This window comes from Salmo trutta, chromosome 31, assembly GCF_901001165.1.
Source record: "Salmo trutta chromosome 31, fSalTru1.1, whole genome shotgun sequence".
Classification (NCBI taxonomy): Eukaryota; Metazoa; Chordata; class Actinopteri; order Salmoniformes; family Salmonidae; genus Salmo; species Salmo trutta.
Window position 1 is genome coordinate 29,123,174 of NC_042987.1, and position 288,358 is coordinate 29,411,531.

The following is a 288,358-nucleotide window of genomic DNA, read 5'->3' on the forward strand; positions in this document are numbered from 1 at the left end:
AAAGGGAAGGTGATACTTTCTTAACTGTGGTGGTGAATGAGCAAATTAATTGAACATCTATTGGAGAAAAGTTGTTACAATGCCTATGTAGATAAGTGTTAGTTACAAAGGCACAGTTTTATATTGTAATTATACTGTACCTCTATGTAACTACCAAATAAATACCCCAGTAATTGCAACACTTTGTTGTAAAGTGGGACCGAAAGGTCTTTTAATCAGTACAGCAGGCTTACTTGTAAACAACAGAACTAGCATTTTGTCCCCCTCCCCCCAAAATCACACTATATGCATACAGTGGATCCAACCATGGTAGAAACTATGGTCTGACAGGCTCAGCGCTGCTGGAAAACAAGCAGGATAACAGATTTGTCCATGGTGCCCTTGAAGATGACGATGTGTTGTGCCTAATTGCTGGGAAGAGGATAATTGAGCCACCTGCCGGCTAAATGAAACATTTTTCCATGTTTCACCTTGCCTTGCAGAGACGTACAAATGTACACAAATCTGTCATGGAAATGGGATGGAGGGATGAGGAGGAGAAGGAGGGCTGTACTGTGGTCTTTGTCGGAAATTAGCTCAATCTGTACAGTATATCTTACCGTAGACGTGTTCTAATGTAAATGCATTGCTTTTGACCCACAGTGTTTGTTTTTGAGCAATTAAAACAGGCTCTTATATGGACAGGATAAAGGTTGCAGTGGGCAATTTCAAGCCTCAGGTGGTAAAGTAGGACTGCTGTTGTGCAAGTCTAGCTTCTGGCGTCAAGGTTGCTACATGATACCTACTACTGCAGCAATATGGCAAAATGTCTCAGTGTTTCTAAACGCTTCCTTGGTCACGACATCTTAAATCCTTCGTTTCCGGAGATTAGATGCTGACTAGATCATTGCGCCTCTATGTCTTTGATGTGCCACTGCCACCCATAGTCAGCTCAACTGTGGTTTCCTGGGAAAAGAAAGAATGGAAATAAATGAAAAGACTCCTATCGTTAGAGTGAATTGTGTTCCTCAAGAATAGAAGGATAGGAAACACACACACAAAAACACACACACACACTTCTTAAATGAGCTGTTGGAGTGCCTCATAAATGCAATTTGTCAGCTTATAAAATGGCAGGTGCTGCAAAGTGATAGTGAGTGCGGTGTGTTCACTCTACCTCATCTGAGAATCTAACTAAACAGATACATCACCGTGGATTAGTGTCAAACCCTCCAGCCTGCTACTCCCCACTGGGACTCCCTCAGACACTGCCCTTTTTAAATATGACACCAGCAAATATCAAATAGCCTCTTCATACTGCACTGGTGGTTAACCTGTTGGTGGGAATTTATTGAACCGTCTATTGGTGAGACCCCAAAACAGGTGGTTTTTCCACAAAGGAAAAGGGGTTTTGGAGACAAATAGATTGTCATACTTTTCAGGCCATCATGTTGACCACAGTATAGACACAATGGAACAGACAGCAGATTTGCAACAATCAGAGGCAATATAAAATCGATCCCAATTATCTTGCCTTCCCTTCGAACTCCCCAAGTGTACTTACTGTAAAAAAAAAAAAACACCTAACAAATGCTCTATTGTTCAGAATCTGTCGAGAGAACATGCTGGGTACAATGGGTGTTTTCTGCTTTATTTCCAACATACCGTGGTTCGTGGTTTCACCGTTTTAACTGTTGTTCCTAGCAGCAGGGAAGACATTTTAAGTCTTGTTCACAGTTTATGTAATCTAATTGAGAGTTTATTTGCACTTCTTTAAAGCAACATAAGGGAGGACTGCGAGCATGCCAAGGTTTTACTTATTCAGAACCAGTGAGACATCTTACTTTAAATTTGGAAAGGAAAAATGTTGGGAGGAAAAGACAACATGCAAATAAATGATTGAAATTGATATTTGCCATTTAAAAAAAAGTAGTTAAGGAATAGATTTTCAGGTTTTCTAAGGAAGGGACTTTAATCTCTTTGATATTATAACATGTGGCCTACCTCTCCATACTGACTCCACTGCATCTCTAAGATAATTAAAGGCAAATGTCATAATGAATGATCAAGAATATGACTCATGGAATAAAATTCACACTGAGAGCAGAAGATCGTTCGACATTAAAAGTTAGTCTTCGAATATGTTAGGTAGGTACACCTATATTTGGAGCTTGCATCAATAACTCTTGTACTGAACATTTTCCTTAAATATCTCTCCATTTACCTGTTCAGAAATACACATCTTATTCAACATATTTAACTGTGAGAATTTCAAAGTTTCATGCTGAAAAAGCGATGGTCCTTCGAGCTGGATATGAACCAGTGAAACACATTGCATATACTGTATTAGATGTATTAGCTGAATAACAAAATCCCCTTGAGTTGGTTGTTTTAAGGAAAAGTGCAATAAAGATACACAACCAACTTCTTCCCATGAGCAGCAATTCTACCAGCAAGGTCAGAGGTGAGTAGTTAGGAGGTGGTTTTCTATTACTAATATTGTGGTATAGGAATAGCTAAACACAGTAGGGACTGCTATTCGCATGCTGATCACACAAATAGTGAGACCTGTATCAGTTAATAATTCTAGGTTTGAGCTGACCTGTCTTGACCTTTGCGAGAGGTCACCCGTATGGCACGCAGACAAATGTGTGTGAGGGATGTTGTAATTTGCCTCTGGTTTAGTGGGGGAGAAGGCAAGATCAAGTCACAGTGCACAGTGCTCTAAATTCTGTATTGTACTTTTATCTACCATGTACTGCAGTTTAAAGTGGAACTGACAGCATTTTAGCAACATGAAATCTTATTAGAATATGTTCATATACACCCCCAGGAAGAATATGACACTTTTTTGAAACATTTTCTGACAAGCGGGCACTTAGATATGGACATTTTCAGGTTTTCATAAATTGTTAGAATGTTTGGGAATTACGTATACTAATGCAATTGTCTGCAGTAAATCCTAATAAAAACATCTGTCTCGTCCAGGACCAGAGTCTACGCAGACCTGTGCACCATAGCCAATCAGAGCTACAGTAGACCTTTGTTTAATTGTAGCCTACTCATCCTTCTGCAGCTTGCCTGCCAACAATGCATGCTTGTCCCAACCAAGCACCCAAAGCTAACTGGCGAAAGTTAGCTAGCTGGCTTGCAAGCTACTTCCAGACGAAAATGAGAGAACAACTTACTCTGACCATTGTATTCGCTGTAGCAGAGCTGGTTAAGCTGCTTATATGTTATCTAGAGCGTTTGTGACTAAGTATTACTTTCTTTGCCTACGTATACTGACACCGGTCGGTCAAATTCAGTGGGTGTTGCACAGTCGTAAATTCATCAGTTATTCTGTGCTCTGGCACACTCAGCCGAGAGTGCTCTGAAGTCGGAGTAGATAGCCAGAGTGAATTTGTGAACGTTCAAGTTCTTGCTAGCTAACCAAATGACACCTGCATTTCTAGCTGTGTACAGTATAGCCACTGAAAAATGATATGAGGGGAAAAAGTCAGTCACTCACGCACTCCTCCAATGACATGACATCCTCCTAGCAACTAGCTAGCTATCTAGCTAACGTTAGGCTCTGTGTTTTTATCTTTCTACATGAATAGATATGCTAGCCTATTAGCTACGTTATGACTGACTTGTGATCATTGCCCTTGCTAGTTTGATTATATTGACATTCCCGGACTTTGTTGCATTCGTCCATTTTTGTCCAGTATATTAAGTCATTGAAACTGAAACAGTGCATCCTGAATGGAGGCAGCAAACAATGTACCAGACCAGCTGTGATTTACAACCCAATAGCAATATGTTTTGGACTACCAAGAAATGTATTGGTGAATTATATCAATCATGTATTGAACTGCATCCATCTATTCTGCCAACGATGTCTTACTGTAGGTCATGGAATGTTGAGGCAAATAGAACCTATTTTTAAAACCTCTTAGGAAGTCGGTTTTGTAGCATAAACTGGGAATTTTATATTTTTGACTGATATTATGATTGTATGTTTGTTTCATATCTGCAAAGTAGTTAAAATCTGTCAGTTCCACTTTGAGCGTAGTGTTTCAGTTTACCTTATGAATCCTGTACAGGAAAAGCCTTGCAGATGAGAATTTACATTGAGGCCATATTGGATGGTAAGACAACCATAGTCAGAGGAGTATTCTATAACATGCAGCTCTGGGACCAGGCTAGTGCAGTCAGCGATGCCTCCCATCTCACAAAATTGCCCAAACAGAATATTTACAGAGAGATAATTGTTCCGCTTTTTATGAAGGGTGGGAATGTCAACTCATTGCATAAAGTACTTTGATGATAATCTCAGCAATCACATTCAGTTGTGCCGCTGGCTCATTAGGTTTTTCATCAGTGGACTCTTCAGTTGTTCAACATTAGGGTTGTACGTCATTCATGATACACTCATAAGGACTGAGAGATGAGATGAGATGAGGAGGTACAGTGACCTGCTGAGTCAATGCAGAACATGTGAGATTAGCTCAAGTTAGATCAACCATAACAAATGCAATAGCTATACACGAACACACCAGCTCCTGTTCTGTGGCTGTGTGTGTGTGTGTGTTTTGTGTTTGGAAAGGGGAGCTGTGGTTCACTGAGTGAAAAGATAGCTCTGAGTGCGACTGTGGGAGAGCAGGGAGCGTGTGTGTGTGAGGCTTGACGGGGAAAGCTGATGTTTGACAGGAGCGTCGATGCATAGCAAAATTTTAATTATCATCAACCAACGACATCGCTTAATTATAAATATTCTCTGTAAGACACAGGACAAGTGATTTACTTGGGTATTCGGCAAACATGGTCAAATTACGTCTGCCACACAAATTGGATTTCTGAAGCCATGTCGTTGTATACTTTCCATCTGCATTGATTGTTGAGGACAACTATTATCATTCTAGAGAAGAAATTGGTCCACAGTTTCTATGTGTGTGTGTGTGTGTGTGTGTGTGTGTGTGTGTGCGTGCGTGTGTATTGGACCGCATAGCCTACATATCCATGTATAACATTACAATAGACTAACCCTCCTTTCTTTTTCTAGTACAGTCGGTTGGTGTGCTCCATCTCACCATGGGCTCAATAGTCATTTCTATGCCATACATCATCAAAATGGGATAACAGCCAATGATGGGTTGCTTATGAGCCATAAGCCTTCCTTTTGCATAATTCATGTTCATTCTCCTTTCTCTCCTCTGCCAAGCTTCGCCTGCCTGGTCTCCATGCTCACTGTGTTTCAGTGAAAAAAAAGATCATGTCAGGCAATGAGTTCAGACAGATAGACAGTAATTATTAGTCCAGGGAACTCATTTATAAACGTTGCGTATGTACAAAATATACCTCAAACCATGCGTACGCCAGTTTTCCCGCAAAAGTAGGCCTTTCCAAAACACTTACCTTTGCCAAATAACAAAATGGAAGAGATAAGCTCTATTTCAAAATATCACTTTTTCCACGAATAACCACTGTTCCACGCACTCCACACGTGAGCACACGGAAGCATATAGCCCAGGCTACTAAGGAAAGATATGTAACATAATACAATTTAAATACATTTTAAAAAGCAAGGGTTTTCTAGTGTAAATTGAGGCTTTTGTTCATTTAGACCACACGCAGGCCATATAAAGTTTAAACTGGCTGGTAAAGCCTCGGCCTACTAACTACTAAATACATTTATTTTTGCAGCATATATTCTATTCTGAGAATTGTTTATTTATGTTTATTTAAACTATTTGTTGATCTAAACAATATTGAATGTAAAGGTCTTGTTCTGTTATGTCGCTTAATAGGCTTTCATTAGGCAAAAAGGCTCAAAGCAATTTGAGTTGTCAATGTGACGCATCGCATTGTGAAAATAAAGATATATCGTTCTTAATTCATGGCTTGGTTTCCTTTTATCCAAATGTTGAATAGACATGCAGACAAATGAATTCATGCAGGTAAAGGGGATCAGTAGCCTATACTCTGGAGTCATAAAAACAATTAAATAAATTGATGTTATTTGGCAGGTAACGGATCGGCTCTCGGAACAATTCTATACAGGTGGATTGGGTTGCGAAGAAAGATCTGAATGGATGTGGCTCCAATAAGCTGATCGGTGCACGACTCTAACATGGGTAACACAGTATAGGTGATTTTCTACTCATAACTAATGACTACAGTAAGCTATATGAGGTGATAGGGATGTTAAATAGTTATTTATAATTTAGCTTTAAGAAGTGCTTGCAAATCAATAAAGTCCTAAATTAGGAAATGCATAACATTGTAGACTTCTCTGGTCCTGCACGAGTCAGTTTTTTTGAGCCGCACCGGCCTTTATTCCTGCTATGTGGTGCCTTTTGGACCTCATAACTTATGGGGGGAAAAGTATATCTTTGGAAAAAAAAAATTATATCAGAAAAAGACATTCAGAAAAACATATTGGCTCAGGAGCTTCATTTTTTTAGAGGAAAGTTTTCAAACCTTTTAGGTGCATAGTTTTAACAGGATGGAATTTAACAGTGTAGAAATGTGCAGCCTAAATTAGCCATAGCTCTGTGAGTGAGCAAGATTGAGCTAGCATAATGGCGAACACTTGAACCGTATTTTAAATATTGTACTGCTTATATTTCTTGTGGAAGTTGATGAATATCACTCTGGGACATGACAAAAAAGTGTTCAAACTGCACAAAATTCCCTTCAAAGATCCATATGTTTGTGTTTTTAAGGTAAAGTACACCTGGCCTTATATTTAAAGTCTTTTGGAATCCACATTTTAAACAAAAAATAAACAATATTTCCTGTGGACAGAAAAGGCACTGTAGGAATGTAGGAATGACCTGCTTAGTAGCCTGGGCTATATGATGCTGCAGGCTCATTGGTGGAGCAAATGGAACACCAGTTGTTCTTGGTAAAATATATATTTTTAAATAGAGCTCATCGCTTCAATTTTGAGAGTTATTTGGTACAGGTCGGTGTTTTGGAAACCCAGAATCTGCTCTTTCTGATATTGAAAATAGTAAAACAAATAAAAATAAACAAGGTAAGCTTTAAATACCATTTTTGAGTGAGGACCCATCACACCTTTTGTTTGTCTGAATTCACAGGTCTTACCCACCAGACAAGCTTCGGGGAGAGCGCCATGGTCCCCTTTTGATACTGCAGAGCCTTCAGAAAGTGTTCATACCCCTTGAATACATTTTTTTTTTGCCAACGATCTACACAAAATACTCTATAATGTCAAAAAGGAAAGAACAATTCCAACATTTTGTTTTTAATTATAGGAAAATAATTATTCAGTATTCAACCCCCTGAGTCAATACATGTTAGAATCACCTTTGGCAGCAATTACAGCTGTGAGTCTCTAAGAGTTTGCACACCTGGATTGTACAATATTTGCCCATGATTCTTTAAAACGTTCTTCAAGCTCTGTCAAGTTGGTTGTGATCATTGTTAGACAGCCATTTTCAAATCTTGCCATAGATTTTCAAGCCGATTTAATTCAAAACTGTAACTAGGTCACTCAGGAACATTCAATGTCGTCTTGGTAAGCAACTCCAGTGTATATCTGGCCTTGTGTTTTTGGTAATTTCCTGATGAAAGCTGAATTCGTTTACCAGTGTGTCACGGCTGTTTGAAGGAGCGGACCAAAATGCAAGGAGCGGACCAAAATGTTCATAGTTCCACATATTTATTTAAACATGAAACTGAATGCAATACACTTAAATACTTGAATATACAAAAACAACAAACCGTGACACAGAGAGGAAAACACACTACTCAAAAGATAATAACCCACAAACCGGAAGAAAAAAAACCCTACTTAAATATGATCTCTAATCAGAGGCAATGAGTATCAGCTGCCTCCAATTAGAGATCAACCCCAAACAATCCCAACATAGAAAATGAAAACTAGAACTTAAACATAGAAATACAAAACATAGAACAACCCAAAACACCCCCTGTCACGCCCTGCCCTACTCTACTATAGAAAATGACATCTTACTAGGGTCAGGATGTGACAGTACCCCCCCCCCCCCAAGGTGCAGACTCCGAATGCAAAAATGTAAATAAATAAACAACCACAAAACAAGAAGGGAGGGTAGGGTGGGTGACTAATGTCCATGGCGGCGGCTCTGGTTCTGGGCGTAGTACCCCCACCGCCCGCTGATCCCCCCGCTTCTGTATGTCCGGAGGAACCAGACCATGGATCGTCGCCGGAGGCTTCGGACCGCCAACCGCCGCTGAAGACTCTGGGCTAAAGGCCACCGCTGAAGGCTCTGGGTTGCAGACCGCCGCTGAAGGCTCTGGGTTGCAGACCACCGCTGAAGGCTCTGGGTTGCAGACCGCCGCTGAAGGCTCTGGGTTGCAGACCTCCGTTGAAGGCTCTGGGTTGCAGACCACCGCTGAAGGCTCTGGGTTGCAGACCACCGCTGAAGGCTCTGGGTTGCAGACCACCGCTGAAGGCTCTGGGTTGCAGACCGCCGCTGAAGACTCTGGGCTAAAGGCCACCGCTGAAGACTCTGGGCTGCAGACCGCCGCTGAAGGCTCTGGGTTGCAGACCACCGCTGAAGGCTCTGGGCTGCAGACCGCCGCTGAAGGCTCCGGGTTGCAGACCGCTGCTGAAGGCTCTGGGTTGCAGACCTCCGCTGAAGGCTCTGGGTTGCAGACCACCGCTGAAGGCTCTGGGTTGCAGACCGCCGCTGAGGGCTCCGGGCTGCAGACCGCCGCTGAAGGCTCCGGGTTGCAGACCGCCGCTGAAGGCTCTGGGTTGCAGACCACCGCTGAAGGCTCTGGGTTGCAGACCACCGCTGAAGGCTCTGGGTTGCAGACCGCCGCTGAGGGCTCTGGGCTGAGGAGTGTCGCTGGAGGCTCCTGGCTGAGGAGCTTTGCTGGAGGCTCCGGGCTGAGGAGCGTCGCTGGAGGCTCCGGGCTGAGGAGTGTCGCTGGAGGCTCCGGGCTGAGGAGCGTCGCTGGAGGCTCCGGGCTAGGGATGCGCACTAGAGGTCCGATGCGTGGGACTGGCATAGGTGGTGCCAGACTGGTAACACGCACCTTAGGTCGAATGCGGGGAGCAGGAACAGGACACCCCGGATTACCAATAGGTGCTCTTCTTTGCTAACCATTGGAAAACCTCCCTGGTCTTTGTGGTTGAATCTGTGCTTGAAATGCAGTGCTCGACTGAGAGACCTTACAGATAATTGTATGAGTGGGGTACAGAGATGGGATAATAATTTAAAATCATGTTAAACACCATTATTGTACACATAGTGAGTCCATGCAACTTATTATGAGACTTGTTAAGCACATTTTTCTCCTGAACTTATTTAGGCTTGCCATTGCAAAAGTGTTGAATACTTATTGACTGGGGATTCAGCTTTTCATTTTTATTTAATTTGTAAACCTTTTTAAAAACACAATTCTACTTTGACAATATGGTATATTGTGTGTAAATCAGTGACACAAAACCTACATTTAATACATTTTAAATTCAGGCTATAACACAACAAAATGTGAAAAAGTCAAGGGGTATACACTCTTAGAAAAAAAGGTGCTATCTAGAACCTTAAAGGGTTCTTCGGCTGTCCCCAAAGGAGAACCTTTTGAAGAACCCTTTTTGGTTTCCAGTTAGAACCCTTTTGGGTTCCATGTAGAACCTTTCCAAAGAGATTTAGTTCTACATGGAACCCAAAAGGGCTCTACCTGGAGCCAAAAATGGTTCTACAGTACCTGCAACCAAAAAGGGTTCTCCTAAGGGGACAGCCGAAGAACCCTTTAGAAACCTTTTTTTTCTAAAAGTGAACCCTCAACTTCACCACTGCATGCCTCATAATATGAAGCAAAAAAATCCAGTTTTCAAACAATTAAGGAACAAGAAAATATCATAATGCTAATGATAGACTTAACTAGCTACAAAGTAGCCCATGCCCACCTGGCAGAAGGATATCATGATTATTTGCATCAATCCAGTGGCCATGTGTTTTTCAAACTCCATCTCATGTGCTACAGAATGATCACTATCCAAAAAACAGTGCTAGTGAATTAAAGGGTAACTACACACTCAATTTGAGTATACCCACTTCTTCTTCAGGCACCACTACACCACTGAAGACATGTCTTACCTTGCTTAAAAGTAGTCTATAGCCAAAATCCCACCATGAAATGTGAAGGCAATTATTTTATAAAGACTTCCTCATTTGTGTGCTCCTGTTCTATTGGTTTTCTTTCAATTTTATTTCATTGTCTTGCAGCCAAAGGCATTTACCTAGTCAAATTATCAACCCATGATAGTTGTTGAATCTTTAGATCTCCCCTCATTCAAAATTTTGAACGGATATTTTTTTATTGATATTTCCACCTCCATGAAACTGCTAGCATGTGCAGTGCACATTTTAAAATCATATCACATCAAATTAAGAGTGGTGTTTTCCAGCAAATTGCATTTTGGAACATTCGCACGTAGGCCTACCGCGGTGTTCACATTGCTAAATTGTGAAGAAATAGTAGTTTATCAACATTTTAAGCTAAACATTCTGATCTATTCCATCAGCCTTATTAATTGATACAGCGTCTACCTCCACTACACAAGGGTATTTTGATACGCATCGTGGGGATTAAGAAATGAGTATACACAATGAACACTGAAAAATAAGTGGGTATATGGCGTATACCTCCGTATACTCTCCACTACACCACTGAAAACGTCTTACATGCATGTGACTCTGTAAGAGGATTTGAAAAAGTAACTTTTTGGTGCTCCGTTTTCCTGCCTATGTGTCAATTCCAAAGCTGTGCTGGCAGCTGGCCCATAATAATTAAATGATAAATCACTGAATTATCATAAACAAATAGCTGCTTGCACTTTTTGCAGGCTGTGTAGCCATCTACCCGGTTGTTGTCCTTGTCCACAATGACTCCAACATCTGTCCAAACTGGGGATTTCACTCGTGCAGCACCTTTTTCCAGAATGGTGTATTACACCATCATAACTTTTATTTGTATTTATACACTTATTTTAGCCATTTTCGCATGAGTTAGACTAGCCAGGGAAAGTAAACTTGGCAATGTATTCTCATGTAGGGAGGGAACATAAGCTCTGCACGTAAGACAAATTAGACTGTTTCAGCACCATACAAATAATGGACAGTTCCCTGCCCCACACTCCCTATGTCTGCCTCACCCGTCACAGAATGCAATTCGCAACAAAATGCAACACAAGCAACTGGGTTTGTAAAAAAAAGATTATCTTGATTTAAAACGTTTCTAATCCGCAATATAATTGTTCTGAAACCCAAGCCGACCCACAGGTTGAAAGAACGTTTTAATTCCACTCGACAGCTGATTTATTTTGCGGATCACCTGTGGGGAAACGTGGGTGTTCGACCCGATGCAGGACTCTAACGCATGTTACTTTCAGTTCACCTCATATATCTCCATGGCATATCTGTGATGTGACCACCTTTAGTGGTAACAGAGTGGACATAGAGTGTACAGGGTAACAATAGTAGCTCACCCTCAAACACCTCCTAAATGATACATATTTGAAAGTGGTCTTTGCCCTACCTCCACACCCTATCATGAAAAGGTCTTGACTCTGAGTCTTGAGGTGAAGTACTATGAAATCTGAGACACACAGTGTCCCACCTGGCAGCTTCCTCAATCATTTATATGGCCGCACAAGCAGCGGGGGGGGCTGTTGTAGGAAACACTCGCCCGGGGCGACAAACAAACTCAGGCCTGGTAGTTACAGTGGTACTCTCCTTGTAGAGCTCCCTTCTCCTCACCTTACCCTCCGTCACTGAGGCCCCCGACCGGTCCATTGTTCATTAAATGCTGCCTACCACTGTTCCATGGCTCCCTGAAGTGTTCTGTGGAGCAACAATCAAACAGAATGTGGTCTGGGAGATGGTCAGGTGACCTGGGTCTTTAGAAGCTGCCTTATAGTGAAGGGGTGTGTGTGTGTGTGTGTGTGTGTGTGTGTGTGTGTGTGTGTGTGTGTGTGTGTGTGTGTGTGTGTGTGTGTGTGTGTGTGTGTGTATTGTTTACTGGTATAGTTTGGCATACTTCTAAAATGAAGCACTGAGATCACAACATCTGGGTGATTGGTGCACTTCTGTGTTAAAGTAAATTTAATTTGCCAGTGTGGGTTCAATGTAAAACTAATCTAACATTATGCACAGAGTACATTCATTAATTTCACTCTTTTTCATTATCATGGGAATTCTGGATCATAAAAATACAAAATGAACCAAAGCAAAGTTGGGAGAATGTTTGAATTTAGAATTTTTGGTTGACAAAAGCAACACTGCTGATTTGAACTCAAGTAGCAAAAATTGCCATGGTGATTGTATTCATAAGAATAAAATTGCATTTGAATATGATGATATCACAATTGAAAAGAGCAACTTTAGTAGAATTTAGAATGTTAGAATGTTTGGTTGATATGGCACCAAGGTTGATTTGGAACTCTGTTTTGGTGGCAGCAACCCCAAGACTAGGGTTGTCTCTCAATATGCATGCTACCGTGCTCCACACTCTCATGCTCCAAGTGCATTCTCCGAGGACGTTCTCTTGAGTACGTACTTGTGAAGACGAGAGTGTGGAGAACACATAAAACATTATGCTATAGAAGCACTCGCACTCCCCTACTGTATTACCTCACGCTGCACCTCCCCATTCACTGAACTTTCTTCCAGCCAGGACAATGGCAACAATAGAGACAACACAAGATATACAGTGCATTCGGAAAGTATTCCGACCCACTGACTTTTTCAACATTTGTTATGTTACAGCCTTATTCTAAAATTGATTACATGTTTTAAAAAATATCATCAACCTACATACAATACCCCATAATAACAAAGTGTAAAACAGATTTTTGCTAATTTGTACAAAAAATGTAAACAGAATTGAGCTCAGGTGCATCCTGTTTCCATTGTTTCTATAAGTTGATTGGAGTCCACCAGTGGTAAATTCAATTGATTGGAAATGATTTGGAAAGGCACACGCCTGTCTATATAATGTCCCACTTTTGATAGTGCCTGTCAAAGCAAAAACCAAGCCATGAGGTCGAAGGAATTGTGTCAAGGCACCGATCTGGGGAATGTTACCAAAACATTTCTGCAGCATTGAAGGTCCCCAAGAACACAGTGGCCTCCATCATTCTTAAATGGAAGAAGTTTGGAACAACCAAGACTCTTCCTAGAGATGGCCGCCGGCCAAACTGAGCAATCAGGGGAGAAGGGCCTTGGTCTTGGAGGTGACCAAGAACCCGATGGTCACTCTGACAGAGCTCCAGAGTTCCTATGTGGAGATGGGAGAACCTTCCAGAAAGACAACCATCTCTGTAGCACTCCACCAATCAGGCTTTTATGGTAGAGTGGCCAGACAGAAGCCACTCCTCAGTATACGGCACATTTGCCATAAGGCATCTAAAGGACTCTCAGACCATGAGAAACAAGATTCTCTGGTCTGATGAAACCAAGATTGAACTGTTTGACCAGAATGCCAAGCATCACGTCTGGAGGAAACATGGCACCATCCCTACGGTGAAGCATAGTGGTGGCAGCATCATGCTGTGGGGATGTTTTTCAGTGGCAGGGACTGGGAGACTAGTCAGGATCGAGGGAAAGATGAACGGAGCAAAGTACAGAGAGCTCCTTGATGAAAACCTGCTCTAGAGCACTCAATACCTCAGACTGGGGTGAAGGTTCACCATCCAACAGGACAACGACCCTAAGCACACAGCCAAGACAACGCATGAGTGGCTTTGGGACAAGACTCTTTCCAAATGCACTGTACACAAAACAAACGTTTTACTTCACATCTATTGATTGACCCTCATACATCTTAATCACCATCCTCCTCATCACATTTATCCCATCTTATACCCCCTGCCCTCCCCCTCTCCCTTCTCTTTCCCTACTGTCTCCCTCCCACCTACCATCTGCACTGAACCAGCTAGGTAGAAAAACAAATCTCAAATGCCATTGTTTTTTTTGTTTTTTTACAGTTATGAAGTTTGCATTTGGTGACAATGGTGACAATCTAAGTCTGCAGTATTTTCTCTTGCCTGTAAAAATTGTAGGCTACTCTCCTGTCATGTGAATGAATGTGTGCTAAAGATGAAGAAACACTTAAACAACTTTGAATGAAGTACGCATTCGAGAAGTGCCCTCCGTGCTCCATTTCACATACTTTGATTTGGACTCATACTCCGGCCCTCCCGTACTCCAATTTGCGTGCTCGGAAACACGGTAGTATGCATTTTGAGAAACACCCTAGATGTTTCTGCTTCTGCTATCCAAAATTATACATTTTTTAACAATGAGCTTCAATGCCCAGCGATTCCACCACTCCGTACCATGGATGGCACAAGAGCATCAGTATCTTCCTATAAGACCATCAAATATCATCATCAATAGCTAGGTTTCCACCATGTTGGTGACAGATTTTCATGCAAATATTACAAAATTACCATGAAAACAATATGCGCGTTTTCCCACCAGAGATGTGTTTCCATCAAATGTACTTGTTGCGGATAAAAGGCTGTGCGTGATGACGTAGTGCACATAAACATTACTTTTGCGGTTAAATCCCCATGTACCGGATAAAAAATACAAGTTAAATGGATTTTCAACTATACTGATGTTTTTATCACAAAAATAATGGTTCTATATAGCGAATGTTCCCACTCTGGTCTTGGCACGTGTGCTATAGCCAACATTTCATAGATACAGTGCGGGTATAGCCTACATGATGAGATTATTATAGACAAAAAAGCAAGATTATTTTTAGCCAGAATAAGACCCTCAATATTTATTAGAAAGGAGCATCAGGTTCACCACCCTGTGAAGTCCATCATAACTTTATGTTTTTGTTTTATGTCGATATTTGGAAAGTTTACAGACAAATGATCTGTTTCCGTCTGGCCTGTCGTGACATTTTTATATAGACATGTACTTTACTCTGATAAAAAGGTTGGATGGAAACCTGGTTAGTGGTAAGAATCAATCTATGTATTTTTAATAGGATTTGGTTCATTACTTATTTTTGTGAATTTCTCAACATTCCTTGTTTAAAATGCATTTAGGTACTTCAAGAAATGGTTTTATGTGTGACTTTATGTCAGGTCCTCCCAGGTTTCTCAGAGATCTTGCATTGTGAGTGGTACTGGAAGTCCCTAAACATGGCCAGCTTCCACTACCACAACCTGCCTGAGCACGAGAAACAACGTCTGTCCACAAGCACATGGAGATGAGGCGCAAGGTGATACTACACTTAATTATACAATGATGAAGCATACTGATGATGAATGATGAAGCAAACATACTAATATTTCTGTTTGGAGCTACTTTACAGTATACTGTACTCCTTGATAAATACTGAGACGTAAGACATCTATTACCCAGGTTTACCTCGACTCGAGTGGCATGCAATGAAGTTCCATGTTCAACTTCAGTTTCTTTACCACCCCTCCCCTCCAAAAAATAAACACCATCATGTCTCCGCAAGAGAATACAACCCAGCTGCTTTTCCATGCTTTGTTTCCATCTCCCTCGCTCTATCTCCCTGTCTTCAAACATAGCTTATTGGAGCTTTATGGGAAAAATGAAACCCGCACCATTATTATTTCAGCTTGTCTTGTTTTATGGGGCTAATATAATTTACAGGCTTTAAAGCACACCCACAGGTGGCACACAGTAAAGTTTGACTGTTGCAATCAAGCCGTGTGACATGTTGTGATTTAACAAGCCGTGGGAGGCCCACAAAGAAAACAGAGGGAGCGAGAAAATTAAGGAGAAAAATACAAAACACAGACGGAAAATCAAGCAGATAAACAGCTGGAGCTACAGCCCAGGTAGTGGAGCCTTTGACGAGCATTGTAGCTAGAGGTAATTATAGAATTTATAATTACAGAGTGGGTGGGTCTGTACTCCTTCTTTGTCTGTATCAGTCTTGATGAGGTCCCAGAGCGAATGCCTGGGCTTTAGCTCAGAGGACTAACATGATTTTCAGATCCCCAGACAACCTGAATCTGAAACTTGGTACGTGATTACATTTCAGAGATAGACAGTTTGTTTAGCTTTACATGTCAGTCAAGGGAAACGCTTTGATCGGTGGAAGGTTCAGAGAGATGACTGGATAATACTGTCCTTTAGAGAGAGGGGAGAAAGAAAGAAAGAGAGAGACTCCACTCAAGCAGACACAAAACCAGTATGACCTGCCCACTCGATCACAGACCTTTAACAGGAAGTGGCAGCTTGCGGGAGAAATCCGTGGTGCATGATAAGAGAAACCAGGTGGACTGGACCATAGCAGAGCCTCATAGATATACCATATCCATTTCCTTAGCTTTCATCTCTCTCTCTCTCTCTCTCTCTCTCTAGTACAAGCTATATAACTCTTCTTTACTGCAGCCTAACATTAAGCTGTTCTTTAACACCAATGGACTATGAAGATATCAGTTTATTCCATTCTTATTGGATAATTCTGTGGTATTCATTCAAATCCTCTGTCCAGCTAAAAATAAAATCAATTATCTAATATTATTTATATGCCGACTCTGCAACCCTTTTGACAGAATGAGCTAATAATTTGTGATTTGACTCGGCCTCTAAATCACATTTTTATGGATTGTCACAATGGATTTAGTTGAGTGTCACATATCCTCTCTCCCTGAAGACAAGATTAGGCCTACTCACTTCAACATGCTATATCCACCTTTAGAAAATAATCTCTCTTCATATGAGTACATAAATATGTTTTTTTTTGCTGTTTAAACCTATAAGAGTTGAATACATCTTTAATGTTTGCATGTGTAACGTGGGGGACTAATAAGTATACATATTGAATCCTGCTGACTACGCCAAATGTAGGGCTACACATGCTCACTCAGATCTATTGATAATGTAGCATTTCCCATATATATAGTTACACCAGTAAGTTTTATCTAGATTCATGGGGGGTTGGTCTGTGTTTTTGATAAAAGGGGAACTCCACTCAAAAATGATATTTTGGTATTTTTTCATTTTCCTAAATTATTTGGATCTACTTAATTCAATTTTGGACAGTAGTTACATCTAATGGAAACAGGTATTTTTTTTATTTTTTTTTACATGAAATCAATAATATCGATCTACTTCATTTAATTGTGTTATTGAAACACTATTGAATTGAGAAATAATAATAAGATATTATTAAGTCAGATAGACAAAATGTATTCAGGTAATCATGTTTCCACTCAAGTACCTCCCAAATGAATAAATTGTGTCAGTTCTTGCTCTTTGAGTTGCATCTGTCCTAACTACTAAATAAAAAAATCACTTCTTTACATTTTATTTCCAATTAACAATGGTATAGTGAAGATTTCAGTAGGGAGATTTTTGCTCCCATCTGCTTCGTGCTCATCCATGTGCTTCTCTGCCAGTTCCTAAGCCAGCAGTTGGTACAGTGAACTAACCACAGAATTAACCACTGAGTTAAGTAAATTCTACAAGTGTCACGTCCTGACCAGTAAAAGGGGTTATTTGTCATTGTAGTTTGGTCAGGGCATGGCAGGGGGTGTTTGTTTTGTGTGTTTCGGTGTTTTTGGTTTAGGTTCTATGCTTTCTATTTCTATGTTTAAATCTAGTTTTCTATTTCTATGTTGGGTTTTTGGTTGGACCTCCAATTAGAGGAAGCTGGTTGTCATTTTCTCTAATTGGAGGCCATATTTAGTTGGGGTTTGTTTCACTTGTGTTTGGTTGTTTTCCTTGTGGTGGTTGTTTTCCTGTATAGCCTGTGTTGCCTTATGGAACTGTTTCGTCGTTTTGTTTAAGTGTTATCTTTAAATAAATTAAGAAGATGAGCACTATACCCGCTGCACCTTGGTCCAATCCTTACGACGCCTATGACAACAAGAGACAATTACATTCCGCCAAAAAGCATTCATTCATTGTGTAATGTTAACGAAATATGATCGTGCAAAACTTAAGGGCAGCCCAAATATTTTTATTTTAGTGCAATGTTGATACAGTCCAAAAATGTTTTGCATGCCAGCAGTCAAGTTTTCAAGATATTAGACTTTCAAGAAGCGAAGTGTCACCGGGCCGCATCATATGTATTTTAACTTCCTCTTACATCTGGAGGTAGCGTAACACAACACCAGCATGGTAAAAGAGTGCCAGCTCCCATGCCACATCGGAGCTCCCGGCCTCCACCTCTCACATTGGGCTTCCCCAAACACAAACCTATTTATCTATCAAAGTGCATCGAGTGAGCTCTTTCCCCCAAAAACATATCAGTATTTTACAGACGGACAAAAACATGGATAATGTGTGTGTTGGGATCCGAGGCTTTTGTTTTAAAGATACCATTTTAAATATTTTGTGAAAAAGGTGTTAAGCTACATTTGTCCAATGCTCTTTCAGTGGATCTGTGTGTCTTAATATTTTTCATCCACTTTCTTCTATTTTAACAGAAGGTTGAATCAACAAATGACCGATTCAACATTTTCTTTGCTCATAGGGGGATAAAAGTGAAAAAGACAGAAAACGAGTCAGTCCAGTATCTCCACAAAACGCCTGCTTCGCCTGGATTTCTACTTGTCAAACCAATCCTGGTGAAGAATACTAGAGGATTCTAATCCCTATAGCCTGTAACATGGTGTGGCATTCCCACCCTGAATGGACCGTTTTGCTACAGAGCATCAGAGAGGTAATCATTTAATTAAGAGCCATTGGGGAGAAGGGGACTAAGGCAAGGCGATCTATTTCAGCATGCACGCCAGCCTCTGCCTGTCATCTCCTATTTTCTGTCCTTTTTTTCAACAGCTTCTCAGGGTGGCCTTTCTATTCTTGGCTCCTGTCACTCTTCTCTCACGCTGGTTGGGAAGATGACCTGAACCAAACCGAACAACACCGCTGGAGTCTGGAGTCGACTGTGAATCAGCCAGATTCTCCTTTTGTGAAAGACGTGGTAGCGAGAGGAGATGGAACTCTGATTTCATTGTGATGGAAGATGGTCGATGGTGGATGGTAGATCTCACAAAGGCTTTTGTACACTAGGAAATGTCTCATCTGATTGGACAGATAGAAGTTATGGGATGTGAACAAGGAAGTGTTTCAGCAGAGAGAGGCTGTGTAGAACCAGGTGCAATGGGCCGACTTGACTGGGTTGTTCTGCAAAAGATGCACAAAGCGTATCTCTGTACTGGATCTAACACAGCAGCGATCGTGTTCCTGACTAGTCCTCACAAAATCTACAGCATCACTTCTTTTTGCAAGTCATTCCCCATCCACTTAAGTGGTTCATCGATACCCAATGTACAGCTTCTGAAATAACACATACAGGGCCATGTAGTGGTGTTGTAATATAAAGATGTGCAATGCGACACAAAGGTAGACTTGAGTACAGGGGCATCAGGTTGGAGTTGTTGTGTGGATGTGACAAGCACCTGCAGTATAGCTCCTGAAGCTTCACCTCCCATCAGTCTCTCAGTGCCTAGAGAACCCTGACCTTTAAATTGGAGCTTTGCCAGGAGGGGGAACAGGGAAGCAGTCAACGTCACTCCTGTGTGTTTACATTGTGTTGTGGTGACAGACCTAAACGTAACTGGCTTGGTTTGGCATGGAAGAAGCAATAAAGCAGTCGACATGAGAGAAGCAGTAAAGTGGAATTCTGTCTTTCTTTTCTTTCTTCTTGATCTTATTCAGTGTTTGGCTATGTTTAGTGTAAATAGGTTTTCATCAGAACTAATAGATTTTTTGCACGTCTATGCAAAGTAACATTTTCTGATGCCGTTATTACTGTAAGTCTGTCAAGTTGGCTGAATTAACAGCCACTTCACTTGCCAACAATCTGTCATGCCAATAAACCAAAACTTATTCTACAAGTGTTGGTTTATACCACAAGTCTTGATTCAGTCACGGAGTCCACTGTTAAAAAGTGTCGACAATCTTGATCCATCCTACTTTGAGATTCACTTCCTGCTCTTTCCCTCTCTCCATTCTACAGTTGTAAATTGATTTCACACTTGAGTGATAACCTGGCCAGGGCCTAGCAGCTGGAGCTCCCATTGTCTGCAGGCTATGCTAATTAATTACTGCAATTAGCTTATGGAAGTGGAGTGGACTGGAAGAGAGGACAAGGCGAGAGGTAAGGCTAACGAGGAGAGACAGCAGACTGTACTCTCTCTACTCTCTCAGTGTGTTTTTGTCACTGTGTTCTCCTTGACTTGAGAGGGATTTTTAAAGTTATCATCCATCTTGGCATCGTTGGAAGGGTTTCGGTTGCGACAGAGATTGAAGCTATACTGTAGGTATTTCTGCAGTACAAAGAGAAAAGCAAGGGGCCAAGATTGGATCCCTGTAGGACCTCACATGTACTTCAAGTAGGATCTAAAGTCTCATGTAAACGGTCATCCAGAATTTGCGTTTCCTTGAAGATGAAATGCACTTTACTGCAGGTAATAGTGAACAACACAAAGACTCCAGAAAATAAAAGCTAGCCTACTCAAGGAAGGCCCAGGAAAACTAACATTTACTCCAACATTGTTTCACCACTTCCAGGTGTTATCTCATGCCCACTAGCTGCTGTGCTGAAGTAACTGCTACATTTAAAGGCTTTTGCAGTCATTCCAAAGACAAATATGTCTACCCGAGGGAGGCCTCATTTGAGGCCGAGCTGTATTTTAAGGATTCCCTTGGAATACAATGTGCTGGAGAATCATTTTGGTTTGAATTGCTCCGGTGGTACATCTTTGTAATGGAGCTGTGAGCAGGGTGAGTTTGACAATTATCTCTGGCAGCTAAAGAGCAACATTATTTGTCTTCCAGTGCCCTGCAACCATACAGATGACATCAGTCGTGCCGTGGAGAAAATGAGACAGTCTCGAAATTACATTCTGTCTACCCCTCGTACAAATACACAAGCATGCATGCGTACAAGCAGATGTTTTTGTGTTGGAGTTTTAGTTAATATGTAATAAATAGGTAACAATATAGAGAAAACATAAATCTACTATTTTATTTATACTATTTGTTTTGTGAGCCACACTCAGGATTTAACAATTCAATCTATTTTCTCCCTTTTGTTTGAATAATATGTCTGCCTCGCTCTGTTTCTATCCTCTACCTCTTTTTAACTCTCATTCTCTCTCTCTTTCTCTCTCTTGCTCTCGCTTCCCCCTCTACCTGTGTTGCTCTCTTTCATTTTGTTAATCCACAGCTCTTGGCTGCTAATCTCCAAATTAAACAGAATGGTTGAAAGGTCAGCCCAGCGGAATCTGTTGAGCCATTATGGATCCCCTGAAGCCTCCTTTCTGGGTGGAACTAATCTCTCCTTGGTCCAGCAGCTGGGGGGGCCCCAGCCCAGTGAGGCGCCCACTCCGTGTTACAAATTACACGCTCCCGTCGAGCCAGTCACACTAGGCTAGCCATTAGCAAGAGCGTGGGTGGAGGTCTCCGTACCTCCTTGACCTCCCTGTGCTAAATCTATATTAGCATATTCCTACCTGTGGTAACCATTATGAGCTAGCCTTGGTTACATGAATTAAGCCTTGTTTGCTGTTTTATATTATGCCAGAAGGGATACCTTGGGAATGTTAAAACACATTGTTTACATTTTATGTCCTTCAGTGCCTGTCAAAACCCATCTGTATTCGTTAGTAGCCAGTGCATGAGGCTGCTGAGTGCACTAAGACTCGAAGAATCCATTAGGTTGAAGAATGTTCAATTACAATTCCTGTGTTGGGATGTTTGTAAAATGATAGGCTAACTACTGTTTAATAATGTCATTGTTCTGGGCCCAGGGATCGACTTTCCTTCCTTTAACTCTAGACTGTAATTGTTCTAGTGTTATTAAAACTCTATCTGAAAATCATATAAACCTCTGCCTTCCATTTCCTTCCCTTCTCGCCTTACCATCTCTCTCACAGTTTCAATTAGAACAGATTGAACATGAGGGAGAAAAAAACGCAAAGACGAACATAAAAAAGACCATAATTGCTATCACTCCCTTATAATTGCCTGTGATGGAGACACCACTGTAAACCTGAACGGTTCTCCAGAGAAAACATACTAATATAACAGCCACTGAAATCTTACTATTGTGATTGACAAGCCACAAATTTGCTAAATTGTTCTCTGTGCCTTCGACAGCGCAAAGTTCTGTTCAGCACATTAAGTATTCATGAAACATCAGGTCGTAGTTACATCTGGCTAATTACCTGAACCCTGTAGTTGATGATTAGCCTTTTTTCCTCATTGACAGCAGATTCTAATCAAGCAAGTCATTTGTTAGCAGGAGTTAACAGCAACCTGCTTCACCTTTATCCACCAAGAGAAAGATATTATGAGGTTACTTGTCTTCTTGGTTAGTGCTCGTCTTGACAAAAGCCTCCTCTTTAGACAACATTTTGCCAGACTAGTTATCCTGGACGAGCTCCCAAAAATCTGTAACATGAATAACAGGATAACATGAAGAGACAGGGATGTTACCTTCTTGTTGGTTGGCCTTTCTTCCATGCATCAGTGTGAACCAAGATGGCCTACAATATGAGATGATATATCTGTACATCAACATTGATGGAAACTAGTAGTCTTAGAATTCATGTACTAACAACCCACTCACATCTGGTAGTACCAGTGACATGCAGAAGTAAATCCCACACAAACAACAAAAAATTCCTCCCTCGATGCTCGAGCTGATTGTTTTTGAATGTGATGGATAAATACCCAATTTGTTGAACAACTTTTGGCAGACAAAACTATCAATTTAGAATGATTCCAAGTGGCATCCACTGACACTCTAAACAGTCTTTGGGCCACAAATCTCTGTATGCGGCAGATCGTCCAGGAAATAACTACTATTGTTCCCTCAATCTCTCAACAGTATTTTTTGCATCCCTTCAGTAACAATATATTGGCTAGGCACACATATTTTAACTGTATTGTTTAATAGCTTTTTTAAGAAGGTATGTAAAGAAAATTGCATATGCCCATGAATCAAACATGCATCATCAGTGTGTGCCAACCTTTAATAAACCCAGTGTGAATGGGACATATGAACAGTACGTGGAGTAAGGAGAGATCTTGTGTATTCTGTGTCTAGCTGCTGTCCGTCAGCCAGGTGGATTCCCCTCATCATCGTGACCTTTTCATTTCACTGGAAGTGATTGCTTCCTCTGTCTGAATGAGTCACACAGCTAATGCACCCGCTAAGTGTGTGTGCATACGTGCGTGCGTATGTGCGTGTGTGCATGCGTGTATGTGTGAGAGAGAGTTTATACAGTACATCCTGTGTAAGTGAGCTCTTGTGAATACGTGTGTATTTTCCTCTCCTGTGCGTGTGTATCAATGAGCAGCATGTGTGTGACTGAGACTGGAGCTGATGCGACATGAACTGGCTTTAGGGGTTGTTGGAGGTGTGAGGTCTGGGTGAGAGGACCACAGCAGTCAGCCTGGGTGACAGGACTCAGCCACTGAAAACAGTCGTTAGAGTCCAGGCCTTGTGAGATGATGTGTGTGGGGGGATGCCTTTCCTCCACAGTCTCCACTTAGTCAAGGAGGACTGTGACCCCATTCCTCAGTCTGATCTCTATGTCCTCTCTCTCTCTCTCTCTCTCTCTCTCTCTCTCTCTCTCTCTCTCTCTCTCTCTGTCTGTCTGTCTGTCTGTCTGTCTGTCTGTCTGTCTGTCTGTCTGTCTGTCTGTCTGTCTATTACAGATGATCAAATCAGTCATTTTGGTAAGTTTGCTAGCGGTTTTCGTGTACTGTCGGCAGGTTTTTGTGCAGATACCGTTAAGCATGTTGTTTTGTTCCGGAGGCAAGTGTTCATGTTTCTGAAAAATAATGAGCAACAGCTAAATATGCATTTTAAAGTGAGGCATGGGGAGGGGCTCTACACAGGATTTGCCAGCACAGACAGTCTACGGTGTTTTGAGTGTGGGGATTTGGGGCATAAGATCGTTGCGTGCCCACAAAAGACCGTAGACAAGGTGAGGTTACAAGCGCCAGTGGGGGAAATCGAGGTCAAAGTGCAGGGGGCAATGAGACGCAGGCAGCAGAGGCTGGGCCTAGTCATGCCAGTGATGGTGGTGTAAATGGGGCTGAGCCTAGTCAGGCTAGAGATGGTGGGGTAGCTGAGGTTGGGCCACGTTATGCTATGGATGGGGGTGTAAATGAGGCTGGGCCTAGTCAGGTTATGGATGGTGGTGTAGATGAGACTGGGTCTAGTCAGGTTATGGATGGTGATGTAGATGAGGCTGGGACTAGTCAGGTTATGCTAGTGAATGAGGAGAGTATAGTGGGGAAGTGTAAGAGACTAGGGGGGAGGAGGAGGGTGTCAAGCGGAAAATAAAAAAGGGGGAGAAGAAAGAAGTTGGGAGGGGAGAGGCTGTTGTGGTCAAAGGCACCAAGGAACCTTTGCCTGGTGCTGGGGGAGGCCCTGACCAGAGAGGAAGGGCAGGTGGTCAGGATGGGAGATGGAGATGAGGAGGAGGAAAGTGAGTCTGAGGAAGAGGATGATGAGGAGGCTTTTTGAGCTTTGCTAGTGGTCTCTTTCTTTGCTGGCTTTTCTCCCACTTCTTATGGAGACACTTTGGGTAGGCTCGCTTAATATAAATGGTGCCAGAGATGCGAGAAAGAGGAGTGTGTTGGGTGAATATGTAAAACAAAAAAAAGTACAGGTGTTGTTTCTGCAGGAGATGCATAGTGATGTGGTGAATGAAGTCGATTGAGGGGCTCTGGTGGAAAGGGGCAAGTGTGTTGAGCCATGGGACAAATTTTAGTGCAGGGGTGGCAGTCCTTTTTGTACTGGGTCTGTCTGTAAAAATGTGCTCCTCAAGGGAGGTGTGGAGGGGTAGGCTGCTTGTTGTAAAAGCAGAAATTAACAACAGGGATTTTGTCTTTATAAATATGTATGCACCTAACACAGGGAGAGAGAGTGGGGTTCTATTTGGGTGTCTTAGACAGGAACTCTCACAGGTAGCGCCTGAGGAGACTCTCGTAGTCGTCGGGGACTGGAACTGTACAATGGATTTCACGAAAGACAGAAATGGGGAAGAACCTCATTCAGGGTCAGTGGGAGTGTTAATGGACATCATTAATCCGTTCGACCTAGTGGATGTTTGGATAACTAAACATCCTGACACAAGACAGTATACATGGGTGAAGGTTTTTGGGGCTAGGGTGAGTGCAGCCCGACTTGATCGTTTTTTTACATGTCCAGGAATCAGAGCAATAGGCTGTTTGGCTCTACCATTCTCCCGGTGGGTTTTTCAGATCACCACATAGCCATGGCTCGGCTGTCTATTTCACCAGGGCCCCGGCAGGCATCCTATTGGAAGTTTAATGTGAAGCTCTTACAAGATGCTACTTTTTGCTCAAGTTTCCGCACTTTTTGGGAAAGGTGGAGGCAGCAAAGAGGGCAGTATGAGTCTCTGAGTCAATGGTGGGATGTGGGGAAAGTCCAAATTTGGCTTTTCTGTCAACAGTATACAGCTCTCTCATCCTCAGAGGCTAGGAGAGTATTGGGGGAACTCGAACTCGATGCTCCCAGCTCCTTCTTCTTTGGTTTGGAAAGACAGAGCGGTGAAGCCAAGGGTATGCATTGTCAACGGCTGTCTGATGGACGGGTGACCTCTGTGGTGGGGGAGATGCGGGAGCGGACTGTGGAGTTTTATACTGAGTTGTATAGGGCAGAAGTGTGTGATCATATGTGTGCTCAGGTCTTGTTTGCAGAACTCCCTAAGCTCTCTCTGGCACAGAGGGATGAAATGGACATTCCTCTGTTGTCCCATGAACTGGCAGAGGCCGTAACCCAGATGTCCCCCGGCCTTGCATCGGGGGTCGATAGACTCCCAGTGGAGTTTTCAAAAAAATTCTGGGGAATAGTTGGACTGGACTTCCTTTGCATGTTGCGTGAATGCGTCGGGGTAGGAGAGTTGCCGATGAGCTGCCGTCTGCGGGTCTGACTCTCCTGCCTAAAAATGGGACTTGTGTGAACTTAAGAACTGGAGGCCTGTGGCATTGCTCTGTGCAAACTACAGATATTTGCCAAGGTCCTCTCTAATAGACTGAAGACCCATCTGGACTCTATAGCACACAAGGACCAAACATATTGTGTATCGGGATGCTCAATCACGGACAACTTGTTCTTAATCAGGGACATGTTGGACTTGTCGAGAGATTCTAATGTAAACTTTGGACTGGTCTCTTTAGATCAAGAGAAAGCTTTTGATAGAGTGGAGCATAAGTATCTGTTTAATGTGATGTCTGTGTCTGGGTTTGGGGAAAGGTTTTTGATCTGTGTGAAGATGTTGTATGCTGGGGCATCATGTATGGTCAAGGTGGGAGGGGGGCTCAGTAGGCCAGTCTGGGTGAGACAGGGCATTAGACAAGGATGCCCTCTATTGGGGCATCCTTGTATATACACTAGCCATTGAGACTTTTTTGGGGCCTGCGTAGACTGCAGGGAGTGTGCTGGACAGGCATGGGTGTGTTGACAGGCATAGCAATGTCAGCGTATTTAGATGACGTTTCTGTGATGGTCAGGGATGGTCAGGATATGCAGGCACTAGAGACTAGTCTGAAGGTGTAAGAGGGAGCTTCAGCAGCTAAGGTAAACTGGGGCAAGAGCAAAGCTCTGTTATGTGGGGCATGGAGGGATAGGGCCCCTCCTCAGCTTCCAGGGGGTTTGTAGTGGAGTTGTGAAGGGCTTAAAATGTTGGGGATGTACCTGGGCTCGGAGAGGTGGGTCAGGAAGAACTGGAAGGGGCTGTCACAGGCAGTGGTGTCAAAACAGGCCAGGTGGAGGTGGCTCCTGTCCCAAGTGTCATATAGAGGGAGGGTGCTGATAATTAACAACCTGGTGGAATCTTCCCTTTGGCATAAACTGGCTGTCCTGCTCGCAGACCTGCAACGCAAGCTGGTGGACTTTTTCTGGTCGGGCCATCACTGGCTGAGGGCGGCAGTGTTGTACATGACCGTCCACGAAGGAGGACAGGGCCTGGTGGAACTGAAAGAGGAGGGTGGCTGCTTTCCGTCTAAAGGTGGTGCAGAGACTGCTGTACCATACTGATGTCGGCTGGAGGGAACCAGCATGCGCGCTGCTGAGGAGAGCTGGCGGATTAGGGTTGGACTGGCAGTTGTTCCTCATGAAGCTGGAGAGGCTGAGTACAGCAGGTCTCTCAGACTTTTACTCTGCAGTGCTGAGGGCCTGGCAGCTGCTAAGGCCCACACGAGAAGGGGGGTGTGGAGCCTGGGCTGTGGGTGTGGGAGGAGCCTGTCTTCCACAACCCAGCCATCCCTTTAAGATCGGTTCAGTCGGCCACCCTGCAGAGGCAACTGATGGCAGCGGGTTAACTAAGGCTAGGTGACCTGCGACTGCTGGGAGAGGAGGGGTGGAAAACCCAGAAAGTCCTGGCACAACAAACAGGAATAACGTCTCTTAGGCTACTGGAGAGATTCCTGGAGGAGGTCCAGGAGGCACTGTCTGAGCCGGTAAGGGGGGTGTTTGAGCAGCCAACGGGGTAGGGGCCACCAATGTTTCCGCCACTGCAGGTGATGGCAGAGCCTGGGGACTGGCAAGTGGGTCTGGAGGACTTGTTAGATTTGAACACTCCGAAGCCTGGGGGAGTGTGAAGGGGTGGAAGGTAAAGCCCTCTACAACCTCTGCATTAAGTTAAGGAACATTAGGAGCCTAACAGGAGTGAAGGCAGGGGGTGGCAGGGGGAATGTGGGGCGGAGAGTATGGTGGGTTTTAGATAGAGGGGGCTCTACAAACCCCCAGCACCAAAGAGGTTAGGGGACCTCCAGTGGAGAGTTCTACATGGAGCCCTGGCCACTAACAGCTGGTTGGTACAGGTTGAACCAGAAGTCGGACAGGGGTGTCCTTTCTGTGTCATGAGTGAAACTGTGACTCACGTGTTTTCTGTGTGTGCCAGGTTAATGCCATTAATGTCTCTGTTGGAATGTCTGTGTGAGAGGTTGGGGGTGGTTTTTACTGTTGGGATGTTTATAATGGGGTACAGGTATTTAAATAACGAGAAGGCCAAATGTGTTTTGCTGAATTTTCTGTTTGCTCAGGCAAAGTTGGCTATTTGTCTAACAAGGCCGAACAGGGTCAAATGTGGGGGGATAACAGACCCTTTACTATTATTTAATGGGATGGTGTCTGTGCGCCTTAGTGTGGAATTTGAGTTCTATAAAATGATTTGAAAAATGTGGAGATGTTTCAGGAGATATGGTGTGTCGGGGGGGGGGCTGTCTGTATAGCTGAGGAAGATGTTTTGGATATACGGTTGTAGAAGTGGTGAGGTTTTGGTTATTGTGATGGTGTTATTTTGTATCGTGGGGTAGAGGGAAAGGTTGAGTATGGTACATTTACGCAGTACTTGATATTTTTGGGTGTTTTATTTTGAAGGGGGGCGGGGGTGGTGAGATTTAAATGAAATTAGAACGTTTCATTAAAGAAAGAAAAAAAGTATAAAGTCTGTCTGTCTGTCTGTCTGTCTGTCTGTCTGTCTGTCTGTCTGTCTGTCTGTCTGTCTGTCTGTCTGTCTGTCTGTCTGTCTGTCTGTCTGTCTGTCTCTCTCTGATTCTCTCTGTCTCTCTCTGCCTCTTTGTCTCTCTCTCTCTCCCTCTCTGCCTGTCTGTCTCTCTCTATGAATTCAATTCAATTTCAATTCAAGGGGCTTTATTGGCATGGGAAACATATGTTAACATTGCCAAAGCAAGTGAAGCAGATAATATACAAAAGTGAAATAAACAATAAAAATTAACAGTAAACATTACACTTATAGAAGTTCCAAAAGAATAGACATTACAAATGTCATATTATGTATATATACACAGTGTTGTAACTATGTACAAATGTACAAAAGGGAAAATAAATAAACATAAATATGGGTTGTATTTACATTGGTGTTTGTTCTTCACTGGTTGCCCTTGTCACGTTCGTCATATGAAGGAGACCAAGGCGCAGCGTGGGTATCGTTCCACATCTTTATTTCTATGTGAAACTATGCAAGACATACAATAAACTATAAACAAAACACAAACCGTGACGAAGCGGTGCAACATGCACTAACTCAAAATAATCTCCCACAAACACAAGTGGGAAAAACAACTACTTAAATATGATCCCCAACTAGAGACAACGATGACCAGCAGCCTCTAATTGGGAATCATATGAAAACCCCAACATAGAAAAAAGAAACTAGAACACAACATAGAAAAATTAAACTAGACAAAACTCCCCCAGTCACGCCCTGACCTACTCTACCATAGAAAAATACGAGCTCTCTATGGTCAGGACGTGACAGCCCTTTTCTTGTGGCAACAGGTCACAAATTTTGCTGCTGTGATGGCACACTGTGGTATTTGAATCGGGTTTGTTTTTGAATACTTTGTGTATCTGTGTAATCTGAGGGAAATATGTGTCTCTAATATGGTCATACATTTGGCAGGAGGTTAGGAAGTGCAGCTTAGTTTCCACCTCATTTTGTGGGCAGTGCGCACATATCCTGTCTTCTCTTGAGAGTCAGGTCTGCCTACGACGGCCTTTCTCAATAGCAAGGCTATGCTCACTGAGTCTGTACATGGTCAAAGCTTTCCTTAAGTTTGGGTCAGTCACAGTGGTCAGGTATTCTGCCACTGTGTACTCTCTGTTTAGGGCCAAATAGCATTCTAGTTTGCTCTTTTTTTTGTTAATTCTTTCCAATGTGTCAAGTAATTATCTTTTTGTTTTCTCATGATTTGGTTGGGTCTAATTGTGTTGCTGTCCTGGGGCTCTGTGGGGTCTGTTTGTGTTTGTGAACAGAGCCCCAGGACCAGATTGCTTAGGAGACTCCTCTTCAGGTTCATCTCTCTGTAGGAGATGGCTTTGTTAAGGAAGGTTTGGGAATGGCTTCCTTTTAAGTGGTTGTAGAATTTAACGGCTCTTTTCTGCATTTTGATAATTAGCAGGTATCGGCCAGTTTTGCTCTGCATTAATTATTTGGTGTTTTACGTTGTATGCAGAGGATATTTTTGCAGAATTCTGCATCTTTCTCTCAATTAAATTAAATTCAAAAGTCTTTATTGGCATGGGAAACACATGTTTACATTGCCAAAGCAAGTGAAATAGACAAGAAACAAAAGGAAAATAAACAATAAAAAATTAACAGGAAACAAAAGCTGTACACACACACACACACACACACACACACACACACACACACACACTCTCTCTCTCTCGCTCTCTCTCTCTCTCTCTCTCTCTCTCTGTGTCTCTCTCTCTCTCTCTCTCTGCCACTCTCTCTCTCCATAATGAGAGGGAGCAGTGCAGGGGAGTTGTCTATATGAGCTGGGGTGTGGTGTATTATTCGCATGGAGTGTCATTGTGTGTGTGTGTGCGCTTGTGTGTCTGTGTTGAAATAATGGGCCTCTTGTAGCTAAGGGCAACACTGCACAAATACAAATCATGTTTATTACTATGCAGCTTGTGCAATGTTCTGTAAAACACATTTTAAATGTATTTTCAGCAATAAAATGATGATATTATAAAGAGCAATAGCTTTACAGTATGTGACTTACTTACTTCCACAGAAGTACTGGTATAAACTGTAGTCATATGAAGTTGTTAGTGATGGGATTTCATATGATCATGGTCATAAAAGGCAATAGGAAGTATATCTAAAATGTTAATGGTATCCCACCAGCAATAGACACTTTATATTCCTCATTAGTGATTTGGTATTTTTTCTGATAGCTTACCAGAATCTAGTGGAGAAAAATACCCTTTTACCAGTCAGAAAAACACTCAAAGCAGAGTAGCAGCTCTTCCAGGGTCATGTTGGGTGAAACGTATTGCAAAATGGCAGATTTTGTGGCATATAATTAATTTGATTCCTTCTTAGCGTTCCTAGATCTGTATCTAGCAGAGATGGTTTGTTTAATGTTGTTATGGTATTCTCGTATCACTTCAATTTCAGTCAAATACACACAAACTTCTGGGAGCTGGCCACTGCTGTGTGGTGCTGAAATCTAGACAAAGGTGAACTATGAAAAGGAAGTTCCCAACTTATTTACAGAGCTACTAAGATTTTTTAAATAATTTGAATCAATTGATTCTTACTATTGCAAAAGGGTGCTTTATGGTAGTAGTACGAAGCTATAGTACATTAAAGTAAAGAAAATGAACTTTTATGCAAAAGAAGTCACAAACAGTTGCCCCACACTATTGATCCAATTATATCCATCACTACATCCATCTGTACATCCATCTTTACATCCATCTTTACATCAATCTATACATCCATCTCTATATGTCTCTTTACATCCATCACTACATCCATCTTTACATCAATCTTTACATCCATCTTTACATCAATCTCTACATCCATCTCTATATGTCTCTTTACATCAATCTTTACATCCATCACTACATCCATCACTACATCCATCTCTACATCCATCACTACATCCATCTTTACATCAATCTTTACATCCATCACTACATCCATCTCCACATCCATCTCTACATCCATCTCTATATGTCTCTTTACATCCATCACTACATCCATCTCTACATCCATCTCTACATCCATCACTACATCCATCTCTACATCCATCACTACATCCATCTCTACATCTATCTCTACAGCCATCTCTACATCTATCTCTACAGCCATCTCTATATCCATCTTTACATCCATCTCTACATCCATCTCTACATCCATCTCTACATCCGTCTCCACATCCATCTCTACAACCATCACTACATCCATTACTACATCCTTCTCTTTAACCATCTCTAAATCCATCTTTACATCATCTCTACATTCAGCTCTACACCCATCTCTACATCTATCTCTACATCCATCTCTACATCCATCTATACATCCACCTCTACATCCATCTCTACATCCATCTATACATCCATCACTACATTCATCACTACATCCATCTCTATATCCATCTTTACATCCATCTCTACATCCATCTATACATCCACCTCTACATCCATCTCTACATCCATCACTACATCCATCTCTACATCCATCTCTACATCCATCACTACATCCATCTCTACATCTATCTCTACATCCATCACTACATTCATCTCTACATCTATCTCTACATCTCTCTCTACATCCATCTTTCTCATTCATCTCTACATCCATCTCTACATCCATCTCTACATCCATCTCTACATTAATCTCTACATCAATCTCTACATCCATCTACTCTACGTATGGATCTGGCTTTGCTGCAGCAGATTGGTTTCTTAAGCAGGACGGGGAGGCATTATGGTTACACTGAGCTTGTAAGTCACTTCAGTCAATCACCCTGCCACACCAACCAGCCAAATACTCAGCCAGCCAGCCAGCCAGCCACCAGAGGCCATGTCTGCTTCTGCTCCTGCCCAGATCCAATGTTACAACCACCACCAGAAGGGCCTGGTGGCAAGATAAGGACCCAGCGAGCAGACAGACTCATCAACACTGCCTCCCAATTAACTGTAACACAACACCATGTGTTGTGGGGGGGAACCCATCACCGATCACCAAAGACCCAGTCAAAACAAATCCACCTTCTGGGCTGAGGAGAAAAAAACTCAAAGCTGATTGAGCCCCCTATAAAAACAAGAGCAGGATGTATTAGGACCACTTCAGATGGATGGAGACAAGACAGACAGGAAATTAAAGAAGAGAGGGATGGTGTTTTTGTTAACAGCACTCCTCAAGATTATTAAGAAGTTAAGGCAGAGCTATTGATTAATGAAGACAGAGATAATGTTTGGTACAAAATAATCCTGCATTACAACTGTCAGGCATCATTGACATTATAATCATCCAATATAAATCAATGTTTGCTATTTCAAACCACTAATGGTAAGTTGTGTATAGTCACAAAATAGCTAGCTCAAGGCATTGAGTGAATTTATTAGCTTAAAAACAACTGAATGTGAAATATGTACAGTATGTTTGGCAGGTTTTGCCAGGGGTAGCTAATACTGTGAAACATGGGGGAGGTTGCGAAAGTAATAACTACTAGGCAACAGTGGAACATACTGATTTAAATTGCGGGCCCACTAATCAACCATATGTTATGGATTTTACTCCATAAGCCTTAATTAACATTTGCCTAATCTGTGGGTTACCTCCCCGATGCCGGTCCACTTCCCTGGAGGACCAGAGAGGTGTTACTGTTGTTTGTTCAGTCTGTCTGGTCCTGGAGTTATCTCTCACTGGTGGTTGGTTATCATCTACAGCTATCCATCCCTTGTGTGTCCACTCCTATCAACAAACAGAGCACTCCGAGACTCATTTGAAAATTATCACTTTTGTGTACACGTGCTTGCTTTAGCCAGCCTTCTCTATCACCAAAAGGGAGAATGCTTATTTTTATAGGGCAATGGCAGAAAATGTATGCTATATTGCCCTGTAAAATATACTAGAGGTTTAGGGATCCCCCATGGGTATCATATTAAGCTTATCATTAACTCTTCCTGCTAGATTTTTGAAGCTGCATAGCAAAGTATTCTGTGGCTCTGCTTTGCAATGAGCTGTGGACGTAACGGTGTCCCTCCAGCCTTGGTGTCAAGCACTTCAGTGTGTCTGCAGCGATCTGAAAATCCCTAGATGCATGCTCCTCCCATTAACTCCACTTCCTGGATCTTTATATTCCATATTTTTCATCTCCTCCCTACAGATCTCTATATAGTACTAGAACTCTATTCAATCCGCATCGAGGAAGTTCGGCTTTACAGCATGATTGAAATTTGAAGGCAATATGTCTGCCTTAGCGGAGACTGCATTCACGGGAAACGCTGCGTATGTCGGCTCAGTCGAAAATTACCTTAGCATTTCTATTGCGGAATCTGTAACGCTACAGCGATAAAGATTGAATAGAGCCCTTAGTGCTTTCACCCATACAGTACCTCACAAGGATAAACCAGAAACCATCCATGCTTTGTGTAGCTATTCGAATCCTTCATTTAGCTACTAAATGTAGGTCTTCTCAAGGGGAGGATGGGCCGTCACTGACTATCAGTAGCAGAATTATGACAAAGGAGGCCTGGCTCTCTGCCTTGCTGATTTAGGGGCCTGGATGTATTCTGGGACTCCCTGAGGAGTGTGTGTGTGTCGCCACGGCAGCGGAGAGTTCGCCCAGGCTTTAATGGGTTTCCTCGAGCAAACATGATTGGTCACAGTGTCAAGGGCCGTGGGCACAGCTCTTGGGGGATTATGGGATGGTCACAACAGGATAACAGGCAGGCAAGGCAGCTCTCTGGGAGGAACACTGACCTGTCGTTAGAGATGTAGTGTGCGTGTCTGTGTGTCATGTCTTCTTGACTGTGCAACCCCCATTACCCCCTGTGCAAGTGCATCACAGTATCACAGGAAAGCTTGCCTATATGGGGTTAGTGTTTACACTCAGTAGAGTCGCAGATACATCTTAACAGCTCCTGTTCACAATGATCCTTTATTTCTAACTCTTTGTTTGGCCGGCTGTCTTTGTGTCCTTCGTGACCCTCCTTATTAACAAGCTGCCTTGTGTAGCAGGATCATTGTGTGTCACAGCACAGCTATACAAAACCTGTCAATGTTGCCTTGAAGGTTTCTCCCTCCTATCCTTCTCAGCACTGAATGGTGCATTTCTATAATCTATTCTATAACATAGCATGTAACCATGACAGTTATCAGATTCCACAATGTTGTGCAGTACGTATTTAGATTTTAGTTCTTTAATTAATAGGTGTCCTCAGACTAATTATCCTGCAATATTATGGTATCACCTACATTTCTGTTCTTATTCAAAGTTTCCAACACTGTCATTAATTAACTACTAACTAACAATGCTGTGCTTATACTGTAAAGTTCACTTTAACAAGGACAGAAGTGTGAGTCATTAAGACAGTATCTTTATCTCCTATTTATTGAAAGAAATGTAGGAGCTATGACCTTACAGTGTGCCATCCTCATGCCAAATCCTGGACTTGTATTTATATACTTGTTATAAACTTGGCCTTATGACTTTTTTATCATACTGCCGTGCTACAAACTTAATTCTCCCCAGAGACAGGATTCAGAACCTTGTTTCTTTGGAGAAGCCATTCACCGGATATAGAGGCAAGGGGTCAGAGGTTAATGAGGATGACTTGTATATCAGGTTCGTGCCGAGCATTGATTTGAAAACTGCTTCCGTTTTGTGTACCCCTGTGTAGATAAAAATAATTTGTTTACATGCATAAGTCGCAGATAAGGCATGACTCGTCTTTGAAAACAAGTGTCCAAATGAAAAAACATATTTCCAACCTGCTGTGCTTGATATGTGTGAGGACCTCACCGTCTTCTCTCTCTGACTTCTTGTCTTTGTAATACACAAAACAAAGTTACAGGCTATTAGTGTCAATAAAGCTGATTCATAGTTGATAGTTTGCCAATAAACTTACAGTATTAACACCATTACATGTATATAAGTTGAATAGCTTATCACATGTGCTTTCAAGAGGCCTAATGAGAATAAAATGAGAGGTGGAAATACAACAGTATATCCACTCACTACACTCCACTGGACATGATGAAATACCATCAACACAGGATAGGGTTAAATTATAAATACAAAGTCAAAAGGTCAAGCACACAATATCTCTTCATAAAATAAGTCCTAAATAGTCCTAAATAAGTCCTGTCCTATTCTAAGAATAGCCTTCATTACCTGGCCATGGCTCCAGGCTGTGGGGCCATATCTAGAAGGGATACAGCTTTTGTCAAATTGACGTCAAAAGTTGATTTTTATTTTTTATTTGAGTTAACCCTAACCCTTTCCCTAACCTTAACCTAATCTGCTATGTCTATTCTCCTAACCTGCTGTGTAAATTCTCCTTCAACAAATTTCAACAAAAGCTGTATCCCATCTAGAAAAAAAACAGGCTGTGGCAGAGAGGATCACACCACTCATACTGAACATTGCTTGCTGAACATAGACGTGTGAGTGACAATGATATAAAATATATAATTAACTAAAAAGGTTACAGTATTTGTCTTTTCAACTATTTGTCCTTGGTACCTTTTGACCAAATCTATTTAAAAATCACGTTATTTGGCTGTGCAGATTGCATAATACATATTTAAATCAAATGTATTTATAAAGCCCTTCTTACATCAGCTGATATCTCAAAGTGCTGTAGAGAAACCCAGCCTAAATCTGGTATTGGCTACAATAGCTACAATGCTACTACAATGTTGATTGGTTTAGGCTGGCAGAGAGTTGGGTTAATGGACACACTGAATGATGTCTGACATCGGAGGCAGACTTTTCAGCGACATTCCAACCGTTCTTTGAAAAGAAGGAAGAAGGCTTTCATTCCTGACACGACCTCACAATGACAAAACCACATCATGATTTTGCCCATTGACTCCTATCATCAGTCTCATCTGTGTTGGCTCACATTGCCACTGAATAAAGATCTGGGAGTGAAAAGAGGACCTTGTTTGTAAAATCCCCGATTCAATAGCTCTGGATTAGACAACAGATACAGTACAAGTCGAGAGAAGCTTTGACCAGCTCCAAGATCCATTTGCAGCCCTTGAGCACAGCTGCCATCCATCAAACACTTAGAGCCGTCAGACCTGGGGGAAAGTGAGTGGCCATAAGAACAGAACTGTGGACAAAGTGGAATAAAAAGGCCAAAGCTCTGTGGGCACATAAAACAAGAAGGTCAGTAACCTACTGTCCTTATCACACACTCTGTCCACTAAAGGAAACAGGGAGGAAATAAGAGTGGTGCCCTGACATTTTAAACAGACACTTTACTGACCATGAAGAGTCCATTTCAAAGGCCAGTTGGCTCAACAAAGCAGAAGGTGTGATACAAACTGCATTGATCTGTCCTTATGCCTTACCTGTCTGTCCAGTATGTAAACTGGCATGAATTTGAGGTGCGGGCAAAACTACCGTAAGCCACTGAGTATGGGTTGTTAATTTCTGAACACATTTGTAATGACACAAGTGCATTTGACATGAGGAGTTTTGTTTTTTGAAAATGGTAAGTTGACTGAAATTCTGATAAATTGCCTGAAATTCTGGTAAGTTGACTGAAATTCTGGTAAGTTGACTGAAATTCTGGTAGGTTGACTGAAATTCTAGTGTTTCTAGATAAGCCATTATTTTATTTGGGAAGTCTGTATTTAGTTAAACTAAGAACTGGCTTTGTTCCATTCTTTGATACTGGTATCTTCTTTCGTATCAATTTTGTCCCAAGGATATGCCCAGGGTATTATGCAGCCTCAATGCCATCATTTTATTCCTTTAGTACCTGATTGGTTCATCACTCTTATAACCAAATTCACTGCACAGCACAATAAGAAGTGGAAATGGATTTTAAATTGTTTTAATGAAAAACAACTTAAGTTCAGAAAATAGTAAGACAGATTGGAATAAACCAGTGTTATTATTTAGGCAGGAAACAGAATCAAACTTACCCAGATTGGAATTTAATAATGACCAAACCGAGAGCCTAAATCAATGCCTTAATTTGGTAATCAACTCCAGGGGTTTGTAAATTATGACTTAATGGTTAAGGGGTTAATTTTAAAACAGCTTCCATGAACAGAGGGTTTCTTTAATCGGATAGAGAAACTGCCTGGATGAACAGCTCCACATTGATTCATGTAAAAGCTATCTAATCATATACCCACATCACTAAAAGACAAACCAGTGCAGTTTCCCCAGTTCAACAGTTCTCACTGAAAATGCAATATCTCAAAGATTATAGGCTAGATGAAACACAACAGTCCCAACTTCAACATACAGAGCTATAACAAATCACTCTATATTCTTTCCTTTGTGGGGATTGAATTGGCCGTTTTCCGGTAAAATAAAAAACTGTGTCATACACTTCACTAAGTGTGTCACTTAAACATACAGTGACGTAAAGCATTAATAGGTCTGGGAATTCTCTGCAGTCAAGGTTTATTACATTAATCCACTTGACATTCTCCAGTCCCGTTCATCTTCCCTGGATAAAGGATTCATCTTCAGCAGTGCCCTCTGAGGTGAGCTGGGGAACCAATAAAACATAAAGACATTGTGGTTATGAGAGACAATAAATGAGAGAAAGCTGTAAAAGAAAGTGTGGAAACTGAGGAAATTGAATTTTGGATAAAATATTAAAATGTTCCAGGTCATGAAATGAAAATAAACCTGGTTTGGAAATTACGAGTTTCATAAGCATTTTATTTGGTTATTTTATGTAATATATTTTTTATGTTTTTAGATCCCAATATCAATATACTTTTCTTGAGTATGATCAATCTCAAGGTGCAATTTCAGTATCTTGGCAATACAACAGAAAGACATTGATTACTAAAAATACTGATAATCAATGAATTCCTATTAATCCAGTCAAATTCATTGTTGAGTGAAAACTTCTTCAACCCAGGCCTATGTCATACAACTCTCAGCCTTAAAACCTCACAAGTGACAGATTGCATGGGGGCGTAGTAGTATGTGTGTGTGTTTGTGTGAAATATAATACCCTAAAGTCCTTTCAATAGCATATTCAGAAACAAAAGGGGTTGCATGCAAGCTCTCTGTTCCCTTTGTGACTGGGCCCCATTGTAATGAGCGCACTGAAAGTTGGAACTCAATAACGGTATAATGACACACAGGCTGTGCCATAACCATTGTGGTCTAGGCCTGGGGTGGTGAGAGACCCCATGGCAAGACAATGTAAACCAAATATTTGTTGTTATTTTTGCTGTAAATTGATGAAAGATATGAAGTTGCATTAGTCAAGCATAGGTAGTGAGGTCCAGTGGCTTGTCATTGAGTTGTTTGCTGAAGCTATGGTTGACCTTATAATGACAATAAATGCAACTGCGGGAAAGCTTTGTTTAATAACAATATTTTAAAGCTAATTATTATAGTAGCAAACAATAACACGTGGCTACACTCATATTTCAAATAAGTATGTCTTTATAATTGATATTCAATGAACTGTCTGTAGATAATCGGCTTTGTTCGGCATTTTCCGTTACGCGGCGCACTTCATGAGAGCATTTGGGAAATTGCAACCATTTTGCTGTCGTGTGGTGTGTGTGTCGGAGTGGAGCAGAGATTTAACGAATAAATAAAAACGCGAAATTAGACCCCCTCCGGCAATGGAAAGGTATGTGTTCACGTTTGCTGAAGCTTGCACGTTGATCGTGTGCTTAATTATGTTCGCGAAAGATTTTAATGTAACTATCGACGTATCCATTTAATAATGTTAGAACGCTAACGTTAGCTCATTGGGCCGGCCACGTTTGAATTCGTTCTGAGATGGTGGTGGTTAGCCCGCTTGCCACCCATCTTCTTAGCATTGCATTAGCTAGCTAGTACTACCGTATAATTTCACAGCGTGCTGCACCTTGCTACGAAACTAGCTAGCTAACATAGATATCTAGTTTATTAAGATAGCCAGAGTTGAATGTGTTGATTGGTGTATCTATTTAAGAGTTGTGTTAAGCCGAAATTATGCTGCGCCAATATTTCTACAATTTCGTTAGCTACTGTTAAGCATTCAATGTTGTGTTTTGGTTAGTTGAGCGCGCACGTACTACGCTTTGGTCGGACACGTTTCCTTTGTTTCTTCGGATGAGTTTGGTAGGCACTAGTGTAGCCATCAGATAACGTTACGGTATCTAGCGACCGTTAGTAGCTAACGTTACGGTATCTAGCGACCGTTAGTAGCTAACGTTACGGTATCTAGCGACCGTTAGTAGCTAACGTTACGGTATCTAGCGACCGTTAGTAGCTAACGTTACGGTATCTAGCGACCGTTAGTAGCTAACGTTACGTTAACTAGCGACCGTTAGTAGCTAACGTTACGGTATCTAGCGGCCGTTAGTAGCTAACGTTACGGTATCTAGCGACCGTTAGTAGCTAACGTTACGTTAACTAGCGACCGTTAATAGCTAACGTTACGATAACTAGCGACCGTTAGTAGCTAACGTTACGTTAACTAGCGACCGTTAGTAACTAACGTTACGGTATCTAGCGACCGTTAGTAGCTAACGTTACGGTATCTAGCGACCGTTAGTAGCTAACGTTACGGTATCTAGCGACCGTTAGTAGCTAACGTTACGGTAACTAGCGACCGTTAGTAGCTAACGTTACGGTAACTAGCGACCGTTAGTAGCTAACGTTACGGTATCTAGCGACCGTTAGTAGCTAACGTTACGGTATCTAGCGACCGTTAGTAGCTAACGATACGGTAACTAGCGACCGTTAGTAGCTAACGTTACGGTAACTAGCGACCGTTAGTAGCTAACGTTACGTTAACTAGCGACCGTTAGTAACTAACGACCGTTAGTAGCTAACGTTACTGCTAACGAGTTGGCTGGCAAGGTCTGATACCCGAATGTACCAACGTCGCTACAATTTGCAATGAGCTTTCACGTCAAACAAAATGTGAAGATGACGAATTGTTTGCTACGCATTTTAACGAAATGAAATTGCAAGCCAACTACACTCACACTGGTAGTTCTTAACCTTGTGGGTAACGTTAGCAAGCTGGTAACGTTAAGATAGGCGTAGCTAGCAAGCTAACGTTAGCTAACTTGGTTGTTATTAATTGACACCATACATTTTTGCTTCCATTAATTCATCATACGTTGCTTGCATCGATTTGTGTGCACAGCTGACATTCATATTTCCCCTGTCTTTTTCAGCATTGTCAGTGATGTTGCAGTTGGCATGAAGGTAAGTTTGTACTTTCGCACCTGACTTTTCGGGATCATTTCATTAATTGGGAAATGATGTACCAAATACATTTATGTATACATTCATATTTTACAGAGAGGCTCAGATGATTTGAATCTCTACAGCACCAGCCCTAACTCTGTGACTGGTGAGCTCATTTCCCTCCCATTCAGTCATACAGAAAAGTAAAGCAATTCACATTCTAACATATCCACAGTCAATGGTCCTTGACACATTTTAACAGCTGAGAGGACAGCTGATGCGATATATTCATGCATGATGCTTGATTTCACAGCTAACGGCAATGACAGCAGTAAAAAACTGAGAGTGGAGGACAGGATGGAGAGTCCCCCTTCCCGCGTGCTCCACATCAGGAAGTTGCCCAGCGAGGTGTCAGAGACAGAGGTCATCGCTCTGGGCCTACCATTCGGCAAGGTCACCAACATCCTCATGCTGAAAGGAAAAAATCAGGTGAGTTAATGTGGGAAGAATTGTTTGAATTATTTTTCTGAATTAACTTATTGTAGTGGAATGATTAAGGGCAGAATATTGCCTGACCATTTGGCCTTTTCAGTTTTTCCTGGTCAAATGGCCAGGGACAACTCCTACCCTAAGCATGGTTATTTTTTAGCTAGAACCAAGCTATTTAATAATACACAGTAGTATTGAGCATAGAAGGAATTTGTCCATGTTGTCTTCCTTGAAATTGTCCTCTGTCGATGTACCAGGCGTTCCTGGAGTTGGGTACGGAGGAGGCGGCTGTTACCATGGTGAACTACTACACGGCGGTGATGCCTCAGGTCCGCAACGTCCCCGTGTTCATTCAGTTCTCTAACCACAAGGAGCTGAAGACAGACAGCACTCTCAACCAGGTGAGATTCTACCCTTCCCCAGAAAATACACTTGTGCATGACTAGTAGTGAGGTTCTAGTGTAGACACTGAGAAACAATGGTGTACGAGTGAGCCTTGGCTATTGTGACGGTACTTTTTGTTGATTTGCAGACTGTTGTCATTTTTCCCCTTTTCTCCCTCCCTCTTTTTCATACGTACTTACCAAGCGCGCACAGGCTGTCCTCCAGGCTGTGTCGGCAGTGCAGGATGGTGGCTCTCCCAACTCTGACAACAGTATGCTGGACAGTGTTCTAGCCCATGCCCCCAGCCCTGTGCTCAGGATAATCATCGACAACATGTTCTACCCGGTCACTCTGGACGTCCTCCAGCAGATCTTCTCCAAGTTTGGAACAGTCATGAAGATCATCACGTTCACCAAGAACAACCAGTTCCAGGCCCTGCTCCAGTTCAGCGAACCAGTCAACGCCCAGCAAGCCAGACTGGTGAGCAGACAGACCACTGGTGTATTATACATGTGGTCCTCTGTAAGTTAAGTTGGTAGAGCAAAGCTCTTGCAACGCCAGGATAGTGGATTCGATTCCCATGGGGCCACTTGTGCATAAAAAATGTATGCACGCCTGACTGTAAGTCGCTTTGGATAAAAGTCTGTTTAATAGCATATTAGTATATTCAATTTTTCAGTTCTGTCAATTTACCATGAAAGTTGATAACAATTGCGTTTCTCTCCAGATTATGACAATTATTCACACAAAAATAAATAAAACAAAAAGCTTACTAATAGTCATTTCTCTCATCACCTTGTTCAGTCCCTGGATGGCCAGAACATCTACAATTCCTGCTGCACACTGCGGATCGACTTCTCCAAGCTGGTCAACCTGAACGTCAAGTACAACAATGACAAGAGCCGGGACTACACCCGGCCCGAACTCCCTGCCGGTGACGGCCAGCCTGCAGTAGACCCTGCCATGGCCGCCGCCTATAACAAGGACTCCTCCCTGCTCGGTAAGACCTCTCTCCATCCATTCTCTCCCCTTTTCTGTCTTCTCTCTCTTTCCAGGCCAGTCCAGTCAGCTCTCTCTCCTCTGTATAGAAGTCAATACCACTAAGTGTTCTCTCTCAATGGCAGTCTGGGTATGGACTTATCTAATGCTTTGTAGAGATAGGAGGACAACATAAATCCCTACCAGTCCAGTAACACACTGTTAAGTGACGAACAAAAGAAGGAACGAGAACATAATGGAGAATGGGTCACTGTGTGTTATTGACAGTCTGCCATGTTCCAAGCCATATAAGAGCCTTGTCATTTGATAAAGCTTTTTTGAGTTCTTCTACATTATTACTACGCCCACCTGCCCCCTTGTCTAGTTAAGCTTTTCCCTGTACTTCCTCTCCATAGGTACCCCCTCTGGAATGGGAGCGCCCTACTCTAATGGTGGAGGGTTTCAGTCTTCTCTCTCGCAGGGCGGAGGTACCTATGCTTTCCATGATCTTTTCTTTCTTTCACTCTCTAAGTCTTACCTGCTGTGTGTCCATGTCATCCAGGAGAAAGAGGCAGAAGTAGTTGGAGTGGCACAGCAACCACTCCTGTCGGCCCAAGTGGAAAACACCCTTATAAAATCGTCTAATAGCATGTGTGACGCGTTTGAAATATCAGTTTGAGAATAACCAAGGATGTCATAATAAAATATGTGATAGGCCATGACATTGGAATAATGGAAGGGTAGCTTTAGAGTTGACTGACCTTCCCTGTGTCTTGAATAGCTTTTGACAATGAGTTCTTGCGCTATGCAGAAAAAGTCCCTTTGTGTGTGTATTATGTAAATGCATGCAAATCAAATTTGTTGGTTGCATTCGCATATTTAGCAGATGTTATTGCAGGTGTAGTGAAATGCTTGTGTTCCTAGCTCCAACAGTGCAGTAATACCTAACAATACACACATCTAAAAAGTAAAATAATGGAATTGAGACATATTAGGACGTGCAATGTCTGAGTGCACACGTCTGGTGTGTGGACATGGCATGCACACTGTAACGCATGGCTGTGTGGTGTGCTTTGCCTGTGCTTGCTCTCTGTCTACCCATTAATGTGTCTGGCCTGGCTGTTCCTCCAGGAGCCATCAATCCAATGAGTGCTGCGGCTGCAGCGGCGGCGGCTGCAGGGAGGATGGCGCTCTCCGGACACTCCGGCTGCAGCGGCGTGCTTCTGGTCAGCAACCTGAACGAAGAGGTGAGTAACGCGCCCTTTCTCTCTCTCTCTCTCTCCTCTTCACTCTCCTTCAGTATGCAGATCTCACTCAGATCTATTGCCTCTGACGGTACCTTGTACATCATTGTCCTTTGATTCTGACATGGACTTTGAGCAGACGTTTGTGATTCGCGGTATGACTGGTGTAATTTCATGATTGGAAGGGTTCAGGGAAAATGCAGTGGAAAAAGCTCCCCATCTATACAACTTGGCTATTTAGTCTAACCTTGCATTTTGTTGCACAGATAGTCAGTACCTTTATGGGATGATCTATTACACCTCATGATCAGTACACAGAAAACTGACATTTCATTTTGTAAGATGGCTACAGCAATATTCAGTGTTGCTCTGCATTATTTGACTGTTCTTCAAAGCTCTGCTGCACACAACCCATCTAGCTTGGCCTGATGGTGTTAGTACCAAGACGAGTGGATTGTTTCTCTGTCAGGCATCATTCACCACGAGGTCATCCCCAATGGTTGTACGTCCAGTCGAGATGGAATGGCGACGCATTCTCACATCGGTGCTCATTATTTCTGTGAATTTTATATTGGCCTCAGTGCTTGCATATGTTTTCTCTCTGTCTCCATATCCTAAGTCAACTGAACTGCAGTTACTTCTCAGGCTCTGTCTTAGTGAATAGAGGGTCTCTCTCTCTTCTCTCTCTGCTATGCATTCTGTGCTAATTTTAACTACTGTCTCCTGAACTCTTTCCCTCTCTCATTCATGTCAAGTGATAGTCCTTCCTAACTCTCGTTCTTTTCTTTCAAAGCTCTCTCGTTCACACCTGTCTATTCCAATGCCTTTCTCTAAGCTGTCAAGTTGGTATGGACTGTGGGGGCTACACCAACCACTCTCACCTTTTTCTCTCACCCACTCACTATCTATGCTATATCTGTCTATAAATTCTCAACAGAAGTAATATTCTATCATTTCTCTCCCCAAACACTGGGTTTGTGGACTTGAAAATGTCTTCTGTTTATGCCATAACTCTGTAAGGTGGTTTTCATGTCTTTACCTGTATGGCCCAAACTCCCCTCCTTTTGAAACTGATGGTGTAGCCCACCTGCTAAACCAATATGCTTGCATTTCATACACTAGTAAAGCTACTAAAACCTGAACTTGTGATACTCTTCTGCATGCCCTACCCACATCCCTATCATTAATTACTATTGGCTACAAACTAGGCTTTGGTGTCTATGTACTCGGCTCCCTCTTTGGTCTCAGGTGTAAACATTTGGCACTATTATTTTCTTGTATGTTTAGGATTACCCCCCACCACCACCACAGCAAACCAAATCCAGCCATTTCTGACCAAACTCCTGCATTTTCCAATGTACTGACCTGTTTTTTTATTTACGCCACATTGCTACCCCCCCTCATTAATTCTTGCCCTTCCCTCCTTCCCCTTTTGTGTCCTGTCTGCACCCTGTTACTCCTCCCCCTCCTTACCCGTCCTCTACATGTTCATGCTTTGTGCCTGAACAAAAATGTTTCTCCTTGGACCAACTTGCCCCAATTAACGGCTTTGAACCCATGCACCATGACCACCTCATCATTCTACGGGAAACCACCCTCTTATGGATGATCTGTCCATCTTGGCTCTCTACCTCCGACTCTTCTACCTCTCTACCTGTCTTACGCTGCTTGCTCTTCTCTCCTTCTAAAGATGGTTACGCCCCAAAGTCTGTTTACCCTCTTCGGTATGTTATTGTTAGCACTACCTTTTTCATATATACATTTTTTTTTTTTTACTCCATCTCCATGTAAGAAAAACAAACAACCTAGCTCTCATTTGATTTCTGATTAGTGTTTCCATAGTTGAGGAATTGTTTCATCACATTATTGTTTAATCGTTCATATTGATCTTAGTTGAGTACATATTATTTTGGCCATCAAGGCCTCCTGTCTCTTATTCTCACTCTGAGGCAATTACGTTAATGCATGGTTGATTATTTGGGATGTAGGTTTTTCTGTTAGTTTTTTTCCATTTCACAAAGCTAGTTATTTTTTTGGGGAGGGGTTTTATCTGCATATTCTCTCTTCTGTCTATCTTATTGGTCTCTTGTTCTAGGACTCCTTGATTGGTTTAAATTATATGGATGATTTCTCCATCCCCTTTTTACGACTCATTTTTAAACTGTCTCTGAAGGACTAATGTTGTCCTTCATGGTTCAATCCTCTCCCCTCTGCTCTGCCTTTGCACTCTCCTCTCTCGCTCCCTCCTGCCGTCTGCCTATCATTATAATGAAGGGGTGTACGGTGATGCTCAGCGCGTGAAGATCCTCTACAATAAGAAGGACAGTGCTCTTATCCAGATGTCGGACGGGAACCAGGCCCAGCTCGGTGAGTGGGTTCAGTCACGCCCCGCTTCTGTACCTCTTGTCTCTCTCTGAGTTTGAGTGTTCTTTCAACCCCCCCCCCAACTAGCTCCTGTTTGGATCGGTTCCGCTCAATTCCTGTGTTATCTTGCCAGGCCCCTGGCTGCCCTGCTGTTCCTTTCAACAGAATATAAAATGTTTCTGGTAAATCTACAGTTATTGCTGTGTCTTTGAGTTATACTATGGTTCATTGTTTTCCACAATCCCAAAATCATAGTTGAAAGTAATTTGAATTGAAAATGTCCTAGGACGATCCTAAAGGGAGCCTTAACATTTGTAATTAAAGGTAGATGAAAAGGATATTTTTGCATCTGAGCCTCTGTTTTGGATTTATCCCATGGTTTCGACAGTGCGGGTCCCTATCCTTTCCATTATCCAGTTTTTGAAACCTATTGACATTGTTTTTTGAATTAGAACTAAAAGAGAATTTCAAATGAATGGTAGAGAAACACCTCCACATTAAACGCATGAGAAACATGTCACTGTAACCGTGCTTCCTATTTGCCTGTCCTCTCAGCGATGAGCCACCTGAATGGCCAGAAGATGTACGGGAAGATCATCCGTGTGACGCTCTCCAAGCACCAGGCAGTGCAGCTGCCCAGGGAAGGGCTGGATGACCAGGGCCTAACCAAGGATTTCACCAACTCCCCCCTGCACCGGTTCAAGAAGCCCGGCTCCAAGAACTTTCAGAACATCTTTCCTCCTTCCGCCACGCTCCACCTCTCCAACGTACCGTGAGTTTGTCTAGAGTTTGACTGGATTCTGGCTGTACCATTTCATAAATGTATGTTGTGCTAGCTAGGGCATTAGCAGGTTCAATTAATAGAAATTCCTCAGACGAATCCAATGTAACTTTCAGAGTTCCTGAAGGCTCTGTTTTCAGACCTCTACTGTTCTCATTATATATGTTGCCTCTTATGTTGTTCGGCACATTAGCATTGTTTATTTTTGCACTAGACTATTGAGTAGTTTGCTGCTGAATTTAGGGGGTTGGTTGTAGCACTGGTAAGATGTTGCATTACGAGAAGTTTGAAGTGTGCTAGTGTATTGACATGGCTGAATGTGCTTGCGTTGTGCTCACGGTCAGTTTCGGACTCGACAGGGAGGATGTGACGGAGGAGGATCTGCGACTGCTGTTCTCTAACGCTGGTGGCATTGTGAAGGCCTTCAAGTTTTTCCAGTAAGACTGTCTTTTACTGCCCGTAACTTATTATCACATTTAGTCCCAAGCCTGAGCCTTTGAACACCACAGTTGTAATGTGCAGCGATCTTCATAATTCTACCACCTGTGTGTGACTATATGATCACATTTCCTCCCCCGTCCCAAATAGAGGCCACAAAATGGCGCTACTCCAGATGTCCACGGTGGAGGAGGCCATCCAGGCCTTAATGGACCTCCACAACTATGACATGGGCAGCAACCACCACCTGAAGGTCTCCTTCTCCAAGTCCACCATCTAGAGGAGCCACGCCACCACAACCCAACCCCTTCCTTGACTAACCTCAATTTGTGGTGCTCACCTGTTCACAGTCCCCACAGGGAATACCATCGTGACTCTCACCTCCTAGGGGGAAACTTTTCAATCAGACAATATTAATTATCAAAAGCCCCCCCACTACTAGTTGTGACGGTAGTTTGTACAATGTCGTAAAACAAGCCCCATCTAGGTCCTCTTATCCCTCTCGACCTTAGTTTGTGTGGTAGGCAAGCTCCCTTCCCATGTTCATCATGAAGAGGAATTGTATTCCTTCTTTTATTAGAATGAATCAGCAAAAATGTGCCTTACTCAGCAAAATATTATCATCGTTTTGCCTCCTTACGGTTCTACAAGTGATAGTCTAGGCACATTCTGTTTGGTTGTTTTCTTTTTGTTTCTCTCCCTGTGTACATTACTGGATGTTTGCCAGATTTTATAGCTTCGATTTTAAAACATTTTTCATAATGTAGGCGAGGGACCTGATTAACGGACTTAGATGAAGAAGCCCATCTTCAGTTGGTTGGCTTATTTTTAAACAACTCCCCGGGCAGAGCGATTTAATAAAATCTCACCCCGTGTTGAGGATTACTGTAAAGGCTGACACCATTGTACACTTCACCTGCTGAGGACATCTGCTTAGATGTTCCCTTGCTGTTTTTCAAACCTTATTTGCATATACATAATTGTTCCTTTTGGAAAATGTTTGATTTGATTGAAAATGGCAGTGAATTGTTTTGCTCGTGTGTTGATAGGTCATGGTAGTAGTGAAGACATGTTGCTGTTGCATGCGTCCAACATCCAGTTAGGCAATGTGGTCATAACGAAGTATGATTGTACATGAGGATGGACTGATTGTTGGGCTGACTGTTGGGGACCAAAGTAAATGTGCCTTTTAGACCTACTTTGATTTATGATGTTTTCATTTACAAAAACAAATGTGGGTTGTGTTTTGATTCGGGGGGGACACTAATCAAAGTCAAACAGTCCCAGAATATTTCTCCTTGATTTCAACGATATTCTGTGCGGATTTTGGTAAAGGATTTTACCTTTACACCACACCTCCAGTAAAAACTGAACACAAAATACAGTAAATTAAAAAGGTTAGGAATGTGTGGCAAAAGGTTGTATATTTTCTACATGGATTGAGTTTTTACATATAGTTTGGAAAAGGCACGATTAAAAGCTAATTTTCTACCGAGTGAGTCCGTTTGATGGTTCCTGCTGTGTGTACCTACTCTGCTTTAACTCTGTAGCATGCTCAATAAACTCTCCTGTAGCTCTATTCACCCTCTTCTGTCTCCTATGCTCTCACTTTCTTTCTCCTCTACTCCTCTCTTACTGTTCTGATTTTCTCTGCCCAGGGGGGAAAATACATTTCATTTTGGAACAGGATGGCAATACCAAAAGATGACAATTGGAAATATTAATTACATTTTAATTTCCCACCCTGCTAACCACTTGCTTTACTAAGATCATCTCTGACTCAACTGTTGCTGTATGTTTTCTAACCCTTTTATTTTCTAGCTATGAACTCCTTGCTCTCTTGTCTAAATCTCACAGGTGAGTACGGTAACGTAATATCTGTTAAAATATAAATGTTATAGAACTACTGTTTCAGATTCGAACAGCTGTATCGTTCTGGACCATACTCAACCATGCCTAAAATGTCAATCCGGATTCTGCTGTGGGCTGATTTTTAAATGCCCTAAATTAAATTGAAAAACATTCATCTAGCGTAATAAACTACATGCTTTCCCATGATGTCATAACATTTTTTTTTTTGTCTGAAGTACTGTCCTCAAATAAACCAGGTTTCCATCCGACCTTTTTATGTCAAGCCATTTTAAGGATGCTGGAATTATATTTTGAACAAACGTGTGTATCCCTATAGGAGACTTGAAGTAGCCTAATCAGATTAAAACTTTGATGTTTATGCCACAAATTGTATAATAAATATTTAGTCTATATTGAAGCGTTAGTCTAGGAGGTGCATGAGAAGTAGAGGAGGCACAGCACACTAAGCTTTCCTGAATAACTGGGCCTCCTAGGAGCATATGTGGCCACATTATAGGACAACTTGTCAGAATGATGATCTCAGTTTTTAGAAGTAAAAATACAGCCAGTGACCTGCTAATTATTCATTGCATTGTGGTGTTGTAAGCTACTATAGTCTAGGAAGGATAATTGTATTGTCCCTAAACAAGATCAATAGGGGAGCTTTTTGAGCTGAGTGTTTTTCACTTTTCTTTCATATGCAATGATGCACCTGGCGTGCCTATCAGCTATTCCTATCTGTTGTCTTCATATTGAAAATGTATGAAGCTTTGAATGCTTTTATGTGTGGTATGATTGCTAGTTAGCCTATTGCAGAAATTATATAGTAAAAGGGGCAAAAGAGCGAATGTAAACCAGGACGAAAACACACTACCCTCCCCTGTGCCCAATCAACAACAACAAAAATACCTCCACAATACATTTGGAACTGTCCCTTAGCTTAGCCTCTGGTGTGGTCTCCATTGCAAAATAACAAAATCCCAAAGAGCCAATCGTTATGTTCAGTCCAGTCGCAAATCTAATAAATGTCAGTGGGGTGCAGTTAGGCCAATGTGTACCATACCAATTTCACAATATCAAGGTAATTTCCCAAAGATTATAAAACATTTATCTAAGACAAAGATGTTCATGGCACCATCTTGACTTGGGGAAATTGCTGGCAGTCTCAATAGTTGTCAAAGACTGAATAATTCAACATCCCTTTAACAAGAGTTTATTTAATTAGTGCTGACCTCTGTCGCTCACATAATGTCCACAGGGGTGAGACAGGTGCCCCTGTTTTTATACAGTCTATGGACAGGTGTCACGACATTGGACGCAGGTCAACTTCTCATTTTCAGTTAATAGTGTGTGTGTGTTCAGGTGCGTTGGTGAAGCATGAGAGGAGTGTTAAAGGTTATATGGTCAATTTCATTTCCACACTAGTTAATCCAGGAAACTGAAATTCAATTCATACATCAAAATATCCTAATAAGTTATGGGGGTCTTTAAAGGTCTTTAACTGAATGTCGGTTTAATTGCTTGAATCAAAATTCATAGACTGGAATTGAACCCCTACCCTGATATTTAACCCAGTAGACTCTGATAATACCTTTCATCAGTGGCTACATTCTGAGCAGGTGTGTAGAGAGACAAAAAAGCATAAATGTACTTACCTTGTGGTTTCACAGAATCCATAAATGTAAGGTGGACAAGCTACCATCTGATCAACCCTCATTTTTTATTTAAAACACTGCATGCATTTATTCACAGATTAAAGCTGAAACTCGGTGACTGCCCCCATTTTCTAAATCAAATTGACTGTTATCTATATGCAAATGACTCGCCTCTCATACGTAGTTTCAATAATTAATCTGGATGACGGTTGACACTGGGGCCAGGATGTCTTTTGTCCCACTAGATAACCTGCCCAAGCTGCCTCTCCGCTCCAATCGGAAACAATTAGCCGGTTGGAGACGAGCTTGGTTCCCATGTTGCTGGTGTCCTTCTGTATAGCTGATCTATGAAAAGAGGACTGTATCGCTCTGTAGTACTGCCTTTTGGTCTTTGGGATGCCCCATTAATACTGTATCGATATAGTATTTTCATGGGCACCTTTCCTTCAGGATTTCCTAACAGGAGAACAGAACATGTACAGTATATATACGATGCCATTGGGAAAGGATCTAAGAACATGAATTTGCCATAGTGAACTCGGCGCATCTAATTAAAGTGAGCGCTTTCAACTGTCTTAATGAATCAATGAAGAAACATAATGGAGAAGATACAATTATAATATCTATAGAAAGAGGTGGGTGGGGGGGTGAATATAATGATGGACTCCTTGCCATTATGTATAAGTAAAGAAAAAACAAACTCTGACAGTTATTGTCACTAACTGTCCCAAACCTTTGGCTAGCTGTTATAAAGTGTGCTCCTGTTACACTGTATATACAGCGCATTCAGAAAGTATTCAGACCACTCGACTTTTTCCACATTTTGTTATGTTACAGCCTTATTCTAAATTTGATTAAATAGTTTTTTTCCCTCATCAATCTACACACAATACCCCATAATGAAAGCAAATTTGAAATTTGACAAATTTAATTAAAAAAAAACTGAAATATCACATTCACATAAGTATTCAGTCCCTTTACTTTGTACTTTGTTGATGCACCTTTGGCAGCGATTACAGCCTCGGGTCTTCTTGGGTATGACGCTACAAGCTTGGCACACGTGTATTTGGGGAATTTCTCCCAGTCTCTGCAGATCCTCTCAAGCTCTGTCAGGTTGGATGGGGAGTGTTGCTGCACAGCTATTTTCAGGACTCTCCAGAGATGTTTGATTGGGTTCAAGTCTCAGCTCTGGCTGTGCCACTCAAGGACATTCAGAGAGTTGTCCCGAAGCCGCTCCTGCATTGTCTTGGCTGTGTGCTTAGGGTCATTGTCCTGTTGGAAGGTGAACCTTTGCCCTAGTCTGAGGTCCTGAGCGCTCTGGAGCAGGTTTTCATCAAGGGTCTCTCTCTACTTTTCTCCATTCATCTTTCCCTCGATCCTGACTAGTTTTCCAGTCCCTGCCGCTAAAAAACATCCCCACAGCATGATACTGCCACCACCATGCTTCACTTTTGGGATGGTGCCAGGTTTCCACCAGATGTGACGCTTGCCATTCAGGCCAAAGAGTTCAATCTTGGTTTAATCAGACCATAGAATCTTGTTTCTCATGGTCTGAAAGTTCTTTAGGTGCCTTTTGACAAACTCCAAGCGGGCTGTCATGTGCCTTTTACTGAGGAGTGGCTTCCGTCTGTCCACTCTAACATAAAGGACTGATTGGTTGAGTGAGTGTTGCAGAGATGGTTGTCCTTCTGGAAGGTTCTCCCATCTCAACAGAGGATCTCTGGAGCTCTGTCAGAGTGACCATTGGCGTCTTGCTCACCTCCCTGACCAAGGCCCTTCTCCCCCGATTGCTCAGTTTGTCCATGCGGCCAGCTCTTGGTTGTTCCATACTTCTTCCATTTAAGAATAATGGAGGCCACTGTGTTCTTGGGGACCTTCAATGCTACCCTTCCCCAGATCTGTGCCTCAACACAATCCTGTCTTGGAGCTCTACGGACAATTCCTTCGACCTCATGGTTTGGTTTTTGCTCTGACATGAACTGTCAACTGTGGGACCTTATATAGACAGGTGTGTGCCTTTCCAAATCATGTCCAATCAATTGAATTTACCAAAGTTTTTTCTGTGGCTGCCATTTTCTATGGCAAACCATTTCTAAGGGTTTGATCAGTAACCATGGTCAAATAGTTTGCCGTGGTGTACTGTTGGGCCAGATAGCACTGTTTTGTGTTTGTTTCCCAATATGTGATGTAGTTTTGTTTTGACTGTGTTGTAATTTGGTTTATTTATTTTGATGTTCTGGTGCGGAGGCTTCAGTGTGTTAGTACAACAGGTTTTTGAACTCAGCCCCAGGACCAGCTGGATGAGGGAATTTGTTTCTTTGCTCAGCTCCTGGCATTTTTTTTAACCCTTATTTTACCAGGTAAGTTGACTGAGAACACATTCTCATTTACAACAATGACCTGGGGAATAGTTATAGGGGAGAGGAAGGGGGGATGAATGAGCCAATTGGAAGCTGGGGATGATTAGGTGGCCATGATGGTACGAGGGCCAGATTGAGAATTTAGCCAGGACACCGGGTGAACACCCCTACTCTTAGGTATCGTGGGATCTTAAATTACCACAGAGATTCAAGACATCTGTTTAACAGCCAATTTGAAAGACAGAACCCTAAATAGGGCAATGTCTCCAATCACTGCCTGAGATATTTCCAAAACTTTGTCTCTCAGTTCATATACTGCCTCATTTAGGTGTCCAGTTGAGCTTATTTTTAAACCTAAGTAATTGTGTGTGCAGTATATTTTGTACCAATTGAGAACTTTGGTCTAATTCTCTGATATCTGGATCTCTGGAAAATCATTATTTTTAGGGTTTCCTGCCAGCTAGGGCCCAGTTCTGGCAGTGTACTGTGGGTGACAGCAGGCACAGGTCATTTGCGAAGAGCAGGCATTTAACTTCTGAGTTTGTGGAGACTAACACCAGGGGCTGAGGATTTCTCTAGTATAGTGGCCAATTCTTTTATGTAAATATTGAAGAGCGCAGGGCTGAGATTGCATCCCTGGTGAAGGCCCTGCCCCTGGGCCCCACTCCTAGTTGAAGAATTCTGTAATTTTATTGCCATTTTTGATGCTGCACGTATTACCAGTAAACATTGATTTAACTATGTAATGTTTTACCCCCTACACAACTTTCAATAGAATCAAATGCTTTTTGGAAGTCAATAAAGCAAGCATACATTTTGGTCCTGTTTTGGTGGACATGTTTATCTATCAGGGTGTATAGGGTGTAACAGTCATGTGATATTTTGGTATACAGTACCAGTCAAAAGTTTGCACACACCTACTCATTCAAGGGTTTTTCTTTATTTTTACTATTTTCTACTTTGTAGAAGAATAGTGAAGACACCAAAACTATGAAATAACACATATGGAATCATATAGTAACCAAAAAAGGGTTAAACAAATCAAAATATATTTTAGATGTTAGATTCTTCAAAGTAGCCACCCTTTGCCTTGATGACAGCATTGCACACCCTTGGCATTCTCTCAACCAGCTTCACCTGGAATGCTTTTCCAACAGTCTGAAGGCGTTCCCACTATCCTGAGCACTTGTTGGCTGCTTTTCCTTCACTCTGTGGGCCAACTCATCCCAAACCATCTCAATTGTGGAGGCCAGGTCATCTGATTCAGCACTCCATCACTCTCCTTTTTGGTCAAATAGCCCTTACACAGCCTGGAGGTGTGTTGTGTCATTGTCCTGTTGAAAAACAAATGATAGTCCCACTAAGCGCAAACCAGATAGTTTTGATGTCTTCACTATTATTCTACAATGTAAAAATAAAGAAACCCTTGAATGAGTAGGTGTGTCCAAACTTTTGACTGGTACTGTAAATCCAATTAGGCTTTTACCCAATACATTGTGCTTATTAAAGAAGTTTAGAAGTCTTACATTTATATTACTACAGAAAACCTTCCCCAGGTTACTATTTGCACAAACGCCTCGGGAATTGTTAGGGTCAAATGTATCTCTGTTCTTAAAGATTGGGGTCTCTTCATCTCTCAACCTGTTTCTCTCCCTCCCTCCTCTCCCTGTGCTGCCGACAGTGTGCAGCTGAGAGCTTTTTTCCTCTGTTAAAGTAATTACCTCCATTAATATCTATCAGGGGATCACCATTTATTTAACAGCTGTTTCAGGCAGGCCTTTTAAAAGGGAAAAACATATCCTGTGTACCACACAGCAGAGTCTTGGACTTGAAATAGCAGAGCAAACCTTAAATGCCTGAGACTGGTTGTGTATACCATGTTTTGGAGCCGATGCTTAGAAAATCCTATTTCCTGTACTTCCACAGGACTTGTTGAGTATTGTGTTCACCCCTGGAAATGTGTCAGGACAATACAGAATAATTACCACATTGATGAAAGCTCTTGTTTTGCCAATATCCTTAATTGGTCATTAATTAGTGTAAGGAAAGGAGGTTTGCTTCATGTGGGGTACTCATGCCAAACCCTCTCCACCATGTTTGGCTGACCTACTGATACACTCCTGTTTGGTCTTGCCAATCCCCTGGCACACATCACTGCCTGCCGTGCCCGCTCCATAGAGCTCTCCGGTGGGCATAAGTCCTGGCATGGCTACAGACCCAGAGCCAGGACCAAATCAAACGAATGAGGTGGCATTGAGGAGTTGTTGTTGGATGCCCCTACTATAGATGTATTGGATGCCCTGCCATGGACGCTCTAGCTTGCTCCAACAGACCGATTTAATTAAGTGAACAAGCATCCACGTTCTGCTTGGGATAATGCCAAATATGTAAACATTATTAAAGTGACTAGTGTTCCATTATTAAAGTGGCCAGTGATTCCAAGTCTATGTATATGCTCTAATGTGCTAGTGATGGCTATTTAACACTATTTAACAGTCTGATGGCCTTGAGATTGAAGCTGTTTTTCAGTCTCTCGGTCCCAGCTTTGATGCACCTGTACTGACCTCGCCTTCTGGATGATAGCGGGGTGAACAGGCAGTGGCACGAGTGGTTGTTGTCCTTGATGATCTTTTTCGGCCTTCCTGTGTCATCAGGTACTGTCGGTATCCTGGAGGGCAGGTAGTTTTCCCCCGGTGATGCGTTGGGCAGACCGCACCACCATCTGGAGAGCCCTGCAGTTGCGGGTGGTGCAGTTGCCATACCAGACAGTGATACAGCCCGACAGGATGCTCTCAATTGTGCATCTGTAAAAGTTAGTGAGGGTTTTAGGTGCTAAGCCAAATTTGTTCAGCCTGCTGAGGTTGAAGAGACACTGTTGCGCCTTCTTCAAAACACTGTCTGTGTGGGTGGACCATTTCAGTTTCTCAGTGATGTGTACAAAGAGGAACGTGAATCTTTCCACCTTCTCCGATGTGGTCCTGTCGATGTGGATAGGGCCGTGCTCCCTCTGCTATTTCCAGAAGTCCACATTCAGCTCCTATTTTGTTGATGTTGGGTGAGAGGTTATTTTCCTAGCAACACACTCCCAGGGCCCTCACCTCCTCCCTGTAGGCTGTCTCATCATTGTTGGTAATCAGGCCTACTTCTGTTGTGTCGTCTGCAAACTTGATGATTGAGTTGGAGGCGTGCGTGGCCACACAGTCATGGGTGAGCAGAAGGTACAGGAGGGGGCTGAGCACGCATCCTTGTGGGGCCCCAGTGTTGAGTATCAGCGAAGTGGAGGTGTTTTTTCCTACCTTCATAACCTGGGGGCGGCTCATCAGACCCAGGGCCTCAAGCTCAAGCTTAGAGGGTACTATGGTGTTGAATGCTGAGATATAGTCAATGAACAGCATTCTTACATATAGTTGAAGTCGAAAGTTTACATACACATTAGCCAAATACATTTAAACTCAGTTTTTAACAATTCCTGACATTTAATCCTAGTGAAAATTCCCTGTCTTAGGTCAGTTAGGATCACCACTTTATTTTAAGAATGTGAAATGTCAGAATAATAGTAGAGAGTGATTTATTTCAGCTTTTATTTATTTCATCACATTCCCAGTGGGTCAGAAGTTTACATACACTCAATTAGTATTTGGTAGCATTGCCTTTAAATTGTTTAACTTGGGTCAAATGTTTCGGGTAGCCTTCCACAAGCTTCCCACAATAAGTTGGGTGAATTTTGGCCCATTCCTCCTGACAGAGCTGGTGTAACTGAGTCAGGTTTGTAGGCCTCCTTGCTCGCACACACTTTTTCAGTGGTTGGGATGGTGTTCTTTGGCTTGCAAGCCTCCCCCTTTTTCCTCCAAACATAACGATGGTCATTATGGCCAAACAGTTCTATTTTTGTTTCATCAGACCAGAGGACATTTCTCCAAAAAGTACGATCTTTGTCTCCATGTGCAGTTGCAAACCGTAGTCTGGCTTTTTTATGGCGATTTTGGAGCAGTGGCTTCTTCCTTGCTGAGTGGCCTTTCAGGTTATGTCGATATACAGTGGGGGAAAAAAGTATTTGATCCCCTGCTGATTTTGTACGTTTGCCCACTTACAAAGCATGATCAGTCTATAATTTTAATGGTAGGTTTATTTGAACAGTGAGAGACAGAATAACAACCAAAAAATCAAGAAAAACGCATGTCAAAAATGTTATAAAATGATTTGCATTTTAATGAGGGAAATAAGTATTTGACCCCTCTGCAAGACATGACTCAGTACTTGGTGGCAAAAACCTTGTTGGCAATCACAGAGGTCAGACGTTTCTTGTAGTTGGCCACCAGGTTTGCACACATCTCAGGAGGGATGTTGTCCCACTCCTCTTTGCAGATCTTTTCCAAGTCATTAAGGTTTCGAGGCTGACGTTTGACAACTCAAACCTTCAGCTCCCTCCACAGATTTTCTATGGGATTAAGGTCTGGAGACTGGCTAGGCCACTCCAGGACCTTAATGTGCTTCTTCTTGAGCCACTCCTTTGTTGCCTTGGCCGTGTGTTTTCGGTCATTGTCATGCTGGAATACCCATCCACAACCCATTTTCAATGCCCTGGCTGAGGGAAGGATGTTTTCACCCAAGATTTGACGGTACATGGCCCCGTCCATCGTCCCTTTGATGCGGTGAAGTTGTCCTGTCCCCTAAGCAGAAAAACACCCCCAATGCATAATGTTTCCACCTCCATGTTTGACGGTGGAGATGGTGTTCTTGGGGTCATAGTCAGCATTCCTCCTCCTCCAAACACAGCGAGTTGAGTTGATGCCAAAGAGCTCCATTTTGGTCTCATCTGACCACAACACTTTCACCCAGTTGTCCTCTGAATCATTCAGATGTTCATTAGCAAGCTTCAGACGGGCATGTATATGTATTCTTGAGCAGGGGGACCATGCGGGCGCTGCAGGATTTCAGTCCTTCACGGCGTAGTGTGTTACCAATTGTTTTCTTGGTGACTATAGTCCCAGCTGCCTTGAGATCATTGATAAGATCCTCCCGTGTAGTTATGGGCTGATTCCTCACCGTTCTCATGATCATTGCAACTCCACGAGGTGAGATCTTGCATGGAGCCCCAGGCCGAGGGATATTGACAGTTCTTTTGTGTTTCTTCCATTTGCGAATAATCGCACCAAATGTTGTCACCTTCTCAACAAGCTGCTTGACGATGGTCTTGTAGCCCATTCCAGCCTTGTGTAGGTCTACAATTTTGTCCCTGACATCCTTGGAGAGCTCTTTGGTCTTGGCCATGGTGGAGAGTTTGGAATCTGATTGATTGATTGCTTCTGTGGACAGGTGTCTTTTATACAGGTAACAAGCTGCGGTTAGGAGCACTCCCTTTAAGAGTGTGCTCCTAATCTCAGCTCGTTACCTGTATAACAGACTCCTGGGAGCCAGAAATCTTTCTGATTGAGAAGGGGTCAAATACTTATTTCCCTCATTAAAATGCAAATCAATTTATAACATTTTTGACATGCGTTTTTCTGGATATTTTTGTTGTTATTCTGTCTCTCACTGTTCAAATAAACCTACCATTAAAATTATAGACTGATAATTTCTTTGTCAGTGGGCAAACGTACAAAATCAGCAGGGGATCAAATACTTTTTTCCCCCACTGTAGGACTTGTTTTACTGTGGATATAGATACTTTTGTACCTGTTTCCTCCAGCATCTTCACAAGGTCCTTTGCTGTTGTTCTGGGATTGATTTGCACTGTTCGCACCAAAGTACGTTCATCTCTAGGAGACAGAACGCGTCTCCTTCCTGAGCGGTATGATGGCTGTGTGGTCCCATGGTGTTTATACTTGCGTACTATTGTTTGAACAGATGAACAGATGGTACCTTCAGGCGTTTGGGAATTGCTCCCAAGGATGAACCAGACTTGTGGAGGTCTTGGCTGATTTCTTTTGATTTTCCCATGATGTCAAGCAAAGAGGCAGTGAGTTGGAAGGTAGGCCTTGAAATACATCCACAGGTACATCTCCAATTGACTCAAATTATGTCAATTAACCTATCAGAAACTTCTAAAACATGACATAATTTTCTGGAATTTTCCAAGCTGTTTAAAGGCACAGTCAACTTTGTGTATGTAAACTTCTGACACACTGGAATTGTGATACAGTGAATTATAAGTGAAATAATCTGTCTTCAAACAATTGTTGGAAAAATTACTTGTGTCATGCACAAAGTAGATGTCCTAACCGACTTACCAAAACTATAGTTTGTTAACAAGAAATTTGTGGAGTGGTTGAAAAATGAGTTTTAATGACTCCAACCTAAGTGTATGTAAACTTCCGACTTCAACTGTAGGTATTCCTCTTGTCCAGATTGGATAGGGTAGTGTGCAGTGCGGTGGCGACTGCATCGTCTGTGGATCTATTGGGGCGGTAAGCAGATTGAAATGGGTTTAGGGTGTCAGGTAAGGTAGAGGTGATATGATCCTTGACTAGTCTCTCAAAGCACTTCGTGATGACAGAAGTGAGTGCTATGGGGCATAACTTATTTAGTTCAGTTACCTTTGCTTTCTTGGGTACAAGAACAATGGTGGACATCTTGAAGCATGTGGGGACAGTAGGCTGGGATAGGGAGAGATTGAATATGTCCGTAAACATCTAGCCAGCTGGTTTGCGCATGCTTTGAGGACGCGGCTAGGGATGCCGTCTGGGCCGGCAGCCTTGCGATGGTTAACACGCTTAAATGTCTTACATCATCCACGGAGAAGGAGAGCCCGCAGTCCTTGATAGCGGGCCGCTTCGGTGGCACTGTGTTTTCCTTAAAGGGCGCGAAGAAGGTGCAAGACGTCGGTATCCGTGGCTGGTTTTCCCTTTGATTTTCTGTAGACCCTGCCACATACGTCTCGTGTCTGAGCCGTTGAATTGTGTCTCCACTTTGTCTCTATACTGACATTTTGCTCGTTTTATTTCCTTACAGAGGGAATAACTACACACTTTATATTCGGCCATATTCCCAGTCACATTGCCATGGATAAATGCTATGGTTCGCGCCTTCAGTTTTGCATGAATGCTGCCATCTATCTACGGTTTCTGGTTAGGGTAGGTACACTTCCTGATAAACCCAGTCACTGTATCAATGTATTCGTCAATATTATTTTCGGAGGCTATGTATCCCAGTCCGTGTTATCAAAACAATCTTGAAGCGTGGATTCTGATTGATCAGACCAGTGTTGAATAGTCCTTAGCACAGGTGCTTCCTGTTTAAGTTTCTGCCTATAGGAAGGGAGGAGCAAAATGGAGTTGTGGTTAGATTTGCTGAATGGAGGGCAGTGGAGGGCCTTGTAGGCATTCCGGAAGTTGGAGTAGCAGTGGTCGAGTGTTTTGCAGCACGAGTACAATAGTCAATGTGTTGATAGAACTTCGGCAGCCTTTTTCTCAAATTTGCTTTGTTAAAATCCCCAGCTACAATAAATGTGACCTCAGGATATGTGGTTTCCAGTTTGCATAAAGTCCACTTAAAGTTCTTTGAGGGCTGACGGTTGGCATTTGATGTTGAGGTGTTCTAGGTCAGGTGAACAAAAGGACTTGAGTTCCTGTATTTTATCACAATCACACCATGAGTCATTAATCATGAAACATACACCCCCACCCTTCTTCCCGGAGAGATATTTATTCCTGTCTGCACAATGAACTGAGAACCCAACTGGCTGGACGGACTCAGACATTATCCCGAGAGAGCCATGTTACAATCCCTGACGTATGTTACAATCCCTGACGTCTCTCTAGATAGAAATCCTTGCCCTGAGCTCATCAACTTTATTATCATCCAGAGACTGAACATGAGCGAGTAATATACTCGGAAGCGGTGGAGGTGTGCGAACCTCATAAGTCTGATTAGAAGACCACTCCGAGTAGTTCTCCTCTGCCGGCGGTGTTTCAGAGTGGCCTCTGGAATCAGTTCAATTGCTCTGGGGGTTACGAACAAAGGATTCGATTCGGGAAAGTTGGATTCCTGGTTGTAGTGCTGGTGAGTTGCCACCGCTCTGATTTCCAATAGTTCTTCCCGGCTGTATGTAATAAGACAAAAATAATTATTGGCTAACGTAAGAAATAAAAAAATGAAATACTGCAAAGTTTCGTAAGAGCTAGAAGCATGGCAGCCCTCTGTCGGCACCATTTTCCATGTATAGAGACAGCATTCACGGTAAACACTGCATATGTTGGCTCAATCGGAAATTACCCTTAAAATTTCCAGTGTGCAATCAAACACTACAGTAATACAGATTGACTTGAGTCCTAACTTCTCTTGATAGGAAGCACAAAGCATGAGTAAGAGGTGGATCAGACGGTATTATAGGATACTTTTAACTCACACACACCAATGAATATTCAGGTGTACTGTGGGAAAACAATACAAATGGTCACTGTTATTAAGGTGTGCTATGCCTAACACTATCATGTTTCAGGTAAGACCCAAGTGCAGACTGAAGTAACAATGTTTATTGTAACAGGGGCAGGCAAACGACAGGTCAAGGCAGGCAGGGGTCGATAATCCAGAGTAGAGGCCAAGGTTAAGGACGGCAGGCAGGCTCAGGTCAGGCAGAGGTCGGTAATCTAATCTAGAGGTGGAGCAAAGGTACAGGGCGGCAGGCAGGCTCAAGGACAGGCAGAGTGGTCAGGCAGGCAGGTACATGGTCAGGACAGGCAAGGGTCAAAAACCAGGAGGACGAGAAAGAGAAACTGGAAAAAGCAGGAGCTGAGACACAAAACGCTGGTAGGCTTGAACAAACAAGACAAACTGGCAACAAACAGAAAACACAGGTATAAATACACAGGGGATAATGAGGAAGATGGGCGACACATGGAGGGGGGGTGGAGACAATAACAAAGACAGATCATGGCATGACAGTACACCCCCTTTCCCCTAGGGACGTCTGGGTGGATACCTGGTTGACTGGGGTGCTGGCGGTGAAAGTCAGCGATGAGGGTCGAGTCCAGGATGTCTTTAGTGAGAACCCAGCACCTATCCTCTGGGCCATAACCCTCCCAGTCAACCATGTACTGGAAACCCCTGCCCTGTGGTCGAACCCTCAGGAGGCATCTCACCGTGTACACTGGCCGGCTATCAATGACACGGGGGGGAGGGATGGGCCTAGAAACAGAAGACAAGGGGCAGACAGACATGGTTTTGACTCTAGACACAGAAAAGGTAGGAAAAATACAGAGGGTACGGGGCAACAGAGGATGAACAGCAGAGGGGCTAATGATCTTGGAGCGGGGGGAAAGTCTTGGCTTCTGGGGGTGTAGCAGCATGCCAGCACCTCAGGTTTGACCTTCTTAGATACCGGTCGGTGCTGCGGAAGTGAAGCTGCCCGGGCCTTTTCTGAACCCCTCCCGGAGGTCCTGATACTTTGCGGAGCGGTCCGGGGCAATTTCCAAGCCCCCAGGAAGACGTATCGGGGCAGGCAGAGCTGACTTCAGGCAATGAGTGTGGCAGGGCGGGCTCCAGCCCACGATGGCACCAGTAGCCCAGTCAATGGAGGGATTGTGTCGCTGGAGCCAAGAGAATCCCAATACCACGGGAACCTGCGGAGACTCAACCAGCAGGAATTGGATCGTCTCACTGTGGTTCCGACACTTGTAGGTTGACGGGGGTGGCCGGCCTATAGACCCGGCCTATAGAGCTCCCGCCCAGCGCTCTAACACCCATGGGAATGGAGAGGGGTTGAGTGGGGAAGCCCAGCTCGGATGCCAGGGTCACGTCCATGAGACTCACATCGGCCCCCGAGTCGATGAGTACCTGGAGAAACTTGGTCACCCCACAGCAGGGTGGCGAGTAAGGGGAGAAGAACAGTTAACTTTAAGACCCACCAGTGTACTCACTCCAACGAAGGAGCTCGGTCTCTTGAAGGGACAGGTAGACACAAAATGACCGGCAGTACCGCAATACAGACAACTCTGGGTCTCAGTGTGCATACTCGTTCGGCTGGAGACAGCCTAGCCCTGCCGAGCTGCATCGGCTCGGGAAGAGGTGAATAGGCAGTCTCCGGAGGCTCTTAGAGGGACTCGGGTAAGCTCGGATCATCTCGGGGACGTAGACGCCGGTGACTTCCGGAGTTAATCAGATGCCAGGTGGGATCCCTGAATGAGCGATTGGGACTGCAATCGGACCTCTTCTCCTTCCTACGTTCCCGTAGCTGACCATCGATCGGGATGGTTAAAGTGATGAGTGAGTTGAGATCCGTCTGTAGTTCTCGGGCTGCCAGCTCATCCTTTACCTCCTCCAATAATCCGTGTAGGAATGTGTCGAACAGTGCTTCCGGGTTCCAGGTACCCTCCGCTGCTAGCGTGCGGAACGCAACTGCATAATCTGCCACACTGAGGGTGTCCTGCCGAAGCTGGAGTAATTTCCGGGCAGCCTCTCTTTCGGACACCGGAGCCTCAAAAACCTCTCACCTCCGCCAAGAATACCTCTAGACTGAGGCAGACGGCGGATTGTTGCTCCCACACTGCTGTGGCCTAGGTGAGTGCCCTCCCGGACATCAGCGTAATAATGTACGGTATCTTTGAGCGGTACGAGGGGGATGAAGGCTGCAGCTCAAAAACGAGGGAGCACTGGGAGAGAAAGGCACGGCAGGTTCTGGAATCTCCATTGTAGCGCTTCGGGGGAGATAAGCGGCATTCCCTGGAAACCGGGGTGACGGCGCTGCTACCAGCCGGGTTACAGAGGGGCTGGGAGATTACTGTCGTGGTCGGCTGCATAGTAGGCAACCCATGGAATTCAAATTTATTTATAAAGCCCTTCTTACATCAGCTGATATCTCAAAGTGCTGTATAAACCTAGCCTAAAACCCCAAACAGCAAGCAATGCAGGTGTAGAAGCACGGTGGCTAGGAAAAACTCCCTGGAAAGGCCAGAACCTAGGAAGAAACCAGGCTATGAGGGGTGGCCAGTCATCTTCTGGCTGTGCCGGGTGGAGATTATAACAGAACATGGCCAAGATGTTCAAATGTTCATAGATGACCAGCAGGGTCAAATAATAATAATCACAGTGGTTGTCGAGGGTGCAACCGGTCAGCACCTCAGGAGTAAATGTCAGTTGGCTTTTCATAGCCGATCATTCAGAGTATCTCCACCGCGTCTCTAGAGAGTTGAAAACAGCAGGTCTGGGACAGGTAGCACGTCTGGTGAACAGGTCAGGGTTCCATAGCCGCAGGCAGAACAGTTGAAACTGGAGCAGCAGCACGGCCAGGTGGACTGGGGACAGCAAGGGGTTATCAGGCCAGGTAGTCCTGAGGCATGGTCCTAGGGCTCAGGTCCTCCGAGAGAGAGAAAGAATTATAGCGAGCATACTTAAAATTCACACAGGACAAGACAGGAGAAGTACTCCAGATATAACAGACTGACACTAGCACCCCGACACATAAACTACTGCAGCATAAATACTGGAGGCTGAGACAGGAGGGGTCAGGAGACACTGTGGCCCCGTCCGACGATACCCGACGATGCTCCCGCTGTAACGGTCCTGTGTGTAGCTGGTGTAGAGAGTCAGGCGCAGGACAGCAGATATGAGTAATCAACGTATTTTGCTCAAAATACACAAATACAAAGCAATATAGCGAGCCCGCAAATAACGGACCGATTTACAACGAACAATCACTCAAACAAATATGGGGGAACAGAGGGTTAAATAATGAACAAGTAATTGGGTGAGTGAAACCAGGTGTGTAAGACAAAGACAAAACAAATGGAAAATGAAAAGTGGATCGGTGATGGCTAGAAGGCCGGTGACGTCGACCGCCGAATGCCGCCCGAACAAAGAGAGGGACCGACTTCGGCGGAAGTCGTGACACCCGCAATGCGTCCAAGGCTAGGTTGTGACGTTTGGCCACGGCCTGGAACCCTTCCATCTGACCGCGAAGCAACTCCTCGTGCCTACCAATGGTGGCTTCTTGGGAGGAGATGGCGTTGCGGAGCTGGTCAAAGTTTGCTGGGTCAGTCATGGCCAGTTTCAGGTAAGACCCAAGTGCAGACTGTGTGAAGTAACAATATTTATTGTAACAGGCGCAGGTAAACAGGTCAAGGCAGGGGTCAATAATCCAGAGTAGAGGTCAAGGTACAGAACGCCAGCAGGCAGGCTCAGGGACAGGCATAGTGGTCAGGCGGGCAGGTACAGGACAGGCAAGGGTCAAAAGCGAGGAGGATGAGAAAAGAGAAACTGGAAACCGCAGGCGCTGAGACTCAAAAAGCTGGTAGGCTTGAACAAACAAGACGAACTGGCAACAGACAGACAGAAAGCACAGGTATAAATACACAGGGGATAATGGGGAAGATGGGCAACACCTGGAGGGGGGTGGAGACAATCACAAAGACAGGTGAAACAGATCAGGGCGTGACAAACAGTCAATGTTAGCGCCATTACCCATTCAGTCACCGCTCCAGTTGACATGCTCATGACTGTTCAGTTGAGTCGAAGCCATCAAGCATTTACACTAAATGATCAGTCACGATGGCTCTCTCCTGTTGTCCTTCAAATTCTCTACATGTCGCTGTGGAGGAGCATGAACGCCTCTCTCTGAGCTTCCTGGTAGTACCAATTACCTGAGGTCGAAGGTCAAGATCCCATACATGGCTCACCGGCGGCTCCAATTTGACACTGCGCCAGTATGCTAATTCACTGTCATGGTGATTGTCAGACTGCAACTCCCAAATGAGGAGACTGACAAGGGAGGAAAGAGGACATGGTGTTGGGGATTATTATCAACACAATATGGTTTCTAACAGGAGTTTACACAAGCAGCGTCCTATTTCCAACTGGTGATTACTGGGAATTAGGGAACATTTTGATAAGGAAGTACGCATGTCACACTGTCAAACCTCAATGCAAGTACATCAAATACATTAAGTATGTATTACACAATTACTATACCCTTTTTATATTATGAGAAAGAGCTGAACTGAACTGAAGCTAAAGGTAAAATAAGGACAGTTTTAATTACTATTTTAAAGTCAGCCCTTGTCAAAACCACATCCTCACCTACAGTGTCCTCAGTAAAACCTCCAGACCGATTCTCATGGCTTCTCATGGCCCACAGAGCCACTGCCACCATAGAGCTACGGCTGCTATTATAGCGACACTTAGCTTCATGTCGTTAATGACTTGTGATTGGGACAATTAGGACATCGGACTAATTAATGCCAAGAAGAGGCTGTGTCTCTATGAGGGAGTAACTATTGTTGAAAGCAACATGGCGGATGCTTCCTGAAGACTCTGGTCCTGAAGGCTGTGTGGAGGCTGTTGTTTCAGCCCACCACTAATTACAGACCTGAGCCTACACGCACAGTGGAGCTCTCCAGGAGCCATCGGCCACCCCAGACCTGCAGAAGATACTTCTGGTCCCAGTAATCTGTGAAATGTTGTGACATGCATATTTGAATGTTTGCTTGTGTATGCTATTTCTGAGCTTACCTCAGTTATCTTTTGAATCAGTGTCTGCAGAATTACTCAATGTTAACGTAAAGAGGCACATTTTCATGGTCATTTCAGTGTGCAAGTGGAATTCTACTGAGGGACCCAACTGTACCAATTTGACGGTGAGCAATTTCCTCTCAAACCACATGCTATTTCACTGAGCAACAAAATGTCAAGGAGTTTTGCTTCAAACTAGGTCCTAAGAGCCCAATATGTTCAATACAATATTTTGAATACATATGTGATTAAAGATGGATTTCTGCTAGAACCTGTATGGACAAAATCTATCTGCTAAGGACAAAATATTTATTCTCATTCTCACATTTGTGGCACACCAATGGGTGTTAATGGTTGTTGTAAAGTTTTCCACAACACATACAAGTGAAAAATGATTATAAATTAACTAACGTCGAATTAAGAGTGCTTGAACCTCAATCTCCATGGCACCCACGCAGTCCTGCATCATTAGTTCTGGCTTAGAAGTTACAACCTCCTACACACACTACCCAGGGGGTCTTTATTTCCTACATCTATTCTCTCAGCAAACTTTTCTTCTCACATTTAGCAGCTCATTTGTGGACCTAATAACCTGGCGACACATTCTCTCTAAGGGGAGTTAATTATTTTTCACGGAGATTAAATCCTTCTCAGCATTGCTGGGCAAAGAGAGGACACTGATCGCAGCAGAGATAGTTTGAAACAATCTGAACTTTATTGATAGTTTGAAACAATCTGAACTTTATTGATGCACTGCTGTGATGACGTGAAGGGTGACTGGTCAGTTATGGTATTGATCTACAGGTAGCATGTGAAAACTACACTGTTTCTTTGACTTCATACTTAGAAAGGGTTGTCTGGTCATTGAATTGCATTGTGGTATGATCACCTGACTTCTGCCTCCTTAGTAGCTTAAACAGCACCGACTTGCTGGTGTCATACATAGGTCACCATCCCAGTGGATAGGTCAATATTATTTGTCTGTGACATAAGGACTGACAGAGCAAGAAGGGTATTGTTTATGAACATTTGTGAATGATTAAAGCTGAGATCTGCGATAGGCTCGACAGAGCCACTGGCCGCCCCAGACACATTTGTTATTGTTTTTGTTTTGAGAAAATGAGCATCCAGCAACGTGGTGAAATAAAGTGAAAGTACATACTCTGCTGTTCTACGTGCAATGATGTCAGAGGGGGAAAAAAAATCGGTGTTTTTGTTGTTTGAAGTAAAGTCTTTGTTGTTGTAATATCGCAAACGGACGTGGCAGTTTCACACATCATTTTCTAATTACAATCATGGAGGAAAGGGGAAGTTGTCTGGGATGCTGCATGAAAGAGGGAGGGAGAGACGATGTATGTCTGGGTTGGGAATGTGAATGGCTGTCGCATCCTACCAGATGGAGACAGGATTGAGCCTCACTGCAGGAACAGAGAACAGGGCCTTGGGTCTGGGTTTGAACTTAAGGCTGAAATACCTCAAATACCAGTTAATTAAAGAAATACAAGTAATGGAGATTTATAAAGTTTTTATGGACACAGCCGTTTTACATTTACGTCATTTAGCAGACACTCTTATCCAGAGCGACTTACAGTAGTGAATGCATACATTTCATAAAATTTTTCTCCGTACTGGTCCCCCGTGGGAATCGAACCCACAACCCTGGCGTTGCAAACACCATGCTCTACCAACTGAGCCACACGACTGAGCCTCAAGCATTAGTGGATAGGAGGTGGAATGTATACACTCTTAGAATGAAAGGTGCTATCTAGAACCTAAAAGGGGTTCTCCAGCTGTCCCCATAGGAGAACCCTTTGAAGAACCCTTGGTTCCAGGTGGAACCCTTTTGGATCCAAGTAGAACCATTTTGGGTTCCATATAGAACCCTTTCCACAGAGGGTTCTACATGGAGGCAAAATATTTCTACCTGGAACCAAAAAGGGTTCTTCTATGGGGACAACCGAAGAACCCTTTTGGAACCCTTTTTTCTAAGAGTGTATGTATTTGAAGAGGTGGAATGCAGTTCCTCCTCTTGAGGATGGGAGACAGCATACACTAAGAACTAAATGGATATCTGTAAAAATAAATGTGCTGATAGAGGAACCAATTTTGGAGTCTGTTCCACCACCTTCAAAATCCCAACATATCCCCTGAATATGAATGTGTGCATACCTTTATTGCCCTTTAGTGCAAGTGCGATATGTTTTCAGAGCCATTGACTAAATATAAAGGTACAACCCTATTTCATTCAATAGGGTTTTCAGTACATTTATCTTAAGCCATCCCCTTAAAATACGTTGTACCTTTTAGTTAGAATTGTCATATTAAAGGTGGTCATTTAGGGCCCTATTCCTACTTAGGAAATTACACCTTTCTTAAGCACACCTTACCTACGCAGTTTTAAGTAGTTGGTATTCAGACTTACCTTATGCAGGTTCGTAACAGGCTTTGAAGGTGTGGTTTCCTTGCACGCGCTGAATACATGTAATTCAAACCAGTCTGTTCATTAATTATGAATAGGGCATAAGATTTATGGATTTTCTCTAAAAGTGTTCACATATAATTGAGTAGGTGTTTGATCTTGAAGTCACTCACATAATTGCAGGTTATATGATTGTCATAAATATGATTATTAAATAAACAAATGACAATTTAATACAATTTCCCTAAAATGTATATAAAACCAGTCTAAACCTATAATGCACAAAACATTATTCATGTTCTTCAGTGCTATTTTTCTACTCATCAATACATCAAGCTAAAAGGCATATGATCGCCTTAAAGAATATACACAAAATCACAGGAAAATCAATTTCAAAATCAAGTCACCCCAAAATATATTAAGGGCTCTATTCAATCCGTATCGTGGAAGTCCAGCGTTACAGCATATTTTAAATTTAAAACCAATATCCCGCGTTAGTGGAGACTGCATTCATGGTAAGCGCTGCATGTCGGCTTAATCAGAAATTACCTTTACATTTTTATCGCGCAATCTGTAACACTTTAGCGATACAGATTGAATAGAGCCCTAAGTTCCACCAAAGCCTTTGCTATTATCCCCCAGTTCATTATGAACATACTTAATATAACAGAACTATGACCTGTACACCATGATTGCTTTCATCTGTCTTTGAACAGTGCATTGCAATTTCCACTGGTCCAAAAGATGATAATCAATGAATATGATTATCAGTATGCACCTTGAACTGAACCATGGCAGCTTCAACACACAATCTCGATGAATTCCAGCAGGGCTGACAAAAACTAAACCCCACATTGCAAGCCATTGTTTTAGAAATAACACTGTAACTATTTGGTGCCCGGCACAATTATTTCAGAATAATTGGCTTGGGAATATAAGGTAATTACTGCTTCTAGTTAATTATAAATGTTCATAATAAAGGTAATTTTTCACTCTGCAATTACGTGGCCAATCAATTTTGTGAAGTAGACATTGGTCCTCTCTTTCTCTTCTCCCCCGTCCGCTCTACGGTGGTCAGGTAAAGCATGGGTCGTATTCATTAGAGCACACAGTAGAAAACGTTTTAAAACATTTTGCAACAGGAAACGAAAATGACCATTTCTCATTGGACTAGCCCAAGTAGTGTCTCCCTGTTCCAATACATTTTCTTCCGTTTTGCGCCTAATGAACATGGCCCTATTCTAGCCTTTAGCAAACTGGATTAACAGCTTGAGGCAGCCCCCTCTTAGGCACGTACAGTGTTGGCCTGGTAACCATTTTGATGCAGTCGATGATGGGGCAGATGCTGAGGCAGAGAGTGCAGCCGGTACAGCTGTCTGTGATTACTGGGAAATGGGTCTCAGGGTCAAACGTAATAGCCTGCAAAAGAAGAGGAAGCAGAGAGAAAAAAAGCTATTACATTAGAGCAATTATCGACTCTACATAGGAGAGAGGACTCATCCTCTCTATCTACTGGGTGGATGGAGAGAGAAAAAAGAGAACAGAAAAAGATTAGTCTGCAACATGACCACAGTGGTTTAGCAGCATCCTGCCACGAGAACAGGTGAACTCAATCACTCAACTAGAGTCTTACAGGAAGGAACAGTGTTTTACTGCACCGTATGAGTGTATCTCGCTCAAGTTAGAGGATAGTTAAAAAAACAATACAAGAGTGAAACATTCAAGCTGAGGGGACAAACAACAGAGTCTATTTCCCAAACAGAGCACCAAATAAGCAATAGGATGCCTATTGACTTTCAAGAAAAACCACATTCACAGTAGGCTAGGCTGTGTGTGTGAGTGTGTGTGTATGTGTACAGTGTGTTAGTACCTGGTATCCTGAGTTATTGCAGGTCATGTAACATTTCCCACAGTTGATGCACATCTCATCGATCAGAGAGATCACCTGCTCCTGGTTGTCCAACTCCAATTAGGACCTGATGCTTCAGAACCCTGGCGATCACACCTTGCAGGGGAAATAACAACAACAATCACAGTGAGTCACTAGTCTGGCATCAACAAGCATAGCTAGTTATTTACAAGTCTGGCTGAAGGACAGGACAGAACAATAACATGCTCTGGAATGCTTCATATGCTAACAAAAATGATACAAATCTAAAGTCTTACCCATGCTTTTATTGGCTTGAAAGGACATTAGAATGGTCACAACATCCCTTCATTAGAAACAGATGTACAATCACAAACACTAAAGCAGAAGTCTGAAACTGTCAGCTCGCGAGCCGGATATGGAGCTTGAGACGATTTATTGCATTCTGCCGTTGTCTTAGAAAACAAAATAAAGACATGTTATTTGTAATCCAGGCAGCCCCTCTCTCACCTTCACAGCAGGGACTAGTGTCCCCCACAAAGTTGTTGTTGGAATCCTTCTGTTTCTTCTTGTACTCAGCCAGGACCTATGTCTTCTCCAGGAGGTAGGGGCCAAAGCTGAGCAGGCTCTGGGAGATAGAGAGGGACAATGGTGGAATGGTAAAGATGCTTTTTAGAAAAAAAGAGAGTGTCATTGTGTCCAAGTAAGCAATGGAATAAAGTACTTACGTACCAAAATATTTTGTTATGGTGGTACAACTTCAAACAAATAGAGGGAAAACAATCATCAAGGGCTACAGCACTCAAATCAGCATTGTCATATATCTCACAGCATCGTGTCGGAATTTATGTGGATTTTCATAACCTGGCCTGGGTTAACTGCATAGATGCCCCAAATTATTAATTCGCGTAATCACTAAGCAAAACAAAACAAACCAAACAACACTAGCCACTACAACTGTCAAAAACTGTGTTAACTTACATGGTTGTGCAGTTTGCACTACCCCACACCTAGCAACAGCTCTCTTTGTCATTAGCTAGCTACGTTGTTAGCGACGCTAGCTAGTTAGCTATGTTGTTAATGATACTAGCTAGCTAATATACAGTACCAGTAAAAAGGTTGGACACACCTACTCATTCAAGGGTTTTTCTTTATTTTTTACTATTTTCTAAATTGTAAAATAATAGTGAAGACATCAACACTATCAAATAACACATATGGAATCATGTAGTAACCAAAAAAGTGTTAAACAAATCACATTTTAGATTTTACATTCTTCAAAGTAGCCACCCGTTGCCTTAACAGCTTTGCACACTCTTGGTATTTTCTCAACCAGCTTCACTTGGATTGCTTTACCAACAGTCTTGAAGGAGTTCCCACATATGCTGAGCCCTTGTGGGCTGCTTTTCCTTAACTCTGCGGTCCAACTCATCCCAAACCATCTCAATAGGGTTGAGGTCGGTGATTGTGGCGGCCAGGTCATCTGATGAAGCACTCCATCACTCTCTTTCTTGTTCAAATAGCCCGTACACAGCCTGGAGGTGTGTTGGGTCATTGTCCTGTTGAAAAACAAATGATACTTCCATTAAGTGCAAACCAGATGGAATGGCGTGTCGCTGCAGAATGCTGTTACTTGAACTCTGTGAAGCATTTATTTGGGCTGCAATTTCTGAGGTGCTGTTACTCTAATGAACTTATCCTCTGCAGCAGAGGGAACTATGGGTCTTCCTTTCCTGTGGCGTTCCTCATGAGAGCCAGTTTCATCATAGCGCTGGATGGTTTTTGCAATTGCACATGAAAGAACTTTCAAAGTTCTTTAAATTTTACGGATTGACTGACCTTTCCGGATTGACTATTTAAAGTAATGATGGACTGTCGTTTCTCTTTGCTTATTTGAGCTGTTCTTCCCATAATATTGACTTGGTCTTTTACCGAATAGGGCTATCTTCTGTATACCACCCATACCTCGTCACAACACAACTGATTGTCTCAAACGCATTAAGAAGGAAAGAAATTCCACAAATAAACTTTTAACAAGGCACACCTGTTAATTGAAATGCATTCCAGGTGACTACCTCATGAAGTTGGTTGAGAGAATGCCAAGAGTGTGCAAAGCTGTCATCAAGGTAAAGTGTGGCTACTTTGCAGAATCTCAAATATTAAATAGATTTTGATTTGTTTAACACTTTGTTGCTTACTACATGATTACATATTTGTTATTTCATAGTTTTGATGTCTTCATAATTACTCTACAATGTAGAATTAAATAAAGAAAAACCCTTGAATAAGTAGGAGTGTCCAAACCTTTGACTGGTAGTGTATATAGATGCACCATTGAGAACATTCTGTCAACTGCACCGCCCTGTCTTTCCAAAGGGGGGTGCGGTCAGCCCAAAGCATCACCGGGGCATGCTGCCTGCCCTCCACTACATTTACAGCACTCTGTGTCAAAGCAAGGCCAATAAGATCATTAAGGACCTCAGTCACCCGAGCCTTGGACTATTCACTCGGCTATGGACTGTTCACTCTGAGTCAGTACAGGTGCATCAGGGCCAAGACCGAGAAACAAAAAACCGCTTCTATTTCCAGGCCATCAGACTGTTGAACTGCCATTACTAGCCGTCTACCAGGTGATGTATAACACACACACACACTCACACACACACACACACACACACACACACACACACACACACACACACACACACACACACACACACACACACACACACACACACACACACACACACACACACACAGCTAATGCTGCTGTCCCATGTTATATAGACATTAAACCACTGGACACTTCCCGTTTCTCACTGTATTTTTAAATACTGTATTGTCGACATAGCTCATTCTAATATTTCTACTACTGTACATTGCATTTTACTAACACTGTTTATACACACCGCATATTTATTTACACTACCGGTCAAAAGGTTTAGAACACCTAATCATTCAAGGGTTTTTCTTTATTTTACTATTTTCTACATTGTAGAATAATAGTAAAGACATCAAAACTATGAAATAACACAAATGGAACCATGTAGTAACCAAAAAAGTGTTAAACTGTCACGACTTCCGCCAAAGTCGTCTCCTCTCGGGCGGCATTCGGTGATCGACGTCACCGGCTTTCTAGCCATCGCTGCTCCATTTTTCATATTCCCATTTGTTTTGTCTTGTTCCATACACATCTGGTTTTCATTCCCTAATCACACTGAAAGTATTTAGTCCTCTGTTCCACTCCATGTCTTTGTGTGAAATTGTTTTGATGTTATGTGGGTATTTGTTACGCGCCAGACTTTTGTTTATGTTCCGTGTTTTGGGCACGTTATATGTACTTATGTGCTTTTGTTTGGACCGGAATAAAAAGTGCACCTGTTAACTACACTCTACTCTCCTGCACCTGACTTTACCTCCAGTACACACCCTTAACAGAATTTCACACCTCGTTAACATAAAGAAATCAAAATATATTCTATATTTGAGATTCTTCAAATAGCCACCCTTTTCCTTGATGACAGCTTGCACACTCTTGGCATTCTGTCAACCGGCTTCACCTATAATGCAGTCTTGAAGGAGTTCCCACATATGCTGAGCAGATGTTATGCTCAGCAGGCTTCTTTTCCTTCACTCTGCAGTCCAACTCATCCCATTTGGTTGAGGTTGGGGGATTGTGGAGGCCAGGTCATCTGATGCAACACTCCATGACTTTCCTTATTGGTCAAATAGCCCTTACACAGCCTGGAGGTGTGTTGGGTCATTGTCCTGTTGAAAAACAAATGATAGTCCCACTAAGCCCAAACCAGATGGGATGGCGTGTCGTTGCAGAATGCTGTGGAAGCCATGCTGGTTAAGTGTGTTAAGTGAATTCTAAATAAATCACAGACAGTGTAACCAGCAAAGCACCCCCACACCCTAACACCTCCTCCTCCATGCTTTACGGTGGGAAATACACATGCGGAGATCATCCGTTCACCCACACCGCGTAGCACAAAGACACGGTGGTTGGAACCAAAAATCTCCAATTTGGACTCCAGACCAAAGGACAAATTTCCACCGGTCTAATGTCCATTGCTCATGTTTCTTGGCCCAAGCAAGTCTCTTCTTCTAATTGGTGTCCTTTAGTAGTGGTTTCTTTGCAGCAATTTGACCATGAAGGCCTGATTCACACAGTCTTCACACAAACTCTTTAGTCCAATGCCTGACTGATGATGCTAACTTGTTGGCTAGTGAGATTTAATGGTCTACTGAGGCCTGCTAGCTAGCTAGCTAATGTTAGCTTGATAATTTGCTAGCTGGCATCGCAAATGAGCTCGCTAGCTAACTAGATACCATCATGACCTGTTGCTTGTCGTGGTGTAGTGCGAACTGCAAAACCATGCAAGTAAATTACGTTTATGACATTTGTACTGACTATTGTTGTTTGGTTTTGCTTAGTGACATTGCTAATTTATTCTTCTTGGTATTTAACTATGCAGTTAATGCTGTCATGGTTATGAAAATAAATAAGTCCCAAGTTCCCGCGAGATACTGCGAGAATTTGCAGACTCACGGATACGGAGCCTGAGAAAGATCTAATCCTGGTTCAGGAGCCAAATGGTAAACTGATTTCAATGTTTAATTCAAAGTTAAAGTGTGGACAGAGAACTCAATTCTCTCTATCTGTTTTAACATTTCATTTTAAGTGAAAGTGTAGACTAAGAAAACTCCCCTGCCCTCACGCACAGACACATCCTATATCCTGAAATATATTCACCTCGTCTAGTGAACCCTCCTCTCTAAGGAGCCATTCCTATTCACAGTCACACTCCATGGCTATGGATGGTTATGGGAGGAGGGGGAGGACATAAAACCAGGCTCCAGCCACTCCACTCAGACTCCACTGAGGGTTGGTGAAACGTGCCCCAGGAACCCACCACACACCACTAAGGATGGCCTGCACCCCAAATGGCACTCTATTCCCTACGTAGTGCACCACGTTTCCCTATGTCGTACACTACATTTGACCAGGGGCCATAGGGCTCTTGTCAAAAGTAGTGCACCATATAAGGAATAGGGTGCCATTTGGGAAGAAGACTGGATGGGCTGGTCGGTATGGGTCGTTTTATGGCAGGCTATCCACATTGACATTCAATGTGAGTGCATCGTTATCATCGCCACCACCATTACTACGAAAAACCCAGGAAATTGAATGGGAAGCCATATAATAGTAATTTGTGGCGCTAGGTGGTGTGACAGTGAAATGGTGATTTCCTGGAAGGATGATTCATCGCAGAGGGATGGTTTTCTGTCAGTTGGACACCAACGAAGTCTGACTGCCACCAAAATGGCTGCCTCTTTGTCTAACCAAAACATGAAGTCCTCTTAAAAACAGGACCTCAGTTCTAACAAAGGCTGTCTGTCGGAACTGGACTTTTTTGTGTCTTCACTCAAGGAGATATCGCAATAGAACATGACCCTCACTTTTCAAACAGTCAGCTGTCACTCACTAGTCTGCCACTAAAAGGACCTAACAAAACACATTTCTTTATCAGCCAGCTCCAGTAAAAACTCCCCTCTTCCCTTTCTCTCTTTCTCTCTCCACTGATACAACAACAGGGTGAGGAAATCCAAAAGCCAGAGCCATTCAGGGCTGGGGGCTGGGACCCATCAAAGGCGTCAGAGTGACAACCGCTGGAATCTGTGTCAGCAGTGTCTATTCTCCAGCTAATGGATGGGTCTGGGGGACAACGAGACGCAGTAGCAGCCTTGATGTATTTATATCCCTGTAGAGTTTGTGTGTGTGCTAATGAATCAGCTGTTATAGCCTCAAACCAAAGTGGCTTGGCTATGGGAGACCAGAGGGCTTTATCATGACAAAGAACAGCTACTGAAAACACACACGCGCGAATACACACACGCTTGCTCACACGCACACAGGCATGCACACTCACTCACTCACGCACGCACACACGCACGCACACACATACACACACGCACGTGCGCGCACACACACACGCACGCTTACGCACACACACACACACACACACACACACACACACACACACACACACACACACACACACACACACACACACACACACACACACACACACACACACACACACACACACACAAACTCAACTGAGAGCCTGGTACAAAGCGTGATTTTAAATGAGTTGGATATCTATCTGTAAACGCAGAGATTGAAATGAATTTAGAGAAAAAGCTATGAAAAACAGTGGTGGAAAAAGTACCTTAATAGAAAATGAAAAGTGAAAGTCACCCAGTAAAATGCTACTTAAGTAAAAGTCTAAAAGTATTTGGTTTAAAATATACTTAAGTATCAAAAGTAAAGGTAAAATATACTTAAATATCAAAATGAAGTATAAGTATAAATAATTTAAAATTCTTTATATTAAACAAAGCAGACGGCACCATTATTTATTTATTTTTTAATTGACGGATAGCCAGGGGCACACACCAACACTCAGACATCATTTACAAACTAAGCATTTGTGTTTAGTGAGTACGCCAAATCAGAGGCAATAGGGATGACCATGGATGTTTTCTTGATACTATAAGAGTGTGAATTGGACAATTTTTCTGTCTTGCCATGCATTCAAAATGTAATGAGTACTTTTGGGTGTCAGGGAAAAAGTATGGAGTAAAAAGTACATTATTTTCTTTAGGAATGTAGTGAAGTAAAAGTAAAAGTAATCAAAAACATAAATAGTAAAGTAAAGTACAGATACCCCCAAAGAACAACTTACAGTTTTTTACAATCACTTTGGCACTAATTTCAGAACCTTGTGGTCATTTTTCAAAACTGTAGACACAAAACTCAAAACGGTCATCACTTGTAACACAGGCTGTCCAATGTTCAAAACATTGCATTGTGCATTCATATCTTTAAAGGAATCTTGCACTTGCAGAATCATTGGTTCAAATAAGTAATTTATCATGAAATACCATAGGAACATTCATTTAGATCACCCACACACAAGATACCGATAGTTTCACTGTGTAGTTGTTCGTACAATCATTAAATATTGTAGGACAAAATATGTGATACATGTTTCATTATGCTACTACACGTAAATACATTAATGTAAAAGGACTAGTAGAGAGAATACTACAGACACAGTGGAATCATTGAACAAAATATGAAATGTATTGATGAAATGCAATAAAATCACAACATAGGTTTCCTTGAATCAAAGGAAAAATAATTAGCTACAAAAAAGAAAAAAACTACAGTAAAACGTCAACTGCAGTCTTCTTCACCTGGCTTACTGTAAAAAGGAAAACAAAGGGTTGATTACTGTACTTCTATATTTCCATCATCACAATGGATGTTTTCATTAGCCAAACATCTTGGGAAGACTCTTCGGGCAGGGCGAATCCAGGCCTGATACTGGTCTGCCGTGATGTCATTGCATGCATCATCCATGGCCTGGAGAAGGGCAGCTTGTTCATGAGGGTGCCTACAATATACCTTCCACCTCCATGTGGATAAAAAATCCTCAATCGGGTTAAGGAAAGGAGAGGATGGGGGTAAGTACAGGGTGGTAAATTGTGGTTGGGCCTGAAACCATGCTTGCACCATTTGAGCATGATGGAACCTGACATTATCCCACACAATGACATAGGTCATGCCATCTGGTCTACAGACCTAATTTAGCTCATCAAGGAAGGTTACATTTGAACAGCAAATCATGATGCTGCCTGCAACTCAATATATAGAGTATATAGAGTAGAGAGCTTTAGATGTTGTTCGACCAAACATTAGAACAGGCAAGATGAGTAATCTAAGCAACTTTGACCGTGGTATGATTGTTGATGCCCCACCTGGTGATTTCAGCATCTCAAAAACAGCTGCCTTACTGGGATTTTTACACACTACAGTCTCTAGAGTTTACAGAGAATGGTGCGATAAACAAAACACATTCAGTGAGCGGCAGTTCTGTGGGCAAAACACCTTGTTAATGAGAGAGGTCAGAGGAGAATGTCCAGACTCATTCAAGCTAACAGAAAGGCCACAAATCCTCAGATAAGAGCTGTTTAAAACAGTGGTGTGCAGATGGGCATCTCTTAACGTACAACACCGTGAATAATTCAGGCTGTTGTGGAGGCAAAAGGGGGTCCTACCCAGTACTAGATAGGTGTACCTAATAAAGTGGCCGGTGAGTGTACAGTAATGTCAAATCTGAAAACATGGTCTGGAAAAGTGGTACATGGGACCATAGAAACACTGTCTGATAAAGAATGATGATGAAATATTACATCCATAGATGATGTAGTCCAATTGGTTCATGTTCGACGGTAATTAGTGTCAATGGATCTCGTTATCCTGAAACTTTCATGATCTAAACATGGAATATTGTTTGTCAGTTTCCATAAAACTATGCATTATGTAATGCAACAGCTACTTATCATTTTGAGCAGTTGTATCAATTGATAGTTAGATCATTGTAATGAAATGAATAGACAGTCATTTCAGATGTAATGTGTAAATTGCATTTTGAAATAATAATACTTTAATGTTATGTTGTGTCATTTTGATGATTTTAGTTCAATGAACAAATGATCTTAGCTTTATGTGTATTGTATCCAAGCAATTGGAAAAAGTGTTAGAGTTTTGAAAAATGTGCATTTTGATCATTGGTTGTGAGTTTTGTGTCTAGAGTTTTGAAAAATGACATCAAGGTTCTGAAATGAGTGCCAAAGTGATTGTAAAAAACTTTAAAGTATTTTTACTTAACACCACTGATGAAAAGAACTCTGAGACAGGCCTGATTGATCAATGTGAGTTTATAGGGAATTTAGAAAGAAAAAAAACCAAGAGAAAATAAAACATCCGAAAGATCTCTTTGTGGTTTGTTGGCCAAATGAGTGAGCCAGGGAGACCACTCCTTAGCTTCTCTGTGAAGTGCTGCTGCTGCTGCGTGTGTGTGTGTGTGTGTGTGTGTGTGTGTGTGTGTGTGTGTGTGTGTGTGTGTGTGTGTGTGTGTGTGTGTGTGTGTGTGTGTGTGTGGAGCGAACAGAGATGTGACAGAGTGCTTTCAGTGAATGGAATTGCGTGTAAACACCTAGGGAGCATCGTTCAGTGGAACACTTAGGGAGAGCCACGGCCATTTAGAGGAGGAAAAACATGTTGAAGTGTAACCGGGAGCAACCACAGTCGGAGAGGAGAGAGTGTGTGTATTTACTTTAGTACTGCTCTATTATTCTACAGCCATTCAAAAGGCCCAATGGATCACAGAATAATGACATAACAATCATACAATTGCACACAATAATACATTTTCTATCATGCTGTTTCTGGGAAAATCACCAATCTTTCCTTCACCCATAATAAAAGGTTATTGAGACCGCAGAGCTTCTTTTACGAATATAGCGGACAAAAACTAATCTATACATTTCTGATTTTTATTGGAATATCTTGGTGAGTGGTGAGTCTGTATCTAGTACTTTATCCAGGGAGGGATGCTGCAGGTAGACGATGTACAGGGCAGGCCCGGCCAAAGCCCCCGTCCCACTGAGCTCCACAACATCTAACTACAAACAGGGCTCTCCAAAACACAAGGGCAGGTCCATTTTCTGATAACCTACTGTACCTGGATTGTAAATCAAACAGCCACTGTTCAAGAGGGAAATGATTCTGTGTTAATGTGTGTACTTTACAAATGAAGACACTAAAAGGATAGACAATTAGGTAACACTTTGTATGAGGCACACACATATAATGCCTTATAAGGGCAGGTATAATGCTGTATGAGGCATTATAGTGCATTATAAAGCTGCCATGGTCTTCTAAGATTTTTAAGATGCATTTTGCAGGTAGTTTGAATGGGGGAAGCTGTCTTCACATTTATGAATAATGAGCCTAGTACAATATTCTGTGTTTTAGCTCTTTAAAAATGTTGAGGAAGCAATGCGGACTTCTTTATAGGCGAGGAGTTAGCAACAGGTGGGCGTTTGGTCTGGGTTTGTTTGTGTGGACATTGATCAAATCGTCCTTCTCCGCACATAGGCTTTTAGCTCACGTCAATTGGTTGTTGTTCAGAGAAAATACATTTAAGGTCTGCGTGTCTGTGTCTATTATGAGCCGTTTCAGAGTGGCCTTTCGTAATTGACTGTGGGCTGATATGAAGGTCAGTTAAGTGCCTCTTGTAAACCTTTTTAAACCTTTCAATGCATGTTTCAGTTCCAACTTTCTGCTATATCCTAGTTCTTTATTAGCTCAAATGTGAATGCCATAAAGAGACGCACTCACACACAGGTTGGCATTTATTGGGATGAATCTTGTCCTGGAGGCAGCTCTGCGGAGTGGCTACTAACTGGCCGAGCCACAAAATCGGATTTTAAACCTAACCCTAACCACACTGCTAACCTCATGCCTAATCCTAACCTTAAAATTAAGACCAAAAAGCTAATATTTGTTTTCATGAATTTATTATGATACAGACAATTTTGACTTTGCGGCTGGCCCATCTAGCGGAAAATGCTCAGCTCTGCCTCCAGGACAAGATTCATCCCAATAAACGTCAACCTGCTACTCACACGCACGGATCGACAGACAGATGCATGCACACGAACACACACAAGACCAAATACTTGAACAAATGCATAAATATCTAAGCACATCTCACAAACCAAATTTCTATGCCATTTCCATCCTTCCCAGCTCCCTCCCTCCCAGCTTGATCTCCTCCCCCTCTCCTCTATTCTTCAGCCGTGGTCAGTGCACAGAAGCATGCTCACCAACAGCGAGAGCAGGGGCCCAGAGAGTGATAGAGAGAGAGATGTATAAAAAGAGAGAGAGAGCGAGACATAGAGAGAGATATACACTGAGTATACAAAACACCCCCCTCCCCCTACTCTACAAGGTGCCGAAAGCGTTCCACAGGGATGCCGGGCCATGTTGACTTCAATGCTTCCCACAGTTGTGTCAAGTTGGAAAACTGTTGAGCATGGAAAACCCAGCAGCATTGCAGTTCTTGACACAAACACAGGCACCTACATTCTTTGTCTTGCCCATTCACCCTCTGAATGACACATACACATTCCATGTCTCAATTGTCTCAAAGCTTAAAAATGCTTCTTTAACCTGTCTCCTCCACTTCATCTACACAAATTGAAGTGGATTTAAAAAGTGACATCAATAAAGGATCACCTGGTCAGTCTATGTCATGGAAAGAGCAGGTGTTCTTAATGTTTTTTATACTCAGTGTAGAGAGAGAGAGAGAGAGAGAGAGAGAGAGAGAGAGAGAGAGAGAGAGAGAGAGAGAGAGAGAGAGAGAGAGAGAGAGAGAGAGAGAGAGAGAGAGGCAGGCTGCTGAGGCGGGGCAGACAGAGGCACACACACAGCTCACACAGCCAAACACATATTTAAGAGCTTTACATTCCCACGAAGCATGTCTCCCCAACTGCTGGGAGACCAGGTCCAGGGGCGAGGAGGTGTGTGTGTGTGTGTGTGTGTGTGTGTGTGTGTGTGTGTGTGTGTGTGTGTGTGTGTGTGTGTGTGTGTGTGTGTGCGCAGTGGTTTTCATGTCTACAAGGGAAGGAAGGAGGCTAATGATGTTTCTGCTGAAAAGAACAGAAGCTCTGTGATTCAGGGACGGTACGGTGTGGGGGGGTTCACAGTGTGGGGTTTGCTACACACATACAAACTTGGCAGAATACACTGTTGCTCTTTACTTAAAAACAGAATGTATTGAGGCTACAATGAAGAAATACAATTTTATTATATTGATGAATCAATATCCGTAATAAGAAACAAATGAGTGTGTCATTGAAGTGATAAAAACAAATGGTTGCCTTTCTGGGAGTATTTCCTACCCTCAGCCATGGTGTTCTCTCTCTGTTTTTCAAACACCTTTTCTTCCTCTCTCTTTCTCTCTTTCTTTAGTCCACCCCCCTCCCCCCCAGCCTCTTCAGGTGCACGAGGGTAAAATATTTTGTCTATTTTTTTCATCTTTATTTAACCAGGTAGGCCAGTTGAGAACAAGTTCTCATTTACAACTGCAACCTGGCCAAGATAAAGCAAAGCAGTGCGACAAGAACAACAACAGAGTTACACATGGGATAAACAAACGTACAATCAATAACACAATAGAAAAATCTATTTACAGTGTGTGAAAATGTAGTAAGATTAGGGAGGTAAGGCAATAAATAGGCCATAGTGGCGAAATAATAATAATTTAGCATTAACACTGGGGTGATAGATGTGCAGAAGATGATGTGCAAGTAGAGATACTGGGGTGCAAATGAGCAAAAAATATATAAAAAAAATATGGGGATGAGGTAGTTGGGTGGGCTATTTACAGATGGGCTGTGTACAGGTGCAATGATCAGTAAGCTGCTCTGACAGCTGATGGTTAAAGTTAGTGAGGGAGATATAAGTCTTCAGCTTCAGTGATTTTTGCAATTTGTTCCAGTCATTGGCAGCAGAGAACTGGAAGGAAAGGCGGAGTTTGCTTTGGTGATGACCAGAAATGAAATATACCTGCTGGAGCGCATGCTACGGGTGGGTGTTGCTATGGTGAACAGTGAGCTGAGATAAGGCGGGGCTATACCTAGCAAAGACTTATAGATGACCTGGAGCCAGTGGGTTTGGCGCCGAATATGAAGCGAGGGCCAGCCAACGAGAGCATACAGGTCACAGTGGTGGGTAGTATATGGGGCTTTGGTGACAAAACGGATGGCACTGTGATAGACTGCATCCAATTTGCTGAGTAGAGTGTTGGAGTCTATTTTGTAAATGACATCGCCGAAGTCAAGGATCGGTAGGATGATCAGTTTTACGAGGGTATGTTTGGCAGCATGAGTGAAGGATGCTTTGATGCGAAATAGGAAACCAATTCTAGATTTCATTTTGGATTGGAGATGCTTAATGTGAGTCTGGAAGGAGAGTTTACAGACTAACCAGACACCTAGGTATTTGTAGTTGTCCACATATTCTAAGTCAGAGCCGTCCAGAGTAGTGATGCTGGACGGACGGGCAGGTGTGGGCAGCAATCGGTTGAAGAGCATGCATTTAGTTGTACTTGCATTTAAGAGCAGTTGGAGGCCACGGAAGGAGAGTTGTATGGCACTGAAGCTTGTCTGGAGGTTTGTGTCCAAAGAAGGGCCAGATGTATACAGAATTGTATCGTCTGCGTAGAGGTGGATCAGAGAATCACCAGCAGCAAGAGCGACATCATTGATGTATACAGAGAAAAGAGTCGGCCCGAGAATTGTACGAAGAAAAAAAAAAAATGTATGAAATGAAAATGAAATGTATGCATTCACTACTGTAAGTCGCTCTGGATAAGAGCGTCTGCTAAATGACTAAAATGTAAATGTAAATGTAATTGAATCCTGTAGCACCCCCAAAGAGACTGCCAGAGGTCCGGACAACAGGCCCTCCGATTTGACACACTGACCTCTGTCTGAGAAGTAGTTGGTGAACCAGGCGAGGCAGTCATTTGAGAAACCAAGGCTGTTGAGTCTGCCGATAAGAATGTGGTGATTGACAGTCGAAAGCTTTGGCCAGGTCGATGAATACAGCTGCACAGTATTGTCTCTTATCGATGGCGGTTATGATATTGTTTAGGACCTTGAGCATGGTTGAGGTGCACCCATGACCAGCTCGGAAACCAGATTGCATAGCGGAGAAGGTACGGTGGGGTTCGAAATGGTCAGTGATCTGTTTGTTATCTTGGCTTTCGAAGACCTTAGAAAGGCAGGGTAGGATAGATATAGGTCTGTAGCAGTTTGGGTCTAGAGTGTCTCCCCCTTTGAAGAGGGGGATGACCACGGCAGCTTTCCAATCTTTGGGGATCTCAGACGATATGAAAGAGAGGTTGAACAGGCTAGTAATAGGGATTGCAACAATTTTGGCAGATAATTTTAGAAAGAGAGGGTTCAGATTGTCTAGCCCGGCTGATTTGTATGGGTCCAGATTTTGCAGCTCTTTCAGAACATCAGCTATCTGGATTTGGGTGAAGGAAAAATGGGGGAGGCTTGGGCAAGTTGCTGTGGGGGGTGCAGGGCTGTTGACCGGGGTAGGGGTAGCCAGGTGGAAAGCATGGCCAGCCGTAGTAAAATGCTTATTGAAATTCTCAATTATCATGGATTTATCGGTGGTGACAGTGTTTCCTAGCCTCAGTACAGTGGGCAGCTGGGAGGAGGTGCTCTTATTCTCCATGGACTTTACAGTGTCCCAGAACTTTTTGGAGTTTGTGCTACAGAATGCACATTTCTGTTTGAAAAAGCTAGCCTTTGCTTTCCTAACTGCCTGTGTATATTGGTTCCTAACTTCCCCGAAAAGTTGCATTACGCCACAGGATGTTTTTGTGCTGGTCAAGGTCATTCAAGTCTGGAGAGAACCAAGGGCTATATCTGTTCTTAGTTCTACAATTTTTGAATGGGGCACGCTTATTTAAGATGGTGAGGAAAGCACTTTTAAAGAATAACCAGGCATCCTCTACTGACGGAATGAGGTCAATATCCTTCCAGGATACCCGGTCCAGGGTAATGCAAACCTTCTGTCTTCTGTCCCTCACCTTGTGCCATCATAGCCCGTTCAAAATGTCCCTCTGCTTGTCGCAAAGTGGGTTTTCATCTGTGTGTGTGCATGGGTAAGTGCCTGTGTGGGTGTCAATATACACTGAGTGTACAAAATATTAAGAACACCTGCTCTTTCCATGACATAGACTGACCAGGTGAAAGCTATGATCTCTTATTAATGTCACTTGTTAAATCAAATTCAGTCAGGGTAGATGAAGGGGAGGAGACAGATTATAGAAGGAATTTTTAAGCCTCGAGACAATTGACACATGGTTTGTGTATGTTTGCATACAGAGAGTGAATGGGCTAGACAAATTATTTAAGTGTTTTTGAACAGGGTATGTTAGTAGCCGGGCACAACGCGGCTGGGTTTTTCATGATCAAAGGGTGTTCTTAATGTTTTGTACACTCAGTGTATGTGCGACTGTGCGGAAAAGCGCTTGTGTGTGTGTCCTCTTCCTGTGTGTGTCAGTGCCTGCGTGTGTATCCGCCTCTCAGTGTGTGTGTGTGTGTATTCACTGAAGGCTGGGAGTTGAGCGGGTCAGCTGTGTGTCATTTTCTCTGTAGACAGGCGTTGTGTCAAGGTAAGCGAGGCCCAGCTATAGAGACACTGTGTGAACAGCCTTTCCTCACCTCTCTCAATTAGCAGACCAGGGAAATGCCAGTGCAGAGCGAGAGAGCGAGAGAGCGAGAGAAAGAGAGCGAGAGAGCGAGAGAGCGAGAGAGGGGATGGTGTACGTGGCTCCCATCAGCAATGCTGTGGTTATGTATGTTGTATGTACTGTATGTTATGATATGTTTTGTTGCATGTTCTTTTTGTTGTGTTCTGTATGTCATGTTGTGTTCTGTATGTCATGTTTTGTTCTGTATGTCATGTTGTATTCTGTATGTCATGTTGTGTTCTATATGTAATGTTGTGTTCTGTATGTCATGTTGTGTGTGTTCTGTATGTCATGTTGTGTTCTGTATGGCATGTTGTGTTCTGTATGTCATGTTGTGTTCTGTATGTCATGTTGTGTTCTGTATGTCATGTTGTGTTCTGTATGTCATGTTGTATTCTGTATGTCATGTTGTGTTCTGTATGTCATGTTGTGTTCTGTATGTCATGTTGTGTTCTGTATGTCATGTTGTGTTCTGTATGTATAACACCCTTCTAGTGGTGTGTTTATTGTAATCTTTATTGTAATGCATTTAATAGATGTAATATCCTTGGTTTTCAGTCCAGACTGTTATGTGTGTGTGATGATTAAAATGGAACTACACTATATATACAAAAGTATGTGGACATCCCTTCAAATGAGTGGATTCGGATTTTTCAGCCACACCCGTTGCTGACAGGTGTATAAAATCGAGTACACAGCCGTATAATCTCCACCGACAAACATTTTGTAGAAGAATGGACTTACTGAAGAGCTCAGTGACTTTCAACGTGGCACCGTCATAGGATGGATGCCTCCTTTCCAACAAGTCAGTTCGTCAAATTTCTACCCTGCTAGAGCTGCCCCGGTCAACTGTAAGTGCTGTCATTGTGAAGAGGAATCTTCTAAGAGCAACAATGGCTCAGCCGGGAAGTGGTAGACCACACAAGTTCACAGAACGAGATCGCCATGTGCTGAAGTGTGTAGTGCATAAAAATCGTCTGTCCTCGGTTGCAAAACTCACTACCGAGTTCCAAACTGCCTCTGGAAGCAACATCAGCACAATAAATGTTTTGTCGGGAGCTTCCTGAAATGGATTTCCATGGCTGAGCAGCCGCACACAAGCCTAAGATCACTAGGCGCAATGCCATGCGTCAGCTGGAGTGGTGTAAAGCTTGCTGCATATTGGACTCTGGAGCAGTTGAAATACACTGCTCAAAAAATAAAGGGAACACTAAAATAACACATCCTAGATCTGAATGAATGAAATAATCTTATTAAATACTTTTTTCTTTACATAGTTGAATGTGCTGACAACAAAATCACACAAAAATAATCAATGGAAATCCAATTTATCAACCCATGGAGGTCTGGATTTGGAGTCACACTCAAAATTAAAGTGGAAAACCACACTACAGGCTGATCCAACTTTGATGTAATGTCCTTAAAACAAGTCAAAATGAGGCTCAGTAGTGTGTGTGGCTGTATGACCTCCCTACAACGCCTGGGCATGCTCCTGATGAGGTGGCGGATGGTCTCCTGAGGGATCTCCTCCCAGACCTGGACTAAAGCATCCGCCAACTCCTGGACAGTCTGGTGCAACGTGGCGTTGGTGGATGAGCGAGACATGATGTCCCAGATGTGCTCAATTGGATTCAGGTCTGGGGAATGGGCGGGCCAGTCCATAGCATCAATGCCTTCCTCTTGCAGGAACTGCTGACACACTAGAGCCACATGAGGTCTAGCATTGTCTTGCATTAGGAGGAACCCAGGGCCAACCGCACCAGCATATGGTCTCACAAGGGGTCTGAGGATCTCATCTCGGTACCTAATGGCAGTCAGGCTACCTCTGGCGAGCACATGGAGGGCTGTGCGGCCCCCCAAAGAAATGCCACCCCACACCATGACTGACCCACCGCCAAACCGGTCATGCTGGAGGATGTTGCAGGCAGCAGAACGTTCTCCACGGCGTCTCCAGACTCTGTCACGTCTGTCACATGTGCTCAGTGCGAACCTGCTTTCATCTGTGAAGAGCACAGGGCGCCAGTGGCGAATTTGCCAATCTTGGTGTTCTCTGGCAAATGCCAAACGTCCTGCACAGTGTTGGGCTGTAAGCACAACCCCCACCTGTGGACGTCAGGCCCTCATACCACTCTCATGGAGTCTGTTTCTGACCGTTTGAGCAGACACATGCACATTTGTGGCCTGCTGGAGGTCATTTTGCAGGGCTCTGGCAGTGCTCCACCTGCTCCTCCTTGCACAAAGGCGGAGGTAGCGGTCCTGCTGCTGGGTTGTTGCCCTCCTACGGCCTCCTCCACGTCTCCTGATGTACTGGCCTGTCTCCTGGTAGCGCCTCCATGCTCTGGACACTACGCTGACAGACACAGCAAACCTTCTTGCCACAGCTCGCATTGATGTGCCATCCTGGATGAGCTGCACTACCTGAGCCACTTGTGTGGGTTGTAGACTCCGTCTCATGCTACCACTAGAGTGAAAGCACCGCCAGCATTCAAAAGTGACCAAAACATCAGCCAGGAAGCATAGGAACTGAGAAGTGGTCTGTGGTCACCACCTGCAGAACCACTCCTTTATTGGGGGTGTCTTGCTAATTGCCTATAGTTTCCACCTGTTGTCTATTCCATTTGCACAACAGCATGTGAAATGTATTGTCAATCAGTGTTGCTTCCTAAGTGGACAGTTTGATTTCACAGAAGTGTGATTGACTTGGAGTTACATTGTGTTGTTTAAGTGTTCCCTTTATTTTTTTGAGCAGTGTACATTATCTGGAGTGATGAATCACGCTTCACCATCTTGCAACTCGATGGACGAATCTGGATCTGGCGGAAGCCAGGAGAACGCTACCTACCCGAATGCACAGTGCCAATTGTAAAGTTTGGTGGAGGAATAATGGTCTGGGGCTGTTTTTCATGGTTCGGGCTAGGCCCCTTATTTCCAGTGAAGGGAAATCTTAACGCTACAGCACATTCTAGACGGTTCTGTGCTTCCAACTTTGTGGCAACAGCTTGGGGAAGGCCCATTCCTGTTTCAGCATGACAATGCGCCCGTGCACAAAGCGAGGTCCATACAGAAATGGTTTGTAGAGATTGGTGTGGAATAACTTGACTGGCCTACACAGAGCCCTGACCTCAACCCCATCGAACACCTTAGGGATGAATTGGAACGCCTACTGCGAGCCAGTCCTAATCGCCCAACATCAGTGTCCGACCTCACTAATGCTCTTGTGACTGAATGGTAGCAAGTCCCCGCAGCAATGTTCCACCATCTAGTGGAAAGCCTTCCCAGAAGAGTCGAGGGGGGACCAACTCCATACTAATGCCCATGATTTTGTAATGAGATGTTCGACAAGTAGGTGTCCACATACTTTTGGTTATTTAGTGTATGTTCTCACAGTTCTCGACACTTCTCCTGTTCTCAACAACTGTGACTGAGTTTTCTCATTCATATAACTCCAACAATACAATACAAAACATGTTAGCTAAAGCAATCCGTCCATTCTCCCCCATATAAAACAGTGCCAGTGGCTGATTCTTTACGAGCAGTGAGAAAGACTATTTTTCTCACCTCAGTCTCTCTCGCTCCACTCCAGATCACACTATACAGACTCACACATTTCCCCTCGACCTCTCTCCAGCCTCTCTCCAGTCCTCATCCATGAGTAACACATACACTAACAGACATATGACAGACACATCTTATCCTTATCCTCTATTCTCCCTCTATCCTCCCTTCCTCCATTCTCCATTCTTTGTCCCTGGTGTGGCATTGCCATTGAAGCTTGTTTAGGCCGGCCACACAAAGACACCCTTTCAACGCTAGAATAAAGTACTCTCCAGCGATGATGTGTTTGAAAGCACACGTAAGACTCCCTCGTCTGCCGATTCAGAAAAATAGCCCCACATCAGATAAAGGCTTTTCCAATTTCAAAAATTCCTTCCACTTTGAAGGCTGTTTACAGCACCTCCATCATTTGCATATTATTTTCTTGTTTTCTGTATTTTCTTCTTTTGTCGCGTAAGAATTAATGATGGTATGGAAGCATGGAGGGATGGATAGGAGAGAGAGGAATCACACCTTTGTCTGGTTATTGTGCTCTCTGTTTTTCAAGGAGAACAGTAATTGCTTGATTTATCCTTGAGCTGTAATATGAGTTGTTGGAGAGTATTGTTTTGATGCCGACGGCATTCCATTTCATTATGAAGGGTAAGTTCGCCATCAAACAACAGAATATGGAATATACAGTATGTATGAACATACTGTATGGAAATGAGCAGGGTGGGCTGGTCGAAATTGACACACCAAAATTTGTAAAAATATCCATACTACAACGGTGGATGCGTCATTCCACGAAAATAGTATTTTAAGTAGAAATTGTGCACCAATAATGAATTTTAAAAGGCTGTTCTATTAAAGGTGCACTATGCAGAAATCACTCCACCATTTCCTGGTTGCTAAAATTCTTATAGTTCGCCTAATTTCAGTTTATGTGACAAAACAACCAAGTATAGTTTAGAGAACCATTGTACCATCTAAACTGCTGTGATATATTTTCCATAACAAAAAAACATTGTATTTTCAGCTGTTTGAAGCTGGTGTACAAAACCAAAAGTAAAAGACGCAAAAATGAAACTTAAGAATGATAAGCATAGAAATAGTGCATATAGAACAGTTCTACCGCTTCTTAGACTTGCTTTCAATGAGAATGATAGATCTATAACTCATATCTTTATGTGAATTTGGTCAGATCGCCCAAAAAGTCACATACTGCAGCTTTAAATGTAGTGCCCTTTAATATAGACCACACTAAGAAATATGAATAAAGACTTGCTAAAATCTCCCTCCGTCAACCCTGTGTTACTTCTACAATGTTTTATCCCACTTAACCCCAACATTTCACCATCACTGTAAAGCCCTAGTTATTGTATTGCTTTGACAAAGTAATTTCTGAAGATAATCATATATTTAATGTGATTAGTGATTCATTTATGTTTGTCCCTCATTTTAAGGTCAACCCTGTTACGTGAACTGAGCTCTTGCTTTAATATTCCTTTTAAAATATATTTTTTTCAAATTGAACATTGAACATGTAATAGTCAAATCATAAAAGCAGGTGAGCTGGTTCTACTCTTTTTGACAATTTTGTGGTGTTTTGTGGTGGAAAACTGAGGGGGGTCGAGCATGTTACCCATTTAGATCGACAGGCAAGAAATGTTTGAACAATTATACATTTTTTGGGACGCTTTCGTTCAATTGCCACTCCCTGTGGCACACAGCAAGCTTCCATTCCCCCTGTCAAAAGGGGATTCATGGCTGATTTAAGATTAACTCTGTTACTGTCAATTTTGTTTCTTTATTTGGCACTTACTAAACATTTATGTTATTTTCTTTAAACTCTTGAGATGGGAAAACATGTTTTTTTATGAAGTTGAACATGTGCCCTTTATGACAGAATGTTAAAATTAGGTGAAATCAAATGTTTTTTTTTGAAAAAGTTACACTTCTCAAAAGGCACCAAATTGGTCGAAGGACTCGGATATTGCTTTTCCGCCTGTCGCTAACTCTAGAAGGAGTTTTACTGCGCGTACATGTTGCATGTGGCTAGTCGAACACCGCACTCTTCATAGAGACAATACTGAAACATCAATCCATGAGTCAATGCCACATTTTCATTTGTGCCAAAATCCAATAGTTTTTGCTGTTATCTTGCAAATTCAGCATGCTATGGTGTAAAATAGGCTTGTTGAAGGGCCGTATTTATTTCATGTCTTATTGTTAATGCTGTCTTTGTTGTGCTTGTTGTGTTTATCAATGCACAAGCACATTTTTCCCCCACTCCTATAAGTCCTAAACAAATTTTACTGTGCATGAAGTTTCAAATAAACTCAGCAAAAAAAGAAACGTCCCTTTTTTCAGGACACTGTCTTTCAAATATAATTAGTAAAAATCCAAATAACTTTACAGCTCTTCAATGTAAAGGTTTTAAACACTGTTTCCCACGCTTGTTCAATGGACCATCAACAATTAATGAACATGCACCTGTGGAACGGTCGTTAAGTAACTAACAGCTTACAGACGGTAGGCAATTAAGGTCACAGTTATGAAAACTTAGGACACTAAAGAGGCCTTTCTACTGACTCTGAAAAACACCAAAAGAAAGATGCCCAGGGTCCCTACTCATCTGCGTGAATGTGCCTTAGGCAAGATGCAAGGAGGCATGAGGACTGCAGATGTGGCCAGGGCAATAAATTGCAATGTCCGTACTGTGAGACGCCAGAGACAGGACGGACAGCTGATCTTCCTCGCAGTGGCAGACCACGTGTAACAACACCTGCACAGGATCGGTACATCCGAACATCACACCTGCGGGACAGGTACAGGATGGCAACAGCAACTGCCAGAGTTACACCAGGAACGCACAATCCCTCCATCAGTGCTCACTCTGTCCGCAATAGGCTGACAGAGGCTGGACTGAGGGCTTGTAGGCCTGTTGTAAGGCAGGTCCTCACCAGACATCACCGGCAACAACATCGCCTATGGGCACAAACCCACCGTCGCTGGACCAGACAGGACTGTCAAAAAGTGCTCCTCACTGACGAGTCAAGGTTTTGTCTCACCAGCGGTGATGGTCGGATTTGCGTTTATCGTCGAAGGAATGAGCGTTACACCGAGGTCTGTACTCTGGAGCGGGATCAATATGGAGGTGGAGGGTCCATCATGGTCTGGGGTGGTGTGTCACAGCATCATCGGACTGAGCTTGTTGTCATTGCAGGCAATCAGGGAAGACATCCTCCTCCCTCATGTAGTACCCTTCCTGCAGGCTCATCCTGACATGACCCTCCAGCATGACAATGCCACCAGCCATGCTGCTCATTCTGTGCATGATTTCCTGCAAGACAGGAATGTCAGTGTTCTGCCATGGCCAGCGAAAAGCCCGGATCTCAATCCCGTTGTGCGCATCTGGGATCTGTTGGATCGGAGGGTGAGGGCTAGGGCCATTCCCCCCAGAAATGTCCGGGAACGTGCAGGTGCCTTGGTGGAGGAGTGGGGTAACATCTCACAGCAAGAACTGGCAAATCTGGTGCAGTCCATGAGGAGGAGATGCACTGCAGTACTTAATGCAGCTGGTGGCCACACCAGATACTGACTGTTACTTTTGATTTTGACCCCCCCTTTGTTCAGGGACACATTATTCAATTTCTGTTAGTCACATGTCTGTAGAACTTGTTCAGTTTATGTCTCAGTTGTTGAATCTTGTTATGTTCATACAAATATTTACACATGTTAAGTTTGCTGAAAATTAACACAGTTGACAGTGAGAGGACATTTATTTTTTTGCTGAGTGTACATTCTGTCATTACTAAATGTGTAATGTGATAGGTATTTTAGCATTACTATTCTTTAACACAAAACACACACAACAAATATTTAGTAAGTCGTCTTCCTCAAATGAAGGGGATGACGACGTAATCTTTGTGAGGGAGGGAATCTGATTTTATTGGTCCTCAACTTGTGGCTCAGACACTTCATTCAGGATAAATGGAGTTAGTCTTGAGTTACCCTGCCAGGGAGCAGGTTAGTTCCAAAGGATTCATTGCCATAGAAATTTACCTGGCTAAAAGGTGAGACACTTTCATGCTACCGGCTATCCCAAGCTCAGTGACTTTCAACGTGGCACCGTCATAGGATGCCACCTTTCCATCAAGTCAGTTCGTCAAATTTCTGCCCTGCTAGAGCTGCCCTGGTCAACTGTAAGTGCTGTTATTGTGAAGTGGAAATGTCTAGGAGCAACAACGCCTCAGCCGCGAAGTGGTAAGCCACACAAGCTCACAGAACAGGACCGTCCAGTGCTGAAGCGCGTAGCGGGTAAAAATACTCTGTCCTCGGTTGCAGCACTCACTACCGAGTTCCAAACTGCCTCTGGAAGCAATGTCAGCACAATAACTGTTCATCTGGAGCTTAATGAAATGGGTTTGCACAGCCAAGCAATTGCACACAAGCCTAAGATCACCTTGCGCAATGCCAAGCGTCGGCTGGAGTGGTGTAAAGCTCGCCGCCATTGGACTCTGGAGCAGTTGAAATGTGTTCTCTGGAGTGATGAATCACGCTTCACCATCTGGCACTCCGACGGACAAATCTGGGTTTGGCGAATGCCAGGAGAAAGCTACCTGCCCCAAATGTTTGGTGGAGGAGGAATAATGGTCTGGGGCTGTTTTTCATGTTTCGGGCTAGGCCCCTTAGTTCCAGTGAAGGGAAATATTAACAAAACAGTATACAATGACATTCTAGATGATTCTGTGCTTCCAACTTTGTGGCATCAGTTTGAGGAAGGCCCTTTCCTGTTTCAGCATGACAATGCCCCTGTGCACAAAGCAAGGTCCATACAGAAATGGTTTGTTGAGATTGATGTGGAAGAACTTGACTGGCTTGTACAGAGCCCTGACCTCAACCCCATCAAACACCTTTGGAATGAATTGGAACGTCTACTGCGAGCCAGGCCTAATCGCTCAACATCAGTGCCCGATCTCACTAATGCTCTTGTGGCTGAATGGAAGCAAGTCCCCGCAGCAATGTTCCAACATCTAGGGGAAAGCCTTCCCAGAAGAGCGGAAAAGGGGTGACCAACTCCATATTAATGCCCATGATTTTGGAATGAGATGTTCGACAAGCAGGTGTCCAATTGAATACAAAAATATCTCATTTACATAAGTATTCAAAACCCTGAGTCAATACTTTGTAGAAGCACCTTTGGTTGCGATTACAGCCTTGACTCGTCTTCGGTATGTCTGTATCAGCTTTGCACATCTGGATTTGGAGGTTTTCTTACATTCTTCCTTGCAGATTTTCTCAAGCTCTGTTTTAAGTTATATGGGGAGCAGCAGTGAACAGCAAACTTCAAGTCTTTCCACAGATTTTCAATGGGATTCAAGTCTGGGCTTTGGCTGGTCCACTCAAGGACTTTCACATTCGTGTTCTGAAGCCATTCCAGCATTGCTTTGGCTGTATGCTTGGGGTCATTGTCCTGTTGGAACGTACATTTTCGCTCCAGTCTAAGGTGGTTTGCACTCTGAAGCAGGTTCTCATCAAGGATTTGCTTATATTTGGCTTCCTTTATTGTTCCCTCTATCCTTCCCAGTCTCCCAGTCCCTGCCTCTGAAAAGCATCCCTATAGCATGATGCTGCAACCCACCACCATGCTTCACCATAGGGATGGTGTTCAGACGGGTGATGAGCTATGCCTGGTTTTATCCAGACTTAGAGTCTTTCACATGTCTTTTTGCAAACTCCAGGTGTGCTGTCATGTGTCTTTTTCTCAGCAGTGGCTTCCGTCTGGCCACTCTCCCATATAGCCCAGATTGGTGAAGTGCTTTAGAGACTGTTGTCCTTCTGGCAGGTTCTCCCATCTCAGCCAACGATCTGTAGTTCTGTCAGAGTGGTCATTGAGTTCTTGGTCACCTCCCTGACCAAGGTCCTTCTTGCCCGGTTGCTCAGTTTCTGTATTTTATTTTAAATAAATTAGCAAAAAAATCTCAAAACATGTTTTCACTTTGTCATTATGGAGAATTGTGTGTAGATGAGTGAGGCAAAAAAATATATTTATTCCATTATAAATTCAGGCTGTAATGCAAGAAAATGTGGAATAAGTAAAGGGGTATGAATACTTTCTGAAGGCTCTGTAAATCCAACCTTTAACTCTCATTCACCCCTTTAGATTTGTGTGTATTAGGTAGTTGTTGGGGAATTGTTAGATTACTTGTTAGATATGACTGCACTGTCAGAAATAGAAGCACAAGCATTTAGCTACAATCGTATTAACATCTGCTAACCATGTGTATGTGACCAATAAAATTTGATTTGATTTTGACTCTGAAGCCAGTGCATTTGGAAAGTATTCAGACCACTTGACTTTTCAACATTTTGTTACGTTACAGCCTTATTCTAAAATTTATTCAATAATTTCCCCCCCTCATCACTCGACACACAATACCCCATAATGACTAAGTGAAAACAGGTTTTTAGAAATGTTTGCAAATCTATAAAAAATACACAACTGTAATATCACATTTACATAAGTATTCAGACCCTTTACTCAGCACTTTGTAGAAGCACCTTTGGCAGCGATTACAGTCTCGAGTCTTCTTGGGTATGACGCTACAAGCTTGCCACACCTGTATTTGGGGAGTTTCTCCCTTTCTTCTCTGCAGATCCTCTCAAGCTCTGTCAGGTTTGATGGGGAGCGTCACTGTACAGCTATTTTCAGGTCTCTGCGGAGATGTTCGATCGGGTTCAAGTCCGGGCTCTGGGTGGGCCACTCAAGGACATTCAGAGACTTGTTCGGAAGCCATTCCTGTGTTGTCTTGGCTGTGTGCTTAGAGTCGTTGTCCTGTTGGAAGTTGAACCTTTGCCCCAGTCTGAGGTCTTGAGCATTCTGGAGCAGGTTTTCATCAAGGATATCTCTTTACTTTGTTTCGTTCATCTTTCTCTGACTAGTCTCCCAGTCCCTGCCGCTGAAAACATCGCCACAGCGTGATGCTGCCACCACCATGCTTCACCGTAGGGCTAGTGCCAGGTTTCCTCCAGATGTGACGCTTGGCATTCAGGCCAAACAGTTCAATCTTGGTTTCATCAGATAAGAGAATCTTGTTTCTCATGGTCTGAGAGTCCTTTAGGTGCCTTTTGGCAAACTTCAAGCGAGCTGTCATGTGCCTTTTACTGAGGAGTGGCTTCCGTCTGGCCATTCTACCATAAAGACCTTATTGGTAGAGTGCTGCAGAATTGCTTGTCCTTCTGGAAGGTTCTCTCATCTCCACAGAAGAGCTCTGAAGTTCTGTCAGAGTGACCATCGGGTTCTTGGTCACCTCCAAGACCAAGCCCCTTCTCCCCCGATTGCTCAGTTTGGTCTGGCGGCCAGCTCTAGGAAGAGTCTAGATGGTTCCAAACTTCTTCCATTTAAGAATGATGGAGGCCACTGTGTTCTTGGGGACCTTCAAATCTGCAGACATTTTTTGGTACCCTTCCCAGATCTGTGCCTCGACACAATCCTGTCTCGGAGCTCTACAGACAATTCCTTCGACCTGATCGCTTGGTTTTTGCTCTGACATGCACTCTCAACTGTGGGACCTTATATAGCGAGTTGTGTGCCTTTCCAAATCATGTTCAATCAACTGAATTTACCACAGGTGAACTCCAATGAAGTTGTAGAAACATCTGAAGGATGATCAATGGAAACAGGATGCACCTGAGCTCAATTTTGACTCTCATAGCAAAGGGTCTGAATACTTATGTAAATAAGGTGTTTGTTTTTGATTTGTAATAAATGTGCAAACATCTCTAAAAACCTGTTTTCGCTTCGTCATTATGGGTTATTGTGTCGATTGATGAGGAAAACAGTTTATTTAATATATTTTAAAATAAGACTGTAACGTAACAAAATCTGGGAAAGGTCAAGGGGTCTGAAAACTTTCCGAATGCAATGTGTGTGTGTGTGTGTGTGTGTGTGTGTGTGTGTGTGTGTGTGTGTGTGTGTGTGTGTGTGTGTGTGTGTGTGTGCGTGCTTGCGTGCTTGTATATGTCTCTTCTGGGAGGCAGCAGTGCGCAGCAGCTATACAATTTATTTTGTCTTTTCTTACTGAATTCACACTTTGAGGAAATCCGGGCTGTGACAATTCAAAAGCGCGTAGGTCAGTCCAATCACAAACAACTCTCTCTGTCAGTAGCCAAAACGCTATTGGAAAAAAGGTTCCTTGGCTATCCCCATAGGAAAACCCTTTTTGGTTCCAGGTAGAACCCTTTTTGGTTTCACTTAGAACTATTTTGTGTGCCATGTAGAACCCTCTGTGGAAAGGGTTCTACATGGAACACAAAATGGTTATACCTGAAACCAAAAATGGAGGGGGTAGCGGGGGTGACAACTGTCTGTCCAATGCCGTCAGCTTCTCGATGCTCTGCAGGTCGAGCAGAGCATTCAGACCCAGGTAATAGTCCTCTATCAGGGTGAAGTCCTGGTTCTGCACAGCACTGCAGATCTGTCGTTGTGTCGTACAGTTGTATTGTTGTATTCATACACACATGGACGTACAGTTGTGGGCAATAAAAGGTTTTTCATGGCACAGGTTTTAGTGTCTAACTATTGCTAGAAGACGCTATAGTGCCGTGTTGCCCACACATGGCCAATGCCAACCACGCACACATTCAGACAAGTAGACAACATGGACTTAAATTCGTAAAACATGGATTTAAGGTCAACTTATCTGAATAGGGCCTTAAGCGATGTGTCTGTCACTAGCAGGCTACTGTATATTTCTAAGATGTAGCAGAAGACACACAGAGATGCAGGTGGCCAAATGTGTCAAAACCACATCCCTCCCTACACTGTTTCCTTTTACACTTTAATGCATGAGGGGAGCACCTCTGGCCTTGTGGAAATGAAGACACCAAAAAGACAAAGTATGGGAAAAATAATAATAACCACATATTCAAATACATCTGGGAAGTTACAGAAGGGGGTTTATTGAAATGTATTCTGTATGGTAAGTAACCATTTAGTGATGACATACAGCAGTGGTAGATGCTTATGCCATCAAACACACAGAGAGAAGAGAAAAAACACTGTTGCTTGCTCTCATAACCAACCCTCTCATAGGTGACACACATGGTGTATTGTGTACGCTAATAACCGGGAAACAAGTACAGGGAGTGAATTTAATAAATTAACAAACATGGAACAAAACAAGAAACACGAGTAGTGTACAGACATGAAACATATAAACAGAAACCAAAACGCCTGAAGAAAGAACCAAAGGGAGTGTCAGATATAGGGGAGGTAATCAGGAAGGTGATGTAGTCCAGGTGAGTCTCATGAGGCGCAGGTGCGCATAACGATGGTGACAGGTGTGCGTAATAATGAGTAAACTGGCGACAACGAGCGCCAGAGAGGAGGAGCGGGAGTAAACGTGACAGTACTCCCTCCCTGACGCGTGACACCAACCGCAGGACGTTGAACAGAGAGAATGTGCCGAGGACCAGGAGCGGGCTGAACGCTTCTGCTGAATGCCGGGAACCTGCAGAGCCAAGCTGAGACATGGGAACCAGTCAAACCAGCTGAGGCACTGGAACCAGTCAAACCAGCTGAGGCATGGGAGCACGACGAGCCAGCTGAGGCATGGAAACCTGGCGAGCCAGCTGAGGCATGGAAGCCAGACGAGCTAGCTGAGGCATCCCCTGTAGCTTCGGCAATGGAAGCCTGACGAGCCAACCGAGGCTTGAGAACCTGATGAGCCAGCTGACGCATCCCTGGTTGCTTCAGCAGCCGCCCTTTGACCCAACGTCACCAGCAAAAAAGCAAAAAAAGATCCCTGTTGCTTCCCCTTGGTGAGGCGTTATTCTGTAACGTTTATGCTAATAATCGGGAAGCAAGTACAGGGAGTGAATTTAATAAATAAATGAACATGGAACAAAACAAGAAACACTTACAGACATGAAACAATAACGTCTGAGGAAAGAACCAAAGGGAGTGACAGATATAGGGAAGGTAATCAGGAAGGTGATGGAGTCCACGTGAGTCTCATGAGGCGCAGGTGCGCGTAACGATGATGACAGGTGTGCGTAATAATGAGTAAACTGGCGACAACGAGCGCCAGAGAGGAGGAGCGGGAGTAGACGTGACAAATGGGCCTTTTCTCATTTCGGAAAAAGGCTGCCCTCCACCCTCTCTCCTCCTTTCTCTTTCCTCCGTGACCCAAAAACTGATGTGGTTGAGGAGATGCCAATTCGTTAGTAGGTCGAACGGAAGAGTGTCCCCTCAATAGCCACCTTTCATTGACAATAGTCATGTGTCCCCTACCTGAGTCCTTTGAGGAAGAGCTTTGAAGACTGCCAAACCCCCTTTGAATCAGCTTTTAAGATGCACTGCACAGCTAACTTAACTCGTTTTTATTACTTTGCACATTTATTTTGGGATCCACCCATGTAAACATAATTTGCCTGATGATGTGTGAGTGGAAAAGATATTCTAATGTCATAGAAGCTAGCTGTACCCTTATCCTACTCCTCCTCTGTTCCTCTGGTGATGTAGAGGTTAATCCAGGCCCTGCAGCCCCCAGCTCCACTCCCATTCCCCAGGCGCTCTCATTTGTTGACTTCTGTAACCGTAAAAGCCTTGGTTTCATGCATGTTAACATTAGAAGCCTCCTCCCTAAGTTTGTTTTATTCACTGCCTTAGCACACTCCACCAACCCGATGTCATAGCCGTGTCTGAATCCTGTCTTAGGAAGTTGCAATCTACCACAGAGAGAGCCTGCAGAGTTATGTCATACTATCCAGGTCTGTGCCCAAACAATTCGAGCTTCTACTTTTAAAAATGCACCTTTCCAGAAACAAGTCTCTCACCGTTGCCGCTTGTTATAGACCCCCTTCAGCCCCCAGCTGTGCACTGAACACCATATATGAATTGATTGCCCCTCATCTATCTTCAGAGTTCGTACTGTTAGGTGACCTAAACTGGGATATGCTTAACACCCCGGCCGTCCTACAATCTAAGCTAGATGCCCTCAATCTCACACAAATTATCAAGGAACTGTCACGTCCTGGCCAGTATAAGGGTTAATTGTTATTGTAGTTTGGTCAGGACGTGGCAGAGGGTATTTGTTTTATGTGGTTCAGGGTGGTGTTTTTGTAGTAAGGGCATTTGATTTAGTATTCCGGGTTTTTTTGGGCACTGTTTGAGATTCATGCATTCTATGTTTAGTCTAGGTAGTCTGTTTCTATGTTGAGTTAATTGGGGTGGACTTCCAATTGAAGGCAGCTGTGTGGCGTTGCCTTTGATTGGAAGTCCTATATTAGTTGGGTGTGTTTGTCTGTGTGTTTGTGGGAGATTGTTCTGAGTTTAGCCTTGTGCCTTGCCAGACTGTTTGTTGATCGTTCGTTCTCTTGTTTGTTATTTTTGTACGTTCATTCTGAGTTAATAAACGTCAAGATGAGCTTACACATACCTGCTGCGTTTTGGTCCTCCATTACCAACGACAACCGTGACAGAATCTCCCACCAAAAATGGACCAAGCAGCAGAGGAAGGAGCAAGGGGAATTCGGTGAGGACCGGGAACGCTACCGAGGAACGCGACTGGCGTTTAAACCGGAGAGGCAGCCCCAAGAATTTTTTTTTGCGGGGGCACACGGACAGATCGGCGGAGCCGAGGATGGAACCAGAGCTAGTGAGGGGAAAAGTGGAGGAAAGAGAAACAGAGACTATAAGGCAGTTGATGGGAAAATTGGAGGAGAAAAGGATGAGAGAGCTACTGTGTTGGTGTTTTAGGCACGACATTCGCCCTACAGAGCGTGTCCTAATGTTATCACCTGGAGTAGCATTTTTTAATAGTCCTGAGGTGCGTGCTAGCTATCTGGTGAAGATAATACCAGCACCACGCACCAGGCATCCAGTTCGTCAGCCCAGTCCGACTCGTCCTGTTCCCGCTCCCCGCACTAGCTTGGAGGTGCGTGTTCCCAAGCCGATACCTCCAGTACCAGCGCCACGCACCAGGCATCCAGTTTGTCAGCCCAGTCCGACTCGTCCTGTTCCTGCTCCCCGCACTAGCCTGGAGGTGCGTGTTCCCAAGCCGATACCTCCAGTACCAGCGCCACGCATCGGGCTTTTAGTGCGTCAGCCCAGTCTGACTCGTCCTGTTCCAGCTCCCCGCACTAGCTCTGAGGTGCGTGTTCCCAGGCTGATACGTCCAGTACCAGCACCACGCACCAGGCTTCAAGTGCGTCATCCCAGTCCGACGTCGCCAGAACTGCCCGTCAGTCAACAGTCACCAGAGCTTCCTGCCAGTCAACAGTCACCAGAGCTGCCCGCCAGTCAACAGTCGCCAGAGCTGCCCGCCAGTCAACAGTCGCCAGAGCTGCCCGCCAGTCAACAGTCACCAGAGCTGCCCGCCAGTCAACAGTCACCAGAGCTGCCCGCCAATCGTAAGTTGCCAGAGCTGCCCGCCAGTTGTAAGTCGCCAGAGCTGCCCGCCAGTTGTAAGTCGCCAGAGCTGCCCGCCAGTCGTACGTCACCAGAGCCGCCCGCTAGTCAGGAGCCGCCAGAGCCGCCCGCTAGTCAGAAGCCGCCAGAGTGGCCCGACTGCCCGGAACTGCCAGAGTGGCCCGACTGCCCGGTTCTGCCAGAGTGGCCCGACTGTCCTCCGGCCCAGCCCGAGTGGCCCGACTGTCCTCCGGCCCAGCCCGAGTGGCCCGACTGTCCTCCGGCCCAGCCCAAGTGGCCCGACTGTCCTCCGGCCCAGCCCGAGTGGCCCGACTGTCCTCCGGCGCAGCCCGAGTGGCCCGTCTACCCGGAGCTGCCGGGGTGGGTCATCTGCTCGGAACTGCCAGAACCAGAGCCACCTCCAGATATAGGTGGTTTGGGGAGGGGGGGGGTGTAGCACAGTGCCGTCGTTGACGGCAGCCACCCTCCCCTCCCTTTAGTTAGGGGGATTTTGTGTTGTTGTTTGGGGTTTTTGTTATTTTTGAGGTGCTTCCGGGGTTAGCACCTTTAGGGGGGGTACTGTCACGTCCTGGCCAGTATAAGGGTTAATTATTATTGTAGTTTGGTCAGGACGTGGCAGAGGGTATTTGTTTTATGTGTTTCAGGGTGGTGTTTTTGTAGTAAGGGCATTTGATTTAGTATTCCGGTTTTTTTGGGCACTGTTTGAGATTCATGCATTCTATGTTTAGTCTAGGTAGTCTGTTTCTATGTTGAGTTAATTGGGGTGGACTTCAAATTGAAGGCAGCTGTGTGGTGTTGCCTTTGATTGGAAGTCCTATATTAGTTGGGAGTGTTTGTCTGTGTGTTTGTGGGAGATTGTTCTGAGTTTAGCCTTGTGCCTTGCCAGACTGTTTGTTTGTTGATCGTTCGTTCTCTTGTTTGTTATTTTTGTACGTTCATTCTGAGTTAATAAACGTCAAGATGAGCTTACACATACCTGCTGCGTTTTTTTTTCTTTCATCTTTCCCTAATTTATTTTTACCTTTATTTAACTAGGCAGTTAAGAACAAATTCTTATTTTCAATGACAGCCTAGGCACAGTGCCTTGTTCAGGGACAGAACGACAGATTTGTACCTTGTCAGCTCAGGTATTTGAACTTGCAACCTTTCAGTTGTTAGCCCAACGCTCTAACCACTAAGCTACCCTGCCGCCCCTAATAGGCTAAGCATTTTATTTTCTGTCATCTTTCCCTAATAGGCTAAGCATTTTATTTTCTGTCACCGAGGCTCTCAGCTATTTATGCTACATTATTTAGTGGCATAACGACAATGTTGCATTTATTTATTTATAAACAGATTTCTAAGGCTGGGACCCCCTGCTGAGATAATAGGTTTATTTGCTCTAGCAATTTGTTCAGTGTATTATATTAGGATTTACATGAAGCTTGTTACTGTCAATCTGTTGCCATAGCAGCCGGGGGTATACACACCCAAAGCATTGGGTAAATTCCTTATTAGGTGACAAAGCTTTGAGTGAAAGAAGATAATGTTTTGGTTTTGGGAAAAGTGGAAGGGAGATATGGAGAGGGGAGGAGGGAGGGAGGGTCCGAGAGGTAGGGAGGGAGGGACAGAGAGAGAGAGAGAGAGAGAGAGAAGAGAGAATAAGGGAGAGAGAGAGAATGAGGGAGGGAGGGAGAAAGAGATAGAGAGAGATAGAGAAAGAAGGAAAGAATGAGGGAGGGAGAGAGATAGAGAGAGAGATAGAGAAAGAAGGAAAGAGAAAAAAGAGAAGGAAAGTGAGAGAGAAGGAAAGAGAGTGAGATTGAGAGAGAGAGAGGGGGGGAGGGAGGGAGAGAGAGAGAGAGAGAAGGAAGGAAGGAAGGAAGGAAAGAGAGAGAGAGACAGAGAGGGAGGGAGAGAGAAAGGGAGACAGAGAGACAGAGAGAGACAGAGACAGAGACAGAGACAGGGAGAGGGAGAGGGAGAGGGAGAGAGAGAGAGAGAGAGAGAGAGAGAGAGAGAGAGAGAGAGAGAGAGAAGGAAATTCCTGGAGAAAATTCCTGATGTTACTGATGATAGCTAATACATTAATAATCATATAGAATGCAAGCTCCTATTAAAACTGGATCAGTGCTGAATATCAGACAAAAGACACAGATGCTAGCATGAATGTTCCACTTTAAGCTGTTTCCAAGAGATCCTTAGCCCTCAGTTCCCTGTCCCTGTGTGTGGTTAAATATCAAATCACATGAAACAGACAAACTCTTAGGTTCTCAGTGTGACTATACTGAAAATACATGTACTGACACACAGCTGGGCACCTAGACTTTTAGTCAGAAGTTTGTGCATTTTATCAATTGTCATAATTTGTCATCTCACACTGTCATATCACACAACCTAACTACAGTATAACACAAGTTAACTACAGCATCCTACAAGTTAATTACAGTATAACACAAGTTAACTGCAGTATAGCACAAGTTAACTACAGCACAAACAGATGTAGCTACCAGGCTGGTGGTTGTGCATTTTGTTTATGTCTCTGTTTACCTGTATAACAGAAGCTCCAGCATGGAGGAACTATAGGCCTGTCTCGGCTGAGTCAATCCTCCCAGTCACTGGGATTGGGAACCCAGACAGGGCCCTGCCAATGGCGGACACCACACACACCTGTGGAGAGGGAGCTCAGCATTCTCAGACCTGATTTCTTACAGAAGATGAGATAAATTCAGATTCATAGTTGTGTAAATGTCAGAGTTTTTCTGTTTCTCAATCTCTCCAGAACAGAAATAGATAGTGTTATATATGAAGAATATATATTGACAATCATCCAATCGCTATTTCTTGCCCACCCATGTGGTCGCACGCGCGCACACACACACACACACACACACACACACACACACACACACACACACACACACACACACACACACACACACACACACACACACACACACACACACACACACACACACACCGTTCCCCCCTTACCACACTCCTCAATGTGGTCCAATCCAGCTCCCTCTATCTCTAGTCTGTAACTTGCTGTCAGGAGTCCCTGCAGGATGGGGTTGGCTGTGCTCTGTGATCAGGCAGACAGATGGAGGCATTTTTCACATTACATTTAACCTGGTTCCCCCACTAAGCTCTCGCTCATTGATCACAGTACAGCCTTGTCCACATTCATCTGGCCAGAAGGGCTCACACACACATACGCATGAAAGCGCACACAAATAAGTATGGACACACACACATACACACACACACACACACACACACACACACACACACACACACACACACACACACACACACACACACACACACACACACACAGAAACAGTCGCCTCACAAGTCCTCAGCTGGCAGCTTCATTAAATAGTACACGCAAAACACCAGTCTCAACGTGAAGAGGCAACTCCGGGATGTTGGGCTTCTAGGCAGAGTTGCAAAGAAAAAGCCATATCTCAGATTGGCCAATAAAAAGAAAAGATTAAGATGGGCAAAATAACACAGACACCAGACAGAGGAACTCTGCCTAGAAGGCCAGCATCCCGGAGTCGCCTCTTCACGTTGAGACTGGTGTTTTGCTTGTACTATTTAATGAAGCTGCCAGTTGAGGTCTTGTGAGGCATCTGTTTCTCAAACTAGACACTCTAATGTACTTGTCCTCTTATCATCGACTCATTAAGACCAAGCTCCCGTGCAGCAGCTCTATTTCCTTTTCCAACAGCCAGATCAATCGCCTTCAACTTGAAAGCTGCATCATATGCATTTCTCCGTGTCTTTGCCAGGATGAGGGTTACAAAATGACTACCGTAATCAGAATGATGGGAAGTTTGAGAGCGCTCGATTTAATCTAAACAGTAAACAAAAAAGTTGTTTGACCTTAACCCGTTCGGCAATTTCATTGGTCTAATGAAAGCTTCATGCCGCCAAAAAACTGAGCACGTCACAGAATGTGTTTTTTTGGAGAAAAAAAAATTGAAAGCGGGAAAAATCCATATATTAGCCACGTCATTGTTTAAGCCGCGAGGTTCAAAGCGTGGGAAAAAAGTTGCGGCTTATAGTCCGGAATTTACGGTAAGTGCATAATGTCATGTGGAAACATTATCGATGTCCTACAACAAAAATGTAGCCTATGCATTTTTTACACTCATACAATTTATTCATTCCACTCCTAGCAGGCCTACTTATGTACTGAGAAAAGAAACAGGCCAGAAAAATACAACACCCCTCAAGAATATACTTCTTCTTTCCTTTTATAACCGAGCGGGGCTGCCTATGTTTTATGTCAGTTGGACATCAACTCCTGACCGAAAGCAAAAATGTGTGATCCCCCCCCCCCACACACACTCTCTAGTAAACACACTGACAGACTTAAACACACGTTAGCTGTCTGTATCTGTAAGGTAACAGCACATGACAAAGTGTTCATGTGTGTTTGTGTTACCTACCTGACATTCCTCCATAGGTGGTGCGCTTGCCCTTGCCCTTGCCGATGCCAGGCCAGGGGGTGCTGTCAGCTTTCAAGCCCATCATTCCAGACACTGTGTTGGTGGCAGTGACTCCATCTGCCCCTCCTATGAGAACATGACCACAGCCACCATTGACCTCGATATTGCTGAAATTCCAGTCATTACAAAATGGTTGGCTGCTGCACCTTCCCCTCCATCCCCCAATCTACAAATCCTTCACCATTCTTCACCACCTCTCCCAACATGGATGCCTAGAAGAGGAAGGAAAGAGGAACGTGTGAGAAGGGATTAGAGATGCGAGAAGGAAGAGGAGGAGGAAGAAAGAGAGAAAAGAACGGGGAAACTAAGCCGGATCTTATTTCATTTTAGACAGACAACATGAACAGAGATTCATATTGAAACCACTGATGGACTCAGTTGCCATGGTGATGTTCTATGCTCCCAAAGGGAAAATAAGTTAAAATCAAGATGGACTCAGGTGTTGTTACCTTCGTGTGCATCCTTGGCGATGTCCATGACATTTGGAGTGAGCTAGGCGAAGAAGGGGATCTTGGCAGTCTGGCTTATCCAGCAGCAGATGTTCATCACCAACACAGGGACCTACAACAACAGATTCAGTTGGAGGAAATAAACATTTAACTTATCATATAATGACATCTAGCAGATGCTTTTATCCAAAGCAACTTGTTCAGACCACTCACCAGAATAGCTGTTTGAATGTAATTTATATCAACACGCAATTCAAGTTGCAACAATGTATTGTTTTATTTGCATACAATTTACATATGGGTGATCCTGGGAATCAAACCCACTACCCTGGCATTACAAGTACCATGCTCTACCAACTGAGCTACAACGGACCACTATAATATAATAGTAAAGTTGTCCTCTGAAGATGGCTGTTGCTGACTCAATGTAAAAAAGAACAATGATTTCACCCATTTTTCATGGGTGTTAACTTGTGAAGTGTAGTAAATTGTGAAATGTGTGAGGAATTAGGCCACTAAACCAACCTCCATCTATAGTAGCATCGGTTGACAGGTGGGAGGTTTTTGCAAATATAAAAATGTTCCTGTAACGTAGGCACAGTCATACACACGCGCACAAGTTCCTCTGGGTGCCCTTTAAGATGTGATGGGAAAGCAAAAGCTGTTGTGTCCGAACATGTCCATTCAAACACCCTGCAGCCTCCCTGATGCTTTTTCACTCCTGCAACAGCTCGGTCGCGCTCTTTCTCTGCATTTTCCTCTCTCTTCCTTCTCCTCCTCTTTCTTTCTCTCTCGCTCCCTCTCGCTGCTTCTCTTTCTCTCTCTCCCTCTTCCTCCCTTTCCTTCTCTATGCCTCATCCCCTCTCTCTCTCTCTCTCTCTCTCTTTCTCTTTCTTTGCACCATTTCACAGGGCACAGAGTTCAATTATTTTTCTTTCAAAAGTGTCCAATACTTGTTGGCACATTCTGTACACGCGTTGGCAGTGGTATTTTGCTCTCCTGTTTTAACTGACGTGAGATTGACGATGGCTGAGCCAAGGTGCTGTGGTAAAGGCTGTCTGTCTGTCCACACCACTGAACACCTTATTTTTTCTGAAGATACTGTATAGATAGTACTGACTAACGAGCAAGTTGTAAAGTCAACCGTTTTCCATGGTGCATCCAACCTTATGAATAATGCAGCTGTTATTAAAGTGAGTCAATCTGTACCTTATGGTGTGTTTGTGATATTTGTATATGGCAATGTGATTAGCCTGTGGTAACATTTGTCAGTTGACACCATTAAAAGCTGGGTTAAGCACAGCATACTAAATTGCTATTTAACAGTGCAGGTCTTCTTGCCCAACGAGAGCCTACCAGCATGGGTCGTTGGAGGGAATGTAGGTGGCATGTGTTTTTATCAAGGCTGGTAGAGAAATACCAATGAGAAAGTCTGACCGGGGATAGAAACTGGAATGTATAGACAGGTTGGTTGTTTAGCAACAACACTGACGCCTGTGCAACTATGGGGCAGAACAGACTGGGTTGGCTTAGACTGTTGACAACTTGTAAAATATATTTAGTCTGCAGTGTTTATTGAAAACATACATACATTTTCACAATGAGCACTTGTTGTCTCCCAAATACATCGCTACATTTGTTAGTTAGCTAGCTAGCGAATGTTTACCATATTAGCATTGACATGAAATCAGTCAAAACACCTCAAAATAAGACATGGTATCAAGAACAAGATAAAACTAGCTGAAATGAGCCACTTATGATTCACCACATGGGAACTTCTTGTCATTGTTGCTAGCTATCCAGAATCTTAACAACACACTACTTTCTGCCCAATTGAAGCGTGCACATCGTTTTCGTGACATAGTCAGCTAACCCGTCTATATGAATGTGAAAACTAAGAGATGAGAGAGCACGGATGAAAGAGGGAAAATGTATGATTTCGTTGTCGATTGTAATGTATTTTGCAACTTTGGATCATGCAAATATCATGATCATGCAGATCATGCAAATCATGCAAATAAGCTTATTTTAATTTTGAAAGGCAAGAGTGAATAAAAGTCAACAAATAGATTAAAAGAAAAAGAAAATGAGACAGGAGCGAGGAAGAGACAGAGGAGGGGAAGGAAATATGAGAGAAACAAAGACGAAGAGGAAGGGAGAGAGAGGGGGAGCAGTGTAAATAGCTATGTCAACAGCAGGAGTAATGATGGAGAAATGACAGATCAGGGGAGGAAACAATGCCTGTCATGTCCATCATGGGTAGGGCTGTTGGGGGATGGAGCTTATCTGCAGTTTGCAGGAAGAAAGGAATAGGTGTGTACAGTGCCTTCGGAAAGTATTCATACCCCTTGACTTTTTCCACATTTTGTTACGTTACAGCCTTATTCTAAAATGGATTAAAAAAAAATCCTCATCCTCATTAAAATGCAAATCAATTTATAACATTTTTGACATGCGTTTTTCTGGATTTTTTTATTGTTATTCTGTCTCTCACTGTTCAAATAAACCTACCATTAAAATTATAGACTGATCATTTCTTTGTCAGTGGGCAAACATAGAAAATCAGCAGGGGATCAAATACTTTTTTCCCTCACTGTATGTGTGTTAGCCTCTGTAATTGATGCTTCTGGTAAGAACCTAATGTCCTCACAGAGGGGGTGGCATTGGTCTGTGAGTGAAGCATGCACACACATATATAGAACCTTACACGCACGCACACACACACACACACACACACACACACACACACACACACACACACACACACACACACACACACACACACACACACACACACACACACACACACACACAGCTTATGTGACAGCTTATTAAAGCCCCGGGGCTGACAAGTGTGTGTGTGAAGCTGCCAAAGTCGCTGGCCTGCAAGGACCTCTCTCAGCAGTGTGGATGTAAAAGAACAACCTCCTACATCAACCTCCCCTTAGGCCTCCCCAGACTTCTCATACCCCTTCCCACACGCCACACAAACCCAAGCTCAGAGAGAGGTGTCGTCCTTTGGAGAGCAGTAAATTTTGTGGGGGATCCAGTATGGGTCAATATTACATATTCTTCCCTTTGTCTCTTTTACAGGGTGGTGGGTGGTGCGGGAGACCCAGGAAGACTTTGAAGCAGCAATCAGCAGTTAAAACAATAACAAAGTGTATTCCCCACCCCTGTTTCGGGAAAAAGCTATGGGCCTGGAGAAATGTAACCACTATCAATTCATAGACAGAGCTATGAATGCAAGGACTGACCCTCCATGAGATCATAATGATAGTTTAAAAGATTTCTATAGTGTTTTGGGATCTGATGGTGTTGGACAGTTGAACTAAGCTCATGAGGCAATTATAAGTTATATTATTCAAGAATCAATGTGTATATATAATTAATCTATGAGTCCAAAAAATGGATGTGGCAACGGCAGATTTCTCCTTTAAGGGACATTAAGTGCCACTGTATATCAGCGGCTCCATAAAAAAAGAGCCTGTGCAGCTCTGATCAATTGGCACATTTGCTACTTTAGATCTCGGGGGCTTTTGATTCGGTTACACAATACTTCAATGTGATTCCTGTATTGAGGGAAAGGCCGATCAAAGTGACTTGGGCATAAGTAAAATATAGTTCCTTTGGATGGAGCTGGAGAGTGATCCATCTTCACAGCACAAAGCATAGATACCAAAGAGGAGGGTGGATAGAGAAGCAGGACCATGGACAGGTCCTAGGCCTTCAGCAGAGAGTGAGAGGGAATTCTAGGAGAATGAGAAGCAGGACCATGGATGGCTCCTAGGCCTTGGGAAAAGGCTGTATGAGGGCAGGGTTTTGTATGTAACTACACGTAACTGCCAAAATAATGGAAACACTTGAGTAAATGAGGGATGCAAAGTATACAAGCATGGTTCCTGAGTTATTTAAGCAATTAACATCCCATCATGATTAGGGTCATGTATAAAAATGTTGGGCAGGCCATTATTTTGGCAATTATTTTGGCTAACATGGCTCTGCCCCCATAGGATCGGCAGGAGTGGTCACTGAATGTTTTGATGGTTTGATGAGCATGAAAATAATGTAAACCATATGCCATGGCCATCTCAGTCACCAGATCTAAACACAATTGAACACTTATGGGAGATTCTAGAGAGGCGCCTATGACAGCATTTTCCACCACCATCAACAAAACACCAAATGATGGGATTTCTAGTGGAAGAATGGTGTCGCATCCCTCAGAGTTCCAGACACTTGTAGAATCTATGCCAAGGAGCATTGAAGCTGTTCTGGTGGCTCGTGGTGGCCCAACGCCCTATTAAGACACTATGTTGGTGTTTCCTTTATTTTTGCATTTAGTTGTATTTACAGCATTATTTCTTACCCAAGGCTGCGAGACCTTTTATTATGTGTGTGTGTTTTGTGTGTGTTTGTGTGTGTATGCATACCCTGTTTGTGTATACACTAGGTACGCTATATACTGTATGTGTGTATATTCTATGTGGGTGTGTGGGGGAGGTAGTAGCAGTGTACAGCACAGAGAGATAGAGAGAGAGAGAGAGAGAGTATGGAAAGCTATCCATCCATCTCCTATGTCTGTTCTCAGACCAGCTGATGGAGAGGCTTGCCCCAGCCAGCTAATCTCCCACTGAGGAACACTTATTTGTTTTCTATAAATAACACTGACTTGGGGGCTGTACAGGGTTCTACACTAACTATTTCTACTGGTGGCACTGGTGCTAGGACCAACATTTTATATGTACTGTCAGTGTTGTAATAGCCTATAGAGTAAAATTAAAAAATCCCCCCAAAATGTATGCATTACTACTTTAATAATAACCCATTCTTTAATAGGCCTACCCAATGGCATTAAGCATTGACATTCACATTAATTTTACATTCGAAAATATGTCAGAACAATGTGGGCATTGCCTGACTAAATGGACAGCGTGCTCTCGACACAAACACACTAATGAAATCTGTCCATGTGGTAGCTAGTCAGTCTCGCCATTTGAGACGTGAAAAGGTTATTGGGGGTTACTGTATCATGTTTTAAAATGAGAAAGCGACGAAAAACCGGGTACCCTTTGTAATGGAACGCTTTGTATGGAAAACCAAATTGAAGCCAACATTCGATTTTGTCTTGCTCATAATAACAGCACATGGATTTACTGCTAGTTGTAGACCCGAACCTTGAAAAGGTGGGCAACAAACGAAAGTCCCTACATCTCTCATATAAACTAATCAGAAATTAAATAATGAAATAATTATATCGGAGCAGTAGAACTTCTAAATCGACTACCATCATTTCAATAACTTGTCAAGGACCAAAGAGCCTAGATGAAATGTTTGATTTTCAAGGTAGGTTATTCCATGATGACTGAATTACGCGTCCCAAATATTCAACCAAGACTTTAAACCCGGTTTGCCTTAGCATTTACTGGTAGAGATCATAACTTGGAACATCTTTCCTACCGCTGTCGGTCTTCGCTCTACACAACAACCAGCTGTTTGAGAGCAGCGTGCTCTCTCTGCCCGATAGATTATATATAGGCTAAGCTACATGTGTGCAGTGCTTGTGTGATAAATAATCGACATATAGAACGAACAGCTTCGGGAAACCATCTTGGTTTTTTAAAATCGGCAATGTAGCCTACATTAAAAATACCATTAATACAATATTGTTTTCACTGACCCTAAGCAGGCCACTGACGGGGATGGCAGACAGGGGCATTCCCTTGCTGTTGTTGCCTCTTCATAAAGTTGGTTTATTTTTGGTCAATTGCCCATTACTGTTTGAATAAACCATTATGATAAAAAAGCTAATTGTGAACCAAAAACGAACGTGACCATATTAGCAGAGCGGCGTTATTATGAGGCACTATATCAACCACAGGGCAAGTGCGAGAGGCAGCCCCCAAAAAAATGTTGTGGGGGGGCACACGGGGAGATTGGCAGAGTCAGGTTGAAGACCTGAGCCAACTCCCCGTACTTACCATGGGGAGCAAGTGAAGAAGCAAGCACCGTGTTATGCGGTGATGCGCACTGTCGCCAGTGCGCATTCACAGTCCGGTGCGATCTGTGCCCGCGCCAAAGGGTTTGTCGAGCTGGGTTGAGCATTCAGCCAGGAAGGGTGGTGCCAGCCCAGCGCTCCTGGTCTTCAGTTCGCCTTCTCGGTCCAGGATATCCTGCGGCGGCGCTGCGCACTGTGTCGCCAGTGCGTGTTCACAGCCCAGTTCGTCCTGTGCCAGCTCCCCGCGTTTGCCGGGCGAAAGTAAGCATCCAGCCAGGACGGCTTGTACCAGCTATACGCTCGAGACCTCCAGTGCGTCTCCACGGCCCAGTATATCCTGTGCCTGCCCCAAGTACCCGGCCTCCAGTGAGTCTATCCAGCCTGGTACATCCTGTGCCTGCTCCTCGCACTCGCCCTGAGGTGCGTGTTACCAGTCTGGCGCCACCTATGCCAGCCCCACGCATCAGGCCTCCAGTGCGCCTGCCCAGTCCGGGGTGTCCTGTTCCTGCTCCCCGCACTCGCCCTGAGGTGAATGTTACTAGTCTGGCGCCACCTATGCCAGCCCCATGCATCAGGCCTCCAGTGCGCATTCCCAGTCCAGAGCTTCTGGCGACAGTTCCCAGTCCAGAGCTTCCGGCGACGTCCCCCAGTCCGGAGCCTCCAGCGACATTCCCCAGTCTGGTGAGACCTGTTCCGGCTCCACGTAAGAAGCCTCCAGTGATGATCCATGGTTCGAAGCCTGTAGGGATGATCCATGGCCCGGAGCCTGTAGGGATATTCCATGGCAAGAAGCCTGTAGGGATGATCCATGGCCCGGAGCCTGTAGGGATATTCCATGGCAAGAAGCCTGTAGGGATGATCCATGGCCCGGAGCTTGTAGGGATATTCCATGGCAAGAAGCCTGTAGGGATGATCCATGGCCCGGAGCCTGTAGGGATGATCCATGGCAAGAAGCCTGTAGGGATGATTCATGGCGCGGAGCCTGCAGTGATGATCCATGGCATGGAGCCTGTAGCAACGGTCCCCAGTCCGGAACCTCCTGAGACGGCCTACAGTCCGGAACCTCCTGAGACGGCCTGCAGCCCGGAACCTCCTGAGACAGCCTGCAGCCCGGAGTCTTCAGCAGCGGCCTGCAGCCCAGAACCTCCAGCGGCGGCCTGCAGCCCAGAACCTCCAGCGGCGGCCTGCAGCCCAGAACCTCCGGTTGTGATCTACGGTCCGGTGGCACAGAAGCAGAGGGATCAGCGGGCGGAGCGGTGGTTACTGGAAGATGCGCTGGATGATAAGGTTCTGGGTACTGCACCAGAGCCGCCATAGACACTGGTTACCCTCCCTATCCTCCCTTTAGTTTTTTTTGTTGTTTAAAAAAAATGTTTTTGTTGCATTCGGAGTCTGCATCTTTTTTTTTGGGGGGGGGGGTCAGGGCATGACAGGGGGTTTATTCTATGTGTTCTATTTCTATGTTCTTAGGTTCTAATTTTTGTATTTCTATGTTGGTTTGTTTGGGATGATCTCCAATTGAAGGCAGCTGGTCCTCGTTGTCTCTAATTGGAGATCATACTTAAGTAGGGGTTTTTCTTCCTGGGTTTTGTGGGTGATTATTTTTGACTAGTGTTTGTTTCTCCTCTGCGTCATGGTTTGTTGGTTTGTCGATTCAGTTTATTTATGTATTGCAAAATTTCACAGATTAAATAAAATGTGGAACTAAATCAAATCAAATCAAATTTATTTATATAGCCCTTCGTACATCAGCTGAAATCTCAAAGTGCTGTACAGAAACCCAGCCTAAAACCCCAAACAGCAAGCAATGCATGTGAAAGAAGCACGGTGGCTAGGAAAAACTCCCTAGGAAAAACTCCCTAGAAAGGCCAAAAACCTAGGAAGAAACCTAGAGAGGAACCAGGCTATGAGGGGTGGCCAGTCCTCTTCTGGCTGTGCCGGGTGGATATTATAACAGAACATGGTCAAGATGTCAACTACACACATGCTGCACCTTGGTCCTCGCCTTTTGACAGCCGTGACATTAGCTTATAGTTAAAACGGTTCCAACGATTGGAAGATAATACATTAAACTGCTAGAAGCTTCTGTTTACCACAGTGAGTGATTCGATCTGTTCTCCTCTACCTTTCCTGGCAGGCAAAGTACCAGAATATTGTCTCTGGTTTTGAATCTGAATTTAGAGAACTGAATTTGGAAACTTAATCTGAATGCATCTGAGAAGTTGAATATATGAAACTTTGATTAACTTTAAATTATGGTTTGTAAACTTGATACACAGACAATGGATGCAATATCTACCATATTGAAACTGAATATACTGTATAAATATTGAACTTGAATATTCAATTAAATTTACATTTTAAAACAATGTAATATTCATTAATATCTGTTCCAAATCATAAAATACAAGTTCATGTTATGAATTCAATAATTCAATTACAAAATTCAAAAATATTAAATTCAATATCCTAATATATATTCCAAATTATGGAATTCAAGTACAATTTCACTTGACACTAAAATCGCTCCATAAAATCGCAGCCATAATCACAGTTTTATGGGCCATTTCTTTATGGGCCATTTCTTTGTATTTCTTTAGAATCAATTTTTTTTTACCCTGTGTGTGTATTTGTAGACATAGAAATTGCGATATAAAAAAGCCATATAGAAAGAGAAATATAGAGAGCAAACAACAGAAAGGACTCCTTCTGTGTGTATGTGTTTCTGTGTGTCTTTCTCTCTCTCCACCTACATGTGTGTGGCCACCGCCGGTGTGATTAAATGCTATTGCCTGATTTAGTTCACCCAGAGGTTACCTGTCAGGAGGCACAGGCCTGTGATTAGCCTCATGTCCTTACAGAGGGGGATCCACACACAGCAGGGGGGGGGGTGAAGGAAGGCGGGGTGTGTGGTGTGTGTGTGTGGGGGGGGGGGGGGGGCAAGGGGGAGTAATTTATGAGCAATGCAGGGGCACAATGGCTCTGTCTCCTGTTTAGAGGGAAACCGGCCCAAGTCCCCTGGTGATCGTAAACAGCCAGGGTAGGAAGATGGTAGATGGAGAAAATAATGTCAAAACGCAGCATCACTGCTAAGAAAGCCACCAAAGTGCTGCGATTGTACTAGTGGATTGTATTTTGTTGGTTGCCAGTCTCTGTTCAAAGCAGTGGAATGTTACAGAAACTGGTACCCAGACTAGATTTATTAGAATAGAAGTGTCTGTATTCATCTGAGTGTCTCTCTGAATCTAAAGTGTAATTTTGGGAGAAATATTTGTTCTTATAGCTGTTTTTAGTGTAGAAATTGTGTTTTCAAGCAATTCAAAGAAATGGTGTTATCCATGTAATTGTATACTTGGTGTCTATTTTGTGTTTATGATATGTAGTGTGTCTATATGACGGTAAAATAATGGCACAGGACAGAAGGGGTTGTATGTGGTTCATCCAGGTTCCACAAGGAATCCTGTTAGAGACACAGTCCCTGTATTTGGTGGGAATTGAACCAGTTCAGAATGTGCTGTTAGGCTGTAGGTGTCTTTGTGTAGGGTCTAGAGTAGGGATGGGCAACTTTGATGGGGGTGGTGGCCACAAAAAACCTAAACTCATCATGAGAGGTAGCAGTGGCTTGCGGGTCTGTGTGCCCACAACCATACCCACACATGCAGTCAGAGCTCTGTTTTTTTGACACCACACTCCAAAAAGCAAGTTCTGCAGGCTCTAGTTTTGTCTAATCTTGATTATTGTCTAGCCGTGTGGTCCAGTGCTGCAAGGAAAGACCTAGTTAAGCTGCAGCTGGCCCAAAACAGAGTGGCACGTTTAGCTCTTAATTGTAATCAGAGGGCTGATATAAATACTATGCATGCCAGTCTCTCTTGGGTAAGAGTTGAGGAGAGACTGACTGCATCACTTCTTCTTTTTATAAGAAACATAAATGTGTTAAAAATCCCAAATTGTTTGCGTAGTTACCTTACACACAGCTCTGACACACACCAGACATGCCACCAGACATGCCACCAGGGGTCTTTTCACAGTCCCCAAATCCAGAACAAATTCAAGAAAGCGTACAGTATTATAATTGCATGGAACTTCCTTCCATCTCATATTGCTCAAATAAACAGCAAACCTGGTTACAAAAAACAGATAAAGCAACACCTCGCAGCACAACGCCTCTCCCCTATTTGACCTAGATAGTTTGTGTGTATGCATTGGTAGGCTACGTGTGTCTTTTAAAAAATATATGTAGTTCTGTCTTTTAGCTGTTCTTGTCTATTGATGGTCTGTATTATGTCGTTCTGTATTATGTTTCATGTTCTGTGTGGACCCCAGGAAGAGTAGCTGCTGCTTTTGCAACAGCTAATGGGGATGCTAATAAAATACCAAATACCAAGCCTTTTCGGGGCCATAAGTGATTTTTTGGGTGCAATTTTTATATGATATCTGAGTGAGAGTGACTAGCAGAATCAATGGGGTCTCCCAACATAAAAAAATACAAAACAAGACCAATTTATCTTGGTCACAAACAAAGTAAATGACTTCTTGTTTAAAGCTGAAGTTGTAATGAGTCGGCAGGCAGTTGAATGGTGACTGTGCGTTGCTCAGAGCCAGCAGGGCAGGACATGGACTTTTCAGTTCTATGACTTTTCAGTTCTAAATATGATCACATTTATTTTACAGTTATAAGGAAGGTGAAATCTTATAGTTATTCATGTTATCCTACCGGTTAGATCATTGGGCTAGTAACCGAAAGGTTGCTGGTTCAAATACTTGAGCCGACAAGGTGAAAAATCTGTTGATGTGCCCTTGACCAAGACACTTAACCCTAATTAGCACCAGGGGCGCCATACTATTATGGTTAACCCTGTAAAACAACATATTTCACGGCACCTATCCAGTGTATGTGCCATTAAAACAATTGAAAATAGAAAAAATTAACAAACAGCTGCTTCTCACAATCACACATCACACTAGGGTGAATCCTTACACTTAAGTAATGCATTGATGTCAATTGGACATTCAGTGAAAATTCGACTTAAAGATGATCAAATCTAAATTTGTAATGTAAATGGCATGTTGTAGGGTCCAGACACCTTTTTTGGGGAATTCAAATGTTTTTGAGAAACTTACCCCAAATAGCTAATCACTTCCTCATCCTTGTTGTGTAGTATCGAGGCCCCAAAAACATGAACAAAGGCTCCAAAAACACCCAAATACGTCCTTTTAGTGATGCAGATCTTTAGATGTTGTACACATCAAATTGTGTCAATCCGAACTTTATCTGCAATGTTATATTTCCCTTTGCATGACTCGAGTCATTTCCCCTATCCAGCTGTTCCATTCTCTATGTAGCCTGCTGTTACATATAACTGCCAAAATAAAGGAAACACCAATATAAAGTGTCTTAATAGCGCATTGGGCCACCACGAGTCACCAGAAAAGCTTCAATGCGCCTTGGCATAGATTCTACAAGTGTCTGGAACTTCCTGTGTGGAAGCACCCCCTGCTTTCAATATAGTTTGTATACCTCATTTACTCAAGTGTTTCCTTTATTTTGGCAGTTATCTGTAGAATGGACAGAGAGGTATAGTTTGAGTTGCTACAAAATTGAATATAACATTGCGGATAAAATTCAGAATAACCCAATTTCATGTGTACAACATCTAAAGACCAGTTCTAAAGGGACGTATTTGGGGGGTTTTGGAGCGTGTGTTCATGTTTTTTCGGGGCACCCATACTACACAACGAGGATGAGGAAGTGATTTGCTGTTTGTGGTAAGTTTCTGAAAAACATGTGAAATCACAAAAAGGTGTCTGGACTCTCCTATAACATGCCATTTACATCAAAAATAGAGATTTGGTTGTAAAAAAGAAAACAAAGAGAACTTTAAGAGTGGAAGTTTGGATTTGCCCCATCGTGATTCCTTTGTGATATAAGGAAAGGATACAAGGGAACATTCCATGTTCCCAATAGTTATTTTGAGTACATTTTACTGTGCGCATAGCGTAAATGATGACGACCAAACATAACAGTTCTCATGTACCCTGACATGCCATTCCAAAAAGAGACCACACATCAAACATTAGCATCAATGGCGACAGAAATAAAAACAGCATGCACAGGCATGGAGAACCACAAAAACACATTTCAAAGACAGACTCAACTGAGATGCGAAATGTGTGATGCAAAGAAAAAACAAGTGCCAAAACCCCCAAAACAGCTCTTTAAATAGCTGTAGAAACTTATCGTTGACATGTCAAAGAAGCTATAAAATAATGGTGCTGGTGGATGGGATGGGAGAGGAGAATGGGGTAGCGGCAGTGAGGAAGGTGAACAAGAAATAAGGCATTCAAGAGGCAATTACGTTGTGGAGAAGAGTTTCGACAATGAATCAAAATGGCGGAAACATCTGGATGATTACGAGAGATCCTTTATTCCTCAGTCCCATCCTGGTTGTCTGCAGAATGTCTGGCCACCACAATCTATGGCCTTCTTCACAACTGACAGCCATTAGAGAGCAAGAAGGAATGATATGTGTTTTAGCCGTACAAAAGGAGAAGGGTTGGATAGCTGGATATAGCCATTTATCATAGTCAGCTTTTAGCATTGGTGGGGTGCATGTTGATCATGTGGACCTCAAACTAGGCTATGGTCAATTAAGGTAAATGGACAGGAGAGGGGAACGTGTGGAGCCAAAATGCGGAAGAGAGAGGACAGGGGAGGGGGGGTGCTGGTATTCCTTAAAGCTTTCTTTCATCTTTCTCTGAGGGTTCTTTCTAAAAGGGAGGGCAGTAGACCTGTGGGCTATCGTTCAGGCAAACATCAAATAGAGAGTGATTTTATACTTCTGTGTGTTTTATGGACTTTCACATGTGAAAAGAGAGTGAAACACAGCATATCTGCATAATTGCATTGCCTTCCATCCCTTATATACTGCTCAAAAAATAAAGGGAACACTTAAACAACACATCCTAGATCTGAATGAAATAAATAATCTTATTAAATACTTTTTTCTTTACATAGTTGAATGTGCTGACAACAAAATCACACAAAAATAATCAATGGAAATCCAATTTATCAACCCATGGAGGTCTGGATTTGGAGTCACACTCAAAATTAAAGTGGAAAACCACACTACAGGCTGATCCAACTTTGATGTAATGTCCTTAAAACAAGTCAAAATGAGGCTCAGTAGTGTGTGTGGCCTCCACGTGCCTGTATGACCTCCCTACAACGCCTGGGCATGCTCCTGATGAGGTGGCTGTAAGCACAACCCCCACCTGTGGACGTCGGGCCCTCATACCACCCTCATGGAGTCTGTTTCTGACTGTTTGAGCAGACACATTCACATTTGTGGCCTGCTGGAGGTCATTTTGCAGGGCTCCGGCAGTGCTCCACCTGCTCGTCCTTGCACAAAGGCGAAGGTAGCGGTCCTGCTGCTGGGTTGTTGCCCTCCTACGCCTCCTCCACGTCTCCTGATGTACTGGCCTGTCTCCTGGTAGCGCCTCCATGCTCTGGACACTACGCTGACAGACACAGCAAACCTTCTTGCCACAGCTCGCATTGATGTGCCATCCTGGATGAGCTGCACTACCTGAGCCACTTGTGTGGGTTGTAGACTCCGTCTCATGCTACCACTAGAGTGAAAGCACTGCCAGCATTCAAAAGTGACCAAAACATCAGCCAGGTAGCATAGGAACTGAGAAGTGGTCTGTGGTCCCCACCTGCAGAACCACTCCTTTATTGGAGGTGTCTTGCTAATTGCCTATAATTTCCACCTGTTGTCTATTCCATTTGCACAACAGCATGTGAAATTTATTGTCAACCAGAGTAGCTTCCTAAGTGGACAGTTTGATTTCACAGAAGTGTGATTGACTTGGAGTTACATTGTGTTGTTTAAGTGTTCCCTTTATTTTTTTGAGCAGTGTATTTCAAAATACAATATAATTCATACAACTCAATTAGTATACTATGTGGCCGTGAGCGCACCTGATTGCACCAGTCAACGTGAATGGCTGGTCTTGAACCTGAGCAGACAGTCTTGAATAGTAATAAACATTAGACTTTCTAATAACTAAGTTGCAACAAACAATCTTGCCATACAATAACAGTTACCACCAATGAACAAATGTTGCACCATTGACTTGAAGGCACAAGTGAGCCCAACCCCTACTGTTTGGTATCCTTCATTATGTCTTCTTTGAGATGTCCGCAGGTCTCTATTCCACTGCTCTTTATTGTTATACATGAAGTTACTCTCTGTTCCTCTGCCTGGGGAAAATGGTCCAGAATGTCGTACTCTGTGTGTGTGTGTGTGTGTGTGTGTGTGTGTGTATGTGAGTGTTTTTATGTTATGTTTGTGTGTAAGAGCGGGTGTATGTCATTTTGCCTGTGAATATCTCAGAAATCTGCAGATACGCTCCACTTGAGAGCCAGAGGCCTCCACGCACGCACATACACACACACACACACACACACACACACACACACACACACACACACACACACACACACACACACACACACACACACACGTTCATTTATTAGGGCTGACGTTAACTTCGACAGAGTTTAAGTACCCTGGCTTGATCAAAGCTAAACTAGCCCTCCCCAGCCAACATGTTGTCACACCAGACAATTCATCTGGGAAATTAAAAAGTATTTATGAATGAATTCAGGGCTGACATTAAGAACGGCCTCTCACTCTCGTTGGAGGATATCTGTTTGGGATCTGGACAGACTGATAGGCAGTTAGGTAGCTAATCAGTTTCCCAAACTGTCAGGCTGGCAACAGTAAGGCCCCTTACCAGTCCATAAACTCTAGTGGTTAATTTGGATTGATGTCTTTTAATAAAACAGCCTCACCAGGTGTAAGAGCCTTGATAAGGATTGGAGTCACTGTCTTAAAGTCTCTTAGCTTAGCAGTGGAAATATCTCTATATCTCACCTCTTCATCTGAATCTGTTACTCCTCTTCCTGTTTGCAGGAAAATGGCTTCTGGCTAAGGATGCTGCTGGAACATATGCAGCGTTTACTTTTTTGCTCTTTGCCTTAATTGCTGTTTGATCTGGCTTTGGAATGGAATGTTTTTACCGGCATATTGGTTTTGTCTTTTCCCCCACAAAAATTTGGTTCAGCTTTTCGCTACTGTTTTTTTATCTGCTCCACCACGCACCTGTCTGGTAAGGCTGAACGCCTCCTCTCCTACCCAGCCTCCCGACAAAAGCTTCTCCCAAGCAGGTGTGACACCTACTCCCGTTGCCTACTGCACTGCTGCTTGGATCCCACCCAGCGATCTGCTCCCCGTCTGCCCTGTCTCCCCCTGTCTGGTACAGGTATCCCTGCCTCACTCGCCCCTCTCTTCCTGCCCTGTCTCCCCCTGTCTGGTACAGGTATCCCCGCCTCACTCGCCCCTCTCTTCCTGCCCTGTCTCCCCCTGTCTGGTACAGGTATCCCCGCCTCACTCGCCCCTCTCTTCCTGCCCTGTCTCCCCCTGTCTGGTACAGGTATCCCCGCCTCACTCGCCCCTCTCTTCCTGCCCTGTCTCCCCCTGTCTGGTACAGGTATCCCCGCCTCACTCGCCCCTCTCTTCCTGCCCTGTCTCCCCCTGTCTGGTACAGGTATCCCCGCCACACTTGCCCCTCTCTTCCTGCCCTGTCTCCCCCTGTCTGGTACAGGTACCCCCACCACACTACGCCTTCTCTCCTGAGATTTTGCTCGCCTTTAATTAACTAGTATAGGCCTACTATTTATTTCTTAGCCTACTGGACTCATAGAGAGCTACTCTCTCATGTTATTTTGTTGGGGTGAATGACTCTTTGAACTTACAATGGTTAGCCCCAAACCGTTTAACTTTTTCTTGTGCTTTGTGCTAATTGCTCCATGACTCCTGTACGCTTTGCTGACTATGAACTTGCTCGTTTACCCAACTGTAGGACAAACAATGTTTGTTCCCACACTCACGACTCTGACTCCATTGGTTACACAGACTCTTGGCCTCCCATCCTATTCTAACCACCTCTCGCCACCTTTGTATTCATGTTACCTGATGAAAATGCTGTACAATATGATCTTGTTGCCATCTGATGCACGTTCAAATGTCATTAAAAACTCAACACTGCAAAGCTCTCCCTGTCCTCTGCCGTACCCTGATTGTATTACTGCTGATGATATCTGGAAATGTGCGTGTACAACCTGGCCCATCTACTGTTGCTAGCCCCAATTCTGACTTGATTTCTGCTCTCGTAAAAGGTTTTCAAGTTAACACGAGAAGCTTATTACCTAAAATGTATCAATTGAAAGTGTGGGTTCACAGCTCCAATCCAGATGTGTTGGTCATTACTGAGACATGGTTAAGAAAGTGTTCTGAACACTGATGTTAACCTTTCTGGTTATAACTTATTTTCGGCTAGACAGATCTCCACCAAGTCTGTCACCAAACAATTTGATTTGCTGGTTCGAAGCATTACGCTTTCAAACAGCTCTTTGTTGACTGTTGCTGGGTGTTATCATCCACTATCAGCACCAGCCTGTACTTACTTGGCCTAAGCTCTCTCCTGGCCCCTTACGCTAAGTTTGAATTTGTCCTGCTAGGTGACCTAAACTGGGACAGGCTTAAAGCACCTGACCAAGTCCTAAAGCAATGGGACTTCCTAAATCTCTCAGATTATTACCAATCCCAAAAGGTATGACTTCAAACACCCAGAGAAGGCTACTCTCTTTGATTTTATCCTCACAAATAATCCTTATTTGTATCAGTCTGGTGTTTTCTGTAATGACCTTATTGATCACTGTTTTACGGCCTGTGTTCATAATGGCTGCTCAGTGAAACGACCTGTCCTGATTTGTCATAGATGCTTGCTGAAAAACTTTAATGAGTAAGCCTTCCTTCATGTAAATTGATATAGAATCAGCTTCTTCCCCTCTGTTGAAGACGCTTGGACCTTCTTTTTTAAAAATATTTCAGTGGTATTGTTAACAAGCACGCTCCCATGAAGAAAATGAGAATTAAAAACAGGTTCAGCCCCTGGTTCGACTGTGACCTGGCAGAGTTACTCCACCTCTAGAACACTATTTGGCGATAGGCTAGGCGCAGGCATACTCAGGCTGTCTGGCTGTCGTTCAAGAAAATGAGAAATAAGTGCACTCAGGTTAGCTGGAAGGCCAAAGTTAGTTATTTTAAGGAGCAGTTCTCTCTCTGTGGGTCAAACCCCAAGAAGTTCTGGAAAACGCTGAAAGACTTGGAGAATAAACCCTCCTCCTCACAGCTGTACATGTCCCTTAATGTTGATGATGTGGTTGTTACTGACAAGGAGCATATGGCTGAGCTCTTTAATCACCACTTCATTAAGTCAGGATTCCTGTTTGACACGCCTCCTTGCCTGTCCAACACTTCCTCATTTCCCAGCCCTTCTAATGCAACTAGCCCTGATGCTCCTCCCTCTTTTTCCCCTGCCCCGCTACACAGCTTCTCCCTGCATGTGTTCACTGAGTCTGAGGTGCTAAAGAAGCTCCTTAAACTTGACCTTAAAAAAACATCTGGGTCCTTTCTTGTTTAAGGTTGCAGCCCTTATCATCATTAGCCTGTCTCTCCTCTCTAGGGAGGCGCTCAGTGCTTGGAAGGCAGCCATGGTTCATCCTTTATTTAAAGGAGGAGATCAAGCTGATCCTAATTGTTATAGGCCATTTTCTATCTTGACCTGTTTTTATCAAAAGTGTTGGAAAAACTTGTCAATAATCAACTGACTGGCTTTCTTGATGTCTATAGTGTTCTCTCTGGTATGCAATCTGATTTCCACTCAGATTGTGGATGTGCCACTGCAACCTTAAAGGTCCTCAATGACGTCACCATTGTCCTTGATTCTAAGCAATGTTGTGCTGCTATTTTTATTGACTTGGCCAAAGCTTTTCATAAGGTAGACCATTCCATTCTTGTGGGCCGGCTAAGGAGTATTGGTGTCTCTGAGGGGTCTTTCGCCTGGTTTGCTAACTACCTCTCTCAAAGAGTGCAGTGTATAAAGTCAGAACATCTGCTGTCTCAGCCACTGCCTGTCACCAAGGGTGTACCCCAAGGCTCGATCCTAGGCCCACGCTCTTCTCAATTTACATCAACAACATAGCTCAGGCAGTAGGAAGCTCTCTCATCCATTTATATGCAGATGATACAGTCTTATACCCAGCTGGCCCCTCGCCGGATTTTGTGTTAAACGCTCTACAACAAAGCTTTCTTAGCAAACAACAAGCTTTCTCTGCCCTTGTTCTGAACACCTCCAAATCATAGGTGATATGGTTTGGTAAGAAGAATGTCCCTCTCCCCACAGGTGTGATTATTACCTCTGTGACAGCTGTCTGAAGTAGTAGACCAAGGTGCAGCGTGGAATTTGTTCATCTTTTATTTTAGATGAAAAGGGGCACTACACAAAGAAACACAGACGACAGCCAAACAGTCCTGTCAGGTATCCTAACACACTAAACAGAAAACATCTACCCACAAAACCCAAAGGAAAAAGATGCTGCCTAAGTATGACTCCCAATCAGCAACAACGATGTACAGCTGTTCCTGATTGGGAGCCATACCAACAAAGCAATCCCCAACATAGAAATACAGACATAGAATGCCCACCCAAATCACACCCTGACCAAACCTAAATAGAGACATAAAAAGGCTCTCTCAGGTCAGGGCGTGACAACCTCTGAGGGTTTAGAGCTTGAGGTAGTCACCTCATACAAGTACGTGGGAGTATATCTAGACGGTACACTGTCCTTCTCTCAGCACATATCAAAGCTGCAGGCTAAATTTATATCTAGACTTGGTTTCCTCTATCGTAATCGCTCCTCTTTAACCCCAGCTGTCAAACTAACACTAATTCAGATGACCATACTACCCATGCTAGATTACAGAGACGTAATTTATAGATTGGCAGGTAAGGGTGCTCTCGAGAGGCTAGATGTTCTTTACCATTCGCCATCAGATTTGCCACCAATGCTCCTTATAGGACACATCACTGAACTCTTTACACTTCTGTAAACTGGTCACCTCTGTATACCCGTCGCAAGACCCACTGGTTGATGCTTATTCACAAAACCTTCTTAGGCCTCACTCCCCCCATCTGAGATATCTACTGCAGCCCTCATCCTCCACATACAACACCCGTTCTGCCAGTCACATTCTGTTAAAGGTCCCCAAAGCGCACACATCCCTGGGTTGCTCGTCTTTTCAGTTCACTGTAGCTAGCGACTGGAACGAGCTGCAACAAACACTCAAACTGGACAGTTTTATCTCAATCTCTTCATTCAAAGACTCAATCATGGACACTCTTACCAACAGTTGTGGCTGCTTCTTGTGATGTATTGTTGTCTCTACCTTTTGTCCGTGTTTGTGCTGCCACCATGTTGGGTTGTACCGTGTTGTTGTCATGATGTGTTTACATTTCTTTTTTTTACGTCATTTAGCAGACGCTCTTATCCAGAGCGACTTACAAATTGGTGCATTCACCTTAAGAAATCCAGTGGAACAACCACTTTACAATAGTACATCCATATCTTTTTTTTGGGGGGGGGGTTAGAAGGATTACTTTATCCTATCCCAGGTATTCCTTAAAGAGGTGGGGTTTCAGGTGTCTCCGGAAGGTGGTGATTGACTCCGCTGTCCTGGCGTCGTGAGGGAGCTTGTTCCACCATTGGGGTGCCAGAGCAGCGAACAGTTTTGACTGGGCTGAGCGGGAACTGTGCTTCCGCAGTGGTAGGGGGGCCTGCAGGCCAGAGGTTGATGAACGCAGTGCCCTTGTTTGGGTGTAGGGCCTGACCAGAGCCTGAAGGTACGGAGGTGCCGTACCTTGTTGTGTTTTCATGTTATGTTGCTGCCATGTTGTGTTGTTGTAGGAGCAATAATTTATGCCATTTAGCAGACACTAGTTTCCAAAGCAAGTTACAGTCACATACATACATACATACATACATACATACATACATACATACATACATACATACATACATACATACATACATACATACATACATACATACAGTGGGGCAAAAAAGTATTTAGTCAGCCACCAATTGTGCAAGTTCTCCCACTTAAAAAGATGAGAGAGGCCTGTAATTTTCATCATAGGTACACTTCAACTATGACAGACAAAATGAGGAAAAAAAAATCCATAAAATCACATTGTAGGATTTTTAATTAATTTATTTGCAAATTATGGTGGAAAATAAGGATTTGGTCAATAACAAAAGTTTATCTCAATACTTTGTTATATACCCTTTGTTGGCAATGACACAGGTCAAACGTTTTCTGTAAGTCTTCACAAGGTTTTCACACAATGTTGCTGGTATTTTGGCCCATTCCTCCATGCAGATCTCCTCTAGAGCAGTGATGTTTTGGGGCTGTCGCTGGGCAACACGGACTTTCAACTCCCTCCAAAGATTTTCTATGGGGTTGAGATCTGGAGACTGGCTAGGCCACTCCAGGACCTTGAAATGCTTCTTACGAAGCCACTCCTTCGTTGCCCGGGCGGTGTGTTTGGGATCATTGTCATGCTGAAAGACCCAGCCACGTTTCATCTTCAATGCCCTTGCTGATGGAAGGAGGTTTTCACTCAAAATCTCATGATACATGGCCCCAATGATTCTTTCCTTTACACGGATCAGTCGTCCTGGTCCCTTTGCAGAAAAACAGCCCCAAAGCATGATGTTTCCAACCCCATGCTTCACAGTAGGTATGGTGTTCTTTGGATGCAACTCAGCATTCTTTGTCCTCCAAACACGGCGAGTTGAGTTTTTACCAAAAATGTATATTTTGGTTTCATCTGACCATATGACATTCTCCCAATCCTCTTCTGGATCATCCAAATGCTCTCTAGCAAACTTCAGACGGCCTGGACATGTACTGGCTTAAGCAGGGGGACACGTCTGGCACTGCAGGATTTGAGTCCCTGGCGGCATAGTGTGTTACTGATGGTAGGCTTTGTTACTTTGGTCCCAGCTCTCTGCAGGTCATTCACTAGGTCCCCCAGTGGGGTTCTGGGATTTTTGCTCACCGTTCTTGTGATCATTTTGACCCCACGGGGTGAGATCTTGTGTGGAGCCCCAGATCGAGGGAGATTATCAGTGGTCTTGTATGTCTTCCATTTCCTAATTATTGCTCCCACAGTTGATTTCTTCAAACCAAGCTGCTTACCTATTGCAGATTCAGTCTTCCCAGCCTGGTGCAGGTCTACAATTCTGTTTCTGGTGTCCTTTGACAGCTCTTTGGTCTTGGCCATAGTGGAGTTTGGAGTGTGACTGTTTGAGGTTGTGGACAGGTGTCTTTTATACTGATAACAAGTTCAAACAGGTGCCATTAATACAGGTAACGAGTGGAGGACAGAGGAGCCTCTTAAAGAAGAAGTTACAGGTCTGTGAGAGCCAGAAATCTTGCTTGTTTGTAGGTGACCAAATACTTATTTTCCACCATAATTTGCAAATAAATTCATAAAAGAATCCTAAAATGTGATTTTCTGGATTTTTTTTCTCATTTTGTCTGTCATAGTTGACGTGTACCTATGATGAAAATTACAGGCCTCTCTCATCTTTTTAAGTGGGAGAACTTGCACAATTGGTGGCTGACTAAATACTTTTTTGCCCCACTGTACATATACATTTTACATACAGGTGTAATTGAGCTACAATGGACCACAATGAAATACTATACTACTACTACTATATCAATCAACACTGTGGTTTTAGCATGCCTGATGCGAACACAACAGTGTTGGTTTCACCAGTGTTGGTTTCACGTAAAAAAACTGAAGTTCAATTGGGCAATGTGAAGTGACAAAGAGAAGCTGGGAAGGAATGATAGAAGGAACGATAGATTTCAGAGGCAAATGTCCACATCTAAGGAGAAAAATACGAACAAAAAACATTTTATGATTTATTCCACAGTTTGTGAGCACAGTGGGTTTCTGGTGCCTTAGACGGAAATCCGATGTTATCTAATGCAAATTTTATGTAAGAAAACGCTTTTTCGCAAAGAAACCAATGAGGCTTTAAGCCATGAATATGGATGCCGGTCTATTTTAGAGTGATACTCTTTGAGGTATCTGTTGTGAAAACTTCTTTTTAACATATTGACACACAAAAAACGAAATCTCTCTGTTTATGTCTTTTAGAGAAGACAAAGGAATTCATGTAAATCAATTTGTTCGGGTACAAAACAGTCAGCACAAAAGAAAACAAATGGATATACCCAGCATTGTAGAGCCTTCTTATACTCTTGTCTAAACCAATATACTAGAAAAAACTGAATCACCTATGCCATTTAAGAAAGCTCAATCCATTCAGCTTTGTTGTAACTATACATGATGCTAGAGATGACAATCTGAAAAGGATAGAAATAGAGAGTGAAAGAAAGAAAGAAAGAGAGAGAGAGAGAGAGGGCAGAAGGGGGAGAGCGTAAAGAACAATGAAGAACTGTGATTTCACCTTATTTATGTGCCTTATCTTGCCAAGCACATAGTGGTTTCAAAGAATGCACAACCATCTGAGAGAATAACAGAGGAACAATATAATGTGTCTTTTGAAAACTCCATCGCCCATCAGTCCTCCGCACAACTGTTTTCCACTCTCATGGAAACTATAATCTACCTATAAAGCAGGGGAGATACAACACTCTCCCTCTCACTGCTTAGGGTTTGAAAGGAAACAAATGGGCAGATGTGTCCATAATGCACAGAGGGACATGCCTGCCTGTGATATACTGCAACTAAGTGTGTGTTTGATTTTATAGTTCCTCCATCTTTGTTAGAGACTTGTGATAGCCCTTCATCCTTTCTACCTTGGGACTTGGCTATTCAACTGCAAATATTGATCCCGGGCCAGTTGAAGGGGAAATTAATGCATAGTTTACTGCAAAGTTTCCCCCTACTGAACCACTCTCATGTGGCACATGCTACGTACAACTGTTGTTGTTGTACAACTGTCCCAACTGTTGTTGGGAAAACGTCTTTAGTATCTACACACATTAATATAGAGGGAAAACATCTTCAGTATCTGCACACATTGATGTAGAGAGGGAACTGTCTTTAGTATCTACGTCCATTGATATATAGAGGGAAAACATCTTTGGTATCTACACACATTGATGTAGAGAGGGGAAGGAGAGGGAGAGGGAAAGAAGGGGATGTTGAGTTGTGTGAGGTTACTTCTGAGAATGAGTCTCTGGATCACTGGGGATTACTACTGTAGGTTTGAACCTACAGAGACAGTGTCACGGGCGTTGTATGAATTGGACCAAAACGCAGCGGGAACGTGTAAACTCATCTTATTATTTTATTCAAGAAGGAAAACAAAAGAAACACGTATACAAAAAACAACAATCAACACTAAACAGTCCCGTCAGGTGCACGAACACAAAACAGGAAACAACTACCCACAAATCCCATAGAAAAAACACCCCTCTAAAATAGGACCTTCAATTAGAAGCAACAAGGAGCAGCTGCTTCCAATTGAAGGTCAACACAATAAACACCATATAGCAATAGACATACTAGAACTAACATAGAAATAGACTAACAAAGAACATAGCCCAACAAACCCCGAAACACTCTAAACAAACACCCCCTGCCATGCCCTGACCAAACTACAATAACAAACAACCACTTTTACTGGTCAGGACGTGACAGACAGCAAAGACAGACGTACAGCAAGGCGTAGAAATAGACGTACAGCCAGACGTACCGCCAGACGTAGAGACAGACATAGAGATAGACGTAGAGATAGACGTAGAGACAGACATACAAATAAACGTACAGACAGACGTAGAGACAGACGTAGAGACAGACGTACAGCCAGACGTACAGCCAGACGTAGAGACAGACGTAGAGATAGACGTAGAGACAGACGTAGAGATAGACGTAGAGATAGACACAGAGACAGATGTAGAGATAGACGTAGAGACAGAGGTAGAGACAGATGTAGAGACAGACGTAGAGACAGCCGTAGAGAGAGACGTAGAGACAGACGTAGAGACAGAGGTAGAGACAGACGTAGAGATAGACGTAGAGACAGAGGTAAAGACAGACGTAGAGACAGACGTAGAGACAGACGTACAGTCAGACGTAGAGACAGACGTAGAGACAGACGCAGAGATAGACGTAGAGACAGAGGTAGAGACAGACGTAGAGACAGATGTAGAGACAGCCGTAGAGAGAGACATAGAGACAGACATAGAGACAGAGGTAGAGACAGATGTAGAGACAGATGTAGAGACAGACGTAGAGACAGATGTAGAGACAGCCGTAGAGAGAGACATACAGCCATAGAGACAGACGTACAGCCAGACATAGAGACAGACGTACAGCTAGACGTAGAGATAGACGTAGAGAGACGTAGAGATAGACGTAGAGACAGACGTACAGATAAACGTACAGCCAGATGTACAGCCAGACGTAGAGACAGACGTACAGCCAGACGTACAGCCAGACGTACAGCCAGACGTACAGCTAGACGTAGAGATAGACGTAGAGATAGACGTAGAGACAGATGTAGAGATAGACGTAGAGACAGAGGTAGAGACAGATGTAGAGACAGATGTAGAGACAGACGTAGAGACAGACGTACAGCCAGACTTAGAGACAGACGTAGAAATAGACGTAGAGACAGACGTAAAGAGAGACGTACAGGCATAGAGACAGACGTACAGCTAGACGTAGAGATAGACGTAGAGACAGATGTAGAGATAGACGTAGAGACAGAGGTAGAGACAGATGTAGAGACAGCCGTAGAGACAGACGTAGAGACAGCCGTAGAGAGAGACGTACAGCCATAGAGACAGACGTACAGCCAGACATAGAGACAGACGTACAGCTAGACGTAGAGATAGACGTAGAGATAGATGTAGAGACAGACGTAGAGACAGACGTAGAGACAGACGTACAGCCAGACTTAGAGACAGACGTAGAAAAAGACGTAGAGACAGACTTAGAGACAGACGTAGAGACAGACGAAAAGATACATGTAGAGACAGACAGATGTAGAGACAGACGTAGAGCCAGACATAGAGACAGATGTAGCGATAGACGTAAAGACAGACGTAGAGACAGACTTAGAGACCGACGTAGATATAGACGGAAAGACAGACTTAGAGACAGACGTAGAGACTGACGAAAAGATACATGTAGAGACAGACAGATGTAGAGCCAGACATAGAGACAGATGTAGCGATAGACGTAAAGACAGACGTAGAGACAGACTTAGAGACCAACGTAGATATAGACGGAAAGACAGACTTAGAGACAGACGTAGAGACAGACGAAAAGATACATGTAGAGACAGACAGATGTAGAGACAGACGTAGAGCCAGACATAGAGACAGATGTAGCGATAGACGTAAAGACAGACGTAGAGACAGATGTAGAGACAGACGTAGCTATAGAAGGAGAGATAGACGTAGAGACAGAGGTAGAGACAGATGTAAAGACAGACGTACAGCCAGACGTAGAGACAGACGTAGATATAGAAGGAGAGACAGCCATAGAAACAGACTTAGAGACAGACGTACAGCCAGACATAGAGCCAGACGTAGCGACAGACGTAGAGACAGACGTAGAGACAGACGTAGAGACAGAGGTAGAGACAGACGTAAAGACAGACGTAGAGACAGACGTAAAGACAGACGTAGAGACAGACGTAGAGACGGACGTAGAGACAGAGGTAGAGACAGACGTAGAGACAGACGTAGAGACAGACGTAAAGACAGACGTAGAGACAGACGTAGAGACGGACGTAGAGACAGAGGTAGAGATAGACGTATAGATAGACGTAGAGACAGACGTAGAGACAGACGTACAGCCAGACGTACAGCCAGACGTAGAGACAGACGAAGAGACAGACGTAGAGACAGACTTAGAGACAGACGTAGAGACAGACGTAGAGACAAATGTAGATATAGACAGAGAGACAGACGTAGAGACAGATGTACAGATAAACGTACAGCCAGACGTACAGCCAGACGTAAAGAGACAGACGTAGAGATAGACGTAGAGACAGACGAAAAGATACAGATGTAGAGACAGACGTAGAGATAGACGTAGAGACAGACGTACAGCCAGACATAGAGACAGATGTAGCGATAGACGTAAAGACAGACGTAGAGACAGACTTAGAGACCGACGTAGATATAGACGGAAAGACAGATGTAGAGACAGACGTAGATATAGAAGGAGAGATAGACGTAGAGACAGAGGTAGAGACAGATGTAAAGACAGACATACAGCCAGACGTAGAGACCGCCGTAGAGACAGACGTAGAGACAGACGTAGATATAGACGGAAAGACAGATGTAGAGACAGACGTAGATATAGAAGGAGAGATAGACGTAGAGACAGAGGTAGAGACAGATGTAAAGACAGACATACAGCCAGACGTAGAGACCGCCGTAGAGACAGATGTACAGCCATAGAAACAGACGTAAAGACAGACGTAGAGACAGACGTACAGCCAGACGTAGAGCCAGACGTAGCGACAGACGTAGAGACATACCTAGAGACAGACTTAGAGACAGACGTAGAGATAGATGTAGAGACAGACGTAGATATAGACGGAGAGACAGACGTAGAGACAGACGTAGAGACAGACGTAGAAACAGACGTAGAGACAGACGTAAAGACAGACGTAGAGACAGACGTAGAGACAGACGTAGAGACAGAGGTAGAGATAGACGTATAGATAGACGTAGAGACAGACGTACAGCCAGACGTACAGCCAGACGTAGAGAAAGCCGAAGAGACAGACGTAGAGACAGACGTAGAGACAGACGTATATATTGACGGAGAGACAGACGTAGAGACAGACGTAGAGACAGACGTACAGCCAGACGTACAGCCAGACGTAAAGACAGACATATATATTGATGGAGAGACAGACATAGAGACAGACGTAGAGACAGACGTAGAGACAGACGTAGAGACAGATGTAGAGACAGACGTAGAGACAGACGTAGAGACAGATGTAGAGATAGAGGTAGAGATTGAGGGAGAGACAGACGTAGAGACAGACGTAGAGACAGACGTACAGCCAGATGTACAGCCAGATGTAGAGACAGACGTAGAGACAGACTTAAAGACAGACGTGCAACCAGATGTAGAGATAGACGTAGAGATAGACGTAGAGACAGACGTAGAGATAGACGTAGAGATAGACGTAGAGACAGACGTAGAGATAGACGTAGAGACAGGCGTAGAGATAGACGTAGAGACGGACGTAGAGACGGACGTAGAGACAGACGTAGAGACAGACGTAGAGATAGACGTAGAGACAGGCGTAGAGATAGACGTAGAGACAGACGTAGAGACAGACGTAGAGACAGATGTAGAGACAGACGTAAAGACAGACGTAGAGACAGACGTAGAGACAGAGGTAGAGATAGACGTATAGATAGACGTAGAGACAGACGTACAGCCAGACGTACAGCCAGACGTAGAGACAGCCGAAGAGACAGACGTAGAGACAGACGTAGAGACAGACGTACAGCCAGACGTACAGCCAGACGCAGAGACAGACGTACAGCCAGACGTACAGCCAGACGTAGAGACAGACGTAGAGACAGAGTTAGAGACAGACGTAGAGACAGACGTAGAGACAGACGTAGAGACAGACGTAGAGATAGAGGTAGAGATTGAGGGAGAGACAGACGTAGAGACAGACGTAGAGACAGACGTAGAGACAGACGTAGAGACAGACATATATATTGATAGAGAGACAGACATAGAGACAGACGTAGAGACAGACGTAGAGACAGATGTAGAGACAGACGTAGAGACAGACGTAGAGACAGACGTAGAGACAGATGTAGAGATAGAGGTAGAGATTGAGGGAGAGACAGACGTAGAGACAGACGTAGAGACAGACGTACAGCCAGATGTACAGCCAGATGTAGAGACAGACGTAGAGACAGACTTAGACAGACGTGCAACCAGATGTAGAGATAGACGTAGAGATAGACGTAGAGACAGACGTAGAGATAGACATAGAGATAGACGTAGAGACAGACGTAGAGATAGACGTAGAGACAGACGTAGAGATAGACGTAGAGACAGACGTAGAGATAGACGTAGAGACAGACGTAGAGATGGACGTAGAGACAGACGTAGAGATAGATGTACAGACGGACGGACGGACGGACGGACGGACGGACGGACGGACGGACAGACAGACAGACAGACAGACAGACTAGAAGCAATGTGGTACGCATACAGACAGACGTAGACATAGACGTACAGTCGTAAAGACAGACAGACAGACTAAAAAGTAGTATGCATACAGTCAGACAGTGACAGACCTACAGACAATGCAGCGGAATAGTCCTGGCTAAACTCCATCCCATAGAGTGAGCCTTGTGGTTGTTCGTCTGCCTGCCTGCCTGTTTGTCTGTCTGTCTGCCTTCCCGTCCTCCAGCCCGCCCGCACACCCCTCTGTCTGTCCATCTCTGTGAGGAGCAGAGCACAGTCTAGCAGAGTCGAGCAGGGGGATCCTCCTGTTATCTCTTTAATAATGGAGCAGAGTGAGTAAGTGATCCCATCCACCAACACCCTCTACACTGCCTCTCCAGGGACCCCCGGCACCACGGCAACTGTCAATCACTGCTGATATGGAGATATTAAAAAAGGGGGGATGGGGCTGCACCTTTTCACAGTCTTTCCACGTTCCGCTCTCTCACTTTCTATCTCCCTTTTGCTCTCTCTCTCTCTATTTATGTCTGTTTTTTTCTTTCTTTCTTTATCCCTCTCTTTCTGTCAATGTCCCCCCCCCTCTCTCCCTCTCTCTCTCTCTCTCTCTCTCGCTCTCTCTCTATCAGTGTAGCAATAGTACAGGTGTGCCCGCTGCTTGTAAAACCTGATACAGACAGACCACTCCACTCCACAGTCTCAATCAGTCCCTGTGAGAAAGAGGTGTCTCAATCTCCCCAGTCCCAACAATTTCACATCATTTGGAGAGGGCTTTGTTATTATTCATTCCCCTTCTCTGAGTATTCATTTTGCAGAGCTGCATACGCAAGTGACCTTTAACCTCGGGGAGGCACGCGCTGTGATGAGTTTGGTTCTGCCTCTGCCGAGGATGCATTTCAAAGCAACCCGGAGTGTGCTTGGCGGACCGAGGACGGTGACCTACAAGGTCACTTCATGCTGACAACGAGGGTAGAGGAACGTTGTGGAGCATTTTGGAAAGTTGGGGAGGAAAACAGAAATAATGAATGGGAATAATGGGGGATGGAAAATGATTAATGCCTGCCTCTCAATGAGATATAAATATGTATGTTTTGCTGCGATGGTAACTAGTTTGGGGAGGATGGGACAAGGGGATTGGCTGGTAGGGAGCTCAGGCATCCAGGTAAGGAAATAACAGGAGGATGAAGGTTGGAAGTGGTCAGTTGTGAAGAGGATACCTGGACCTGAGCTTGGTGTGGAAGCATAGCAGTGTAATACAGTGTAATCACTGTAGGCTAAATGGGATAGACTGACACGGATATACTGTAACCTTCCATACAGGAAAGCTGGGTATTATGTTCAATGGGACAGACTCTGTATTTTTACTGTAATTCATTCTGGACTAAATATCCTCAAAACTGATGGAACTGCAGTTGGATCCAAAAATAGTTTGAGGGACATTGGCTAATTCCTCTATGCTGAGAAAGAAAGTTAGAGTCTTCAATTGGTAAATAAGATATCAAGTCGTCACCACACTACTACCCTTTTTACAATACTGAACTGAACCAAGCCAGGCCAAACTGAGCTGTACTGTGCTGGCCTGGTTACACATCCACCACAGTTGTTACTGGAAGGACTATGTGAAAGGAGAGTTTCTCTGTCAGCACAGTATGGTTCAGCGTGATAGCATGAAAATGGTATCTGTGGACAAGAGTGAACTCACGTTCTTGGGGAAGTCTGCCTTCAGCTCTTTGACACCCTGGCACCAGTATGCAGCCGTCTTCTCACTGACCAGCTCGATGTTGAGGAAGGAGCCCTGTCTGTGGCCGAACACATGACCTGACGTGGTGCCACGCATAATACAGGGAGACACGTTAGTCACTAGGGCCTGTGGGACCTGCAATTCTATGAATTTATTAATGGAGCCGAGAGAAATCTTTGCAGTTTTAAAGCTACATTTTTTTTGTTTTTTTACACTGCCCACCCAAGTATTTCAATAGCAGAAAAATCCCTGCAACTGCACAGTATAATTAGGGCTCAGTTTTTCATGTTCAGGTCAATTGGTCACAAAAATATCCCGCTAACATGAACAGCATTAAATGACAATGCAAATAGGAGGCAGGTCACTATAATGTCACTATAATGTCACTTCAAAGATACTGGCTTCAGTTGTGAATCTGAATATAATATTTGATTCAAAGCCAATAAGAATAACTATTGAACCTACAGGTCATTCAATAATGCAGAACTAGTATGCCAAACTCCTGCAATTCAATATTTCAATTTAGCCGCTTTTACTTAATGACTGGAGAACCACATTTCATATTCATGATATACAGTTACTTATAGACAATTACTACAGAGACAATGATATTTGAAGACTGACGTTTCTTTCTGCTCTGGTTACTATTACCAATTAGTAGTGACCAATTTGCATAATCTAATTAAAAAACAGGTCCATATCAAGCAATTACAGTATAACACACTATTAGATGTAATGATATTTGGTTTATGTAGTATCTATAGACCATAGATAGAAAAAAATGACATTAATGATTGTAATGCAGACGTAATCGGCAATAGTTTTTTATAATCCTAAACAAATGCTATTGTGGAGAAATAAAAGAAGCATCGCAGCCAACAGTTGTTTCCCCTGTGAGCATGTATCTGTTTCCTGTAATATCTGCTGTGTTCACTGCTAATAGTTGGGATGTATCCACGGGGCAATGTTTCATGGATTTAGCTCGGCACTGTGAGTTAAGTCAACTACATATGAAGGCAGCTCTCTGCTACCTAACCCTGATGAAGTGCAAGACAAGTAAGGACAAATTGTTTAAAGTCGGTGAGTATAAAGGAATCAGAATGAGATTGATAAAGATCTGGACAGACGTGAGAGCCACGTTTCGATGAACAAACAGGATGATGAGTGAATGGTTCATTGCATGTAGTCCTGTTCTTGAGCTGTTCTTGTCTATTTTTGTTTGTACACACAAAAACACACAGACAACAACACACACACACACACACACACACACACACACACACCTCAATGTAATACATGCACCTGTGAAGAAAATGTTGCCAATAACACCGTCCTCTCTGTCCATTACCACAGGCTAACCTCTGTAACAAAAACCCATCCATATGTACTAGGGCCCTCAACAAGGATTCACATACTATAGGTTACTGGGTCCTTGGTGTTTTCTGTTAACCATTGGGCACTAATCCATCCCCACAACCCTTCATGAAAAGAGAACCAACACGATAAAGAGAGATCAAATATCATTGCCAAGACGATAGCTCCTCCAACACAGAGGCGACCAACGATTGGCCACCGGCCATGAGGAGGCACATTCGAGGTAATTACCAAACAGTGGTTACTTACACGGTCTCTTCCCTCAAGACCCTTTCCATTCTATCTGCAGGGAGAAGAAACGCGCGAGAGAAGAAAAACATCCTCCCTTAAATATTTGTTTCAGTTTTTCAATTGCACACCACTTGGCCCTAGCTGACACAGAAAACCATTCGACCACAATTATCTCTATGACTACAGCCATCATTATCGCAGGAGAAAGTGATGTACGTGGCCGGGGGAGGTGGTGGATGCTAGTAAGGGAAAAATGCTTCTTCCCCTCTCTCTCTCTCTCTCTGTCTCCTACTCTTTATGGCAAGTTTAAATCACTATCTTTTTGTTTTTAGTGGTCCACTTGTTTCCCTGTTCTGTCCAGTGCTGGTGGCTGACTTGTCAGCCATGTCAAGAAGAACGAAATATCACATAGTCAAAGAGTGGAGACAACAGTTCAATCAATACCTTAACCTATAGATCTGGTGCTACCATGTTATACCTATAGGTTAATCATTACATTAGTTAATTGGTCTATCAACTCATTTACTGCCTGATGATGTCACTAGGTAGGCCAAAACTCCATCCCACCAAACCAGGCTGACATTTCAAGTGGTGTTTTCAAGCAGCTCTTATCACAATTTCACAGTATTATTACAACCACATAGTGTGGAAATATACAGTACCAGTCAAACGTTTGAACACACCTACTCATTCAAGGGTTTTTCTTTATTTTTACTATTTTCTACATTGCAGAATAATAGTGAAGACATTGAAACTACGAAATAACAGATATGGAATCATGTAGTAACAAAAAATAAATCAAAATATACACTGCTCAAAAAAATAAAGGGAACACTTAAACAACACAATGTAACTCCAAGTCAATCACACTTCTGTGAAATCAAACTGTCCACTTAGGAAGCAACACTGATTGACAATAAATTTCACATGCTGTTGTGCAAATGGAATAGACAACAGGTGGAAATCATAGGCAATTTGCAAGACACCCCCAATAAAGGAGTGGTTCTACAGGTGGGGACCACAGACCACTTCTCAGTTCCTATGCTTCCTGGCTGATGTTTTGGTCACTTTTGAATGCTGGCGGTGCTTTCACTCTAGTGGTAGCATGAGACGGAGTCTACAACCCACACAAGTGGCTCAGGTAGTGCAGCTCATCCAGGATGGCACATCAATGCGAGCTGTGTCAAGAAGGTTTGCTGTGTCTGTCAGCGTAGTGTCCAGAGCATGGAGGCACTACCAGGAGACAGGCCAGTACATCAGGAGACGTGGAGGAGGCCTTAGGAGGGCAACAACCCAGCAGCAGGACCGCTACCTCCGCCTTTGTGCAAGGAGGAGCAGGAGAAGCACTGCCAGAGCCCTGCAAAATGACCTCCAGCAGGCCACAAATGTGCATGTGCCTGCTCAAACGGTCAGAAACAGACTCCATGAGGGTGGTATGAGGGCCCGACGTCCACAGGTGGGGGTTGTGCTTACAGCCCAACACCGTGCAGGACGTTTGGCATTGGCCAGAGAACACCAAGATTGGCAAATTCGCCACTGGCGTCCTGTGCTCTTCACAGATGAAAGCCGGTTCACACTGAGCACGTGACAGACGTGACAGAGTCTGGAGACGCCGTGGAGAACGTTCTGCTGCCTGCAACATCCTCCAGCATGACTGGTTTGGCGGTGGGTCAGTCATGGTGTGGGGTGGCATTTCTTTGGGGGGCAGCACAGCCCTCCATGTGCTCGCCAGAGGTAGCCTGACTGCCATTAGCTACCGAGATGAGATCCTCAGACCCTTTGTGAGACCATATGCTGGTGCGGTTGGCCCTGGGTTCCTCCTAATGCAAGACAATGCTAGACCTCATGTGGCTGGAGTGTGTCAGCAGTTCCTGCAAGAGGAAAGCATTGATGCTATGGACTGACCCGCCCGTTCCCCAGACCTGAATCTAATTGAGCACATCTGGGACATCATGTCTCGCTCCATCCACCAATGCCACGTTGCACCACAGACTGTCCAGGAGTTGGCGGATGCTTTAGTCCAGGTCTGGGAGGAGATCCCTCAGGAGACCATCCGCCACCTCATCAGGAGCATGCCCAGGCGTTGTAGGGAGGTCATACAGGCACGTGGAGGCCACACACACTACTGAGCCCCATTTTGACTTGTTTTAAGGACATTACATCAAAGTTGGATTAGCCTGTAGTGTGGTTTTCCACTTTAATTTTGAGTGTGACTCCAAATCCAGACCTCCATGGGTTGATAAATTGGATTTCCATTGATTATTTTTGTGTGATTTTGTTGTCAGCACATTCAACTATGTAAAGAAAAAAGTATTTAATAAGATTATTTCTTTCATTCAGATCTTGGATGTGTTGTTTAAGTGTTCCCTTTATTTTTTTGAGCAGTATATTTTAGATTTAGATTCTTCAAAGTAGCCACAATTTGCCTTGATGACAGCTTTGCACACACTTGGCATTCTCTCAACCAGCTCCATGAGGAATGCTTTTCCAACAGTCTTGAAGGTGTTCCCACATATGCTGAGCACTTGTTGGCTGCTTTTCCTTCACTCTGCGGTCCAGCTCTTCCCAAAGCTCAATTGGGTTGAGGTTGGGTGATTGTGGAGGCCAGGTCATCTGATGCAGCACTCCATCACTCTCCTTCTTAGTCAAATAGCCCTTAAACAGCCTGGAGGTGTATTTTGGGTCATTGTCCTGTTGAAAAACAAATTATAGTCCCACTAAGCACAAACCAGATGGGATGGCGTATCACTGCAGAATGCTGTGGTAGCCATGCTGGTTAAGTGTGCCTTGAATTCTTAATAAATCACTGACAGTGTCACCAGCAAAGCACCCCCACCCCATCACACCTCACACATGCGGAGATCGTCTGTTCACCTACTCTGCGTCTCACAAAAAAAATCGCACATTTGGACTCATCAGACCAAAGGACAGATTTCCACCGGTCTAATGTCCATTGCTTGTGTTTCTTGGCCCAAGCAAGTCTCTTCTTATTATTGGTGTCCTTTAGTAGTGGTTTCTTTGCAACAAATTGACCATAAAGGCCTGATACACGCAGTCTCCTCTGAACAGTTGATGTTGAGATGTGTCTGTTACTTGAACTCTGTGAAGCATTTATTTGGTCTGCAATTTCTGAGGTGCATTTAACTCTACTGAAATTATCCTCTGCAGCAGAGGTAACTCTTAGTCTTCTTTTCCTGTGGCGGTACTCAGGAGAGCCAGTTTCATCACAGTGCTTGATGGTTTTTGCTACTGCACTTGAAGTAACTTTCAAAGTTCTTGAAATGTTCCGAACTGACTGACTGAACTGTCATTTCTCGTTACTTATTTGAGCTGTTCTTTCCATAATATAGATGTGGCCTTTTACCAAATAGGGCTATCTTCTGTACCACCCCTACCTTGTCACAACACAACTGATTGGCTCAAACGCACTAAGAAGGAAAGAAATTCTACAAATGTACTTTTAATACATTCCAGGTGACTACCTCATGAAGCTGTTTGAGAGAATGCCAAGTGTGTGCAAAGCTGTCATCAAGGCAAAGGGTGGCTACTTTGAAGAATCTCAAATCTAAAATATCTTTAGATTTTTGTAACACTTTTTTGGTTACTACATGATTCCATATGTGTTATTTCATAGTTTGATGTCTTCACTATTATCCTACAATGTGGAACTTTGACTGGTACAAACTTTTGACTGGTACAGTTAACAAAACACAGGGAAACCACATTTTGACTGAACTGGGTCTTTAATAAGCAATGTTTAGTTATGTAAAGCGCCTTCAGAAAGTATTCACACTCCTTGACTTTTTCCCCATTTTGTCACAGCATGATTTAAAATGGATTACATTTAGATTTTTTTGTCACTGGCCAACACACAATACCCCATAATGTGAAAGTGGAATTATGTTTTTTTATTGTTTATTATTATGAATTAATTAAAAATGAAAAGCTGAAATGTCTTGAGTTAATAAGTATTCAACCCCTTTGTTATGACAAGCCTAAATAAGCTCAGGAGTAAAAATGTGCTTAACAAGTCACATAATAAGTTGCATGGACTCACTCTGTGTGCAAGAATAGTGTTTACGTCATTTTAAAATAACTACCTCATCTCTGTACCCAACACATACAATTATCTGTAAGAGGTCCCTCAGTCGAGCAGTGAATTTCAAACACAGATTCAACCACAAAGACCAAGGAGGTTTTCCAATGCCTTACAAAGAAGGGCACCTATTGGTAGATGGGTAAAAAGAAAGGAAGATTAGCATTTCCAATTACATCATCAACCAATTAGTAGGTAATTAGTAGGCAATGCCTACTCCTAATAGGTTAAAAAACACATAAGGCACACCGATGATGCTATTGGAAACACATAGCTTCCTCTATCTTTTCTTCCACAAAACATAGAAACGTTCCATTTTAACAGATGTGAAAAAATCTAGCAATTCACTTTCTGTCTTGAATACAAAGTGATATGTTTGGGGCAAATCCAATAGAACACATTACGGACTACCACTCTTCATATTTTCAAGCATAGTGTTTGCTGCATCATGTTATGGGTTATGCTTGTAATCATTAAAGACTAGAGTTTTTCTGGATAAAGAATAAACTGAATAGAGCTAAGCACAGGCATAATCCTAGAGGAAAACCTGTTTTAGTCTGCTTTCCACCAGACACTGGGAAATTATCCTTTCAGCAGGACAATAACCAAAAACACAAGGCCAAATCTACAATGGAGTTGCTTACCAAGAAGGCAGTGACTATGCCTGAGTGGCCAAGTAACAGTTTTGACTTAAATCTAATTCAAATTCTATGGCAATACCTGAAAATGGTTTTCTAGCAATGATCAACAACCAATTTGACAGAGCTTGAAGAATTATGAAAATAATAATTGGCAAATGTTGCACAATCCAGGTGTGGAAAGCTTTTAGAGACTTACCCAGAGACTTACTGTGTGAATACTTATGTAGGGGTGTGAATACTTATGTAAATAAAATATTTCTGTATTTCATAAAAAAATTAAAATAAATTGTCATTGTATTTTGTGTAGATGGGTGAGAAAAAAGTACATTTAATTCATTTTAAATTTAGGCTGTAACGCAACAAAATGTGGAATAAGTGAAGGGGTATGAATACTTTCTGAAGGCACTGTATGTGGCATTAGAGGGAGGGTAGAGCGCATATAATACATTGGGAGGCGATTTTGTCTATTTTGTTCTGATTTCTTAGGTCCAGACAGGGCAAGTGACCTGCGTGTTAATTTACTTATTACAGTTTTTTTTCTCCATACGCCACCTTGATCTATGAGTTCTTTATAAAAAATCTGAATCTAATCATCCTCCTCTTTTTCATCTTATGTGGTTTCATGACCCTGTAAGTTCCACTTAGAGGGAGAGGCATGCATACTCACGGTCTTGGCAGTGGACAGAGTTTCTAAGGGCTGTGGAAAATTGCTTTCAATATCTAGTTTTTCTCTTTTAATCAGAGCCTCTGGAGCATTGCAGCATTCAGCAGCTGAAAAGACATGTCTTGGGTATGACCTGAAGTTGTCATCTTTTAAAATCAGTCACTTTATTCATGCTCCCTGTGTTTCAAACTTTTTTGGCACCTTTTGGAAATATTCTGAGATATTCAAATATTCTGAAACTATAGAATAAAAAGAAAGCTTTGAATGACATTTAACGGCAAGGTGCTGAAAGTGTACAATTGAGATTCGCATATCATTTGAAACCTTTTCTTGCAACACACAAGGTACCTACAACAACAGCGTGGGCATACTTCTAGTGAAAATGTCATTTTGTGACCTACCTCCCTGATGGTATCATAAACAGGGACATATTATGGACAATTTATACCACTAAGTATAGAAGTACTAATTCATTTGGAAATGACTGCAGGAGAAATATAAGTGCCCTTGCCAAAGGGACTAAGTGGCCATAATTGACATATTAATCATCAAGTGCCCTTACAGGAGAACGAACGCATGCTGACTTCAGGGATTTTCTGAAAGCCTGGTCATAGGGTGCACTCAATGACCTAAAATGTACAAATAGAGGCTTTGAAAATGCATTTAACCCCATCTGAATCTAAACCTCCGAACAATTAAAAAACAAAGTCAACAAAGTAAAAAATAAACCAAGATTGACATGTTTCTTGGTTTTTTTAAGCTGACGCAAATAATACACTTAACGCAATTACCACACTTAGCAAACAATCAGGCCTAAATGACTAAAAGCTTTTAAAAGATAACTCAAACACCAAAATATCAAAGAATGTTGCACTCAAATAAAAAATGCCCACTGGTAATATACATGCAATAAAAACTGTTTTTATTACTGTAAATCTATAAAGTTCTGGCGTCTATAAAGTTCTTCCCACTCACTGGTAAGTAGGCGGACTTTCAAAACCACAGAACTACCAATTATGTAAATCTCTCACCTGTACATTTAGACCTGCTTTTCTAATTATGATTGAAGTCTCACAGATAAACTGTGAGACAGTGTGACAGGGTTCAGGTGCTAGGCAGAGTTTCATTTAGCAAACAGATTCAGTTTTCAGGGATATTGAAAAGTGACACTTACATAAAGATGATTATTTTGACAAGGCAAGAAAAGCACTAGTTTAGTTTCAATAAGACCATAGCATTTGTAGGAGAATACATTTAGAAAATCAAACGCGTGCACGTGTGTGAGTTTTTGCAAATATCCATGTGCCTATTTATGTAACACTATGAAGTTACCCCCCCGTGTAGCCGAATAGCCATGCCGCAGCAGCAGCGGAGACCTCTGGGAAAAGGAGGAGCCACCCACGCTGTCCCCTAGGGGAGATCTGAACACATAATAAATTGGCACTAATTTCCAGAAGATGGCAGCCTAGTCTCTGGCCCTGTATCGATTTCCCGCCTCCTCCTGCCTTCTGAACAGACGCGGCCATGAGAGACAGAGTGGGAAGATGCTCACTGCTCACTCCTGATGGTGAGCAGGCAGCAGATGGACAGTACAGATGGGAGAGGCTGGGGTATAATATAAACATGGATGACATCTAAAAGCTGGATGTTGACTAGAGAACACATCCCCAGACTAAAATCTTTAAGGGATCAAGCTGAATTGAATCGGAATAAGGATACGATCATATGGAGCGGCAGGGAGCCTAGTGGTTAGAGCGTTGGACTAGTAAATAAAGGTTATTTAAAATAAAATAAAATATAAATCACCATTGCACAGCACACTGCCTTATCCCATCTGGACAAGAGAAATACCTATGTAAGAATACTGTTCATTGACTAAAGCTCAGCTTTCAACACCATAGTGCCCTCCAAGATCATCAGTAAGCTCGGGGGCCCTGGGACTGGACCCCGCCCAGTGCAACTGGGTCCTGGACTTCCTGACAGGCCGACCCCAGGTGGTGAAGGAAGGCAACAACACCTCTGCTACGCTGATCCTCAAAATGGGTCCCCACAAGTGTGCGTGCTCAGTCCCCTCCAGTACTCCCTGTTCACCCATGACTGCATGGCCAAGCACGACTCCAACTTAATCAAGTTTGCAGATGACACAACAGTGGTAGGCCTGATTACCAACAATGACGAGATCGCCTACAAAATAACCTCTCCCTCAATGTCAACAATATGAAGGAGCTGATCGTGGACTTCATGAGACAGCAGAGAGACCATGCCCCATTCACATCAACAGGGCCGCAGTGGAGAGGGTGAAAAGATTAAAGTTCCTCAGCGTGCACATCACTGACAACCTGAAAGTGAAGACAGTACAGGGGAAGAGAGTACAGGTGCATCAGAGCTGGGACCGAGAGACTGAGAAACAGCTTCTATCTCCAGGCCATCAGACTGTTGAATAGTCACCACTAGCCGGCCTCCGCCCAGTACCCTGACCTGAACTTTAGTCGATGTTACTAGCCGACTACCACCTGATACTCTACCATGCACCTTAGAGACTGCTGCCCTATGTACAGTGCATTCGGAAAGTATTCAGACCCCTTGACTTTTAGGATTAGATGAATTATTTTCCTCATCAATCTACACACAATACCCCATAATGACAAAGTGAAAACTGAAATACCTTTTTACATAAGTATTCAGACCCTTTGCTATGAGACTTGAAATTGAGCTCAGGTGCATCCTGTTTCCATTGATCATCCTTCAGATGTTTCTACAACTTGATTGGGGTCCACCTGTGGTAAATTCAATTGATTGGACATGATTTGGAAAGGCACACACCTGTCTATATAAGGTCCCACAGTAGACAGTTCATATCAGATCAAAAACCAAGCCATGAGGTCGAAGGAATTGTCCGTAGAGCTCAGAGACAGGATTGGGTCGAGGCAAAGATCTGGGTAAGGGAGCCAAAATATATCTGCAACATTGAAGGTCCCCAAGAACACAGTGGCCTCCATCATTCTTAAATGGAAGAAGTTTGGAACCACCAAGACTCTTCTTAGAGCTGGCTACCCGGCCAAACTGAGCAATCGGGGGAGAAGGGCCTTGGTCAGGGAGGTAACCAAGAACCCGATGGTCACTCTGACAGAGCTCTAGAGTTCCTCTGTGGAGATGGGAGAACCTTGCAGAAGGACAAACATCCCTGCAGCACTCCACCAATCAGGCCCTTATGGTAGCGTGGCCAGGCAGAAGCCACCCCTCAGTAAAAGACACCTAAAGACTCTCAGACCATGAGAAACAAGATTCTCTTGTATGGTGAAATCAAGATTGAACTCTTTGGCCTGAATGTCAAGCGTCACGTCTGGAGGAAACCAGACACCATCACTACGGTGAAGCATTGTGGTGGCAGCATCATGCTGTTAGTATTAGCCTAACACAGGGATGAGAAGCGTTTTTTTGCTGCTTTTTATGGAAACCCAAAGGAGTCATACCTAACCGCCCCAGTGGCTTTCCATAGCCCCCCTACACACACCGCTGCACGCTCTGTCCATCGTGCTGACACGGCACAGCGGAGACACATATTTTCTGGAGGGCGTCAACCTGTCACTCAAACATTTACATTTTTTATATAGGGACATAAAACTAAATCTGAGGGGGTACAAGTTTCAACTGAGGGGCTAAGCTTCCTTTAGCCCCCTTGTAGAGTGGGGTACAACACACACACACACACGCACGCACGCACGCACGCACGCACACACACACACACACACACACACACACACACACACACACACACATACACATACAAATACACACACACACACACAACGCTGTTGTTAAACTATATACTCTTTATTCCACTGCATGACCAAGTCACTACCCACTTTATATGTGTAAATCCAGTGTAATACAGACCACTGTTCCGCGGGCGCCAAAGACAAGGATGTAGATGAAGGCAGCCCCCCCGCAGCTCTCTGATTCAGAGGGGTAGGGTTAAATGCAGAAGATACATTTTTATTTTATATTATTTTTTATTTAACCTTTATTTAACTAGGCAACTCAGTTAAGAACAAATTCTTACTTAAAATGACGGCCTAGGAACAGTGGGTTAACTGCCTTGTTCAGGGGCAGAACGACAGCTGAATACATTCAGTTGGACAACTGACTAGGTATCCCCCTTTCCCTTTCCATTATTACTTCTACCACTTGTTATTTTTGACTTGACTCTTTTTATTGTTATTATTGTTATCGACTGATGCAATGCATTGTTGAGGGAGCACATAAGCACTTCACTGCACTTTTTATACCTGCTGGAAACGGTGTACGACGAATACTTATTGATTTGAGAAAGAGAGGAAGATATTTGTATCTGTCTACTAGGCAGGGATGCCAATCCTGGCATAGCGTAAAGTATGTGCTTATTCCCAAGTTAGCTACATAGTTGGCATGAACTCCCTCCCATTCTATGACAAATAAGTAAAATGTCACACAAAGTGCAGAGCTTGGAGCTAAGCCCCTATTGTTACATTCTGAGGGCGGCCTGTGTGACACGCCCTTGTTGTTCGTAGCAACTCATATGAGATCTACATCCAGTATCTCATATCATTGGTTAATGCCAGTGTTTTTTCTGAATCAAAATGGGGTTTAAGTGGTGGGCGTGGCGGGGGCGTAACCATGGACATTTTTAGAGGCCCTCCTGTTGGTCGTAGTCTTTTTGTTTTGCTATTTTCTGTTATTCTACACAATTTCCAATGGTTTATGCTATCTCAGTGACTCAAACATTATAACAAAATCAGTGTGAGCCCCATGCCATGACAGAAATTCTCCTGAATGCATCATTTTGGGAATTTTAGATTCTCCCTGACTGTCTAGCTTTTATATTGGTGAATGTTAGTTCTCAAAGATATATAAGTCCATTATCATTTCTACATACTTTATATCTGGTTTAGTCATTTAAGTTAACACTGAAAATGTTTTTTCCATTGCAAAAATTATTATTATTACTGCTTAGACATAGGCGGCCCGAAAAAAAAACACTTTTCTGCAGAAAAAAACTTGAATGCAAACAACTATTATTATCTATTCATCTACCTCAGTCCTGTCATCCTCTGCCTCTCCATATCTCTGCATTGCATCTCACACTTACTGCCGTCTTTTATGCCTATCAGTATCAGTTTCCCAGCTATTCCACCTAGCAGTCACCCAAAGAGACCCAACAAGGAGAATGAATCCATCCACCAACCACTGCCTGCTATTCTAGGCCTACCCCCAATTAACCATCTAGCTTAATTAGACAATTTACTGTGTAATTAGTAGGCAATTAGCTGACATCTCTCTGATCTTTGCAGTACTGACTGCTTTGACAGCTCAGGCTCTGTGATATATACTCTGGGTCCTTGCCAGCCTATGGCCATTTTCACTTATAGCTCAGTGTGGCAGAAATGGCACCTTGTTGATTTGCCTGATTAAATATAATGTAACTGCAGGGGATACACATCTGTTTCATGGCCTGGAACATCCTTCTCATCCCATTTCACCGGTTTTGACCACTGTTGACAGTCTGACGGCACCAATATGAAATGCCAATGATCGTCTAGCGTAATTGCGCTGTAATGACAGCCCACAGGCATAGAGGGGAGAATGGTGGACGAGGCAATGTAGCACAAAGCACTAGGATTTACAAAATGGCCTTTTAGGAATGTTAATGTTTGGAGTAAACATCTTAGTCCTTACTTGTGATCATTTAGGTTGATTCTTTATGTGTGTGTGTGCATTATCCTGTTGCATTATCCTGTTGCATTATCCTGTTGCATGTGTGTGAGGGAGTATATTGTATATTTATGTATGCAGTCTTCAGTATGCCCATGTTCTAAACAAACACATCCGACTTTACTGCTGCAGTCCTTTACTTCAGGGGAGAGGAAATAATCAATCTTGTGTAGTGCACAGAGTGAGTGTGTGTGTGTTTTTGTGTGTGATTTGCGTGGTGAGAAGGGTGTTGCATGTACTCCAGTCAATGACCCGCACATGAAACAAAAGAAAACATAATTCATTATATGTCCTTGTTTATGCTGTTGATGAAAGCCACTCATGACTCCAGTTCATTTTGATTAGTGAGACCTTCTGGATGAAAGCCAAGGCACCCCTCCTTGGGTGGCGTGATGGTCCAGTAAACAGTAAGTATCACACACACACACACACACACACACACACACACACACACACACACACACACACACACACACACACACACACACACACACACACACACACACACACACACACACACACACAAGGCTAATTGGGCCCTGAGGGTCCGATCCATCATGGATCTCCTCTGCAGATCTCAGTGTGCTTTAGCAGCTCCACCAGCCATGCATATCCATATCTGTACAGACCCAGCTAATCTAGTCTCATCACATTTTATCACATTAATCACCAGCTGGAACTAATCTACCTGGGACCGTCTCATCACATCTCATCACATTAATCACCAGCTGGAACTAATCTACCTGGGACCGTCTCATCACATCTCATCACATTAATCACCAGCTGGAACTAATCTACCTGGGACCGTCTCATCACATCTCATCACATTAAATCACATTAATCACCAGCTGGAACTAATCTACCTGGGACCGTCTCATCTCATCACATTAAATCACATTAATCACCAGCTGGAACTAATCTACCTGGGACCGTCTCATCACATCTCATCACATTAATCACCAGCTGGAACTAATCTACCTGGGACCGTCTCATCACATCTCATCACATTAATCACCAGCTGGAACTACTCTACCTGGGACCGTCTCGTCACATCTCACCACATTAATCACCAGCTAGAACTAATCTACCTGGGACCGTCTCATCACATCTCACCACATTAATCACCAGCTAGAACTAATCTACCTGGGACCGTCTCATCACATCTCACCACATTAATCACCAGCTAGAACTAATCTACCTGGGACCGTCTCATCACATCTCATCACATTAATCACCAGCTGGAACTAATCTACCTGGGACCGTCTCATCACATCTCACCACATTAATCACCAGCTGGAACTAATCTACCTGGGACCGTCTCATCACTTCTCATCACATGAATCACTGCTGGAACTAATCTACCTGGGACCGTCTCATCACATCTCATCACATTAATCACCAGCTGGAACTAATCTACCTGGGACCGTCTCATCACATCTCATCACATTAATCACCAGCTGGACCTGGTCAGTGTCCACGACCGCAACCCATTCAACCGCAGAACAAACTGCCGACTGTCATGTCAGTCGCTGAAGGAGACGAGGTTGAGACACAGGGTTTACCACCAGGTTTACCAGGGGCTCTGATCTCATCCCAATGTCCTTCATTAACATCCCCTGGAAGAAGCAACCCTCATCAGAGGGAAAAAAGCATTTACATATGCAATGTAGTTCATTAATTATAATTAATGGAAGTGCCGCCTGCAAGTTTAAGCGTAAAGGCCTCGACTGTATCGTGCCATACGGCAATTAGATATTCCGGGCACGCTCTGCATTGGGATATTTCCATATCCACTGTGACAATCGCACTGTGTGCCCTGAATGCTATCGACGAGAAGCGGCTGGGGCGTTGTGATCGGGGGGAGAGCTTGGCGGGCGAGGGGAGAGCAGGATATTAAAAAGTCCCTCATGTTCAGGGTATAATGACGGCAGAGAGGAGCGCTGTTGACACTGAGGTTCTTCTTTATCCTTCTTGGGGAGAGAGACAGGAGAAGCTCAGTGCAATAATTTGACACACAAAGCACACAATAGAGAGCAATATGATTTCTGTTTACTGCGATATGAGCTGGGAATGAGCTGCTGCACTGCTGGTAAGCAGGAGATACTGGGGAATAGCAAGGCATGTTGCTGGTAAGCATGAGATACTGGGGAATAGCAAGGCATGTTGCTGGTAAGCAGGAGATACTGGGGAATAGCAAGGCATGTTGCTGGTAAGCAGGAGATACTGGGGAATAGCAAGGCACGTTGCTGGTAAGCAGGAGATACTGGGGAATAGCAAGGCACGTTGCTGGTAAGCAGGAGATACTGGGGAATAGCAAGGCATGTTGCTGGTAAACAGGAGATACTGGGGAATAGCAAGGCATGTTGCTGGTAAGCAGGAGATACTGGGGAATAGCAAGGCACGTGACACTAGCATCGACCAGTTGCAAGAGTGGTAGGGAGTGAAAATAACTGACACAATGCTACTGTACATGTGGCAAGAGTCACTGAGTGGTTGACTCTTGCCACAACAACATAAAGAGACTTGAAAACCAAGTCCAACGTGTTTTAATGTATTTGTATTTGTTGAAAATACATCTGTAAGTTTAATGTGATTAGGGTGTTTCCAATGCTCAAGGACATTTACAGGCTAGTTAGGTACTAAGGCACAGCAGGATCTACACAGCAAATGCCTTGGAATGTGGACTCATCTTGACTTTAGACCACTTTTGTGATTAAAAAACTGCCCGGAAAACGTTGATTTGATCTGAGGGTGAACTATCCCCAGACTGGAGTTTTAAAAAGTGTTTAAAGGGATGCATAGAAATGACGTCTGGAGGCAGGCTAGTCGTAACTGTAATAAGCACTCCGGATATCAAATATATCTGTTAAATATACTGTACCAGTCAAAAGTTTGGACACACCTACTCACTCAAGGGTTTTTCTTTATTTTTACTATTTTCTACATTGTAGAATAATAGTGAAGACATCAAAACTATGAAATAACATACATGGAATCATGTAGTAACCAAAAAAGTGTTAAACAAATCAAAATATATTTTATATTCTTCAAAGTAGCCACCCTTTGCCTTGATGACAGCTTTGCACACTCTTGGCATTCTCTCAACCAGCTTCACCTGGAATGCTTTTCCAACAGCCTTCAAGGAGTTTCCACATATGCTCAGCACTTGTTGGCTGCTTTTCCTTCCCTCTGCGGTCCATCTCATCCCAAACCATCTCAATTGGGTTGAGGTCGGGTGATTGTGGAGACCAGGTCATCTAATACTGCACTCTCTTATCATTGCAGAATGTTGTGGTAGGCATGCTGGTTAAGTGTGCCTTGAATTCAAAATAAAGCACCCCCACACCATCACACCTCCTCCTCCATGCTTCACGGTGGGAATCACACATGTGGAGATCATCCGTTCACCTACTCTGTGTCTTGCAAAGACACGGCAGTTGAAACAAAAATCTCAAATTTGGACTCATCAGACCAAAGGATAGATTTCCACCGGTCTAATGTCCACTGCTTGTGTGTCTTGGCCCAAGCAAGTCTCTTCTTATTATTGGTGTCCTTTAGTAGTGGTTTCTTTGCAGCAATTCAACAATGAAGGCCTGATTCACGCAGTCTCCTCTGAACAGTTGATTTTGAGATGTGTCTGTTACTTGAATTCTGTGATGCATTTATTTGGGCTGCAATTTCTGAGGCTGGTACTCTAATGAACCTATGCTCTGCAGCAGAAGCAACTCTGGGTCTTCCTTTCCTGTGGAGGTCCTCATGAGAGCCAGTTTCATCAAAGTACTTGACGGTTTTTGCAACTGCACTTGAAGAAACTTTCAAAGTTCTTGAAATGTTCCATATTGACTGACCTTTATGTTTTAAAGTAATAATGGACTGTCGTTTCTCTTTGCTTTAACAGAGCTGTTTTTGCCATAATATGGACTTGGTCTTTTACCAAAAAGGGCTATCTTCTGTATACCACTCCAACCTTGTCATAACACAACTGATTGGCTCAAATGCATTAAGAAGGAAAGAAATTCCACAAATGAACTTGTAACAAGGCACACCTGTTAATTGAAATCCATCCCAGGTGACTTCCTCATGAAGCTGCTTGAGAGAATGCCAAGAGTGTGCAAAGCTGTCATCAAGGCAAAGGGTGGCTACTTTGAAGAATCTGAAATCTAGAATATATTTAGATTTTTATTAACACTTTTTTTGGTTACTACATGATTCCATGTGTTATTCCATAGTTTTGATGTCTTCATTATTATTCTGCAATGTAAAAAATATAAAAAATTAAGAAAAACCCTTGAATGAGTAGGTGTGTCCAAACTTTTGACTGGTACTGTTTAAATATTAAACACTTATACATCCAAAGTCCTAATGAATTCCTCTTAGTTGTTGGACCATCTACCTGGAGTGGGTTTCTCGAAAAACTATCACTCTGAGATGAATAGATTCATGTGCTTATTTATTACTTTTCAGGCAGAAACCAATTTCTTAATTTAATTTGATAGCTTGGCGAGACTTCCACCAATTAGACATAATTTTTTTTTTCTCACTGGTCATTTCAGAAAAGGGGAAAAAAAGAGGGCACATTTTGGCCTTGCCAAACATTCTAACAAATTCTCAACCATCTCGTTACATATTTCCATTGAATTTTATACGGGAGAATAATTTATACACCGCAGTTGAACAAAGAAAACTTTAACTTGATGTTGGCTAAACGTCAAACCTGATGCACTACCCTACTTGTTCTTATAGCGATGCCTTACACAGCTCCTTCCTGTTATCCTCTAATCAAGGACTGCCAGCGAGAACGAGCAGAGCAAACAGATGTTACTGATTCATTTCCCCATCACCAGAATTAGAAAGTAAATTAAAACAAAATATTTTTTGTTGAAGCTCAATAAACAACTCATGGCTTTCGCTCTCTCTCTTCTCTCTCTCCTTTTCCCATCCTCCTGTCAAGAGCAAATGTTACATTGCTAACAAGGCATATGCATCTTGTTCTAGTGGGAGTGTGTTGGTTTAGCTGGAGTCTCTGCCACCTGAATGAAGCTCATTACCGGGGAGTGTGTGTGCATGTGGGGAGCGCTTTATTGCTTTCCTTTATGAGTTATCAGGGCTTTATTAATGCCAGTTGTCTGTGGATGGGGGCTGCTTTAATGTCCCGCGTTATGACTTATGAAAGACTTGGCCAAGGTTAGAGAGGCTCAAAGACAGGACACAGAGACGCGGAACAGTCTGTTCAGACGGGAGATACTCAACGTTGCTGTAACACCCTGAAACAATTACACACATGCTTGCACGCACCGCTGTACGCATGCATGCACACACACACACATGCACACACACACACACACACACACACACACACACACACACACACACACACACACACACACACACACACACACACACACACACACACACACACACACACACACACACACACACACACACACACACAGCCCCCTGCACCTCGCTGATTCAGAGGTTACATGGAGGTACTGGTGGATGTGCCAGGAGGCCTGCTTGCCGTTGTTGTTTGCCAAGTCTGCGATGTCTCCGCTGGCGAAAACCCAGGGCTCACTGCTCTGCATGGTCTCAGGGTGCAAGTTTGGGGTGCCCCAGTGGTTCAGCTTGATGGGCGCCATGGCCTTCTGGACTGTTCACAACAAGACATAATAGACATGGTTAATATGACATTATTACAATAGACAGAGGGGTCAGCAGACTGAGGTTGTGTTATAGTAATACCGGAGCAGAACAATGCATTGGTGTACTGTATAAGACATTACAGGGGGTATACTAGATATACTTGAACTTGATATTAATCAAAGATGGAAAAACCCTGTTACTGTGGTCTCTGCCATATCCTCTCAAAGAACCCCAGAACCTTAGTGATACCACTGAGCCCTGCTGCGTTTGTCTTTTCTCTCAGAATTTCCCTCCTATAACCGCAGGAGCACAGTTTCTCTCACTGCTTGACACACACGCACACACACACGCACACGCACACACACACACACACACACACACACACACACACACACACACACACACACACACACACACACACACACACACACACACACACACACACACACACACACACACACCCTTACTGTGGGGAAGGCTGTGAAGTGTAACATGTCTGAAAGATCCTGAGATCTCCTTAAATAACATCACTTCCTCCACAGACCCCCACTCTATCTCTATCTCTCTGGAGAAAACTCCACTGGCAGATGCTGATTGCTGAGCTCCATTAGTGAGAGGAATCCATGCTGTCATATGGGCCTCAGTCAGACATGCACCAAGACTACACACACACACACACACACACACACACACACACACACACACACACACACACACACACACACACACACACACACACACACACACACACACACACACACACACACACACACGTAGACAGACATACAGACATGGATGGAGGCATGCACACTCACACACACACACAAACACAATATTTGACCAGTCTATTTAAGAAGAATCCACTCTTATGAAACACACACATTCCAGGAATGTCCATTTATCTTTATGAGCGACAGCGAACACAGATAGAAAATGCTTCATCGTCACGGCGATGGCCCCCTCAGCAGTAAAAAGGACCGGTCGTCTGCCTGTTGCCCCGTCATCTAATCATGTTCTTGAAACACGGTGCCCCGCCCCCTGCAGATTGCAGGGCCTATTTTCTGGCGATCTCAGCCTTTTTTCTACCCAACTACTGTCACTGGCTGTCTCCTCTGTAAGCTGCTGAAGTCAATGGGTGATTCATACTGTACAGCTACTAGCTTCAGTTGAAGTCCCGTGTGGCTCAGTTGGTAGAGCATGATGTTTGCAACGCCAGGATTGTGGGTTTGATTCCCACGGGGGACCAGTACGGGGGAAAAAAATAAAAAGTATGAAATGTATGTATTCACTACTGTAAGTCGCTCTGGATAAGAGCGTCTGCTAAAATGTAAGTCGGAAGTTTACATACACATTAGCCAAATACATTTAAACTCAGTTTTTCACAATTCCTGACATATAATCCTAGTAAGAATTCCTTGTTTTAGGTCAGTTAGGATCACCACTTCATTTTAAGAATGTGAAATGTCAGAATAATAGTAGAGAGAATGATTTCTTTCAGCTTTTATTTAATGCATCACATTCCCAGTGGGTCAGAAGTTTACATACACTCAATTAGTATTTGGTAGCATTGCCTTTAAATTGTTTAACTTCAGTCAAACTTTTTAAAGTTAGCCTTCCACAAGCTTCCCACAATAAGTTGGGTGAATTTTGGCCCATTCCTCCTGACAGAGCTGGTGTAACTGAGTCAGGTTTGTAGGCCTCCTTGATCCCACATGCTTTTTCAGTGCTGCCCACAAATTTTCTATGGGAGTGAGGTCAGGGCTTTGTGATGGCCACTCCAATACTTGACTTTGTGGTCGTTAAGGCATTTTGCCACAACTTTGGAATTATGCTCGGGGTCATTGTCCATTTGGAAGGCCCATTTGCGACCAAGCTTTAACTTCCTGACTGATGTCTTGAGATGTTGCTTCAATATATCCACATAATTTTCCTACCTCATGATGCCATCTATTTTGTGAAGTGCACCAGTCCCTCCTGCAGCAAAGTACCCCCACAACCTGATGCCACCACCCCCGTGCTTCACGGTTGGGATGGTGTTCTTCGGCTTGCAAGCCTCCCCCTTTTTCCTCCAAACATAACGATGGTCATTATGGCCAAACAGTTCTATTTTTGTTTCATCAGACCAGAGGACATTTCTCCAAAAAGTAAAATCTTTGTCCCCATGTGCAGGTGCAAATCGTAGTCTGGCTTTTTTATGGCGGTTTTGGAGCAGTGGCTTCTTCCTTGCTGAGCGGCCTTTCAGGTTATGTCGATATAGGACTCGTTTTATTATGGATATAAGGTCCTTTGCTGTTGTTCTGGGATTGATTTGCACTTTTCGCACCAAAGTACGTTTATCTCCAGGAGACAGAACGCGTCTTCTTCCTGAGCGGTATGACTGCGTGGTCCCATGGTGTTTATACTTATGTATTATTGTTTGTACAGATGAACGTGGTACCTTCAGGCGTTTGGAAATTTCTCCCAAGAATGAACCAGACTTGTGGAGGTCTACAATTATTTTTCTGAGGTCTTGGCTGATTTCTTTTGATTTTCCCATGATGTCAAGCAAAGAGGCACTGAGTTTGAAGGGAGGCCTTGAATTACATCCACAGGTACACCTCCAATTGAATAAAATAATATCAATTAGTCTATCAGACGCTTCTAAAGCCATGACATCATTTTCTGGAATTTTCCAAGCTGTTTAAAGGCACAGTCAACTTAGTATATGTAAACTTCTGACCCACTGAAATTGTGATACAGTGAATTATAAGTGAAATAATCTGTCTGTAAACAATTGTTGAAAAATTACTTGTGTCATGCACAAAGTAGATGTCCTAAAAGACTTGCCAAAACTATAGTTTGTTAACAAGAAATTTGTGGAGTGGTTGAAAAACAGGTTTTAATGACTCCAACCTAAGTGTATGTAAACTTCCGACTTCAACTGTAGGTAAGAATTAGAGGGGTATTTATCTACTATCTGCCACTATCGTATCCCCTTTCTCTATGTATTAGTCCTCTTATTTGACTGTACCCTGACTTTGTGTTGAAACTCACAGAAGTGGAGAGTGGAGACAGTTATTAAATATTAAAGTTTTAGACCCCTCACTAAAGGCTTCAGTCATACAAAACTATACTTAAATGCCAACTGGTTCTCTAGTAGATTAGTAAGAATGACTCACCCCATGTTCAAGAATGGCCTTTTTCCCTTTATTCAGATTACATTATCCAAATATCACTATTTTTAAAACAAGCCTTAGAAAGTTGGTTGCTATCCAGTTTAATCCACCAGAAAAGACAGAACAAATATTACAACAAATATTATGGTTAAACTCAAATATACTAATTCATTTTTTAAAAACGGTTTAAAATGTTAAAATCTTTGTAAATTATATCATAAATAGGACTGGTGGAGTTATGTCACACATGCAGCTAACAAAATATATGGATATGTCTGCTCTATTCAATATTATAACCAACTAATTGCAGCATTACCGCAACAATGGAAGAGGCAAGTGGAAGGCGGAGAATGTAAGGAACTTGTCTGTCAGCCCTGCATTGAAGACCAAAAGTGGTTGAAGAAAATTGTGATAAATAAAAAAGTATACCAGTTTCATTTAAGAACAAAATAATTACAGCCTTACAGGTTGCAAAATAGTTGGGAAGAGATTTTTGATGTACCGATTCCATGGCACATGGTTTAGAAACTGATACACAAAACGACGCCGGATTCAAAACGTTGAGTTTTTCAATTTAAATTATTATATAAAATTCTTGCAACCAATAGAATGTTATATATATGGGGGATACAAGCATCCCAGCTCTGCAGATTTTGATGCGAAGAGACAGGATCATTAGATCACTTGTTTTGGTACTTCTATATGTAGCTTGTTTTTAGTCGCAGGTTCAGGAATAGCTGAAGAATTCCAACATTTATCTGGAGCTAATTCTGCAAATATCACTGCTGGATGAATTGCAAAACATTTTATCATTAATTTACAATCTATAGAAACTATAAGAATAGAAAGATTCAGGACTTTTGTGAAACATCAAAGCATAGTTGAAAAATATTGGGCTAATAGAAATCCAAACTGGATAGTGTTCAGAGATGGGAGGGGTTGAGTGGAGCTGAAGGGTGGGACAAAAAATATGTAAACAAATAAATTAACTAATTTAAAATATATTGTGTCCGTAAAATGTATATATACAAAAATATAAATGCAATATGCAACAATTTCAATGATTTTACTGAGTTACAGTTCATATAAAGAATCTGGCAATTTAAATATATTCACTAGGCCCTAATCTATGGATTTCACATGACTGCGCAGGGGCACATCCATGGGCGGGCCTGGGAGGGCATAAGCCCAACCACTTGGGAGCCAGGCCCAGCCAAAAGGGCTTTATTACAGACAGAAATACTCCTCAGTTTCATCAGCTGTCCGGGTGGCTAGTCTCAGATGATCTCAGACGGTCCTGCAGGTGAAGAAGCCGGATGTGGAGGTCATGGACTGGCGTGGTTACACGTGGTCTGCAGTTGTCAGGCCTGTTGGACGTACTGCCAAATTCTCTAATGTTGGAGGTGGCTTATTGTAGAGAAATTAACATTACATTCTCTGGCAACAGCTCTGGTGGACATTCCTGCAGTCAGTATGCCAATTGTACACTCCCTCAAAACTTGAGACGTCTGTGGCATTGTGTTGTGTGACAAAACGGCACATTTTAGAGTGGCCTTTTATTGTCCCCAGAACAAGGTGCACCTGTGTAAATATTATGCTGTTTAATCAGCTTCTTTATATGCCTCACCTGTCAGGTATATGGATTTCTTAGCAAAGGAGAAATGCTCAACAACAGCAATGTAAACAAATTTGTGCTAAAATGTGAGATAAATAAGCATTTTGTGCGCATGGACATTTTCAGGGATCTTTTATTTTAGCTCATAAAACATGGGACCAATACTTGTTCAGTATAGTATGTATAAGCCTAAGTATTGTTGTCCATTAGGGGAGGGATGATAGCGTTAGGGGAAAATAATATAGAAGGAAAATATATTCAATATATTTACCCAAACATATATGGGGGATTGGAAATAATGCAGACAATTACATTGATAGAAGCCACAAGCTGCCTGCAATAGTAAGGCATGCACACTCACTGGCCCTCCAGAAATGGAGAAATGCTGCCTCTGAATGCTCTATTTCTCTATGGATTCTTGTGAAGGAAATCTCATACAGTGTTTCCAGGTATGTTCCAGGCCACCATACAGGGAAAGGAAAGTATGGAGAATGGATTGTAGGGAGAGCAATACGTTCCCTGTCCTGGCAGGCTCTTTACTGGGGCATTAACACTGTAGCTAACAATTACAAGACCTTGGCTGCTTCAAAGGACAGATATCAGCTGAATGCAGGGTCTCGTTGTGGATTTGGATAAAATGCCTGGCATGTTACTGTATGATCCGTTAAGTGCAGGGGTGTCCGGTACATGACAAGGGTGACTGAAAAATCTTGATTAGACCACACATAAAGTGGAGCTGTATTGTAACATAACGTAGGATCTGATAATCAACATTCTGCCAATTCTCTGCCATTTACGCAGTTATTCTATGTTTTATCAGGTCAATCCTAATACAGTAAGATCCTGATAAGATTGGACAACAAGGGCACTTCAACAGTCACTTCTAAGGGTACTACAATGAAGGGGACACCTTTGATCAGTCTCCTTCTATCAGACCTGATTTCCCCTTCTATCAGACCTTACTTTGAGGGTCAGTCAGCGTGGAGCCGACGGTGCTGATGATATAATTGACTTTGAGCCGGACGATCTAGTCCTTGTCCTCCAGCCAATCCCGCACTCCGTCTGCTTGGTGTGGCAAAGCCACAGGCCGGCCACGCAGCCGTTCATCATGATGACCTCACGAGGGCACAGGAAGGGCAGGAACTCACATCTCCTCTTTGACCAGCTCCATCTGAGGAAAAGTATAGCATATGTTTTTTTATGTTGTCTTTTTATATTGCTCTCAGCTCCCCTTCCCCCTATTCTAACCTACCCTTTGTCCCCGACTTGTCTGCAGGACTTTCAAGAATTAAACATAATTGTTGAAACGTGAAAACATTTCTATACAAAAGACATGTTTTGACGTCATGTTGAGGAAATGTCATTAATTTATCTCAGGACTAAACTCAGCAAACCGGTAAGATTCCAATTAAGTTCTAGTCAGGGTTTTCTCTCATATTAGGACAACAACCCCCCAAAAATAAAAATACAATATCTTTGATAAAAAAACATTTTTTGTAACCCTTTTTTTCAGTTGAAATATCCTTGGAATGTTCTCCTAACATTCATTAAAATGTTGTGCACAACATCTGTAACAACTCCCACAGATCATTCCCCAAAAGTTCTCATAAGGTTTCCAGGTAATGTAATAACACAATGTACCAGTAATATTTCCTAGCAAACCAAAATTGATACTGTGAAAGTTCCCAGAACATTCATTAGGTTGCGGCAAATGTTCTCATAACACAATAACTGTCCAGTCATGCTGATGGTTAAACAATGTTTGTATAAAACATTTGCCTGATGTTGCAAGAACGTACCCAGAACTAATTTTGTCTCTTTTTTTAAAAGTTACCAAAATGTTTGATTAGGTTGTGGGGACAGTCTGGTGGGAACATTGTGGGGACATCAGAAAATATATGTTTCCAGAACACAAACAACTTTCCAGTTGTGCGGATGATTATACAATGTTACTTTTAGTGTGCAAAAAAACATTCACCTGATGTTGCAAGAATGTATCTAGAACACATTGAATCTGTTATTTAAAGGTTCACAGAATGTTTAATTAGGTTGTGGTAACAGTCTGGTGGGAACATTTTGGGGGACATCACAAAAGATATGTTCCCAAAACACAAAAAACGATCTAGTTGTGTTGACATTCAGATAATGTTTGTATCAGGGTGCAAAAAATATTCCTTTGATGTTGCAAGAATGTTCACAAAACAGCATTTCGGAGTTCTTTAAAGGTTGTGGGAACAGTGTGGATACATTACAACATTAGTATGAAGGAAGTAAGATTTTGTTTTGCGAGCCAATGCTAACTAGCGTTAGCTCAATGACTGGAAGTCTATGGATGTCCACTAGCATGCTAGTAGATAGAGATAGAATTCCAGTCATTGCGCTAAAGCTAGTTAGCATTGGCTCCCAAAACTCTCTCTAACTTCCTCCATACTAGACACAGAGGCATAAAAATGGTATCCACGAGTTCATTTGACTGGAGAAGTAGTATCATTAGGCTATTTACAATGCCTTCAGAAAGTATTCACATCCCTTGACTTATTCCAAAAAATGTTGTGTTACAGCCTGAATTTAAAATGTATTAAATTGAGATTGTGTGTCACTGGCCTACACACAATACCCAATAATATCAAAGTGAAATTATGTTTTTAGACGTTTTTGAAAAGTTGAAATGTCTTGAGTCAATAAGTATTTAACCCCTTTGTTACGGCAAGTCTAAATAAGTTCAGGAGTCACATGCTAAGTTGCATTGACTCACTCTGTGGGCCATAATAGTGTTTAACATGAATTCTGAATGGCTACCTCATCTCTGTACCCCACACATAGAATTATCTGTAAGGTCCCTCAGTCGAGCAGTGAATTTCAAACACAGATTCAACCACAAAGACAAAGGAGGTTTTCCAATGCCTCGGAAAGAAGGGCACCTATTGGAAGATGGGTAAATAAAAAAAGCAGACACTGAATCTCCCTCTGAGCATGGTGAAGTTATTAATTACACTTTGGATAGTGTATCAATGCACCCAGGTGGTGTATCAATGGATGGTGTATCAATGGATGGTGTATCAATGATGACTTTAAAACAGTTACATACTGTAGATTAATGGCTGTGATATCAGAAAACTGAGGATAGATCAACAACATTGTAGTTACTCCACAATACTAATCAAAATTACAGAGTGAAAAGAAGAAAGCTTGTACAGAATAAAAATATTCCAAAACATGCATCCACTAAAGTAAAACTGTAAAAAATGTGGCAAAGATATGAACTTTATGTCCTGAATACAAAGCGTTATGTTTGGGGCAAATCCAACACAAAACATATTATCAAGCATGGTGGTAGCTGCATCATGTTATGGGTATGCTTGTCGTCGGCAAGGTCTTAGGAGTTGTTCAGGCAAAATCCTAGAGGAAAACCTGGTTCAGTCTGCTTTCCAACAGACCCTGGGAGACAAATTCACTTTTCAGCAGGACAATAACCTAAAACACAAGGCCAAATATACTCTGGAGTTGCTTACCAAGATGACAGTGAATGTTTCTGACTGGCCTAGAGACAGTTTTGACTTTAACTGGCATGAACGTCAATGGAAAGACTTGAAAATGACTGTCTAGCAATGATCAACAAACAACTTGACAGAGCTTGAAAAATAATAATGTGCAAATATTGTACAATCCAGGTGTATGTACAAAGCTCTTAGACTTACCAAGAAAGACTCACAGCTGTAATTGCTGCCAAAGGTGATTCTAACATGCATTGACTCAGGGGTGTGAATACTTATGTAAATTAGATATTTCTGTATTTCATTTTCATTAAATTAGCAAACATTTCACTTTGTCGTTTTGGGGTATTGTGTGTAAATGCGGGCTGTAACAACAAAATAAGGAATACGTCTAGGGTGTGAATACTTTCTGAAGGCACTGTACTGCTATGATATGGAGCCCATTTTCACATATTTTTCCCATTTCCCCTGCTATGGTTTTCTTTGAATTGATGATCAAACTTTATGATTTCCATACAGAAGCCTAAAACCTTTCAACGACAGGGGACTAATTACTGTGGCTGTCCACGACAGTGCACAATAGGGGGACAGACAGGCTGTTATAATGGCCGTGGTCCCCCCCTGCCTCTGTTAAGCACATTGTCTGAATTCACATTAGTGCAAAGCCCTGGTCTTATGCAGTATATTCACCTTACTGACATGCATGATTTAAAAACCTTGGCCATTAAAAAAATTACATAAAACCTACAGTAAAGAGGCAATGTGTATTTATGTTATTTCTGTAATGTGTGTTTGAGGCCTGTATAGATATGTTATTTGAAAGTCAAAGGTTAAAGTATCTCACTTATCTTTTTTTTAACCCTTGTGTTGTCGTAAGGGTCAAGAAAGACCCGCCACTATGTTTAACAGCATAGAAAACCCCCTAAATGATATTTTTCCAACTTGAAATCTGATAACTTTTCCTAGAGTGACCCCAACACTAGATAAAGGAAATATTGCCTTTGTTCATATTTCCATGAAAGCTGTACACCACCAGGGTACAATGATTGTCTTAGGGTCATTTTTGACCAGGTAGTAATAAAATAATTTACACACCACAAAAACCACAAAGACACACACACACACACACACACACACACACACACACACACACACACACAAAGAGAAATTGAGATTATGTGTGCTACTGATTGAACTCAGACAAAACTAAAACTTTCTTGTGCATGTGCAGCATCTCCCTTCCACGACCCCACACAAGACTCAAGTTCACAGACAAAATAAAAACAATTTCAGACAAAATAAACATTTCTTGAAAGCATTGTTTATTAATGAGGAATGCAGTCAGAGGCTATAAAGGTGCTGCAGATGACAGTCCCCCCAGTTCTCTCTTTGCTGAAGCCATGAGTGCACGTTTCAGTGCCCAAAAGGTCGTAGATCAGATTTTTTCAGATGTCCAGGAGGAACAAGAGAACAATGATTTAGAAGAGGAGGAGGTATCTGAAGAAGAAGATGGGGAAGAATACAATTCAGAGCACGATGCATCATCTTCAGATGAAGAAGAAATCCCCCAAGCTGAAAAAGAGACATTTTTGTCAAAGAACAGCAAAATAACATGGTTGGTGTCCACTGATAAAATGCAGTCTTTCTGCATTGTGAAGAGGGAAAACCCAGATATTCAAAAAGTTTGTGATGAATGACAGGTTGTTTCTCATGCAAAATATATTTGGGGTTTAAAATTCAATTAAGCTGCTTTATTTTAGGGGTTTAGTGAAGGCGGGTCATTTTTTACCCTTAGGACAAGGGGAGTATACAGAATGTTAACCTGTTTAGGATAGGGGGCAGTATTTTCACGGCCGGATAAAAAACGTACCCGATTTAATCTGGTTATTACTCCTGCCCAGAAACTAGAATATGCATATAATTAGTAGATTTGGATAGAAAACACCCTAAAGCTTCTAAAACTGTTTGAATGGTGTCTGTGAGTATAACAGAACTCATATGGCAGGGCAAAACCTGAGAAGATTCTATATGGGAAGTGCCCTGTCTGACCATTTCTTGGCCTTCTGTAGCCTCTTTATTGAAAATACAGGACCTCTGCTGTAACGTGACATTTTCTAAGGCTCCCATAGGCTCTCAGAAGGCGCCAGAACGTGGAATGATAACTCTGCAGGCGAAAAACAGTAGGGGTTTTGGAGAGTGGTCGTTCTGAGAACAATGACACTGGTGCGCGCGTGCATGTGACGACTCCATTTTCTACTTTCAGTGTTTGAACGGATACAACGTCTCCCGGTTGGAATATTATCGCTATTTACGAGAAAAATCGCATAAAAATTGATTTTAAACAGCGTTTGACATGCTTCGAAGTACGGCAATGGAATATTTAGATTTTTTTTGTCACGATACGCACCCTTCGGATAGTGCCTTGAACGCAAGAACAAAACACAGCTATTTGGATATAACTATGGATTATTTTGAACCAAAACAACATTGGGTGTTGAAGTAAAAGTCCTGGGAGTGCATTCTGACGAAGAACAGCAAAGGGAATCCAATTTTTCTTATAGTAAATCTGAGTTTGGTGAGTGCCAAACTTGGTGGGTGTCAAAATAGCTAGCCATGATGGCCGGGCTATCTACTCAGAATATTGCAAAATGTGCTTTCACCGAAAAGCTATTTTAAAATCGGACACCGCGATTGCATAAAGGAGTTCTGTATCTATAATTCTTAAAATAATTGTTATGTTTTTTGTGAACGTTTATCGTGAGTAATTTAGTAAATTCACCGGAAGTTTTCGGTGGGTATGCTAGTTCTGAACGTAACATGCTAATGTAAAAGGCTGGTTTTTTATATAAATATGAACTTGATTGAACAAAACATGCATGTATTGTATAACATAATGTCCTAGGAGTGTCATCTGATGAAGATCATCAAAGGTTAGTGCTGCATTTAGCTGTGTTTTTTTTTGTGACATTATATGCTAGCTTGAAAAATGGGTGTGTGATTATTTCTGGCTGGGTACTCTCCTGACATAATCTAATGTTTTGCTTTCGTTGTAAAGCCTTTTTGAAATCGGACAATGTGGTTAAATAAATGAGAGTGAAGTCTTTAAAATGGTGTAAAATAGTCATATGTTTGAAAATTTGAAGTTTTTGCATTTTTGAGGTATTTGTAATTCGCGCCACGCTCTACCATTGGATATTGGTGAGGCGTTCCGTAGTTTTAAGACTACACAAGGGTTAAATAATATTATTTCTGTTTCCATGCCATCAATTGTTTTCTTTGATTGTTTCGTGGAGAAAAAAATAATTCAGAGAATGAAACTGGTTTCATAATCGCGTTAAGAGTTTTTTCCTTTCTTTTCTTTCATAAAAAAAACTGAAGACATTTGTACAGTGCAATAACTTCTTTATTACTTTTTCACAGAAAAGACAAAAGGACAATGTGAATGGCCATGAGCTTATAGCCAAGACGAAAGCCACCATCAGCTGCCTAGCAAATATATATGAATAACAAATGTAAGAGCAACCAGAAATGAAGTGTGTCAAAAGCAGTCAGCTAGCTGCATATAGAGGTTACATGGCTATTGGAATAGCGGCTGTAAAGAGCAGTATGTTCATAGCTACTGGGTCATGGTCAGAAACAGTTTTGTGAGTAATTGAGCATAGTCAGGTTCTATTCAAACTTAAGATCCGTATGTATAACTCATGAATTGATTTCAAAGATAGAATTTTTGCTAAAAAGAAGTTCAGTTATAATTCTGCCCAAGGCCCGTATTCAAAAAGTATCTCAGAGTAGGAGGACATAATCAATACTGTGGTCAAAAGAGCATCTTCTGAAGGAACTTTAAAGCCACTGTTAAGAGCCATGCTCTGAGAGGCTCTAGCTTTATGGCACAGTCAAACGCTGTGTCACCGGCACCCTGCATGATGACCACACCATGGAGCTCAGGCAGCTGAGACTTACAGCTACACATGCCTGAGGAAGCAAGAGTGGGGGAGGAAGGGATGGAGAGAGAGAGAGAGAGAGACAACGTGAGGATTTGCCCTGCTCTTACAGTGCATTCGGAAATTATTTAGACCCCTTGACTTTTTCCACACTTCGTTACATTGCAGCCTTAATCTACACACAATACCCTATAGTGACAAAGCAAAAACAGGTTTTTAGAAATGTTTGCAAATGTATTAAAAATAAAAAAACGGAAATATCACATTTACATAAGTATTACGACCCCTTTGCTCAGTACTTTGTTGAAGCACCTTTGGCAGCGATTACAGCCTCGAGTCAAATCAAATTAAACTTCATTTGCCACAATCGCCGAATACAACAAGTGTAGACTTTACCGTGAAATGCTTACTTACAAGCCCTTAACCAACAGTGCAGTTAAAGAAGAAGAACATTTTTACCAAGCAGGCTAAAATAAAAAGTAATAATAAAAAGTAACACAATAAGAATAACAATAATGGGGCTATATACAGGGGACACTGGTACCGAGTCAGTGTGCGGGGGTACAGGCTAGTTGAAGTAATCTGTACATGTAGGTGGGGGCGAAGTGACTATGCATAGGTAACAAACAAACAGCGAGTAGCAGCAGTGTACAAGAGGGGGGTTGTCAATGTAAATTGCCCGGTGGCGATTTTAATGAATTGTTCAGCAGTCTAGTGGCTTGGTGGTAGAAGCTATTGAGGAGCCTTTTGGTCCTAGACTTGGCGCTCCGGTACCACTTGCCCTGCGGTAGCAGAGAAAAGTCTATAACTTGGGTGACTGGAGTCTCTGACAATTTCATGGGCTTTCCTCTGACGCCGCCTATTATATTGGTCCTGGATGGGAGGAAGCTTGGCCCCAGTGATGTACTGGGCTGTTCGCACCACCCTCTGTAGCGCCTTATCCTCTGTAGCGCCTTAGATGCCAAGCAGTTACCATACCAGGCGGTGATGCAACCGGTCAGGATGCTCTCGATGGTGCAGCTGGAGAACCTTTTGAGGATCTGGGGGCCCATGCCAAATCTTTTCAGTCTCCTTTTCAGGCCACACAGTCGTGGGTGAACAGGGAATACAGGAGGGGACTAAGTACATACCCCTGAGGGGTTCCAGTGTTAAGGATCAGCGTGGCGGACGTGTTGTTGCCTACACTTACCACCTGGGCGCGGCCCGTCACGAAGTCTATTTGCAGAGGGAGGTGTTTAGTCCCAGAGTCCTTAGCTTAGTGATGAGCTTCGTGGGCACTATGGTGTTGAACGCTGAGCTGTAGTTGATCAACAGCATTCTCACATAGGTGTTCCTTTTGTCCAGGTGACAAAGGTCGGTGTGGAGTGCGATTGAGATTGTGTCATCTGTGGATCTGTTGGGGCGGTATGCGGATTGGAGTGGGTCTAGGGTGCCTGGGAGGATGCTGTTGATGTGAGCCATGACCAGCCTTTCAAAGCACTTCATGGCTACCGATGTGAGTGCCACGGGGCGGTAATCATTTAGGCAGGTTGCCTTCGCTTCCTTGGGCACAGGGACTATGATGGTCTGCTTGAAACATGTAGGTATTACGGTCTCGGTCAGGGAGAGGTTGAAAATGTCAATGAAGACACTTGACAGTTGGTCCGCGCATGCTTTGAGTACACGTCATGGTAATTCATCTGGCCCAGAGGCTTTGTGAATGTTGACCTGTTTAAAGGTTTTGTTCACATCGGCTACCAAGAGCGTTATCACATAGTCATCCAGAACAGCTGGTGCTCTCGTGCATGCTTCAGTGTTGCTTGCCTCGAAGCGAGCATAAAAGGCATTTAGCTCGTCTGGTAGGCTCGCATCACTGGGCAGCTTACGTCTGGGTTTCCCTTTGTAGTCCGCAATAGTTTTCAAGCCTTGCCACATCCGACGAGCATCAGAGCTGGTGTAGTAGGATTCAATCTTAATCCTGTATTGACACTTTGCTTGTTTGATGGTTCGTCTGATTTCTTATAAGCGTCCGGATTAGTCTCTCTCTCCTTGAAAGCGGCAGCTCTAGCCTTTAGCTCGATGCGGATGTTGCCTGTAATCCATGGCTTCTGGTTGGGATATGTACGTACAGTCACTGTGGGGACGACGTCATCGATGCACTTATTGATGAAGCTGATGACTGAGGTGGTCTTCCTCAATGTCATTGGATGAATCCCGGAACATATTCTAGTCTGTGCTAGCAAAACAGTCCTGTAGTGAGCGAGTCACTGGTACTTCCTGCTTTAGTTTTTGCTTGTAAGTAGGAATCAGGAGGATTGAATTGTAGTCAGATTTGCCAAATGGAGGGCGGAGGAGAGCTTTGTATGCATCTCTGTGTGGAGTAAAGGTGGTCTAGGATATTTTTTCCCCTGGTTGCACATGTGACATGCTGGTAAAAATTTGGTTAAACTGATTTAAGTTTGCCTGCATTAAAGTCTCCGGCCACTAGGATCGCCGCTTCTGGGTGAGCATTTTCTTCTTTGCTTATGGCTTTATAGAGTTGATTGAGAGCGGTCTTAGTGCCAGCTTCCATTTGTGGTGGTAAATAGATGGCTACAAATAATACAGATGAGAACTCTCTTGGTAGATAGTGTGATCGACTGCTTATCATAAGGTACTCTACCTCAGGAGAGCAATACCAAGAGACTTCTTTAATATTAGACATCGCTCAACAGCTGTTATTGACAAAAAGACACACACCCCCACCCCTTGTCAAATCAAATCAAATTTTATTGGTCACATACACATGGTTAGCAGATGTTAATGCGAGTGTAGCGAAATGCTTGTTCTTCTTGTTCCGACCATGCAGTAATATCTAACAAGTAATCTAACAATTTCACAACATCTACCTTATACACACAAGTGTAAAGGAATGAATAAGAATATGTACATATAAATATATACGGATGAGCGATGGCCGTATAGGCAAGATGCAGTAGATGATATAGAGTAAAGTATATACATAATAGATGAGTAATTTAGAGTATGTAAACATTATATAAAGTGGCATTGTTTAAAGTGACTAGTGATACATTTATTACATCCAATTTTGATTATTAAAGTGGCTAGAGATTTGAGTCAGTATGTTGGCAGCAGCCACTCAATGTTAGTGATGGCTGTTTAACAGTCTGATGGCCTTGAGATAGAAGCTGTTTTTCAGTCTCTCGGTCCCAGCTTTGATGCACCTGTACTGACCTTGCCTTCTGGATGATAGCGGGGTGAACAGGCAGTGGCTCAGGTGGTTGTTGTCATTGATGATCTTTTTGGCCTTCCTGTGACATCGGGTGGTGTAGGTGTCCTGGAGGGCAGGTAGTTTGCCCCCGGTGATGCGTTGTGCAGACCTCACTACCCTCAGGAGAGCCTTGCAGTTGTGGGCGGAGCAGTTGCCGTACCAAGCGGTGATTCAACCCGACAGGATGCTTTCGATTGTGCATCTGTAAAAGTTTGTGTGTGTTTTCAGTGACAAGCCAAATTTCTTCATCCTCCTGAGGTTGAAGAGGCGCTGTTGCGCCTTCTTCACAACGCTGTCTGTGTGGGTGGACCATTTCAGTTTGTCTGTGATGTGTACGCCGAGGAACTTAAAATGTTCCACCTTCTCCACTACTGTCCCGCTGATGTGGAAAGGGGGGTACTCCCTCTGCTGTTTCCTTAAGTCCATGGTCATCTCCTTTATTTTGTTGACGTTGATTGTGAGGTTTCCTGACACCACACTCCTGTCGGACCCTCACCTCCTCCCTGTAAGCTGTCTTGTCGTTTTCGGTAATCAAGCCTACCACTGTAGTGTCGTCTGCTAACTTGATGGTTGAGTTGGAGGCGTGCATGGCCACGCAGTCATGGGTGAACAGGGAGTACAGGAGAGGGCTGAGAACGCACCCTTGTGGGGCCCCAGAGTTAAGGATCAGCGGGGTGGAGATGTTGTTTCCTACCCTCACCACCTGGGGGCGGCCCGTCAGAAAGTCCAGGACCCAGTTGCACAGGGTGGGGTCGAGACCCAGGGTCTCGAGTTTAATGACGATTTTTGAGGATACTATGGTGTTAAATGCTGAGCTGTAATCGATGAACAGCATTCTTACATAGGTATTCATCTTGTCCAGATGGGTTAGGGCAGTGTGATTGTGATTGCGTCGTCTGTGGACTTATTGGAGTGGTAAGGAAATTGGAGTGTGTCTAGGGTCTCAGGTAGGGTGGAGATGATATGGTCCTTGACTAGTCTCTCAAAGCACTTCATGATGACGGAACTGAGTGCTACGGGGCGATAGTCTTTTAGCTCAGTTACCTTAGCTTTCTTGGGAACAGGAACAATGGTGGCCCTCTTGAATGTGGGAACAGCAGACTGGGATAGGGATTGATTGAATATGTCCGTAAACACACCAGCCAGCTGGTCTGCGCATGCTCTGAGGACGCGGCTAGGGATGCCGTATGGGCCGGCAGCCTTGCGAGGGTTAACACGTTTAAATGTTTTACTCACGTTGGCTGCGGTGAAGGAGAGCCCACAAGTTTTGGTAGCGGGCTGTGTCAGTGGCACTGTATTGTCCTCAAATCTCGCAAAGAAGTTGTTTAGTTTGTCTGGGCGCAAGACGTCAGTGTCCGCGACTGGGCTGGTTTTCTTTTTGTAATCTGTGATTGACTGTAGACCCTGCCACATACGTCACGTGTCTGAGCCATTGAATTGCGACTCTACTTTGTCTCTATACTGATGCTTAGGTTGTTTGATTGCCTTGCAGACGGAATAGCTACACTGTTTGTATTCGGTCATGTTTCCGGTCGCCTTGCCATGATTAAAAGCAGTGGTTCGCACTTTCAGTTTTGCGCGAATGCTGCCATCAGCCACGGTTTCTGTTTGGGGAAGGTTTTAATAGTCACCGTGGGTACAACATCATCAATGCACTTTCACTCGTCTTACCAGAGGTAGCGTCTCTGTTCTGCCGGTGCATGGAAAATCCCGCCAGCTCTATATTGTCTGTTTCTTCATTCAGCCACGTCTCGGTGAAACATAAGATGTTAAAGTTTTTAATGTCCTGTTGGTAGGATAATCTTAATAGTAGGTTATCAATTTTATTTCTAACAATTGCACGTTAGTAAGGAGAGTGGAAGGCATTGTGTGTTTACTCACTCGCCTCCGGATTCTCAGAAGGATCCCCAATCTCCGTCCCCTTTTTCGGCGTCTTTTCTTCACGCTAAAGGTGTGGATCTGGGCCTGTTCCAGTGAAAGCAGGATATCCTTCTCGTCGGACTCGTTAAAGGAAAACGTTTCTTCCAGTAATTGCTTTTCTGATGTCCAAAAGTTATTTTCGGTCATAAGGGACGGTAGCAGCAACATTATGTACACAATAAGTTAAAAAATGAGTTACACAAAATGCAAAAAAATAACAAAATTGCACAATTGGTTGGGAGAATGTAAAACGTCAGCCATGTTCTTCGGCGCCATCTTGTTATCATTAGTCTTCATGGGTATAACTCTAAAAGCTTAGCACACCTGTATTTGGGAAGATTCTCCATTCTTCTTTGCAGATCCTCTCATGCTCTGTCAGGATGGATGGGGAGTGTTGCTGCACAGCTATTTTCAAGTCTCTCCAGAGATGTTCGATCGGGTTCAAGTGCGGGCTCTGGCTGGGCCACTCAAGGACATTCAGAGACTTGTCCCGAAGCCCCTCCAGCATTGTCTTGGCTGTGTGCTTAGGGTCGTTGTCCTGTTGGAAGGTGAAACTTCACCCCAGTCTGAGGTCCTTAGCCTGGAGCAGGTTTTCATCAAGGATCTCTCTGTACTTTGCTTCGTTCATCTTTCCCTCGATCTTGACTAGTTTCCCAGTACCTGCCACTGAAAAACATCTGCCACCACCATGCTTCACAGTTTCCTCCAGCCATGACGCTTGGCCTTCAGGCCAAAGAGTTCAATATTGGTTTCATCAGACCAGAGAATCTTGTTTCTCATGATCTGAGAATCCTTTAGGTGCCTTTTGGCAAACTCCAAGCTGGCTGTCATGTGCCTTTTACAGAGGAGTGGCTTCCGTCTGGCCACTCTACCATAAAGGCCTGATTGGTGGAGTGCTGCAGAAATGGTTGTCCTTCTCGAAGGTTCTCCCATCTCCACAGAGGAACTCTGGAGCTCTGTCAGATTGACAAACGGGATCTTGGTCACCTCCCTGACCAAACTCTTGTAAGTAAATAAAATGTCACGCCCTGACCTGAGAGAGCCTTTTTTATGCCTCTATTTAGGTTCGGTCAGGGTGTGATTTGGGTGGGCATTCTATGTCTGTTTTTCTATGCTTTGTATTTCTTTGTTTTGGCCTGGTATGGCTCTCAATCCGGGACAGCTATACATCGTTGTCGCTGATTGGGAGTCATACTAAGGCAGCCTGTTTTCCTTTGGGGATTGTGGGTAGTTCATTTCTGTTTAGTACCTGACAGAACTGTTTGGCTGTCGTTTTTTTCTTTAAAGTGTTCTATCTTTAATAAATTCATGATGAGCACTAACCACGTTGCGCCTTGGTCTACTCTCTTCAACGACGGCCGTTACATAAAAAACACCATTTGAATCAGTAAATAATTCCAGTGAAAGAGGTGAACAAGTAAATCAGTATTATAGACTCATAATCTCTCGGTTAATTCTTGTAAGCAACAAGGCATGAGGGGGTGTGGCATATGGCCAGTATATCACGGCTAAGAGATGTTCTTAAGCACAACCCAACGCGGAGTGCCTGGATACAGCCCTTAGCCGTGGTATATTGGCCATATACCACAAACCCCTGAGGTGCCTTATTGTTATTAGAAACTGGTTACCAACGTAATTAGAGCAGTGAAAATAAAGGTTTTGTCATACCCGTGGTAAAAAAAACGGTCTGATATACCATGGCTGTCAGCCAATCAGCATTCAGGGCTCGAACCACCCAGTTTTTAATATACTTTATACTCTACGTGATGTGTGCTCCACACATACTTTGGAGCAATCTCATTACTACTCTGTCATCACATTTTAGACAGAGTGCATTCTGGATGTTTGCCATGTACAACTGTCAATGTACATTGTAAAGCGTCTATCATTGTCCAAAACGTGGTACACACAGCAGTGTTTTAGAATAATAGACCGTTCGTTTTCATACTTTTCGAATTCTCAGCGCAGCTCAAGCAATTTCTCCAACCTTTGTCACATTCAAATGAAAAGAGGATGCGTACCGGGAGCAGTGTTGGTTGGGAATTCTGGGGCGTTGCACGATGGTGGTGTCAGAGCCACGTAGCTATGTCACAATGGGACGCTGGATTATCGTGTCTCTGCGTCTGAGGACTATGATCTATGCTTAAAACTCCAGCCTTAGGGCTACCAAGATGTATAATACCAAAGTCATATCACGATGATATACATACAGTAAGAATAAAAAAAAGATTTGATTGCACAATAGTGAATGGTATTTTACTTTACTGCTAGAATACGTTACCTCTAAGAAGTTAATAATCAAAGATAGGTGCAATCAAATTTGGTCCAATTTGCCCTTTCATAAAAAAACGTAAAGTTTGGCCAATACACTATCAATAGCTTATAGTTAAAGAGGTGTTGTGTTAACCCTATTGACTGTGTCAATTACTGGTTGATGAATAGTGATGAACAGTGACTGATGGGCCGTGAGTTATACAGAATAGCTTGAAGGTCAATCTGAATGATTACCCAGACCCCAGAGCTATTCTACCTCCACCCTCATTTGGCACTACTGACTGCATGTGTTTGCTGTCATTTATAAGGTTAAAGGCTGCGAGGAACCAATCAGATCTCTTTATGTACATCTTCTTGTCTCATTCATTTCTTCAAATAAAATGGGCAGATTGGATAACCTTGGCAGGTCATTTTTAGATTGTAATGGTGTATTCCTCTCACTACTCTTTTATGTTATCTATCAATGCTGCAAATGTTTTCTTTCCTTCATCGATTATTCATTAGCTGACCAACCTCTCTTTAATAAAAAAAGCTACATGTTAAACCAAGATGCAATGAAATTCCATGCAGTAATCTTTAAAACGAAATGCGATAATCATATTGTATAAAATGAATCTGCAGTTATATACTCAATATACAGGATGTATAACATCTCAATATAATCAATATACGGGAAGTATTACATATTAATATACTCAATATACAGGAAGTATTACATCTCAATATACTCAATATACGGGAAGTATTACATCTCAATTTACTTTCCAGTAAAATCCCAATAATTCAAATACAGAACTGCACCTACTATGTATACTACCTACCTACTGTACTAGAGAACATAACACAGTGTGCCACTGCTAACTGTGCTTAACACTCAGCAAGATCCTCCAGTAGAGTAACAACATGCTTACCTTCCTCTGTGTCGGCACTGACAGATGCTACGAGCTCACTCTGTTGGTTTTATACACCAGGGTCGCCATTTGTGTTCCGTGCAAAGATGTAAAATATGAATAAGGTAAACAAGGTGAAGGGGAAATAAATGCTATGAAGAGAATAAAAAAGTGTACTTTAACAATAACAGCCCGGACAATGACATCTACTCCATATTAATGCACTCTCATTTTTCAGGTGTGTGCATCCTATTTGACTGGGGAAAGGTGCTTTGGCTCCAGAGCCGTGCGGAGAGGCGCTACGATAATTCATCATCGCAGGTGGCTTCACTCCCACTCTGACTCTCTCTCAATGCTCGGCCGGCTCGGCCTGGCCAGTCCTTGTGTATCACGCACCATCGACCACTGTGGCGTTGGCTGATGGTGAGTAGTGCTACTGTAACCAGTGCTTGACTTGGGCAGGAGCACACCGAAGCTGAGTACCGGCACCTCAAATGTTCTACTGCTTGAGCTCCTGCACCTCATAGAATAGTAGCAAAAAAGATTGTGGAGCTCCTGCACCCAGAATGAGTACCGGCACCTATTTCAGTCTAAGTCAAGCACTGAGTGTAAAGTTACTGTGATTTCTCTGTAAGAGTTATGTCAGGTTAAGTACCCATGGGTATTGGACAAGTCACTGACCTTAAACCAATGTGTAACTGTGAGTCAAATAGCAAGTCTTACAGCTGCTAAGTACTGTATGTTTTGTTACATTGAAAAACTACCCATGTTATGCTATGGGCTAAGTTTAGTAAGGAGAATCAGCCAGCATAATGTCTGTTTATAACCCAAGAAAACTCAGGAGGCTGAAGAAATTTGTCTTGGCTCCTAAGATCCTCACGAACTTATACATATGAACCATTGTAAGCAATCTGTCGGGCTGTTGACGCTCTATTGGTTACACAGACTTTTGGCCTCCCATCTTATTCTAACCACCTCTCGCCGGCATTGTATTCATGTTACCTGATGAAATTGCTGTACAATATGATCTTGTTGCCATCTAATGCACATTCAAATGTCATAAATCAACACCGCAAACACCCTGTTCTCTGCCGTACCCTGATTGTATTACTGCTGACAATATCTGGAAATGTGCATGTACACCCTGGCCCATCTACTGTTGCTAGCCCCAAATCTGACTTGTGCTCTGCTATCTGCTTCACTGATTTCTGCTCTCGAAAAAGCCTAGGTTTTCAGGATGTTAACACAAGAAGCGTATTACCTAAAATGGATCAATTGAAAGTGTGGGTCCACAGCTCCAATCCAGATGTGTTGGTCAGTGCTGAGACGTGGTTAAGGAAGAGTGTTTTGAGTGTTATAACCTTTATCGGCAAGACAGATCTTCCAAAGGTGGTGGAGTGGCAATCTTTACCAAGGAACACCTTACCTTCAGTGCTCAGTTGTCTCCACCAAGTCTGTCCCCAAACAATTAGATTTTCTGGTTAGAAGCATTAAACTTTCAAATAGCTCTTTGTTGACTGTTGCTGCGTTTTATCGTCTTCCATCAGCACCGGCCTGTACCCTACCTGCCCTAAGCTCTCACCTGGACCCTTACACTAAGTCTGAATTTGTCCTGCTAGGTGACCTAAACTGGGACAGGCTTAAACCACCTGACCAAGTCCTAAAGCAATGGGACTTCCTAAATCTCTCAGATTATTACCAATCCCACAATATATGACTAAAACACCCAGAGAAGGCTACTCTCTTTGATGTTATCTTCACAAATAATGCTGATAGGTATCAGTCTGGTGTTTTCTGTAATGACCTTAGTAATCACTGTTTTACAGCCTGTGTTCGTAATGGCTGCTCAGTGAAACGACCTGCCCTGATTTGTCATAGAAGCTTGTTAAAACACTTTAATGAGCAAGCCTTCCTTCATGACCTGGCCTCTGTAAAATGGTATAGAATCAGCTCGATCCCCTCTGTCGAAGACGCTTGGACGTTCTTTTTTTACATTTTCAGTGGTATTGTTAACAAACACACTCCCATTAAGAAAATGGGAATTAAAAACAGGTTCAGCCGATGGTTCGACTGTGATCTTGCAGTTACTCCACCTCAATAATTCCATTTGGCGAAAAGCTCGGCACACGCATACTCAGGCTTACTTGCTCTCGTTCAATGACAAATAAGTGCACTCAGTCTATCCGGAAGGCCAAAGTTAGTTCCTTTAAGGAGCAGTTCTCTCTCTGTGGGTCTAACCCCAAGAAGTTCTGGAAAACTATTAAAGACCTGGAGAATAAACCCTCCTCCTCACAGCTGCCCATGTCCCTTAATGTTGATGATGTGCTTGTTACTGACAAGGAGCACATGGCTGAGCTCTTTAATCACCACTTCATTAAGTCAGGATTCCAATTTGACTCAGCCATGCCTCCACCTCTTCTAATGCGACTAGCTCTGATGCTCCTCCCTCTTTTTCCCCCCGTACAAAATTTCTCCCTGCAGGCGGTCACTGAGTCTGAGGAGCTAAAGGAGCTCCTTAAACTTGACCCCCAAAAAACATCTGGGTCAGATGGTTTAGACCCTTTATGCTTTAAGGTTGCTGCCCCTATCATCACCAAGCCTATCTCTGACCTCTCTGGGGAAGTTCTCATTGCTTGGAAGGCAGCCATGATGCATATTTTATTTAAAGGGGGAGATCAAGATGATCCAAACTACTATAGGCCAATTTCTATTTTGCTCTGTTTATCAAAAGTGTTGGAAAAACTTGTCAATAGTCAACTGACTAGCTTTCTTGATGTCTATAGTATTCTCTCTGCTATGAGATCTAGTTTCCGCTTAGGTTATGGATGTGTCACTGCAACCTTAAAGGTTCTCAATGATGTGACCATTGACCTTGATTCTAAGCAATGTTGTGCTTCTATTTTTATTGACTTGGCCAAAGCTTTTGATACGGTAGACCATTCCATTCTTGTGGGCCGGCTAAGGAGTATTGGTGTCTCTGAGGGGCCTTTGGCCTGGTTTGCTAACTACCTCTCTCAAAGAGTACAGTGTATAAAGTCAGAACATCTGCTGTCTCAGCCACTGCCTGTCACCAAGAGTGTACCCCAAGGCTCGATCCTAGGCCCCACGGTCTTCTCAATTTACATCAACAACTCAGCTCAGGCAGTAGGAAGCTCTCTCATTCATTTATATGCAGATGATTCAGTCTTATACTCAGGTGGCCCCTCCCCAGATTTTGTGTTAAACGCTCTACAACAAAGCTTTCTTAGCGTCCAACAAGCTTTCTCTGCTCTGTTCTGAACACCTCCAAAACAAAGGTCATATGGTTTGGTAAGAAGAATGCACCACTTCCCACAGGTGTGATTACTAGCACTGATGGTTTAGAGCTTGAGGTAGTGACCTCATACAAGTACTTGGGAGTATGGCTAGACGGTACACTGTCCTTCTCTCAGCACATATCCAAGCTACAGTCTAAGGTTACATCTAGACTTGGTTTCTTCTATTGTAATCGCTCCTCTTTCACCCTAGCTGCCAAACTATCCCTGATTCAGATGACCATCCTACCCATACTAGATTACGGAGACGTAATTTATAGATCGGCAGGTAAGGGTGCTCTCGAGTGGCTAGATGTTCTTTACCATTTGGCCATCAGATTTTCCACCAATGTTCCTTATAGGACACATCACTGCACTCTATACTCCTCTGTAAACTGGTCATCTCTGTATACCCGTGGCAAGACCCACTGGTTGATGCTTATTTATAAAACCCACTTAGGCCTCACTTCCCTCTATCTGAGATACCTACTGCAGCCCTCATCCTCCACATACAACACCCGTTCTGCCAGTCACATTCTGTTAAAGGTCCCCAAAGCACACATCCCTGGGTCGCTCCTCTTGTCAGTTCGGTGCAGCTAGTGACTGGAACGAGCTGCAACAAACACTCAAACTGGACAGTTTTATCTCCATCTCTTCATTCAAAGACTCAATCATGGACACTCTTACTGACAGTTGTGGCTGCTTCGCGTGATGTATTGTTGTCTCTACCTTCTTGCCCTTTGTGCTGCTGTCTGTGCCCAATAATGTTTGGATCATGTTTTGTGCTGCTGTCATGTTGGGATTCTGCCATGTTGTGTTGCTACCATGTTGTTGTCATGTTGTGTTGCTACCATGCTGTGTTGTCATGTATTGCTGCCATGCTATGTTGTTCTCTTAGGTCTCTCTTTATGTAATGTTGTGGTGTCTCTCTTGTCGTAATGTGTGTTTTGTCCTATATTTTTATTTTACTTTACATTTTTAATCCCAGCCCCCGTCCCCACAGGAGGCCTTTTGCCTTTTGGTAGGCCATCATTGTAAATAAGAATTTGTTCTTAACTGATTTTCCAAGTTAAATAAAGGTTGAATAAAAATAAATCATAAAAAGTATCACTGCCTGGTATGGCAACTGCACCGCCAGCAACCGCAGGGCTCTCCAGAGGGTGGTGTGGTCAACCCAACACATCACCGAGGGCACACTGCCTGGCCTCCAGGACATCTACAGCACCCAGAGTCACAGGAAGACTCCGGGAAGACCTCATCCACCAAAGCCACGGCCTGTTCTCCCCACTACCATCTAGAAGGCGGAGACAGTATTGGTGCCTCAAAGCTGGGACCAAGAAAATTGAAAACAGCTTCTATCTTCAGGCCATCAGACTTTTAAATAATCACCACTAGCCGGCCTCCGCAAGGTACCTTCCCCTACACCTTAGACACTGACACTAACTGACACGATACCACTCGGTACTCTACCCTGCACCTTAGAGACTGACACTAACTGACACGATACCACTCGGTACTCTACCCTGCACCTTAGAGACTGACACTAACTGACACGATACCACTCGGTACTCTACCCTGCACCTTAGAGACTGCCACCCTAGGTACGTAGAGTCATTGAACACTGGTCACTTTAATAATGTTTATTGTTCTGAAATAGTTTATGTAGTTAGATACAGATAAGAGTGGCATTCCTGCAACACAATTCCGTAGAAATTATATTTGATATCTGAGAAACTGATTACCCACTTTATATGTACAGTACATACTGTGTTCTCGACATAGCTCATCCTATATAACTACAGCTGTACATACCTTTTTCCTACTTAAAATATTGTCCACTCTGTCTATACACATAACATATTTATATTCTAGACTTTGACATCGCTCGTACTTATATTTCTTAATTTCTTCTTCTTTTCTCTTGGTTTTATTTGTGTATTTCACTGCACCTGCTTATCTGTGTACGCAACAAATAACCTTTGATTAGATTTTTTACTATGTTTTACAGCATACTTTTACATCAAACACAATATTTGTCAAAAATGCAGCCCTTTCCAAACCTGTTTGAAACCCGTTCAGTGGAACTTTTTTCACACCAAAGGCTCTTTTTCTTCATTTGATGTCCTAAATGCACCTCTTTCATACAATTCCAGCCACAGCACGTCAGTGTACTTCCTTTCAACCTCACTGTTGGGAAGAGCTGCCATCAAAAGCTTGTTTTATGGAATATGACACTCGTTCCCACAAAGTAATATTGTGTGCATTGCAGAATTTGTAGTCTATACAATCTGCCTGACTTCATGCCTTTGATGGAAAGAAGCCATTCTTGAAAAGGCACCATCAGAAAAATAAGCTTGGGCTTTGAACAATTGGAACAAGAGAGTGACACAAAGATCCCACTGCTATAACCACAATCAGTAAGGACAGTCAGCAACACAACAACAGCGATAGGTACAAACCCTGCGTGTGTTAGCTAGTGCACTTAACTGCCCGAGAAATAACCCTTCTTATCTATGCTCTTCAACCTGCTCTGAACAGTGGGAAACATATGCATGTCAATCTCAGCAGAGGGTTTGAATTTAGAAAAAAAAATACAGAACTGGTTAAAAAAAAATGAGACTTCATTTTCTTTCTGAAATCCAATTCCTTTGTGTTCTGCTGTGAGACAGAAAAAAAAACAGAAAATACATCCCTGAATAGTTTGAAAGTAGCTCCATGCTCTAATTACCAAACCAGGCACCAACAGGTTCCAAACATAATAAATGCTACCCAGCTTCTTTTCATTACAATAAAGGAAAGTCACACACACACACCATGCAGCTAGGCCTCCCACCAGGGGTATTTGAATTTCCTTAAATCAAATCAGTATAGGCATGGCAGGGTTTATTCACTTACATATCTAAATATAGACTTTCATTTGAAACCAAATTGCTTCAGTGTACCATCTCCCTTTACTTGTGTGAGTAAGAACAAGGTATTACATGAGCTAACGAGCGATACTGTTAACTATGGTCACCATAGGAAGAGAAGGAAAGTGACAGCTGCGATAGGAGACGATAGTATATATAGACATGAAAAATAAGCCCCTTGTTATACTCTACTGTAACGAGAATGAGAGAGAGAAAATGAGAAGAAGGAAAAAGAAAGAAGAGCAGAGGACTGGTGAGGCAGATAAATATATGAAGTAGACAAAGGAAGAAAGACTGCTAGTACAACAGTGGGTTTCACTACAGCATTCGTTACTACAGTAAGCACTGTGCAGTAGGTAGCTCTGTCTCACTTTGGTCCCATGAAAACCAAATGGAGCAGGCAGAAGAAGTCTGAAATGAGAAAGGTAGTGGTTGGAGGACACCCCCCTTTCTCCCAGACAGACCACCTCATCATGATTGCAATGGGGGACTGTGGCACAGAGCAGGACTAACCTAGCTGGCATACTGGAGATTTTAAGAGTCTGTGGTGCCCTCAGTGTAAGTACAGTAGTCTTGTAGTCATGCATCCTATTGTACATACTAGAGGTCTTGCTTTTCTCCCAAGACCCTAATATATATTTTTTTTATATGGGCACCTGTCCGAATAGACCTGAGGACAACTAGACCCGTTCCCTTATAGACCCAGTCCATTCAGAGTATTAAGTAGCAGCCTACCTGTTGACTATTGGTCACTGTAGCCTATCGTTCTCATTTAACTTTTAATTGCATCATTTTAATTCCATCTTCCATTGCTCTCCTAACTTGCTTGCTGTGGCACACACAGAGCCAGAGGCTAGTGCCGCTTTGATGACTTGTGATTGGCCGACAACAAAAAGCTACACACGCCACTCTCGTGAAAATCCTGTGCAGCAGTATAAAAGAGAAAAGTTTCTCTCTCTCTCTATTGCAGAAGTCGCGGTTGTGTCTGTACGGGTCGTTACCGGCAAATCACTTATAATTACACATACCCGAGACCCGTGACAATCAAATCAGATCCAATTCGGATCCGAGGGTCAACTACAGAATTTCAGACCTGTCTGGCCTCCGTTATTTGGGTTCCGGTGGACCAATTAGACCTCTAGTACATACATCCGAGGGACGGGCATTTAAATTTTTTTGACTCTTTGAGAACTCGCGTGATCTTTTTTGAGTACACGAGTACTCAAATAAACTTTTCTTCTATTTTTAGAACATATGTGCTCATTTATCTATATGCCAACAGATTGCGACAATGCCTAATTTATCATAACCATTACAGATAACAAATCCTAGTTGCTAAATTGCCGAATATAAACTGAGTGTACAAAACACTAGGAACACCTCTTCTTCCATGACATAGACTGACCAGCAGGGATGTCACTAGACATTCATAACATCCAGGGCAGGGCCTCCCGAGTGGCGCAGTGGTCTAAGGCTGTGCCACTAGAGATCCTGGTTCGACTCCAGGCTCTGTCGCAGTTGGCCGAGACCGGGAGACCCCGGGTTAGGGGAGGGTTTGGCCAGCAGGGATATCTTTGTCCCATTGCGCTTTAGTGACTCCTGTGGCAGGCTGGGTGTATGCACACTGACTCGGTCGCCAGGTGTACAGTGTTTCCTCCGGCACATTGGTGTGGCTGGCATACTGGGTAAGCAGGCATTGTGTCAATAAGCAGTGCGGCTTGGCTTGGCTTGGTTGGGTTGTGTTTTGGGGGAAACACAGCTCTCGACCTTCTCCTCTCCCGAGTCCGTACGGGAGTTGCAGCGATGAGACAAGACTGTAACTACCAATTGGATACCATGGAATTGGGGGTAAAATAAAATACATAAAAGAACATCCGGGGCTTAGCCCTGAAGACCTGGGGCTGACTCCGGGTGTTCCTAATGTTTTGTACACTCAGTGTCTATTCAGTCAATAAAAAAGCAAGTGCCATTTAAGATACATTTATTGAAACCATCATTTCAGTTGATTATATTATGTTGTAGAACACAATCAGTAACCTCAGCAGTGGCGTTTGCTTGTAGAAGCTTATGGATGTGCAATGGCATAGCCTTGTTTTGTTTATTTAGCAGAAAAGATGCTCTTATTTCCAGAGCCCTTATCACAGTCAAGACACATCTATTTTATAGTTAAAAAATATGACGTAGTATAACAAAATAAAATATAACACAATATTTTCCCAAATGAAAAAAGTTACCAGTGCGAAGTGATGCGTATCTCGTGCCTGGAACAGTTATTCTCAAAGAGTGATCATTTCAGTGGCGTGTATTCATGGGGCTAAGGGAAGTCAGGCTTCCCCCAAAAATGTACCCCAACAAATGAAAAATCGGAAAATAAAAAATGTAATCTTTCGTCTCTCTGTGTTTCATACATTTCCTTCAATTCGCAAGAGGCTGAATTTATCTCACCGGAGAAAGCATCTGAAAGAACAAAACAGTGTCCCTCTGCTCCCCTCCTCAAGAAGCCAACACTCAACTCATTTGACGTCAAAAACTATAGACCTGTATCCCTTCTTAATTTTCTTTCCAGAACACTTGATCATGCTGTCTCTGATCATATTTCTCGTTATCTCTCTCAGAACGATCTTGACCCTAACCGGTCAGGCTTCAAGACGGGTCACTCAACCGAGCCTGCTCTTCTCTGTGTCACGGAGGCTTTCCGCACTGCCAAAGCTGACTCTCTCTCTGTTTTCATCCTCTATCCGCTGCCTTCGACACCGTGAATCCTCCTCTCCACTCTCTCAGGGCTGGGCATCTCAGGCTATGCACACTTTTGGATCGCAAGTGACGAGGAGAGGATCTGTGAATGCACCACATACTCTCACTACTGGTGTCCCCCTGGGCTCGGTTCTAGGCCCTATCCTCTTCTAAACTATGCACTCGGCTCCGTCATATCCTCACATGGTCTCTCCTATCATTGCTATGCAGATGACACTCAACTACTTTTCCCCTTCCTCCCTTCTGACACCCAGGTGGTGACACGCATCTCTGTGTGCCTGGCAGATATCTCAACTTGGATGTCAGCCCATCACCTCAAACTCAACCTCGACAAGACGGAACAGCTCTTCCTCCTGGGGAAGGCCTGCCCGCTCAGACACCTCCATCACAGTTGACAACTCCACAGTTTCGCCCTCAGAGCATGCAAAGAACTTTGGCGTGACCCTGGACAACACCCTGTCATTCTCTGCAAACATCAAAGCGGTGGCCCGCTCCTGCAGGTTCATACACTACAACATCCGTAGAGTACTACCTTACCTCACATAGGAAGCGGCGAGGGTCCTAATCCAGGCACTTGTCCTCTCCCGTCTGGACTACTGCAACTGTTGGGTGTGCTATTGGGTGGGCTCTCCGATTGTTCCAACAAACCCCTGCAACTTATCCAGAACGCAGCAGCCCACCTTGCACTCAACCTTCCCAAGTTCTTTCATGCCACCCCGCTTATCCGCACACTCCACCGGCTTCCAGTCGAAGCTTGCATCCACTAAAAGACCATGGTGCTTACCTACGGAACAGCAAGAGGACCTTCCCTTCCCTACCTTCAGGTTATGCTCAAATCCTACGACCCAACCCGATCCCTCCGTTCTGCCACCTCAGGTCTCTAGGCCCACCTACAGCTCCTGCTCAGACCAGACCAAGCTCTTCTCTGTCCTGGCACCCCAATGGTGGAACCAGCTTCCCCCTGAAGCTAGGACAGCAGAGTCCCTGCCCATCTTCCGAAAAACATCTAAAACCCTGCCTCTTCAAAAAGTATCTTAAATAATCCCCCTCCTCAACTCGACCAAAATAAAAATAAAAATAACACTTAACCAGCACTTGCACTTGACCCCCCCCCAGCTCTGACTCTACTGATAGCTATGTTATTGATGAACAATTTACATTCTATGCTTGTGATGTGGTTGTCCCACCTAGCTATCTTAAGATGAATGCACTAACTGTAAGTCGCTCTGGATAAGTGTCTACTAAATGACTAAAATGTGAACAAAAATGTAGCCCATCTATCTGATGCTGTCTGATCAAAAAGAGTATGACATTGTTGCTGCCCATAGCATTGAATACAAGGGAAGCCAGCGAGCATTTGGCCTCCCTTGATTAAAAAAAGAAGTAATAATAGCCAATCAGCGTAAAACCTGTTGAGGACAGACGTTCCGCTAGCGTTCCGCTAAACTCCAATAATTTCAATTGTTCAAACATACGACTATTTTACACCATTTTAAAGATACACTTCTCCTTAATCCAACCACATTGTCCGATTTCAAAAAGGCTTTACAGCGAAAGCAAAACATTAGATTATGTTAGGAGAGTACATAGACCAAATAACCACACAGCCATTTTCCAAGCAAGCATATATGTCAATAAAACCCAAAACACAGCTAAATGAAGCACTAACCTTTGATGATCTTCATCAGATGACACTCCTAGGACATTATGTTATACAATACATGTATGTTTTGTTCAATCAAGTTCATATTTATATTCAAAAACAGCTTTTTACATTGGCGCGTGATGTTCAGAAAATGTATTCCCACCAAAAACCTCCAGTGAATTTACAAAAATACTCATCATAAACGTTGACAAAATAGATAACAATTATTTTAAGAATTATAGATACAGAACTCCTTTATGCAAGCGCTGTGTCAGATTTTAAAATAGCTTTTCGGCGATAGCACATTTTTCAATATTCTGAGTACATAGCTCGCCATCACGGTGAGCTATTCAGACACCCGCCAAGTTCGGGGCAACCTAAACTCAAAATTAGTATTAGAAATATTGTATTACCTTTGCTGATCTTCGTCAGAATGCACTCCCAGGACTGCTACTTCCACAAGAAATGTTGTTTTTGTTCGAAATAATCCATAGTTATGTCCAAATGCCTCCGTTTTGTTCGTGTGTTCAGGTCACTATCCAAAGGGTAACACGCGAGCCCAATTCGAGACACAAAAAGTAAAAATGTTCCATTACCGTACTTAGAAGCATGTCAAACGCTGTTTAAAATCAATTTTTATGGTATTTTTTACGTAAAATTGCGATAATATTCCAACCGGACAATAGTGTATTCATTCAAGGAGAAAAAGAAAAAACAGCGTGCTCACGGGAACGCACATATCCAATCCCTTTGTCCTCAGGCAGACCACTCAGTAACTGAGCTCCTATACTCTGCCCAGAGACAGGAGAAGGCTCAATCCACTTTCTGAAGGCTTTAGACAGCCAATGGAAGCCTTAGAAAGTGCAACGTAACAGCACAGATACTGTAGTTTCGAAAGGGACTAGAAAGAAGAACTACAATTTTCACATACTACACTTCCTGGTTGACTTTTTCTCAGGTTTTTGCCTGCCATATGAGTTCTGTTATACTCACAGACATCATTAAAACAGGTTTAGAAACTTCAGAGTGTTTTCTATCCAAATCTACTAATAATATGCATGTTCTCATTTCTGGGCAAGAGTAGTAACCAGTTTAAATCGGGTACGTTTTTTCATCCAGCCGTGAAAATACTGCCCCCTATCCATATCAGATTATTAAGCTAAACTGAGTGAGCTCAGCTGTAAATGGTCCTGGTACACAAAAAAAACTCTTTAGGGAAGCCAGTTTGGATTTGGCTTCACACCGATCACATCACATCAGAAACCAAATGTCATTGACAGAAACAACTTGAACTGTTGCATCTCGTTGTGTTGTTGTCCTCCGGTGACTAGCTAAAATCGTCCCTTTCCTAAATTAGCCATGGATGGAGACAGGGATTTGGACTTGTGGTTTTACTTAATTCTCTGTACTGGCCAACGATTATAACAGTGATTCTGATCCAACCATAAATTCATACATTGTGCCCCTGGCCTGAGAGGACAGAAGTTCAATATGTAGCTAGATGTAGTAGGCTAATGTTAACTAGCTGGCCTGGTGCATCATTGCCCATGAAAGGAAGTTTGGCTAACGAGCAAGCATTTTAGCCAGGTAGCCTAGGACAACTAAAACTAAAAGTGTGTACTGTATGACAGAGTCATAGACCATTTAGGCAACATAAAGAGGAGGATGGCTTTGGCTTTTCTCTACAAGTAGTGTGAGTCAACATGTTTTTTCTACTTGCAAGCCCCCCCCCACACACACAGAAATCAGTGCCATGGACAGCCACATAATATTTATCTTACGTTGATTGGACTAAATAGTTTTTGGTGTATTTTAGTTGTCACTGTATTAGACTAAGCATAGGTTACTAGATAATTAATGGAGCCAGCGCCTGTTTTCTTAGCGAGTTGCGGTAACTCTCTCTAGTTCTAAATCAATACTTGTTTAGTAGTCTGAAAATGTCAGAAAAAATTATTGCTTGACCATGCTGTAGATTTGTTTGTTACATGCAATGTGTTTTGTGGACTTCACCGGACAGATGTTGCTCTCCGGTTTTGGGATGAAACAAAGGTGGGGTTGAATTTATTCTGCCACTGTCTTCTTATTGTCTCAGCCTTAGGCCAATATATCACAGTGCCAAGGCACATGAACTATGAGGTTATAGACCAAACAACGCAATTAACACAACACATAGGTTATAATATGTTTTTTTTCTGACTTGGCTTCCCAAGTGATTTTACCCACGCACCACTACTGGATTATCTGAAACGGGGCTCAATTTGGCGAGTTGAAAGAAAAATAAATCTGGGTTAGAAACCAAAATCTGTCTTCTTTTCAATATTCAGATGTTCAATTTAGTGTATTCTGCTTGTTATTTTGACTTTTTTTAAGGGATGAACAATTACACATGGTGATAAATTACAGCCACGACATCTATTTGGTGAGCGTATGCTTAATGATTCTGATGAAAATATGGTCTTTGTCTTTATCAAACTAATGTTTTTGCATATTTAAAGTTTGGAACCTGTCTATGTTTAGGGGCATAATAGCCTAGGCTAACCAATTCTAAATGGCCCTAGCAGTTCACAAGTACACTACATAGCCAAAAGTATGTGGATACACCTTCAAATTAGTGGATTCAGCTATTTCAGACACACCTGTTGCTGACAGGTGTATAAAATCAAGCACACAGCCATGCAATCTCCATAGACAAACATTGGCAGTAGAATGGCCTTACTGAAGAGCTCAGTGACTTTCAATGTGGCACCGTCATAGGATGCCACCTTTCCAACAAGTCAGTTCGTCAAATTTCTGCTCTTCAAGAGCAGCCCCGGGTAACTGTAAGTGCTGTTATTGTGAAGTGGAAAGCTCTAGGAACAACAATGGCTCAGCCGTGAAGTGGTAGGCCACACAAGCTCACAGAACAGGACTGCCGAGTGCTGAAGCACGTAGAGCGCACAAATTGTCTGTCCTCGGTTGCAACACTCACTACTGAGTTCCAAACTGCCTCTGGAAGCAACGTCAGCACAATAGCTATTCGTCCATGCCCAATGCCAAGTGTTGGTTGGAGTGGTGGAAAGCTTGTCACCATTGGACTGTGGAGCAACGGAAACGCATTCTCTGGAGTAATGAATCATGCTTCACCATCTGGAAGTCCGATGGACAAATCTGGGTTTGGCAGAGGCCAGGAAAACATTACCTGCTCCAATGCATAGTGCCAACTGTAAAGTTTGGTGGAGGAGGAATAATCTGGGGCTGTTTTTCATGGTTCACGCTAGGCCACTTAGTTCCAGAAAAGGGAAATCTTAATGCCACAGCATACAATGACATTCAAGAGGATTCTGTGCTTCCAACTTTGTGGCAACAGTTTGGGGAAGGCCCTTTCCTGTTTCAGCATGACAATGCCCCCGTGCACAAAGCGAGGTCCATACAGAAATGGTTTGTCGAGATCGGTGTGGAAGAACTTGACTGGCCTGCACAGAGCCCTGACCTCAATCCCATCGAACACCTTTGGGATGAATTGGAACGCTGACTGCGAGGCATGCCTAATCGCCCAACATCAGTACCCGACCTCACTAATGCTCTTGTGGCTGAATGGATGCAAGTCCCCGCAGCAATGTTCCAACATCTAGTGGAAAGCCTTCCCAGATGAGTGGTGGTTGTTATAGCATCAAAGGGCGGACCAACTTCATATTATTACCCATAATTTTGTAATGAGATGTTTGACGAGCATTATTATTCCTAAACTGCAGCTCGTTGTTGGAACACATATTATCCTACTTCAATTAACCAGTCCATTTTGAATTTGTGATAAAGCTGTCGTCATTTGGCAATTAATGTAGCTTGTGTATCCCATCAGTTAGATACGTTTTTATAGGCTTTTACTTCTGTACGACTAACGGGAGCTTGTGTGCGCACTCAGCACGCCGTTTGGTGTGTGGAGGGAGTGGTCGGAACGCAATTTGTCACACCCTGATCTGTTTCACCTGTCTTTGTGATTGTCTTCACCCACCTCCAGGTGTCTCCTGTTTTCCCCATTAGTCACCGGTGTATTTATCCCTGTGTTTCCAGTCTCTCTGTGCCAGTTCGTCTTGTTTTGCCAAGTCAACCAGCGTTTCTCTTAGCTCCTATTTTTTCCAGTCTCAGTTTTTTTCTAGACCTGGTTTTGACCCTTGCCTGTCCTGACGCTGAATCCGCCTGCCTAACCACTCTGCCTGTTCTGACCTCGAGTCTGCCTATCCCCTTGAACCATTTGGACTCTGACCTGTTCACTAAACCCCTGCCTGTCCTGACCTCGAGCCTGCCTATCACCTGGTACTGTTTGGACTCGGACCTGTTCTCTGAAACACCCTGCCTGTCCTGACCTCGAGCCTGCCTATCCCCTTGTACTGTTTGGACTCGGACCTGTTCTCTGAAACACCCTGCCTGTCCTGACCTCGAGCCTGCCTATCACCTGGTATTGTTTGGACTCAGACCTGTTCTCTGAACCCCTGCCTGTCCTGACATCGAGCCTGCCTATCCCCTTGTACTGTTTGGACTCGGACCTGTTCTCTGAACCCCTGCCTGTCCTGACCTTGAGCCTGCCTATCCCCTGGTACTGTTTGGACTCTGACCTGGTTTTTGAACTCTCACCTGTCCCCAACCGGCCTTCTGCCTAACCCTTTTGGTGTAATAAATATCAGAGCTCAACCATCTGCCTCCTGTGTCTGCATTTGGGTCTCGCCTTGTGCCCTAAAGGGAATTTAGGCAGGAGAATGGTGTGATGCTCAGCTTGGTTTATTTTTTTTATACAAACAGAACACTAGAGTCAAAGCAAATTAACATGGTCTTCAGGACAACATTTTATTTGCCCGGGCAGCAACAAAGCACATTCCACCATATAGTTTTAAAAAACATCTCTGGTTAAAGATTGAGTTTTGCACAACAAGCTACACTATATCTTATATTTTATGTAAGGTAAGACATGAAAGATGCAAGTGACTAACCAATTCCAATGAAGACAGCCTGGAATTCCTTGTCTTTCAGGGAGTTCAGGCTCATCCCGTTCATACCCAGTCCCTTCTCTCTGACAACCTGAAAGTGGGCAAGTTATGGATTTTTAGGGTTGAGTTAAATGTGTGTGTGATGTAAGTGAATAATCAGTGACATTCATCACATAAAATACACACAGTGATATTCAGAGACAGAGACAATAGGACCATGGTTGGGTAACATTCCTCTGGGGTTCGATAACTACATGGAAAAGACAAATGACACGGCCATGACAGCGGCCTATTTGTTTGTGTTTGTCACTGGCGTAATAGAGTGAAGTTGGGACAACGTCTTCCTTCTCATTTCCCTCACACTCTTTCTCTTAATTAAATTAATTGAGAGGCCATCTTAATGGAATTCATTTCTGGAGATTAATAAAGCCTTGAAGAAAAGGTCAGACGGCAAGAAGCATTAGCTAACTCCCCTCCCTTCATCCCCTCGCTCCTGTCTAGCCAACCTCAAGGAATGTTGTCTCACTCTCTCTTTTATCTCTCTTTCTTTTCCCCATGCTTCCCTTTCTTCTCTCTCTCAATCTTTCTTTCTCACCCTTCTCCCTCTCCACCTTTCAATACCCCATCTATTTCTCTCTCTCTCTTCCATTACTTTTTCTCTCTCTCTCCCTCTCTCTTCCCTTCTTCTTTTCTCTCTCTCCATCAAATAAATAAATAATTAGGAATAAATCAAATTAATCACGGTTAGGTGAGCTGGATGAGTAATATTGATTGGCCTTTTTCCTGGCTATGGCATTCAGACAATGACCAGATGGATGCCCCACGCCGGAGGAAGTGTCTTTGTCACTTAGCTTTCCCCACTGTAGCTTCTAATTGATTTCTCTGCCCTGTACCTGTTTGTTTAGGGCTTTAGGTTGCTTTTGTCGTTATTAATGTCACAGACATTTTCCTGGTGATGGGTGCATAGCTCTTGACAGTGAGAGTGTTGTGTGTGAGCATAGTGTGTCTATGGTTTGGTGAGTGTGTGTGTAAGTGGTGAACCTAAAGAGGACCAGGCTCTGAGGGGTGGCCAGTCCTCTTCTGGCTGTGCGGGGTGGAGATTATAACAGTACATGGCCATTAAGGCCAGATCGTTCTTCAAGATGTTCAAACATTGATAGATGACCAGCAGGGTCAAATAATAATAACTGTGGTTATAGAGGGTGCAACAGGTCAGCACCTCAGGAGTAAATGTCAATTGGCTTTTCATAGCCAAGCATTCAGAGGTTGAGACAGCAGGTGCGGGAGTGAGGGAGCGAGAGAGAGGGTCGAGAACATCAGGTCTGGGACAAGGTAGCATGTCCAGTGAACAGGTCAGAGTTCTATAGCCACAAAACAGCAGAAACTTGATCAGCAGCACGACCAGTTGGACCGGGACAGCCAGGAGTCCTCAGGCCAGGTAGATCTGAGGCATGGTCCTAGGGCTCAGGTCCTCTGGGAGCGAAGAGAGCGAGAGCGAGAGCGAGAGCGAGAGAGAGAGCGAGAGAGAGAGAGAGAGAGAGAGAATTAGACGGAGCATACTTACGTTCACACAGGACACCAGATAAGACAGGAGAATTTTACGTGATCCGAGCTCCCTGGCACATAGACTATTGCAGCATAGATACTAGAGGCTGAGTTGGGGGGGGGAACTATGGCCCTGTCCGACGATACCCCGAGACAGGGCCAACCAGGCAGGATATAACCTCACCCACTTTGCTAAAGCACAGCCCCTACACCACTAGAGGGATATCAACAGACCACCAATTTACTACTCTGAGTCAAGGCTGAGTATAGCCCATGAAAAATCTTCTCCACCGCACGAGTGTGACAGCAAGATCACGTCAGTGACTCAACCCACTCAAGTCGAGTATAGCAAAATAATCCTGGAACGAAGTGACGCACCCCTCCTAGCGACGGCATGGAAGAGCACTACTAAGCCAGTGACCCAGCCCCCGTCGTACGCTCAGAGGCACAGAATCCCAGTGGAGAGAGGGGCGCTGGCCAGGCAGAGACAACAAGGGCGGTTCACCACTGCCTGGACCAGACTACACTCAATCATAGGACCTACTGAAGAAATTAATCTTCAGGCAAGATTTATAGATTGAGACCGAATCTGCGTCTCTCAAATGGATAGGCAGACCATTCCACAAAAATGGAGCTCTATAGGAGAAAGCACTGCCTACAGCTGTTTCTTTAACAATTCTCAAGACAATAAGGAGGTCTAGGTCTTGTGACCGTAGTGTATGTGAAGGTATGTACGGCAGGACCAAATCGGAGAGATAGGTAGGAGCAAGTCCATGTATGTCACGCTTGTCGTCGGTTAAGGAGGACCAAAACGCAGCAGGTATGTGCAGGCTCATCTTGACGTTTATTTAACTTTCCAAAATGAATACCAAAATAACAAAACACGAGAATGAACAAACAACCAACAGTCTGGTAAGGCACAAGGCTAAACACAGAACAATCACCCACGAATCACAAACACACCCCAATATATGGGACTCTCAATCAAAGGCAAAGAGAAAACACCTGCCTTCAATTGAGAGTCCCAACCCCAATTAATCACCCATAGACATACACTCACTAGATTCCACATAGACATACATAAACCTAGACCATAAACCAAAAGCCCGGAAATACTAAATCAAACACCCTTTAAACAAACACACCACCCTGAACCACATAAAACAAATACCCTCTGCCACGTCCTGACCAAACTACAATACTAATTAACCCTTATACTGGCCAGGACGTGACAATGTAGTGCTTTGTAGGTTAGCAGTAAAACCATGAAATCAGACCGAGCATTAACAGCAAGCCAGTGTAGCATTGGAGTAATATGATTGAATTTTGGGGTTCTAGTCAAGGTTCTAGTAGCCGTATTTAGCACTAACAGAAGTGTATTTAATGCTTTATCTGGGTAGCCGGAGAGTAGGGCATTGCAGTAGTCTAATCTAGAAGTGACAAAAGCATGGATTAGTTTTTCTGCATCATTTTTGGACAAAAAGTTTCAGATTTTTGCAATGTTATGAAGATGGAACAGAGCTGCCCTTGAAATATTATTGATATGTTCTTTAAAGAGTGATTTGGGTCCAGTGTAAAGCCAAGGTCTTTCACAGTTTTATTTGAGACGACTGTACAACCATCAAAATTAATTGTCAGCTCAAACAGCAGAGCTCTTTTATTCTTAGGACCTAGAACTTGCATCTCTGTTTAAAACTAGTTGAAAAGTAAAACGTTTGCCGCCATCCACTTCCTTATGTCTGAAACACTAGCTTCCAGGGTAGGCAATTTTGGTGCTTCACCATGTTTCATCAAAATGTACAGCTGTGTGTCGTCCGCAAGTGTCACAAGGGTCGTATTGAGTGGAGCAAAACGCAGCGGGTAAAGTGCTCATCTTCTTCATTTTATTAAAGAAAACACTTACTCAAAATAAACAAACGACAAAAACAGTCCAATAAGGTGCACAGACTATACTAGAAACAACCACCCACAAACACAAGTGAAAACAAACACAACTAAATATGGCCTCCAATTAGAGACAACAACATAGAAATAGTAAAACTAGAACCTAAACCCACAATAACCAAACACACAAAACAAACACCCCCCTGCCACGCCCTGACCAACTATAATGACAAATAACCCCCTTTTACTGGTCAGGACGTGACAGTACCCCCCCCCCAAGGTGCAGACCCCGAATGCACCTTAAACAAAAACCCCTCAAAACAACCCCAAACTTAAAGGGAGGGAAGGGAGGGTGGCCACCGTCAATGACGGCTCCTGTGCTACACCCCCCCCCCCCCCCAATCCTCCAACTACGGAGGTGGCCACCCTGGGAGAGGATCTGGGAGAGGATCTGGTTATTGTCAGCCATTTCCAAGCTGATCTGACCCATTGTGATCCTCACAGGACAGTCATGACACCATCTACACCATCCCGTTTTAGCCTCAGCCAGCACCATCTTCAGATTAGCCTTTATGTCGGTAGCCCTGCCCCCTGATTAACAGTGTATGATCGCTGAATGATTATTTTCAAGTTTAATAAGTCTAATATTGCGGGTAATAGAGTCACGAATGACTAGGGTTTTCAATTTGTCAGAGCTAATGGTGGAAGGCTTTGGCAGCTCAGACCCCGTAACGGGTGGAGGAAAGACCTGAGAAGGCTCGGGCTCTGACTCCGACTCGTTGCTTAGTGGAGAAAACGGCTGAATGACAGACACCAGTTGAGCATGCAGAAAGCATTTCATTCCAGAAGCCATGAGAAAATTGTCTGGCTGCAGGGACTGGGCAGGGGGATTAACACTACTACCTGTATTTACTGGTGTCACAGACACTGTATCATCCTTTCCTGCACTTAAATTGCCCTTGCCTAACTGTTGCATCTGAAGCCGAGCTTGCAACTCGGCTATCCTCACCATAAGGCAATAGTTCTCCTGTATATTAAGAGTACAGCGACTGCAATGAGAAGGCATAATGTTACTTCACTTTTTTTTCGGCCGGAGGAGGTCCTGCAGATCTATCTCCAGATAGATCCGGGGTGAAAAGGTTGAATAAAAAAAGTTGTGTGAGGACAAAATTAAGACCCTTGGTAAACTTGTTAAATACAGAGTTTGATTAAATAGTTGTTAAAAAGAGACAACACGGAAAAGTCGCTGCTGCGACATGTTGAGGAGGTGAAGTAAGGTGCGGTATCAGGGGTGGCTATAATCAGTGTGGTGTTTGTAAGCAGTCAGGTGTTGTGAGGTGGTGTGTGTGCGCATGTGCGCAATGCAAGTCTTTGTATACGCGTGTGTGTGTGCATGCACGCAATGCAAGTGTTTGTACATGTGTGTGTGTGTGTATGTGTGTGCGTGTGTGCACATGCATGTGTGTGTACTCAGTGTGCTGTGTGTTTAATACCATCACCCCCAGGTCTTTCATCAGATCAATCTCAAACTCCATCACCTCATAGGGCAGGAGGAACTGAGGGATGGCTGCAGTACTGAAACAGAGGAAAAGAGGAAGACATAGAACATGATTACCAAACACAAATTATTAAACAATGCTTTTGTAGAAAGGGCTTATCTATGAAATTGGATCCAAACATTGTCAAAATGTTTGAATGTTGAAAACATTACACCCTGAACAGCTTCTACCCCAAGCCATAAGGTTGCTAAACTGTTTATTTTCTGTCCTGTTTTCTTGTCACATAAACTATATATACAAAAGTATGTGGACACCCCTTCAAATGAGTGGATCTGGCTATTTAAGGCTCACCCATTGCTGACATTTGTATAAAATTGAGCACATAGCCATGCAATCTCCATAGACAAACATTGGCAGTAGAATAGCCTTACTGAAGAGGCAAGTGACTTTCAAAGTTGGCACTGTCATAGGATGCCACCTTTCCAACAAGTCAGTTCATAAAATTTCTGCCCTGCTAGAGCTGCCCGGGTCAACAGTAAGTGCTGTTATTGTGAAGTGAAAATGTCTTGGAGCAACAACGGCTCAGCCGTGAAGTGGTAGGCCACACAAGCTCACAGAACAGGACCACTGAGTGCTGAAGCGCTTAGCACATAAAAATCGCCTGTCCACGGTTGCAACACTCACTACCGAGTTCCAAACTGCCTCTGGAAGCAACGTCAGCACAATAACTGTTTGTCGAGAGCTTCATGAAATGGGTTTCCATGGCCAAGTAGCCACATGCAAGTCTAAGATCACCATGCACAATGCCAAGCGTCAGCTGGAGTGGTGTAAAGCTCATTGCCATTAGACTCTGGAAAGGCGTTCTCTGGAGTGATGAATCACACTTCACCATCTGGCACTCCGACAGACGAATCTGGGTTTGGTAGATGCACAGTGCCAACTGTAAAGCTTGGTGGAAGCTGAATAATGGTCTGGGGCTGTTTTTCATGGTTCAGGCCCCTTAGTTCCAGTGAAGGAAAATCTTAATGCTACAGCATACAATTACATTCTAGATGATTCTGTTCTTCCAACTTTGTGGCAATAGTTTGGGGAAGGCCCTTTCTTGCTTCAGCATGACAATGCCCTCGTGCACAAAGCGAGGTCCATACAGAAATGGTTTGTCAGAACCCTGACCTCAACCTCGATCGAACACCTTTGGGATGAATTGGAACGCTGACTGCGAGCCAGGCCTAATCGCTTAACATCAGTGCCTGACCTCACTAATGCTTTTGTGGCTGAATGGAAGCAAGTCCTAGAGCAAGGTTCTAACATTTAGTGGAAAGCCTTCCCCAGAAGAGTGGAGGCTGTTATAGCAGCAAAGGGCGGACCAACTCCATATTAATGCCCATGATTTTGGAATGAGATGTTCGACGAGCAGGTGTCCAGATACTTTTAGTCATGTAATGTATCTACTTCAATTACCTCTTTCCCCCTGCACATCGACTCGGTACTGGTACCCTGTGTACATAGCCAAATTATCGTTACTCACTGGAAATTAGTAATACTAATTGAGCCCATCTACCTCAATCCTCCAATATATGTCTGTTAATTGAACACAGTGATGTCATACCCCAGTCTGGCCAGGTACGAGGCACAGTTGAAGGTCACCGGGCCACAGCCAATCATAGCGGTCTTGACATGAAAGCTCTCCGACATCTGATCTGGAGGCAGCAGGTCAGGATTACGAACCTCAGGAATTACCATCTTGCTGAAAACCTGGAATGAAAAACAACAGAATGTCTAAATGTTAAAGCAAAAATGGTGAAGGAGAAAAAGAAAAAAAATATGTACAGTATCCTTTTCAGGGCAGGGAGAAGTTAATATGGACTTGACATTTATGGTTGTCACATTGGACAAAGGTCAGAGCCCTGAGTGGGCTGGGGTTTTAATGTGAGGGGCATTCCAAAAGAGGAATAGCACATTAATATGTGACATTTGACATGAGAGGAATTGACCAGCTGAAATTGAACAAAATTATTAGTCAATCTTTAAACCCATTGGTACTTATTGAGATGGAAGACTGATGCTTTTGGCGGTGGGTCTGTGTTGAGAACATGCTACCACACCTGCAGTTATTGCAGTTATGATAGTTTACATCATAATTGTATTTACAAGGGAACCTCAGACACAGTATGGTAATTGTTTTTATGTGGATGCTATGATAATGGAACCTTAATTAATTATGCACAGCTACAGAATGTGAGCTGAATAGCCTGGATATCGGACAAGTAAGGTCGGCTAAATGAAATACACTACATGACCAAAAGTATGTGGACACCTGCTCGTCGAACATCTAATTCCAAAATCATGGATATTAATATGGAGTTGGTCTGCCCTTTGCTGCTATAACAGCCTCCACTCTTCTGGGAAGGCTTTCTACTAAATGTTGGAACATTGCTGCGGGGACTTGCTTCCATTCAGTCACAAGAGCATTAGTGAGGTCAGGCACTGATGTTGGGCGAATAGGCCTGGCTTGCAGTTGGCGTTCTAATTCATCCCAAAAGGTGTTTGATGTGGTTGAGGTCAGGGCTCTGTGCAGGCCAGACAATTCTTCCACACTTCGCGGCTGAGCCGTTGTTGTTCCTAGACGTTTCCACTTCACAATAACAGCACTTACAATTGACCGGGGCAGCTCTAGCAGGGCAGACATTTGACGAACTGACTTGTTGGAAAGGTGGTGTCCTATGACGGTGCCACGTTGAAAGTCACTGAGCTTTTCAGTAAGGCCATTCTACTGCCAATGTTTGTCTATGGAGATCGCATGGCTGTGTGCTTGATTTTATACACCTGTCAGCAACAGATGTGGCTGAAATGTCTGAATCCACTAACTTCAAGGGGTGTCCAAATACTTTTGTATATATAGTGTATTTTCAGAATGTTGGGTATTCATTTTACTCTTTCTCCTGTACCTACTGTATAGGGATCCCTGTGTACTGTAGGCATCCCACTCTCTCACTCACTGTTTACACTGTTTACCTGGGCAGGCTGGGATGTCCTGTGACAACTAATGGGATTTGGTGCTCACAGAAACCCCTTGTTTCCAACTGACTTCAATCGAGGCAATGCCCTTTTCTCCTGTATTGGAGGACTAACCTGAGGAGCGAGTGTATGTGTTTATGTGTGTGTGCGTGTATTATGTGTGTGTGTTTATGAGTGTGTGTGTTAGAGAGAGAGAGAGAGAGGGAAAGAGAGAGAGGGAGGGAGAGAGAGAGAGTGAGAGTGTGTTTGTGTGTAGGTCTGTGTGTACGTGCCACACGTGTGTGTGTGTGTGTGTGTGTGTGTGTGTGTGTGTGTGTGTGTGTGTGTGTGTGTGTTTATATGGGTGCATGTGCGTGTGTTTGTGGAGGCAGGATAGTGATGGCCCTCTCAGAAGGGGTTATCTAATCATCAGTTTGATAAACATCTGTGACCTTTAGCATTTAGGAAGAGAGGAGCTGTCACTCTGACGGAGACAGGCGTTTTACCACCCCGAGGAGGAAGGAGTGGGACTGGGGAGAGGAGGAAGGGGGACAGGGAAGAGAGGGAGGAGGGAGAACAGGGAAGAGAGAAAGGAAGCACATTGGGGAGAGAGTGACTGAGTGCTTTTGTTCTGACTACAACAGTACAGGACAGGTAGCAGTGGTTGTTAAATCAGGACCATCGGTACAATTTTACTTTATTTATTTCTTTATTTTACCAGGTGAGTTGACTGAGAATACATCGTCATTTACAGCAACAACCTGGCAACGGTTCACATATTGTAGTGCAATAGTGTAGCTGAAAGTTCTTAGCCTGGGTACCAGTATGTTTGTGCCAATAGTCCACTCCTTTTCATGCCAAACAGCTCTGGATTTCAGCCTACAAAGTTCTGGGCTAGAACAAAAATGTGCAAATGTGTTCTCTTTCTCTTTTTTTGCAGTTCAATACTGAGGTCAAAAGTATGCATCTCTCTTGCCAAAATGCAGTACATTACCTCAACAGCAAACTGCTGCAGGCCCCCAATGTTGATGGGTCCTTCCTCGGAGGCGAAGAGGTTGCAGCCCCCCACACAGAGCTCCTACGTGAGGCCCACCATCTCACACGTCAGCCTCACGAAGTTGTCCGACAGGATGGCCTTGGCCGCTCCATAGTAGTTTTGACGCATACAAACACAGACACATATTGATATTGAAGCAACATAGTGAGCTGAAGAATGGGTAACGGTTCAATTGTTCAACTTATTATACATAGTATATGTATTATACATAGTATAATAAGTAGTTCAGAATGAATGTTCAAATCTACATTCATGCATTGTCTTTGAGTTTAACGGTATACAATGGCTATATATATATATATTTGTAGGTGTTTTGACACAGACTGTAAATCAAAGACAGTCACGTGGGAGAGAAACAGTGGGAACGGTTGGGAGTCGCATATGTGGCTATGCTGGGGAATATTACCACTAGACAACGGCTCTGCACGCAGGTATACAATGTCAATGTATACATATTACTGTATGTACATTATCATCAAGACCCAGCGAGAAATAGGTTTCTTGCCTATGTTTGAGATGCTGGGGATGAAGGACTTGATGTCCAGGTTGGTGAGGCAGCTCTTCTAGCATGGTGCTTCAGCACATTTCAGACACCTGTGGGGATGAATACATGATTACATTCACAATATACCAATCAACTGATATTGATTAATTTCTCTGTTATGATATGCCACAATTATAAGGAACAGGCATCCATTTTTACATGAAAAGTTAACAAGGCACATATGATACCACACACCTCCCTGTATCACTATAATGTAAAGGCCTAACTACATTAAGGCTGTGAAGAGTCACCAATCCATCCAGCAGTCCTGATTGGACGAGAGAGGTATAGCGTGTCACTGTCTATGCTAACTTAATGATTTGTCCCTTTGTCTCCATGGAGACAGCGGGGTCGGAAAACAAACGGCTGACTGATGATCGGTACGTCCTCGCCACCACGTATCTCTGCACCAACCGAGAGAGAGGCAGAGGGAAGACTAATACTTGTTATAAATACTGATGACTCCATAATGGCGGTGGAGACGCCATTTTGGTAGACAACAACAAGCCGCCACTAAATTATACATGGGCTAATTTGGCAGGGCCTGATTAAATATTCATGAAGTAACAAAATGGATGCAGTGCTGCGAGACCTGTCTACAAACGTCAAGACCTCAGAGAGATTGAAAGAGAGAGAAAGAAAGCAGGGGGCGGGATTGAGCAGCCTCTGTGAAGCTTGTTTTATGTTTTCCTTATTGAACTAGTCAACGTAAACAGACTTAACAAATGGACAGATGTTGGTGAGGTAAATTAGGTGTTTTTTGATGGTTTAATTAATTGACGTTTCTCTTTTCTTTTTCCTCATCAGATGCAGATGCATCACTTTCAAAGTTAACACGAGAAAACTGGCAGATGAGAGATCCTGTCTATCCCTTTATTTATCTTTACCTTTCCCACTCTCGCGTCTCTGTTTCACCCTCTCTCTCCCTCTCTCGTTCTATCACTTACGCTTTTCTGACCAGCAGCCTGTAAGCTCTCCAAGTGTCAAGTGAAAATAACGCACAGGCAATCCTATTTGATCAGGATTCGTAAATGTCCCGCGGCAGTGTGTGCCAGAATCTTGAGTACCACTAACAAAGGGTCTCTCTCTGAACAGCTCTGAGCTGTTTTTTCAGGCCTGGCGGCCATGATAAAAGGCACAGCACAGACTTCCAAATGCATCCTTAATCACATTAAAAAGGAGATTGAAAATGTGTACCCACAAAAGATGTAGTTTGATGTCTTGAATCAGACTTTTGTAGTGAACCTGTTATTAGTGCTCAATTAGCATGTAGAAGTGGGACTGGAATTCACAATTATGACTTTGTGATCACAGCTTGGTTCAATGTCTATACATTTACACAGACGTTTCAACTCCCTCAATGTAAACTCTTTATGTTGAACTTCAAATGAAATCATCCAAGCTCAGACAAACACCAAGTTGATCCTGATTCTGATTCCATTGATCATCCTTCAGATGTTTCTACAACTTGATTGAAGTCCACCTGTGGTAAATTCAATTTATTGGACATGATTTGGAAAGGCACACACCTGTCTATATAATGTCCCACAGTTGACAGTCATGTCAGAGAAAAAACCAAGCCATGAGGTCGAAGGAATTGTCTGTAGAGCATCGGGACAGGAATGTGTGGAGGCACAGATCTGGAAAAGGGTACCAACAAATTTCTGCAGCATTGAAGGTCCCCAAGAACACAGTGGCCTCCATCCTTCTTAACTGGAAGAAGTTTGAAACCACCAAGACTCTTCCTAGAGCTGGGCGCCCAGCCAAACTGAGCAATCAGGGGAGGAGGGCCTTGGTCAGGGAGGTGACCAAGAACCCGATGGTCACTCTGATAGAGCTTCAGAGTTCCTTTGTGGAGATGGGAGAACCTTCGATAAGAACAACCCTCTCTGCATCACTCCACCAAACAGGCCTTTATGGTGGAGTGGCCAGACGGAAGCCACTCCTCAGTAAAAGGCACATGACAGCCCGCTTGGAGTTTGCGAAAAGACACCTAAAAACTCTCAGACCATGAGAAACAAGATTCGCTGGTTTGATGAAACCAAGATTGAACTCTTTGGCCTGAATGCCAAGCATCACGTCTGGAGAAAACCTGACACCATCCCTATGGTGAAGCATGGTGGTGGCAGCATCATGCTGTGGGGATGTTTTTCAGCGGCAGGGACTGGGAGACTAGTCAGGATCGAGGGAAAGATGAACGGAGCAAAGTACAGAGAGATCCTTGACAAAAACCTGCTCTAGAGCGACGGGACCACAGACTTGGGCGAAGGTTCACCTTCCAACAGGACAACGACCCTAAGCACACAGCCAAGACAACGCGAGAGGTGCTTTGGGACAAGTCTCAGAATGTCCTTGAGTGGCCCAGCCAGAGCCCGGACTTGAACCATATCGAACATCTCTGGAGAGACCTGAAAATAGCTGTGCAGCGACCCTCCCCATCCAATCTGACAGTGCTCGAGAGGATCTGCAGAGATTAATGGGAGAAACTCCCCAAATACAGGTGTACCAAGCTTGTAGCGTCATACCCAAGAAGACTCGAGGCTGTAATAGCTGCTAAAGGTGCTTCAACAAAGTACTGAGTAAAGGGTTTGAATACTTATGTAAATGATTATTTCAACAATATTTCAATAACAAAAATGATACATTTGAAAAAATTCTCAAAACTTGTTTTTGCTTTGTAATTATGGGGTATTGTGTGTAGCTTGATGAGGGGGATTTTTAAAATCAATTTTAGAATAAGACTGTAACATAACAGAATGTGGAAAAAGTGAAGGGGTGGTAAATTCTGTGAAGGGGTGGTACTTTCCAAATGTACTGTATATACAGTACTAGTCAAAAATGTGGACACACCTACTCATTCAAGGGTTTATCTTTATTTTTACTATTTTCTACATTGTAGAATCATAGTGAAGACATCAAACTATGAAATAACACATATGGAATCATGTAGTAAACAATAAAGTGTTAAACAAATCTCCAACTGCTCTTAAACGCAGTAAAACTAAATGCATGCTCTTCAACTGATCGCTGCCCACACCTGCCCGGCCGCCCAGCATCACTACTCTGGATGGTTCTGACTTAGAATAAGTGGACAACTACAAATACCTAGGTGTCTGGTTAGACTGTAAACTCTCTTTCCAGACTCACATTAAGCATCTCCAATCCAAAATTAAATCTAGAATCAGCTTCCTATTTCGCAACAAAGCATCCTTCACTCATGCTGCCATCCTACCGATCCTTGACTTCGGTGATGTCATTTACAAAATAGCCTCCAACACTCTACTCAGCAAATTAGATGCAGTCTATCACAGTGCCATCCGTTTTGTCACCAAAGCTCCATATACTACCCACCACTGCGACCTGTACGCTCTCGCTCCCGCCTTTCCTTCCAGTTCTCTGCTGCCAATGACTGGAATGAACTACAAAAATCTCTGAAACTGGAAACACTTATCTCCCTCACTAGCTTTAAGTAGCAGCTGTCAGAGCAGCTCACAGATTACTGCACCTGTACATAGCCCATCTATAGTTTAGCCCAAACAACTACCTCTTCCCCTACTGTATTTATTTATTTTGCTCCTTTGCACCCCATTATTTCTATTTCTACTTGCACTTTCTTCCACTGCAAATCTACCAAATCTACCATTCCAGTGTTTAACTTGCTATATTCTATTTACTTCGCCACCATGGCCTTTTTTTGCCTTTACCTCCCTTATCTCACCTCATTTGCTCACATTGTATATAGACTTATTTTTCTACTGTATTATTGCCTGTATGTTTGTTTTACTCCATGTGTAACTCTGTGTTGTTGTCTGTGTCGAACTTCTTTGCTTTATCTTGGCCAGGTCGCAATTGTAAATGAGAACTTGTTCTCAACTTGCCTACCTGGTTAAATAAAGGTGAAATAAAAAATCAATAACAAATATTATGGCAAGAACAGCTCAAATAAGCCAAGAAAAATGACAGTCCATCATTACTTAGAGACATGAAGGTCAGTCAAGAACTTGTAAAGTTTCTTCAAGTGCTGACGCAAAAACCATCAACCGCTATGATGAAACTGGCTCTCATGAGTACCGCCACAGGAAGGGAAGACCCAGAGTTACCTCTGCTGCCGAGGAGAAGTTCATTAGAGTTACCAACCTCAGAAATTGGCAGTTAACTGCTCTTCAGGTTGCAGACAAAATAAATGCTTCACAGAGTTCAAGTAACAGACACATCTGTTATAAATTGAGAAATCATGTAACTAAATTGAACAACAAAAAGAAGAAACTGTACTAATATGAAATGATATGAAGAATGATAGTTAAACGCTTTGGACCACCCTTTACTGATTCCAACAGCCGACCAATCAGCCTGTTACCAACCCTTAGTAAACCGTTGGGGAACATTTAGTTGACTAAATATAATGCTATTTCACAATAAACAGATGAACAACCGATTTTAAGCATGCTTACAGGGAAGGGCATTCAACATATATGGCACTGATACAAATGACTGGCTAAGGAAAAGAATAAAACGTTGGTGTGAGCTGTTTTGTTAGACTTCAGTGCAGCTTTTGACATTATCACCATAATCTGCTGGTGGGAAAAAAGTATGTGTGATGGCTTTCATCCCCTGCTAACATTAATCATATGCATGTCAAGCTCTCTTGGCTCAAAGTAGAGTAGCGATTCACTTCATCACTACATGTATTTGTGAGAAGTACTGACATGTTGAATGCACCTAGCTGTCTGTTTCAACTATTAGCATACAGGTCAGACACCCATGCATACCTCACAAGACATGCCATCAGAGGTCTCTTCACAGTCCCCAAGTCCAGAACACTATGGGACTATGGGAGGCGCACAGTACTACATAAAGCCATAACTGTATGGAACTCTATTCCACATCAAGTAACTCGTGCAATTAATAAAATCAGATTTAAAAAAACTGATAAAAATACATATTTTACTCTTGTTCATGTAATGTATATATACTGAATAAAAATATAAACGCAACATGAGATGGCAAAGGGGGTAATGTGGGCCTTGTTCAATAATTAGGTTGAGGTTCAGTTGTGTGAATCCTTTTGGCATAGCTTCAATGCCTCAGTAAGCCTAGACAAAAATGTGCAGGTGTGTGTCTAAATTATATATATACTCCCACACACACAAACAGGTACACACACACACACAAACGTACCCCCCCACACACAGACGCACAAACACCCCATATTATCAAGGGATGGAGAGAGATTATGGCATGCTTAAGGGATGTCGTTGTAGCTGTCAGAGCTGTCAGTGCAGTAGACTGGAAGTCCTTAGAGGAACACTGGAGAATGTCTACCAGCTGCACACAACGCCCACTGAGTCTGGCCCTGTCATAGGAGACACACACACACACCGTCTATTCTAATACTAGGACCAACCCCACACCTGCAACCCACAAGGGAGATCTGGGGTAGCAGGTGGGGGAATCTGGGGTGTGTGGGGGGGGGGTATGGTGTGTATGTGTGTGTGTGTGTGTTAGCCTACAGCTGTGCCTTAAGGCTGTTTTAAAGGCTGCTATCCTTTACTGTTCAGCTTTAGATATACTGTAGGTTGTATTAGGGACATCACAAACCATATTGCCAGTTTTTACGCCACATAATGAAACAATACAAGAATACTGACTGAAAAACAGATGTATATCACTACATTTATGTTCCTTGAAAGCCATTGACATTGACTTACAGCTCTCTCTCTCTCTGACAACAGTATTCTTGAGTAAGGCATACGATCTTTCCACAAAACTATCATTCGACAATAAACAAATAGCACACAACATTACAGACTAGTACTTGGACATGAATGTCTTTAAAAGTGCTTCAACAGACTAAAGCCTCTGGGGATCCGCTCACTCCTTCAAATGGGACAGGGGCCCTGTTATAAAAGCCATCGTCGGCCATCGTTGTAATGAGAGCTCTGGGGAGCGTGTCACAAATGTCTGGAGGGACGAGACGAGACCTTCGAGACCGTCCACTCCACAACCAGGCACTGTCATCTTAATTATACAAGCTGCCTTAGGACGTGACCAATTAAGATTGGCTTCAGTATTAAAGTACCCCTCCTCTCTCTCTCCTCTCAACATCCTGCTGTCTCTAGCTACTTGTGCTGGTAAGTAAAGCAGTGGAAAGGGACACTTTCTTATCTTCTTCTCATAATGAATCCACGTTTCTTTGTCCTGGTGTGATGCCAAAGAGAGGAAGGAGTGGAGGGGAGAGGAGGGAAGAAGAGAGGTACGGGACTTCAGTCAGTAGCCTAATGGAGTCTTTGAGGAAGACGATGTGTTGCTCTTCCTAATTAGCGACAATGTAATGTCTCGGGGACTAATGATCGCATTTTACTTCAATTGCCAGGGTTTCAGTGTCTCTGTGTTGAAAGCCTTTCTGTCTGGTCACAGGGTCCTTAGCGGCTTCAAATACTCAACGTTGATTTTTATAAAGGGGAAAAAAGAGATGACAGAAAAATGAGCCAAATGGCGAGCCCTCTACAGAAAGACACTGATGGTTGACAATACACTACACACCACATAACATTATCTTGTACTGTATATATACGATACATGTGAAGAGTTTCATTCCAAAACACTACATATCAATTTTCAGACATTTTTTTTACAATTATTTTTTGAATTTATGAAAGAGATTGATGTGTTTTCCCCCCATCTAATCGTGGCATAGGGTTGTTAAATGACAGACATGTATTTGTTTCAAACCTATCACTAGATTGTTTGTCTCTCTGAAATAAAACCATAACATTTTGTTGCAAAATAAGATAAATCTGCATAACTCTCAGAGAAAAAGTAGCTAGCACTGCAATGTTTTACACAGTCAAATGTGACGAAAAGAACTGTAGAAACTATACATTTGTGACATCAATATAAAAATATATATATATATATAAAATGTATCAATACTGTAATATGAGATCTGGGCTCTAGTCAAAAGGTGTGCACTGTATAGGGAATAGGGTGCCATTTGGGACAAGACTTACCTCTAACCAAAACACTAGCATAAGGCTAGATTTGTGATCTGTTGAATTGATATGTTAAATATATGGAATACGAACATTCTATTCCATCCAAACAATGGATTGATAGTAACACACATCTGACATGTATGAATAAAAAACCTGAGGACAGTAATATTTTACACATACATAAAGGTAGCCATAAGCACTCATTTCTCATGAAAAACACAAATGGGAAAATTGGTGGATATACACTCTTATAAAAAAGTTTCCAGTAGGGTTCTTCAGCTGTCCCCATAGGAGAACCCCTTTTGGTTCAAGTTTGACCACTTTTTGGTTCCACTTAGAACTTGTTTTGGCTTCCATGTAGAATTCTGTGGAAAGGGTTCTACCTGGAACCAAATAAGTTCTACCTGGAACCAAAATTGTTTCTTCAGAGTTATCCTATGGGAACAGCTGAAGAACCCTTTTAAATTCTAGATAGCACCTTTTTTTCTAAGAGAGTAGCGTTTTGGAAATAAACTCTGCATGTACACTCTTTTATCCGGTTTCTAACAAGTTTGCATAGAGTTCTTCATTAAACAACCCATGCCCATTCCACCTCACCCTAAGCCGTGTCTGTATGCTGTGTCGGTAATTGCACAAACCTGTTGCTGAGAACTAATGGTGCCCAGGCCTTAACAAGGGATCCACTTCCTGGATCCTGGGTGACTCAACATAAGTAATGAGAACAGGGTGTCAGCAAGCCGCAGGAGTCCGTGGCCCCTGACAACACTCCCCACCAGCCCCACAACCCCCCGTCCCTCACCCTCAACTCCTCAATCGCCCTACCCTAGGAGGAACACACACACGCCCACACACACACACCACTCAATCTCCCTAGTCCCTACCCTAGGAGGATCACCTCCCCCCACCTCCCTCTGACTCTCCATCTCTTCCTTAGCCACGGAGAGATGAAGGCACGCCGGCTGGACTTTGATGTCAGACATTATTAGCTGTCAGGGAACCTGCATTTTTCATAAGCATTGCAGGTCCCTCACAGCGGGGAAGATCCCAGCCCACTCACACAGATACTATGACATTTAGCTGGGTTAACACAGTATAGACCTCGGTACAGACCACGGCGTGTACTGCCACCAGTGTGTCTGTCTCTCTTGTCTCTCTCTATTCCCCCCTCTCATCCCCTACTGTGAAAGGAAAACAAATGTTAGTAACGTTAAATGGGGATGACTTTTGGCCTATGTATGCCGTGTGGCGTTATGGAATCAGCCATGGAAACACAGAAGTCTGTTGCACGTTTAACAGAAGTACAAATTGCTCAATACGCTGGAAAAGTTAGATGTCACAACGCCATAGCTTTACCGTACAACCCAACTGACCTTCCCACTACTCTGGTTGTGTTGACTCAGCAAACAGAGAGAAGCATAGTCCAAAAGAATAAAGTTCCCTTTCCGTTTCAAAACAGTTCCGATAGGTGTAGATGAAAAGCACTGTGTGAAAATAATGGAAAGATGTTTGGGTCTTTATGTGTAAAAAAAAGAATGGAAAGATGTTTGGGTCTTTATGTGTAAAAAAAAGATACACGTAAATATCACTATGTGATGCGTCGAATACGTTTTTAATATGACGCGTCAAATAACAAAATGCTATTATAGAATGTTGTGTGTGCTGAATTTGCATGCACAAGCCAAGTGCCACCACTGCAGTCAGTACAAAAGTCTGCAAACGAGCACGCACAAAGGCCGCAATGTGTTTACTATGTGTTTACGATACTGCAATGGTAATATATATATGTTATTTATTTATTGAACCTTTATTTAACTAGGCAAGTCAGTTAAGAACAAATTCGTATTTACAATGACGACCTACCAAAAGGCAAAAGGCCTCCTACGGGGGGATTAAAAATAAAATAAAAATATTGGACAAAACACACATCACGAAAGCAAAGACACAATAATATTACAAAAAGAGAGACCTAAGACAACAACATAGCATGGCAGCAACACATGAAAACACAGCATGGTAGAAAAACAACATGACAACAACATGGTAGCAACACAACATGGCAGCAGCACAACATGGTAGCAGCACAAAACATGCTACAAACATTATTTGGCACAGGCAACAGCACAAAGGGCAAGAAGGTAGAGACAATAATACATCACGCGAAGCAGCCACAGATGACCAGTTTACAGAGGAGTAAAGAGTGCAGTGATGTGTCCTATTAGGAGCATTGGTGGCAAATCTGATGGCCGAATGGTAAAGAACATCTAGCCGCTCGAGAGCACCCTTACCTGCCGATCTATAAATTACGTCTCCGTAATCTAGCATGGGTAGGATGGTCATCAGAATCATGGTTAGTTTGGCAGCTGGGGTGAAAGAACAATTATGATAGATGAAACCAAGTCTAGATTTCACCTTAGCCTGCAGCTTTGATATGTGCAGAGAGAAGGACAGTGTATTGTTTAGCCATACTCCCAAGTACTTGTATGAGGTGACTACCTCAAGCTCTAAACCCTCAGAGGTAGTAATAACACCTGTGGAAAGAGGGGCATTCTTCTTACCAAACCCCATGACCTTTGTTTTGGAGGTGTTCAGAACACGGTTATGGCAGAGAAAGCCAAATTGGTGCACTAAATAAGCTAGTATTTGTTCGACCGAATGGGAAAAAAACTGTGTGAGCATTTGACATGAGATCAGGATCAAACGAGCAGAATTTTTTTTTTAAATGCTCAGTTGTCCAACAGATAGATAACAAACTAAACAAGCTAGCCATCTACCTAGCCCTGTTAGCCCAAGCTAACGTTATGACAACAGTGTTTTCCACAAGTAGATAGATGAGCCAGTCAAATAGAAAAAGTAGCCAGCCAGGCATCCCCGAAATAACTCTATTTTGGCGGCCTCTAGTACATTCTAATGCATGGCTCATCAACTACACCGAACAACAATATAAACACAACATGTAAAGTGTCGGTTCCATGTTTCATGAGCTGAAATAAAATATCCCAGAAATGTTCCTTATGCACAAAAATATTATTTCTCTCATATTTTGTGCACCAATTTGTTTACATCCCTGTGAGTGACAATTCCTCCTTTGCCAAGATAATCCATCCACCTGACAGGTGTTGCATAGCAAGAAGCTGACTAAACAGCATGATCATGGCACAGGTGCACCTTGTGCTGGGGACAGTAAAAGGCCACTCTAAAATGTGCAGTTTTGCCCCACGCAACACAATGCCACAGCTGTCTCAAGTTTTGAGGGAGCGTGCAATTGGCATGCTGACTGCAGGAATGTCCACCATAGCTGTTGCCAGAGAATTGAATGTTCATTTCTCTACTCTAAGTCACGTTCAATGTTGTTTTAGATAATTTGGCAGTGCGTACAACTGGCCTCATAACCACATGTAACCACGAAAGCCCAGGATGACAGCGTGTTCCAGTTCCCGCCAATATCCAGCAACTTCGCACAGCCATTGAAGAGGAGTGGGACAACATTCCACAGGCCGCAATCAACAGCCTGATCAACTCTATTCGAAGGAGATGTGTCGTGCTGCATGAGGCAAATGGTGGTCACACCAGATACTGACTGGTTTTCTGATCCACGCCCCTACCTTTTTTTGTTGTTACAGTATCTGTGAGCAACAGATGCATATCTGTATTCCCAGTCATGTGAAATCCATAGATTAGGTCCTAATGAATTAATTTCAATTGACTGATTTCCTTATATGTACCTATATGTTGCGTTTATATTTTTTGATCAGTGTGAACAGCTGCGGGCTGTTTTTGTGTATGGTCGTGGGTCCGGAACATAATGACAAATAATTTGTAGACTGCAAACTGATACACCCGGAAGCCAGCCGCACGAATCTGGCGGAGAAAACATTGTCCATCTGGCTACCGAAGTCAGCTTGCAGGCACCCGGCCTGCCACAAGGATTCGCTTGAGTGTGATGCGACAATGAAATCCCGGCCGGCCAAACCCTCTCCTAACCCGGATGACCCTGGGCCAATTGTGCGCCGCCTCATGGGTCTCCCGGTCACAGCCGGTTGTAACATAGCCTGGGATGCTTACATTTGTCTCTCTATTATGGTGGGAACACTTGGTAAAATATTTCCAAAATTAAAATCACTTCCTGGTGTTTTTGCAGTGTTTTATGTCCAACAATGTTTTTTTTTTTAAATAAAAACTAAATATATAGTACCAGTCAAAAGTCTGGACACACCTACTCATTCAAGGATTTTTCTTTATTTTTACTATTTTCTACATTGTAGAATAAAATGTATGGAATCATGTAGTAACCAAAAATGTGTTAAACAAATCAAAATATATGTTAAATTTGAGATTCTTCAAAGTAGCCACGCTTTGCCTTGATGACAACTTTGCACACTATTGGCATTGGAGTGTAGAATTTTTTTTGTGGTATTTTGTAGAAAGACATGACTTATAAATTACTGAAAATGTATGAATTCAGTGTATTGTGTAGGTCTAGGCAGATATGATCAGGACTATTTTCTAAGGGAACATTAAACCTTTTTTAACATTTAACCTGTCTAATCTTGAGATGAAAGAGATTAAATTCTTATTTACAGTTTTACTGGAAGATATGAATTGCCCCATGATGTTTGTTCTTTATAAAAATAAATAAGTAAAGTAAATAGCCCAAATTATCTTGAAAAATATCTAAAAGTTTTGTTTTCCAGGTTTCCGCTTTTCCAGGCTACTTTGTAGTTAACATTCAATTGAAAAGGTTTTTGGAAAAGCCTTTCATCTACCAGAAAACTGTTTTCATTAGCAGCATCGCTAACGGATACGCAAAGTAGTAGATGTGCGCACTGCACACACACACAGGGAGGTGCATTCCCATTGCCTCTTCAGAAAGTTGCAGGAAGTATGAATCACTGATGCATTATGTTAATGTCTTATGATAAACCTGGGCAAATTAATGAATTTTCTAAACATTTAGTTGATTCCCTACTAAGGTCAATACATTTCTGAATACTGTTTTAATGCTTTTATTCCACGAGGAACCTATTTATCATATTTAAACCAGAATGAGGCTCTCCACTACCTATTGATCCTGCAGTGATGATTCACCATCTTCTTTGGATGTTTTAATTCAATGTTTTCATTTATCTACAGATAATCGCCTAGGCCTACCAGTAGCCAATGCAAATCACGGAGCCAAATGAATGGCTCTCTCACCGATGCGATTCGACTGGTTACACTCACTGACTGATGAAAGGAGAGTCACTCACTTTAGCGTCACTGTCTGACAAGCCCCGACATCCTAGGAAAGGAAACCTAGGAAATTATTTGGTTTACTTGTAGCAATGCGATACAATGGACATACACTGAGTATACTAAACATTTGGAACACCTTCTCAATATTGAGTTGCCCTCAGAACAGCCTCAATTCGTCGGGCATGGACTCTACAAGCGGTGGAAATGCGTTCGACAGGGATTCTGGCCGATGTAGACTCCAATGCTTCCCACAGGTGTGTGAAGTTGGCTGGATGTCCTTTGGGTGATGGACCATTCTTGATACACATGGGGAACTGTGTAGGGAACTGGAACTATCGAGCCAGCGGGGTGGTGGCACTGGAATCCTCATCTCTCCCAAGTGGACATTCTCTCTTTCTCTCCTGACCCATCTGTCTATCTCCTCATTTGAATTCCATGCTGTCAGTTACCAGCCCTTTCAAGCTTAACATCCTTATCATTTATCGCCCTCCAGGTTCCCTTGGAGAGTTCATCAATGAGCTTGACGCCTTGATAAGTTCCTTTCCTGAGGATGGCTCACCTCTCACAGTTTTGGGTGACTTTAACCTCCCTACGTCTACCTTTGACTCATTCCTCTCTGCCTCCTTCTTTCCACTCCTCTCCTCTTTTGACCTCACCCTCTCACCTTCCCCCCCTACTCACAAGGCAGGCAATACGCTTGACCTCATCTTTACTAGATGCTGTTCTTCCACTAATCTCATTGCAACTCCCCTCCAAATCTCCGACCACTACCTTGTATCCTTTTCCCTCTCGCTCTCATCCAACACTTCTCACTCTGCCCCTACTCGGATGGTATTGCGCCGTCCCAACCTTCGCTCTCCCTCTCCCGCTACTCTCTCCTCTTCCATCCTATCATCTCTTCCCTCTGCTCAAACCTTCTCCAACCTATCTCCTGATTCTGCCTCCTCAACCCTCCTCTCCTCCCTTTCTGCATCCTTTGATTTTCTCTGTCCCCTATCCTCCAGGCCGGCTCGGTCCTCCCCTCCTGCTCCGTGGCTTGACGACTCACTGCGAGCTCACAGAACAGGGCTCCGGGCAGCCGAGCGGAAATGGAGGAAAACTCGCCTCCCTGCGGACCTGGCATCCTTTCACTCCCTCCTCTCTACATTCTCCTCTTCTGTCTCTGCTGCTAAAGCCACTTTCTACCACTCTAAATTCCAAGCATCTGCCTCTAACCCTAGGAAGCTCTTTGCTACCTTCTCCTCCCTCCTGAATCCTCCCCCCCCCCCCCCCCCCCTCCTCCCTCTCTGCGGATGACTTCGTCAACCATTTTGAAAAGAAGGTTGACGATATCCGATCCTCGTTTGCTAAGTCAAACGACACCGCTGGTCCTGCTCACACTGCCCTACCCTGTGCTTTGACCTCTTTCTCCCCTCTCTCTCCAGATGAAATCTTGCGTCTTGTGACGGCCGGCCGCCCAACAACCTGCCCACTTGACCCTATCCCCTCCTCTCTTCTCCAGACCATTTCCGGAGACCTTTTCCCCTACCTCACCTCGCTCATCAACTCATCCTTGACCGCTGGCTACGTCCCTTCCGTCTTCAAGAGAGCGAGAGTTGCACCCCTTTTGAAAAAACCTACACTCGATCCCTCCCATGTCAACAACTACAGACCAGTATCCCTTCTTTCTTTTCTCTCCAAAACTCTTGAACGTGCCGTCCTTGGCCAGCTCTCCTGCTATCTCTCTCAGAATGACCTTCTTGATCCTAATCAGTCAGGTTTCAAGACTGGGCATTCAACTGAGACTGCTCTTCTCTGTGTCACGGAGGCTCTCCGCACTGCTAAAGCTAACTCTCTCTCCTCTGCTCTCATCCTTCTAGACCTATCTGCTGCCTTTGATACTGTGAACCATCAGATGCTCCTCTCCACCCTCTCCGAGTTGGGCATCTCCGGCGCGGCCCACGCTTGGATTGCGTCCTACCTGACAGGTCGCTCCTACCAGGTGGCGTGGCGAGAATCTGTCTCCGCACCACGCGCTCTCACCACTGGTGTCTCCCAGGGCTCTGTTCTAGGCCCTCTCCTATTCTCGCTATACACCAAGTCACTTGGCTCTGTCATATCCTCACATGGTCTCTCCTATCATTGCTATGCAGACGACACACAATTAATCTTCTCCTTTCCCCCTTCTGATAACCAGGCGGCGAATCGCATCTCTGCATGTCTGGCAGACATATCAGTGTGGATGACGGATCACCACCTCAAGCTGAACCTCGGCAAGACAGAGCTGCTCTTCCTCCCGGGGAAGGACTGCCCGTTCCATGATCTCGCCATCACAGTTGACAACTCCCTTGTGTCCTCCTCCCAGAGTGCTAAGAACCTTGGCGTGATCCTGGACAACACCCTGTCGTTCTCCACTAACATCAAGGCGGTGACCCAATCCTGTAGGTTCATGCTCTACAACATTCGCAGAGTACGACCCTGCCTCACACAGGAAGCGACGCAGGTCCTAATCCAGGCACTTGTCATCTCCCGTCTGGATTACTGCAACTCGCTGTTGGCTGGGCTCCCTGCCTGTGCCATTAAACCCCTACAACTCATCCAGAACGCCGCAGCCCGTCTGGTGTTCAACCTTCCCAAGTTCTCTCACGTCACCCCGCTCCTCCGCTCTCTCCACTGGCTTCCAGTTGAAGCTCGCATCCGCTACAAGACCATGGTGCTTGCCTACGGAGCTGTGAGGGGAACGGCACCTCCATACCTTCAGGCTCTGATCAGGCCCTACACCCAAACAAGGGCACTGCATTCATCCACCTCTGGCCTGCTGGCCCCCCTACCTCTGAGGAAGCACGGTTCCCGCTCAGCCCAGTCCAAACTGTTCGCTGCTCTGGCACCCCAATGGTGGAACAAGCTCCCTCACGACGCCAGGACAGCGGAGTCAATCACCACCTTCCGGAGACACCTGAAACCCCACCTCTTTAAGGAATACCTGGGATAGGATAAAGTAATCCTTCTAACCCCCCCCCCTTAAAATATTTTGATGCACTATTGTAAAGTGGTTGTTCCACTGGATATCATAAGGTGAATGCACCAATTTGTAAGTCACTCTGGATAAGAGCGTCTGCTAAATGACTTAAATGTAAATATAAATGAACTGTTGAGTGTGAAAAACCGAGAAGCGTTGCAGTTCTTGAAACAAACCGGTGTGCTTGCCACCTACTACCATTCTCCGTTCAAAGACAATTACATATTTTGTCTTGCCCATTCACCCTCTGAATGACACACATACATAATCCACGTCTCAATTGTCTCATGGCTTTAAAAATCTCATTAACGTGTCTCCTCCCCTTCATCTACAATGATTGAAGTGGATTTAACAAGTTACATCAATAAGGGACCATAACTTTCACCTGGATTCACCTGGTCAGACTGTCATGCAATGAGCAGGTGTTCTTAATGTTTTGTATACTCAGTGTATAACCCCGTTTCATGATTTATGAATGACAAAGGGATATAGGGATCGACTTTATTCAGTCAGTTCGACACCTTTTATAAACTAGTCAACACTTGCTGTTCAGTTGTCAATCAACACACAGTAAATATCTTAGGCCTACTTGGCGCCACGACTCTGCGTAGCTGGCTATGTGATAAATGATTGTGTCAGAAAACAATAATTAGGCTATTGGATTTAGACTCATCGTTACTACTTACATTACATAGGACGTGCAAATTCACGAGCATCTTGCTCTTTCTCCCTCCACCGTGTAAATAAACTGCAACCAGAGATCTGTATATAATGACAATATGCTTATGTCTCCGCCTAAACAATGGGAGTCGTTGTCCCAAAGGTGGGAAGGCAGTTTAGGTACAACATAAACCCATAGAAACGCATTAGGCTTATTTTGGACAGATTTTGGCGAGAGTGAAACCTCTCACTTTGCCTCTTCCTCTCTGCTGCGTTTCCCTGTCATCGCTCGCTTTGTAAAAGATCACTAGAAGATGCATATCGTTCAATCTACCGGGAGAGGGCTCAACGGACTAGCGAATTGAAACTTTTAAATGAAAAGTAGCCTAGTTAATATGAAGTGGAAAATGTAGCTGCCTGAAAATAAGTGAGTAACCGGCTGATTAGCCAACAACTGGCGCTAATGGGAAACACTGTGAACAACAAGCTAGCTTCATCTGGCTAGTGTGGCTTGACTGGACCGGGTCCGACTATCATCAACCAAATACAAAAGCAGTTTTAAAAATGAGGGGTATTTTAGATGATGACACCTCGTTACATAATTAGCTAGCTAACTATAGCTACTGAAACAGATGATATCGTTTTGCCATCTTTTTGGGGGAGAACATTGTTTGCATCTATCAGCTAGCTAGCTTTATTTCTGACTAGCATTGTCCCAGAGCTTGCAGCGGCAGGTGCGCAAGACAAAACTTTAACAGCATCATAGCATAGGTATCGGTGAATTGCTGTGACATATGAAATAGGAGTGATAGTGTAATCAATGTGTAATAACTACGTACAAAATTATTGAACATGTTAAATTATTATGTGCGATCATATTCAGGTCCTGATTGGTCAACAAACTTATTTGACGCGTCAAATAGTGTTATTTGACATGTATCTTTTTTGACACGCAAAGACCCAAATTATGTTCCATAGAAAAGTACTACTGCTATCTTGTTTCAAAACTATGAATCTTGGAAAGTATTATTGGCTGCTCCAACTATATTCACAAGTATAAAAACCTCACCATATGCAGTACTGTATGCTACTGAAAATGGCTTGAAATGAGTTGGTATGAACAGTCTATTTATATGTATTGGTAATGTAATTAAATGTACTTCTACTTACGACAGACTTTGAGATGTGTTCATGTCATTTGTCCCCGTGGAATGAAATCAGTCCGCGATATACCTAGCCATGTGTTAAAAAAGCAACCGTCTTCACACGAGAGAACAGATTGGCAATCTTGTCACAATGTCAAAGGTCTCCCTCCTGTGATTTCCAATGACTGCTAAATAAATCTCAAGCTCTAATTGCAAACACCCTTATGATTCAATGCTTAAAGTACTCCGATACTGCCTGGGGACTCCACATAAGCATTATTTTCAACAAATGAAACATCTTTTTTTTACAGCGTGTAGCCAATCTTGGCGTTCCCCTACAGAAAAATGAATCCCTCCGAGAGGGAGAGGCTGAATGGTGACTATAAAACTAATTTGTTCCCCCAATAATTAGGAATGACTAAGAACACCCCCCCAACCCCTCCATCACCACTCCTGTTATTGCGATGGTGACGTTTCCATGGCGACCCCTTCCCCTCTTCTCATTTCCTCCTCCTTTCACCTGAACGCCTCACAGAGTGCCCAGTGTTCGCTTAGAGTCATGTGCTTGATATCGTCAAAGTTGTTCTCCAACTTCCTACGGCTCTGGAGAAAGAGAGGGGTGAGTGCGAGAGAGAGAAAGAGAGAGGAGAGGAAAAGAGAGAGAGAGATAGAGAGATATTAAATACTGTAGATGACGAGTCCATCCCAAGAAACAGAGGCAGAAGAAATACTATAAAATCTGCACGCATTGCGTACTTCTTCATTATAATGTACCATAGCAATGGAATGCGGTTTTATATATGACCTTTTAGGATGAGTACACCACTGAGTAATGCACTATAGCCAAAGATACAGGCCTCTTATAAATTCTTGTTTCAAATAAGGATGATTAATTGGAGCTATTTAACATAGTAACGCGACACGGTTTACATTATCTGAAGGGAATCTATAGGGATCCGTTTTATTCCGTCGACAAAGTTCACCATAAGCTGTTTCCTTTATTTAATAACCTAATACAGTTCAGGCCTATACACTGTTCACTGACTTAATCCTCTTAATGATGCACAATGGGAGAGTAAATACAGCCAGCACAGTAGGCCCATTTTAGATTAAAGAGCAGGGAGGTATTTGGGAAGGCAGTGGAGAGTGGAGGGGAGTTGGATACGGAGTGGGTTGGGAGACATTTAAAGCTAATGCATATATAATTTTAATTCACCTGCCTCCACCATCAAACACACCTTGAGGCACTCTGATAATTGATATGTGCTTTTAAATGCCGATATAAAAAAATCCCTACCTCACATTTGGTATGTAATAAATTGAGCTTCAAATGTAAACCTGCCTTCACCTAAAGTCCATTCTTGTGGGAAGCTGCTATAGACCACCAAGTGCTAACAATTAGTATCTGGATAATGTGTGATATGCTTGATAATGTGCATTCGGAAAGTACTTTTTCCCTTTTTGTTACGTTACAGCCTTGTTCTAAAATGTATTAAATCGTTTTTTTCCCTCATCAATCTACACACAATAACCCATAATGAGAAATCAAAAACAGGTTTGTAGACATTTTTGCAAATGTATTACAAAAAAATATATATCTTATTTACATAAGTATTCAGACCATTTACTCTGAATACTTATGCTGCCAAAGATGTTGAAGCACCTCATGTCTTCTTGCATATAAGGCTACAAGCGAGGGCACACCTGTATTTGGGAAGTTTCTCCCATTCTTCTCTGTAGATCCTCTCAAGCTCTGTCAGGTTGGATGGGGAGTGTCGCTGCACAGCTATTTTCAGGTCTCTCCAGAAATGTTTGATCGGGTTCAAGTCTCAGCTCTGACTGGGCCACTCAAGGACATTCAGAGACTTGTTCCGAAGCCACTCCTGCATTGTCTTGGCTGTGTGCTTAGGGTCTTGTCTTATTGGAAGGTGAACCTTCGCCCCAGTCTCAGGTCCTGAGCACTCTGGAGCAGGTTTTCATCAAAGATCTCTCTGTACTTTGCTCCATTCATCTTTCCCTCGATCCTGACTAGTCTCCCAGTCCCTGCCGCTGAAAAACATCCCCACAGCATGATGCTGCCACCACCATGTTTCACTGTAGGGATGGTGCCAGGTTACCTCCAGACAGGATGCCTGGCATTCAGGCCAAAAAGTTCAATCTAGGTTTTATCAGACCAGAGAATCTTGTTTCTCATGGTCCGAGAGTCCTTTAGATGCCTTTTGGCAAACTCCAAGTGGGCTAACATGTGCCTTTTACATAGGAGTTTCTTCCGCCTGGCCACTCTACCATAAAGGCCTGATTGGTGGAGTACTGCAGAGATGGTTGGCCTTCTGGAAGAAGGAATAAGAAGAACTCTGGAGGTCTGTCAGAGTGACCATCAGGCAGTGGTGGAAAAAGTACCCAACTGTCATACTTGAGTAAAAGATAGAAAATGACTCAAGTAAAAGTGAAAATCACCCAGCACACTTCAACACTCAGACATAATTTACAAACTAAGCATTTGTGTTTAGTGAGTCTGCCAAATCAGAGGCATTAGGGATGACCAGGAATGTTCTCTTGATAAGTGTGTGAATTAGACAATTTTCCTTTTCTGCTCAGCATTCAAAATGCAACTAGTACTTTTGGGTGTCAAGGAAAATGTAAGGAGTAAAAGGTACAATATTTTCTTTAGGAATGTAGTGAAGTAAAAGTAAAAGTTGTCAACAATATAAGTAGTAAAGTAAAGTACAGATACCCCAAAAAACGACTTAAGTAGTACTTTAAAGTATTTTTAATGAAGTACTTTCCACCACTGCCATCGGGTTCTTGGTCACCTCCCTGACCAAGGCCCTTCTCCCCCGATTGCTTAGTTTGGCCAGCGGCCAAATTAATACAAAATGAAAAATGAAAATCTGAAATGTCTTGAGTCCATAAGTATTCAACCCCTTTGTTATGGCAAGCCTAAATACGTTCAGGAGTAAAAAGTATTTTAGAAAGTCTCCTAATAAGTTGCATGTGCTCAATCTGTGTGCAATAATAGTGTCCAACATGATTTTTGAATAACTACCTCATCTTTACACTCCACACATACAATTATCTGTAAGGTCCCTCAGTCGATCAGTAAATTTCAAGAGGTTTTTCAATGCCTTGCAAAGAAGGGCACCTATTGGAAGATGGGTAAAAAAAAAGCAGACACTGAATATCCTTTTCAGCCTGGTGAAGTTATCAATTACAATTTGGATGGTGTATCAATACACCCAGTCACTACGAAGATACAGGTGTCCTTCCTAACTCAGTTGCTGGAGAGGAAGGAAACCGCTCAGGGATTGTACCATGAGGCCAATGGTGACTTAAAAACAGTTAAAGCGTTTAATGGCTGTGATAGGAGAAAACTGAGGATGGATCAACAACATTGTAGTTAGTCCACAGTAGTAACCTAACTGACAGATTGACAAGAAGGAAGCCTGTACACAATAAAAATCTTCTCAAACATGCATCTTGTTTACAAGGCACTAAAGTAATACTGAAAAAAAAATTGCCAAAGCAATTCACTTTTGTGTTTGGGGCAAATCCAATACAACTCATTACTGAGTACCGCTCTCCATATGTTGAAGCTGAGCAGTGGCTACATCATGTTATGGCTATGCTTGTAATCGTTTAGGACTGGGGAGTTTTTCAGGATAAAAATAACGTTATGGAGATAAGCATAGGCAAAATTCTAGAGGAAAACTTTCAGTTCTGCTTTCCATCAGACAGCTAGAGATGAATTCACCTTTCAGCAAAACAATAACCTAAAACACAAAACCAAATGCTTACCAAGCAGATCGTGAATGTTTCTGAGTGGCCGTGTTACAGTTTTGACTTAAATCTACTTGACAATCTATGGCAAGACCTGAAAAGGGTTGTCTAGCAATGACCAACAACCAATTTGACAGAGCTTGAACATTTTTGAAAAGAAAATTCGGCAAATGTTGCACAATCCAGGTGTGGAAAGCGCTTAGAGACTTACGCTGCCAAAGATGCTTCTACAAAGTATTGACTCAGGGGTGTGAATACTTATATAAATTAAATATTACTGTATTTAATTTTCAATAAATTATGAAGTACATATAAAGTGGGTAAAACAGTATGCAAACATTATTAAAGAGATCAGTGTTCAATGACTCTATGTACATAGGGCAGCAGTCTCTAAGGTGTAGGGTAGAGTAGCCAGCTAGCGATACTGTCTGAGGTTCAGGGCAGGGTACTGGGCGGAGGCCGGCTAGTGGTGACTGTTTAACAGTCTGATGGCCTGGAGATTGAAGCTGTTTATGAGTCTCTCGGTCCCAGCTTTGATGCACCTTTACTGTCCGCCTTCTGGATGATAGCGGGTGAACAGGTCGTGGCTTGGGTGGCTGGGGTCCTTGATGAACTTCTTGGCCTTCCTGTGACACCGGGTTCTGTAGATGTCCTGGAGGGCAGGCAGTGTGCACCCGCTTATGTGTTGGGCCGACCACAACACCCTCCGCAGAGCCCTGCAGTTGTGGATGGTGCATTTGCCGTACCAGACTGTGATACAGCCTCACAGGATGCTTGCAATGATGCCTCTGTAGAAGTTTGTGAGGTTCCTGAGGTTGAAGAGGCGCTGTTGCGCCTTATACACCACAGTCAGTGTGAAGGGACCATTTCAGGTCGTCAGTGATATGCACAGGGAGGAACTTTAAGCTTTTGACCTTCTCCACTGCTGCCCCGTCGATGTGGGTGGGGGCGTGCTCTCACTGCTGTCTCCTGTAGTCCACGATCAGCTCCTTTGTGTTTTTGCCGTTAAGAGAAAGGATATTCGCCTTGCACCACTCCACCAAGGCACTCACCTCCTACCTGTATGCTGTCTCATCATTGTTGGTTATCAGGCCTACCCATGTTGTGTCGTCTGGAAGCTTGATGATTGAGTTGGAGACATGCGTGGCCACGCAGTCATCGGTGAACAGGGAGTACAAAAGGGGGCTGAGCATGCACCCCTGTGGGGCCTCCATGTTGAGGATCAGTGTGGTGGAGATGTTGCTGCCTACCTTCACCACTTGGGTTCAGCCCGTTAGGAAGTCCAGGACCCAGCTGCACAGGGAGGGGTTCAGACCCAGGGCCCTGAGCTTAGTGATGAGCTTGGAGGGTACTATGGTGTTGAAGGGTGAGCTGTCGTTGATGAACAGCATTCTTACAGGTAGGTATTCCTCATATCCAGGTGGGATAGGGCAGTGTGCATTGCAATGGCGATTGCATTGTCCGTGGATCTGTTGGGGCTGAATGCAACCTGTAGTGGGTCTAGGGTGTCAGGTAAGATGGAGGTGATATGGTCCTTATCTAGCCTCTCAAAGCACTTCATGATGACAGAAGTGAGTGCTATGTAGTGATAGTCATTTAGTTCAGTTACCTTCGCTTTCTTGGGTACAAAAACAATAGTGGACATCTCGAAGCAAGTGGGGACAACAAACTGGGACAGTGAGAGATTGAATCTGTCCGTAAACACTCCAGCCAGCTGGTCTGCGTATGCTCTGGGTACTCAGCTTGGGATGCTGTCTGGGCCGGCAGCCTTGCGAGGGTTACCATTAAAGGCTGCATTAACAGTACTTAAATTGTGCTGATTATATTAAAAGCGGGCATGTTTGTGCTTTAGGATGAACTAATAATAACGTGTATGGAAAAATCAACACAAAAACCCTCCATGTGTTCCTGTTCTGGCAGATCGCTGCTCTCGCTCCCTCATTCCCTTCCCTCAGGGTACTCAGATTAGTCTACATATTGTAATCAGCTGTATTTGTCTCCTCCTAACATGAATTGTTAAGGGGATAGGATGTCTATCATCCAGCCTCCATCTCCCTAGGTACAATGAGGGGGGCAGGGGGGTGATAATACTTATCCTGGGGGGTCCTGCTATTGCTAAGCTATATTACAGCAGGTGGAGAGCTTCTTCTTCCTCTTCCCATGTGCATTACACTTCCTCCCCCATCAACCTTTCCCTCTGACCTCTTAGACAGCACAATGAGTACACTGCGAGTCAGCCTTATTAGACGAAGCCCTTACAAAACCAACACCTCAATGACATTTCAGCCGGGGTTACGAAGAGGCACAAGCTTTCATTAAGAAACCTTGCCAATGCCAATTTAGGGTGTTGAGAGGGAAGCACAGTGGACAGTTGAAAAGTCCTTTATGATTTAGGACCTGCATCTGGAAAGTCTTCCGACATGTTAGCCAAGCTCATTTGCGCTATACAATGCAACATAATTACAATTCCAATTACAACCGCCCGCCACGGTCGCCACAGGGATAACCATTGACATTTTCACTCGAAATTAGTAGTTGCATTTATATTCTGCAAAGGATTTGTCTAATCCAACATCTAGGGACTCTATTATTATTAATTAGACAAAATGCTTAGTGTTGGGAATTGCCGACATAATTTAAGCAGCTTATTAATATGCAGTCTCTGGTAACAAGATTTTTTTGTATAGTAGAACACTCGCCACATGGTGCGGTGGGACGGGGGGCATTAAAAATGTGCATTTGAATATGGTTAGAAGCCTCTGAAGCTGGATCTATGAGTTGATAACCAGAGGAAATGTGCAATATTAAACACATTTAGGGCAGCATCTGCTGGGCCTGGTCTTTCTGATTCATGTCCCATTGAAACTGATACTGTTGATCGGCACTCCAAAAGGTTTCAATGAGGAACGGAAAGGGAATTGTGACATTTTGAATGATTGTGATATAAACGTAACTACAGCATCGGATCAGGTTTTTTTTCTCACTAAGTGACCTCTCCGGGGAAAACTCAGGGCCCTAGTTATTTTACCTGGGTCTAGAGTTTTCCTGGTGTTGTCATTGGGTCAGGAAAAACGGGGAAGAGGGTACACATGACGGACTTCCATCACAGCTCTTCTCTGGGTTTCTATTCCAGCGTTTCTTCTCGTTCTTCTTCGCGGCCGTCAAGTGGATGGCAGCGTGGGTCTGCACCCTCGGGTTCAGGGACAGGATACTGTGTGGCACTGTCATGCTGGCTCCCGCTCTTCGGGCGCCAGGCTGCCCTGCATTACACACTCCTGCCACCATCATTTACGCGCCCCTGCCTTCCCTCGTCACGCGCTTCAACGATATTGGACTCACCTGGACTCACTCAATCACCTGTTTATTACCTCCCCTATATTTCTCAGTTCCCCAGCTCTGTTCCCCGCTGCTGCATTGTTTGTCATATGTGCGTGTTACCTGTGCGCTGACGCTGTTCCTGTCTTGTTCTATGTCTGTTCCCGAATAAATGTCTGACGGAATTTTGATGTGTTTTAATATAGCATATGTTTTTCTTAAGGCTACATGTTTATGGAGAGAAAAATATATTTCTACACTCTGCAAATAATCATAAAGTCAATAATTGTATAAATGTTCACAGTGAAATTAAATGTGTAACTCTAATGAGAGAAAATGTCTAATTGTGGCAAAACACCATCGGATTGTGACAACAACCTATGTTAATCACACAACACATTAATGTAATTCCTTTTTTATGACTAACATCAAGAAATAAAGTACCACCTAGGCCTAGTTTAGATAAGGAGGCAAATTCACTGTGAAAACAGAGACACATTGAGGCTGAATAGATTCCGATACTGCATTGCCTCCAGCTCTGACACACAGCGCACATTGATTCAAGTTGCCAGTCAAATTATCATGGTACGTTCAAATCTTTCAAGACTGGCACAAATGTAAAGTAGGGTCCTCTGTTCTGATAGTGAACACAATTAGCAACCAGTGCTAAATGAGGGAAAGGAGGGAAGGGGGGGTGGGCCTGAAGAGAAAAGGAAACAGCCATTACCGGCACACTAATACTAATTTAATGCTCTTTGCAGTGTAAAGGGAAACCATGTCTGTATTCATTTCAGTGCACACGGAGAGAACGATCAGACAAAGAGCAGAACAGAAGGACAAGCACAAATTGAAATGAGCCTCCCTTTGGTCCTGGTCCCAAACTGGGGCTTGAAGGCAGCGTGTGAGGTTGGTGCCAGACAGATAATAGTAATTGAAACGCACGATAACACACAAAGCAACCAGATCCAAGATGTGAGTGCAGGCTGCTGTCATTCAACTGGCAAAGTTGAGGTATTTATAATAAATAAATAAAAATTGTATTAGATAATGTATATACTATTATTGAAGGCACTCGTTAAATCCACTTCAGTCAGTGACGCGTTAAAGACATGGATTGTGTATTTGTGCCATTCAGAGGGTGATAAAGGAAAAGATAAAATATTTAAATGCCTTTGAACGGATTATAGTAGTAGGTGCCAGGCACACACGTTTTTGTCAAGAACTGCAACGCTAGTGGGTTTTTCACGCTCAACAGTTTCCAGTGTGATTCAAGAATGGTCCACTACCCAAAGGACATCCAGCCAACTTGACACAACTGTGGGAAGCACCGGAGTCAACATGGGCCAACATCCCTGTAGAACGCTTTCGACACCTTGTAGAGTCCATGCCCCGATGAATTGAGGCTGTTCTAAGGGCAAAAGGGGGTATACAATTCAATATTAGGAAGGTGTTCCTAATGTTTTGGTACACTCAGTGTATGTATATGTGACTCGTTTCAGGAAACTAGGCGTATGTCGCGCGTCACTACTTCCCAGAAGAGCCATTTGAACAGAAATGCCTTCTGGAACGTGAACTTTCATGTGCCTTAATTACAAACTTGTATGCCATCTGTAAATATGAATAAAATTGTTAAATTACGAGCCTAGTTGATTTAGCCACAGAAAAAGACAGCAACCGTCCCGCTAGCCATGATTGGCTGAGATAATGGATGGGCTGGATATGCCGAGAGATGAGTTCGGATTGGTCTGCCATGTAGCACGCTTGTATCTATAACATGAGCTGGTCAGTATGTGTAGGTAATACTTTCTAACACAGCTTTTTTTGCACGTTATCACGTAGTAGAAGTGCATAAGTGTTGCTCTCCACTTTTTGAAGGACCGAGAATGGAGTATGGTAGCTAGGGAGATGGAGAAAATTCTGCCGTTTGATTGCAAATATGCAGACTGAGTCGAAAAGAGAACAAACAGTAAGCTGTTGTTTAAAACAACTGTCTCACGAATTACATCTTCAACCTAAGGGCAACCATGGCATCCGTGACAGAGAGGGAGAAGCGTCCATCCATGTATAAGGGTAAGATAGTCTAGCTAGCTACATTTTCAGATATTACGTTTCTAATTTTGTCAAAGTCGTTTTCATTTCAAGTTAAAGTGTACTGTTAGCTAGCTAACATTAGCTGGCTGGCTCGCTAGCTAACATTACGTGTATGATCTGTGTAGTTATATTATTCGTATCTCAGAGCCATTTGCATTGCTAGTTATAGCCTAATGTTAGCTAGCTAACATTGAACCTGGTTGATTAGCTGACCTGCAGATTCATGCAGGCTAGTAGCATCATGAGTAGGGATTATGGTTAATTGTTTAACTAGCTATCTACATGTCTAAACAAAAGACTCCACTATGCAAGTAACCATTTCAGTAGAATGTCACTACGACAACTGTCGATAGACGTAGCTGGTAAATTCGCTCTGGCTATCTACTCCGATTTCAGAGCACACTCGTCTGAGTTTCCCAGAGCGCAGAACAACTGATGAATTTACGAATGCACAACATTTGTTGAATTTGGCCAGTGTCAGTAAACGTTGGCAAAAAAAGTGTAATTATATTGTTAACAGCAGCACAGTTGCAGTCACTAACGCTCTGGATAACATAAAAACAGCCTAACCAGCTCTGAAATGGCGAGTAAAAGGGTCAGAGTGAGCTGTGCTCTCATTTGTGTCTGGAAGTAGCTAGCAAGCTAGCCAACAGTAGTTAGCTTGGGTACTTGACTGCTAATGTTAGGGCAGAACACTCGGATCAACCCTACACCTCGGCCAGAGCGTCTAGTGTGCGCTCTGAATGCTCTGTGAGCAAAACGCTCTGAATTTACAAACGGACAATCTGACAACTCTCAGAGTGCACTCTGAGCCTACTCTGGCACTCCAGATGAAATTTACAAACACACCCGTAGTATAAACTAGGCTTTGTCTTGAAATCTTTGGCTGTTTAGTACATGGCCTCACATGTGAAGCCTTAAAAAGATGGGCGGGGCTAAAGCTTTAGAGGGTGTGAACGATTCTGAATGGGTGTAGACAAAGAAGAGCTCTCCAGTAGGTACCAAAACATGAATGGGCCATTTTCTTAAAAGTTACAAGTTTATCTTTCAAAGCAAAATTACTTTCCCATTTTTCCACAACTGTAGTGTATGATATACCATTTTCTAGCTCTGAGTCTCTACTTTTATCCAATGTAAAATACACCATTTTAAATGTTGCTACATAAGACCGAATCGAGCCAGTCGGTCACATATTATATATAGAGAGAGACCTGCATTCCAATGAACATGGTTGAAAGCCCTATAGTTCTTAGCACGTTTTTAACCTCTAGGGGCTAGGGGGCAGTATTTTCACGGCCGGATGAAAAACGTACCCAATTTAAACAGGTTACTACTCTGGCCCAGAAAATAGAATATGCATATTATTAGTGGATTTGAATAGAAAACACTCTGAAGTTTCTAAAACGGTTTGAATGGTGTCTGTGAGTATAACAGAACTCATATGGCAGGCAAAATACCTGAGAAAAATGTAATCAGGAAGTGGGAGAATTTAGAAATGTAGTTTTTGTTTTGAATCCCTTGGAAAACTACAGTGACATAGGATTTACGTTACACCTCCTAACTCTTCCATTGAGACCGAATCGAGCCAGTCGGTCACATATTATATATAGAGAGAGACCTGCATTCCAATGAACATGGTTGAAAGCCCAATAGTTCTTAACACGTTTTTAAGAGTATAAATTGTGGTATGTTAATATCAAGTGAATTAGTAATAACTAATGGCATGAACAACAACAAAATGCTTTCTACAATTGTGTTCTTCTATTCAAGATTTCAGAGGGAGAATGAACAGGTCAGCCAAACCTGAAGCAACAATTTATACTTCAGTGAGAAACAGATTTTACTATCATGCAAGGTCAATCTATTATTAAAACCACTATCAAGATACTGTATGTAAGGGAAGTGGAGAGAGTACGCTCTGTATTGAGCCTAGGGGACAGTGCTTGTTGTGTGGGAACAGTGGTATTATTTTGAGATGAGGAGGATATTTGTGTTATTCTTCATCAGACTTTGCCTAAAATTCAATTACTATTCACGTCTATACTTAGACCACAACTTAAAAACAGCAGGGGCCTCATTTATCAATAATGCGTAGAAACTATTCTAAAATACTACTTTGAACAGAATTTAGAATGGTCGCACGCATAGAAAAAGTGTGATTTATCAAACAATCCTACTAGCATCATACGCACACCGGTAGGTGATAACCATTGATAAATACCAATTGTTCTCAGCCTCAGTACTCATGCTTGACTTTGGCTATTTGCATTTCGATACACCCCTAGTTGACCATTATTGGTCAAAATCACCCCTGTAAAGACTGTGGGGAATATACAACGTCGTACGATGAAATACAATGGCCTTTTTCCGAGACTGAAATAGAGGTGCTGGTGTCAGAGATTGAGTACAACCAAAACGTTTTATTTAGCTCGCTCAGTTGTGGCTGGACCGGTAAAATTAAAATCATAGCTGCAAAAAATCAAATCAAATCTAATTTTATTTGTCACATACACATGGCTAGCAGATGTTAATGAGAATGTAGCGAAATGCTTGTGCTTCTAGTTCCGACCATGCTGTAATTGTAACAGCAGTCGTATAGAGGGGACCAAGGCGCAGCGTGTTGAGTGCTCATGATTATTATTTAATGAAAAAATGAAACTCTTTACAAAGGAACAAAAACGACAGAAAACAGTTCCGTCAGGCAACAACCACAAAACGGAAAACAACTACCCACAAAACACCATACAAAAACCCCAACTTAAATATGATCTCCTATTAGAGACAACATGAACCAGCTTCCTCTAATTGGAGATCATCCCAAAACTCAACATAGAAATAAAAAAACAAGAACTAAACATAGAACAAACAGACTGCCCACCCATATTTCACCCTGACCTAACTACACAGAGAAAAAACAGCTCTCATAGGTCAGAGCGTGACAGTAATATCTAACAAGTAATCTAACAACTTCACAACAACTACCTTATACACACAAGTGTAAAGGAATGAATAAGAATATGTACATAAAAATATATATGGATGAGCGATAGCCGAACGGCATAGGCAAGCTGCAGTAGATGGTATAGAGTACAGTATATACATATGAGATGCGTAGTGTAGGATATGTAATCATTATATAAAGAGGCAAAGTTTAAAGTGACTAGTGATACATTTATTACATCTAATTTTTAATTATTAAAGTGGCTAGAGATTGAGTCAGTATGTTGGCAGCAGCCTCAGTCTCTCGGTCCCAGCTTTGATGCACCTGTACTGACCTCGCCTTCTGGATGATAGCGGGGTGAACAGGCAGTGGCTCGGGTGGTTGTTGTCCTTGATGATCTTTTTGGCCTTCCTGTGACATCAGGTGTAGGTGTCCTGGAGGGCAGGTAGTTTGCACCCGGTGATGCGTTGTGCAGACCTCACTACCCTCTGGAGAGCCTTACGGTTGTGGGCGGAGCAGTTGCCGTACCAGGCGGTGATACAGCCCGACAGGATGCTCTCGATTGTGCATCTGTAAAAGTTTGTGAGTGTTTTTTATGACAAGCGGAATTTCTTCAGCCTCCTGAGGTTGAAGAGGCGCTGTTACGCCTTCTTCACCACACTGTCTGTGTGGGTGGACCATTTCAGTTTGTCCGTGATGTGTCCGTCGAGGCACTTAAAACTGAAACTTTCCACCTTCTCCACTACTGTTCCGTCGATGTGGATAGGGGGGTGCTCCCTCTGCTGTTTCCTGAAGTCCACGACCATTGGGACAATTCAAGTTTCTTAAGCAATGGCAAATATACTTCAAATGAGTAGGCAACACTCAACAATAAGCTATCTATCCTCAACAGCTCCCGCCTGTAGGCGTATAGGGCAACAATGCTGTTCTGCAGAATGAACGAGCCATGCGTTCCAACTGGCCACTTTGCCACCACATTCAGCAGCTTCTTTTGTGCGTCACCTGCACATTAAGAGTGGAAGCCTTTTCTGTTCACATTGTTTTGGGATGGTGCTTTTATGGCGATGTGGGTGCCGTTCCGTTCGCAAAGAAACCCCTCTTCAAATCAAATCAAATGTATTCACAAAGCCCTTTTCACGTCAGCAGATTTCACAAAGTGCTTATACAGAAACCCAGCCTAAAACCCCAAAAAGCAAGCAATGCAGATGTAGGAGCACGGTGGCTAGGAAAAAATCCCTAGAAAGGCAGGAGCCTAGGACGAAACCTAGAGAGGAATCAGGCTCTGAGGGGTGGCCAGTCCTCTTCTGGCTGTGTCGGGTAGAGATTAAAAGAGTACATGGCCATTAAGGCCAGATTGTTCTTCAAGATGTTCATAGATGACCATCAGGGTGAAATAATAATCACAGTGGTTGTAGGGGGTACAACAGGTCAGTACCTCAGGAGTAAATGTCAGTTGGCTTTTCATAGACAAGCATTCAGAGGTTGAGAGAGGGAGAGAGAGAGAGGGAGAGTCGAACACAGCAGGTCTGGTGAACAGGTCAGCGTTCCATAGCTGCAGGCAGAACAGTTCAAATTGGAGCAGCTGCCCTACCAGGTGGACTGTGGACAGCCAGGAGTCATCAGGCGAGGTCGTCCTGAGGCATGGTCCTAGGGCTCAGGTCTCTGGGAGGCGAGGAAGAGAGGGAGAGAGAGATAATTAGTGGGAGCATACTTAAATCCACACAGGACACCAGATAAGACAGAAAAATTACACCACATATAACAGACTGACCGTAGCCCCCCGGCACATAGACTATTGCAGCATAGATACTGGAGGCTGAAACAGGGAAGGGTCATGTGACACTGTGACCCTGTCTGACAATAACCCCGGACAGGGCCAACCAGGCAGATTATAAGCCCTCCCACTTTGCCACTAGTGGGACATTATCAGACCGCCAATGTATTACCCTGAGACAAGGCTTAGTCCTTCACTGCATAAGCCAGAGGGGGCGCAAAACCGGACAGGAAGATCATGTCAGTGACTCAACCCACGCAAGTGACGCAGCCCTCCTAGGGACGGCATGGAAGAGCACAAGTAAGCCAGTGACTCAGCCCCTGTAATAGGGTCAGAGGGAGAGAATCCCAGTGGAGAGAGGGGAGCTGGCCAGGCAGAGACAGCAAGGGCGGTTCGTTGCTCCAGTGCCTTGCCGTTCACCTTCGCACCCCTGGGCCAGACTAGACTCAATCATAGGACCTACTGAGGAGATGAGTGAAGATTTAAAGGTCGAGATCGAGTTTGCGTCTCTCAAATGGATAGGCAGACCATTTTATAAAAATTGAGCTCTATAGGAGAAAGCCTTGCCTCCAGCTGTAGAAATTCACGGGACAATAATAAGGAGACCTGCGTCTTGTAACCGTAGCGTACATGTAGGTATGTACGGCAGGACCAAATCGAAGAGATAGGTAGGAGCAAGTCCATGTTATGCTTTGTAGGTTAGCAGTAAAACCTTGAAATCAGACCTTGCCTTAACAGGAAGTCAGTATAGAGAGGCTAGCACTGGAGTAATATGATCACATGTTTTGGTTTTAGTCAAGATCCTAGCAGCCGTGTTTAGTACTAACTGAAGTTTATTTAGTGGTTTATCCTGGTAGCCGGGGAGTAGGGCATTGCAGTAGTCTAATCTAAAAGTGACAAAAGCATGGATTAGCTATTCTGCATCATTTTTGGACAAAAAGATTTTTGCAGTGTTACGAAGATGGAAAAAAGCTGCCCTTGAAATATTCTTGTTTGTTAAAAGAGAGATCAGGGTCCAGAGGAACGCCAAGGTCCTTCACAGCTTTATTTGAGACGACTGTACAACCATCAAGATCAATACTCCGATCCAACAGCAGATCTCTTTGTTTCTTGGGATTTAGAACTAGCATCTCTGTTTTATCTGAGTTTAAAAGTAAAATATTTTCCGCAATCCAATTTTGGGGCTTCACCATGTTTTATCGAGACGTACAGTTATGTGTCGTCCGCATAGCAGTGAAAGTTCACATTGTGTTTCAGAATGACATCACCAAGAGGTAGAATATATAGTGGAAACATTAGTGGTCGTAAAAAAAGGTTCAATTGATTTGTCAGAGGACAAATAATCCACAGAGACGAATTGATATCTTTCCGACAGATAAGATCTAAACCAGGCAAGAACTTGTCCGAGTAGACCAAATAGGGTGTCCAATCTCTCCAAAATAATCTGGTGTCAAAAGTGGCACTAAGGTCTAGAAGCACAAAGACAGATGCAGAGCCTTGGTCTGACGCCATTAAAAGGTAATTTACCACCTTCACGAGTGTAGTCTAAGTACTATGGTGGGGTCTAAAACGAGACTGAAGCATTTTCGAATGCATTATTTGTCTTCAGGAAGGCAGTGAGTTGCTACGTAACTTTACTTCATCCTATTGTGTGACGAGGTATGGAAATTGTATATGATACTGTTCGTTTTGTTGATGATATGCCTCTAATTTAACAAATGACTGTACTTTATATGGATTATTATTGTAAAAAATGCACTGATGTGGTTAAATTATATAATATAGCCTGTCAAGATTTGTTAAATGACTTCACAATGGAAATACAACGAAATCGAAAAAAGTATTTAATCATTACTCTCACAATTTCACACATTTTTAACATTTACTATGTTTTCCCCATTCTACGCTTGACAAGCAGTTCCCTTATTCCACCACTTGGTACTGTGCATACGTATGGTCATGGCTGTAAGTAAATTTATGCACACGCTCAAGCAAACATTCATATAGATAAATTTCACACTGCATGGAAATGATCCCAACATTGGAAGCGCCACAGAGGAGAAAGGGGAGGACCATCCTTATCATCGAATTTCATAAAAATAAAAATAGTTAAAAATTAAAAAAGTTATCCTTTTCAGATAAAACTGTACTAAATATATTCACGTCACCAAATAATGTATTAAAACATACTATTTTGCAATGAAGGTCTATAGTAGCCTCAACAGCACTCTGTAGCATAGCACCATGGTGTAGCCAGAGGACAGCTAGCTTCCGTCCTCCTCTGAGTACACTGACTTCAATACAAAACCTAGGAGGCTCATGGTTCTAACCCCGTTCCATACACTTACACAGTAATTATGATAATTTCCAGAGGACGTCCTCCAACCTACCAGAGCTCTTGCAGCATGAACTGACATGTTGTCCACCCAATCAAAGGATCAGAGAATTAATCTAGTACTGAAACCATAAGCTACATCTTGCTAGCACTGCAGTGCATACAATGTGGTGAGTAGTTGACTCAAAGAGAGAGAAAGACAATTGTTGAACAGTTTTTAACAAATTAATATATTTTTTAAATGAAGGAGAAGCACGAGAGAGATAAAGAGCTAGCTATATTTCATTGTATTTTTTGTTCACTTTCACTTAGCTAGTGAATGCAGCTAGCTAATTTAGCCTTCTCACACCCGGCTTAAACAGAGAGGGATGCTATTTGCTAGCTGGCTATGGCTATCCAACACGGGAACTCTTCCAAGTCAAGGTAAGCTGTTGGTTTTATTAATGTTTTGCCACTGGGGCCCACCGGTGTAACTGCTTAACTGCTTGCTGACTGTACACTTTACTGCATGATGGTAGCGGGTTTATTAACACATTAGTTCTAGTAGCTACGATGATGTAGGTAAGCTGTGTGTAGCAGTTAGTGGTCATGATGTGAAGGTTCGGCTTGGAAAGTATTTTTTGCCTGGTCACAGACAGCTGATGTGTTGTGCACTGAAGTCCACAAGCGAAGGGAAAAGGTGAGAGAAGGAGACCACGCAGATGCGAGAAGGAATTTTACAATGAGCAAAATTATCATGCTGTTTGTATGTGGCAGCTATGAAAGTGAACTGTGTTTGCGTGTGATCAGGGGTGTATTCATTCTGCCAATTCTGTTGAAAAACGTTTCTTAAACGGAAGCAAATGAAATGACACGGGGATAAACATACCTTAATTTGTCAAGAAGAAACACTGGTTTGCAACTGTTGGACAAATGATTACACCCACCCCAGATCAGCTAGATGCAGGCAAGAGTGTGCAAGGCGGTGTTAAATGTGTCACTGTCTGTCACCATGATTCATAAAATTATTTTCTCGACCTGTGCACCTACATTGTAAACTTTCATTCATAGGCTAGATTGTAGCAACCTCATGGTGTGTATAGGGAAAATTAGAGTATTATGTAGTAGCCTGATCGTATCGATGTTACATTGAGCTGGGTGAATGGAATATGAATGACAGTGATCCAATACGCTGTAATATAAGTAAGGCCATGCTCCTAAACAAAATAATTGTCCTCCCTCATGTTAAACGTCACCGACCGTCACTGGATCCCACGCATGTTTTATACACAGATTTGTGCCTACACATGATTGATAAATGAGGCCCTTGAAATGTTATAAAAAAGGACTTAATGGACTTAATTAATGTTATGATATTGATAACAGCCTTCTATTCTGTTACGGAATAAGAATACATTATGGAACAAATAATGTGGGGAAATGTCTTTAACGCAATTCCTTTATAGTGTACAGAAAATGATAGTGTGACTCCTCTCCTCTCCATCCCTCCCCTGAGGAGCAGTGGAGGCTGACTTTAACCCTCACCACTAATCACACCCAGCACCCACATCACTTATCAATACATGCCTGCTTTCCACAGAGACAGTAAACACACAATCATACACTGCAGAAATTAGGAAGTGATGCAAGCCGTAGCACAGTAAGACGCATTGAAAAATATGGAATAGATATATATTTTTTTAATCACAGTAACTTATATCCCGAGTGGCGCAGCGGTCTAAGGCACTGCATCTCAGTGCTAAAGGCGTCACTCCAGACCCTGGTTTGATCCCCGTCTGTATCACAACCGGCCGTGATCAGGAGTCCCATAGGGTGGCGCACAGTTGTCCCAGCGTTGTCCGGGTTAGGGGAGGGTTTGGCCGTCATTGTAAAATAAGAATTTGTTCTTAACTGACTTGCCTAGTTAAATAAAATATATTTTTATATACAAAATTAAAATGAAGGGACATGACCTCCCTTAGTTTCAATTGGCATGACAATTCTGGTCGCAGTAACATCATCCAACAAAAATATCTCTTATTTCCCAGGATGTGTTTTTACTTTTCATAAGCCATTTTGAATAACATCCTCCACACAAACTTGACTAAGGTCTCAAGAAGCCCAGAGTACAGTAGGAGAGACTCCAGCCACTCCCTTAGAGATTCTAGTCTTTCATAACAGTAACATATTCCCCCCAGGGGCTCCATAGTTAAACATGAGCTGGCAATTCACTGTCTTATTGCCCTTTGTCTTCACCTGGAAATCGATAGAGGAATTTCCACATATTGATCCGCCGTGGGTGAGATAAAGCAACAGTAGCCTACTGCACTGCACTAGGGGCATTCAGTAATATTAATTTACTTTTGAAGAAACATAATTAGATGCAGTAATACAGGTTACAGAGATTGCCGACTGTTCTGCTTGGGTTAATCCCTGAATATTGCTGTATTTAACTAGCATGGGGAAATTAAATGAATCTTAAATGAAATGTAACAAATTCGCACAACTAAAGGATACGGTCCAAGGCCAAAGGCCCTATTGAATTGAAAGCAGTTTACAGGCTAAAGCAACATAGCATCCTCCACGCCTGGAGACAGACAGCATGCATGAATCAATATTCAGTCTGTTCTATTCAGGTTCATACGGTAAAATACAGTACCTCTATCATCGTAAACAGAAATCCAAACGTGCTTTTTCAACTGCAAGAAATGTGATTGGATAACTGTACCAGCCAAGGGGACCTTATCTGGCAAGAGGAGGAGGGCTGAGGGGATGGTGATGGTTCAGAGCACCACACGTTACTGATCTCACAAGCTGGGCCAGAGGGTACTTAAACACAGTTTACTGGGAGGAGGAGGAGGGCTGTCACCTGTGTTCACATGAATCATTAAACTTAGGGAAAAGGGGCCGCAGAAGATGGACGATGTGGGATTTAGCTTACTGTTGAGTGGAAAGAGAGAGAGAGAGAGAGAGAGAGAGAGAGAAAGTGGGTGGAAGAGTGGGAGTGATGGAAGAGGGAGGAGGAGGGGGAGGAGGAGAGGGTGTGGTGGGCCGGAGGTCCAGTCTCATGTTGGCAAGGCCTGGAATGATCTGCAACTTGCTGATTAATTAACAGAGCAGTCAAAGTGAACTTACCCAGGAGCTAAATTTGCTGGGCCATCTATTTACATGTCACTGGTTCTTTGGCACTGCTCACTAATGATATAGGGCCACCGATCCCAATGGGCCAAGTTGTGTTAAAAGTTCTGCAATAGATTTAACAAGATATAGTGAAAGATAATCAACATAGTGAATCACATTTAAGAGGGAGACGGCAAGGATAATTGACAGGATCACTGTAGAACTTCCAAGCAAACAGTGAACATTCCTACAATGTTAAATGTCCAATGTCGCTGTTTATGTCAAAATCAAGTCATTTCTGGGTAACAATAAAGTACCTTATTGTGACTGTTTTCAATTAAAAGTGTCAAAAAGAAACAAAAATAGCTTCTAAGCCAAGAGCAATTTCTCAAGCAAGGATTTTGCTAGGACTGTCTGGGAGTGGTCTGAGTGGCGAGATGAAAGCTGAACATGAGCTTTATTGGAAGAGAAGTTTAAAGCTCTCTTTCTTATTGGTCTATAAACTCATTTACCACCCGGTTATGTCACGTGGCAGGCAGAAACTCCATCCCACCAAAACAGGCTGAAATTTTAGCGGACTTTTCAAACAGGGCATTATCACAATTTCACAGTATTGTTCCAAACTTATAGTGTGTAAATCCTGTGTTTTAACGGGAAAATCACGTTTTTTGACTACACTGGGACTTTAAAGGAAAACTCTTTTGATATTTGTTGCATTAGTCCATTGTTGACACAGCCCCAAAATGTTTTAATTGTCAGCATTTTCCTTTAAGTAATGGACTTTATATATTTCTATAATCTCTGTCAATCTAAAGACTTTTAGAAAGCCACTTTGACCACCTCAAAACATCCCTACGAATGGTCTAGGAATGCAAAGTTAACCAGAAATTGTTTACTTGGTCTGTACAGTGTCAAAACATGTTCAGACTGCTACAATCACGTGAGCAGACACAATTACAACAGCACAATACACCTGAAATAGAGCATTCCATTAGATTTACAGCCTTGATAGGAGAGCCACACGTTAAAATCCCAGACGTTGACACTGACACGGATGTCTGCGAGACACAGGTCTTCTTGTCATCATTTAAATGGCAATTTTTGTTGCCCATTCTGGCAATATCCTCTCCCTGCACTTGACTTGATAGTCCTGTTCTGGAGGCTGGCCTGGAAGGGTTCAGGACCAGCCATAAAGTGTATAGCCCTTTGTGTAAGCGGACACATTAATCTCATTTCTAACGAACACTGATGGCCATCCTAGACGTTTTTTTATGAATCCGTGAGCACACACAAAGGCGCACGTTTAGCGCTCTCACAAAGGCAGGATATTAAAAAGAGACGTCTTCAGCACAGCGCCAGATGAATGGTCGGTTTAATTGCCCCGTGGACGGCCGTTATTGTGACATTTAGTGAGGTATTTTCGTTAGCAGACAGGAGTAATTTAGACCATGTCTTAAGCGCAACCTGACGCGCGCCAAGGTCACATAACTGTCGTCATAACAACCATTCATAGAAATGCTAATGTAGATCGTCACTTACCCCGGCCTACACTCTCCATGCCAACGTCTCCAATAAAAAAAAGTTGACATGTCACCTAGGCAGAGGTGTAGGTATTGTCAATTTATATGATGCATGCCCACACCCACCAGCAAGCAGTGGGTTGGTTTAATACAATGATGTATTCATTAATATTAGATTAAATTGTAACGCCATTATATAAACTCACATTTTTTTGAGGTTATGTAGGTCTCTGGTACATAATATCCTATTGCAAGGGGAATCGTACTCATTTACAGTCATTGGTCATACTAGCCCTTCTTGTCAAATGACACAGATACAGTGTCCTCTCGTTTTTTGTTGGTTCAGTTGGCCTGTGCTGAGGGTGTTAAATTGGAGCATTTTACTAGGCTATTGTCTATTAAGTATTTAAATTCCACTAGACTGTTACAATGTTTTCTGACAATTCTTAAATCAATGGTTATTGGTTTGCTCCCATCCATCTTATTCTAGCAGTTTGGCAACGCCAACCCACATATTTATTTACAACATGGTTCGAGCAGGTAAAAAAGACACTTCACTCTCCCAAAACCAGGGGTTTGCAAATGAGTACTGTGTCAGAATAAGACAGATTAACAACAAAATTATGTACCTTAATGTCCGGAAGGTCTTTACTCAGCACGTTTCACTTTCGGTAATTCAGCTGTCAGGTAAAACAAAACAAAGCCTTCGGTTTGCGTGTCCAAAACCTCTCTCATGTTCTGTACGCACGTGCTATGCAAGGTATTGCGGTAGAAAAATGTAATCAAAAGAATCAGACTATTCTATTCTCACGTCAGATGAGCATGGCCTTTTTTCTATTACAGCATATTGGATGAGTGTCATTCATATTCCATTCACACAGCTGTGACATTGATAGGTTTAGGCTACTACATGATACTCAAATTTCCCCTGTACGCATCACGAGGTTGCTACAACCTACCATAGCCTATGAATGAAAGTTTACAACATACAGTACCAGTCAAAAGTTTGGACACACCTACTCATTCAAGAGTTTTTCTTTATTTTGACTATGTTCTACATTGTAGAATAATAGTGAAGATGTCAAAACTATGAAATAACATATATGGAATCATGTAGTAACCAAAAAAGTGTTAAACAAATTAAAATATATTTCTATTTGAGATTCTTTAAAGTAGCCACCCTTTGCCTTGATGACAGCTTTGCACACTCTTGGCATTCTCTCAACCAGCTTCATCTGGAATGCTTTTCCAACAGTCTTGAAAGAGTTCCCACATATGCTGGCTGCTTTTCCTTCACTCTGCAGTCCAACTCATCCCAAACCATCTCAATTGAATTCATGTACTTTTCTCCACAAAATATCGTGATTATTCGAAAGCAAATTACAGACACCTCATTGAATCTGTGTATTTCTCCAAAACTCAGTTGTCCATGAGTCTGCACAGGACTGCCAGGACCTAAGATCAATGGAAAAACTCAAGGTTTTTTATCCTGTGTCTCTCGAAACAGTCACGAAAATAGTAATGGCATCTAAAGCCTCCAGCTGCCTACTAAGCTCTATTCCAACTAAACTACTGAAAGAGCTACTTCCTGTGCTTGGCCCTCCTATGTTGAACATAATAAACGTCTCCCTATCATCTGGATGTGTACCAAAATCACTAAAAGTGGCAGTAATAAAGCCTCTCCTGAAAAATCCAAACATTGACCCAGAACATTTTTTAAACTATCGGCCTATATCGAATCTCCCATTCCTCTCAATAAAAAAAAAGCTATTGCATGGCAACTAACTGCCTTCCTGAAGACAAATAATTTATACAAAATGCTCCAGTCTGATTTTAGACCCCATCATAGTTCTTAGACTGCACTCGTGAAGGTGGTAAAAGACCTTTGGATGACGTCAGACCAAGTCTCTGCATCTGTCCTCGTGCTTCTTGACCTTGCTGCCTGCCGCCTTTGACACCATCGATCACCACATTCTTTTCGAGAGATTGGAAACCCTAATTGGTCTACACAAACAAGTTGTTGCCTGGTTTAGATCTTATCTGTCGGAAAGATATCAATTTGTCTCTATGGATGATTTGTCCTCAAATCAATTGTAAGTTTCGGTGTTCCTCAAGTTTCCGTTTTAGTTTCCATACCCTGGAAGCCTGTGTTTCAGACATAAGGACGTTTTTTACTTTTAAACTCGGACAAAACAGAAATGCTAGTTCTAGGTTCCAAGAAACAAAGAGATCTGCTGTTGGATGTGACAATTACTCTTGATGGTTGTATAGTCGTCTCAAATAAAGCTGTGAAGGAACTCGGCGTTACTCTGGACCCTGATCTCTCTTTTGACAAACATACAGTATCAAGAATACTTCAAGGGCAGCTTTTTTCCATCTTCGTAACATTGCAAAAATCTGAAACTTCTTGTCCAAAAATTACTCAGTAAAGCTAATCCATGCTTTTGTCACTTCTAGATTTGACTACTGCAATGCTCTACTCTTCGGCTACCACTAAAGAAACTACAGTTAGCGCTAAATACGGATGCTAGGATCTTGACTAGAACCAAAACAATTGATCATATTACTCCAGTGCAAGGTTTTGCTGCTAACCTATAATTCATTACATGGACTTGCTCCTACCTATCTCTCCGATTTGGTCCTGCCGTACATACCTACACGTACGCTACAGTTTAGACACAAGCCTCCTTATTGTCCCTGGAATTTCTAAGCAAACAGCTGGAGGCAGGGCTTTATTCAATAGAGCTCAATTTTTATGGAATGGTCAGCCTATCCATGTGAGAGATGTAGACTCGGTCTCTACCTTTAAGTCTTTACTGAAGATTCATATCTTCAATAGGTCCTATGATTGAGTGTAGTCTGGCCCAGGGGTTCGAAGGTGAACAGCAGGACACTGGAGTGATGAACCACCCTTGCTGTCTCGTCCTGGCCTTCTCCCCTCTCCACTGGGATTCGCTGACCCTATTTGCCTGTGGCTATGGAACCGTGACCTGTTCACCAGACGTGCTATCTTGTCGTGCTGCTGCTCTAGTTTCAACTGTTCTGCCTGTGGCTATGGAACCCTGGCCTGTTCACCGGACGTGCTACCTTGTCCCGGACCTGCCGTTTTCTACCCTCTGCTCGGCTATGAAAAGCCAACTGACATTTACTCCTGAGGTGCTGACCTGTTGCACCCTCTAGAACCATTGTGGTTAATATTTGATCCTGCTGATCATCTATGAACATTTGAAGAACAATCTGGCCGTAATGGCCAATTGTTCTTATAATCTCTGGCCACCCGTCAGAGCCTTGTTTCTCTCTAGGTTTCTTCCTAGGTTCCTGCATTTCTAGGGAGTTTTTCCTAGCCACCATGCTTCTACATCTGCATTGCTTGCTGTTTGGGATTTTAGGCTGGGTTTCTGTATAAGCACTGATGTAAAAATGGCACTGATAGGCACTGATTCAAAGTGTTTAATTGTGGTATGTTACTGTACACTTTGGCTGTTAAACACACACGCACACACACACACACACACACACACACACACACACACACACACACACACACACACACACACACACACACACACACACACACACACACACACACATGCATATACTTACCTAATGCCTTTAGTTGTGTATCTTCACTTCCTGTTAGCGGCTGACTCAGACAATCCCATTGGTCAATGTGGTGTGAAATAGTCCCCAGGAAGTTTTAATAGATTTGCTTACAAACAGTGTACTCATGTTATACACTAGCCAGCTCAAGGTCAAAGAATGGGTCAGGAGTTGATTGATTGATATGCATACTCAACCAACCCGGTCCACTCTCCTAGGCCGGACAAAACATGGATGTGATGATTCAGCAGGAATCCCTTCTGGGTGAGATGTCATTCAAAGTTAGTTGATTTACAACTACTGGCTTTGGCTGGCACTCTGTTGGCTGGTGTAAACCCTAATTCATAAATCCCTTATATAGACATAATGAAATAACCAGAGAAGAGAGAGAGGGGGAGATAAAGAAACAACACAAAAACAAAATAAAATCTATTGATTTTAAATATTGTATCCAATATGCAGGACTGTGTGACTTGTGCTCGGCTTTTCTTACACATTGCTTATACCACATTCTAAGGCTGTTCTTCACCATCTGTTTCTTTCCAGCGAATGCACAGGAATCTCCAGTGGGGGAGTGTTCCCTTTGTGTTGTGAATCCATGGACTGAATGGCTGACACTTGGTTGTGGAAAGGCGGGATAAGGAGCTGAGGTAGAGCTAAAAGAAAAAAACTATGTACAAGAGAACAGGCATGTATAGTCTTACCTTGTACTTATTCTAATATCATAAGCATGTTGTGGGTATTGTCTACTCTATATTCGCCAAAGGTTGCTAGTCATTATGAGTGATGATTGAGGTCAATACTCCAAAGATTTGACCAGTATTCCCTTTCCCAACAGAACATTAAGCTTACCCCGTCTAAATGACGGTAAGGAGAAATACTACCTCATATGAAACTGTAGCTTAAATCAAAACAAAGTCTATTGGTTGCGTACACAGTTTAGTAGGTGTTATAGCGGGGGAAATGCTTATGTTACTAGCTGCTAACAACGCAGTAACATGTCAAACAATAAAAATGTAAGGGGAATTTTTTTAAACAAATGCAAGAACGGCATCCAGGAGACAGCTCTGACAAGAGAGTGTTGTCTATTTATTCGCTCAAAGCAGACATGATCAACATACTGTAGCATACCAATAATCAGATACAGTGGTTGGTTAGATACAGATACATCTCCAGCATTATACTGTATTACATAATCAACCAGATTTATCGACAACATGTCATCCAATGATCACTTGTATCATGTTCAGCGCATTTCAAATCTAACGAAGAAAGTTTCATTGCACGTTACAATACAATGCCTTTATTCAGCGGTTCTAAAGACAGAATCAATGTGTATCTGAGGATTGGTAGAGAGAGTTTCACCTGAAAGTTGGCTTCTTTTTCCTCCTCTCCATCTTCCTTCAGTTCCTTGTTTCCACTTCTGTGCTTGCATTCAGAGCCTGTTTCATCTCAGCAAACAGCAGGTGAAATACTCTTACGGAGTTTGACGTTCAAACACCTGCCAACTATTGTGCAGCTTTGTTTTTGTAATGCCGTGCACTGGTGTGCATTGTACTCCCTTTCCTAGCAGGTGTGTGAGTATTGGTTTCTGTGTGTGGAGGCAGGCGAGGGTGTGTGTGATTGGTGAAGAAGAGTGTGTGTGTGTTTGTGTGTGTGTGTGTGCGTGCGTATGCGCATGAGTGTTCACTCTTGTGTATTAGTTGTTGTGGCTCGTGTCTTGCAGAGAAAGGCTCCAGTAATGTCTCTCCACACACGTTCTTGGCATAACTATCAAACACAATAACGAGCAGTATGTCTGCCTTACAGTGCTTCAATACATATTTATTCCTAAGGAATTCATTAGAATATCATAAAACATTTTTTGGGAGTAACAAGGCATTGTTTTAACACTCTCATTCCACTAAAACACTCTCCTAAGATCTTATGCTAATGAGGGAAACCTTTGGTTAATAGTTGTTTTCCACATTAATATTCATGTTTGGAAAATCCACCAGTTGTGGTAGCTAAGTTCTTCCTGCTGACAGCTCAAAAGTGTAAGACATCACACTGATCAGAGAGTGCATTTGATTCTGAGTAGGATTATTATTGAACCAATACACACAACTGTTTTAAACCGAAAATGTTCTTAGTTAACATTCATAACATTGGTCACCCTTAATTTTACAGATGGTTAAATACTATGTATTTACTAGGTAAATACACAGTAACAATTTAGTCTTAAACCTACTTACTAGGAACCAAGCAAGTACTACATACATATTTAGTAATAATATAGGTAAGCACAAGTAAGTATGAAGGTAAGTACAAGTAAGTACCAGCTATTACTATGTAAATACGTAGTCAGGCCTCAGCCTTGAAGTATCCCCACTTGCGCCAGCGAATTGCTAGCTTTTCGCGTGGCACGACTGTTAATACGCTTCGGCAGGGCGGTCACGTGTGCTAGCAAAGAAGATATCCTGGGTTCGAGCCTCATCTGAGGAGGAGGAAGTGGTAATCGTTAAGCAATCAGCGTGACGTCCATTACACATACATGGTCATTTATAATGTATTAACACATATTTACCAAATAAATCCCTTTAAGTCATCCTCTTGTGTTGATATTCTCTCCTGTTGTTTCTATGTACTTTACCTTTAGTTAACATGTATGTTCGCAGTAACAGGGCTGTAAAATAAAGTTGAATCTGCTTCCACGTAGATACAATGTAGTTACTTGTGAGGTACCATTGCATAGGTCTACTCCATCCAGTGAAGACAACTGCAAATCTGTCTGTGATCTTAAAATGTTGTTGAGTGGTACCACCATCACACTGACAGGGTAGGTAGGAGGTAAAAGGGCTGTAAAATTAAGCCATTGATAATACCATATAGATACCAGATACTTGCAGGTCAATTACCACTCTTTCTGATTTACTCTAATTATTGCGTAGACATAAATATACCAAGTAATATTCCTGTAGTTGCTAGGTATGCATGTAGTAACGGGCATGTAAAATGAAGTGGTGTCTGTTTCCAGGTAGATAAAAAGCAGTGCATTCGGAAAGTATTCAGACCCCTTGACATTTTGTTACGTTACAGCCTTACTCTAAAATTTATTAAATATATATTTTTTTCAGAAATCTACACACAATACCCCATAATGACAAAGCGAAAATAGGTTTAAAGATTTTTTTGCAAATGTATTAAAATTTTTAAATAGAAATACCTTATTTACATAAGTATTCAGACCGTTTGCTATGAGACTTGAAATTGAGCTCAGGTGCATCCTGTCTTCATTGATCATCGCTTGAGATGTTTCTACAACTTGATTGGAGTGCACTTGTGGTAAATTCAATTAATTGGATATGATTTGGAAAGGCACACACCTGTCGATATAAGGTCCAACAGTTGACAGTGCATGTCAGAGCAAAAACCAAGCCATGAGGTCGAAGGAATTGTCCGTAGAGGTCCGAGACAGGATTGTATTGAGGCACAGATCTGGGGAAGGGAACCAAAATATTTCTGTAGCATTGAAGGTCCACAAGAACACAGTGGCCTCCATCATGGAAGAAGTTCGGAACCACCAAGACGCTTCCTAGAGCTGGCCGGCTGGCCAAACTGAGCAATCAAGGGCCTTGGTAAGGGAGGTCACCAAGAACCCGATGGTCACTCTGACAGAGCTCTAGAGTTCCTCTGTGGAGATGGGAGAACCTTCCAGTTGGACAACCATCTCTGCAGCACTCCACCAATAAGACCTTTATCGTATAGTGGCCAGACTGAAGCCACTCCTCAGTAAAAGGCACATGACAGCCCGCTTGGAGTTTGTCAAAAGGCACCTGAAGACTCTCAGCCTATGAGAATCAAGATTCTCTGGTCTAATGAAACCAAGATTGAACTCTTTGGCCTGAATGCCAAGCGTCACGTCTGGAGGAAACCTGGCACCATCCCTACGGTAAAGCATGGTGGTGGCAGCAACATGCTGTGGGTATGTTTTTCAGCGGCAGTGATTGGGAGACTAGTCAGGGTCGAGGCAAAGATGAACACAGCAAAGTACAGAGAGATCTTTCATGAAAACCTGCTCCAGAGCACTCAGGACTCAGACTGGGGCGAAGGTTCACCTTCCAACAGGACAACGACCCTAAGCACACAGCCAAGACAATGCAAGAGTGGCTTCGAGGCAAGTCTCTGAAGTCTCTGAGAGCCCAGACTTGAACACAATCGAAAATCTCTGGAGAGACCTGAAAATATCTGTGGTGCAATGCTCCCCATCCAACCTGACAGAGCTTGAGAGGATCTGTAGAGAAGAATGGGAGAAACTCCCCAAATACAGGTGTGCCAAGCTTGTAGCGTTATACCCAAGAAGTCTCAATGATACAATCCCTGACAAAGTTGCTTCAACAAAGTACTGAGTAAAGGGTTTGAAGACTTATGTAAATGTGATATTTCAGTTTTGAATTTTTTATAAATTAGCACATATTTCTAAAAAACGTTTTTTGCTTTGTCATTATGTGGTATTGCGTCTAGATTAATGAGGGGAAAAAAAACAATTTTAGAATAAGGCTGTAATGTAACAATATGTGGAAAAAGTCAAGGGGTCTGAATACTTTCTGAATGCGCTGTCTATTATTGCACTGCAGTAAACTTGAAAGTAACTGGTATTTACATAGAATTAGCAACAGCTTCATTTTACAGCCCTTACCTTCTTACCTTGTATCCACCCTGTAAATAGTAATTCAGAGTCCGCAGACACAGAGACACAATTGTCCGGCGTCCCATTGAGACATGCAACTCCGTGACCACTGTCTGCGGGGGACGCACAGCCCGACGGCGCACCTCCCCAAAATTCCCAACTAACGCGGCTCCGCGTACGCGTCCATTATTCATTTGTGTTGACAGTTGGAGAAATTGTTTGAGCTGCGCTGAGAATTAGAAAGTATGAAAGCCTACTGTGTAATATTCTAAACTGAACAAAAATATGCAACATTCAACAATTTCAAAGATTTTACTGAGTTACAGTTCCTATAAGGAAATCAGTCAATTCAAATAAATTCATGCGGCCCTATTCTATGGATTTCACTGGAACACGCTGATGTACACGTCGATCCAGAGCATCCCAAACATGCCCAATGTATGACATGTCTGGTGACTATGCAGGAAGAACTGGGACATTTTCAGCTTCCAGGAACTCTGTGCAGATCCTTGTAACATGGGTCTGTGAATTACCATGCTGAAACATGAGGTGATGGCGGCGAATGACCCCACAATAGGCCTCAGGATATCATCACAGTATCTCTGTGCATTCAAATTTCCATCGATAAGATGCAATTGTGTTCATTGTCCATAGCTTATGCCTGCCCATACCATAACCCCACCGCCACTATAGGGCACTGTGTTCACAACGTTGAGCAAACCGCTCACCCACACGACGCCAAACACGTGGTCTGCGGTTGTGAGGCCAGTTGGACATACTGCCAAATTCTCTAAAACAACGTTGGAGGCGGCTTATGGTAGAGAAATGAAAATTGGATTCTCTGGCAACAGCTCTGGTGGACATTCCTGCAGTCAGCATGCCAATTGCCCGCTCCCTCAAAACTTGAGACATCTGTGGCATTGTGTGACAAAACTGCACATTTTAGAGTGGCCTTTTATTGTCCCCAGCACAAGGTGCACCTGATATGCCACACCTGTCAGGTGGATGGATTATCTTGGCAAAGGAGAAATGCTCACCAACAGGGATGTAAACAAATGTGTGCACAACATTTGAGAGAAATTTGCTTTTTATGCGTATGGAACATTTTATTTCAGCTCGTGAAACATGGAACCAACACTTTACATATTTTTGCTCAGTGTAGAACACTGCTGTGCGTACGTGCACATGTTTTGGACTCCTATACGCGCTTAAGTGTGAAGGTGGTACCATGTAACAACAGGATAAGATAACGGATAGATTTTATGTTGTCTTCATGGGATGGAGTCGTCCAATGCAGTGGTACCTCACAAGTCACTACACTGTATCTATGTGGAAACTTCATTTTACAGCTTCATTTTACAGCCCTGTTACTGCGAACATACATGTTAACTAAAGGTCAAGTACATAGAAACAACAGGAGAATATCAACACAACAGGATGACTTAAAGGTATTTTTTGGGGTCATTATGTGGTAATACATTATAAATTACCATGTATGTTCATGGGTGTTTCTTAGGTATTACATAGTAATTAGCTGGTCCGTACTTACCTTTGGGACTAACATTTGTTATTATACATTAAACCAAATTGTTACTATGTAGTTTGTTTTGAGTTACTATATATTTACCTAGTAAATACATAGTAATTAACAGGCTGTAAAATGAAAGGTTACCACAACATTCATAAAAAGTCAATCTCAACAGAAAACAATGGCACAGGTGTCATGCAAATGCTAGTAATCAGGAATTCAAATGATCACGTGTGGGCAGAAATTGTATTTTTAACTCTCTACAGTAGTGATAGTCCTTTTGGGGTGAAAAATGCCTAACCGTTAGCAGCCCTATAGCATATCATTTGAAGGGCATTTACTGTCCTCCCATATGACTGTGTTGACTATTTGCATTGGGTTACACTGTACTGTAATATACATCCCCCATAGAGATTTTCCACTATTCACCATGACTGCTTGGCAGTTAGAGAGTTAGTGTGTGATCCAGCATCCCACGCCTCACCTCCCACCATGCTTTGATCCAACAAGAAAAGGGGTTCAAATGGAAGAAGACAGCAGTTGTGTTGAAAACTGTGATAGAAATACACACCATACAGCTGTAGCTACACTGTTAACTGGTGCTTCCTGTGATTTGATGTCATGAAATGCTTCCACCTGTTTGTCTGACTGTTTTTAATGGTAATGTCTTTGAAGAAATCGTTAATAACATTTTACAATCCACATATGTCAACTTCCATAGCCAAGAGAGGAAAGGACATATGTAATGTGTCCTTTTTTGTGCCTTGCTTAGTAGGTGTCCTTCTTGCATTGACATTGAGAGGTACTGAATGTGATCTTGTGGCAAAAAAATGTACTCATCCCACATTCTTCGTGGTTGGATTAAGGTTTGAACATGAATACATGTCAGGCTTGAAATTCAGTCTCCTGTTCATTTCAACGTTCTAACTGTTGGTTTAAAATGCCGTCTGGCACCTCTGCTTTTGACATCCAATACTAACAGGATTCGAGGAAGCCTCAAACCATGATGAAATAACGGCGTAAGTCACTGCAATCATGTAACTTAAGGCTTTGCTTAAAATAATTCAACCTATTCATCAATAGACATACCAGGTTTGAATCCCCAAGCTGACTAGGTGAAAAATCTGTCGATGTGCCCTTGAGCAAGGCACTCTACCCTAATTCCTTCTATAAGTTGTTCTGCTTAAGAGCATTTGCTAAATTACATAAATGTAAAACATGAAGCTGACACACTGGCTTTATAAGGTGGAGAATGTTGGAGCACCTGATCAGTTTACCAAGCCACCTCTAAGCAACTTCAGACGAAAGCAAATCCCCCGCAAAATGAAACAAGATAAATGATTGCCCTGAAGAGTTAAGTCCTTAAAAGCCTGCCTTCGATCTCACAGGTCCAGTTTGAGCTCTCCACACCTCTTGAACGTGATCCAAAATAGTCAACAGTTTTTACAGAGAGATCACTGGCTGAAGACAGCCTATCGCTTGATTTGAATAAACATCAAAACTTGTATCCCAGATATGTGTCTGTCCTTTACATTATAGGGAATTTGATTGGCAAGACGAGGGTCATAAGTTGGAGGGTAAAATCTTTTAAACTAACCAATGACCTTGTCATGGGCCATACATATACTGGTGGTTCACTCACAATGAAAGGCATCAACGTCACTGTTGACACACTTAAATGAAATACGAAGGCCAAATTTAGTAGCTCAACCTCTTGCACCTGTATATCCTTCAATATGTCCCAGTACAGAAAGGTCTGTCTATCATCACTGGTATAAACACAGCTTTGGGTCAGATTGACTCGGCAGGGATCCTCTCTTTCACCTTTTATCTCCACGTGGGGGACCGGAGCGCTGTCAGAAAGCATCGGGATTAAACACTCTCTGTCTGCTTGCCTGTGCCTCTACCGCTGTGGCCGACTGGGGGAAGGAGAGGATTAGAAGAGACTTGTGTGGGTAGTCTGGAAGGATGGAGGGAGTAGATGAAAGGGCCAGGTCCACCACTACACCTTTGATTCATCTCGCGGCTGTTTGGACCGCTGGTTGAAGGGATTTACAGACTCAAAGGGGGGAATAGAACAAGGTGTTGGACAGCTTTCACCAGCCACCTCTAAACAGGATTTGGAAGGCCCCCGTTTTAGCTGACCACTAGGTTGCCTGTAGCTTTGCAAGGGTCAATCTCAGACTCCTTCCACTCCTTATAGGAGTTGTCTCCTCTGCCTGGAGAAGATCGGCCCTGGTTCCTACTGTAGAGTTAAGAGACTAACCCCATCTGACTTTAAGCCTATGTGACAAGGTGTTCTCAGTCTTACTCCTTGTCCCTGGATCTGGTCTGAAGCTACACCACTCAGGGTCTGGTGTCCATGGCCTCAGGAGGTAGAGTGTAAAAAAGTCACAACAACGTGACATACCAAGGTGTTAGTCTGTACTGAAAGAGTGGCTAGCACCCTTCTGAACTCCTGCCAGAAAACAGGAGACCCAGGGCCCTCTGGCGTCCCACTGTCTTGATCAACCTCGCCATTCAGTTGGATCACTGTTCTCCCCAGGCGGATGATTGGCTACAAAAGCCTCAGAAAGGTCATCAGAAGTGTGGAGAAAGTGGCGTCAGTAGCACCATCAGAGGCATTGTGGATGAACCCTCTCTGACCTTAACACTGATGCCAGCCAGGAGGGCACATGGGGGGCATGGGGGACACATTGACCCAGCAGGTGGCAGATGGTAAGGGGTGGCATAGACACAATCCTTCTCAATCTGCTGGAGCACCATCCAGGCCAAAGAGCGATGGAGGTGTCACAGAGAGGGAGTTGGGTTCACCACCATCAAGCTGTTAGTATAGCCCTCTGACCCTTTTCACATTGCATCGCTACTGTTCTGTTTTGTTTTCTATAGGAACTCAAGGATTTAGTGCCTGTCACTCAATTCAATTAGTCATATGTGACCTAGAGGCACCAGCTGTGAGGAGCATTACATTATATTCTCATATAGCATTGGCTAGCATTGGTTGAGTTCAATCAATGATACTGGAAGCCAGTATGAAATGTACAATACATTACACAATAAATGTTCTCTGTAATCCAATAGGTCCTGGCAAGAGCATGTTTTACATAAAGACCTTCTGTAGGATTAGCAAAGACAATAATTCCCCAAACCATGACCAAGCCAATACATAGGCTTCAAATAAAACTATCTGTTCTGCCAACCGAACGCTATCCAAAAGCTCTCACTTGCAGAGTGCAGAAGTGTTTCTGTGATGTAAAAAAAAACAGCAGAAGAAAGTACTCTTTCTTTGATCTCTGAGATGGCCCGGGTTTGCCAAGCCATTTGTTAAACAGAAAGATTCACTGCTATGTGTGTCAATGTGTCAGTTTAGTGCACACAAATCTGGCAACTGTTGATTTAGAATTCCTGCGAGCGTGTCAATCTTTTTCTAAATAAAACAAAGCACTCTGGGAGAGCATCGCTCTGTCTGTTTATTTTCACGCTTTCCGTCAGAAGGCAACGAGTTGCAGCGTGTTGTATACCACCAAAATATCTGCTGGCCATGCAGGCAGTTTATAAAGATATACAAGTTATTTCCAAAGAATATGCTCAAATATTTATGCATTGTGGGAAAGCAATAAACATAACAACAATACACGTTGACTATCAAACACCCCTTTTATATCTGAGAAAAGAGAAACATGATTTTTTGATTCTTACACAGGTCAGGCTGCTGAGGAGCACAGAACCCACAGGGCTGGACATATTCAGGTTAAGGTGTGTAGCGAAATGGGACATCTCTGTAAAACGCCTCCAATAACACCAAGCTGAAAAAGCATAAAGCAAGCTGAAGGTGTCTGTGACCATGTCACAAAGCTTTGGGTTGTCAGCTCAGGAAGAAGACAGTGAAAATACTTCAGACCTCTCAGGCTGATGAAGAATTTCTACTCTCCAAAGCACCCCATTTCTCTCAGAGCTCTCATTCCAACAGACCGGTGGCCCCGACTCAGTTAAACACACACACGTTCTTTAACACACACACACACACACACACACACACCACTAAAACGATACCCAGTAGCTACTTAGTGACGTGTGAACACTACCCAAGTGTTCTTTAAAAAGATACAATTAAAAACGATTTTGCTGCCGGTGTGCAGCTATATCAATGCAAATGAAAATGCCCTGCCGGACTAATTATCGCAGAATAATTAAAGATTCGGCGAGATGGAGAGGGAGAGATGGAGAGATGGGGAGGGAGAGGGATAGGGAGAGAGGAGACCAGATGATGGAGTAAACAAGGGTCTGTGTGCAGCCTCCAGGAGATGATTATGTTCCAAAAGGTCAGGGCTTACACACAAACCAATCAGAGGAGAGAGAGAGAGAAAGAGAAAGAGAGAGAAAGAGGGGAGTGGCATGCCTAAGTACTCTGGTGCCCCATTGCTTTACCCTTGGCCAGATCTGAACCTCAGTTTGCGGATCTGCCGTGGCATTAGTGTGGTGGCCATGGCCATTGAATTCCTTATCGTGTACTACTTGTTTTCTGCTCTGTAGATTGGAATACGTCTCAAATCATTTTTTGTATTTATGAGATTAAAAAAAGGATAAATGGAACATTGAGAAGAATAAAGGAACTATTCCAACGCCAGCCCAGCTTAACTGCTTATTTAGCTATCTGAATAACTCTTTCAACCTGACTTGGATTGTGGCAGAACCAAGATCATGTATCGACCAGCCCAACTATCACAGTCACAGGAGGCTGGTGAGGGGAGGATGGCTCATAGTAATGGCTGGAATGGAGTGAATGGAATGGTATCAAACACATATTTATGGAGGGAGTAGATGAATGTGCTTGATACCATTCCATTTATTCTGTTCCAGCTGGTGAGGGGAGGACGGCTCATAGTAATGGCTGGAATGGAGTGAATGGAATGGTATCAAACACATATTTATGGAGGGAGTAGATGAATGTGCTTGATACCATTCCATTTATTCTGTTCCAGCCATTACTATGAGCCTGTCCTTCCCAATTAAGGTGCCACCAGCCACCTGTGATCTCAGTGCAGTCCAACTGATCATCCATTTTATGTAGGAATCCAATAGCCTTTTCACACTCCTGTGCCAAACCGAGCTGAGCCAAGCCGAGCTGTACTGGGCTGGCCTGGTTGCACATCCACCATAGCTGCTGAAACCGGAATGGACAATGTGAAAATAAAATATCCAAGCCAGCACAGAACGGTTCAGTCAAGGCCTTTAGTGTAAACCAGGCACATGGCTTGTGTTGTGTAGACTATAAAGTAGTGATAGATATCCAATACTATAGCAGATCATCTCTGGCCTCCTCACCCGCTGGTTGGAGAGAGATGACGAGCTCATTTAGGGGCAGCAGAACTGCAGAGTACCACTGGCACAGAGCTGTCAGTGTGGCAGCAGTGGTGCGTGAAGCTCATCTAACTGTGGTTCTCTGCAGCCGGCGTGCGTCGCTCAGTATTGTAGCTTCTATTAGAGCGCTCTTCAACAAAGAGGCAAAGGTTTTCAGACATGGCAGAATCTTTAGGGGGAAATAGAGACAGTGTGGCGTGATGGTGGTGGGGCTTACAGCAGGTTTAGGCTGAGGTTTACGAGAGAATCAGATTTAGGTGTAAATTCAGGTCATAATCTTAGAAAGTCGGAAATGGAGAGCATGTAGATTGATGGTGTGTTTTAGTTTAGGGTTGGGTTTAGGCTGGGGTTAGGTTCAAATCAAATCAAATGTATTTGTCACATACACATGGTTAGCAGGTGTTAATGCTAGTGTAGCGAAATGCTTGTGCTTCTAGTTCTGACCATGCAGTAATATCTAACAAGTAATATAACCTAACAACTTCACAACAACACCTTATACACACAAGTGTAAAGGAATGAATACGAATAGGTACATAAAAATACATAAATAAGTGATGGCCGAACGGCGTAGGCAAGATGCAGTAGATGGTATAGAGAACAGTATAAACATATGAGATGAGCAATGCAGGGTATGAAAACATTATATGAAGTGACATTGTTTAAAGTGGCCGGTGATACATTACATCAAGATGGCAAGATGCAGTAGATGGGATAGCGTACAGTATATACATATGAGATGAGCAATGTAGGGTATGAGAACATTACATAATATAAAGTGGCAAGTGATAAATTGACTACATCCATTTTACCATTATTAAAGTGGGTGGAGTTGAGTCAGTATGTTGGCAGCAGCCACTCAATGTTTGTGATGGCTGTTTAACAGTCTGATGGCCTTGAGATAGAAGCTGTTTTTCAGTCTCTCGGTTCCAGCTTTGATGCACCTGTACTGACCTCGCCTTCTGGATGATAGCGGGGTGAACAGGCAGTGGCTCGGGTGGTTGTTGTCCTTGATGATCTTTTTGGCCTTCCTGTGACATCGGGTGGTGTAGGTGTCCTGGAGGGCAGGTAGTTTGCACCCGGTGATGCGTTGTGCAGACCTCACTACCCTCTGGAGAGCCTTCCGGTTATGGGCGGAGCAGCTGTCGTACCAGGTGGTGATACAGCCTGACAGGATGCTCTCGATTGTGCATCTGTAAAAGTTTGTGAGTGTTTTTGGTGACAAGCCGAATTTCTTCAGATTCCTGAGGTTGAAGAGGCACTGTTGCCCCTTCTTCACCACACTGTCTGTTTGTTGACATTGACCATTTCAGTTTGTCCGTGATGTGTACGCCGAGGAACTTAAAACTCTCCACCCTCTCCACTACTGTCCCGTTAATGTAGATAGGGGGCTGCTCCCCCTGCTGTTTCCTGAAGTCCACGATCATCTCCTTTGTTTTGTTGACATTGAGTGTGAGGTTGTTTTCCTGACACCACACTCCGAGGGCCCTCACCTCCTCCCTGTAGGCCATCTCGTCGTTGTTGGTAATCAAGCCTACCACTGTAGTGTCGTCTACAAACTTGATGATTGAGTTGGAGGCGTGCATGGCCACACAGTCATGAGTGAACAGGGAGTACAGTAGAGGGCTGAGAACGCACCCTTGTGGGGACCCAGTGTTGAGGATCAGCATGGTGGAGATGTTGTTTCCTACCCTCACCACCTGGGGGCGGCCCGTCAGGAAGTCCAGGACCCAGTTGCACATGGCGGGGTTGAGACCCAGGGTCTCAAGCTTAATGACGAGTTTGGAGGGTACTATGGTGTTAAACGCTGAGCTGTAATCGATGAACAGCATTCTTACATAGGTATTCCTCTTGTCCAGATGGGTTAGGGCAGTGTGCAGTGTGATGGCGATTGCGTCGTCTGTGGACCTATTGTGGCGGTAAGCAAATTGGAGTGGGTCTAGGGTGTCAGGTAGGGTGGAGGTGATATGGTCCTTGACTAGTCTCTCAAAGCACTTCATGATGACGGAAGTGAGTGCTACAGGGCGGTAGTCATTTAGCTCAGTTAACTTAGATTTCTTGGGAACAGGAACAATGGTGGCCCTCTTGAAGCATGTGGGGACAGCAGACTGGGATAAGTTTAGGGGAGGAGCAGAGTTAGGTTTGGATTAAGGGTGGCAAGCTATGGTTGAGTGTTGCTGCAGTCCGAGCTCATTCACTGATTCATTATACACTGATAGCCATACATATTCGGAGGGTGCGCTAAATTCACACAGGCACAAAAAAAACTCATTGAGTTTGGAGAATAGAGAATATAGATGTCAATCAACTTCAGTTTGTTGAAGAAAGAAACTAGGTTGAAGAGGCAGAGTATTACATTGTGCTACTGTTGTATAATGGTCTACCTACTATCATCACAAAGATAGCAAACACAGCATTAGAATTCTAGAATATCAGGTATCAGGTTAACACACCCTTGAGTAGGAGGTAGATGAGGACAAACAGACAAACAAACAGAAGTCATTAAGCTCAGGTCCGGGAAAAAAATAAACATAGGTTCATTATGGCGGTTACAGTGCATTCGGAAGTATTCAGACCCCTTCACTTTTTCCACATTTTGTGACGTTACAGCCTTATTCTAAAATGTATTAAATTGTTTTTTTCCATCATCAATCTACACACAAAACCCCATAATGAAAAAGCAAAAGAAAGTAAAAAAAACTTAAATATAACATTTACATAAGTATTCAGACCCTTTACACAGACTTTGTTGACGCTCCTTTGCAGCGATTACAGCCTCTAGTCTTCTTGGGTATGACACTACAATCTTGGCACACCTTTATTTGGGGACTTTCTCCCATTGTTCTCTGCAGGTCCTCTCAACCCATGTCAGGTTAGATTGAGAGTGTCGCTGCACAGCTATTTTCAGGTCTCTCCAGAGATGTTCGATCGAGTTCAAGTCCAGGCTCTGGCTGGGTCACTCAAGGACATTCAGAGACTTGTCCCGAAGCCACTCCTGCATTGTCTTGGCTGTGTGCTTAGGGTCGTTGTCCTGTTGGAAGGTGAACCTTCGGCCCAGTCTGCGGTCCTGAGTGCTCTGAAGCAGGTTTTCATCAAGGATCTCTCGGTACTTTGCTCCATTCATCTTTCCCTCGAACCTGACTAGTCTCCCAGTCCCTGCCACTGAAAAACAGCATACTGCCACCATACATATTCGGAGGGTGCGCTAAATTCCTCTAGACATGACGCTTGACATTCAGGCCAAAGAGTTCAATCTTGGTTTCATTGAACAAGAGAATCTTGTTTCTCATGGTCTGACAGTCTTTATGTGCAATTTGGCAAACTCCAAGAGTGGCTGAGGAGTGGCTTTTGTCTGGCCACTCAACCATAAAGGCCTGATTGGTGGGGTGCTACAGAGAGGGTTGCCCTTCTGGAAGGTTCTCCCATCTCCACAGAGGAACTCTGGAGCACTATCAGAGTGACCATCGGGTTCTTTATCACCTCCCTGATCAAGGCCCTTCTCCCCTGACTGCTCAGTTTGGCCGGGAGGCCAGCTCTAGGAAGAGTCTTGGTGGTTCCAAACTACTTCCATTTAAGAATGATGGAGGCCATTGTGTTCTTGGGGACTTTCAATGCTGCAGATATGTTTTGGTTCCCTTCCCCAGATCTGTGCCTTGACACAATGTTGTCTCGGAGCTCTACGGACAATTGCTTCGACCTCATGGCTTGGTTTTTGCTCTGAAATGCACTGTCAACTGTGGGACTTTATATAGACAGTTGTGTGACTTTCCAAATCATGTCCAATCAATTTAGTTTACCACAGGGGGACTCCAATCAAGTTGTAGAAACATCTCAAGGATGATCAATGGAAACAGGATGCACCTGATCTCAATTTTTCAGTCTCATAGCAAAGGGTCTGAATACTTATGTAAATAAGGTATTTCTGTTTTTATTTTTAATACATTTGCAAAAAATTCTAAAAACGTATTTTTCGCTTTGTTATTATGGAGTTTTATGTGTAGACTGATGAGGGAAAATAGTAATTTAATACATTTTAGAGTAGGGCTGTAATGTAAGAGAATGTGGAAAAAGTCAAGGGGTCTGAATACTTGCTGAATGCACTGTAAAATACCATTCACACCATTACCACCAGCTAGGCCATAGTGTACTACAGGCAGACTGGAGATCATTGCATTGTTTGAACACTTTCAGGTGTTTTCATTCCCTCTCTCCTTTCTTTCTTTTCTTTCTTTATCCAAAATAGGTCTGAAGAGAAGCAGAGAAGAAGCGTGGCAATGTGAAAGCAGGGTAATTGTGTCTTGGATGGAATAAGAGAGGCCTGCTGAGTGAAGAGTGGGGGGATGTGGCACTCCCTGCTCAATCCAAGCCATCTCCAAAAACCCTGAGTACAGATTGCCTCTGAAATGGATTTCTCTGACAGACAGCTCTATATCTTTGAGGAGTGGATGATCTATCTGGTGTATGATTTAAATGTGGTGTGTTACACTTTGTCATTATCAAAGCCTGTGTGTTAGAAAGTCTTTGTATTCTTCCATTTGCAATGCATTGTTAAAGCTAGCTAGGCATAACTAACCTTTTTAAAATGACAACACATCTTAGTTGACAAATTAGGGTTCTGGTTCTACGACCAATAGTTGATGTGTAAACACACACAAAATACAGCCCAAGTCTTTATCTTTGCCTGGCCACCACAGAGGGAATCCTGCCTTGCTAATCAAGAGGAATTGTCTATTGATTAAGAGGAGCTTAGTTGTGGAGAGGACATTATTCTCCTGGAGGAGAGAAGAGGACGTTCAGTCAGACAATTAGAGGGGAATGGAATAATTGAAGAGTAAACATCGAAGTGTCCAGGGATCAGATTGAGCCGTACACTCCAAAGGCATTGCAATTAAGATTGAATAAATATCCTCTAATTTGTTTGGTGTTATAGAGATTTCAAAAAATGGTGGACATGATTAACATGATAAAATCACATCAGCTGTCACATATTTCAAATTGTTTGTTTATTGTTTGTCATGTTGTTTTCGATCCATAAGATTTTACAGATTGTCTGGGTTTTCAACATGTCACAAAAAAATATACAATCAATTAACAAAAATGTCTGATTAGAAATTGATGTTCAAAATGTCATGAACTGAATGAACAGATTGTCAAAAGCATGCCCATTTGTACTGCAAAATACACTGCCTGACTAATAGTGCAGATTCATAAGTAGTGCTGCTAAAGTAATGCTCCTTATAAAACAGTTACACAAAAAAACTTCATTGAGTTAATTGTCTGACTGTCAGCTACAGGGCTCCCCTAGTGGTAGAATCCAATTATGACAGTTATGAATCTAATGATAGATTCATTAGAGGCTGGAGCAGACCTTCTGTTTTTAGCCTCAGATGATAGGAACATTAGATGCATAGCAGATTCAAGAGATGTCATTATAGGGACATTTTGAGAGCAACTTCAATTCTTCCATTTATTTAATTTGATATAATCTAATGCAACCAAACATAAACTCTTTGGCCAATTTGATAAGAGTTGGTGAATGATTTGTCCAACGGCCAAAAAACTCAACAGCATGATTCAGCAGAAACTGACTGTCACAATAACACTGTAATGCAGACCTCATTGATTTCCACCAGTGTAAGCTAAGAGAGGGACGTTTCCCCACGTCATTCAAGCGTAATGACTCTTCTCGATGTGTAAATCATTTTGCATGAAAACGCATTGGGGAATGAGTCGGGGAATGATTTTACTGGGCTTGTAGAATTGATCTTCAGAGGGAGGGTCTGCATGGCGCTAGGATGTGGAATAATGACATGTGCCAGGACAGTGTCTCTGCATATTGTTGATATTTAATCTGTGATCAAAAACAACTAGCTTCCTGTCACGGAGTTACAGGGTTGTACTGATACACAGCACGGAGGTAGAATCAAAATATTTTTGTTAAAATTCAGTTGCTCGCACATAGTTTCTCCTTCTCCCAATATAATCTCTTTTACTCTCAATGAGGTATCCACAGGCAACATGGTCATCATGACATCTCTGGGAAGTAGCTCTTAGGCCAGAAACTGTGTTCGCACAAAATCTATATGTATGTAAGCTAAATGTTGCATATTTGTAGGACCAAAGCAAATCTCCATTACTGCACCAAGCAAGGCATCAGTACAAAACACAACTCCCTAAAGTGAAAATGAGCCTGTTTCACCCTGAAGCCTAAATGAATTAATTGTAGAAAATATTAAGTAATCAGACTGGTAGAGTCGACACAACAGAAAACACAACATTCAGTAGAATGGGTAATCAAATCATATTACAGTAATTACAACAATATGATATAGCCTACTGCGAAAAACTGTAAAAGCGCAATAAGCTTCTACCTCTCTCTCTCACTCTCTCTGTCTTTCTGTCTTTGCTGCTAGCATCCACAGGGGTTGGGCAGAGCTGAAAGCCCAGTAAAGTAATTAGGTTACCTTAATCTTTCTAGTTGCTTAATAAATGGTCCTGGATATGGAAACCAGGCAGTCATCCTGGCTCTACTTTGGCTCATGCAGCGGGACGTTAGCTCCTTTAGCTCCTCCAAGTCAGTGTTGAGAGGACTCTCCTCAACTACGCGTATTCTTAAGCAATAACAACGTGATCCGTATTATCCACCCAAGAATACCCGTCACCGAAGAGAGTCACAGAGAAGGAGGGGGTAGGAAGAGAAGAGTCATTGGGGACAGTAGCAGGGGAACTCAGAGGTCCTCAATAGTAGTGTGAGCCTGAGTGATGTCATGTTCTCTATGAGTTGAGTGATTGATTGAAGATGGCATGCTGCCCGGGGATGGGGCAGGTGATGCCCTCCATGTCAGATGTGTTCTGCAAACAGAAATGAAGACACTGTGCATTTGTGAACTGGTGCTGTGATGGGAGAGGTGTGTGTGTTTGTATGTGTGTGTGTATGTGAGTATGCATGTGCACGCACATTTGCGTGTCTGTATGTGTCAGTGTGTGTGTTTGTGTGTGTGTCTGTGTGCGTGTGTGTGTGTGTATGTGTGTGTGTGTGTATGTGAGTATGCATGTGCACGCACATTTGCGTGTCTGTATGTGTCAGTGTGTGTGTTTGTGTGTGTGTCTGTGTGTGTGTGTGTGTGTGTGTGTGTGTGTGTGTGTGTGTGTGTGTGTGTGTGTGTGTGTGTGTGTGTGTGTGTGTGTGTGTGTGTGTGTGTGTGTAGGGAGGGGGAACTAGAAAGTTGGTGTCTCGTTAGTGGAGCACTTACCTGCAGGCACCAATCAGACCTTTCCTCTCCTCCGAATTCCCTTCATTCCATTGCATTCTACTGTGGGCTATCCGCTTTTACTGATGCAAATTCAGGCATAATGAGCACCCTGAAACAAAAAGAAAATACTAGTTAGATAAACAAACACATGAATAATCAAATAAGTAAATAAACTGGATAAATGAGAGTGGGTTTGCTATGGAAACCATGGCCTTCCAAGCCCACCTTTAACATCACGATTACCAGCTTCTTTCATAGTCAACTGTGTTCTAGCCCCACAACATTCAAGTACACACACATGCACACACACACACACACACACACACACACACACACACACACACACACACACACACTCTTTTGCACAAAAGACAGTCATAGAGGAAAAATCCATTAGCAGCGGGAGTCAAAATACAGATGGTTTGAAAAAAAGGGAGTAAAAAGCGAAGGCCCTGCATTGAAGGCTGTCAGGAACAGGAACAATGACTGTTATTAGAGCTCTCATTTTCTGTGTGTGTGTGTGTGTGTGTGTGTGTGTGTGTGTGTGTGTGTGTGTGTGTGTGTGTGTGTGTGTGTGTGTGTGTGTGTGTGTGTGTGTGTGTGTGTGTGCGTGTGCGTGCGTGCGTGTGTGTGTGTATGCGTGTGTGTGTGTGTTTTACAATTTACCGTGTGAATGGAATTCACTCAGTCTACGTCTGCTCCTATGATTTGACAGTGCACAGCATGTTTTTATGGATTTAATAAAAATGTTCTGTTTTTGACAAGGATCATTACTGTTACTGATCATTACTGAGTGGATGTTTTTTCCTTGATCAAAGGGGATGCATTTTATGGTATTGTTATATGTTTGCCACATTGTATTGGAAAATTGGAGTATGATCATGCACCTCTTGTCTCTGTTGAAAAAAGAGAGAAAGAGTTGGCAATTTTAACATTTATGATTGAATAAATAATAATATTATATTTAAGTATGTTCTGAAAAAAAATCCTTACCATTATGTGTAAAACTAAACCACAGGACATGGTTGTGGGAGAGTGAACTTAACTGACTAAAACACCATATTAACACTATTGCATATTACCTTACCTGTAATTTTGACCAGTTCATACAAAAACACATACAAACACACAAAGAATCACTCAAATAATTATTTAAAGTAAAAAGAAATCTGCAGCTTTAAAATTAAAAACATTAAAGATCTTTCCCATTAAGTCATTTGGCAATTGTGCTCTATAAATAAATACAAATGTCTATTGATCATTAGGTTCTTCAACCTAAGAGCAGCAATAGCTAATCAAACTCAAACACAGTCCTATGCTCCATTGAACACAGAAGCACAGAAACACTGCAAATATAGAAGCCACCTTCCACAGAGACAGCATTAAAAACCTGAGATAGCGACGGATGCCCCATCAAACTGTCACACAGGCCATCTTATTCAATAAACCCTTTTTGGTCATCTTGCTCAAACAACCAAAAAGCAAACCTACAAGGGAACTGAGTGGGCTCTATCTACTCGAGCCTAACATTGATTCACAGAATTCACCTAACACTGAAGAAGCTATATTACTAACACAGACCTATACTGCTTACTAACACAGACCTATACTGCTATACTGCTATATTACTAACACAGACCTGTCTTACTCCAGTGCAGTGTTCACACTAGGGTTGATGGCTTCCAACCACAGCCCTTGTAGTGAGACAACACAGAGAAACAGAAAGCAGAAAGAGGAGAAGCAGATTTTAGCATCACCTCTGCTCCGCTGCAGCCTCACTAGCTAAGTGGAGGAGAAAAGGCTATACCGACACGCCTAATGCCCAAACGCATATTTCATTTCAGAATGTTTGAAAACCTAGAAGGGTCAGGGTCAGGGTTAAGGGTTATGATCAGTTTAAGATATTTGCTAATCGATTTAAGCGTCAACTGTGTCCTTATAGTCTCTCCCAGCCATCTACATCTCTACCAGGGCATAGCAGGGACATAGCGAAGACAGAGAGAAGACAGAGTAAAGTAAGAGAGAATGTAGAGTGAAGACAGAAGACAGAGAGAAGACAGAGAGAAGGCAGAAGACAGAGAGAAGACAGAGAGAAGACAGAGAGAAGACAGAGAGAAGACAGAGAGAAGACAGAGAGAAGACAGAGAGAAGACAGAGAGAAGGCAGAATTCCAATACAACAGAACAGACAACCTGGATTACGACTCAGGGACTATTCTTTGATATATTTCTTGGGCATCATATTTTACGTATTAAATGTAACCCTCCTACAAGAACCCAAAGACAGCTAGGGGGATAGTAGAAAGAGAGAGATAAAAAAGAAAGAGGTGCCACAAAAAGATGGAAAATGGAGAGATAATGACAGAGAGGGAAGAAAAAGACGTAAAAGGAGAGCTGTCAATTCAGAGATCTCTGTCTTTCTCCAGATCTTTTTAACTGCACCTGTCCGGTGTCTGTGACAACGAAACAAAAACAATAAAACATTTAATCATTCTCTCTCTCTCACACACACACACACACACACACACACACACACACACACACACACACACACACACACACACACACACACACACACACACACACGACAGAAGCTCCCTGACAGGTTGCTTCACCCGTCAAGCAGTGATTGCCATTTAATTGCAGAATGAAGAATCCCATGAATATGTTAATGGCGAACCACCATAGAAATCCACCAAACAGGACCCCGACAATGACAAGATTACACACATCGGCATTATGGATACATCATGCTTCACTCTGACAGAAATATATAAAAAAATTAAATAAATCCCCTTAAAAGGATTTATCATAGAATTCCGACAAAGGGAATACAAGGGAAAGTCAGGGGGGAATCTGGCTGAATCCCCCGTCAGCTGAAGTAGGCTTACCGTTTAATTCCTGTTCCTCCTGAGAGAGAGATTCCCTCCCACTGTGCACAAAGCCGAGGAGTCAGTCGTCTGACGTTCGCCTCGCCTGTGAGGAGAAGACTGTGATCGTTAAGGCTGCAGCTGCTGCCGACACTGCCATGCTGTCCCGGTCAATGCTTGATTAATGTGGGTTACTGTGCTAGTGAGAGCAGGGAGCACTGAGGAGATAGCACAAGGAAAATAGTGCTGCTACTGCCATCGCCGGTGCAGTGAAACAGCCGTTACCCCCCCCACCCCCCCCACCCCCGTATACCTTCACCCTCAGCTTCTGTGCTGGACGCCACAGCCCCAAAGTACCAAAGACTCACAGAGTCTTTCAGTCAAACAGTCAGTAAGCCAACCGCCCAGCCAGCCAGTCCTTCCAGTCCTGGAGATGTATTCTTCCAGGTGGTAGAGAATGCAGGCACAGCTCACTCGTTGAGGAAAAAAATATGTAAAAAAGGAAGATAGGAAAGCCAATGATCGGAGCCTGTTGTTGTACTCGCCAAGGCAAACAAACTCACGGGCGGATGGCGAGGGACTGAAAGACTGAAGGAGAGTCAGCGAGAGAGGAGAGCAGGAGAGAGAGAGCAGGAGAGCAAGAGAGAGAGAGAGCAATAAAACGTCCAACCACAGGGCTTCTAGGAGCAGAGGACTGTCATTTGTTCTGAGGAGAAGAGAGGGAGTGAGAGAGAGAGAGAGAGAGAGAGAGAGTGAGAGGGAAAAAGGAGGAGGAGTGGAGAAGAGAGTACTTAGATTTGAGCAGCACCACAGTGAGTGTTGAATCGGTGGCATCTAATGGTGTATTAATTGAGGGAGATCTGACGTGTCCGCCTTGCAGTTTTGCATTGGTGACATCCCATCAGGGAGACCAAGGCGCTCTGGAGACCAGGGCTAAATCACAACCCAGGGGAGTGGCTACATGTCCACGGCAGGCACGTACACAGATAGGCCTCTGGGGGTTCCTGAGCACCTGCCTATTTGCCCTGCTATGAGAAACATGCCCTTTCAGATTGGTAGCATTTTTTAATTCATATATTTTTATTTTGATCTCCTGCTCAGTAAAGAATTGTTCATCAACAACTACCTTATTTCTTATTTTGGACAATTGGACAATTCCCACTCCTCTGCCCCCAAGCGAGCGCTGCACAAGCAGAAGCTACCACGTCTAGCGATATTATGACTAGTGGCTACTGGCTACTTTTTGAGTTGCATGTCATCTCTCCTGGTCAGGGACAGGGAAGGGTTCAATTGGACTGTTTTTAGTAGGACCTACGAAGCAGATTTTATTAGCAGCAGAACGATAAATAACAGGTAAAGACAAGTTACATTGTTACAGCATAGCTAACAGTTACATAATTTACATTCGCTTTGATCAGCTGATAGCCCTCCCCAATTTCCCCCTTTCTGTAAGCAGTAGGCTAGGTAACTCGGGAGGTTCACTTTTAGCACCTGCCCCTCCAAAGATTTGTGCAAGGCCCTGGTCAACAGTATTGGTGGACTGAAGGCAAATAGATCAATGTGATATCTCATTTATTAACAGCAACTGAGAGTAACCCATCTTTGAAGTGATGCGGAGTGTATGACGCTAAATACTCTGAGCTTGAAATTGTGTGAAACTCAAGGACCGCGGACTGGATTTGAGTCCATTCAATCCGTCCTGCGAGTGGTTGGAGTAAAAACAAAACCCAAAAAAATGTCAGTGAAAAAAATGATCTCAGTCAACATTTTAAATGACTGAAACCAAATGGAAACTGTCCAGAAATGATAATGGACATACATTTATGCTCTCTTCACTCTGCACAGTTTGCTAACAGTCATTGTAACAAAAGATAGACAGTCAGGGAGCATCGGAAATTTCAAAAGCGATGGATGGAGAACTATTTTTTAGGTTCCTCGGTGAAGACCGAATGCGGCCTGTGGGGAAAATTAGTTTGACACCCCTGATATATTGAGACTTGTGAGAGCAGGGAAACGTGTGGCAAGGCGGCATTTGCCAGAGCACCTTTGATTTAGTTTAATAAAATATTTTGACTTAAAGCGTTAAAAACAGATGCAAAGTCCTGTTTTTTAGACTGATTTGCCTCATGATTTGTCAACTCATGGACACTTTCTCTGTCCTTCACATCGGCGTGCTGCTGCAGGCTCATTGCATGTCTTGACCAATCAGATTCACGGAAATCGCAGGTTGAGCAGGCCGGGCACAAAGCGCAAAGCTCAAGGCAACCTGTCCACTTTCCCCCGGTATTTATTTAGCAAGCTTGATAACACATCACTCCTGACAGACACCAGCAAAAATGTAGCAGCCTATACACCTTAACATTAGCCATCTTACATGCTGCATTGCATGGAAACAATACTATTGTTCAGTCTGATCAACTTTAGGCTAATAACAGCAGCTGCATAGCCTGGCCTACCATGCACCCTGTCCGTCTAGCCAGAGTAAAGGAAGCGGTAACATTGTGTATTTATAGCCCATTTGTTTTGTGAGAAAATATGAATGGGATCAAAGTTGAATGGGATCAAAGTTGGGTTCTATTCAAACTTGGGCTGACTAGGCTACCTGGACTTTTGCAATCCAAAATTAGTAACTGGAATTAATCAATAAACACAATAGCTGACATAGACTGGGAGTTAAAGAGATTATCCGGTACTTTTGTATACTTTTTAGCCAGTAGTTCTGAAAGTAGCACTCACGAGCCAAAAGTAGTCCTCGGAAATTGCATACTACGTCACAAAAGTGCAGATATGTGCACCATGTCATTGCTCTCTCTCTTTCTGCTGTGACCACTAAGCTGTTGGGCCCTGCAACCTCATTGGATAACGCTGAACACTCAAAAGTGAGTAGCTGTAGGTCACTTGAATTGCTAGGGGGCTGGCCCACATGGGTTGAAATGTAGGGAAAATGGCACAGCAAAGCTTCAAGAAAACATATGCTTTCAAACTAGGGATTTTGTGGATAATTGGGATAATTGAGATAATTGAGACAGTAATTCTACTTATAGATACATTGACACATCCAGCCCAAAACGGGAGGTTTAAAAAAGACTTAGTAGTCACCAAACTTCTGGAGCATGTCTTTAATTTGCATCTGGCCTACAGTTGCATTCGGCAGGACTACACCATGCAAACCTGCATAAAGCAAGCCCTCTGAGTTATATTGTCCAAATGTTGATTTCTCTGTGTCTGTCAGAGGAGGCTGGTGGGAGGAGGACGGGATAATTTTAATGTCTGGAATGGATGCAGTGGAATGGAGTCAAATAGGTTGTTTCCATGTGTTTGATGTGTTTGGTGTTTCTATTCCATTCCAGCCATTACGATGACCCCATTCTCCTATAGCTCCTCCCACAAGCCTCCTCTAGTGTATAGGAAACTCCCCCCCCCTAGTCCTTCTTTAAAATATAATTCATATGAACAAGTACAGGGTTGCTGCAGTTTGAGGCCAGGATTTTTTTTAAACCATGTGACCTGATTAGAAAAACTCTGGTCCCACCATAGCCCATATTAAACCTTTTCATGTCATAGCATATAAGGTCCGGAGTTTTACCTTGTTAGGTTACCAGATCAGGAAAAACATTTTTTTTTCCTGCCACACCACTCTGGGAACTGCCACCTCGTGTGAGAGTCAAGTTGACATTCACCTAAGATATGAGGGATATTAAGGGAACATATAATTACTAGTAGAAAGCTGTGATATAATTTATGTTGGGTGGATGTGAAGACATTGTCATTTCAAAAGTAATTTGAACTCCATTCGGTGAGAGTGACTTTCAAAGGCTGACATTTTTTATCATTCCAGGTTGAAATAATTCAAAACTGTAGGTTAATTGTTAGATGTAAGATTGTTAATGTAAAGAGGTGCTCCCTGTATCAAATGTACATACAGTATAGGCTACAAAGCATTTGTATTAATATATGAAACATGACCCTTTACATTTACAATGGCTCCATATTAAATGCAAGACTGTCTTGCATTTCTCTTGACTTGATTTGACGTACAGTTGAACTTCCAATATCCACCGCAAAGCAAGCAAAAATGATTCAAACACCTTGCGGCCCAAAGGAGATAGATTACCTTGACTAAAGTGGCTCCTGATCATATTACAAAACGTATTTTTATTGTTATTGGTACACTTCTACTGCTGCAATATTTCCATGTACTCCACAGTGATATTTCAAGAGTCACATCTTTACACATAAAAGAGCTATTGTTTGAATAAATCATTGAAATATTTAATAAAGCTTTACTAAACCCATATCTCAGGGGAAGTCGGGAGCTACATGAGCAAATAAATGTCAAAGGCGTGTGCTCTCACTTTATATGGAATAATCTTTTTTACTTTTTGGTTAAATTCTTATATAAAAAAAAAAAGACATTGCTTGTAATCTGATAGAGGCAGATCGCTGCACCAAAGCAGTGTTTTAACTCTGACAATTTGCATGATAAATAGTATATAATAAAACAAACGTAGTGGTGGCGCTCAGAGAAGACAAAGGGGAATAAACTTGTTTCCTGTTGGATGGAAATCTACTGACCCCTATTGGTCGGTTCCATAGGTACTTCCTCCTCATTAGAATATAATTGATTGGCGAAGTAAGACATTATAATGATGACCATATGAAAGACAACGTAAAATTGATTGAATTAACTTTTACCCGAATAAAGTTACATATTTGTACATCTTATAATTTATATAGCACAGTAAAGCACTCCATTATGAATTAAGAATGGCCAGCCACCAAACACTCACCACATACGCTGCTGCTACTGTCTATTATCTATCCTGTTGCCTAATCACTTAACCCCTACCTATATGTACTGTACATAGCTACCTCAGTTACCTCGTACCCCTTCATATCGACTCGGTACGGGTACTCCCTGTATATAGCCATGTTATTTTTACTCTTTATTTGTATTCATTATTCACTGTGTATATTCTATTGCTCGTGTCACTATTTCACTTTTTGATCTAATCTTTAACTCTGCATTGTTGGAATTGGACCCGCAAGTAAACATTTCACTGTTAGTCAACACCTGTTGTCTACAAAATATGTGACAAATAACATTTTATTTTATTAAGAAGTAGTGGTTTGTAGCCTTGTCATAATAATAAAACACAAATTATACTGACTACAGCTGACCATAGCTGACTACAGCTGACTAAAGGAGAATGGTTAATGATACTACTAGTGTATAAAGATTTCTGACAGAATTATAGGAAAAATGGCTGAGGTAAACACTGTCTCTCTCTCTCTCAATCTTCCTCTCTATCTCACCGCCCCGCCACCCACCCACCCTGTAGCTGAGCTGACACAGTGGGTGTGGAGAGGAGGTCCTGGAAATGGCCCAACCTGTCAGATTAAAGGGAGTCGGAAGGGAACGGGAAGCTTTTCCACATCTCTCCCTCCTTTTCGCTTTTCATTACCCAGCTATACATGCTAATGATGCTCTCTCTCATGCAAATCACCAGATAGTTTGGAGAGGGGCATGTGGCTGCCGCCGCTGGGACAGCTCTGTTTATGTATAGTCTAACAGAGCAATGGGGATTGGTTGACATGAGGGAGCAAATTAAACACACGAGTTGAATCGTAAACACTCACACACATGCATGTACGCACACACACACGTCATACACACGCATACACACGAGTACATGCATACACTCACAAACACAAACACAAACACACACACAAACATAAACCTAACAGAGAATCAGGCCTTGAATACACTGAGAATGTTCTGTTTGATATCGTGCTAAAACAAAGTAGGAACATTCTCAAATAAAGTATTCACCAATTCTCAGAGAAAGTGTCACTGCCTCTGTCCACAATGCTGTTTTTTGTCTATAATATAGCTGTTTTTGTCAGGAGTCTCCTGCTTTTCCCATTAGCATTTTCTTTTGCCAAAACACAAAAGAAATACACCAAAGTTGGTCTCAGGGCACTTCATCATGTGAATGGTTTTAGGCCACATGTTGTGGAACTGTATCTGTATCTCTGGGCACTTAAAGAAGCCCTCTCGAACTTCTGTATAATTTCAGCCAGTAGTTTTGAAAGTGGTGCTCATTAACCAAAACGGGTCCCCATTTTTTGTATACTACATCATCCACTTGTGTACTACGTCATCCATTCCGTGTAATATGTTACGAATCCAATTCGTGCAATATGTTTAAGAATGTACTGTGTTTAAGATCCCAGAATGCATCTTTAACCTCTATGGGCCATTCCTTACAGTACGTTTTGGTCCTACACTGTCATGGTGCAGAGACCTGATGCTTATTAACATGTATTTGGGAGGTACCTAGTCTTTATTAATCAGACCTCTGATCAAGTCCTTCAGTGACAAGAAGAAGATCTGAAAGACTGTAAATGGGGCAATGGACTGTGGATCTGATCAATACATACACCACCGGTCAAACATTTTAGAACACCTACTCATTCAAGGGTTTTTCTTTATTTTTACTATTTTCTACATTCTGGAATAATGGGGAAGACATCATTATTGGGGAAGACTCTCGTTAATCTTGGTTAGATTAACGAGAGTCTTGTCTTTAAAATGCTGTAAAATAGTCATATGTTTGAAAAATGGAAGTTTTCGGATTTTAGAGCGGAACGTCTAGATGTAAGATGTTAAGAAACATGTAAATATTAGGACGAGCAATGACGGAGTGGCATTGACTAAAATGGTTTGTCCTCTGACAAATCAATTGTACATTTCGGTGTTCCTCAAGGTTCCGTTTTAGGACCACTATTGTTTTCACTATACATTTTACCTCTTGGGGATGTCATTCGAAAACATAATGTTAAATTTCACTGCTATGCGGACGACACACAGCTGTACATTTCAATGAAACATGGTGAAGCCCCAAAATTGCCCTTGCTAGAAGCCTGTGTTTCAGACATAAGGAAGTGGATGGCTGCAAACTTTCTACTTTTAAACTCGGACAAAACAGAGATGCTTGTTCTAGGTCCCAAGAAACAAAGAGATCTTCTGTTGAATCTGACAATTAATCTGGATGGTTGTACAGTCGTCTCAAATAAAACTGTGAAGGACCTCGGCGTTACTCTGGACCCTGATCTCTCTTTTGAAGAACATATCAAGACATTTCAAGGACAGCTTTTTTCCATCTACGTAACATTGCAAAAATCAGAAACTTTCAGTCCAAAAATGACGCAGAAAAATGTATCCATGCTTTTGTTACTTCTAGGCTGGACTACTTCAATGCTCTACTTTCCGGCTACCCGGATAAAGCACTAAACAAACTTCAGTTAGTGCTAAATACGGCTGCTAGAATCCTGACTAGAACCAAAAAATTGGATCATATTACTCCAGTGCTAGCCTCCCTACACTGGCTTCCTGTTAAGGCAAGGGCTGATTTCAAGGTTTTACTGCTAACCCACAAAGCATTACATGGGCTTGCTCCTACCTATCTTTCCGATTTGGTCCTGCCGTACATACCTACACGTACGCTACGGTCACAAGACGCAGGCCTCCTAATTGTCCCTAGAATTTCTAAGCAAACGGCTGGAGGTAGGGATTTCTCCTATAGAGCTCCATTTTTATGGAATGGTCTGCCTACCCATGTGAGAGACGCAGACTCAGTCTCAACCTTTAAGTCTTTACTGAAGACTTATCTCTTCAGTAGGTCCTAGGATTAAGTATAGTCTGGCCCAGGAGTGTGAAGGTGAATGGAAAGGCTGGAGCAACGAACCGCCCTTGCTGTCTCTGCCTTGCCGGTTCCCCTCTTTCCACTGGGATTCTCTGCCTCTAACCCTATTACAGGGGCTGAGTCACTGGCTTACTGGTGTTCTTCCATGCCGTCCATGGGAGGGGTGCGTCACTTGATTGGGTTGAGTCACTGACGTGGTTTTCCTGTCTGGGTTGGCGCCCCCCCTTGGGTTGTGCCATGGCGGAGATCTTTGTGGGCTATACTCGGCCTTGTCTTAGGACGGTAAGTTGGTGGTTGTAGACATCCCTCTAGTGGTGTGAATTTAAATATGCTCTCTCTAATTCTCTCTTTCTTTCTTTCTTTCTTTCTCTCGGAGGACCTGAGACCTAGGACCATGCCTCAGGACTACCTGGCATGATGACTCCTTGCTGTCCCCAGTCCACCTGGCCATGCTGCTGCTCCAGTTTCAACTGTTCTGCCTGCGGCTATGGAACCCTGACCTGTTCACTGGACGTGCTTGTTTCACCCTCGACAACTACTATGATTATTATTATTTAACCATGCTGGTCATTTATGAACATTTTAACATCTTGACCATGTTCTGTTATAATATCCACCCGGCACAGCCAGAAGAGGACTGGCCACCCCTCATAGCCTGGTTCCTCTCTAGGTTTCTTCCTAGGTTTTTGGCCTTTCTAGGGAGTTTTTCCTAGGGAGTTTTTCCTAGCCACCGTGCTTCTTTCACATGCATTGCTTGCTGTTTGGGGTTTTAGGCTGGGTTTCTGTACAGCACTTTGAGATTTCAGCTGATGTACGAAGGGCTATATAAATAAATTTGATTTGATTTGATTAAAATACAGTAGAATAGAATACAGTATATACATCTGAGATGAGTAAAGCAGTATGTAAACATTATTAAAGTGACTAGTGTTCCATTATTAAAGTGGCCAGTGATTCCATTTCTATGTATATAGGGCAGAAGCCTCCAAGGTGCAGGTTTGAGTAACCAGGTGGTAGCCGGCTAGTGATGGCTATTTAAAAGTCTGATGGCCTTAAGATAGAAGCTGTTTTTCAGTCTCTCGGTCCCAGCTTTGATGCACCTGTACTGACCTCGCCTTCTGATGATAATTTAGTGAACAGGCCGTGGCTCGGGTGGCTGATGTCCTTGATGATCTTTTTGGCCTTCCTGTGACATCGGGTGCTGTAGGTGTCCTGGACGGCAGGCAGTGTGCCCCCGGTGATGCGTTGGGCAGACCGCACCACCCTCTGGTGGCAGTCTGCCCAACGCATCACCGGGGGTACACTGCCTATGAAGTGGAGGTGTTGTTTCCTACCTTCACCACCTGGGTGCGGCCCATCATGGAGTCCACAACCCAGTTGCACAGGGCGGGGTTCAGACCCAGGGCCCAAAGCTTAATGATGAGCTTGGAGGGTACTATGGTGTTGAAGGCTGAGCTATAGTCAATGAACAGCATTCGGATGTAGGTATTCTTCTTGTCCAGATGGGATAGGGTAGTGTGCAGTGTGATGGCGATTGCATCGTCTATTGATCTATTGGGGCGGGTCTATGGTGTCAGGTAAGGTAGAGGTGATGTGATTCTTAACTAGCCTCTCAAAGCACTTCATGATGACAGAAGTGAGTGGTACGGAGCGAAAGACATTTAGTTCTGTTACCTTTGCTTTCTTGGGTACAGGAACAATGGTGGACATCTTGAAGCAAGTGGGGACAGCAGACTGGGATAGGGAGGGATTGAATATGTCCGTAAACACTCCAGCCACCTGGTCTGCTCATGCTTTGAGAACGTGGCTAGGGATGCCGTCTGGGCCGGCAGCCTTGAGAGGGTTTAACACTCTTACATCACTTACTCACGTTGGCCATAAAGAACGAGAGGCCACAGTCCTTGGGAGTGGGCCATGTCGGTGGCACTGTGTTTTCCTCAAAGCTTGCTAAGAAGGTGTTGAGTTTGTCTGGGAGCAAGACGTTGGTGTCCGCGATGTGGCTCGTTTTCCCTTTGTAATCCGTGATTGTCTGTAGACCCTGCCACATACGTCTTGTGTCTGAGTCGTTGAATTGCGACTCCACTTTGTCTCTGTGCTGATGTTTTGCCTGTTTGATTGCCTTACGGAGGGAATAACAACACTGTTTGTATTCGGCCATATTCCCAGTCACCTTGCCATGGTTATATGCCGTGGGTCGCACTTTCAGTTTTGCCTGAATCTATCCACGGTTTCTGGTTTGGGTAGGTTTTAATAGTCACCTTGGGAACAACATCCTTTATACACTTCCTGATGAACTCAGTCACCGTGTCCATGTATACGTCAATGTTATTCTCAGAGGCTACATATCCCAGTCCGCATAATCAAAACAATCTTGAAGCATGGATTCTGATTGGTCAGACCAGTGTTGAGTAGACCTTAGCAAGGGTACTTCCTGTTTGAGTTTCTGCCTATAAGAAGGGAGGAGCAAAATGGAGTCGTGATCTGATTTGCCGAAGGGAGGGCATGGGAGTGCCTTGTAGGCATCTCGAAAAGGCGAGTAGCAGTGGTCTAGTGTTTTTCCTATGCGAGTACTACAGTCAACGTGTTGATAGAACTTCAGTAGTGTTTTCCTCAAATTTGCTTTGTTAAAATCCCCAGCTGCAATAAATGCGGCCTCAGAATATGTGCTTTCCAGTTTGCATAAAATCCAGTGTAGTTCCTTGAGGGCCGTTGTGGTCTCGGCTTGAGGGGAAATATACATGACTGTAACTATAACCGAAGATTATTATTTTGGGAGGTAATACTCTCGGAAAATCAGCAAAGCACAGACAGTACAGAACTATCCTGAAATAATGCTACCTTTCATATTTCATCCTATTCAGTCCACTACCTCCCTTTAGCCTACTCTAGTGAAACTCAAATGGCTTTGGCGAGACGTTTTGTCAGTAAGCACAGTAATGACCAAGAGGCAGTGTCAGGGCTGGATGAACAAATCATTTATTTTTTGGGGAACTCAGTCAGGTTCTCAACTTACTGTTTCATTAGAATAGTAGGATACAGTAGTTGCAATTTCGAAATGTTGTTGTTTTTCTCTTGTTATGTCAATCACTGACAGTCACTCAATTAGCCATGTCAGCTAACAATTTTTGGATTTGTAAGTTATTTAGCCAGCTATCTAAACTTAATGTGTGAATAGTAATCATGGCTGTATACCGACCGGGCATGCAGGGCACGTGCCAAGGCCCCCCCCCCATTGATTTTGTTAGTCACTCTCACTCAGATATCATTAACATGGCATAAGTCATGGCAACATGTGTAGAATTGCAGGTAATTAGCTTTAAAACTACAAAAATTACTCTCCACCCCATAGCAATTGCAGAAAACTCTTTCAAGAGGGGGGGCGACTAAAGTGTTTTGCCCGCGAGGTGGGGGGGGCCCCCAACCAAATCTCGCATAGGGCCCCCAAAGGGCTAGAGCTGGCCCTGAATCAGTTACCCAACCAGGACAGGGCCCCCCGGTTACCCACATGGGCTCCCTACCTCCTCTCCTTCCCTCATTTGATGATTAGCAGAGCGGTAGTAGGCTATCTACACTCATTGAGAGCAGGCTTCTGTGGTTGGCGGTTGCAGTATAAAAATAACAAATATATACATTTCCATTTTTCTCTGCTTCAAGTGCCCCATACAGGCTTGGGGGCTTACATTTTAGTAGACACTCTTATCCAGAGCAATTAGAGTTAAGTGCCTTGCTCAAGGGCACATTGGCAGATTTTTCACCTAATCAGCGATTCAAACCAGCGACCTTTCAGTTACTGACCCAATGCTCTTAACCGCTAGGCTACCTGCCACAGGCCCTGCATTAATCAGGCCCTGGGCAGTATGTTGGATTGGACTCCAGCCAGGCTAGATTTCAACCAACAGTGTAGGTACATCTCCGTAATATGGCCCCCTCAACCCGCTGGCATTTGGAGTGATTTCCCTTGGACCAAAATCAAATAATGCTTTATTAGGACTGTCCCTGTAAATGGCTACATAACCCATCATTAAACTATTATTTCCAATGAGATTGATTTCTCTATCGACCCCGAGAAGGTAAGGGTCATTGTGCTAAAATACCAATACGGTTGAAAAAAGGCTATTTTAGACCTGAACAGGAATTATTGATGAGGAAGTGGTTGGTGGTGGCTGAATGATTTGTTACAGTTGGGAGAGAGAGATGGGAGAAGGGAGAGAGGGGGAAGGACAGAGGGTAGAGAGAGGTAGAGGGGGGAAGAAGGGAAGGAGGGGAGAGAGGAAGCGGAGGGAGAAGGGAGGGGAGAGAGAGGAGAGGGTAGAGCATGGAATAATGGAGGGAGGGAGGGAGGGAGGGAGGGAGGGAGGGAGGGAGGGAGGGAAAATGGATCGAGACATTCACAGACAGAATTAGGAAAATTTAAATAGAGAGATTTAAGACAAAGACGAAAATAGAGAGAGACAGACACAGAGACAGGGGCAGAAACAGAGGCAGAAACAGACAGAGACAGAGACAGAGACAAATAGAGTGTGGATGACGATTATTTGCACACTGATAATGAAGCATGTCTTTTGAATGTTGGTTTATCTAAGCAGTTCTCAACAAATGGTGTACTTGCGGTACAAAGGCTATTTCCATGATAGATTGTTAATAGTAATGCTACCAAACCTTTACTATAGACCAATGGCCTGGATGGAAGACAGAAACATCCCATGTCTGCCAGACTGTGCCAGTACTCTGCCCACTCAGCAGGAACAGATAGGAGCTCCCCACCCAGCCTGGTCTCATAGACTAGACGTAACATAGTAAATGATAAAAAATAATGTAATATTAACACATTTACAGAAAGACCTGTGTAAAGACCAACTTACAAAGGAGGAACTTTTTGAGGTAATTAAATATTTTCAATCTGGAAAAACACCAGGGCTTGATGGTATACCAGTAGACTTTTTTGATGTATTCAAAGATCCATTTTTAGAATGTTTTAATTATTCCTATAAAAATGGTAGACTTTCAGGTACTCATCAAGAAGGTCTGATTCCATTACTACTGGAACAGGACCCAAGTGGTAAGTATAAAGATCCAGTCAATTTAAAAAACAGCAGGCCTCTTACACTTCAATGTTGTGATGTGAAAATCCTGGCGAAATCCATAGCACATAGAATAAAAAAGGTTTTTACCAGATATTGTTCATCCTAATCAGACTAGTTTTTCACATGAATGACATATTGGAGATAATATACTTCAATTACTTGAAACAATTTAACATTATGAAACATTAAAGATACCAGGCCTGGTCTTCATAGCAGATCTTGAAAAGGCATTTGATAAAGTACGACTAGAATTTATATATAAATGCCTAGATTACTTACATTTTGGTGTATCTCTTATACAATGGGTTAAAGTTATGTACAGCACCCCAGGTATAAAATAGTAAATAATGGTTACTTCTCAGAAAGTATTGAGCTTTTAAGAGGTGTAAAACAAGGCTGTCTATTGTCTTCATGTCTATTTATTATGTCCATTGAAATGCTAGCTATTAAAATGAGATCTAACAAGAACATCAAGGGGTTAGAAAGCCAGGGGATAAAAACAAAAGTGTCAATGTATGCCGATGACTCAAGTTATTTTCTTAAGTCTGCAATCTGGATCCCTGCACAGTCTCATTGAAGATCTTGATCACTTTCCTAGCCTCTCTGGACTAAAACCACATTAGTGTACCATATTACGTATTGGATCATTAAAAGACACAGTGTTTACACTACCTTGTAGTTTACCAATAAAATAGGCTGATGGTGAAGTAGACATACTTGGTATTCATATCTCAAAAACATAAATGAACTTACCACAATACATTTCAATAGAAAGTTTGCTAAAATAGATAAGATTCTGCAACCATGGAGAAGTAAATACTTGTCTATTTATGGAAAAATCACATTGATTAACTGGTCCTATCACAGTTTACTTACTTACTAATGGCGCTGCCTACTCCAGACAACTAGTTTTTAAATCATATAAACAAAAAACGATTTCATTTTACATGGAACGCTAAGCCATAAAATTTGATGTGCCTATTTATATAATGAATATGAGTTTGGGGGGTTAAAATTATTCAACATTAAAGCTTTAAACCTTTCACTAAAAGCTTCACTCATACATAAGTTATACTTAAACCCAAAATGGTTCTACAGTAGATTATTAAGAAAGGCTCCTCCTTTGTTCAAAAATGGCCTTTTTGCCTTTATAGAGATTACAGCTTTTCATTTCCGACTAATTGAAAATTGCATTTTGTTTAAAGTACTGAGGATACAATCCCGCTAAAGGAATTGGTTGGACAACAACCAGTGAGATAACACGGCGCGAAATTCAAAACAAAATAATCTCAAAATTAAAATTCAAGTATTATACGGCATTTTAAAGATACTCTACTCGTTAATCCAATCACATTGTCCGATTTCAAAAAGGCTTTACGGTGAAAGCAAAACATTAGATTATTTTAGCATAGCACCTTAGCAACAAAAAAAAGCAATTTTCCAAGCACGGATAGCCATCACAAAACTAGATATACAGCTAAAATGAAGCACTAACCTTTGACAATCTTCATCAGATGACACTCCTAGGACATCATGTTAGACAATACATGCATTTTTTGTTCGATCAAGTTTATATTTATATCCAAAAACCCAATTTTTACATTGGCGCGTGACGTTCAGAAAATGTTTTCTCCCCATAACCCCCGGTGAATAGGCACATTTAATTTACAGAAGAACTCATAAACGTTGACAAAATGTATAACAATTATTTAAAGAATTAGAGATAATCTACTCCTTTATACAACCACTTTGTCAGATTTCAAAATAACTTTACGGAAAAAGCACATTGTTCAATATTCTGAGTACAGAACTTAGCCTCCAATGCTAAGCTATACAGTTAGCCTACAACCACAGCGTCGACAAATCTCTAAAAATATGTTCGAAATATTTACTTACCTTTGCTGATCTTCGGCGGAATGCACTCGGATGGGCACCTACTTCCACAAGAAATGTTAATTTGTTCTGCAAAGTCCATCATTTATGTCCAAATACATCCGTTTTGTTGACCCATCCAGAACACTTTACAATGCCATGTGGTGTGGACACAAATCCATAGACGAAATGTTCAAAGTTCCATTACAGTTTGTAGAAACACGTCAAACGATGTTTACAATCAATCCTTTAGGGTATTTTTTAACGTAAAATTGCGATAATTTTACAACCGGGCAATAGGTATTCATCCCAGAAGAAAAATAAAAAACAACGATGTCACGTGCATGCGCGTCATAAGACACCTGTCCTCAGACTGGCCAGTGATTGACTGAGCCACAATTTTCTGCCCGGTAACAGGTGACGGATGAAACCAGTTCCTAAAGATTGTTGACAGCCAATGGAAGAGTTAGGAGGTGCAACGTAAATCCTATGTCACTGTAGTTTTTCAAGGGATTCAAAAGAAAAACTACATTTCTAATTTCTCCCACTTCCTGATTCAATTTTTCTCAGGTTTTTTGCCTGCCATATGAGTTCTGTTATACTCACAGACACCATTCAAACAGTTTTAGAAACTTCAGAGTGTTTTCTATCAAAATCTACTAATAATATGCATATTCTATTTTCTGGGCCAGAGTAGTAACCTGTTTAAATTGGGTACGTTTTTCATCCGGCCGTGAAAATACTGCCCCCTAGCCCCAACAGGTTTTAAACAAGCCATTCAAAGCTGGTTACAATTTCAATTTTATCCTCCAGAAAAGATAGAACAAATATTACAACAAATATTATGGTTAAAGTCAAATATACTGATTAATTAAAAAAACATTCTTTCTGGATTTTTTTAAATGTTATTATATTTATCAATGATATTATGAATAGAAATGTTGGAGTTAGGTCAAATATGTAGCTATTAAAAATATATGGGAATGACTGCTCAATCCAAACTTAAAACTAACTGATTGCAGCATTACCACAACAAAATGGAGGACGCAAGTGGAAGGGAGAAGGTAGGGAACTTGTCTGTCTGCAATATATTAAAGATACAAATTGTCTGAAAAGAATTGGCATAAATATAAAAATATACCAGTTTCATTGGAGGACAAAAATGTTGACAGCTGCGCCATTGTCACGCCCTGACCGAAGAGAGCCTTTTTATTTCTCCATTTGGGTAGGTCAGGGTGTGATTTGGGTGGGCATTCTAGATTATGTTTATCTAGTTTATTTTTTCTATGTTGTGTTCTAGTTTATTTTTTCTATGTTGGGGGTTTTGTATGATTCCAAATTAGAGGCAGCTGGTCATCGTTGTCTCTAATTGGGGATCATATTTAAGTAGCAGTTTTTCCCACCTGTGTTTGTGGGAGATTATTTTGAGTTAGTGCTTGTTGCACCGCTGTCATCACAGTTTGTTGTTGGTTTATTGTTTGTTGTTTGTTTGGCTAAGTTTCACTTTCAAATAAAAGATGTGGAACGATATTCACGCTGCGCCTTGGTCTCCTCCTACAAAAGTGCGTGACAGCCATACAGGTTGCAAAATAAATGGGAATAGATTTTCGATGTACCGATTACATGGCACATGGTTTATGAACTGTTACAAAAAACAACACTGACATATCAAGTTTTTCAATTTCAATTATTATACAAAAGTCTTGCCACCAACAGAATGCTATATAAATGGGGCATATAACAATTTCAGCTCTGTAGACTTACTTTACTGACTTTATTGTCCCCATGGGGAAATTTTGTTGCAGTGTCATGTACACGTTTTAAGTGGCGTTTAAATACACAACAAATTCACAGTACGACTTTCAGAACATGTACATGCCAATAAAAAGAGACTAGCCTGCTGGCCCTTCTGTCTCTTTGCAGCGAAGAAACAGAATCACTAGATAATTTATTCTGGTATTGCCCCTATGTAGCTTGTTTTTGGTCACGGGTTCAGGAATGGTTAAAAAATCACAACATTCACTTAAAATGAACCTTACAAATAGCAGTGTTGGGCGATTTAGAAAGCCGTAGTCGTAGGAAAGGTTTTCATCTTTGGCTCTCAATCTGTGGATACTATACAATTATACAATTGGAAAGGTTCAAAATGTATGTAAAACATCACAGCACAATTGAAAAATATATGGCACATGGAAACCAAGGTCTATGTGTCACGGATCCCCCTGGTACTTCTGCTCATTCTGTTCACCAGTTCCGGAGGTCGACGTCACCTTCTAGGCTGCACTGAACTGTGTCATTACGCACACCTGGTTCCAACTCCTCACTGATTGTATTTGTATGAATGTGCCCTTTGTTTCCCCATTGGGCTGTCATTTATTGTTCCCATGTCCATTGGTCGTGTGAGTACCTATGCGTTGTCGCTGCCTGTGCAGCGTGTTTTGTGCATTGTGCATTACGGGTTTCTTCCTGTGTCGTTTTTAGAGGTTTGCCCTCGCTCCTTTGTTTGGGCACATCCCAGTGTTTTGTATACATGTTTGTTTTGGGTGTATTAAAAACCCAGAAGTATCCCTGCGCCTGTCTCCAAATCCTTTATACCAGCGGTACACCATGGTGATTTACATTTACATTTACATTTACATCATTTAGCAGACGCTTATCCACAGCGACTTACAAATTGGTGCATTCACCTTATGATACGTGGGATGGGCTGACAGTGGCTGAGGGATGGGATTAAGGAGTTTATGTTGTCATTTATTATTGTTATGTGATTTATGTGTATAAAAGTACCATGAACAGTTGAAGTCAGAAGTTTACAAGCACTTAGGTTGGAGTCATTAAAACTAGTTTTTCAACCACTCCACAAATTTCTTGTTAACAAACAGATTATTTCACTTATAATTCACTGTATCACAATTCCAGTGGGTCAGATGTTTACATACACTAAGTTGACTGTGTCTATAAACAGCTTGGAATATTCCAGAAAATAATGTAATGGCTTTAGAAGCTTCTGATAGGCTAATTGACATAATTTGGTTCAATTTGAGGTGTACCTATAGATGTATTTCAAGGCCTACCTTCAAACTCGGTGCCTCTTTTCTTGGCATCATGGGAAAATCAAAAGAAATCTGCCAAGACCTCAGAAAAAAAAACTGTAGACCTCCACAAGTCTGGTTCATCCTTGGGAGCAATTTCCAAATGCCTGAAGGTACCACGTTCATCTGTACAAACAATAGTACGCAAGTATAAACACCATGGGACCACGCAGCCATCATACCGCTCAGGAATGAGACACGTTCTGTCTCCTAGAGATGAACGTACTTTGGTGCAAAAAGTGCAAATCAATCCCAGAACAACAGCAATGGACCTTGTGAAGATGCTGGAGGAAACAGGTACAAAAGTATCTATATCCACAGTCAAACGAGCCTTATATCAACATAACCTGAAAGGCTGCTCAGCAAGGAAGAAGCCACTGCTCCAAAACCATCATAAAAAAGCCAGACTACATTTTGCAACTGCACATGGGGATAAAGATTGTACTTTTTGGAGAAATATCCTCTGGTCTGATGAAACAAAAATAGAACTGTTTGGCCATAATGACCATTGTTATGTTTGGAGGAAAAAGTGGGACGCTTGCAAGCCGAAGAACACCATCCCAACCGTGAAGCAGGGGGGTGCTTTGCTGCAGGAGGGACTGGTGCACTTCACAAAATAGATGGCATCACGAGGAAGAAAAATTATGTGGATATATTGAAGCAACATCTCAAGACATCAGTCAGGAAGTTAAAGCTTGGTCACCAATGGGTCTTCCAAATGGACAATGACCCCAAGCATACTTCCAAAGTTGTGGAAAAATGGTTTAAGGACAACAAAGTCAAGGTATTGGAGTGGCCATCACATAGCCCTGACCTCAATCCTATGGAAAATTTGTGGACAGAACTGAAAAAGCGTGTGCGAGCAAGGAGGCCTACAAACCTGACTCAGTTACACCAGCTCTGTCAGGAGGAATGGGCCAAAATTCACCCAACTTATTGTGGGAAGCTTGTGGAAGGCTACCCAAAATGTTTGACCAAAGTTAAACAATTTAAAGGCAATGCTACCAAATACTAATTCAGTGTATGTAAACTTCTGACCCACTGGGAATGTGATGAAAGAAATTAAAGCTGAAATAAATCATTCTCTCTACTATTATTCTGACATTTCACATTCTTAAAATAAAGTGGTGATCCTAACTGACCTAAGACAGGGAATTTTTCCTAGGATTTAATGTCAGGAATTGCGAAAAACATTAACTGTAATTAAATAAGGGTTAAATATATATATATTTTTAAATAAGCTGGCTGATACAGTGGTTGATATGCTGGTTGATACGCTGGCTCTGCTAATGACTGAGCCATGTCATCCCCTGGTGACTAATACACGGCTGGTGAATGGAGCCACTGTTATAATGGATGGATCATTTTTCTCACCAATGTTAATGTTGGGTAATGTATGGTTGTACAGACCTATGACTGCATTAGCAGTTAAAACGGCCTAAAATAAAGTGTGTCTATATTAGGAAGACCACCTGGTAGACACATTGCACTTCGGTAAACAACATTAGCATTCAATAGGTGTCGGAGTCGGAGTGTTTCCGTTATTAATGTTATTTTTCATGACAATACTTTTTGTACCCTTCACCTTAAAAGTCGCTGGATGCACTTTTGAATAAGTCCTCTGACTCCCAAGCATTTGAAAGGATTTGGATGTGCTAACACGCTAAATCAATGTCTTGAATCTGAAAACAGACTATAGAGATTATTGTTGCAGACCTTGTTCTTCCATCTCTTTGAGTAATAATCCTTGTTGCCATGGACAATGGCCCCAAACATACTTCCAAAGGTGTGGCAAAATGGCTTAAGGACAACAAAGTCAAGGTATTTGAGTCACCATCACAAAGCCCTGACCTCAATCCTATAGAAAATATGTAGGCAGAACTGAAAAAGTGTGTGCGAGCAAGGAGGCCTACAAACCTGACTCAGTTACACCAGCTCTGTCAGGAGGAATGGGCCAAAATTCACCCAATTTATTGTGGGAAGCTTGTGGAAGGCTACCCAAAATGTTTGACCCAAGTTAAACAATTTAAAGGCAATGCTACCAAATACTAATTGAGTGTATGTAAACTTCTGACCCACTGGGAATGTGATGAAATAAATAAAAGCTGAAATAAATCATTCTCTCTATTATTATTCTGACATTTCACATTCTTAAAATAAAGTGGTGATCCTAACTGATCTAAGACCGGGGATTTTTACTAGGATTAAATGTCAGGAATTGTGAATAACTGAGTTTAAATCTATTTGGCTAAGGTGTATATAAACGTCTGACTTCAACTGTAGTTAAAATGTGTATGCTAAGTGAATAGGATTTTGGTAAAGAATAATCTGAAATGCTCTGAGACCAGGTTTCCCTACCAGTGCCAGATAGGGCGCCGGGCGGTGATTGATCTACTTTGTTTTATCATCTCTAATTAAACATTCACACCCCCAGGCTTCTTCCCATCACCAAATTCAATTTCCTCACAATTTCAGTCCCAAACGCTGAGAAATCTCTGTTAGTGGCAATAAACAGAACAGTGTAATGAGTAAATAGGATAAAACGTCTCATTTACAATATCACTGCTGACTTGATCATTTATATTGGTGAGATTATTGAGAGGAAAGAGGGTGAGGGAAATGGGAGAGGGCTGCAGGGAGCGTAAACACTGCACACTGATGTAGCAGAGTAACCCAACTCATACACTACATAGGTACATTAATACCATTCATATTCCACATACTGTACACTGCTATTTGGCACTGCTGACATCTATTATCAACTTCTCATGCCTTTTGTGTACCAACTGCCATGCTGCCCTAGAGTTTGGGATCTGAATTTGATCACTTTTTTGTTGCTTCTTTGTCGCTAGCACCACAGAAAATGCAGATGAGCTTCATGATTTACATAAATTCACTGAAAAGCCACGCTAACACACAGTTATATTAACAGTTTTGCACTTTTCATGTAGGCTACTTTTGGACAGCTAATAGCCTAACCACCGATCAAGCAACATTATAGACTACATGTTCAAATACTGTTGCTGCAGGATTATTTTGCTGTGACATTATAGGTCAAATTAAGATCCTAGATCTGTATATCTTAAAAAATATCAAAGAGAATGCCAGCAACTCGTACAGTGTAATTAAAATCAATAGTGGACATGGTCTCATTTGATTTTCCTACAGGTCTCTAACCCGCTTCCATTATTCATTGTCAAGCATGATATTTTACAAACACCATGCATCCAATGGAGGCAAGACAGCTTTTCAATTCAAGGCCAATATACAATAATTCATAAACGGCTGTTATAAATCAAATATATTGGAGTGGAGACTGCAAGTTCAACTTGTCTGTCTATTGTGCTGATTCCCGGGTACAATCACTTTCCAGTCCATATCCCAAAATAATAGGGATAGATTGACAAGGGTAGTTTTTCTCTAACTCTGATATAGCTAGGCCTACTGTAGATTATAAAGTGTAGTATTGCATGGATAGATGACAGAATATATGTAATATATATGTAACATTACATGTGTAATACTAAATACTATATGTCAATTTAAACTGATAATCTGTTTATGTCCTTTTCTAACTGCTCATCACTAAGCAGGGGTGTGGCACTGGCAGTAGGCCTGTGTAGAATCCCCTATAGAGCACCACCATTCAATACATCAATATGTACAAGATGACAGCATTCAAGGCAATCACTGAACATCACTATTTACATTAATGAGCATGGAACCAGAGACATGGAACCAGAGACAAACCAGTCACCATTGCTCCAAGCAACTAAATACCTGTCATTCATGACCTCAGGACCAATCAGGACGGTCCAAAGACCAATCACTAAGAACTGTAGGACATTAGAAAACCCCACGCTTCCGAACCTTAATGAACTGCCAATCGGATTTAATGTCACTTTCTGATGATGGTAGAATGTAAAGACATACATTTCCTGACAATGTTTTTATTAACCACTAACCCTAAACTACCAACAAATAGCTAATGTATAGTACTTCCTCATCTGTTTTGATGATATATAGTCAATTTTGTCCTTTCTGGCAAGGCCATTAAGTGATTTTCACTTAAAGTTCAGCCACAATCTTCTGCCATCACTAGGCAAACATGATGCTGCCTGATTATCCTAACCAATCATCTTCTCCCACAACCCCCCTGGAAGATTTCTCTGTCCTTTTTCCTTCACAATGACAGGCTGCATAACCAAAGGTCACGGGAGTGGCTGCTTTGGCGTTAATTAAGTAAAATGGACAAATGTCAGAGCAGCAAAGGTTAACATCTAATCTCCTCTTATTGTCTCACCCACATCAGCCCACCGAGTGCCGAACGCCGGGCTATATCAACATGTTTACATTTACGTTTATCTTTAGGGTTATGATTCCCTTGCCTGGCTACACAGACTCCTTGATCCGGCCAAACGCTATGCCACTCCCACGGACATTAGTTTCTTCTCTGCAATGAGTCTGGATCTGAGTACCTCCCCGACCCTTTATCGAATGTGAATACATACGAAGCTGATTGGTCCAGAAATGATCGCATGATTGCATGGAACTCCCTTCCATCTCCAATTATTCAAGCAAACTTCAAAATGACCTTTTAAAAAAGGATGAAACACCTCATGGAACAGGGAACTGTGAGGAGACACACACAAATACATGCACACACACACATTATTTAGTTGTTCCATTGTTTGTATAATTGCTTTTTTTATCGTTTGTATATTGTTATAATTTACATTTGTGTGCCTGTCCTTGTCTATCAGTGTATCAGTGTTTTGTTATTTGTAATTGTTGTGTTTTTTTGTGAACCCCAGGAAGAATAGCTGCTGCTTCTGCATACTGTAGGCTAATCGGGATCCAAATATACAAATAAACAAACTAACGAAGGGTTGGGCCAGATCCAGAATACACGTGGGTGAAGTGGCCGTTAGAAAATTGGTCATCGGCTTTGATACTCTGATTGGTTAGAAACGATCCAATCGTGCCCCTCATCACCACAAACGACTTCAATGATGGCAGTCTCAGACTAAAGTATTCAGCGAATGACAGAGCAGCGGAAGAATTTAGTGTGAGTCATCAGGCTAATGATTCACCTCGGTGGTTCCAGCTGTAACTGCAGAAGCACGTTTCTATAGTAATTTGAATTGACACAGAACACATTTGACATTAATAATATCCTCGTTGGTCAATGGTGAGTTTTGTTGTTTTACTAGTTATTTGTAATTGTTGCTGCGTTCATGCTGAATGAATGACACTTTCACACTAAGTGCTTGTCATTCTTTAAAAGTAACTATATTGGGGCCTCCTGAGTGGTGCAGAGGTCTAAGGCACTGCATCGCAGTACTAGGGGCGTTACTACAGACCTGGGTTCATTCCCATTGGACGATGCACAATTGGCCCAGCGTAGTCAATTCGCCCAACTTTACTTGGCTCATTGTGCCCTAGCGACTCCTTGTGGCGTGCTGGGTGCCTGCAGGCTGGCTCCGGTTGCCAGTTGAATGGTGTTACCTCCAGCACATTGGTGCTGCTGGCTTCTGGGTTAAGCTGGCAGGTGTTAAGGAGTGCGATTAGGCGGGTCATGTTTCGGAGGATGCATGACTCCACCTTCGCCTATCTCAAGTCCGTTGGGGAGTTGCAGCGATGAGGCAAGATCGTAATTGAAAAAAAGGGGGTTAAATTTAAAATATATGTATAAAAAAGTAACTATATTATCAAATCAAATAAAACATTTTCATGATTGTTGTTCATTGACAACCATTCAATTTTACAAGCGTGTCCACTCTTGATAGGCGCTCTGTTATCTGCTTGAATAGTCCTGTCTTGCCTCGTAATAATTGATTTCTGAAAGCATTTTAAAGACTACTCATTCCTAAGCCTCACAGAATAAACAACATTCGCCGTTGGACTGACTGGGTGCATTAGCAAATAGCCATGTCTCCAGCAAAAAGAACATCGTGTTTGATTACGGATATGAGGTGGGGATGTTCGGACACCACGACGACGTCTCCTGTAGTTAATAACGAGTAATAACTCTTCTCTGACCATCGATCAGCAGTATCGACCACTAACCGACCACGCGTCGTGTGATTTGTATTTTCTTGGCTGCTGTAGTAACAGTGTCAATAGCCATTTACAGTCGTTTGTAAACCAGATGGTGACAAAGTTTGCCTTCATGAAGCAAGTCGAAATGTTGCAACAATTAGCTATAAAATACATTGAAATGCATGGATTTGAAAGAATTACAAATGAAAAGACAGTTCGTTGATGTTAACTATTCACTATGATGTACTCCATAAAGCACACATGGTTCAACTGCTCTTCTGGAAATGCCAAGAGAACAGAGACATTCAACAACAGAGACATTCAACAACAGAGACATTCAACAACAGAGTCTGTTACATTTTATTGCCATATATTATTATAT

The 288,358-nt window shown here is 42.9% G+C and overlaps 1 protein-coding gene and 1 pseudogene across 4 annotated transcripts; one reads left to right on the forward strand and one right to left on the reverse strand.

Moving 5' to 3' along the window:
* Positions 1 to 39,001: 39,001 nt before the first annotated feature.
* On the forward strand, positions 39,002 to 48,831 carry LOC115169893 (polypyrimidine tract-binding protein 2). Of its 4 annotated transcripts, none has more exons than XM_029725977.1 (14): positions 39,002 to 39,102; positions 40,646 to 40,676; positions 40,773 to 40,824; positions 40,972 to 41,147; positions 41,405 to 41,548; positions 41,736 to 42,011; positions 42,336 to 42,531; positions 42,926 to 42,997; positions 43,641 to 43,756; positions 45,444 to 45,477; positions 46,028 to 46,120; positions 46,673 to 46,889; positions 47,243 to 47,335; positions 47,487 to 48,831. In XM_029725977.1, exons 1-14 carry the CDS (start codon positions 39,095 to 39,097, stop codon positions 47,614 to 47,616), a joined length of 1,638 nt encoding a protein of 545 aa, XP_029581837.1. In that variant the 5' UTR covers positions 39,002 to 39,094; the 3' UTR covers positions 47,617 to 48,831. The 4 variants fall into 4 exon arrangements, with proteins under 4 accessions (XP_029581837.1, XP_029581838.1, XP_029581839.1 ...); XM_029725978.1 differs by having other exon boundaries at positions 47,258 to 47,335; XM_029725979.1 differs by lacking the exon at positions 42,926 to 42,997.
* A 13,965-nt stretch (positions 48,832 to 62,796) lies between these two features.
* Positions 62,797 to 225,110, reverse strand: LOC115169198 (dihydropyrimidine dehydrogenase [NADP(+)]-like; annotated as a pseudogene).
* Positions 225,111 to 288,358: the final 63,248 nt, after the last annotated feature.

What these genes read in the sequence shown, in the direction of transcription:
- LOC115169893 (XM_029725977.1), top strand. An exon ending in CAAGGACTCCTCCCTGCTCG is followed by an intron (nt 42,532 to 42,925) that starts GTAAGACCTCTC and finishes TCCTCTCCATAG; the next exon opens with GTACCCCCTCTGGAATGGGA. An exon ending in TCAGCAACCTGAACGAAGAG is followed by an intron (nt 43,757 to 45,443) that starts GTGAGTAACGCG and finishes CTCCTTCTAAAG; the next exon opens with ATGGTTACGCCCCAAAGTCT.